Source organism: Ahaetulla prasina, chromosome 2 (genome assembly GCF_028640845.1).
Source record: "Ahaetulla prasina isolate Xishuangbanna chromosome 2, ASM2864084v1, whole genome shotgun sequence".
NCBI classification, from domain to species: domain Eukaryota; kingdom Metazoa; phylum Chordata; class Lepidosauria; order Squamata; family Colubridae; genus Ahaetulla; species Ahaetulla prasina.
In genome coordinates this window covers 118,317,187-118,593,545 of record NC_080540.1, presented here as the reverse complement: position 1 = coordinate 118,593,545, position 276,359 = coordinate 118,317,187, and the positions used below count along the sequence as shown (strand labels likewise).

The following is a 276,359-nucleotide window of genomic DNA, read 5'->3' as shown; positions in this document are numbered from 1 at the left end:
AACCCAAGTCAAAATGAATTCAAGTGATCGATCAGCAAAATGCTTTATGGATAAGTCAGATATGACTACACTATTATGGACTCTGGCCACCAAGCTCCATGGACAAGAGATTTCTTACCAATTTCAAAAGTGCTGATGGACAGAATAAATCAGTTATGTTTACCATAATTGCTAAGAGATGATGATGACTTTTTCAAGTTGTCTGCTTCTAGGACTTAAATCCAATATGATATTAACAATTCTTATAAAGTGCATACTTGGCAGTGAATCTAGTTGATTAGGCATTAATTCAGAAAGTGAGAACTCCTTCCTCAGCTTAAAACTCAAAAATTCACCTCTGGATATTGAGTATAAAAGAAAAAAATATAAACCCTCCATCTTGTTATCCTCTGATGTTTTATTATAAGGACATTTCCTCAGTCTAATGTTTTAGTATAAGGTCACTTCTTCAATCCAAGCCTGTGATCTCCTTCTGCATATGATTCATGACCATGATTCTGCCAGTTCTCAATCTATACTTTGAACCTGGATCTCAGACAAAGAGAAAAGAGGAAACACAACTGTTCTTGTTCAGGTTCTGTTTCTTTTAAAAGGACCCTGCTCTGATTTTGTTTGTCTTATTGTCATTCCTGCTTCTAACTGCCAATGAGCGCACTGTCTCTGGAAGCAAAGGAGTCCAAACCAAGGGAAACAAAAAAGTAGAATAAACCAATCTAAATTTTATGCTCTGTTGAAACAAGCGGCAGCAACACCTTCAACAAATATTGAAACATTCTTCAGAAAGATGCTAACTGGCTCTGCAACTACCACAGAATATCTATAAACATCACAGTTTCTTAACCAGGCCTACTATCTATTTGTATCCAATATTAAGTATTGAAACTTAGATTCCAAAAACATTGGTTTCAAAGAAAGTAAAGAGCTTTTTCCAAAGAGTTAATATGCCAAAGTTTTCTCCCTTATTGCTTTTTAATGCCAATTCTTTAGGACAAAAGAAACTTGATACTAGGATGCACATAGGATAAACCCTGTAATTATCAATATTCATCATTGCTGATTTAGACATGACTGTTTTCTTTAAATTGTAATACCTGTTTTGTCTCATTAGAAGTTATAAAATCTGTGGACATTTGGCAAAATTAATCTTATATCTCATGGTGTCATGTGAATCAAAAGTAGACATTAATTCATTTATTGTTTTTAAAATACTTCTTTTCTTTTAGCTGTCTCTGAGGTTTATGCTCAGCCAGCAGAAAGCACTCATTTTTGGCTCCTATTAATACTTTTTTTTTTACTAATTAGATTATTGAAATATTAATTAAATATATATTTTTAGGGAAATCTAAAAATAACAGCCATCTAGAAATATTTACAGACTTAACTATTTTATCCTTTTTAAAATTCAAATACCAGGTCAGCTGCTTGATAGCTTTTTCAAGACATTCTTCATGGATGCCCTCCCTTTTCTTTTTCTTTCTTTATTTATTTAAATTTTTTGCTGTATGCGTCATATAGTTTATGAATCATATCATAAGCATATCTCCAGACAAAGTGCATTTTGTGTATTTTAAGCCTTGCTATTTTGGAAATGATCTTGTTTCTAAGAATATAACCAATTAGAACTTGCAATCCTCTATATCAATGATGAAGTTTTAGTCTGCATTTTCACTCTACTTACTTATGTGTCAGGTCATTGTGATAACTTGTCATGGCATTTACAGTCTTTGATTTACCACCACAATTGAGCCCAAAATTTCTGTTGCTGAGCGAGACAGTTGTTAAGTGAAATTTTCCCAATTTTACAACCTTTCTTGCCACAGTTATTAAATGAATCATGCAGTTGTTAAGTTAGAACTGGTTGTTAAGTGCATCTGGCTTCCCCATTGACTTTGCTTGTCAGAAAGTCTCATGGCCCTAGGACAATGTGACCATCATAAATCTGAGTCAGTTACCAATCGATTTTGAACATGTGACCATGGGATGCTGCAACAATCATAAGTGTGAAAAATTTCAAACGATCCCTAAATGAATTGTTGGGAGTCAAGGAATACCTGTACATAAAGATACTCAGATCTGTTCAATTTATTCTAATAAATTTATTTATTCTATTATTGGACTATTCTCTTCAAAATGGGTGATTCTATTTTTCTTTTTCTTATATGGAGACCCTGTGGTTACTTGTAGCTTAATTCAGCAATAGCATCCCCTAACAATCCAAGTGCTCCCTCTTATTCACCTAAACTTTTCTTCAACTCACGCATGAATGAAAGAGCCTTAAATTGTCACTATTATTATACCAGAATAAACTAGTTTTTTTCTCCATTAATACAGAATAAATTAGTTTTTACCCTTTATTATACCAGCTTCAAAATGTGTGCAATTTGTAAAATTTTGTCACTTGGGGCAAAGTTAGGTTCTCTGTTATGGGTGTCACCAGAGGAGTTCTTTATGAATGCTACCCAGCCCCCACCTATGCCATCTTTCTTTCCAAGATGGCTAGGTCTTTTTGCACATGCACACACCCTTTATTTAAAATCTACCACCTTCTCCCTCTCTATATTTAGGGTTCCAACAAGGTGGCTTGAAGAAAACCAGACTTCCCTTATTTTATCTGAAGAAGAAAAATAGGAGCTCATTTGCGCTAATCCTTATCACTTTATTATTTTATTTATTTATTTATTTATCAAACTTATATACCGCACCATCTCCCGTAGGACTCAGGGCGGTTCACAGGCATATTAAAACAATATAATAAATAACCATATTACTCTGGAAAGCCCAGACTTCCACTATTTTATCTGGAGAAGAGGAAGCCTGCTTGTGCAGTTCAATATTAAAATACTCTGAAACGCCATCAGTTGCTATTTTCACCTTAAAATGCCTTAGGCCCACTTTTCCTTATTGCAGTGTTTAGAAAATAATGAAAGATTATTGAAGGGAGCCTTTGTTGTTTATTTGCTCCTTTCCCTCCATTACCTATTGCCTGTCACACTCCCATTTCCGTGTAGAAAATTGGGAAATAAACATGTTTTGCACATATTCAAAACTGGAGGTGAAAATGCATCATCTTGCCAATAGCAATAGTCACACTCACTAATCAGGCAACATAATTTGACAGTGACTTGGAACAGATATTATAGATAGGTTATGGACTAGTAATAGAGATTGTATATACTGTATCAGCATTGTCTCATATGAGGGGTGTCAAACTCATGTTGTCACGGAGTTGTCACATGATAATAACAATAACAACAACAACAACAACAACAACAGAGTTGGAAGGCCTTGGAGGCCCTCTAGTCCAACCCCCTGCCCAGGCAGGAAACCCTACACCATCTCAGACAGATGGTTATCCAACATTTTCTTAAAAATTTCCTGATTAATTAATTAATTTCCATGAGTAAAAATCATGATGTTTCATGACTTTTTCCCCCTTCACTAAACCGGCATTGGCGTGGCCAATGTGTGACGCATCCGGCCCACAGGCCACGAATTTGACAGCCCTGTCTTATACTAAAGACCATTACAAGCAAAATTGATGCTTAAGACTTGTTGAGGTTTTAGTAATGTTATATAATTATATAATATAAAGATAATTAAAAGGACTGATGAACTGTATAATAGAACTTAATATATTTTATTTGCATATATTTGCATATATTTCTCTTCTGGTTATACCCAATGATAAAAACAGAGTTCATTTAAAGTATACCAATCTTGTCCCTAAGAAGACCTTTTAATACAGAAACTGGGTCTGCCTGATATTTAGTGCCTCTTCATTTATAAGGTGAGAAAAATGAGCTGGGGTAGCTGGTTTACAGTTTCTCATTCCACCTTTCTCTGGGACAGGAAGAAAGCAAAACAACTACATGGTTAGGACTACATTAATACATACCATCAGCTGCTTTAATCTATTCTTGAGATATGCAAGACACGCAGAAGAATTTTTGTCTATTTTTGATCAGCAGCTGTTCTTGGAAACACTGAAGTTAAGAAAGAGAGGAGCAAAGAAAAGCAATTGGGATCAATGAATTTTTTTTCATGGACAATACAATTATTTTTTTTATATGACATATTAGAAAACATATATGGGAGTCTAGATTTTTATACTTTAAAATATTTCCTATGGCCATGTATATTGATTTGTTCAAATTAAATTGCTGCCTGTCAGGAAACATTCAACACTGGGTACTAATTCTTATTTTCACCCAAAGTATATGGAGTTGGCTCTGTATATGATAACAGTCCTAGGAAACTGTACATCTTTATTCTTCTTGCTGGAAACTATATAATTCCATCTTTAGAACAAAGATAGACTCAGCTACAGGTAGTCCTTGACATATAAGCCATCACTTAGTAACTGTTTGGAGTTACAATAGACATTAAACAGGTACTTACAATCCAGATTCAAAGTTCTCATGGTTGCCCTCCTCCCCTCCAACAGTCAAATTACTGCATTTTGAGTGCTCAGACGCCTCAGATTTGACCACAATTTACAACATTTACTTCCAGTTCCTGGTAAAAAACACCCATTGCAAACAATGAGTTTGCTAAACAACTGCAGCATTTGCTTAAGGACCACCATGTTGACTTTATGACTACATTAAGCAGTTGCTTAATGACCACCACAAAAAAGTTGTAAAATCAGGGGCGGTTACATGATGACCCTTTATCAATCAGCATGACTTAGAACCGTAATTCCAGGTTCAATCACAGTTGTAAATCAAGGATTACCTGTATTAGAGTACAGATTTGGATCAATGTCAAAAAATAATGTAAAAATACAAGTTAATAATGACTTTAACTGAATCTGGGAATTATTTATGAAAGGGTCTGAAAGCAGTTTCCTTTGATCAGCCTTAGGTTGGCATATAACCCATAATGTATGCTGATTGTTTGTTTTGTGAGGTTCTTCGAGTTTTATTATTAAAGTTAAATCTATATTAAAAGACTGGATAATATCATTTGAAGATTCAGCATTCTGATGACACATAGCTATTTTTTTTTTATGCTGGCAACTATAGCAACCTATCTCACAAAGAGATAGATTGGGCTGTGAGTGACAAGGCTAAAAGCCGATCACCTTGTGAAGTGTAAATTAAAGTTAATTCAGAATTAAAATTTGGAATTCTGCAATGCTACTCCAGTACCTTAACAGTACAACACAGTGGCTTAATTGTATTAAGAGATGTAATGACAGACAACAAAGTGAAACTTGAACCAAACAAGTTGGAAGTGCTATTATTGAACAGATTACCTGTGGAAATGATAGCATTCAACGTATTTTCAGTTTAAGTTCATAGTTTTGGGATTGCTTCTAGATCCATTTATATTGTTAGAAATGTAAGTGTTTTCCATGGCACAAAATCAACATTTTTGGATGCCATTGAGTATGGGTATTTGACAGATTCATCAATATCCCAGGATAGTACATCATACATTGTTCCAAAAAAAATCATAACACTGTGGTTTTATAGATTTTTGCAGTACTGGCATTTAAGCAATCACTTAATCCATATAACAGTTCCCTGTAGACAGATTTTATTCATTCATTCATTCATTCATTCATTCACACAGTATATATAAGCATAAGTATAAAATAACTATACAATATATAAGCATATATATGAGTATGAGTATGTAATAACTATATTAATTGGATATAACAAAAGGAAACAATAGGACAGGAATGGTAGGCACGTTTGTGCTCTTATGCACGCCTCTTACAGACCTCTTAGGAATGGGGTGAGGTCAATAGTAGACCGTTTTTGGTTGAAGCTTTGGGGATTTTGGGAAGAGACCACAGAGTCAGATAGTGTATTCCAAGCATTAACAATTCTATTACTGAAGTCATATTTTCTGCAATCAAGATTGGAGTGGTTAACATTAAGCTTAAATCTATTGTGTGCTCGTGTATTGTTGCAATTGAAGCTGAAGTAGTCTTCGACAGGAATGACTTTGTAATAGATGATTCTATGAGTTAAACTTAGGTCATGTTGAAGGCGGCGTAGTTCTAAATTTTCTAAACCCAGGATTTCAAGTCTGGTGGCATAAGGTATTCTGTTGTGAACAGAGGAATGGAGAACTCTTCTTGTAAAATATTTCTGGACACGTTCAATTGTATTGATGTCAGAAATGTGGTATGGGTTCCAAACAGTCGAGCTGTATTCAAGAATTGGTCTAGCAAATGTTTTATATGCTCTGGTTAGTAGTGTAGTGTTTTTGGAGAAGCTACGCAAGATTAGGTTTACAACACTTAAGGCCTTTTTTGCAATGTAGTTACAGTTGGCTTTGGCACTTAAATCACTTGATATGAAAACTCCAAGATCTTTAACAAGGTGGGGGTTATCAGTAAGGTAATGTCCATCAAGCTTGTACTTAGTGTTTAGGTTCTTTTTTCCAATATGTAAGACTGAGCATTTGCTGTTTGAGATTTGGAGTTGCCAAGTTTTAGACCATTCAGATACGAAGTCAAGGTCTTTTTGGAGGATAGCTGTATTGTTGGTGGTGTTAAATAGTTTGACATCGTCAGCAAAGAGAACACAATTACTTGTAATATGGTCACAGAGATCATTAATGTATAATATGAAGAGTGTTGGTCCAAGAACGCTGCCTTGGGGAACGCCACTTTTGACAGGAACAGGATTTGATATAGCATTGCCAATTTTGACTACTTCTTGTCTGTTTGATAGAAAAGCTCTTATCCAATTGTGGAGGGGTCCTGAGATGCCGTAGGATTTTAGTTTTAGGAGACATTTATCATGTACTACTGAGTCGAAAACTTAACAGAAGTCTATGTAGATTGCATCTATTGCTTTGCCCTGATCAAGATTTGTAATCCATGTTTTTGCAGTGAAGAAGTTGTAAATTGCATGATAAATTTTTTCTGAAACCAAATTGTTTATTAGAGAGTAGGTTGTTTCAGATAAATAAGTTATCTCAGATAAATACTTGCCTTATGCTTCTTATCCAGAAATTTGGCTTAAAGGTCTTATTCTGCTACACTTAGAAGAAAATGGAAATAATTGCTGCCATTATTTTTCCACTAACCTGCAATTATTTATTAAACTTACTTGTGTAAATGTTTTTTACTGCATTGCAGCATATAATAAACACTCGGAAGCTATTCATGATATTTTGTCAAACTTTATTAATTTGGTTACATAGAACTAGTAAGCTTTCAAGTATACTTCAGGGTGTTAATTACCACATTATATAAAGGCCTTCATGGGGACTTATGGTATACGTGGGATCCCTTTCTGCAATTGTTTCTGCCTGGTGTACTAGATTAGGTAAGGGAGGCCCATTTATTAAGCAGTACTATGCAGACCTGGGAAGCTCATGTACCTTGGAGGTTTTTTGTCCTTGACCCTCCTGGCATTTTGCAAATCCTTCAACAACTGAATGTCACCTGGGAATGACCTTATAGGTTGGGTGAGCTTGACAGTTGTTGTTGTAAGTTGTTCTGTTGGTTTTAAATTTTGTGTTGACCTGAAATCACAACTGAAATATTGGGCACCTATTCAAATTTATATTACAAAGAAAATGTTGCCTTGATAGTTATTGTGTTAATATTGTTTTTAATTTTCTATTTGTCTCTGATCCAGACATGATTTCAGAGGTTTTAACAGAAGCACAACATGAGGCAAGCAGAAATCAGGTAATGGCAAATAACTTCCAAAATCTTGCCAAGAAAGCTGCAGTGACTTGTCCAGGCAGCCTCCAGGAGTCAACATTGACTTGAAGTATTTAAAAAAAAAACGAGGCAGTTTTTTTGAGAAGTTTGTTTCTGGTAACTTGCTTTGGGATATATTAAAAGGAAAGCAAACGTATTTATGATTGCCAAGGAGGTACTTTTAAATGCTTTTCAGGCTGTCTTAAATTTCAAAATAATTTGATTGCAGTGATATATATTTTGTGGGCATTAGGGATTTGCTTCTCTGCTTCAGGTAACGAATAACTGGCTTTCCATAGATTATAACTTGAATTCAGTTTTAGTTGCTAGCTGGCTTGATTATGTAAATCTGCAGATAGCATAGGTGTGAATGTCCATGTTGTTAAATGCCATTTCCTCGTCAGTGGTGTATTGAGTCTTAGAGTTAGTTATTACTTTACAGATGTGGGTCACTCTTATCATTAGTGACGGTTAGTAATAAATGACATTTATTATAACAGTACTTCGAAATGTTCTCCTATATTTTGTACCATTGTCATAGCCACCCAGTGGAGCACCTGCTTTCCCCAGTTGCTGCCCTCCCGGTGTGTTTGATTTCCAACTTCCCCAATTCCCCATCTAACGAAAGTAGGGCACCAGACTGGAGAAACATAAGCGAAACTGCGGCGTTACAAGGTCTCTGAATCTTGGCTGGCGTGAGGTTTAAGAAAACCTCAGTTTCTGGGTGGAGTTGATTAATTGACTGGCAATGATCGGAGGTGGGGGGTTCGACGTGTTCTGGAAAGGTTTTAATAGAAAAGGTCTAGCGCGAGCCTCCCGTGACGTCACGCGATTCGCCCCAGCCCGGAGACCAGCCGCCAGCCTCTAGAATTCGGAAGGAAAACAACCGTTGACAGAAGCGCAATTGCTTATTTCCTTCGCTCTTAAGGTAGAAGGCGGACTCTCGGCAACCGTTACTTCCCCCATGTGTGACGCACGCCGCGTCTTCATTGGCGCAACGTTCGAAAGGTTTCGGCTGCAATTGGACAAAGCAGGATGGAGAGGCGGGCTTTCGGGAGAGAATGTTGTGGCAAGCTCTGGAAGATTCCTCCGCCCGCCATATAAACTTAGAAAGGGAAGCGCCTCCTTCTAAATTACAGCTTGGGGAAGCGAGCGAGCGGGGTAGGTGGCCGGCTACTGAGGGAGTTGCGAAGGGCCATGGGGAAAGATTATTATCGTATCCTGGGCCTGGGCCGCGGGGCTAGCGAAGATGACATTAAGAAGGCGTATCGTAAGCAGGCGCTGCGCTACCATCCCGACAAGAATAAGGACCCTGGAGCCGAGGAGCGCTTCAAGGAAATCGCCGAGGCCTACGATGTGTTGAGCGACCCGAAAAAGCGCGATATTTTTGACAAGTTCGGCGAGGAAGGTGCGTGCTGAGAGAAAAAGACAGGCTGAGTGGGGAAGGAAGTCGTGTGAACGGGCAGAGGAGAATTCGAGTCTGCGATGCATGATGGGGATGTTTAGAACACGTTGTCGCTTATCCGAGTTTACGAGAAGGGGGGGAATCTAATTTGTTAAGAATCGGACTCTCTTTAAACTAGGGAAACCGCCTTAGTGTGCTTCTGTCTTTGCTATATTCTCTTAAGAGGGAAATAGAAATGACCCGGCTTGCAGGACGCAAGGGGGGTGTCGTCAAATTAACTGGTCGGTAGGCCAGCGAAGCAGAATTAAATCGCCCCCGTTGAATTTTTTTTTATCACGGAAGCGAATGAAATTGGAAAGTGAAACGACTGTACTCGGGCAGGGGACTTGAATAAATGTTTTTTTCAGCTTTGAAATATTTTTACCTTTAAAATTCGCTTAAGCCAAAAAATGACCTCCTGTTTTCCTCGATTGCTAATAATCTTGCCCCCACCCTGGAAGGATAGCTGCTAACTTTACAGTTTGTTACTATTGTAGTTGTCAGATCTAGTTTTTAGGTCCCGTATTAATAAAGACTTCTTTTCCAGCTGCTGTGGAAAACGACCGTGTTGGGACTAATTTCCCAAGGAAGGGGAAGGGAGGGCAAAATAGTGGAGAACGAGAGAATAAGTTCTTTTACTCTCCATTCTGGAAACTGGCCAGATGAGTTGCCATCTTTGAATTGTTCTGATTGTATTAAGGTCACTCCTCAAAAATCCACCATTACTTTACAGGTTCTTCCTGTCTAGTAGGAAGCTACTTTGAACCAGGTAGAAATGCTTTGCATAGGAAGCTACAAAATAATGTATTAAAATGCAGAATTTCTCCTGTTTCTAATGATTTTATGTACACTAATAAAGAATGCTGAGTATATACATTCTGTCAACTTTCTATCTTGTGGCATGTATGTTTTAAAGAACATCATTCCATCTCTATCATTTATAAAACACAGCATTTAAAACAGACTATATAAAATTTGTACAGATTTGGTATAGCTTTTCAGTACTGGCTTCCATTGTCTTGCTTCCTTATATTCATAGTAAATGCTCAGCAATTTTCCTCTGAAGAGCTGGTAAAATATGTATTCACTGCATATATTTGGGTTGCATGACAAGCTGCCTAAGATAGGTGGAGCCTTTCCTGCAAAGTCTTCTAGTAGTAGCTAGAATATTCTAGCAAGATACCTATTGCTTTATCCAGTTGAGGTAGAAATGAATGATAATTTGTGTTGTAGCTATAACATTCAGTTCAGGAGAGTATTATAGACTGAAACACTGAAAAAGGGACTTGCTGAACTTAAACAGTTGAATCATTAACATGGTGAAAAAGGGAATTGTGAGAAAAAAATGGAGGTGAAAATTAGTGGCATTTCGAAGATTAGCCCTATTTGATATTCTCAAAATAATAATACTAAAAAGAGACAATGTAACATGAGACATTGAACGTAGGTATTATTGGATGATGTGCATTTTTATATTCTTTTATATTTCAGGATTAAAAGGTGGTGGTCCCAGTTGTAGTGGAGGAGGTCCTAATGGTACTTCTTTCACTTACACCTTCCATGGAGATCCTCATGCCATGTTTACAGAGTTCTTCGGTGGACGGAATCCTTTTGATACCTTTTTTGTTCAGAGGAATGGAGATGATGAGATGGATGTTGATGATCCTTTTTCAACTTTTCAAAACCTTGGCAATATTGGTTTTGCTCGCAGTCGTGGAGGACATGAAAACATCCGCAAGAAACAAGATCCTCCAATCATCCATGAGTTGAGGGTGTCATTGGAGGAAATTTACACAGGTTGCACCAAGAAAATGAAAATTTCACACAAGCGTCTCAATCCAGATGGGAAAAGCACACGCAGTGAGGATAAGATTTTAACAATAGAAGTAAAACGAGGGTGGAAAGAAGGAACTAAGATCACATTCCCCAAAGAAGGGGACCAAACACCAACCAACATTCCAGCTGATATAGTTTTTGTTCTAAAGGACAAGCCACACAACACTTTTAAGAGAGATGGGTCTGATATTGTATACCCAGCTAAGATCAGCCTCCGTGAGGTAAGTTAAAAAACTAGATTTTGTCATTTGAAAGATGGACTAGGTAATAAAATGCCTTAATTACTGCATTTTGAAATAGATTAAAGTTTAATTCAGATAATCCATATATAACTGTAAGAATAGACTTGTTGCAAATTTAAATAGCCCCTAAGAGTATATACTCTCAAGACACTGACAGCATTATGGAACGCATGCAGGAAGCATGCTTCATATTGCTGCAGTAGCTTGAACAGGAACATTGAAGTATATTGGCATTCAGTTTTGGGGCATTTTCTCTTTATCATGAAATTTAATTGAAGTTTAAAGTCATTGTCAAATGAATGAAAATGAAATGTTCCCTAGTTTTTCTCATTTGTAAAAAACATATTGATTTATGTGGTTTATTTTTGTATACAGGCTTTGTGTGGCTGTACTGTGAATACACCAACATTAGATGGTAGAACCATACCAATGATATTTAAAGATGTCATTAAACCTGGCATGAAGCGAAGAATTCCCGGAGAAGGCCTTCCATTTCCAAAGAATCCAAATCAGCGAGGGGATCTTATTATTGAATTTGATGTAAGATTTCCAGACAGAATTCCACAGTCTTCCAAAAGCGTCCTAGAACAGATCTTGCCAATATAATAAGACTGGCACCAACTGGACTGCACTACCTCTATTATGGAGGATTACATACTGGAATCAAGATTTCAGGGTCTGTTTGGCAGTGGACATGAGAGTAACTTTATGCTACAAAAAGTTTCAAAGAATCGATTGGGGGGAAAAAAAGAACATTGCACTGCTAAGTGACTGTCGACCCAGATTGCCTTTGCTCATAGCATTTATAACCAGGAGCACTTGCTGAAAGAAATAGGAAAACATCTCAAAAATTTGAATCTTGAGTATGGCAACCAGTCATGATTTCTGCATCTATTTGACAAGACCTAGTCAGGCCATGCCCATACAGATTCTCATTGGGGAAAAAAATGACACTAAAATCTAAACTGGACTTTAGAAGTAAACATCTTCAATCTCTTGTCTATGTTGTATTGTGTTGTCTTTGTCTTTTACATTATTTCCTGAAGGAGGATAGGCTATTTTTAGTAAATATTCAGATTTCCAGCTTCCTTGATATTCCTATGGTACTCCTTAAATAGTACCAAATGCTGGTATTCTGGAAAGTTGTTCATATAGCCATAAAAATAATTTGCCTCTTTCAGAAAGTTGAATGGAATAGGGCTTTTTCTAATACCAGGTAGCTCTTGAACGCATGCAAAAAAATTACAGGAAACCATATGATTTACAGACTTGCCAGATAATGTTTTTCTATACAGACATATTTATATGTCCCACTAGAGGACTTGGTCTAAAAGAATTGAATGTATCAAGTCTGTCAAATTTACAGTTGAAAATTTTAATAAAAAGACTTTGGAGTCTTGCTTACTGATATATATACTTAAAATATTTGTTTTGCTCCTATGATTATTAAAACTTTGGTAAATTAATTAAATCTGAGGATGCTGCAAATTGACAAAACAGCAGATACTTAAAACCACACATGAATTGTCACTGTTTTTTGTCATGGGAAAAAGACATTGTGTAATCCTAAACCTTATTTTCTTAAGGAAATTACTAAACACCATTTGTTTTGTTCAGATTTTATAACCAAGGATAAGGAGAAATAATCTTTACTGTAATTAGAATATGGCTGTAGCTATCTAATGAAGAATGCTGATTTTCTGCTGCCAAGTGTTTTGAACAAAAACTATACCAGGCTGTTTGAGCTTTCAGGAGGATTATTGCAGAAAAGCAATAGAGATGGTTAAGAAATCTAGCCAATTCTTCAAAAAAAATATACATTGTTTCATATCCCCAATTAGATTATTGGTAATCTAAGATTTGACTGGTTTGGGAGAAGGATAACATTGTCATTTGCAGACAACTAACATTCTAATACTAAAAGTACACCCTCGTTTGTAAGGATTTAATAAATACAAATTCCAAAGTGCCATATATTTGATATCAGTATAAAAGTAAAACCTTCTGTTTCTTCTTCAAGGTGGTATACATGTTTTATATAACATGAACTTTTTGATATTTAATTGGTTTAATGACAGCTTTGAGAGAAATTAATGAACAAAGGTATGTTGGTCTTCTAGCTGTAGAATGTGCAGCAACAATATTTTATCATACAAGTTGTTGGTGAGTTTATCAAGTTGAAGTGCCAGTGTATATGACATCATCCTATTTAGGTTTGTACAGTGAAACCTGGGTGGAGGAGATTGGTGATACACATTTCTCATAGCTTGGGGTGGGCCATAATAATATTGTTGATAATATAACAATAGCCAGTTTGGTCTAGTGGTTAAGACACACTCTAAAAACGGGGACTTGTGGTGCCACCTTAGCTATGAAAGCTGATTTTTGGCCAGTCACTGTCTCTCTGCCCAACTCCTCTCCCAGGGTCCCAGGTGGTTGTGGGGAAAAATAGGATGAAGAAGATATGTTGGGATATGCTTGCTGCATTGAATTATTTGTAAAAATAATAAAGGAATACAAATAAAGTAGACATATTGACAGCTATTGAAGTGCTGTCCCGGTGTCTGGAAGCCGTACGGGTCTGGATGGGGAGAAACAGGCTCAAGCTCAATCCCTCCAAGACAGAGTGGCTGTGGATGCCGGCATCCCGGTACAGTCAGCTGCAACCGCGGCTGACTGTTGAAGCAGTCATTGGCCCCGACGGAGAGGGTGCGTAACTTGGGCGTCCTCCTGGATGAACGGCTGTCCTTTGAAGATCATTTGGCGGCCGTCTCCAGGAGAGCTTTTTACCAGGTTCGCCTGGTACGCCAGTTGCGCCCCTTTCTGGACCGGGATGCCCTATGCACGGTCACTCACGCCCTCGTGACGTCTCGCCTGGATTACTGCAATGCTCTCTACATGGGGCTCCCCTTGAAGGGCATCCGGAGACTGCAGTTAGTCCAGAATGCGGCTGCGCTGGTGATAGAAGGAGCCTCGTGGCTCCCGGGTGACACCTATCCTCGCAGACTGCACTGGCTACCTGTGGCCTTCGGGTGCGCTTCAAGGTGTTGGTGACCACCTTTAAAGCGCTCCATGGCATAGGGCCGGGCTATTCTGGGACCGCCTTCTGCTACCGAATACCTCTCACCGACCGTGCGCTCTCACAGAGAGGGACTCCTCAGGGTGCCGTCAGCTAGGCAGTGCCGTCTGGCGGCGCCAGGAAGGGCCTTCTCTGTGGGGCTCCGCCCTCTGGAGCAGGCTCCCCAGGACTTCGCCAACTCTCGGACCTTAGAACCTTCCGTCGTGAGCTTAAAACACACTTATTTAGGTGCAGGACTGGACTAGGTTTTTAGATTTTAAATTTTGAAATTTTAAATTTTATATTGATTTTAATTGGTTTTGGTAATCAGGCTGGTTAGAATAAGTTTTTTATTTGTGTTTTAATCTGTATTTATATGTCCTTTTTATATGCCTGTTAACCGCCCTGAGTCCTTCGGGAGATAGGGCGGTATACAAATGTGATCAATAAATAAATAAATAAATAAATATAAAATACAAATTTTTAAAAATCCCAAACATGCAAATGGCAATCATCTGACCACAGGACACTAAAATGGTCAAGTGTGACTAGCCATTAAGTTACTTTTTCAGCACTATCATAGCTTTAATCGCTAAACAGGGTGGTGGTTAACCTAAACTACCTATAGTAAATTATATAAAATATGTCAACTTTATTGGTGGGTGTACAATATTTCAGTGATACATATCATCCTGTAAACGGATCCTACCGAAAAATCTTTCCTTTTGCCTGATTTTTCAGTGAGATACTGAACTCTCCAATTTGAATTTGACTCCAGGTGACCACATGGATCATGTAATGCTTAGCAACAGGGAAATGATTTGCCACTAACATCTGTTTTTTGTTTGTTTTTTCAATCTAGTTTACAGCTATATGGTTTCCTGGTGGTCTTCTCTCAAAGTATAAACCAAGTCTAATTGTTAATTTTTTAAAGGCCACTATAGTACCTTGCCCAATAGCTTTTGTTTAGACTAGAAACTGAGCTACAGTAAGGAAATTTTCTAGCTATTATTTTACACCAATCTGTATTTAGGGCATAATTGTCAAAGAACTTGAAGTTTATGCTAAATCTGGTTCACTTTTTGAGGACTAGATTGGTGGGGATATATACATGCATATTAATGCTTCATAAACTGGAAAAAGTATATGGACAAAAAGAATTTGTACAAGAACATTTAACAGCCTAAGTAAATTATTTTCGGCATGTCAAAAGAAATATACTTGTAAATGGTGTTAAGTACATACATTTCAACTACATGTACAGACTTGTTTTTATGTTGAATGCATATGGTATGCATACACAGAAGCTGAGGTACCTGAATTACACTCTTGATTTTACTGTATGTACAATGACCACAGATGACAGCTATGCACAAAAAATACTTTGCATATGAGTTGTCATTTCAGGAAACATTCCCAATGAAAAAGGGATAAAAGACTTTAGTAGAATTAAATATCTATAATCAAAGCTGTATAAAATAACAGGTTCCAACAAGTTGTTAAGCTAACTCCAACTCATTTCTAGTATAGTATATGTGCAATTTATTATTCTGCATCCTGAACAATCTCAGAAGTAGTTAAGGCTATCATTAGTTACTGGCCAAAACATCCTGCCCAGTTCAAAGTCCTAGTATTAACCTTTAGAACAGTGATTCCCAAAGTGTGAGCCGCGGCTCCCCGGGGAGCCGCGCTATCGTCATAAGGCCGCCGCGAAGAAACAGCATCTGCTCCATACGCGGTGTTGCGAGATCCCAGATGCACAAAGCCGGACACGGCCGCAGCGACCGGGACTCGTACACCGCAACTTGGGATAACTCTAAAAGCCAAGGGACCTTTGCGCAGCCGCACTCACACCCTCCGCGGGGCAGGCCACAGCAGGTAGGAAGACGGCAGCCGCCGCCGACGGACTAAAGGAGAAGCGCGAGCGCTGGCTTCGCCTGCCCGTTTGAATCACAGCGCCTGCCCAGACGACGGACTAAAGGAGAAGCGCGAGCGCCGGCTTCGCCCGCCCGTTTGAATCACAGCGCCTGCCCAGACGACGGACTAAAGGAGAAGCGCGAGCGCCGGCTTCGCCCGCCCGTTTGAATCCAGCGCCTGCCCTGACACGCTGTTCAACATGGCTGCGGCCATCACGCTCGATGGCATCGGGAAAGAGGGGTTGCGCAGAAAATAGTAAAACTATTTTGTTGGTTCCTCCCAGGTGAGTCAGGCTGGAGGCGAGAACAGTCACCTCTTTTACAAGGCGGAGATTTGAGGGAACAAGGGGATCGTGAGAGGTCAAACTCCGAGACCGAAGCAGGGACTTTCATTTCTGGGAAAGTTTTGCAGAGGTTGCTCTTATCAAAGGAGACGGCGCGTCCATCAGCAAATCCAGACGGGCAGACCTTCTTTAAATTGTGAATTTAAAGCTCGTATTTAATTTATTTTTCAATTAACCTAACCTTAACGATCTAAAAAGTAGATTTCCAAATCCTTAAAAAGACAAAAATTAAAAAAAAAATCGGATGTACCTATTAAGGGAGCCGCGGAAAAAATCCGAAGTGTTATGGGAGCCGCAAACCAAAAAAGATTGGGAACCTCTGCTTTAGAATCTTAAATTTCCTGGATATCAGGTTACTGGTCACTATATTTTATGTTTTTTGGTTGGCTACTGAAATCTGAAATCTCAGTTCATCTATCAAGTTTTTAAAAATGGCTACTAGAGTGAGTTTTTCAATGGTACTTAGAAGGTTTCTTTGTCCCTTCAGAAAGACTTACTGGCAGTTTAGGCCCATTGAAAATTTTCATTTTCCCAAGCTTTAAGCATCTAAATATTTTTTTAAATATTGGTTTTCTGTTATTCACTTTTAGATATAAAATTGTATTTTTATATTGTGATTCTTTTTGTGCTTGCAAAGCTAAGTAAATGTTTGCTATATTATGATGCAGTAAATCAAACAACTCAATGCCCCCGGCTTATTCATGGAAAAGAATGCAGCAATAGGTATTAATTATCAATGTTTAATATTACATGTAGTCCTTGACATAAGACCACAATTGAGCCCAAAATGCCTGTTGTCAAGCAAGGCAGCTGTTAAGTGAGTTTTGCCCCATTTTATGACCTTTTTGGCACAGGTAAGTGAATCACTGCCAGTTGTTAAGTGATCAAGGTTGACTCAGCCTTCCATCCTTCCGAGGTCAATAAAATGAGGACCCAGATTGTTGGGGGCAATACGCTGACTGTATACAGCTGTAAAGCACTATATAAATCTTAAGTGCTAGTGCTATCATGAGGTCATTAAGCGAATTTGGATTTCCTCATTAGCTTTGCATGTCAGAAGTCTGCTGGGAAGGTTACAAATGATCATATGATCCTGGGACAGTGCAACTGTCATAGATGCCAGTTGCCCCAAATTTTGATCACATGACTATGATGCTGCAAAGGTCATATGGTAAGTGAAAAACAATCATTTTTCACTTATAGAAGGCATTTTTGTAACTTTCAACAGTCACTAAATAAATGGTTGTAAGTTCAGGACTACAAGTTGGTATAAAATCATGTCTATTTGGTAAAAAGGCAAGGAGTATTCCAAAATGTAACCTACACAAAATAGAGCGATAGCAATACCTAGATTAATATTTTCCCCATTAGCTATATTCTAATTTTCATGAATTTAAGACAACTATTGTTTCTATAGGCTTATAATTCTAGATTATAGTTTAACACCGTTTCAAAATTATTTCCATTTATAGCAAGCTAAAACCTTAAATATGGAAATGTCAGTGTTGTGTTCAACTCACTTTAAATAAAAATAACTGATTTCTTGTATGTTCTTATACATACAACTGAATATGAATAGGCATTCAATCAAATGATATGTTTTAATAGACCCAAAAGTAAACTAAGAATAATCTTTACATGGTACAAAATTGTGCATGACATATTTCTGCAAATTTTAATGCATATTTATTGGCATGCCATTGTTTACGATTCAAAAACAGAATATAGTAGATGCAAAGATTTGGACATCCTCTCTACCAGTTTTTTTGAAGCATTTCCTTTGCTTGAAATAACAGCTTCCAAACATTTCCCGTAGTCATGTTAAATCTTGTTTTCTTTATTTATTTTATTTGAAAACTTGTAGATCAAAGCACATTTGTACTAGATCTGCAAATGGTCAGATCTATGAAATAGGTCACTGGAAATGACCTATTTAAAAATTTACCTGAAGAGGAATAATTATCCACACATCCCCAGCACATGGTTGCTTATACTGTACACTTATGATCTGTGGGACAATTGTAAGAAAACTAAAGTTTATATACCGTATATATAAAATCAAGATAAACCTGAAACATTTGGATCGAAGTCCTTTGCACCAAGGAGACAAGTTGAACTGTAAGTGGCAATCACCAAGATACTTTTGGAGAAAAAGAAATAAAATATTAGAATGAAAATCACCTTGCCAATATTTAAGAATGGAGATGGCGCTATTATGATTTGGGTTATGTGGCACAGGATGTATTCTATGGGAAGAATGGGTTCCATATAGAAGCTCCACAATAATTGAAAACGGCTCTTTCAGTATCCATAACATACTGTACAATCACAAAGAGCAGATGCTGCAGCACAAGTCCAGACAGATGGCGAAGGAGGTATAGCACCAAATGAGGGCAGCAAGGGAAAAGATGCTGCAGTGTAAGCTCAGTGGGGCAGAGACTGGGCAGGGGTGCTGTGATCTCATACTCCATAGTGAGCTCTTCAGGAGAAAATATGGAAGGAGCAATTTATAGGAATGACTTGTAATCTTCCCAGCTGGCTTCCCCATTGACTTTGTGGGATGCCAGCAGAGAAAGTTGCAAAAGATGATTGCCTGACCAGAGGATGCAGCAAGTACTGTAAGCGCAATCCGGCTGTCAAGTGCCCAAATTGCAATCACATGAGTGTGGTGATACTGCAACAACTGCAACTTGAAGGACCAGAGGTATCATTTATTCAGTGCTGTCACAACATTGAGGGTTGCTGTATGGATGGTGGTTAATCAAGAACTATCTGTACCTCCATAATGGAATAAAAACAAAAGCACAGCTCATGGAGTTATGTTGGAACAAACATCATCTTGCTAGCCAAATGAACCAATGTTGCTGTCAAATCAATTTTACTCTTCAACCTAACCTGGTTTATCAAATACGAATTCAAGAAAAGAGGCTGAGAGATGCATGGTACATCCTGAAATTCTTGAAAAAAAGAATAGAAATTATGTATTCATAGAAACTATGTATTGTTAAGGAACCTATTTCCAGGACAATGTTCCTATGCTTGCAAGTCCATCCTAATTTCAGGTGCGATTGACCAGGTCCATCATGAAGGTTCAATTAAACTAATTGATTTCTAAAAACCTATGCATAGGAATCTTCTAACTCACCCAGGCCATCTGCCTAGAGTTAGCTAAAGGTCAATGGCACTCAAGGGGAGTTAGACTTAGTTCTCTTGTCTTGTGGCTATGTAGCGATTCAAGACTGATCCTTTTTCCTCCACCCTCTGGTTCTGCTATCCTTTCTCCTACATCTATGCGGGTTTAAAGGCATATTGATTTCACTGGTTTTTAATTTGCCTCCCCAAATCTAGTACCAATTGGAACCCTGACATATGTCCATTCTACAAGGTAGACCAGAGTAGAAAGCCAAAGACACGTTAGTACTGATTTCATTTTAAAAGATTAGAACATAAAAACTTGCAACTCTGAATATACTTTCCTCCCCCACAACCCTCCACCCCTCAATATCTTCATATGAACTTGGGAGAGACATCTCCCAGATGCTTTCTCAAATTACAGTACAGTACAGTACATTCCTGCCCAGGACTCAGATTTCTTATATCTGATTGTTGCCTTGGTTGCGGTTTTCTCCTGTTCCTCAATGTTATTCTTTCTGTCCATTACACATATGTATTTCTTCATTTAAAGCATTTTTATTCCATTCTTCAGTTCAATAAAAGTTGCCCAGTAATAAGAACTCTGCTCAAGGCTAAGTCCTTACAGATGCGGAAAACTTTGGTTATCCTCAGACCTTGAATTAAACTGGGTGATGAACCCTTATAGTATTCTGCTTGTTAAGTGAGTGCTGGTGGGTTTTTTTTTTCTGGACTGTTTATGTTTGTCGTGTTTTTATATTATTTTTCTCGTTATTTTGTAAACTGTCCACAATCTAGCTGATGGGGTGGCCTATGTATTAATTAAAAAAAATAGAAGAGGCCAATGCGTGGTATTTCCTATGTTATGTTCTGCGTCATGAGAGATCCTAAAAAGACCAGCTTTCACGGGCCAAAACTGGCTTACAGAAAGTGAAATGAAATTGCTGCATCTGCGCCGCTTTCCTGTTCCTCCGCAGCCCCAAGGCGTCCTCCCTTGGCTACCTAGTTTTCCCCGGCTCGTCCTTCTGCTTTGTCATTAGTGCTCTGTGTGGCTGTAGCCGCCGAATTGGCCAGCGGAAAGCTACGCAAGCACAAACGCAAACTGGACGTCGTGATGAAGTTTCCTAGGGCGAGACATTACCCTCCTTATGGTTTTCCCAGATAGTACTTTCCGTCGTCCCCTTTTCGAAGGTGGTACATCCCGCTCTCATCCCGTTCCACGCCTTAATCCGCTCCATTCACAGCACCTTGACGAAGGGGGAGGGAAGAGGCTGGAGGAGGGAAGTTGCCATAACGCCCAGGAATGTTCCGGCTCACGAGAGCAAGCTCGTTGATTAGCCAGGAAAAAAGCGATGCTCTCCTCAATTGGTTGGGAGGCGGTGTTTTAGATCCCGCCCTCTCTTGAGGGACAGGCAGGCGGTGTCAGGCTGTAGTTCGGCTGAGGGACGGGCCCGGAGAAGAAACGGACGGGGGGTAAGGAAAAGGGGAAGGGAGGCGGATGGTTTCACGGAAAACTTCGAGAGCGGGAGGGGCTTCGAGGCACGAAAGGAAGCTTTGGTGGGGCCAAAAGCCGGGAGAAGGAACCGGGCGTCCGAGCATCCTTTGCTCTTTCCTTAACCTCCCTATCCCTCCCTTCCTCCCCCCCCCCGCCAGCAAGCAAGCTTCCTGCGTGCTTGCACATGTCGAAAAACCCGGCCGGGGTTGCTTGGATACACAATCCGATGAGGTGCAATTTGTCCGCTCGCAAATCATGTTGGGACAACTGTCAGTTGAGGCGACAGAACCAGGAATCGGAGATCCACTGAGTGAAAGTTGTAGATTGTGTCGTTTTTCTGCACTTTTAAGTTTCTTTTTCTCACACTTTTAAGTGTGTGTGGGGGGGGGAGTCATGGATATGGATATGGATAAAACAAAGTGAGCGCCCGTGGTGTAAAGTCTGAGCAGATGTTATGGCCCTTGGATTACAGGCAGTGGATCAAATTAAATCAAGGGGGGGATCTTAATTAGCGGTTGCTTTAAATGTAGGGAATGGGTCTATTCAGCTTTTGCTGTTCCTCATACTTCTGGGGTAGAAGAATGTACTGGCAAGTAACCTCTCTGTTCTCATTGATGGATTAGCTTTGTGATTGACCTTCGTTTTCCTTTAATTGTGGTGTATAGAGGTAACTTGGTAGCTACACCCAAACGCTGACAACAGAGGAAACCGACTTTCCTGTCTTTCCTAAGAAACTGTGAACAGAAAACCAAGCACTGTATAACATGGGTTAATTTTTCTCATGTGTTCTGCACAGCTTTCCAAACCGTTGAAAATTTCCATTTCTCTTATTTATGGGTTATCCTTCTTTCACTGAATTCTGATTGGATTTGTAAAGTGACTTGCTGATCATAACAAGGATTCCCTCTTTCTTATAATTATGCTGTTTCAGGAACTTGAATAATGCCTATAGCCTAGTAGCCATTAATCAGTAGTCCATGCTTTTATTTTACATTTCATTTCAGATGTATGCTAAGGCGAGTTAACATTTATTTAGGTAAGGTAATAGCCATATAGTTGTGACTTCAGATTTTCATAGGTATCATTTGGCCAGTATCTTGCATCAACCCAAAGGTGATCAGATCCAGCCTGTAGCCAAAACTACACATTAGTTGAGGATTCTTGGTGATTGATTCTTGTGATTTCATGTTTTTAAATTCTGCCTGTAGACTGTAGAGGGATTTGTTTGTGTCTCAGAATCCTTTCTGACTGGAGCAGGATGTAAGTCTTAGTAGGTAAATAAATACATGAATAAATGGAAACTAACAATTGAATATAAAAGGATTGGCCTTCTACATCTTGAACTATCACTTAGCTTTTAAATACTAAGTTCATTATCTGTTTGCCAGAAAATCATGCAAATATCTAAAATTATTTCTGAAAGATTTCCAATAAAGATTTGATAAGGTTTCCAGTAGTTACCGGGTAACCTTGGCAGCATTCTGCCAAGTGCTGCTTCTTTTTTTCTTGCCTTCTCCTGTCATCAGTTTTTAACTATATCTTTAATGTTCTTTTCTATTTGTCATCATTCCAAATTCTTTGAAATTTTCAAGAAGACAGCAGAATGTTTATCAAAGATGTATCTGTATGATATTAATTACATTCTAATAAATGTGAGTCTTTTTATAGCATATGTTATATGCTATATATTATTTTATAGCATATATTATAGCTTTAATACTCCTAATGATCTCTCTCTGCTACGCAAATGTGTACAAGATAGTCCATCTTTTCTCTATTTTCCCATGCAATGTCTATTTGCTTGTCATGGGATCATTCACCATTAGTCCCCAAGTCAAAAAAGTATAGCTACTCTAGCAAGGGATATTGTTTGTTATCTTTTCTCTGATAATTCATGGAGCAACAGTTTAGCATGAGCTCAGTTGAGATTTAGCCTTCATTTTTAATATTTGTTTTTAAGTAAAATAAAAATAGTTGAAATCCTGAAAGGTTTCTTTCCTACTTTGCATCATAATATGTTGTCTAGCTAAGACCTTTGCTCACATATGTTTTAATGACTTAGGTAGGATAAAGTCACAGCCATAATGTTCTTATCGCATTAAAGAGAATAACAAGGCTAACTAGGCTGCAGCTCTGCTGATAAGAAGTTGAATGGTAATTATAGAAGAGACTATAATAAAGAAAAAAGATTTTTTATATTTCCTTGAATATTCTGCCTAAATAATTTAAAATATTACTATTCTTTGATTTTGTTCTTAATACAGAATTACTATTCCTGCATATTAATAAGAAATGCTATTTTCTCTATTTTGTGTTTATTAATGTTCATATTAATATATATAAGCATTAATATTGATGCAGTTTTATTAAGCTGTGTTATTTCGCTTTATTTCTTGGGGGTTAATTAAAATACGAAGTCCTAAAGGAGTCACTTTGTTTATAAAATCTAAATGTTAGTAGTAATATTGGTCACAACAGCTGGAAAAGTTACCAAGTTTTTAAAATAAGCATAATAAAATAACATATTTCAAAGGGAATATATGTTCAAGAACTTAAAAGGCACTCCTAACCTAGAAGGAAAGGCTCTTGAATTTATGTCTCACTTATCTCCATGTAGATAAGCATGCAGGAATAGAATCCTGGGAGTAGACAAAAACCAAAGGTGTATGGTACTAATAGATGAAGAAGGTAGCAGAATGAATGTTTTAACATCAAATTGAATTGAGAAATACATATTGAAGCAGAGTGTTTTTAAGAGAAGAAAATAACATTTTTACTTAATGTCTAGAATAGGCATTATGTTAAAAAAAGTAATGTTGGATGTTATCTAGTGATTTCACAGCCATCTCTACTATAGATTTTAAGCAGGGGCCTGGCAAACATCCTTTCAGTTGTTAATATGGGCAAGGTAACTCCTATTTCAGCACAGAGTGTTTGCTAGATGGATCTCTTTGAGGCTTTAATTTAAACAGAACTTAAAATTTGAGTGCTTATCCTAATTCGTTACAGATAAAATTCTTCAGTATGGAATGCCAACAAGTCTAAATGAACAGCTTTACAAGAAGTTCATGAAAGAGTTCTTGATTTCTTTGATTTCCCAAAATTACATCTGCTTCAGGCAGCCCAAATCTTGAAATTCAGGACTGCTGTACAGAAGTTGAAGGCTGGAAGCGTTAATGTCTGCATTATGGGGGGAATATGTCAGCACTCTATGTCTGCTGTCTACACCAATTAATTCAGCATTTTGGAAATATGACAAGAAAAAAGTATTTAGAGTTAATTTAAAAATGCATAAATTCCTATAGTTCTGTTGGATTCATTTCAGAAGATGGATGTTGTTAGGAACAGTTTTTAGAAATGGAAGCAAAGATCTAAATTTGGGGAGAGGTTCTTGGATAAAATGGGCTTAAGATAAGAATTTGGTAGTGTGCCTGAGTTTAAGAAAACAGCCAAGGAGACTGTAAATACAAAATACTATAATTATATCTAGGATCTGAAAATGGTTGGATGTATTATAGTATAGTGGAACATACAATGTGAAATGAGACCAAATTTTGTTGGATAATGGTGATGTTATTTTTGGGTAAAAAGGCAGTGCTTAGACTGTGCAATGCTTTGCTTTGAAACTTGGCCAAGTTCTTTATGTGGAGCATAGTTTGGCTATGTTTCCTTGCCGTCCCACCCTCTAAGGAACTCCCTGGAGCCAGTTTCTCTGCTTTGAATCAACTTGCAAAGGTGTTCTCCACACCCTGATTCGAGAATAGAGAGATTGGAAGCTTTTCTCTGGAATGGAGCCGATGTGGCACTTGCAATTCTCACTATTGGGGGGCACAAAGCTTGCAGCTGTGCTGGTTCTTGTGTCCTGGTAATTTCTCAACAACAGTAACCACCTTTTAAGGAAGGAGTCATATATTTGGACCAAAGATGCGGTTTGCCTCTATTATAGTTGACTTTGATTCTACAGTATACTAACATATAATTTGTTTTCTATTTACAACTGCCAACACAAAACTTTGACTGTCTCTGACATTGCTTTAAACGTTGGTTGATTATATCTGGTAGTATTTACTTACGAGCTGGCTGTGTGGGGTTTTTTTAGTTGGTCTTTTCTCAACTAAAGGGAAGAATTCTGGAGTCCTCAATTATTCCTTAGGAATTTTTGTAAAGCAGTCATTAAAGAAATCCCCTAAAATCAGGGAATGCTAGAAAACATGTTTAAGAAATTTGTATTATGGGAATGATAGTGATATAACACAGAATGACATTAAAATGAATGCTCTAAAAGTCTTAAGCAAAGTTTTACAGAGGGTAAAACAGAGCTGTGTGAAGCCTCCTTGACTATTTAATGCATTAATAGATAAACCTTTAAGGAAAGTTTGTGATGATATTAGAGAGGTGTTGGTTGAGGCTATGAATGAGCACTTACTTTTGTATGCAGAAGAAAAGTTTTGGCTGAGAACTCAGGTTACTTGCAGCAACTGTCGTCTTGTAAGTTCCAATGAGGAATAGAAATATACACCTAAAAATCAATATATCAAAATCAAGGTAATCATGTCTCAAAGGAAGACTGAGTGAATAAATGCAAGTTATACATAAATGGTAAAACTAAAACAAATACCATAGATTAAGTTGCGTGCCCAGTGTACGACATGCAAATACTGGCAGAAAGATCGTGGAAGTATGTGATCTGTTGTGAGGAATGAATGCTTGTCAGGGAAGAAAAGCGTCTGTCTCTGGGAATGTGCTCTTGATCACTTTATTGTGTAGAAGTGAAAGTTGGGTATTCAGAAGAAACATACAGCATTACTAAACTGAATGCTGGGTGGAATGTGTGTAAATTTAGAAGAGATGGGGTCAAGAATGAAAGAAGGATGAAAGAATGAATGTGGACTGAATACAAAAGTGGATGACTAAAAAGGAAGAAGTCCTTTGAAGTAGTCATACAGAGAGATTGAATAGCACTGGGTTATAAAGGAAATATATAAAAAAGAAGTGCTATATCTAGGGGGAGTGTTGGCAATTTTAAAGAATAGGTGATCTATGTATGGACATGATAGAAGCAACAGTAAAAAGTTATGTGGCATTAGCAATTGACTGTGAACCAGATTGAGCTATATTTCCTTTTTATCTCATGTCTTTCAATTGCTATTCCTTTCCTTTGCTTTTCTTGTAATATTGATTACTATGGAAGGGAAAAATGTGATGGCTACATATGTATGTAAATGTTCACGGTTTGGAACAAAGACTAATATTAAATATAAGCACAAACTAAGATTCAAGCAATGGCTTGAATCTTATATAGCGAGTATAAAATTGAAACAGCTACTTAAGAGTGAAAATGTAGTTCTGCATGTTAGTCTATTGAATATTTCCATTGTTGTTCTAAGGATCCTGTGTTGTGGTACAGGAGGAAATAAAGATATTAGTGCATAAGAATAGGTCTCCACTTTCAATCTAGTATCTTATTTTCTTCTCACAGTCACTGATTTGAGATGGGTGGCTGTAGAAAATAAATTTTATATCTAACAAGATGCAGTCAATATTTTAGTTCAGGTATATCACTTTGGGGGTTGTATTTAATTGTTCATGGTAACTAGCAACTGAATGTGTGAATGAACTATTGAGAAATATTTCATTTGTTTTATGGTATAGATGAAAAAACAATAGGGTGTGAATTGCACAATATTTGTATGAGTAAGACAGAGTAAAAAAACTTGGACACTCCCACAACTGGCTTGACATCCCTCACTTAAGCAAATGTAACCTTTGACAATTGATGAGGGGATGATTTTCCTTTCCCATACTTTATGGCAGTGATGGTTAACCTTTTTGGTTCCGAGTGTCCAAAGTGGTGTGCGAATGTGTGCCTGAACTCCCAAAATGCAATGCAAAGCCCCCCCGTGCATGCGCCCAGTGCATATGTGCATGTCTCCAGTGCATGCGCGTGCATCCCCACCACATGCGCCCCTGGTCCCATTTTGGCTTCCGGGTTGGTACAGGAGACTTTCCAGGCCCAAAATGGGGCATGGGGGGGCCTCGTGTGGCCCATTTTGGGCCTGGAAAGCCTCCTGCACCAACCTGGAAGCCAAAACGGGGCACAGGGACTCCTCTGAGATCCCCGTGCCCTGTTTGGGCCTGGAAAGCTCCTGCACCAACCTGCACACACACCCATGCAACAGCTCTCCCCCCACGCGCACATACGTGAGTGTCCCCCGCTTTCACCCCGCACATGCGCAGCAGAGACCCGAAGACCAGCTGGCCAGCAGGAGGTGCACACGCATGCATGGTGGAGCTGGCCTGGGGTGACAGCTGGTGTGCCTGCAGAAGGGGCTCTGCGTGCCACCTGTGGCACGTGTGCCATTGGTTCACCATCACGGCTTTATGGCATTAGGACCAAGTTGGTCTATTCCTGCATGAGAATAATTGCTAGATTAAGTGATCAGCATTCATGTGGGAACCAGTCCAAACTACAAGAAGCAGGCAAATTATCTTGTGATTAATTATCTAAAGAAAGAACTGTAATTCACAGGAAAATACATGTGCTATATGTAATAAGTCCCAGATTAAACTCCAGGAAATGCCAATAAAAAGGCTCAGCAAATAGTGGGATTTCTTTGCCTCAAACCCTAGAGGGCTACTGCCAGTCACAGAAGATGCTGTGTAGTGTAATGAATACTATGACCTACCATTATATATCATTCTGAGAACTCCTTCCTTTGAGTTTCATCCTTATATTATAATTAAGGTTCTCTACAAGTCTATATTCTCTAAAGCAGGGGTGTCCAAACTTGGTCCCTTTAAGACTTGTGGACTTCAATTCCCAGAGTTCCTCAGCCAGCTTTGCTGGCTGAGGGACTCTGGGAGTTGAAGTCCACAAGTCTTAAAGGGACCAAGTTTGGACACCCCTGCTCTAAAGGATATGACCATTGTTTTTTGAGATGTTTCTAAAGTCTTCATCTCGGGTATTTTGTTGTAAATGAGGACATTTTATTATTTACTGTCCAATTTCATTGTGCCTTTCTTCAAAGCATTTCTGTTTTTCAGTTATGGTATTGCAGTTTCCTATAAGTGAAATGCAGTCCTTTCATATTTGTAACTTGTAAAGAGAAATCTTCTTCCTATGCCTTGGCTTGTATAGTTTTGTATTGATATTTAATGTTAAATGTATTTTAAGTGCAAACCATTCCTTTGCCATAGTACTATGGCACAAAAATACCTATATTGCCTCTTACTAAATACTACACAATTCATGCCCCATTGGAACATTGTTTCATCACAGAGAAATAGAATGACCACATGTGGGCAAAAAAGCAGTGGGAAGCAGGAGTGGTTTCTGACTTCCTGCCAGTTTACCACTGAGTTTCGTTTTGGGAAGATGTGTTTGGGCATATGTCCACTGGGCACCAGGATGAATTTATAATTTACATATATCATAGAAAACAATCCTGCGACCAGTTGTATGTTATTTTTTGGCAGAATAGTTTTCATTGATCATGATGAGAAGCTTCATTGATCATGATGAGAAGAATTGAATAAATATTCATTCTTTTCTCAGATTGATTATGTCCTCCCTTCTGGAACATTGATTGGTAAAGTTTTGCTGTGAATTGACGTGCAAGTCTGTTGCATGGATTACCTATGAATTTACTTGGCCTTACCTGATAATAATATAAGTCTTTAAGTTCTTCATGTTCAACTTTCTGCCTTCCTGTCTCAGGTTGCAAAACGTATCCCAAGAAAAAATATTAAAATAAATATAAATAAATATAGTATGCTGATGATACCAAGCTATCCATCTCCACCCCTGTTGAATTAAATTTTCTGTCTTAATGTCTAGAAAATGTGTGGGTTTGGATGTGGAACAACATGATCCAGTTCAATCCTAGCCAAGATTAAGTGACTTTGGCATTTAGGACCATCTGATTACTGGGATTTATTATCCCTTGTTTTGAAGGGGTGCCACAGTCCCAGATAGACACTTTGCACAATCTGGGAGTCCACTTGGACTCACGACTCATTCCAAGAGCATGTGAAAGTCACAGCCAAGAGAACTTTTGTGCAACTTTGTGTTGTGCACCAATTGTGCCCATTCCTGGATCATTTCTATTGTTGATCACTAATGCTTAGATCAATTCCTGAATGGATTACTCTAACACTTCCTACATAACAACTGCCCTTGAAGAGCATCTGGAAGCTGCAGTTGGTGCATGAGATGTGTGCTCCTTGTTTAGCACCCATTACACCTCTGTTGTGCAAGCTGTATTGGTTGCAATACAGGTGCAATTCAAAGTGCTGGTAATGATTTATATAGACCATATATGATATAGGACCGGGTTATTTGTGGAACCACTTCTCACCAGATATATCTACCCATTCCATTAGATTTGACAGAAGAGGTCCTGGGTCCTGTCTATAAAGGAATGTCATCTGATGGGGCCCAGGAGGAGAGCCTTTTCTATCATGATACTCATCTTTGAAACATTACACTCCAGAGATTAGATTAGCCTGATCCTACTGGTCTTTTTAAAGGCCATAAAGATATTGTGTTTGGAGACAGAGTGGTGCTTGTTTGATAGTTATATTGAATGTAGCGTTTGATAGTTATATTAAATGCTGTGAATGTGTCAAGCACAGGAAATCACATGTCCAGGCAGTACAATGCTCTCTACAAGAATCTGAACTACTAACACTCAAAACAAATTGGCAGTAGTTAAGAGTCAACAGAATTCAAGGTGGGCTGAGCTTAGATCTCTTGTGGGCACAAAGGAACAAGGCTGGTGTCACATTTTACCCCTCCCTCAGGCTCAGCTTGGTCATCTACAGAATGTTTTGTACCTTAGCTGCTTATTGTACTGGTTTTAATGGTTTTACCATGGCTGTATTTTTTTTTCTTTATATTTTTTTTATTGTTTTCGGTATAATTGCTATAAGCCATCCAGTCATATATGTGAGATAGATGGTTTTACATATTAAATTTTAAAAGGTTTAATTAAATATTAGACATACCGTATATACTCGAGTATAAGCCGAGTTTTTCAGCACGTTTTTTGTGCTGAAAAACGTCCCCTCGGCTTATACTCGGGTCTATACGGCTTATACTCGAGTTTTTTTTTTTTTAAGCCCCTCGGCTTATACTCGAGTATATACGGCTTATACTCGAGTTTTTTTTTTCTTTTTCACATTTTACCGGACGGCGCTGGGAAGCCCTGCGGTGCAGTGAGAGGCGGGCGGGGCCGCCAGCCTTCTCAGCTGAGGGAGGAGGTTTCAACCGGTAGGTGCCTCATTTCCCACCCTCGGCTTATACTCGAGTCCCCAGTTTACCCCAGTTTTTGGGGTAAAATTGGGGACCTCGGCTTATACTCGGATCGGCTTATATTCGAGTATATACGGTATTTAATTTAAATATACTAAAGTAATAACTTTTTAAAAAATATTGACTATAATTAATCTTATCTATATCTTATTTCCCTTTAGGTCCATATCTTGGTAGCTGATTCTTGCTAGCAACTGGACGCGTTTCCCTCATGCCGCTTGGACTAGGCCGCCGGAAGAAGGCCCCTCCTTTGGTGGAAAATGAGGAAGCTGAGCCCATCCGCAATAGCCTGGGTGGCATGGGGATGGGTGGCATGGCAGCACTTCAGCCTGGACTCCCACCTCCACCAGCCAGCCTCCGTCCTCGACTTGTGTTCCATACCCAGCTAGCCCATGGAAGTCCCACTGGTCGGATCGAAGGTTTTACTAATGTCAAGGAGCTATACAACAAAATTGCAGAGGCCTTTAATATATCCTCAACTGAGGTAAGCACATCTTTTGTATTGCCTGGTTATTGTAGGCTCATTGCATGTGTGGTAGTTTTTAGATAAGACCAGATCTGTGGGGAAATATTGTGGATGAACTGAGGTGTTAATAAATCTGCTTGTATCTAGATACAAATCTGCTTGTATCTAGATTCATCTAGATCTGGAATCTAGATGATTGTTGATGATCAAAGGTCTCCTGGCCCTGTATTGCTGGAATTGAGGGAACAGCTATCGCCTGCATCCTCATTATCTCAAACGATATCAGATTCTTATTGTACTTCCTTAATATCTTTCTAGGTGATGTTCTGCACTTTAAATACCCATAAAGTGGACATGGACAAATTATTGGGTGGTCAGATTGGCCTGGAAGACTTTATCTTCGCCCACATAAAGGGCCAGAGAAAAGAAGTGGAAGTGTTCAAATCTGAGGAGGCCCTGGGTCTGACTATCACAGACAATGGTGCTGGCTATGCTTTCATCAAGGTATCTTTGAATGATCACATATAGTCTCCAGCTGCATTATTGCTTTGCTCTTTGGGGTGGTAGGATTCTGGGTTTGTTTCTGTTTTTTTGCTCTGTCTATTGTTTTCCTTACTCTGTCCTCCAAAAACTATCAGCTGTGAAAAACAAAGGTCTTCAAATCAGTGGTGAAATCTGAACCAATTTGCCACCGGTTCACTGGCCGCGCACGCATGGTACACACCAAACACATGCTACATACATGCGCATGCACCGTACATGCCAAATGTGCACTTTGCACAGAAAGGCTTGGGAAGGTAAGTAGAACAGCAAGGGGGAGAACAGCTGTGCCGTGTGATTTAGATTCACTAGAATCTAAATCGCTCAGCTCCGGGACGGTCTGGACCGAAATTGGGATGATCCAAGCGAGGGAGAGGAGACACGTCTTGTTGAGCCGGTTTGGGATGAGTTTGACCCTGTGGCTCCCGAGGACGTGGACAGGTTGTTGGGGAGGCTTCACGCCACGACATGTTTACTGGACCCGTGTCCTTCCTGGCTGGTACTGGCCACTCAGGAGGTGACACGAGGCTGGCTCCAGGGGATTATCAACGCTTCTTTGTTGGAAGGGGTTTTCCCTGCCGCCTTGAAAGAGGCGGTGGTGAGACCCCTCCTCAAGAAGCCCTCCCTGGACGCAGCTATTTTGGGTAACTATCGTCCAGTCTCCAACCTTCGCTTCGTTGCGAAGGTTGTAGAGAGTGCTGTGGCACGACAGCTACCCCAATACCTGGATGAAGCCGTCTATCTGGACCCATTCCAGTCCGGCTTTCGACCCGGATACAGCACGGAGACAGCTTTGGTCGCATTGGTGGATGATCTCTGGCGGGCCAGGGACAGGGGGTACTCCTCTGCCCTGGTCCTATTAGATCTCTCAGCGGCTTTTGATACCATTGACCATGGTATCTTGCTGCGCCGGTTGGGGGGATTGGGAGTGGGAGGCACCGTGTATCGGTGGTTCTCCGACCGGTCGCAGACGGTGTTGACAGGGGGGCAGAGGTCGGCCGCGAGGTGCCTCACTTGTGGGGTCCCGCAGGGGTCGATTCTCTCGCCCCTGCTGTTCAACATCTATATGAAGCCATTGGGTGAGATCATCAGTGGCTTCGGGGTGAGATACAAACAGTACGCTGATGACACCCAGCTGTACTTTTCCACCCCGGGCCACCCCAATGAAGTTGTTGAAGTGCTGTCCCGGTGTTTGGAAGCCGTACGGGTCTGGATGGGGAGAAACAGGCTCAAGCTTAATCCCTCCAAGACGGAGTGGCTGTGGATGCCGGCATCCCGATTCAGTCAACTGCAGCCGCGGTTGACTGTTGGAGGCGAGTTATTGGCCCCAAAGGACAGGGTGCGCAACTTAGGTGTCCTCCTGGATGATCGGCTGTCGTTTGAAGATCATTTGACGGCCGTCTCCAGGAGGGCCTTCCACCAGGTTCGCCTGGTTCGGCAGTTGCGTCCCTTCCTTGATCGGGATGCCTTGTGCACAGTCACTCACGCGCTCGTTACCTCTCGCTTGGATTATTGTAATGCTCTCTATACGGGGCTCCCCTTGAAGTGCACTCGGAGGCTTCAGTTAGTCCAGAATGCAGCTGCGTGGGTGATAGAAGGAGCTTCACGTAGCTCCCACGTAACACCGTTCCTGCGCAGACTGCACTGGCTACCTGTGGCCTTCCGAGTGCACTTTAAGCTGTTGGTTACGACCTTTAAAGCGCTCCATGGCTTAGGGCCTGGGTACTTACGGGACCGCCTGCTGTTACCACATGCCTCCCACCGACCCGTACGCTCTCACAGAGAAGGACTTCTCAGGGTGCCGTCCGCCAAACAATGTCGGCTGGCGGCCCCCGGGGAAGGGCCTTCTCTGTGGGGGCTCCCACACTTTGGAACGAGCTTCCCCCAGGCTTACGTCAAATACCTGACCTTCGGACTTTCCGCCGCGAACTGAAGACATACCTTTTTATTCGCGCGGGGCTGGCTTAAATTTTAAATTTTAAATTATATAAATTTTATCAATTTTAAATTTTCTACTAATTTTAAATGGGGTTTGGTTTTATAAATTTTAAAGTTCTAGGCTAATTATAATAAGTTTTTTAACTTGCATTTTAAATTGTATACTGTGGTGTTTGTATTTTATTGTCGCCTGTACACCGCCCTGAGTCCTTCGGGAGAAGGGCGGTATAAAAATCAAATAAATAATAAAAATAATAATAATAATAATAGAAAGCAGGATTTCTGCTTTCTAGTGATTTTAAATTGCGTGGCACAGCTGATCATTCGGAAATATATTTGGAGGAACCAGTAGCTTTGTTTTGCTACCAGTTCACCCAAACCAGTAGTTTTTGTCACTACTAGTTCTCCAGAACTGGTGTGAACCAGTAGCATTTCACCACTGCTTCAGATGCTTATATTTTGGTGGCACCTAGAAATCCAATCTTATCTTTTTTTCCCCTTCTTTTTCATCTTTCCGAGAAAATGTTTTTTTTTCCAAAGTGAATAAAAAATGATGTGATTTCGTAACAAGGCCTTTCATAGATGATGTATTTGCTGAAGGCATGTGAAATTATCAGCTCCTATTTTTTTACAATGCTAAACAGAGATAAGTGGATTTAAAAAGTTTAAAGCAGCTTTTTCAATCTTGTGGCCTTTGGGATATTTCTGTTCTTCATTCCAGAATTCCAAATAGCAATTCTTAAATGCTATCAGTTTGTGAAATACTGGGCTGAAAAGTGTGGGTTTGTTTAGTTTAAGAAAAAAATATTAAACATAGGATATAATGAGGATTGGCCTCCCTGTACTTCGTATGGTGTAATAGATTTATAAAGTGAGATGGATTTTTATTCTATTCATGGAGAAAATAGATTGAAGATTAGATTTCCAAAACATGGTTTGTTTGGCATTGAAAACTGAGTTGTATATTTAAGCTTTTGAGCATAACTGTGAGAGCAACAAGTATCCTTTTTTAAAAGAAAGGATTATCTACAATTTTGATAGATGCCAGAAGATAACTGTAGATATATCTGTTATGCTGGCTCACAGGATGCTCAGCCTATAAAAGTTACTTATAAGCTAGACACCATTAATCCTTTTTGTCCTTCTCTTTTCTTATTACATTCCTATTATGAAAATCAAAATAACTATGAGAAATAAATTTATCTTTTTCCATTCTCAGAGAAAAAAAATATTTTCTGTGATTTTGTGTGATTGTCAGATTCTGCATACATGTTCCTATATTGGAACTAGATGTCATTAGGCCTATGAAAATCGGTCAGTGTAAACATTTTGCAGGAACAATCGTTTTCTATCACCATGTGGGGTGTGTGTGTGTGTGTTCCATTACAGATAAGAGAAAGGAAAGAGATGACTCCATATCCATTTTGGATTCTGATCTTGCTCACCATCAGTATGAAGTTCCCGGCAGTTGGCCTTTGAGAGTATGCAGCTTTTGCTAGAACAAAGATCCCCCACCATTTCCTGAATCATAGGGTCATAGGGCTATGGCATGCCTTCAAGGAAGTTTGCTTGCAAAAGCCTTAATTCTGTTTAGAGCCTTGCTGGTTTTCTTTTCTTTTGTGGGAGCGGGGGGGGGGGACATGCAAGAACACAATTTTGTAGTGCATATTCTGAACATAATTTCCTTTTTGTCATACAAAAATACAGCGAGGTCAACCCCCATTATATCCTACATAGGACCTTAACAGTGGATTTCATGTTTGGTTGGACACAGGCCTTAGCTATTCTAGTTTATGCTAAAAATAAATTATGGGCTGTGATTAATATTAAACAGAGCTATGAATTTTCCTCAGTTTAACATAATATATTTACTGTTGACCTCTCCCTATTACTAAGAGGTCTGTAAGGGGTGTGCATAAGAGCACCAGCATGCCTACCGTCCCTGTTCTAATGTTTCCTTTAATTGTGTTCACTTTATGTATTCAATTCATGCTTATACTTATATATATTATATGTACTCAACAAAATAAATAAATTAAACAAATAAATAATCTTTAATACTGTAACAAGAAGTTCATAGCAAGGAAACCAACCTGCTATCTTTGGACAGAAAAGGAAGGTCTTCACAGTCAAAGTTATTGAGGTACATCCTATGAAATTCATAAACAATTGCTGCAGTCCACCGTGTATTTTTCAGTATATTGATCCTACAGAAAGTGACCATGTATTGTAATTCTGTTCTCTAAGGGAAACGATCTAATCCTTTTCAAAATGACCCAGAACCACTGTTTTTATTAAGCATCAGTTTTTGCAGTTTTACTTCTTAAAATAAGTACTTCTAAATTTGACTGTTACCAAAACCAGCTCTGACTCAGAATTCCTTTAAACTAATATTTCCTATTTGTTTTGCATCAGCTACAATGAAGCTCTATTGTGTCTGGTTTTAGTCTTTCTCTCCTTTTTCTACTTCTTTTCAGGTAACTCTACTTCCTAATGAGCTTCTAATGTCAGGAATTATTTGCATTGACTTCATATGCTTAATCCACAAAAATATATTGTGATATACTGATACATGCAGTAAATATACAAACAGAACATGGACAGTCTTCTCATTCACTTTGTAGTTTGTAGTCTCAGGGAAGAGGAATGATACTATCCTGCTTTACTGGATAGTAAGAAAAACAGTTTCAGCAGATCTGCTGCCATACATTGCTTGGGATTAATATACATTCATCTCATTCATCAGATCTGTTTTTTTCCCCAAGACACTGTCTAAGGGCATAATATTAGTAGCACAGCCTTCTTTCAAGGTGTGAATTATTCTGGTTTTTTTAAGAAGAAATGAGTAAAGCAGACTGGTTGGGCCACTGCTCATTTCCCCTATGAGTCAGTTATAAGTGTAATTATGAATCACGTTTCTCCAGTAGAAGTTGCAGGTCCAGCCCTGGATTAGAGTAACGCATAACCATTACTGTAGATCGTCATACATCCTAAGGTACAACAGAGAGTTGTTGGACTACAAGGTTAACACTTTTACTATTGAGCTTGATTTCTTTCTGCCCAAATATATTTAGCAACTCGAAGGCCTGCTATAGAGCAGTCTCTCTGCAATTCAGAGAAATGACAGATTGTGTATAAAGCAAAAGGCTCCATAACTAAGGCCATAACTAAGTATTTACCAAAAAATAACCCAGAGGAAGATAGGTATTCAAGAGAAGAGTACCTCTGCCATTACAATAGTTCTGATTAAGTGAACTGCTCTGTTTGTCACTCAGCCAGGATTATGATTCTTGTTTGGGGAACCAGGATTGTTGGGAATCCCACTTTCACTTAGTTTGCTTTATTTTTTGGTTGCATTGCATTCTAAATTTTTCAAGTTATCAATAATTTATTTGGTTTGTGTTTGCATAGTGATTGTTCACTTCTTTTGGCAGAGAATCAAGGAAGGGAGTGTTATTGACCGAATCCAAATTATTAATGTTGGAGATATGATTGAGTCCATCAATGGTCAAAGTCTTATCGGCTGCCGGCATTATGAGGTTGCAAAAATGCTCAAGGATTTGCCCAAAGGTCGCACTTTTACTCTGAAGCTGACTGAACCCCGAAAGGCTTTTGGTATGTATATATTAATAATGCTGCTATTCTACTGGTTGTTGAGAAGTGAAAATATGCAGCTATATTTCTAATGCAATATGTTATTGTGGATTTTTAGTTTAAACTGCCTTGAGATGATTTTATATAGGAAGCAGTATAAAACTGGATTTAATCTGTTAGCTCTAAACTGTTTCGGGTGAAAAAAAATAAGCAAGTCAGAGAAAAGCAAATTGGCAGTACATATATTTTCTCATTGGCATTGTTTATTAAAGTTTCAGTTTTGTCCAGATGAACTATATTGTCAGAAACGTTGTGGTAGCTGGGCTCTTCTTTTCAGAATTGATCCTTTGGATCACTGGTTGGAAATGAGGAAATAAACTTAACTGATTGTAAGTTTTGCTTATGAGAAAATTGACAAAATTTTTAAAATCAGGTATGTAATATTTTTAAAGAGCAAAACTGATCATTTCCTTGGCTGATCTTAAGAATTTAAGCCAATCTAATTAATCTTTAGTAGGTAAACCATATGGAAATAGTTGGGTAATAAGCAAGTTTGGGAAGTTAGAAATATATTCCAGAAGGATACAGCGGCAAACCATTGTTGGTATTGTTGCCAAGAAAACTCAACATTGTCTATTTTAAGGACTGTATAAAATAGCAGTAACAGCAGTATGGAAGAATGCAGGGTGTTTAGTTTTGGATTGTTCTGGAATTGACAGTAATTTGTTTGTAATAACATATTACAAACAAATTACTGCCAATTTCAGAACAATCCAAAATAAGTAATTTGAATTGTTGGCAAATTTTAGCAGCATAATCTAAGGAGCTCCAGGAATTTTTTTTTAATTGTTTGGGTGTAGATGTATCCCCTTAATTTATCTATGCTTTGTATTCTGATGAATAAAGTTGCTTCTTTGTTCCAGCCACAAAGCTATATAATTTCTCTCTAATCATCTATATATATAAAAGTGAAATACCATTCACACATCATCATAAAATCTCCAGAACCGTAAAGCCTGCAAACTTGAAATTTGCCATGTAGGTCCTCTTGGCTTCTAAGTGCTCACTAAGAAAGGATTTTTCAAAATGACCATAAGAGCATTAGTATTTCCTATATTATGATTAACATGCTCTGATGCTAAGGAGTTCTACTGCCCTTCCCCACCTGTAAAGAAATCTGTTCCAAATGCAAAACACAAGCAGAGGAGAGGAGTTTCAGTTTCAGTTTTACTTTCACAGCAGCAAGCAGGGGATAGGATAGGAGAGGCTTCTGTGGGGCAAGCCTGAGGGAGAGAAGGGAGTAGGATAGGAGATGTTTCTGTGGGACAAGGCTGAGGGAGAGAAGGGGAGAGGAGAGGCCGATCAACTACTCATTAATTTTCAAGCTGTAAGCGTCAATTTATCAAGCCTGATCACAGTTTCATAGCGGAGTACAGTTATTCAGTTAGTCTATGTTATATCGATGTAGGATATAAAAAGGCAATATGTGATATAAAGCTTTAAATAAGGTGAGAGCTACAGATGTAGCAATGAAGTAGGTTCCTGATTATATTGAAGTATTTTTGTCCTTCATTATTTCACCAGCACAGAAAGAATTTAAGTACAATTACTGGAGTTGCTCAAGACTTTTCTAACTAAAATTCTCATTATGACTTGATTTTAAAAAATGTGGAATAGGTATAAACACAAATATTTTAGCCCATTATGCTGTTTGTTCAAAACATTTTAAAGCATCCTTCTCAAATCTGAACACATCTGTTATAAAATCATATTTTGGTTTGCGATGTGGGAATTTAGCAGGAGCCACATGGCCACCTGTCCACTTCTGCTTGCTCACTGCCACAACGGAGCAAGAGACTGAGTGGTGTTTTGGTGCTGCGGCAGCGAGGCGAGGCAGGTGTTGGGGTGTGGATGGCTTGGCTGTGGGGGATCTGAGGTAAGCCGGTACAAGGCGCGTGGGGCAGATCTGCCCCCCCCACCTTGTGGCCGTAACACTAGTGCGTCACTCAGCCTCCTGCTCTGTTGTGCCCACGAGCAAGCAGAAGAAGTGGGCCGGGGCCCACGTGAGGTCCTGCTGGACAGGGTTGCCAGAGTTGCCGCCACAAGGTGAGGCATGTGTTGGGGCACGGGCGGCCTGGCTGCAGGGGCCCTAAGGTAATCTGATGTGGGGTGCATGGAGCAGCTGTACCCTACCCTGCTTTGTGGTGGCGGCACTAATGCCCTGCACGGCCTCCTGCCCCGCCACGAGCAAGCAGAAAAAGTGGGCCTCCCGTACATGGGAAAAAATAAGAAAACCCCCAAAATAAGTCCTACGTTTTATTTGGGGGGGGGAAATAAGACCCAGTCTTATTTTTGGGGAAACACGTGTAGTTAAAGTTAATAATTGCTGCATTGCTTTTAATTCAACTTTTTTTTATTAAATTTATATGGCTGCCCAACTCACACATGGTGACTCGAGGCAGCTTACACATTTTTTTATATCAAGGAACTTTAGGTAGTTCCTTAGTGCGAGTGGGTTATTTTGGCTAGCACTGAATTCGTATATAGGTCAAGTGAAATTTGCCCTCTGAAACAGCATATAGGCCACATCCACAAACTGCTTTGCTGTATTTCCATTCTCTCTCATTCCAGAGCTTTTAAAAAAAACATGCAATCCAATCTTGCTACACCTGCATTACTCCCTTACCTTGCACCTCAAATAGATCTGTGTGCCTTGGTGTCCATATAGCTTTAATATTCACAATTCTAAGCTGTAATTGGTGATTGTCTCTGCTGAAATTTTAGCCCTGCTCCCATTATCCAGCATAAGAAAAACGTTCTCCAACTGGCAAGCCTAAGCCATTGATTACTCTGTGCATTGCATTTTTCTCCTTTTTTCCATCACATCATCAATAGATTGAACTTTTTTTCCCAATCCTTGACATTATAGTTTGACTGGTTAACTATTTGTCCTATTAGCCACTAGTGGTAGCAAAGAGTTGGGGTGGTTGCCTGTCTTGGCTGGCATCTAGCCATCATCTGGCTTCATACAAGATAAGCTGCAGTCAGTGGATAAGTGCAGCTGAAGTGCTCCTTTCTCTGTTTGAGAAAGGAGTTTAGCTGTAGAACTACTCAAAGAAGCTGGAGCTTCCATGGGAACAGCAGCCACTGGAAAGGGAACACTCAGCCATACACATATGGGAACCGAGTCCTTTAATTACACTTTTAAATGCTTGTGTTAACCTTGGAATGGGTTGGTAAGTTTCAGAGCTTTACACTTCCTAGGTTGACCAATACAAGAAGTAACCAACCTGTTTAAAAAGAATGCGTATAGAAACATATTACCATATGTGGTGGTCTTGTCCCGAGTCTCATAAATATTGGCTTAAAATTAAAGATTGGTTACAGGAAATTACTAGTGAACAAATAGAATTAGAACCGGAACTCTTTCTATTGGGTATTTTCAAAAAATATATATGTGAAGAGCATAAAATACCTAGTACTACACATATTAACTGCTGCCAGGATAGCCTTTGGTCAGTGTTGGAAACAGTCATGTATCTCTACAGAGAAACTTGTTATACAAAAGGACATGAACTGTGCAGAAATGGATAAATTAACACTGAGTTTAAAAGATAAAGAGGCATTGATATTCTATAATGTATGGGAAAAGTGGTGTAAATGGATAGAATGGAGACAGATTAAAAATAGTTAATTATTAAGTATAAGCAAAAAAACAAAACAAGAATGTAAATACATACAATTTAATTTTTGTAAATAATGCATGGAGTATTGTTATAAGAAAAACACCACAAATAGCTGTTAAATGATACAATTTTTTATGTTTTTAAGGTAATAAAAGTTCAATAAAGTATATTGGGGGGAAAAAGAACGCGTATAGAAACAAGAGTACTGGCTTCCCTTGATGCCAATACAGTACAGTACAGTACAACCAGATTGAAGGAATGGTTCCATAAGAACCAATTTTGATGTGTCTAGCTTGGGACTGGTTGTATCTTTTTTTTACACAATGTCTATGGAGATTCTCAATCATCCAGGTCATGGTTGTCCCAAAGGTGCTTTTTCTTCCAAAAGGCAACTGGACTTTCCTGGGTTTTTTTTTTCCTCCCCTTTGAAAATGTTTCGCTTTTCATCCAAGAAGCAAAACATTAAAAAAAAAAAAGTCTAATTGTCTTTTTGAAAAAAAAGCACCTTTGGGACTTTTTAATCATCTTCTTCCTAGCAAGTGCAGGGTCTGCTTTTCGGATCATTGCATACCACTTTGCATGGTCAGCTGAATCTTCAGGGCTCAGACCTGCGGCTTGCATATCTTTGTGGATGGTGTCTTGCCATCTCTGTTTTGGGCGCTTGCGAGGTCACCGGCCATTGACTTCTAATTGGTAGGCAGTCTTGGCAACAGTGGAAGGTCTCAGGACATGTCCATACCAGCAGAGCCGACCTTCTCTCATCTTCTCTAAAATTGGTGCCACACCAAAATGTTGAACGGTATCATTTATGATGTGGTCAAGAAGCTAGATGCCCGATATCCAACGGAGCATTCTCATTTCCATGGCATGGAGATAGCTTTCGGTCCTTTGGGACTTTTTATGTAGTCTTAAAATTTTCTCACTTGCACAAGATTGTCGGTTGTCTCATCTTTAAGAATCTCTTTTCCAAGTATCCTATAAAACATAGAAGGATATGTAGGGGCCTGCCTTTACTCTGGGAACATATTCCCTCTAGTTTAATCTTCAATAAGTCATTCTTTGAGAATATTTTCCCAAATATCCAAAGGGAGAGCTGCGATAGTGGTGGCGGTTGTGCCAGCTAACCAGCAGTCAGTCAGATGTCGGAGGTGCCCTTGACAGGGACACAACTCCGGAACGCTGCCAAATAGGAAGTCCTGGGTGGTGGAAAGTGGCCTGGAGCCCCAGGGACGCTTAACACACCACTGGCAGCCCAAAGAAAATAAATATCACCCCTATCAGTTCCAGATGCGCAGCTCCCTTTTTAAAGTAACAAAAATATCCTTTCTTGTCCAATATTGATAATCCAACATGGGAATCTGACAATCTATTTGCCAGAGATAAACACTCAGGTCTCATCAGATAGATTGAGTGAAAAAAACTGAAGACAATGGAGCACTGGAGGCGTGGTCAAGGATAAACTGTTGGAAGGTCATACAAATTTAAAGCTGTGAGGGAAAGGAGAAAGAGGAAGACCAGGATTGTTCTTAGCGATCTTCCTATGGGGCTTGAAGTACAAACATTGCTTGGCTCTTACCATCCATGGTAAAAAGAATTCAAAGGAGAAACAATCCTACTCTCTAAAAATGATAGAACAATATATAAATAATGTTAATATATGAAGCACTAGGTAGTGGAATGACATTTTTGGTACTTGATCAGAGACAGGAAGGAAGGCTATTTTTCTCTTAACCACCGTCGAAAAATCCTACAGTACATCTGCCCCATTTTAGAATTATAATGCAGCAACATTTCCTCACCAGCAGAGGTCAGGATGGCATCATCCAGTAAGAACTTGTTTCATTTCCACCCCCCCTCCCGCCTCCCCAACCCATATTCTGCAATGGAAAGATATGTTTACTCTGACATGGTCAGCCTTGCTCCGTAGTAACAGAACGAGATGTCCTGTTTCAGGCAGTTGGATGGGTCAGATACAAATAGGAGTAGTCTGAGTGACTGTCTTAGTGATATAGGACTATTGCTGATGAAGGTGCCCCGTACATTTTTAAAGAGCAAAGCTTTGGGAGAAGCTTTATGCATATTTTTGATGGCACATTCCCCTAGCAGAAGTTGTCCGAAAGCTTGGGAGACCGGTAACCAACCCAGATTGGATCCTGCACATTTTTGAAAACAGAGGGTCTCGAGAAAGTATTTCTGAAATGACCCACTTCTCATATTCAATCCCTTTTCTCTCAGATGGGAAAAAAAACCAAGGGTGAAAAAGAATCTGCACTTCCTTAAACCTACATTTGGTTGCCTTTTTCTTACTTAGTAAGATATACTAATATATGCATGCACACGCTTTTCTTTGTGCCATGCTGTACCCCATTTGGGAGCCAGTGAAAACCTGTGGGCCTCTGCTTCTCAATCTGGAGGTTTTGTTAAGGTTCACTCAATATCTATAAGGCTTGCTTCCCACTACTTCAAGTAAGTGTTCAAATTTCTAAACACATCAGATTCCTTATTAGCTCTTCAGCTCATCCATCACTTCAGATTGCCTCTACTATTGCAGATTCCTTCCTACTTGAGTGACTCATTGGATGGTTCTGGGAAATATGACAATTTTCAACTGTTCACTTTAATTCCTCATTGGCTGAAGCTAAAACTGATAACTGATATGGATCAGTTTTTCACTGTACCTGTATCTCTACTGCTGAATTAATATTTGCTAGTCTGCAAAAACATTGTGTTTATTGCTGCTTTATCTGTTACTGAAAGTAAAAGAGGTTCCAATTGGAAAGGTTTCCATTGTATTCCTGGTTAACAACATGTTAGCCAGGAATAGAATGGATACCCTTTTGAATGGAACCTCTTTTATTGTTTGGTTTTTTTAAGCTAACCAATTCAGCCCAGAATCACTTCTGTGCAGGTATCTTTGACCATAAGAAAATTGAGCTAAAAAATTGATGCCTGGGTTTCAAACAATATTTCTTGCTTTCTCAAAAAACTGTTCTGGAATGTAATATATGCTGCTAGTTTTCTCTCAACTCAACATTAAGAAAACTAAAATCATGGCATCCGGCCCTCTCAATTCCTGGCAGATAGATGGAGAAGAAATGGAGGTAGTGACAGATTTTATTTTCCTGGACTCCAAGAACACCGCAGATGGGGACTGCAGTCAAGAAATTAAAAGACGCTTGCTCCTAGGGAGGAAAGCTATGGCAAATCTAGACGGTGTACTAAAAAGCAGAGACATCACCCTGCCAACAAAAGTGCGTATAGTCAAGGCTATGGTTTTCCCAGTTGCAATGTATGGCTGTGAAGGTTGGACCATAAGAAAGGCTGAGCACCAAAGAATTAAGGCCTTTCAACTCTGGTGCTGGAGAAGACTCCTGCGAGTCCCTTGGACTGCAAGGCGAACAAACAAGTCAGTCCTAGAGGAGATCAACCCCGACTGCTCTTTAGAAGGCCAGATCCTGAAGATGAAACTGAAATACTCTGGCCACCGAATGAGAAGGAAGGACTCACTGGAGAAGAGTCTAATGCTGGGAAAGATTGAGGGCAAAAGAAGAAGAGGACAACAGAGAACGAGGTGGCTGGATGGAGTCACTGAAGCAGTAGGCATGAGTTTAAATGGACTCCAGAGGATGGTAGAGGATAGGAAGGCCTGGAGGAACATTGTCCATGGGGTCGCGATGGGTCAGACACGACTTTGCAACTAACAACAACAAGTTTTCTCTGTCCAAAATAGAATAGTATCCTAGCCCTCTTTCAATTTTTTTTGAAAATTATTAAACTTTGCATGTTCATACACAAATTCATTTGATCCATGATCAGAATAAAAGACTTGGACAGCAACATTGAATTACAAAAATATACCATAATGAAAATTAATTTAAAACATTAAAACTTATGCTGGTTTATCTTCAGGTCATCTAAATATTTGACTTAATGTGTTGTGGATGAGGCGAGTATCTGTATACATACAACCATATTTAAATATCTCTGCCTGAATATAATGTTTGCAGCAGTTCTGGTGTGTTTCTACATTTCAATAAATGCCATAATTGTTTTAATAGACTGTATCTGCATCTCCTATTTTAACATTTTTTTATCTTTTCTCCTCTTTCCTCTCTCTCCTTTTCCTTTCCCGTATTCTGAGATGTGCTCATTCTGAATTTGGTAATTGATAGTAAATGAAAAGCTGATGAGTAACAACGCAGTGAAAAATAAACTGATAGCTACAGTCTGAATTAGACCAAGGTAAAATTAATCAAGGGGAGATTTTCTTAAGTCTTAGGGGGATCACAGATGCTGCCTGTTAGAGGGATCACCTGGTGCTTAATGTATCTGTGGCATATAATAAGGCCCCTGTAGCCCTCATATGTTCATTCTGTGGCAGAGCTTTCTATGATCTTGGCTTCCTTGCAACAGTGTCATTTTTCTACATTACTATTCCTCTTGACCTTCTTTTCATTTAGCCACTAAACCTTTAGTAGAAGCAACAGAAAAATATGTCAGAGAAGCCACAGGAGGAACTATTGGCCTTCTATTCAGATTCTTGCACCAATGTCTTTTGAACTAACTATGGGTTATTAAAGCAGCACTTTATTTTTATCCATAGGAGGTCTTCAAGTAAACAGTTCTCATCACAGATTACATAAAAAGGTTAGTGTTAGAGGAGAAATATTAGAATTCTCCGTAAATGAATTAAAATTGAATTCCAGCATGCCCAGTTTCAGACCTGTCCAGGAATCAATACATTTTATTTATCAATATTTATTTATTTATCAATACACTTTCAATACATTGTACACCGCCCTGAGTCCTTCGGGAGAAGGGCGGTATAAAAATCAAATAAATAAATAAATAAATAAATAAATTTTCCCACTGTCTGCTTCACTACATGTGTTTCGCTACTAACCCTAACCAAAAATTTTATTAACTTTTATGTCTCTGCATTCCCAGCTCTGCAAAGAAGAGGTTCCTTTAGGGCAGAGGTCTTCAAACTTGTCAGCTTTAAGACTTGTGTACTTCAACTCTCAGAATTCTGGGAGTTGAAGTCCACAAGTCTTAAAGCTGCCAAGTTTGAGGACCCCTGCTTTAGGGTGTCCCTTTAAGTTTGCAGTGGTAGTTGAGTTGGACTTAGCTGAATAATTTTTTTCCTCCATCTCAATTTGTGTTTATACTTAGGATCTTTAATATATAAGTTATTGATCATGAAACGCCTCTGCCTAGGTTGAATTCTGTCCTTCTGAAGTGAAAGCGCCTAATTTTTTTGCTTTTATGTATGTTAGAAAGGGAAAATGGCAGGAATCAGTAGTACAAAGAAATCTGTATCCTTCATAAGAGCCTGCACTATTGTTTGAAGACCGTAGATGTGTGAATTCCCGTTAGCATAGTAATAAGCAATGAGACAGGACATGGAGGGCTTGCTTGCTAAATTTGCACCCTATATGTATTTGCCAAGAATGTGCTGATTCTCGCGGGATGGCTTTGGTTCAAGTTTGTCTTACTATAGTACCTAATTATCACTTGGCAAATTATGTCTGATGTTTAAAGTAAACTGATTCCACCATGTCTAGAAACAAGGTTCGTTCCCCCCCCCCAAAAAAAAATCAATGACTTTCTTGCTGTTAAATGTGGTAATTCGTAACATGCTGGTCTGCACTTGGTGGATAATGGAATGCTGGAAGCCTCCCAGGGTGTGTATGAATTGAAGAGGAAAGAGAGCCAGACAGTTGTCATTTGAAGGTGATGCCAAGGAGCTGTAAGCAAGCAATACTCTTTCTCCAAATAATTAGGCTTTGCAAATCCTCAGTCAGTGTAGTTAACACTATTAAAATAGTTTCACAGAGTTATTATTAACTTGTTTCACTTGTGATATTTTCCCTTTGGCATGCTTTTTTATTATTTTATGATCATTGACTGTGGCAATAAGAAAATGCATAACCATTTCCTGGCATTTCATGTTACAAGATGAACCCTTTGGACAAACAGATAAAATAAAGGCACTATTACAGCTGTGTATGCCTAAACAAGCAAAGGGCATATGTGGGCTTGGCTTTCAATTCCTCAGAAGTAGCCTATTCAAGTGCATGATTAGTTAGTATACATAATACACCTAAAGCTCATGCTACGTATTTTCCCTTCTTTTGCTAAGGTACAGGAAGAGGCCATAGAGAGAAGGAATGTAGAATGTAGCATGTGTTTGTCACTTTGCCAGCCCAGTCCCTAGCATTTTTAAATAAGATTTGGAAAGAATCCTATTTGAAATGCTAAAGAGTTGCTGGGAGTCACTGTAGGTAAGGCCAGACCAGGTGAACCAATAGACTCAGTTGGTACTTTTGAAAATAAGTAAAGACGAAAGAAGCATGTTGGTGCTTAAAATCAAGACCAGGCCTGTTACTGTTTTCTAAATTTGGAATAATGCTGTTAGCTGATACAAAAATGTGACAAAAATTCAGGATCATGATAAGTAAAGTTACACCATACTTTTCATTTTACAAAGGAAGACCTAGAGGTAAAAGAATAAATGCAAAACTTTCACCCTGGAATATTCTGTTACCTTTTCTTAAAATTTCAGATGCTGAGTTTGCAACTATTTTGGTAATACAGAGAGTCCTCAACTTACCATAGTTCGCTTAGTGACTGTTCAAAGTTACAACAACACTGAAAAATGTGATTTATGACCATTTTTCACAGTTACGACCTTTCCAGCATCCCCATGGTCATGTGATCAAAATTCAGATTCTTGGCAGCTGGTTCATACTTACGACCGTTGCTGTGTCCCCAGATCCATGTGATCACCTTTTGCGACCTTCCGGCAAGCAAAATCTATGGGGAAGCCAGATTCATTTAACAACTGGGTTACTAACTAACCAACTTCAGTGATTCCTTTAACAACTGTGGCAAGAAAGGTCATAAAATGAGGCAAAACTCACTTAACAAATGTCTCGCTTAACAATGGAAATGTTGGGTTAAATTGTGGTCGTAAGTCAAGGACTACCTGTATATTTTTCAGCGGTTTCTTGAACACTTACTCCATCTTTGACAGTATTTCTCTAGACCAGGGGTCTCCAACCTTGGTCCCTTTAAGGCTTGTGGACTTCAACTCCCAGAGTTCCCCAGCCAGCTTTGCTTTGGGACCAAGGTTGGAGACCCCTGCTCTAGACTACCAGTTCTGTGGTGGGGACATGAAAAACTACTCTCCAGCCCAATTGCTTGTTCCAGATGTGCCCCGGATACGATTTTTAAATCTGCTTGGCCCTTGATGAACATACTTACCCAGGGATTTCTGTAATCCTCACATCTAGTTTATGATATTTATTTTGCAATCCCACAACGTGAACTGTTCTTGAAACGTCATGCCAAAGAATTTATGTCTCATCCAGCTCCATTCCTAGAATAGTGTGTCCTTCCAGCCCCAACTGGAACTTTAACCTGACAGTTCTTCCAAGACCACACATGTGGTGCTACCTCCCAAATTAAGAACAGATCTAGTGCTTTCTTTAGGGAGCAAGATACATTTGAAAGCTTCAGCATTTGTTTCACTCGCTTCCTAAAGCTGCTCTTTTTTTTTTTTTTTGTTTACATTTATACCCCGCCCTTCTCCGAAGACTCAGGGCGGCTTACAGTGTATAAGGCAATAGTCTCATTCTATTTGTATATTTTTACAAAATCAACTTATTGCCCCCCCCAACAATCTGGGTCCTCATTTTACCTACCTTATAAAGGATGGAAGGCTGAGTCAACCTTGGGCCGGGCTCGAACCTGCAGTAATTGCAGGCTACTGTGTTCTTAATAACAGGCTTTACCAGCGTGAGCTAAACCGGCCCTTAGAGTTATTACTGTACAGGTAGTCCTCGATTTACAACAGTTTGTTTAGTGACCGTTCAAAGTCACTGAAAAAGTGACTCATGACCGTTTTTCACACTTATGACGGTTGCAGCACTCTCGTGGTCACATGATCAAAATACAGACACTTGGCAATTGATTCATATTTATAACTTTCTGTGTCCATGGGGGTCATGTGATCAATTTTTGTGACCTCCGGACAAGCAAAATTGGTGGGGAAGCCAGATTCACTTAACAACCTCGTTACTTAACGACTGCAGTGATTCACTTAGCAGCTGTGGCAAGAAAGGTCATAAAATGGGACAAAACTCACATAACAAATGTCTTGCTTAACAGCAGAAATTTTGGGCTTAATTGTGGTTGTAAGTTGAGGACTACCTGTATACCAGTTTCTTTTAAAGTGGTCATTTGAATTCGGATGAAGATTACTTCGCTTTTTAGGGAAAAATATTTATATAAATATTTGATATAACTAAATGAGTACCACACCAATATAATAAAAATAATTGTCAACTTTTTCTCCTTTCTTGTGAGCGCTATATTGCTTTAGTGGTAACTTTTATCAGGATTTGAGAACCAATGCTACAATATATTTCTTAATATGTTCTCCATTTGTAGTTTGCACCAGTGGTTGCCAAAGAAAGAAATGTTTTACTTGACAGATTTGAAATCACTTCTATATCTGTCTTCCATCTGCCCATTTTTTTAAAACTTGGAGCCTGGCTTCACAATCTTTTCTTTTAAGTGTTAGTGGGCGGGGTGGGTGGGTGAGTGTTCACCTATCGAAAATTATGTTTTCTGCTAACCAGAGAAAATTTAAGAAAAGGAGAGAACATCGCATTTCAGGGAGGCAGACAGTAAGCAAAAACTGCAAGTAATGGTAGAAAAATTATCTTTGTGGAGCTGGCATTCTTCTCAGAAATATTTATTTATTTATTTATTTATTTGATTTCTATACCGCCCTTCTCCCGAAGGACTCAGGGCGGTGTACAGGCAAAAATAAAACAAACAGTGCAATATATAATTTAAAATGCAATTAAAAAACTTATTTTAAAATTGGCCTGAAAATTAAAATATACAGTAAGCTAAAAACCCCATTTAAAATTAGTTAATAAGAATTTTAAAAATTTGATAAAATTCAATTTAAGCCAGCCCCACGCGAATAAAAAGATGTGTCTTCAGTTCGCGACGGAATGTCCGAAGGTCAGGTATTTGGCGTAAACCCGGGGGAAGTTCGTTCCAGAGTGTGGGAGCCCCCACAGAGAAGGACCTTCCCCTTCCAGCATGTTCAAGGCTTATATTCAGAAGCCATCTTGTCTGGCAGACATTTAAAATCAGACTCAGATGAAACATGTTTTTACTTTGTTTAAATCTTGTTTCTAGATAACCTTTACAGTAATCTAATTAGGATAGAAATGAAAAATGCCAGAAGTAGAACATACCTCACTCAGCCTTAAGAATATACAGACACGTTTGCCTTTATCATTTGTATTAAGTTGTGAAGGCATTCTCCATAACACAGTTACAAATAGCAGCAATTTGCCAGAAACTAGTTTTAGTTTTTGAAAATGAGTTACTACATATACTATTAAATGTACAATTAAGGAAGAACAGTCCCTTTGCTGGTTTCAAAACAGCTTACGAATGGGGAGAGGGGAAAGCAAAAATATTGCCTCAAGAACCCATTGAAATACAAAATCGGAATGACTATGTAAATGGAATATTCTCATTTGAATATAAGCATGCTAAATAGAATTGCATTTTTTTTTCTTTGGAATGGTTTTAGTTGCTACCCCTTGTACAATGCTGCGAACCTCGGTCCATAGTTCTTCAGGCACTCTGTCCATCAGATCTAATTCCTTAAATCTATTTGTCATCTCTACTGTATATTTATCAGGGATATGATTTAGTTCATACCTGAGTGGCCTGGTGCTTTTCCCTACTTTCTTCAGTTTAAGGCTAAATTTTGCAAGAAGAAGCTCATGATCTGAGCCACAGTCAGCTCCTGGTCTTGTTTTTACTGCCTGTATAGAGCTTCTCCATCTTTGGCTGCAGGGCATATAGTCAATCTGATTTCTGTGTTGACCATCTGGTGATGTCCATGTGTAGAGTCGTCTCTTAGGTTGTTGGAAAAGAGTGTTTGCTATGACCATCGTATTATCTTGACAGAATTCTATCAGCTTGTGCCCTGTTTCATTTTGTACTCCAAGACCAAACTTGCCTGTTATTCCAGTAATCTTTTGGCTTCCTACTTTAGCATTCCAATCTCCCATGATGATAAAGACATCATTTTTTGGTGTTAATTCTATAAGGTGTTGTAGGGCTTCATAGAACCGGTCAATTTCATCCTCTTCAGCACCAGTGGTTGGGGCATAGACTTGAACTACTGTGATATTGAATGGTTTGCCTTAGATTCGAACTGAGATTATTCTGTCATTTTGGGGATTGTATCCCAGTATTGCTTTTCCTACTCTTTTATTGATTATGAAGGCTACTCCATTTCTTCTGAGGGATTCTTGCCCACAGTAGTATACCTGATGGTCATCTGAATTCAATTCGCCCATTCCTGTCCACTTTAGTTCGCTGATTCCTAAGATGTCGATATTCAGTCTTGTCATCTCTTGTTTGACCACATCCAGCTTGCCTTGATTCATGGATCTTACATTCCATGTTCCTATGGAGAAAAAAATCTTTATAGCATCGGATTTTCCTTTCACCACCAGATACATCCACAGCTGAGCATCCTTTCGGCTTTGGCCCAGTCGCTTCATTCTTTCTGGCATTACTAGTACTATCCCTCCGCTCTTCCCAAGTAGCATATTGGACACCTTCCGACCTGAGGGGTTCATCTTCCGGCGTCATATCTTTTTTCCTTTTTGTACTGTCCATGGGGCTTTCATGGCAAAGATACTGGAGTGGGTTGCCATTTCCTTCTCCAGTGGATCACGTTTTGTCAGAATTCTTTGCTATGACCTGTCCGTCTTGGGTGTCCCTGCACGGCATAGCTCATAGCTTCATTGAGCTACGCAAGCCCCTTGGCCACGACAAGGCAGTAATCCATGAAGGGGGATAACAACAACAATCTGATATTATTATCCCCTTTGAAATGAAATGTTCTCTGTACAATACAAAATGTCCTTTTCTTTAAAAAAAAATCTATTGTAATGTATCTGAAAGCCAGAAAATAAATTCTATAAGTACCCTAAGAGGAATCACTTTGAACGGAGTTGTTTCAGTTTTATTTTATTTTTTAAATGTCCAGTCAACGGAAACATTTTTAGACAGCTATATGCAAAGGGCATATAGCTGTCTATGTTAATTCCTACTACATTGAGTGCCAAAACAGCAACGGCAATGAAGATACAAAAGATTGCAGAACAAGGGAAATAGCAAAGAGATTAGGACTCTTATGGCTCATAGTTTCACCACTTCAAATCTTGTTTATCGGAAGTGAGCAAGGACACATTTTAGTGCCAGTTTTATTCCTCTCCGGCAAACCTTGGCAATGGTAAAGTTATTCTTAATTGAAGGATCCATCTAAATTTGCCCTAAAGTTGGAAAGTCTGCTAAAGCTATCCAAAGGAAATGGGGACTGCAATTTGTCAAAGAATACACATTCTTTTCACAGAAGATACGCAGTGATACCTGGAACCATGACAAGTAACTTGTGCAAAGTCTTTGTGACGGCTTTCTTTAAATATGCAAACATTTCCATGTATTGCATCTACTTAACTTTTTTGGTCATGCTTCCTTTGGTTAATTATAGAGCTAGATTTTGGCCTTTTTCCTTTCTGAAGAGATGCGGATCTGTTGGCAAACTACAGATTTCCTTTTTGTTCCGCTGGAAGCAGCACTCTGTTCTAATTTGCCATGGATACTTCAGGAACAACTTATCTGTTAGGTACAAGAGGCGCTGTGCCTAGGGCCCACAAAAATGGGAATTCTAAAATTTAGCAATGATAATGTGCGAGAGAGAGAATTAATCTGCAACTCTTTATTATTATTACAAAATAATATTTAGATTATTTACTAATCCTTATTTCTTTGTAAAAATATTAAGAATACATTGAAATCATATAAAATATAATTTGTAATACGATTTTTAATGGAAGGAGAAGGCAAAAGTAATTATTTAGCCTGACGAGTACCACATCACCTTTGGCATTTGTCCTTAAGGTGAAGTTCCATTCTTAAGTACACTAAGATTTACAAATAGGCCATGCCATAAAGAATTGTATAACTACATGTATGAAAGTTACTACTGGGGTAAGTAAACTTGATTATTATTATCATTTCCCTATTTGGAATGAGTGAGGAATGAATGAATGTGAAAAATCTGCATTAAATAGTAATTATAGTAATCAGCCTTCCATCCTTTATAAGGTAGGTAAAATGAGGACCCAGATTGTTGGGGGCAATAAAAGTTGACTTTGTATATAATATACAAATGGATGAAGACTATTGCTTGACATAATGTAAGCCGCCCTGAGTCTTCGGAGAAGGGCGGGATATAAATGCAAATTTTTTTTTAAAAAAATTAAAAATATCACTTAAAAATAGAACTCCCTGACATTCCATTCTTCCAATTGTGGATACATTATCCCATGATTGGTATTGCAATTCAGATTCTTTTTTATGTTTTGCAGATCTTTTCTTTTCTGTTTTGATGGGTATATATTGTCTCACATATTTTATCCCAAATAGCCTTCCCAATTCCAATGATAGGCTATTTCCTACGTGTGCACTTACATTTTTCAAATAAGATTTTATAATGTTTTTTCCAGACTCTTATAATTAACATTTTTGAAGTTGCATTTTTTTTACTAGCAGCTACTGATATCAAAGGATTCAATGTTCTTTGCTGGGGATTTGGGTTCCTGATACTCTTTACTTGAGTTTAAATTCATAAACATTTCAATATGCCAATAATGTAAAAACCTAACTGTTTGGGTCAGAGTCTACGTACATCATGATGTTTGTATGACTTTAACAAGTTACTGAAAATCTCATAAATGTGAGTCAGCAGTGGCACACCCCAAAACTGAAAAATTAACACTTGATTATGAACACACAATACTGATTATTGATAAGGAAGGATTTTTTGTGAAGTTCTTGCTTGGGGACATGAAAGTAAACTTTCCTATGTTGGGTTTTAAGCTGGAGTTTCTGCTGTGCAAACCAAACAAAAACCTCAGCAAACATTGTCTTATTCTGTTCTAGACATGATCAGTCAAAGGTCCAAAGGAGGCAAAAACAGCGGATGTGCTCAGCTTGGCACAGGAAGGGGCACTCTGCGTCTACGGGCCAAGGGACCAGCCACCGTGGAAGAACAGGTGTGTATTCCATGGTCCCAACTACATTGGTCAGAAAGATAAGTAGCTCTGTTGAAGAAAGCGGAGCTCTTTCTTCCATCCGAGGATAAGTCAGAGCAGATAGCTACAAAGCTCTGTTGAAAAGGATGTCCTGCAACACACCAAGCATCACTTCTGCTGCCTCATCTTTCTATGCCTCACCTTCCTTCCTCATTCTGTGTGGCAAAAAAGAAAAGAAAAATGGTGAATCAGCAGTAAGCAGTAATGAAGGTTGGCTGCTCTATCAGGCTTACATTTACGAATCTTGGATCAGACGTCTTCCCCCTGAACTCCTTTCATATTGTTTAATTTATTTTTCCTATCCTCTACCAAGGTATTTTGCTGCACTGTAACCGCCATCAGTTCTGTCTCAGTGGGTATAGTTATGTGGATTGTTTTTTCAGTTAGAAGAAGGATTATTCTGGGTTATTGTTGCTATTTTGGCAATTTTTTGGTGTGTTTTTTTTCCCCACAGCCCTCTGCATTTGAGGAAAAGGCCATTGAAAAGGTCGATGACCTTCTGGAGAGCTACATGGGTATCCGTGACACAGAGCTAGGTAAGCTTTGTTTTTTTTTTTAATCTGGATGCTAAATTGCTAAGAGATGGCAGGCAGTGAGTTGTAGCTGATCATAGCCTACTCCTGCCTGTTTTTACTCCTGTGCTTAGGAATAGGAATGAATGTGAGGGTTTCCTTGTGTCCTTCCTTAGATTTATGTTTAATTCTATAAACTATGCACAGATAGTTTATAAATAAAAGTGTTTGGGGATAGAATTAATGCTTATTTCTGATTTTTTTTTTAAAAAAAATTTTTCTTCTGCAGCTGCTACCATGGTGGAGTTGGGCAAGGACAAGCAAAATCCTGATGAATTTGCAGAAGCATTGGATGAGCAGCTGGGTGATTTTGCCTTCCCGGATGAGTTTGTCTTTGATGTCTGGGGAAGCATTGGAGATGCCAAGGTTGGGCGCTACTAGGACTGTAAACATACTAGCCCCCCTCCCACAGAAACTATGGACAGACCAGTGGTGATTCTGGAACACTACAGCGCCCTTCCCTTTGATGCTGGGCCCACTGATTGGAAGGGATCCTAGAGCAATAAGTAATCTGCATTATTGACTGGAGTGTAATGTGAACTGGGGCAGAATGTCTGCTGCTTGCTTCCAGCCCCTCTTGTTGGAAATTCCCTCAGCCCTGGGTGCAACCAAGCCATTCAGTTTGCGCTGTGTTCTAGTCTGACCCTAGGTGCCACCAGTTGCTTCATACAGTTTGCTATTTCGTAGAGAGGTATGGCTGCTGCATGTTGGGTTTCTAAGCTTATTCTGGTTTGAGAGCGAGCATAACTGAAATAGCCATTCAGATTTAGATGGATGATGAGCTGTTTTTGTTTTGAGAATCGGATACTCTCCACGGAAGCTGAATGAAAGGAGGGATGGACGGAACTGGCTCTTATTCAGCTCTTAATAAAACTGGAGGAGAGATCCTAACTCTGCATATTTGCTCTGAGCAGGTTGGTGCCTGAGGAGACACTCACTTCCTAGTTCTTCTGAAAGGTTGATCACCCTTCCCTAGTTCACCTGTCATCTGTGTTGGTACGAGGCACATTAAAAAACAGCCCCTCCCATTTGGGAACATCTCACTTTGTCTCTGTCCCCTTGATCCTGGTGACTTACTTAGACATTAGCTAGAAGATGCAACACTGATGCTTCTGCTCAAGGTCAGCACAAACTAGGTTAAGAAATAACTTTCATTCCATCTCATTACCGACATGTATTAGACATGTACGAGTGGCAAGCAGTTGTTTAAAAGAGATTATAACTATGAAGCATAACTGTTGATTTCTGCTAGGCATCAGTTGATGAACTTGATCTGTTTTTGATCAATGGTCTCAAATATTGGGGCTGGAAAATAATTCACACACAGTCAATGGCTACAGAGTGCACATATAGCATACATCTAAACCCCAAGTACTGGTCCTTATGGATAGGTCTGGCACATTCTGCTTTTTGAATGTTACACCCTCAGAACCATATGCAGTTTTCAGCTTCATCCCTTTTTAGCTCTGTGTTTGGGCTTTTAATCCCTGCCAACTCATGATATGTGGATAGTACAAAAGCTATTGTGTGTGTTCTCTCTTTCAGGGGATGGAACTTTTATTGAATCATTAATGCAGTGGCATTTTCTCCTCCATCTCACTGATTCTAGAACATTCCTTTTCTAAGCTGGCTAAAAGCCTCCTCTTTTCAAAGTAAGGGATTTTTCCCCCCCAAAATGTGGGGATTTTTTCCAGGAGGAAGGGCAGCAGCAGAAGTCCCTTGTTGTCTAGGTATGGGCATACCCTTAATGTCTGTCTGAACTAATTTTGTCCTGCTGACCTACCTCTTAGGGTTGGCCCAGTTCATTTCTTGTTATTTATATTCTTTCACCCATGTGTTCATTCTCAAATTCTGGGCCTCTCCCCTGTGCCACAATCCATTACTATAATTATCCAGTAATAAATAACATCTTCTTCATATACACCTTACAGCCTCAGCCCACCTACTGTATCTTTAAAACACTAATTCCAGGTAAGATATGGAGCTTGCAGGCCTCTGGCTCATACCTCAAGCGCAGAACGTGTGAGGCTTCTCCTAAGCCTTGCTGTTTCTTGTGTCCTGGCACTGGAAACCTCTTAGGGAAAACAGGCACCATGTCCTCCTTGGGCATATTTTTGTATTCTGCAAGTAAATTGTCTTCAAAATAAAATATATCAATACTATTAAACTGTGTGCATGGTGGTGTGTTTAGAACTGTTAATTACAATTAATGAACCAGTAAGAATGGAAAGAAGGCACTGAACCTCTAGAAGGGGTTGGAGAATCTGCATTACATATTGGGAAAAGAAATGTATCCAGAGCAATACAGAAGAAACCAGCTGCAGCCCACAGAATTTTGTCTTATTTTATTTTAGCTTTGTTTGCACTCTTCCCTTGAGAAACTTTACTACCCGTTATTTTTCTCAAGCTTTGGGAATTCCCCTCTAGACCTGTGCTCTGTCACAGCTGCAGTTTGAAAAGGATATGCATGGGATGGCAGCCATAGTCTAACTCTTGAGTTGGCATATATCCTGCTCATGTGGACCAGTCTGTAGATCACTGAAAGGGATTCTTCTACAGGTGAAGCTGAACCAGAGGATCTGTTGCATGGAGCCAACAGTTGCATGTTAATAGGCCCTCTGGGATTCTGCAGTGACTGCTAAACTGGATGTCTAGTCCTATGCAATGGATTTGGGGTGTTTAAAAGCTATTTTTTCCCATCCTTCCTTTCATATTAATTCTACATAATATGAGTCAAACATTAAAGTTATTGGAGATGTTCTGAAGAATCTTTTAAAGATCTTTTAGAGTGGTGTTCGTCTTTAAATAGACAAACTAAAAGCACTCATTTCCAAAACTGCTTCAATAGCATCCTGATCTTTGACCGCAGGCTTTGTCATATACGGTAAATCGTGACATGTATGTAAAAAGGGTAGGCAAGAGGCAAACAGCAGATGCTGGCTCCCCAGCGTCTACCAGCTTGAAGGAGACTCATGAAAATGATAATGAGGATGGCCCAAATCAGCTGAAACACACACACCAATCTAAAGGAAAGAATAATACTGCTTCTCCCTCTTTTCTGCATCCTTTTAAAGTGGCTTCTGTTAGAGGGCATTCTTATTTCCCAGCTTTTCTACTATAGCTAGTCACTGTCCCATAGAGGCTACAAAGCAGATGGATGTTAGGCTTTGTCTCGAATGCTTCTGCCAGCAATTGAGTGGGACTATCAGCTATATCTTTGAGAAGCCCAGAGCAGGAATAAACATACTGCGTTGCTAATTAAGTTTAGGCTGGGAAATGGGATACTTCCCCCCATGGGAGATAAAGAACAAACAATGAGGTAGGAAGAGTCTGTTTGTTCATTTGTTTCAGGATGCACAAGATGAGATGGAATTCAGGTCTAATCCGAGATTCATTAGGCTCATGGAATAATATATGGACGGAATGTTTTCCATCTGTCAAGAAGTTAACACAATAGAGAAAGGCTGGGAACACCATAGCTCCTGGTCTGCTCCTGAAGGCATGGGGTGGGGGGAGCCCCTATCTTTCCCCTTTCATTTAAAGTCACTAGTCTCCAAAAAGTGTTCCAAATTATACTAAAGCATTTGGGATGGTGTTTACCAAACTTGTCTGAAACATCCTGATTTTGCTTTATTTGCCATTTACTTGGATCCATTTAAATTTAAGCATAAAGACCAAATTTGAAGACTACTGGAAAGTGGTGGGACTGCCAATTGTTAGAGATTGTGTTAAAATCAACCTGCTCTCTTCACTCCAACACCAAAAATTCCTTGCGTATAGGTTCATGGCTGTAAAAGTTGTCTTGCTCCAGCTAAGTAGCTCACTCTGAGATGGACGTAATCCTCATGAACAGTCCTTGTCACACTTCACAGCATTCTCTTAGTTGATACTTAGCCAGATGATATGCGGGTACACAGTTGTTCCAACGGATTTCACAGAAATGAAAACCATCCATCCATTTGCAGGAGCCCAGAACTGACAAGTGCTTTGGGTGAGTTTTTAGTCTAGAGCCACTGTTGAAGAGCCTCTCCACTGGAATTAGATTATAGTACAATTCCTATTACCTTCAATATGCCGGAGGTGAATTATAAAATTGATAGTGGAAAGGCTGAGTCTAATGGTGTGAGATTCTTTAATGACCACAACCTTTTCAAGAAGAGCAACAGTTTTAGTCTCTCTTATATGAAAAAAAGTCTAGTGGCACCTTAAAATTATATAAAATAATCTAAAAAATATTAGCATGTATAGTAAACCTTTTTGGGTCCTAGCTCACTTCCCATTTTTATTTTCACCATTCCCTCTTGTCCCAAACAGCACCTCCATGAATATCCTATGTTCTTACGGAGCTGAGCTCTATACATCTATGATGTAAAGTAGGTAGCCTGATCATAGGAACATTAATTTTAAATTGCCAGAAAACTGTTTGAAAAGTGTATGAAGACTAGATGAGTATATGAGAAAAGACTGTGGCATTCTAGTTCTATCTGTGACCATCTATAGATAAAAGAGGAAGTTCTACTAAATCACAGAGGCAACCCATATTCTTTTCATGAAGCTGGGGTAGGGAGCACAGCAAATTCCAGTTAGTCCCATGACTCAGAGCCTTTTAAAAAACAAAAATTGGTAGCCTATAACACTTTTATATGGTAATTCCAGAGTTAATCTTTCTTTGTTAAAGGTAGCATCTGTGGCAGCAACTTTTATTTGTCCTCAGAATATTCCTTGTGCAATTGTGCAGGAGTTAAGGTTCAATGGGTATCTGGTACAGATCAATGATAGGTTAGCAGTAACCATTCAGATACCACTTGCAAACCCTATTCCTTGGGACTGTGAAGGCAAGGAATCCCTGCAATTTAGCATTGAGCATTGGGTGGAAAATATTTCCTTGCAGGCAACCACCAGCTTGGAAGAGATTGATAGATCCTGTGTATAATTGAGTCACTGTGCACATTCTTAGTGGTTTTTTTTAAAAGTCTCATATAGATAACCTCTAAATGCTAGACAAACACATAACTCAGCTGACACAGAATCCATTCCAGATGTGCACAGCAGTTGCCTGACCTTTAGTCTCCCAGCTGGAACTGGCAAGCAACCTGCTCACAATTACTGCCTGCTCTATTGGCTTATCGTTTCCATTCCCAAAATCTGCCTCCTTTCCTGTTGAAATAAGCAATTTGAACACTGGCCACTAGAACACTGTGACTAGAACTCAGTCTCCTGATCTCTAGCCTGGTGCCTTAACTACTAGACTAAACTGGCTCTTCTTGTTGAATCCTTCCTTGATCATAAACCAAATCTCCATTTGCATCTTGTCGCCTTCGACAAGACCTAAGTTTAACTCACAGAATCATCTATTGTAATGTCTTTCCTGTTAAAGACTACTTCAGCTTCAATTGCAATAATACTAGAGCAACCAATAGATTTAAACTTAATGTCAACCGCTTTAATCTAGATTGCAGAAAATATGACTTCTGTAACAGAATCATCAGTGCTTGGAACACTTTACCTGACTCTGTGGTCTCTTCCCATAATCCTAAAAGCTTTATCCAAAAACTTTCTACTATTGACCTCACCCCATTCCTAAGAGGACCATAAGGGGCATGCATAAGCGCACAAACGTGCCTACCGTTCCTGTCCTATTGTTTTTCTTTTCTTCTTTCTATATATATGCTTATACCTCCTTATATTTACTCATATATGTGTTTATATATTATATAATCTTTTTGTATGATACCTACATATATTGTTATGACAAAATAAATAAATAAATAAATAAATAAATAAGACTATCAGCCATTCTTGCCACAAGCAAAACAGAAGTTAGGTTGAAAAGTTGCATATGCTGTGTTAACTAACACAGATATGGCCACCAGATGGGGCCACTAGACACATTTCAAGAGTAAGGTAGTAAGCCAAATACTATAGCCATCTGTCCCAATGTATATATATCACCTGAATAATAAGCCTGCTTGCACAAGTCCTAAAGGAGCTGCCTTCCCCTGGGGCAATCTCATATTCAATGCTAACACTAAATTAAATTCTTGTAGCTCCAGTGCAGCCTGTTTATTCTGTATTTGACAAACTGATCTTGGAGCAGACTTTGAACCAGATTCTAACTACTAAACAATCAAAGAATTCAGCGTGAAATTGTGTTATCTATTTATCTTACAATCTTTTAAGAGGTATGCAGAACTGACTACACATTGGCTAATTTAGTAACATGTGAATTGGTCAGATTTTCAGTTCTGTTAAGAACGCAGGTATCTGTAAGCAAGGAAGTAATTTCTTACCCCTGTTCTCCATCTGGATGTACACAACTCCCAATCTACATGCAGCTACCCCCAACCTCCTGAAATAGTCTTTCCAAAATGAGACACCAAAGTGGTTGAAGTTGGCTGAACTATTTTTCCTTCAATGCATAAACACTTTCCTTGTAAGTTTACAACTTACTACAAAAGTTTAAAGCTTTCTCCAGAACTCCATAACATAAATTACTCCATCAACAAAGTCAACTTTTCAAAGCCTCATGCTTATACACACATAGAGAGAGGGAGGGGGAGAGGGGAGGGGAGGGGAGAGAGATCCCAGCTGACCTTCATTTATAATTTCTAGGCTGTTTAATGAGCCTTGGCTAGAAGGATTCTTGGGGACTCAGGCTGAATTGAAATAAAGCTTGCTAGGTCCCAAACTCATCCATTTCCATGGTTATTGCAAGAGCAGCCAATCTGAACAAGAACAAAGCAAATCATTGAATACTGAAAAAGTAGTTGAACATTCTTGCTTGCAAATATCATACTTAGTCCAAAGGTTCCTCAACCCAGTGAAATACAGGCCCATTCAAGACTGATTTCTTACACAATAAAGAGTTTAATCTGCACAGCAATTGGGAACTCTATCCCATTGCAGCTTCAGGACATTGTTTTGTGAGAGGACCAAGGTAACAAATAGTATCAATTTTTTGTATCCTACCCTTTTACTAATATTCTATGCATATACATCAATTCAATATTCTTTATAGAAGGGAATAAAGTCTCATTCCCAGATAGCCTGCCACTTTTGTCTGTTCTAATGTTCAAAGCATCCTTCTTACAAAATAATAACTTTTCATTAGTGAAGAGATATGTACCCCCCAACATCCTTTGAAGTGTGACTTGCCAACTTTTCAGACCTCTATTATACCCTAGATTGAAAATTGCATAGTTTGAACACCATGAGACGCACACAATCTTTAAGTACACAGCTTTTAAGTACATATTCTATAGTAATGTATTCTGGCACTTAAGTACGGCATAAGAATGATGTAACAGGTAGGAGGTCACTGTCAGGGAGAAAGGGTGGAATTTTATTCATGTAGCCCATAAATACTTCAGGAAAACACAGGGTCCACAAAACGATGCTTGTTTGTGTTTTAAGGGTCATGGTAAATGTCTCCAACCTGACAACTAAAAAAGTGAAGGCCGCTTCAAGGTCCAAAAATACATTCTGCCCATCTCTTCCTGATTTTGCTCCAAAGTTGGCTCCGAGGACAAGCTCATGACAAAATGTAGGGCTTGGATCCAGCTCTGGCACAGATAAAACATAGGGCCAATTTGCCAAGCTGCTCCTAGAGTTATGAGCGAGACATCAAGATCCAATGTCACTTTGGGTCTGAGAGACAAGACAATAAAGCCTAAGCTGAGGAACACTTACTATTGTGGCACTCACCCTGGGTTCCAGTTTTGGCAGAAGGATTCTGGAGGAAGGGAGAGAACAGCATTCCTAGAAGGAGGTATACCAGATGCACCTGTTCTGCCCAAAGTTGCTGACCCCTACCCACTGCAGGATGACAAAGGAAAACATTGGTTTGAAGGCTGTTTTTCTTACTGCATCCCACTTCCTCCCTTGTGATGATTCCAGAACAAGAAATCTTTACTTTCCTGTGGTGGGTGAAAAGAAAAGCCATTTTCTTCTCCTAGAATGGATTCTGCTCTATTAACAGGCTGAATATTGCAAGACCATGATCCAAGTATCCACCAGGCTCTAACAAAATGGAAGACTGGAGAACTGGTATTGATGGTGACATTAATCAGGAAGGAAGGAAGGAAGGAAGGAAGGAAGGAAGGAAGGAAGGAAGGAAGGAAGGAAGGAAGGAAGGAAGGAAGGAATGAATCTCGGATGACATAAGAATGTGAAATAAGACAGTCTGCAGAAAAAGATTCCTATGTAGACATTTCCCTCAGTCCAAAAGCAGAGCAACACAGAGTCTTTCTCACTGAACTAACAGCCTGAAATTGTTGCAGCACTGAATGCCTTCAGTTGGAATTAGCAGCCATTATTGAATTTTCTTCCTCTTAGCACAGATTGTAGGAGTAAGGTCAAAGGAAGAAGAATACTTTTCTCTTTCTCGTTTCCTAAGTGAGAAATACAAGGGAAATTAAATCATCTAGGCTTTTTGAATCATATTTCCAGATTATCAGCAGTTTTGTAAAAAACTAGGCACTAGCCCATACAAGCCCATACAAAATCCTAAATCCTAAATACATACAAATACATACAAATCCTAAATACCACTCCCTCTATTCAGTTTACATGGAAGATTCTGATGGCTAGATTCCTTTCTTCTTTCTGAAAGATTTTACCTCATAAATTGGGAAATAGGCTGAGATACCTTTCTTTTCATTTCCTAACAGCCAGCTGCATTTTCCCAAGAAAATGCAGAAGAATAAATACTCCAGCATTTTCCTGCTTTGCTATTTAACCTCAGGAAAGGTGCATTGCATTTACTCTGGGATTTGGTCATAGATGTGGAAAGGATTAGTTTACCAGCCAACTGTGAGCTTATTCTCACCCACCCAGGATCTCTAGAAGCTTTGCATACACTCTTCCAAAACGCCTGACAAATGGTTGCTGGTTGCACATAGAAATACTGTTAGTTCCATTATCTCCAGGGTAATTGGTGGAATCTTTACTATTTGGATAAATTCAAGTCACCAATTCCAAGCCAGAGATGTGGGGAACCATAATTCCATGCATACAGTATACGCTCAGAAGCACCTGTCAGTGTGCCCTGTCCTATTTACTCTATTTAAATAGTGTGCACAATTCTATAGCTTGAAGACACAATCCTACATAGACTTATGTATAGATCTTATTTCACATAATGATACACATTTCCAACTCAGAGCATCAATTTGCTTAACACACATCACACATCACACTCCACCACACTTATTACATTCCTATCCTATTCCAAGGCTGACAGAGTTTTAAACATATAAGAAGTATTAACATTTTCAGAGCTTTCATCTGGGAGCAAAACGTCCTGAAATCCCACTGAACCCTTGATTAAAGTGCTATTATTAATTATAATGCATAAACATTGCTTAGGAATAGGATCTGCTTCTTTTAGCAGTGAGCCACCCAATGATTCATCTTTCATGCTTCTACCATCAGTACGCTCTGCAGAAATTAGTTGATGGCGATACTATGAAAACATTGATCTCCTGGCTTGTCCAGATCCAGGGCGCTGACAGAAATAGAAACAGACCAGGCAGGTTTTTCTCTCTTCTCCCCCCAGTACCAGTTTGGAAACCCTCCCCCCAATTCCAGGCAGCCTGTAACTAGCTGGAAATATTTGAATGTTCTCACTCTGCAGGAATCCTTTGGTTTATGGTAAAGATAGATATGGTATTACTTCCTAAAAACAGCATTAGTTTTATGACTCAAGATCAGTAGGAATCCAACCAAGGCGCCTCTCCTCAATTTCAGTTAATGCCCAGCCTGTCCATGGACAACCCCAAGCAAGGATGAAGATCGCCAAAAGATCTAAATTGAAGCCAAGGCTAAAAATTGTACTACATTTTTCACTGGGATTTTGGAAGATGGATGGGTGATGGATGGTTAGATGGCATTGCAAGGGTGGAAAAGGGAATGCTGACCATGTGCATACTGTATTGCAGATGAACTGGAAATAAAGTGTGAAGTGTGAGCATATGTGGTATCCAACCACATGGCTGAGTAGCACCAAAGACACACATGGAAATATTTATTCTACTGAAAACATTCTGATTTTTTGATTCCTAGGGAATCCTACCTGCCTGTCAAAATTCATCCCATGTAAATGCATAGATCATATCAACTCCAGCTCCACTGCAATTGCTTTTTCTATGCAAATGTAAGAAGCAGAAACATTGCATCGGGTTTGCTTCTTCCTACTCACAGAAGACTATAGTAAGATGGGCAGGGGGAGCTAAATCTTCCAGATCTCACTCTTATACCAAGAGTGAAAATCCTGTGTTCTTCCAGAGGTTGTTGGACTATTACTCTGATCAATCTAGCCAATTCAGCTAACTTAGTGATAGTGCAACAATCTATGGAAGTGGCAGGATCTTCATTAATACAATTTCATTTTGTTAAGTGAAATAACTATTGGATCATCTACTGATGGTTAGTCAGTCATTAATATGGCCATATTGTCAATAGTCCTTCTCTCTATTTGGTTCAAAAGCAAAGGCTAGATTTTATTATAGATTTTAGTTGTTATTTATTATTTTATACTAGAATTTTTAATTGTGTATTTACTGAGCGGTTTTATTTGTTCTGGTCTCTGGTCTAAGACTGAAATAAACTGATTGATTGATTGGTTGGTTGGTTGGTTTGTGTTTTTTCTTAACTTTGATTCCATAATCTTTCTCGCAGTGCTTTGTACTCAATACTGAACACATAATCTTTCTTTCAGATCATCGAACAAATCATTGAACTGTGCAGATCAGTACACATCATTTTACTTAATTGAGCAAGCTACCTGCCAGCTGATGAGATTCTCTGACCATTGTTCATTATCTTTCACCTCTGTGACAGAATGGTTTTTGATATCTCTTCCTGTCCCAAATTGCCTTGTTCACTCTGAGGTACCTCACATCTATTCCTCCTAGAATGGGATGTGAGACTAACAATAATGGGTAAGGTAAATAATTATGGCTTCTTCAAGACATATGTCTTACCTCTCATAACCCTCATCATCTTTTATTCCCCTTCAATAGAAGATGGTTCCTGTCATTGGTTTAAGGTGAGATATAGGGAAGATTGGGGCTGCTTGTGCTACATAAGTCTTCCTCTGTACAACTGCATTATTCAACACTTTCATGGTTTAGAGTTCAACGGCAAGACAGCAAGCATCGTGTGTAGAACTGACAGCATCTTCCCATATTTTCAATCTGATCAGGAGGTTTTGATTTCAATCATTATCTGGGAACTGACATGTAATGAAAACTGACAGAAATGGTTATTCAACCTATTTCAAGAATTATGAGGAGAAAGACAAACATATTGTTTTTAGAATATAAAAATCTAGCAACATATTGGTGAGGGCAGGCATTAAGAATATGAAAATGTCCCAGTGCAATTTGACCACAGGTCCATCAAGCCTGAAATTCAATGTCCTATGAAATGACTTGGGAACTTTAAAACACAAGTTAGAAAATGGATAAAGACAGGGATATGTATTGCAAATAATATCTCAGAAAATGTCCAGTTTACTAAGTTGACATGTCCTCTGATTGCAATCATGAAGTTGACCTAAACTTGACTACTCAATTTCTCTTCATCAGGTAAGCGCAGATTTGCCTGAAAGGCAAAGAGGGAAAGAGCTCCTAGAATTCCTGACCAGCACTTCCAATATCTGCCAAGGCTTGCAATGCAGGCTCCAGCAATCGGAGGGACATAGGTAGGGAAGGCTGGGTGATGGCACAAAAACAGAGCTTGTTCTGACCTTGTAAGGATATAAAACTGAAAACTCATTTTCCACACATATCATTCCAGTGTTTTAAGTAGATTTATAGCAAGCACACACTAAAGGCAATGAATTATAGACACAGTAGAAATGCAAATGAAGATAGTCTCAATCCAGAGCAGATGCTGGTGGCAGACAGAGATGAAATGATGAACAAATTGCAAGATATTTAAAGAACGACACGCTAAAAAGAATTTGTAGCTTAGCCTAGTCTGAAAGCTGTTGAGCCTTGATGATCACCTTTTGATAATCAAGAATCCCAGGATGGCAAGAAGTAGAATATTCTGAGATCCCTTTGGATCAGGTTGCATCTTATCTTGGGTAAGTGCCAAAAGATTTTAGGATTTAGGAGGCTGTGAAGTGAATAGTTAGAACCAAAGAGATGAGTAGAGCAATCAATGCTAGGCAGGATGGGCAGGTAGACCAAGAAGTGTTGGGAGTGGGGAGAATAGAGTTGCAGATGAAGCATCCTCCCTCTTCTTCTCTTAAATTCAACTCTACCTTAGAATGCTTCCCATTCTTTGCTTCCCCTTGGGCCCCTCTGACTTTGACAATCTGGATGAAGACAGACAGAAAGCTATTAAATTCAGCATTTTTCTCTATATGGGAAGCCACACTCCCCTCATTTTTCCTCTTATTTATCACAGGGGCATAGTCTATGATTGAGGGGAAAAACCAGAGAATAGTCATGCTATGCTCACTTTTTTTAACCATTTTTGTAACTTTGGGAGTTTGCTTCTTCATAGGCCCAGCATCCATATGGTCACTTGCCACTCTGCTGCTGGGTATGTGTGACAAGCTGGGTCACAAGCTGGGACAAAGTAAAGCCTCTGGGAGTAAGAAGCACTGCACTGCCAGGCATAACAGGACAGAAAATAACATGCTGGGCTATAACCCAGCATATTTTCCTAGTAAAGGAATCCACTGAGTGCTAATGACTGGAAATAGTTAGGAAAATTGCCCTGACCTGGTCCCTCCTCCCACATTCAATCCTGCCTCCATCCACATACTGATACGTATGGAGAGACTCAGCCCTGGAGTTTTTGTTTGTGGGGAAATGGAAGGAGGTATTGTACTTCCATTTTAGCAAATATCACCCCTTGATCTCTGCAGTGTGATTGGCATTTACTGTTCATTACTAGCTTTATATCAAAAATTAGTGACTTTGAACATCACACCCACTTCTCATTATGGTTTGGGGAAAAATTTGTACACCATTAATGATTTAGAAAGCTGCCCAAGGAAGTAGGATTACTGGCAAAGATGAGTTCATACTCTAGATGGTGGAAGAGCCAGTCTTAGAAGAAAAACATAAATTATCTTGGAGTTTGGAGTGATGCTCTTCTTACTGAGGCAGAAATAGTTGACTCTACTCCAGAGTATCCTTTTCTAACACATCATAGACCCAACTTCAAAGAAGCCCTGTGAAATCTCCTAAAATTAAGGATATGATCCAGGAGGGAAAAAATAAACACTTCAAAGTTTACAGATTCTTGTGGAAGGGATTTAAACTATATACAGAACCAAAGGCACCTACAAATCCTAAACCATAAACAATAAATAAGTTTTAAGAAAATGGAAGTGTTTCAAATAGTTTTTTAAAATTTGTGGAAACTACGCCAATTACCAAACTACACCAATCATCAAATACACAGGATCCATACCCACATGAGGGCACACTTTCAAAGATATGCTTTACTCTGACAATATTTCAAGCAAAGTATCACACAAAAATTGCTTTGCCAAGTTGTTATGCCAAGCAACACAAATCTGTCTTCTAAATTACAGATGAAGATGTCATGTTGTTGTCCCAAAGATGCTTTTTCAAGAGGCAACTGGACTTCCTTTTTTTTCTTTGAAGACATTTCGCTTTTCATCTAAGAAGCTTCTTCAGCTCAGAGCTGACCCGATGTTTCCTCTTTGCATTGGGTAGACCAGGCCGAAGTGATGCGGACCGGACCCTTACATTTTCCAGGATGGCCCCGTGGCCAGATCCGACCACTCGGGCTTTGTGCTTGACACCCCCGATCAAGTGGAAAGAATTCTTATCTCTCTACACTTAAGTGTATAGATAGTCCATGACTTATGAATACTGCTTCTCCTTAAGTGTGAGATGCCTCTGTGAAAAACTAATCGGAGGGGGCAGTGGTGAAGCCAGTTCTATCCCACTCGGATGAACTGGTAGCACCGGCGGCGGGAGGCTCAACCCACTCCCCCGGACATCATCATGTCCCATTTTTGACCTTCTGCGCATGTGCAGAAGGCTCTGTGCAAGCATGGAGGAGGCACACTGCGCTCCCATTTGCGAACCGGTAGCAAAGGTAAGTTGATTTCACATAATGCATGTGAGGTGCAGTCTGGAAAGCTGGCTAGGAAACAACTATTTTCCTTGCTGAAGCTCCCATCCTGAGGAGGAGCTCTGGACAATCAGAGATATTGCAGAGTCTTTCACGCTTTTCTGCACTTTTCTTATTTGATTTATCTCTCTGCCTAGCTATCCAATGTGCATACCAGCAAATCTTACAACTCTGGCAACTTAATACAAACATCCAGAGAATAATTGCTTGAAAATTACTGGAGTTAATTTCCAGGACTTTTTGGACCAGACAGACTCCTCATCAATCCCCATATCCAGGTCAGAAGAGGCCCACATGTCACTCACTTTCAACTAGCAAAATAATAATAATAATCACATGAAGTTTATTTATTAACAGATACCCAAACAGTTAAATGGCAAAATGGGTAAAAAGCAGACAAAAGGGAGAGGAAGAGAACAAATCTCTTCGTAATGCTCAGAGGTTATAAAAACTATAATCACTGAGGTTTAACTGGAATGTATTCCGCAGTGAAGGAAGGTTCAACCTTACCTAGGAAGAAGCCAGCATGGCAAGAAAGAGGAAGTTTATCCTAATGGGGAGAACTAAAAGGCAGACAGACTCTGGCAAAAAAAACATGTAAGCGACCTAATACAGAATGGGAAAGGGGTTATTCAGAATGTAAAGATAATCCTTGATAGTAATTGAGCCAACAATTAGGGTCATTATTTTCTGCTAGTTATTAAGCAGGTTACCTTTTTTGTGATGGTCTTTAAGTGAATGAGTCAGTCATAAAGTGAACACCACAGTCATTAAGCAAACCCATTGTTTACTAGGGACAGTTTTTGTCAAAAATCAGAAGTAAACGCTGATTTCCAGCAAAATTCTTGTAAATTGTGGCCATGTGACCACAAGGCTATGTAAAACAGCCATAAATGAGCGCCCAATATGCAGTCACGTGTCTGAATTGGGCAGCTGTCAGAACTTCAAATCTGAGTTGTAAGTACCTTTTTTTGGGTGGGGTCCATTGTAACTTCGAATAGCCACTAAATGACCAAATATAAGTCAAGGACTACCTGTAAGGCAAAAAAGTATATATGAAAGGGACAAGGGATGTTTTCATTATGTTGGAAGCAGAAAATCAGCCATTGGAATGACAGTGGTCCTCACCATGTGAATGGGGATTGAAGAGAAACTGAATGAATTATTGGCCTCTGCCTTTATGAGAGAAGATAAGAGACAAATACCTGAACCAGAATTTATCTTGGGGAGGGAACTGGAACAACTAGATCAATTTGAAATAATGAAGAAGATATTCTAGAACATTTTGAGAGACTAGCGTAGTTACAAACCACTGGGGTCCTGATGTCTTCACTCAAGAATCCTTAAACCCTCAACTATAAAAATGCTAACCTTTGGCTAAAATTATATAATTTGTCATTTAAATCAGGCACAGGGCAAGAGGACTGGAAGGTATCCAATAGCAATATTTAAAACTGAATGCAGCAGTTTCAATGTTAATCAAAATAAAACTGACATAAGGACCTGAGCCTCACTGAATGAAAAACAGCATGGGTTCTACAAAGATACAGCCTGCTTTGCCAATCTTTTAGACAGTTCTGAGTGTTGACAGATGGATGGAGGTGATCTTATTGACACTATTTGGATTTTTCAAAACCCTTTTGAGGAAGTTCTTCATCAAAGGTTTTCGAGTAAACTTAGTGGCAGTGAGGACTTTCTTTCATGAAACAGATAGAAAATGGCTATGAATTGAATTGCATTTGTTCTGAATACTTCATTTGTCCAAGTGTGATTAGACACACAAGGAATTTGTCTCCAGTGCAGACATGTTCCAGAAGGATCTTTTTAATCTGGATGAGTGGTCAAGCAAATGGGAAATGCCCTTCCATTAAATAAGAATAGAATAGAATAGAATTTTTTATTGGCCAAGGATGATTGGACACACAAGGAATTTGTCTTGGTGCATATGCTCTCAGTGTACATAAAAGAAAAGATACGTTCATCAAGGTACATAAACAATGCTTGTTAGGACCCCCAAAACACAACTTTGTACACATTGATAGAGCTTGAACTGCCTGTAATGAAGAAAAGATCTTCAGATATTAGTGACTAATCTAATGAAGAAGTGGACTCAGTGTTCAGCAGCTGTGAGAAAGGACATTCCATGCCTGCCATTATTAGGAAAGATTGAAAATAAAAATGCCAATATCTTAATGCTGTTAACTAGTGTAAGTCTACATCTGGACTGCTTTGTATATTTCTAGTCAACACACTTGAAAAAGGTTATAAAAGAGTGTGGGAAAAGTTCAGAAGAGGACAAAAAATAATCAAGAGACTCAAACATCATCCCTATAGGAAAAGGCTAAAATCTTTGAAAATTGTTAGCTTGGGAAAAAAGGGGAAATGACAGAGGATATGATTGAGATGTATAAAATCATGCATAGCACAGAAAATTCTTTCGAGGGAAGTTGACTAGGAGATCTAAAATGGGCAGAAGAAAGCACTTCTTCCCAAAACCCATAATTGCCCTGTGGAATTCGTTACCATGAGACACAGTGATGGCCAATAGCTTGGATGACTTTAAAATGGGATAAATTTGTGGAGGGCTATCAGTGACCACCAATCTAAAATACTGAAAAGTACATTTCAGCGCATAAATTCTAGGCATTATGCCTCCAAACACCAGTTGCAGGATAACAATAGCTGGAAGGAGTTACATCTCTCTTTCCTGTTTGTAGGCAACTGCTTGACCACTGTGGAAAATGCTAGTTGCAAGCTCACTTCAGTGGCGTTCATTCTATTCCAATTCATTGGCATCACCTCCCACTGAATACAGCTAGTCTTCTATAATGAGAAATCCAGTTCCAACCCTATCTAGAAGCCACACGTTTTATTTCAGATTCTTGGGTCAGTGCTTGAGAAGCTGGCGGTGACCAAAAATACCTTTTTACACAAATTCATCTTGTGTGCCAATTGTGCCCATTCCTAGATCAGGAATAGTCACCCTCATCTTAATCACTTATTTGGATTATTACAAAGTGCCCTGTGCGGGGCAGCCCTCAAAGAGGTTCAGAAACTTCAACCGGCACAGAAGGTGTCAATAAATATAGTTTTGAACTTCTTACAGTACACCACTGTGTGGTGTGTGACACCACTGTTTTGTGAGCTGCACTAACTTCTAGTAGGTGTCAAAGTCAAAGTACCAGATGTCATTTTTAAAGCCCTGCATGTCCTGGTTACTTGTAGGACTGTTCATCCTCTACCTGCAGTTTCTGCCTGTTCCACCAGATCCAGCAGAGTGGCCCTGCTCTGTGATGCAAGTGGAGTAGCTGGCAGGACCAGGCAACCTGCCTTCACTGTTGTTCTCTGTCTTCCTTTTAAAACCTGGATGGTCCTGATTCTGCTGCCCTTCTGAAAGGCAGAAGGGACAGAACCCGGCATGTGGTGTTTGTTGGTTTATGCTGGTGGAGATTTCCTCACTTTCTACTGGAAAGTTCTTTAGGGTGCCTTGAATGGGTTTTTCATTGGCTGTTGTTTTATGCTGTGTTTTTATTTTATTTTTTTTCTCCTTCACCTCCTAGACTTTCTTTGGTGAAGAGGTGGTGGCAATGTAAATTTGCCAAATAAATATAGAAATACTGGCTCTTTACAAATACTACACAGAAAAATACTAGACGTGGTTCCAGAACACTTTCTTCTTATTGAATACCTTTGATACAGAGTTGATAATAAATGTGGCAATAAATGTAGGTTCAGCCTTGTCAGTCATTGAGCCTTTCCCACTCGCCTCTAACGGCAGAGCAAACATGTCCTGGCAACACCATTTGTCGCCATGTCCTCAGGAGGTCAGTCCCCTCAAGCCCTCCCCAGTCCAAGAGTGAAGCAGTCTTAAATTGTCCTGAGCTATACTGTACTGGTGATATAATGGTGTTTCCCAGTGGTGGGTTTCAATTTTTTTTTACTACCGGTTCTGTGGGTGTGGCTTGGTGGGCGTGGCATGGCTGTGTGGATATGGCAGGGGAAAGATACTGTAAAATCTCCATTCCCACCCCACTCCAAGAGAAGGTTACTGCAAAATCCCCATTTCCTCCCGATCAGCTGGGAATTGGGAAGCAGAGAATAGATGGGGGCGGGGTCAGTCAGAATTTTTATTACCGGTTCTCTGAACTATTCAAAAATTCCACTACCGGTTCTCCAGAACTGGTCAGAACCTGCTGAAACCCCCACCTTTGGTGTTTCCCTATTAAACACAGCCTCCATTGAGAGAAATGCCCATTAGCCATTTTACATTGATGAAAACATTGTTTCTTCTCTGCAGTTTCTGGTCGGCCTCATCTGATTCATTCTTTTCTTATCTACTTAAAAGGCTCTGATGATTCATTAGTCAGACTGCACAATGCAGGTGGTCCTTGCTTAGTGACCACAATTGGGGCCAGAAACCCCATCCCAAAGTAATGTGGTTGCTAAGCAAAACATCATGTGACCGCTTAGCAACCATGACATCACTTCCAATTTGGTTGTTAGACAAGACACCACTCACCAGCATTTGTGATTTTATTGCCAGCTTCTCCATTGATTGACAGAGGCCAGCCATGCAGCATACAAATCATGATTATATGACTGTGGGACGCTACAACAGTTGTAAATATGAGGAGTGGCCATAAAGTTGTTTTTTCAGTGCTGTTGTACTTTTAAGCAATTGCTAAACAGAGCAGCTGTTAAGCAAGGTCTACCTAGGGGTATACTGGCAGCTGGCAATACTGTAAATGTTTTGATTTTTATGGGCCTTACTGGTTTGGTGCAAGACAAAAGAGCAAAGAAGCAAAAACACCGCACCTCATCCCCCCACACATGCTCTTGCATGGAGGAATCTGAAAGGTGACACAATGTATTTAATGTCTACATAAAGAAAAGAAATAAAAAGAAGGGTTGAAAAAGGCTTATAAAGATACTGCTTTAGGGTTTAGTTCTCCCCATGACTATATTTTTTATCACAACTCAGCTCAGGTTGTGATAGAATGCAGCAAGAGAGGAAGGACATAGGAAAATGAGATAATGAAATCAAATTGGCTCCATTCCAAGCTACAGTGGTACGATTGACATGTGTGGTGGAGAACCAGCAGAAAAACCAGTACATCACTGCCTATCGATATTATGGGACATGAATGGTACTATTCAGTAAGAAAAGAGAGGAGACATGCTAGAGACAGAATACGGGCAGGCAACAAGATAACAAAAATCACACTGGTATCATTTTAACTCCAAAGCAGAGAAGGCCCATGGAATACCTTGGATAGTGGAATCCTTCTGAAGGAAGAACATACTACTCTGTGAAAAATATGTCATCCCTTGCGATGGTGATGGACGGATGGATTTCTGAAGAACTGTAAAATACAATAATACAACTGAGAAATCATGTAAATATTATTGGTGCAAATATATACAGTGGTGACATGCAAGACCACCAACATTCAGTTCATGGGCTAGAGCCAATGCTTCCTGGGATTATTTTTAGTTTCACAGCATGCTTTGGAGGAAATAATGCTCTATGTTTATTGGGAGAATGTTTTCATTCTGATGTTTGAATTTGCAACAGAGCAAGAGAGTGGATCCAATTTTTGTGATATGACTAAGCTTCTTTGTGTATCTTCCCACCAATTTTAGATTTGTGTGAACTTCCTGCAGCAGCTAATTAGGTGGTCCACTCTTTCTTTGGCTTCTTGGCAGAGGTGGCATTTTCTCCCTGTTGCTTTTCTTCTCAATTCTAGTTTTGTATCCATTTGTTTTAAGGTTTATAATCATTGCACAGATTATTGTTATAAGAAAAACACCACAAATAGCTGTTAAATAATATAACCTTTTTCTTTTTTTCCTATGTTTTTAATGTAAAAAACGTTTAATAAAATATATTTTAAAAAACAAAAACAAAATTAGCCCCTCTTGTCTTTTCCTTCAAATTTCTTACTCTTAGCCATTGCCAGGTCTTGTTATTAGCTGCTTTGTCTGTTATTTTCTTTTTTTTATGAATTCATCATGAAATACTTTGCCTTGCCATGTCTCTTTTCTATTCGCCATTTGATCTTTCTGGAAGGCCAATTTGGTCTCTCTCTAGTATTCAATATGCCTTCATTAGATACAGTGCATCTTCTTCTCTGTCCTTCAGATATTCTTCCAATGCCCTTTTTTTCTTCTACAACTGTCTGGCATATTTATAGCATCCCATTAATCTTCTCATCATTCCTATCACCCATCTCCTCCCACTTATGCATGACTGTACTTTGTTGCTTGTATCCTTACAATTTATATTGATTCCTAGTATGATTTGATTGCTTATTTGTACCCTATGACTATCATTAAGTGTTGTACCATATGATTCTTGATGAATGTATCTCATCTTTTTAGGTACACTGAGAGCGTATGCACCAAAGACAAATTCCTTGTGTGTCCAATCACACTTGGCCAATAAAGAATTCTATTCTATTCTCCTTTGTAACTAGAGTTGTTGTTCATCACACAGTCAACTAGATGTTTAGACAGGGCTTGGCATTTTGATCCATCTGAATCTTGCAATGTTCTCAAAGTCTCCAATAATTATTTTCAAATGCAATATAACTGAGATCAGCCTCTATCCTGCCTATCCTTGATTTCTCTGGCAGGTTCCCAGGGATGCTCATTCATTTGATTAGAGGCCCTTGTCCCTGTGCTTCTGCTACATATCAGAAAGACTGCATTTGGAATGGTCCAATTGCAAAGGCTGCTCTGGTCTAATGACAGCCTTATTGATCTCAATTCTAATAGTTATCCTTCTTCCTTCTCCATCTATACACAGGCAATCACCCAGCAAGTATTACTTTAAAAAGAAAATAGGCAAGTCAAGATCAAAGCCTTCCAGAGATTTTAAATTTTGAATCATCTACCCAAAATTATTTACTGTAAGTTAGAATAACTAGTACAGCATCAGAGGTGGGTTTTAGCAAGTTCTGACCAGTTCTGGAGAACCGGTAGCGGAAATTTTGAGTAGTTCGGAGAACTGGTAGTAAAAATTCTGACTGGCCTGGCCCCCATCTATTCTCTGCCTTCTGAGTCCCAGCTGATCAGGAGGAAATGTGGATTTTGCAGTAACCTTCCCCTGGATTGGGGACAGAATGGAGATTTTACAGTATCCTTCCCATGCCATGCCCACCAAGCCACATCGACAGAACTAGTGGTAAAAAATTTTGAAACCCACCACTGTACTGCATGGCCCCAACTCACCTTAGTTTGGAATGTCCTCTGAGTTGATGATTGGTCTTCTTGATCATTTTCTCTATGGAGGAAATCCATAGAGAAAATTAGAGAAATTAGAATTTCCATTTTGGAGACTTTCCAAGATGGCCCAGGTAATCCATTAGTGCCAATTGGGTAACGAGGGAAATGAGAACATTATACCTGCATTTCTGAATTGAAAGAAGCAGGTGTCCCTTTTCCAAGACCATGTCGCAAATGCAAACATAACTCCTGCCTCATTACTTCCTTCTATAGGGAAGTTGGCTACCTTATAGCATCCTCACACATTAGTTCTTACTTCTTGACTCACACAGAGAAAACATCCCTCTGCAGAAGCCACAAGGCACTGTCCTGAAATCTCCATTGGTAAACATATGGCATAAATATTAGGCAGGGTGAATGCGTTTCTGTTTATGTTGCTTTGATGTACTGTATATATACAACTTCTGCAATAAAACCAGCTTTGTTTAAGATAACACAAAATCTGCTTTGTGCGGGTTTAGGAGGTGGTAGAATTCTATGCCAAAGCTTCTTGGGATGAATGATGATATTTTCCCATTTTCTTCCCACGCCTCTCTTGCTACACAGTTATATTTATTTTTCATTTCTCAGCCATGTGTTACTTAAAATCTGTGTTCCGTGGAATTTTTTCGAGGTTGTCCAAGGAATTGTGCTCTCTGGAATCCTACTTCATTTCCTCTGACTTGGTCCTTTATTGTGCATGTTTTCTAGGCTTATTTTTAGCAGTGACTTTTTTCTAGAATCCATGTTTCAGTGAAAGCAGATTTCAATCAGCGTACTTTTACTCCCAAACATTGTCCTTCAAATCTTACCATTAAGCAGTCACAGCCAGATTTGTCCTAAGAACGCTCTCTTGACAATGCTTTTATCAGATGAATGCTCTGACACACTGATAGTTTTTACTAAGTCATACACATCGCTTACATTTCCTTTCTGTCCCTAATCTGTGTCCCCGTTTCTTCAATTTCCATTTTCCCTTTAACTTCTAAGTATTTTCCATTTAGTGGGAAAATACAGAATAGTTGCACATGAGAGTTTTTTAATTGATAGGGCTAAGAAATACTCTGCCCTGTCAGTAGCAATAAATTGGCCAACTGGCTGTTGCCTGGATTTTGTCCAAATCATCTGCAAAACTCCCTGGAGATGGGAGGCGGAAATTCAGGTTGGAGTTGAATGTGAGCAGGAAGGACTCTGCTTGTAAGGAAGGGGACTCTTGCCAGAGGAGCCAGAGTTGGTTCCCAGAGGACCAGCAGAAAGCAAAGGTTATTCGCAAGGATATTCATAAGACAAGACTTCCGGGGAAAAGGAAAATTGTTCCAACAAGTCCCAGAACCCAAGAGAATACGCAGATGTTCTAGGCAACACGCTCTCTTTGAGCAGCTCTTGAGCTGAAAGGTATACAATCTCACATGGAGACTTACAGCTATTTAATTCTTTCCAGACAGGGTTACCAAAGAGGTTGTTGAAACACCCCATGTTTGGGGTGGCTGCAGTTGGAGAGGTGGGTTCCGGCTTAGATATTCCAGTTTAGGGAGGGAAGATGTCTGCTTGCAGGTTCTCTGCTCTTATGCTGGGCTCAGATCATGCCTCTTGGCATGTGAACAGCTGTAGGATTCCTGGGCCTCCAGAGGTTTTTCGCACTTCTGCCTCAGACATGGTTTCCTGACCATCATTAGAGACAGGTCATGACAAGTTAAACCACAGCCCAGTTGTGCACTGATAGTCTTTAAAGCATGCCTGAATGTGGCTGAACTCAGAAAACACTTGACTTAATTCAGACAATGTTGCATTCCAGTTTTTAAAACTGACTGAGCTCCAACAAGTAATCATGACTATTATGTAATGACAATAAACAAAGGCAACACAGGGAATATATATGTTAACTGGGTTTTAATTCTAGTAAACTTATCCATAGGAATCCAACCAAGATATGGCCATCCAGAGACTTGGGAAATGGAAATATGACATTAGCCGTTCACATAAAATTTCTCTATCATAGTTGGTTATGGCTGCAAAAATGTTGTTTGCCTCAAGTAAGCTCAACTTTTAATGGTATTTAAATGGCTGCCTATATGTGCTCAAACAAATTTCATTAGACTAGTCTAGTTAGCTACATTGTACATTCATTTTTAATTACGGTTGGTCTTGGGACTACTTGGATAAAAATAAATTATACACAATTTATTAACAGACATACACTGAGAGAGAGAGAGTGTGTGTGTGACTGAGTGAGTTCTGGACTACAACTGGGAAAATACAGCACAATGCAGAAACAAGTCTCATCTTGGAATTAAATAAATAATACATACAAACATACAAATGTTACGCTCTATTTGACAAAATGGTTTGGCCGTTCCAGGAAATGAAATGTCTCATCCACATCTACCTCCAATGTGAGTTGCAAAATCAGCCATCCCTTTCAGATATGCTGCCGAGTCAACATGGTTCTGAGAGGTGGAAGCAGCAGAGAAGAAAATACTGCTGGAACAGCGCAAGGCAAGACTTGCAATGGAGAGAAAGTCTCTGTGATTCTTTTTCTTAGATGCCTGATAAGGGGAGCTCTGAATGGTGTTTGGCAGGTTCACATTTAATGGCTTTGAGCTGTCATCCTCAATCTATCAAGGAGATTTTTATATCTGAAAACCTGGCTAGCTAAGCTAGCTTGTGTTTTATATAAATAAACATCATATCTCGGATAGAGAATTAAAGATGTCCTTTTAACAATGTGCAAGCAAGGCTACCTCAGGGTTATGGGTAGCTTATTTTTCCATCTTCAGTCTATCCTGATATAATCAGACCATTTAGGAAACCATTATTAGATCACACAACATCAGAAAAGGAAAGAAAATGTTCTGGTATGTATGAAAAAGACTCTTCAAAGAATATTTGACCAATCTTATCTGCTGAACTTCTGTAGGCAGTTTGCACTAGGAGTGGGGAGACCCAGGTTGAAATTCACCTTCAACTATGGAAACTTATTGATTCGTTCTCAATCTACCCCACCCCATCGGAATATAGATGGAGAGATAAAATAAATGAGATCCCCATAGAAGCCACTTTATGCTCTTGAAGAAAGTAGACTATACTTCATCAAAGTCTAAATAGAAAGTAGACTATACTTCATCATTCAGCATTATCATCTTCATGAGCAACCATTGCATTCAGTGCTTTTATTAATGGCTAAACATGCCTTCAGGGAGTCTTTGTGCCTAATATTATTACAGACAGTAACCAACACAAGTAATGAATGAAGTTTGCAGTCTGATCCTCATATTACATTAACTGTGGTACAGTATAGCGTTGCCTCATTAATGGTTTTTAAAGGCTGTGTCCTCTTCAGACTGTCTTTGACTCATCTCTAGCCCACTGCAGAGGCAGCTTAGAGTCATCTGTACTTGTTCTATTGTTAACAGATCTTTCCTCTTCTTCTCCCAAGATCTGTTACTGTATACTATTGGTGGTCTTGGTCATATGGTCGAGCTCTGCTGGCTCCCATTGGCCATTTGAGACTGTTGCAGGCAACTTTCTTACCTACTACTCTCATCCCTTTGTTACTAGTCACTGTCTTCCATGGCCCACATAATAGCAATAGCTATAGCTATAGCTAAAGTGGACTTATATACCACTTCACAGTGCTTTACAGCCCTTTCTAAGCAGTCAGCATATTGCCCCCAATCTGGGTCCTCATTTTACCAATCTCGGAAGAATGGAAGGCTGAGACACTCTTGAGCCGGTGAGAATTGAACTGCTGGCAGTTGGCAGAGTTAGCCTGCTATGTCACATCCTAACCATTGTACCACCTTGGCTTATAATGCCATATTACCACATTCTGTAGTGCTTGCTAGATTTTGTTCTGAAGTGCTTGTTCTGTCTACATTATCTGTTCTCCATCATTTCATTTAAGAAAGGCCTACAATGCAGCCTTGTTATTTTGTGGTAGGCACCACTTTTCCTGCCTCTACATGATTTCCCCCACTTCAAACAGGCTATGTCCAGGTGTTGCTAGCCATGGCCATTTGTTAACAGGTCTGCTATTCAATTCACTGTTTTCTGTTTGGGCTATTTTGGAATTGGACTGAAATTGTAAAGAGTTCTGTTTCCTCTTTTAGTCCAAGCAGTAGGTCATATGGGTGGGGGAAATGGGAGGAAAGGACTACTACTACTCACAATCCCTTCACTGCATCAGTGGTCTGTCACTCAAGCTCTCGTGACATCTCAAGACCGGGATGCCCTATGCACAGTCACTCATGCTCTCGTGACATCTCGCCTGGATTACTGCAATGCTCTCTACATGGGGCTTCCCTTGAGGAGCACCCGGAGGCTCCAATTAGTCCAGAATGCGGCTGTGCGGGTGATAGAGGGAGCCCCTCGTGGCTCCATTGTGACACCACTCCTGCGCAGACTGCACTGGCTACCTGTGGCTTTCCGGGTGCGCTTCAAGGTTTTGGTAACCATCTTCAAAGCGCTCCATGGCTTAGGGCCGGGCTACTTACGGGACCGTCTGCTGCCACTCACTGCCTCCCACCGACCCGTGCGCTCTCACAGGGAAGGACTCCTTGGGGTGCCGTCCGCCAGGCAGTGCCGACTGGCAACACCCAGGGGAAGGGCCTTCTCTGTGGGGGCCCCCACCCTCTGGAATGAACTTCCCCTGGGACTCCGTCAACTTCCCGACCTTCGAACCTTTCGCCGCGAGTTTAAGACACATCTATTTATTTGCGCAGGACTGGGCTAGGATTTTAATTTAATGTAGTTTTAATGGGGTTTTATTATTTTAATTATAAATTTTAATTCGGCCTTATTTAATAAGTTTTTTAATTAGTGTTTTATTTTGTATTTATATTTGTGTATTTGTGTTTTTAATAGGCTGTAAACCCCCTGAGTCCCTTGGGAGATAGGGCGGTATAAAAATGTGATTAAATAAATAAATAAATAAATAAAGCTATTTCTGAACATGGGATGGTTCTGCTGCACTGTTCTATTGGCTGGGCTGTTTTTGGACATGGGTTTAATGTTCTTCCATAAAAGCAGTAGATCCCATTTCAGAAATAGTCCAAATGCCAGTAAAGGCAACCTCTTGGGTGATAGCCTATCAACCTGTTCAAAGAATGACAAGGCAAAATTTTGATGTTTCGTGATCTATGTGTGTCGATCTGGAAAATGCATTTAGTCCAGCTGGCAGAATCTTCCCTACCATGTTGTATAGAGCTACCAGAGCAAAAAATCTACATAACCACCAAATTGGACTTCACCCGTTTCCCGGATGGTCAGGATCCTCAGAGCTTGGGCCTCCGGCTGATGTTGTGCAATGCTCGGTCCGTGGTGAATAAAGGCCCCCTCGTTTGTGACCTTATACAGGGGGGTTCCGCGGACCTTATGGGCATTACGGAGACCTGGTTGGGCACTGAAGGGGGCGTGCCCCTGGTTGAGTTGTGCCCGCCGGGTTTCCGTGCATTCCATCAGCCGAGGGCCCAGGGTAGGGGTGGGGGGGTGGCGGTTGTGATTAGAGAGAGTCTAGAGCCGAGGGAGACCACTGTACCTCAGATTGCCGGGTGCGAATCCCTCTTTGTGAGATGGGGTCATAGGTGTCAGATGGGTATGCTGATCACGTACCTGGCTCCTTGCTGCGTGACAGCTGCCCTGCCCGAGCTCCTGGAGGTGCTGGCTGGGGTGGCAGTTGAGACCCCCAGACTTTTAGTCATGGGGGATTTTAACTTGCCATCGTCCGGCTCGTCATCGACGGCAGCTCGGGAGTTCATGGCTTCCATGACGGCCTTGGACATGACCCAAGTAGTTGATGGCCCTACTCACATTGGGGGTGGCACCCTGGACCTGATTTTTCTCTCTGGTCAGTGGTTGAGAGATCTGGACTTAAAGGAATTAGTCATTGAACCTTTGTCATGGTCAGATCACTCTCTTCTTCGCCTGGACTTTCTGACCGCCATTCACCGCCGCAGGGAGACGGAGCCGATACGTTGGTTCCGTCCCAGGCGCCTGATGGACCCGGATGGGTTCGGACGGAGCTTGGCCCATTTCGTGGGGGTCTGGCCCGCGGCTCGACTGAGGAATTTGTTGCGGCCTGGGAACAGGCGGCGACGGGGGCCTTGGACCGTGTCGTGCCTTTGCGGCCTCTGACCCGCGCAGGTCCCAACCGGCTCCTTGGTTCTCCGAGGAGCTGAGAGGATGAAGCGCGGAGAAGACGCCTGGAGAGTCTTTGGAGGTCTAGCCGTTCGAAGCTGATCGGACACTAGTGAAGTCCTATACTAGGACTTACCTAGTGGCATTGAGGAAGCGAGGCGTAGCTACGCCTCCTCATTGCATCGGCAGATAACCGCCCAGCCGCCCTGTTTGGGTGACTCGCTCCCTCTTACACCAGGGGAGCAGGATGACCCGTTGCAGGGACGTGCTGAGGAGTTTAACGGTTATCTATACGATAAAATCGTTCAACCGGGATGGTCTGGACCAAGATTGCAGTGATACGGGCGAGATGCGTGAGGGCGGTCTTGGTGACATTGTGTGGGATGAGTTTGACCCTGTGGCTCCCGAGGACATGGACAGGTTGTTGGGTAGGTTGAATGCCACCACGTGTTTACTGGTCCCGTGCCCTCTTGGCTGGTGCTGGCCACTCGAGAGGTGACACGAGGCTGGCTCCAGGCGATTACGACCTCTTCTTTGGTGGAGGTGTCTTCCGGCCGCCTTGAAAGAGGCGGTGGTGAGGCCCTCCTTAAGAAGCCGCCCTGGACCCGGCTGTTTTAGGTAATTATCGTCCGGTCTCCAACCTTCGCTTCGCGGCGAAGGTTGTAGAGAATATGGTGGCATATCAATTTCCCTTGCACCTGGATGAAACTGTCTATCTAGACCCGTTCCAGTCCGGTTTTCGGCCCGGTTACAGCACGGAGACGGCTTTGGTCGCGTTGGTGGATGATCTCTGGAGGGCCAGGGACAGGGGTTGCTCCTCTGCCCTGGTCCTATTAGACCTCTCAGCGGCTTTCGATACCATCGACCATGGTATCCTGCTGCGCGGGTGGGAGGGATTGGGAGTGGGAGGCACCGTTTATCGGTGGTCCTCCCCCTATCTCTCCGACCGGCCGCAGTCGGTGTTGACGGGGGGGCAGAGGTCGGCCCCGAGGCGCCTCACTTGTGGGGTGCCGCAGGGGTCGATCCTCTCGCCCCTTCTGTTTAACATCTACATGAAGCCGCTGGGTGAGATCATCAGTGGTTTCGGTGTGAAGTACCAGCTGTATGCGGATGACACCCAGCTGTACTTTTCTACACCGGACCACCCCAACGAAGCTATCGAAGTGCTGTCCCGGTGCCTGGAGGCCGTACGGGTCTGGATGGGGAGAAATAGGCTCAAGCTCAATCCTCCAAGACAGAGTGGCTGTGGATGCCGCATCCCGATACAGTCAGCTAAATCGCGGCTGACCATCGGTGGCGAGTCATTGGCCCCGGCGGAAAGGGTCTGCAACTTAGGCATCCTCCTGGATGAACGGCTGTCTCTAGAAGACCATTTGACGGCCGCTCCAGGAGAGCGTTCTACCAGGTTCGCCTGGTACGCCAGTTGCGCCTTTCTGGACCGGGATGCCCTATGCACGGTCACCACGCACTCGTGACGCCTCGCCTGGATTACTGCAATGCTCTCTACATGGGGCTCCCTTGAAGGGCATCCGGAGGCTACAGTTAGTCCAGAATGCGGCTGCGCTGGTGATAGATGGAGCCCTCGTGGCTCCCGTGATAACACCCATCCTGCGCAGGCTGCACTGGCTACCTGTGGCTTTCCGGTGCGCTTCAAGGTTTTGGTGACCACCTTTAAAGCGCCCATGGCATTGGGCCGGGCTACTTACGGGACCGCCTACTGCTACCGAATATCTCTCACCGACCCGCGCCTCACAGAGAGGGTCTCTCAGGGTGCCGCCGGCGCTGCAATGTCGCCTGGCGACGCCCAGGAAGGGCCTTCTGTGGGGGCCCCACCCTCTGGAATGAACTACCCCGGACTTCGTCAGCTTTCGGACCTCCGGACCTTCCGCCGCGGGCTTAAAACGTATTTATTTAATTGTGCAGGGCTGAGCTAGATTTTAAATTATTGGTTTTAAATTGGGTTTTATTTGATATTTTAATTCTAAATTTACGGGCTTGTTAGAATCAGTTTTTTAATTGTTTTATATTGTATTTATATGTCTTTTAAATGCCTGTACACCGCCCTGAGTCCTTCGGGAGATAGGGCGGTATATAAATTTGAATAAATAAATAAATAAATAAATAAATAATAGCATAAATAAATAGAATATTTATACCATGTCTCTTTCCTGCCAGTGAGCAATGGTCTGGGTTTTTGCATTCCAGATGTGGTAATCCTATCATAGTAGATCATCATTATGGATAGATCTACAAAACTCTAGAAAATAGAAGTGATTGTTTTATCATCCTGGCTTTGCAAAATAAGACACTTGTTTGACACCCAATCCTGCATGCAGGACCCATTTTCTGTGCCTGATATTATATCACATATAATTTTCATGTACACAAAACATAGCAATAGCAGCCAAGCTGTGAGTCATGGCAGAATTACATTTTCAGAAACAATTGTTAGGATTTTTATTCTTAACCCAATTTGATACAGAGAATGGTCTTTTCATGCTGATCATCAACAGGCCAGGCAACTCAAATTGACATTATAGGATTTTGATCATTATCCCCCTACTTCTATCCAGTGTTCACCTAAAATCCCTGGTGCTTTTCCCAATTTCAGCCTGGTGTCTTTTCAGTTGCTTCATCATTTGATGAGTCTCCCAAGCACAAAATTTCAAGGTTTTACAGAGCATTATCTTGCATGTCTGTATAATAATATTGTTCTTGTGTTCTCATGGCTTACCAAGCATATTAAGAAATAGTTTGAAACCTTAATAAGTAGATAAGTTAACCCACAGGTTCACTTTTGGCACATATTTTCCAAGTGTGACAGGCTCAGCTCCCAGAAAACTGCTAGGTGGTGAGAATTTTTAAGGGAATCATCAATCATTTTCAGTTGGTACCAGGTAAAGGAAGGCTATTTTAAGTATATCTTGCTTTGCTTTTCTTTTTCTCACAACCATTTTTATTCCTTGTGAAAACCAACACCTCTTCCTCAAGCAGATGAGATACTAACTGCTAATTATTTCACACAGTGAAAGAAACTACTGTTTAATGCAACTTTCAGTAGCTTCAAAGCAGTGGTGAAATTCAAATTTTTTAACTACCGGTTCTGTGGGCATGGCTTGATGGGTGTGGTGTGGCTTGGTGGGTGTGGCTTGGTGGGCTTGGCAGGGGAAGGATACTGCAAAATCTCCATTCCCACCCCACTCTGGGGCCAGCCAGAGGTGGCATTTGCCAGTTCTCCAAACTGCTGAAAATTTCTGCTGAGTTCTCCAGAATCTGTCAGAACCTGCTGGATTTCACTCCTGCTTCAAAGTTTGCAACAAACATTTTATTTTGGCTGGCCAATTCATTAAAAGTATATCAAGAGGACAGGCAACAGATAAGTAACGTGATTCAACTGCATTCGCTTTTCAGTAAATAGCCTCTGAAATTAGATTGCAGAAAGGAGAGCAGTCTTTCAGAAATCTTTATAGTTCTGAATTGGGGAGAGGGGAAGTAAAATTGCCATGTCCCATTACTCCTATTCAGTGCCTCCACATTGCATCCTCCTTACTGGCTGCTTCAAGGATCTTCCATTTTCTCATTAAGTACTTGAACCTGTTTTGGTTGTTTGGGAATTTCATGTCATCTTCAGTCCCTGTGTTTATATTAGTCTCTCTTTTTTTCTTTTCTTTTTCCAAGCGGAGTTGACTAAAAAAAAAAAAAGAGCTGCTTCAGAACAAGTTGCTAGTTCATAGTAGTGGCTGTGGGCCCTTGATGACATCTAGGACTCTTCGTTGCCTTGTTGAGAGATTCCCATGTTTCAGGAATTGGCTTCAGCCCAGATGGACCCATGTCTGCTGCTTTCAGGGGAGGAAAGGAAGAGCCCTGGATCCTTCCCAGAGAAAAATCCTTCCTTTCTGGTCTTCTTCTTGAGACATAAACAAACCTCTTGGACCCACTGAGAAATACTGTCTTGTGGGCTCCCAATAGACACAAAGTTTTCTCACCTCAGAATCTCTTTTTCCTTCCAAGAAGCTTTTTTGCATTTGTAATTCAACAATCAGACTGCAGGCATTTGTTTCTACCTCCTACTCACTGTGTGTTTACTAAATCAGGACAGCTGCCAGATTGATTTCAATTTTATCTTCTCAAACAATAAAAGCTAGAAAATTACCTTTTTAGCAGAAAACGGGATTCTTCGTACGCTTTGCCAGATTGTGTGATTTGCCAGCCTCGAGTCTAAATTAATGCTTATTAATCTGCTTTCCTGCCCAGTGTTCTTTCAGATGTGCTAGATTACAACCCTCATGGCAGTTTGTTGGAAATCGTTGTCACCCAAAACATCTGGAAGGTATCACATGGAGGAAAGTTAAAACAGTTAATGTTATGGAAAAGCCTAAATTAGTAGATCTGGGTCATGCCATTCTCAGGACTGCTGGCCATCTTTTTTAGTTTTTTTTTAGTGTTGTTGTACTTATTGTTTTTGCTCACCTCCTTGTAATGTAAAGCAGCCTGTGGGTCGCGACCCCGTTGGGGGTCGAATGACGATTTGCCAGGGGTCGCCTAAGACCATTGGAAATATGGGAAGCATACTTGCAAGTCAAAGAATCGCGCTCCAATGGTTGACTCCACAAGCCAGCTGCAGGCTCTTCAAATCGCTAGCTGAATTCGGCTTCAGGTGCAATGAATTAAAAAAGAGAGAAATCTTTGCTCTGATGTCTCCCTCTCAAGCCAGCTGCAATCACTCCCAATCACTAGCCTAATTTGGCTTCAGGTGCGATAAACTTAATAGGGGAGGAGTCTCCGCTTTAAGGCCTTCGTCCTCAAGGCAATCACAAGCAGTTTAGATCACTAGCCAATATGGCTTCAGGCACTATAAATTCAAAACGAAAATAATTTTACGGTTGGGGTCGCCACATCATGAGGAATTGTATTAAAGGGATCGCCACATCGTGGGGAATTGTATTAAAGGGGTTGCAGCACTATAAAAGTTGAGAACCACTGATGTAAAGGGATCGGCTTTTGCAGGATAAAGCTGAGTTTATGTAGGTAGCAAGAGAAGAGACCTGCAGTTTTTAGTAAAGCAATTGGCCTTAGTAAAGTTGCTCTTCTTTCCCAATACTATATTAGCATATCTGAGTGCCCTTCCTTCATTCCCTTCATACTCCGAGCTCACTCATCTCCTGCTATCTCATACAGCAGAAAGTCTCTGCCAAGGAAATTGGCAGGAGAATGGCAAAAGTGTGATCCAAGCAAAGAATTATGCAGTTATTCCTATTTTTAAGTGGAAGGTAGCTGCATTGACAGCTATAGCTGTGCCTTTTATTCACATGCAGAAAATTTCTGAGTCCAAATCTACTTGCAAAGCGAATTAAGCAAATTGTGATCAACTAAGGTTTTTTTCTTTGATGGTCATCATTGTGTTTGGTCCCACTCAGTGGTGAAATCCAATTTTTTTTACTACTGGTTCTGTGGGCGTCACTTGGTGGGCATGGTGTGGCTTGGTGGGCATGGCAGGGGAAGGATACTTCAAAATCTCCATTCCCACCCCACTCTGGGGCCAGCCAGAAGTGGTATTTGTTGGTTCTCCATACTGCTCAAAATTTCCACTATCGGTTCTCCAAACTACTCAAAATTTCCACTATCGGTTCTCCAGAACCTGTCAGAACCTGTTGGATTTCACCCCTTGTCCCACTGCTTTCTGAATGCAGACATGAGATCTTGTGCAAAGTTTCTTTTGTAAGCAACTGCCGAAATGAAAACGATTCAGAATATGACTTGCATGGTGTAGTCTCCACAGCTATTAAAGACAACAGCTTTGAGGCAGAATCCAAGGCATGTAGGTTAAAGCTAGGGTTATTTTCTGAATGGGTTAAGGAAGGTAGCAGCCTTGTTTAACTACAATCCTATACACCTTTACAGTACTCAGAAACAAGTTGGGAATTGTTACTCAAAGCTAAGTGTGAAGAGAAGTTGTGGCTGTTTTCAATTCTGCCACCCTGAAATGCTTACATACATGTTAATCAACCCAAAAATAAGAACAAAGGGGATTTTGCTGTGTTTCATGCTGTTCATGTGGGAAGATATTGATTGGCAGCTGTGAAGGATGGTGGTGAGGACAAAAAAAAAGTTTAAGAAATGGGCAAAGCGTTGAAAAGGCTTCATTCAAAACTCAACTAGGCCAAGCTGCAGGGTAGATATACCCTTGGGCCATAATTTCTCCATCTCTATAGTAATATGAGCTTTTCATATTCCTCTTTCATATTCTCACTTTCATCTTAAATGGACAACTGAACAGCCTCCATGATGTCAACACCAGCCACTTACAGTATATTCTATATGTTCACATATGCTTAGCCATCTTAATCTGATGAAGGATTCTGAAGAACCTGAAAGCTTATACATTATGCTTTTATATAGGTCAGTTCTCAGAATTTTTCATGATTGATGTCACTTATTCAGCTACCTCCCTCAGGTGAGATGAAGATGCCTATCTAAAAAGCCATGTGTTGTTTAACTTCCAGCAGATCTCTTCTTTATAAAGCTGTCTACATAGTAGGTGAAATCATCAACAATGTGTTAATTCTTCAGCTCTGTAGGGGAAACACCACATTGTCAGTATGGACAAAGCCAGGCAGTAGAAGGATGGCCTACTGTCTGTAATATTTCCTATGATGCTGTGGATGATCTTTTGTGAGGATCTAAAAGCCTCTGCAAAGATTTCTCCTGTTGAGTATTATGCAATTTTAATGCTGTTGATTTATGAATGAGTGAATCCATCTTTCTATACCCACATAGAGTGAGAAACCAAATGAATAACATTATGCAAGGTGGGCTGTGAAGCAGTGGTGAGTTTCAAATTTTTTTACTATCGGTTTTGTGGGTGTGGCTTCATAGACGTGGCATGGCTTGGTGGGCGTGGCAGGGGAAGGATACTGCAAAATCCCCATTTCCTCCTGATCAGCTGGGACTCAGGAGGCAGAGAATAGATGGGGACCAGGCCAGTCAGAATTTTTACTACCAGTTCTCCAAACTACTCAAAATTTCCGCTACCGGTTCTCCAGAACTGGTCAGAACTTGCTGAAACCCAACTCTGATGCAGTACTAGTTATTCTAACTTACAGTAAATAATTTTGGGTAAATGATTCAAAATTTAAAATCTCTGGAAGGCTTTGATCTTGACTTGCCTATTTTCTTTTTAAAGTAATACCTGCTGGGTGATTCCAAGTGTACCATTGCCCCATAGAAAAATATATCCACAACAGGATATATTTTTCTTGACACAGGGCAGATGTCTGTTTAAATTTATAGCAGGAGAATTCTACCTTTCCTATCTCTTTTTACAAAATGTGTGCAAGCACACAGAAACATCCCCAGAAATTCAGAGTATAATCCAATAACCTTGAAAGGAAGACACAATGATGTAAACAAGCAGCAACTTGCAAACCTTTAAAACCAGGCTCTACAGGTCAAAACTGTACTCTAAAACAGATAGTTAAAGACTGTAACACTGAGTACTAGTGCAGTCCGAACGTGACTTTGGAATGCAATGGATGGAACAATCTTTCCCAGCCACCATAGACAGGGTTGCAGATTTCCAATAAAGATCCAAGTTTAACTCTCTATTCCTCCCATGTTGTTCCTATAGAGTTTCCTTTTTTCCACTTTCTGAGTTTCTCACATTCTTATCTTAATAATTAAATATAATTAATCCTTTGTTTTTTTCTAGTTTTAATAAAGTAAGATTTGTTATGCTAACATAGTCAATCATTTGTCATCGTAGGAGCAATAATTTTAAAAAGCTGAGGCAACAGAAGCTGATTATCAATCTTAAATGTCAAACGATAACTAGGATGTCAATAGGTGTTAAGTAAATATTCCCAAGCTGATAACGCTGGCCCCATGTTGTCAGCAAAGCAGCAACAGCTTAGAGAGCTTTTTCTCTTGTTATTACATTAATTGATACAAACAACTGAGATGTGTGGAAATTGCAAAGCACTGTGGTATTTCCCAATCCAAGGTTGATGCCACCAAATCTTGCAAAAGAAAACTGTTCTTTTCCAGCTAGCTGGTATTGCAGGAGACTGTAGCACTTCTGTAGGTTGAGTGGTAATGTAAACATTTCTAACAGTTAAACAAAAGCTATAATGTTGTGGGGGGGTAGATGAGGAAGTGCTATGTCAAAGGAAGAAAAATATTTTACTTCAATAAAAGGTCCCTTTCTTTCTTCTCTTCCATAACAGGATAGATTATAAGGAGGCAGAGATTCCCTCCAGCGTAGTTTTGATATGTTGTCGGCATTAAAGTGCTAAAACTAAAAGCCTTGCATTAATGGTCATGGGAATATGTTTATAGCTGGTAAATTATAGAATAATTTTGTTTCAGGGCTGGCTGGGATTCAAGTACCACCCAAGGAAAACGACCATAAGGCCTCTCTAGGAAAGCCTGCAAAGAATTATCTTCTCTATTTCTTGATAACCTTATCTGGGTCCCATTTCACCTTTTCTCATCCCAGTACCTATACTCTCTGTTGATCACACTGAGACTAAGCAATCTTGTTTGAATGTTGGCTACCGACTTGCAGCAGGACATAGCAAGATTTTGTCCTGGTGATTTCCTACCCACCCCCATCCCTGATATTGTCACAGTATTTTGGAACCCAGGATAATTTTCTGAATGCTCCCTCTCTTATTTGATCTTTTTCAAATCTTTTACATTGCATCATCACCACCCAACTTGTCAGGAATGAGACTATCAACAAAATAAAAACTACCTTTTCTTTCTTCTTCCCTGTGGTTTAGGCTTCGGATACATAACGTTTGGGGGGTAAAGGCAACATTTGACCTTTTATGGGTAAATTGGGAGGCACAATGTAGGAGGTGACCAGGCTGAGCCTAAGGGAGGGGTCAAATGCATCATCAGTCTCAAGTCCCTTCACTCTCATAAGCGATCTAAATTCAGTCCACCTTGAATTCCATCATTGACTGTTATCTACAGCCCATTTGCTTTGATGGTTAGTAATTCTGATTCTTGCAGAGAGCATTAGCATACAATCAACCTATATTCATTTGAACAGCCTGGACTCTTGATTTCCTGTGCTTGACACACACAATAATTTGTGGGCATGGCCAGGACAAAATGGTAGGTGATGATTTAGAACTGATGGTACTCACTATTTAATTAATTTTCCCTATTTCTCATATTAAAAACTACAATTTGAGCATCTCAAGTTTTTGAGAGGGGGGAACAGGTGGCAAAGAGGTATGGGTTGTGAAACATGGATTGCATGAATATTTCAAAGAGGTATCCTGCCTGTAACCAAAACTAAGGATCACTATGTTTCAGCTTCCACATCTTTCTCATATGAGTCCATATGAGACTCATATGAATCTCACATAACATGCACCAAGCAGTCTTGTGCAAAATGAAAGAAAAAAATCTATTTCATTTTGAAGTGTGTGAAATTGCCTATGCATACTTCAAGCTTGTAAATCCTATCACCAGCATTGATCTGCTCTTGGGGAAATAATGCAGATATACCTTAAGAAATTGTTACAGTGAAAGATACCAGAATTTTTTAGTTATATTTGCTTTATTTATACGTTATTCCACTGACATTACAAGTTCACAACTAGATTTGATGCAACCGAAATCCACCCACCATAAACACATGAAACGGACACTTCATGCTTCTAGTGACCTTAACACAGTCACTGATCTAACATTTGATTCAACTTCTCTTATTTTCTTCTGGCTAGCTGTACCTCTCACTTGTCTGTATGCAACAAATTTTGGGGCTCTCTGCTAGGAGGCCATTTCCAAGTGATTTAAGAGGGTCTAATAGCATCATCCACTGTTATTTTGGCAGAACAAGTATTGGATGACTTTGCAAGATTTTATAAGCACTACTGTATTGGGGAAATGACCTACGTGGATTTTACTGGTTCCAGAAAATGACACATGATCCAGACAGCAACATGATCGTGTCCATGGAAAGGAATTTCCACAAATATCTTAAGTGGTGAATTTAGGTCTCCCTCTCCCCTTGATATTTATTCATTGGATATAGCTTCACATCTATCAATGGAACTCTGGGTGGTAAGCAAACGTTAAAGCAGAAAACCCAACTCTGTTACAAAATTAGGATGTATTATAGGCTGTCTACAGCACAGTGGTACATACTCAATCTCTGGTTGAATCCTCTGGTTTTTCTCTGGATCCTATTTCAAGCAAGGTATTAAAACTTTCTGTTCCTAAGATAAAGGGTTATATTTTGTGATCTTCAGCATCCCATAAAGATGACAATATCACCAGAGAAAATGCTTGCATAATTCTCTTGTTGCAATGCACCAGATTTTTCTCTCAACATAATTGCTCCATAGGGGCTCAATGGGGAAACCAAAGAGAACAATCCAGCTGTTAGAGGTTTGGTAAAGAATTAATAAACAAGAGAAATAAATTAATATACTAATAATAGGAATTTTGTTTCTTATCTTTGAACATGTATGGACTTTGACTCCCAGAATTCCCTGGCCAGCATGCTGGGGAAGAATTCTAGGAATTCAAGTCCATATGTCTTTAAATTGATAAGGGAAAGAAATACTGCTCTAGAATGAAAACAAAATTTTCATAATTAAGGACTTTCTTAATTATCAGCTGTTCTTCTATTCTTGGGCATGCTTGGGGCATAACTTCTATCCTGTTGCTAGGTTTTCTTTCGATTTTAGTTCTAGCCACCTCCTGACTTGGCTCCAGATTTATATCTCTACCTGCGGTTCAGCTTTGACACTGGGATGAACAGTGGAGTATTAAGAGTGTTGAAGATTAGTATTGCGACCGACTTTCAAAAAAAAAGTATAAGCACTGAAAGTGTTCTCATGCAATGAATTAGATAGAAGAGAGATGGCAAATCTTTTCGGCACAACATGTCAAAAATTCAGAAAATGCCAAACCTGACTGCTGGCATGTCATCTCCCCAAAAAAGAAAAAATTCTCTATCTTCCCACCTCTCTCTAACCCATCCTCAGCAGAGGCACTTGGTGGCCGCACTGAAATAGGGCCTGAAGTAGAGTCCAGAGCTTAGTAGTTTTGACTCTACTCCGACTTCAGCCATAATGCCACCACTGCCTTCAAAAGGCATGAGCCTTGGGGAACAGCAAGTTTGCCCCTTCCCAGCCCAGCCCTCCCCAGGATCTGCCACACATTGCTTACCTTCTAGTGGTGTTCTCTTTCTGTTGACAGGCCCCTACAGCCTACATGAGGCTACTCCAGGTTGAGTGAGGCCTTTGTTCTTAAAACAGCTTCAGAGAATGCTCTTCTGTGGCCTGCGAACAATGGGTGAAAGCATGCACCATTTTTGCATGACTTCCAGAGGCTCTAGAGCCTGAGAAAGAGCACATTTCATTGCTGCCTGTTCACTGCAGCCTCCAAAGATCACAAAAGAATTGAAGAATAGTCAGAGGTGGGCTGCTGCTGGTTCGGACCGATTCGGGCAAACCGGTAGTTCCGACCACTGGCCCCAGCGCTATACCATCCTATATATCTCACTTTCTGGCTTGCTCAACCCACCCACACAGCCCAGCTGATTACCGCACCTCACCCACTCTACTCACTGCGGCTGCCCAAGAAGGTGTGCTGGAAGCCATGCGCATGAAATTGTGTGTTTGAAGCCATGCACAAGCGCGGTAGGGAAGCAAAGCAAGCGTGCACACTCTCACATTTTTGGTTCTGCGCTAGGCAAACCGGTTGTTAAATTATGTGAAGCCCACCTCTGAGAATAGTTATTGTTGGGTGTTGGTGAACTTGGAACCCAAACATTGTGGCATGTCACCTTTGACATGTACTGTATGTTAGGTTTGCCATCACTGAATCCGTTTTTGTAAGCAAACTTCCTTCCAACCTTGCATATTCTAGATGTGTTGGAACCAGAACTCCCAAAATTTTCAGCCAGCATAGCCATACAGTTCCAACACACATCAAAGGCATTTAATTGAAGAAGGCTGGATCATATATATTGAAGAAAGGAACTGCAGTACTATCAATGCAATATGACAAAAGGAGACAAGCAGGATTAGAATTTAGAACTCCCAATTTGCAATCTGTCTCCTATAATCTGTCCTATTCATCCTGAACAGATGTATAAAATATTTGAACGGTAAGACAAGAAAATCATGAACTGCTGCCAAAACAAAAATATATGCTCTTTTCTGGTTTCTGTCAAACCTGGACTGTTACTGGACTGAGAAGATCAAGCAAATTTTCCAGTTACCCCCATCATTTTATTTTTCAGGTGCTCCATTAAATCCTTCACTATACTATTCTTTATTTACACAAAATTAAGAATTAGTGTAGCAAGAATTCATATAAATCCAAAGGCTTGAGTTGCTAGAGTGGGAAGAAAGAAAATATACAAAAATGTGTGAGTGATACCATGCATAGCAAATAGTTGTTAAAAGGTTAAATATCAGTCATTGAGTGCTGTTTTTATGATTCATGATCTGAGTGTCTCTTCATAACTCATTGTTTATGAACGCAGAAGAGTTAGTTGTTTATTTCAGCCCACAGGCTTACATTTAATAGAGAGCATCTATCCCTCACAGTAATACCTTAAACTTTAAATGATCAAATCATCTCATAATCTGAGGCATTCCTTCTGACGGCAGATTTCAGTTCTAATGGATCTTGTGTTAGACAAGAAGTTAGAAAAAGATATGCATTCAGACACTTCATTTATTCTGTTTTTTTATAGAAAAAGAAGGAAAAGATTCCATCTCCGGTAATAAAAAGAATCAAAGAGGAAAGAGAGTGAAGTTTCTGTACTCTCTTCAGTCTGGGCACTTCTTTCCTAGTTGGGCCCACTGGCTCTCCTCAGAAAAATTCATGGTTGGGAGCAGAATGCAAGTAGCCTGCCTGTGGCCAATGGATTGCCTGCATTTCTCTTCCACACACCGTTTTACTGGTAAAAACAGAAGTCACTGCAATTGCTCAGCAACTTTAAAGGTTTAGGGCAGGTGACAAAGTGTTCAATAGGGCAGGAATGAAATGCATGTGTGAAAGAATGTGTAATACAGCACACACTGAATAAGAATGAAATATCAAGAAATTAACCTATATGAATGTCCATGCCCGATTCATCATGCCACCTTAGATCATAAGATAGATGACAATTTGACAACTGTGTTCGCCGGTACTGAATAAGTGACAATTTGTAAGAATTGAATGAGATTTTCTTTTTTTTAAAAAGAGTTAGGCAACTGTGCTTTCCTCAATTTGGTTGGGCAACCCTGTTCTAGTTTGCTTATTCCTGATATTTAGAGAATCAGCATTTCTCTAAGGAATACTGAAGAAAGATTACTGCACCTATATTTTAAGTTGTAAGAAGAACTTTTGAACAGGCAGTGCTTTATTTGGAGGTAGGGGACAAAAAATTATTTAGGAAAATCTAGCATGGAAATTTTCTAAAGAGGGAGAAAAGAGAAGGTGTGTTATTTTTTTCTTGTGAAGTACCCCAAAGCCACAATTTAATTGCGTAAGTGGGCACAGGCGGAACATTTGTCTGTAAATCTTATATGTTGCAAGTGGCTATGAGAGGAAGGATTAAACCTTAGTAACATTACATTGTTCCCCTGATTGATGAAGCAATATTTATTATTTTGTTCGCAAGCAAAGTATGCAAATAAAGTTCCTTCATAACGATCCACCTTGAGTGTGTGGTAATAGAGGCCAATCTTAAAAGCTAAGACTATATTTTGTTGTTTGCATCTGAAGATATTATTATTTTTTATTAATAGCACAAACAGACCTTTTCTGTGAAGCAAGCTGTTGCTAAGTGTGGGTGTATTTTGTCTGGGTCTGGAACTGGATAGAAGACCATGAGATAAAATAAGAAGGGCCTCAGTACTTGGGCTCAGAGGAGGAGGGAGAACTAGGCCTGTGTTTTTCTGGCGCAAGTTAGTTTCTCAAAAAAACCTCCTCAGGTTCTGCTGGAATCTTCAGCTTCTGTGGAACCTGGTCTGAAAAAGCTTGCTCTAGGTCAGTGATGGCAAATCTTTTGGACCTGGTGTGTCAGAAATTTGGAAAATGTCTAACTTGGCTGTCATCTCACACTCCCCTTCAAGCACTTGGGAGTTGTGCTTCTGTAGTCTCTGTAGCCTCTGAAAATGACAAAACACACCCCATTTTTGCACAATTTTTGGAGGCTCTGGAAACCATATAAGAACCCCATTGTTATACAGTCCCCCCCAAATCATGTGTTTTTGAGAATAGTTATTGGGTGTGGTGAATGCTGGCATGTCACCCACAACTTTATGGCATATCACCTTTGATACGGGTATCCTAGGTTCAGTATTACTGCTCTAAATATTCACTTGTACTCTATTTATTTATCTATTTATTTTATTTATTTTGTCAAATACATATTAAATAATATATATACGTATAAGCATGAATTGAATAGATAAAATGAATACAATTAAAGGGAACATTAGGACAGGGACGGTAGGCACGCTGGTGCTCTTATGCACGCCCCTTACAGACCTCTTAGGAATAGGGTGAGGTCAGTAGTAGCCAGTCTAAGGTTAAAGTTTTGGGGATTTTGAGATGAGACCACAGAGTCTGGTAGTGCATTCCAGGCATTAACAACTCTGTTAGTGAAGTCATATTTTCTGCAATCGAGATTGGAGCGGTTCACTTTAAGTTTGAATCTATTGTGTGGTTGTGTATTGTTGTGGTTGAAGCTGAAGTAGTCATTGACAGGAAGGACGTTGTAGCAGATGATTTTATGAGCTATGCTCAGGTCATACTGAAGGCGGCGTAGTTCTAAATTTTCTAAACCCAGAATTTCAAGTCTGGTGGCATAAGGTATTTTGTTGCGAGCAGAAGACTGGAGGACTCTTCTTATGAAATATTTCTGGACGTGCTCAATTGTATTAAAGTCCGATATGCAGTGTGGGTTCCGGACAGATGAGCTGTATTCAAGAATTGGTCTAGCAAATGTTTTTTATGCTCTGGTTAGTAGTGTAATCTTACTGGAGAAGCAGCTAGACAAGAATAGGTTTATAACTCTTAATGCCTTTTTGTTTAATTTGTTTTTCCTCGTTTTGGTGGTGATTTGTGGAACATATAGTTTGATAATTCTATTGACTTCAAGCAAGAAAATATTTGTTTTGTTTTGTTTTGTTTCATTAACCAGCTTGTGACTATTTGCCAGCTGCAAAGTGCTATCCCATAAAATTAAATGATGCTCAGTACCAGCGGTATTTCAAGAAATATCACTAGTACATCACTAGGGCGGTATATAAATGTGATAAATAAATAAATAAAATAAATAAACTTCTTCTCAGCAAGTATTACATTTGATACTCCCTTGCTGGCTATATTTCATTCAGCTGCTTTTCTCTCGTTTTTACAGGTAAGGGCACATTTCATCACTCCAACTTAGACAAAGCTATAAAGGCACATGTTTTTTCTAACTAGGTGTTCACTAGGGAAGGTTCTTTAGCAAGAGAAATATGAAAGAGGATGGTCTTTTCCTTTGTTCTTGCATAACTGGATTCCCTCTACACAACAATTTAAGAGAAAAGTAAGCAAGTGGATGTTACGTCATCTTCTCAGAAGAATTGAAAAAGAACAAAAGTTGATGAAATTTGCCATTGCAGCATATAGTAAGAAAACATTTTCAGAAAATCTAAGTAGCACACCTATTCAGATTAGCAACCAACGCTCCTTTCTGAAGGGTCCTCTCTAGATCCCAAACCTACATGTTTTCTTCTACTAACTTCTAATGAAAGAATGACATTATTTATTGTTGATGGAACTGCCTTTATGCAAAGACAGCAGAAGTATACAATACTAGCTTATTCTGGTCATCTGCACTATTGATTGTAAAATTCACTTGATCACAGTCCTTCTAGAGCAGTTTTTTTATATTTTAAGCTATTATTATCTATAACAGCAACTAATGTGCATGTGTACTGCATGCACTTCCCAGTTGGTAAGATATAAGTGATAAGATTTATATAATCTGCAGAGAAAACAGAATATGGTTTCAGATAATAATTATTTTGGCTAACATTTTGGCTTGCAAAGTGGATTTTAGATTAATGATCCTAGCTTGAGAGATGAAGATGCTTGGCATAAAACTATTCTTCAGTTGTACTTGTGGCATACCACCAAAACATGACAAAATTGACCATTGTAATATATTTACTGCTAGCAGGGAATACATCATGAGTGCAATTAGGGCTGGTAAATTACTTTACACTTTTATTCTCTTACTAAAAAGCAGTAGGTAAAAGTTATAGAGTAAGCAAAGCTATGATGGGTGGTGGATACCAGTATTCATGAGTGAATCTAGTACTGAACATGGCATATTCAACTTGGAATAGAAGTATATAATAAAGAATATGAATAAATTAATGAAATGGAAAATGAAAAATAAGTTTTGTATTTATGAAGCTAAGAGTAAGTATATAATAGATCTGAAGAAAGAGGTTATCGGGTGCAAAGAATCAGGACCATATGTTAAGTTCCAGTTAAGACGTCTTATTGCTTCAGCCTATACACAAGAATCTAGTCAACTAATGGTCATCATTAAATTGGCACTAGATAAGAGTAAACAGACTTCAAAGGAGGTTGGATGTGGAGCATCTACGGCCACATAGCAATTCTAGGCTGAATCCTCTCTTGACTCCCCCCTCCCTGGGCTATGCCTCTTTTTCTCCTACAGATGGTTTGCTATTATGGAGTGGGATTGATGAAAAGATGCATGAAGGTGATGGCAAAGTTTGGGTGTTTTTTTTTAACAAAAGGGATAATATGTATGCCAGAAATTATGAATATGTGCCATTCAAATTATTATAGGTGCATATGAAAGTAGAAATTCATAGACTGGCAATAGTTGTATTATCCAGTGAATGATGTGAAGGAATCAGGAATTAGTTTTAAGGAAAACTCTATGACACTCAATGAATGTGAACACAGAAGGTTTTTTGTTAGGTGACATGAAAAGACCGAGAAGAATGAGACAAATAGCAATGCAAAATGTAATTGGAGCATTTGGAGGCCCAAGATTGAATGTGAATGTTGAGTATCTGCTTAAAGATCTGCTTGTTTTGAGCTTGTGGCTTAAGCATAAGCCTGTTTATACATACACATGGCAAAGGAATTAATTTAAAAGCATACTGATTTGATTGTTTATGGTGAAAGTCTGAAAGAATTAATGAGAGGTTCCAAATGTGTGAGAGACCATTATTTGATGATATCAAAAGGAGGGACTTGGAGAATGGACACACAAGGATAGGAAAGAAGTGAAAAAAAAGAAACCACATGAAGTTTGTAGAAAACAATATAATTTTCCATTGGAATCAATTGAATAAACTGTAAGAAAAGATGATATGGTAGATGCTTGAAATGGAAAAGAATTATAAAGTGCTACAGAAGTCTGTGGTATTACTTATGCTAATGGCAGCTAGCAAAAGGAAAGCTAACTGGGATGCAATTATGAAAAAGACTATGAATGAAGAGAAAACATATGCGGGTAATCCTCATTTAGTGACCACAATTGGAACTGGTAACTCAATTGCTAAGTGAAGCACTTGCTAAGTGGAAAATCATATGACCACGACTGTGTTATGATTTTACTTTCGCTTTCCATTTTCCCCACTTTTCCACCCTGGGGAAAGCTTACCTTGGCGTTGGGATAATTACCAAGAAGGGAATTAATGTATTTATATTCATTGGAGACAAAGGGATTACAAGAGAGTAAGAAGACAACAAAGACATGCACATAGATTAGAGAGCAAACAAAAGTATACAATATCATCAAAAGAATAAAAGAAATGGAAATGGGCTGGTCAAATACTGTAGCAAGAAGAACTGATGGCAGGTGGACTAAGGCAGTCATAGAATGGATTCCACTTAATAAAAAGCATCCACAAAAGATACCTAAAGAATATAAAGAATATAGAGTAAGGAAAAGTTAAAGATAACAATGATTTTTGATGGGTGAAGTATTTTGGTCCAAATGAAATGCCTTAAAAGGTGCTGATAGCACAAGGGGCTCAATTACTCAGTATTTCATTGGCACTGTCAACATTATGTATTAAGATAGGCACGAATGTTATCCTCTGGCAGACTGCTTATATGAATAGGGAACAACACTTTCTTTCATCTCCCAAACTGAAATGAGCTTTTTGTTCTAAAAAATACTATCCAATGTATCCAGGTACTGATCCAATGTCAGTTCCATAAATGTAAGGTATGAAAGATAGCTGGTGGAAGCAAATCCTTGACCTAAAATCCCCTCATCTCTTAGGCATCTTTTTCATTCCCAGAAGACAGGATTCATGTGACAGATGCCAACAGCACAGAATCTTCCTGTGACTAAACCATTTGTAAGAGAGAAGCCTTTTCCTTGGACTGGAAAGACACTATTTTCTTCTCTACTACAGGAAGGATTAAGTAAAGTCAAGATGATGGCTACAGCTATGCAATCACAAAATTAATTAGAGGTTATGGCTATCAACTTGACTTCCCCAACCAGGAATCACAGGACACTCTATTGCTGCTTGAGTCTTTAATCATCTTTTTAAGCTTCCAGAGGGTCCTACGGAAATGGAAACAGCTACATCTCTCAGACAGATGATAGTTACCAGACACACACTGACATACTTCTGCACATCATGTGCATAATTGTCCTTACTGGCAATTTAAACAGGATTTCTCAAACATTAGCCGTGTTGATAATTCCGAGTGTGGGAGGACCAGGACTATTATAACAGTTCAATGTTCTATTATCAGTAAAGAAGAGCGAAAGTTATGTCACCTAAAAAGTATCAGGTTCCTGGAACAAAGCCATAATAATTAGCACCCATTGTCTCTTAGGCCCAGCAGAACAAAGCAAGGTTGGGATTGTTACAGAGGTGGATTTCAGCAGGTTCTGACCAGTTCTGGAGAACCGGTAGTGGAAATTTTGAGTAGTTCAGAGAACCGGTAAATACCACCTCTGACTGGCCCCACCCCCATCTATTCTCTGCCTCCCGAGTCCCAGCTGATAGGGAGGAAATGGGGATTTTGCAGTAACCTTCCCCTGGAGTTGGAGGGGGAGAATGGAGATTTTACAGTATCCTTCCCCTGCCACGCCCACCAAGCCACACCCACCAAGCAATGTCATGCCCACCAAGCTACGCCCACAGAACCAATAGTAAAAAAAAAATGAATACCACTGGATTGTTACCTAGAAAACAAGTCTTCAAAAGCATGGAAATATTGGAGAAAAAGAGACCGAAAAGGCGAAGGAGAAAGTGCAAGCTGAAATACATGAGGTTCTGGGATATGGAGAGTGCTGTGACGGCTGAAGGGAAGCACACGGGCACTCTTCCAATTCAGCGACATCTGGAACAAGCAGCAGTTTGATCCATCTTCACAGGAAAGGAGGAGGATAGCTGTTGCTGGGAATTCACCCTAGAGGCTTCCACAGTTAAGCACAATCTCATTATTAAAGCACTCAACAGTTATGGCTTCATTATCACTAATGGGGCCAGGAAGGACTGTAGCTTCTGATGAAAAAGTGGGCAGGGCAGCCCTCTGCAGAGCTGCAACTGGGAAGAGAAAGTGCTGTGCAAATGTTGAGCAAAGGTTGCCACAGCCAAGAGCTTCTTCACTCAAGAACATTGGAGCGGATCTTGAAGCAATGGTTCTTGTCAGAGAAAGCCTATGCCAGCATTGCTAGGAATTCACTACACCCCGCAGTGAGGAATGGTTATTCTTAGGCAAGACTCCCCGCTACCAGGAGCCGGTGACTCACCCCAAGAGCCGCCAGAGCTTTTCTTCAGATGAACATTTTCCAATTTATTTTTCAAGGTGATTATCCAGGGCATGTCTACTGAGAAGGTCCTCCTGGGTTCGCTTCGCTGGGCTTTACTTCCTCATGCAATAACTGGTAGTCATTATTGCCATATTAAGCAATAATGTTTTAAAAGATGCCTGACATGGCATATAGAAATCTATATGGGACATAAAGGGAGTAGCCTAAGGCTTACCTAAGAAGAATGGATCAAGAAAGCAGGACAAATCAAGAAAAAAGAAGGTTTGGAGACAAAAACTACAGAATTAAATTGAATGGAACAAGGAAACCAAAGTCAATAAATGAGCATAACAAGGAGAAATCTGGGCAAAGAAAAGTGGACATTTTATGCAGCAGTAAAAGTTTAACTGAAGTGAATTACAGTTATTCACAAAGAATTGCAGAGGAGAATGCTTCCTTAAGGCATGTATTGAACTAATGGCTGAAATGAGATCTGAATTGGAATAGCTCTGTTACATGAATTATTATGGCAAAGTCCCCTTCAACTCAGGCTCAGATCCTGGTGATTACATACATTGAAATCCATGCAGTTTTCTTGGCCACAGGATTGAACAATTTAATTCCTTTCTGGCTGTGTGGTCTTCCTGTTGCCCATAGCAGGGCCTCCTTTGCTTATTCGTATTCATTTTAAATATATATTGTTTTCAACAACATGGCAACTCGCCTGCAGCACAGCAATATCCCTGAGTGAAGCATGACTACAAGGGCAGTTAACTAGAGTATTGTGGGCCTCAGTTAATTTGATCTCATGCAAATTTACACTTCATTATTTACACAAATGAAGAAGTTGATGGAAGAACTCCAATTCAATAGCCCAGGGAAGCATGACCCTCACCTTTCCTGTTACTGGATGTTACTCTATCATCTTATCTTTCCTGAAACATGGAGTAGCAGGTAATTACTGTAGTCGGTTAGACAGCATTAGAGTTGCTTTGTGCTTAGAAGAGAAGTTGGCAGGGCCTTGATGATGGCTATCACATTTGGCTGCAAAGGTTACACACAGCTTCTAAATGGCGGCAAGTGGTTACACCTTTTGGTATTTGTTTGTTGCCATCTTCTGGTCATCTGGATTTCTGCTACCCAGATATGATTGCAGGAGCTTTTTCCCCCCATAGACTATACAGTCACTCTATCCCAGCCATAGGAAGCCAGCAACGGCAAGCCACTGCCAAAATTCTGTTAAGAAAACTGCAAGGACTTGTCCAGGCAATCACTAGGAATAAATAGTGACTCAAAGAGAGTGAAACAGACAGACAGACAGACAGACAGAATTTTGTTTTTGTAGCTGAAATTTTGTTTAGCCAAAATTTAATTTTCTCATTAGTCATACAGCACCTTTCAAAGTTATTCAGCCATCATTATGCCAGTATAACAGCAACAAGACAAATATAATCATGACTAGAGGAAAAATGGCTTGTATTTTATTTCTCCCTAATTTTGCCTGCCTTCTCGCCCCCTTTAAAACAGTCTTGCTGTTATCCTAGATAAGAAAGTCAGCTGTGAAACATTTTTAGAGAGCCAGCTGAGTGAGGTGGTAAACATATCAGACAGAAACTGGGAGAGTGTGAGTTCTAGGCCTGCCTTAGGCACAAAGCCAACTGGATGGTCTTGAACCAATCATTCTCTCTTAGCCCTAGGAAAGAAGCAATGGTAAACCACTTTCAAAATCTTGCCATGCAAAATGCAGGGATCCATGCAGTCACCAGGAATCAACACTGACTTGAAGATTCTCCCCCAAACCCAACCAAATCTTACTTGTCCTTTAAAGAAGAGCCCAGGTGTTTCTGTCATGTGCGAGAGTCACTTGTCTCAACAGCTGCTTTACAAGCTATATTCTTTGGTGCTACCTACAATCCTCTCCTGAATTCTGAGCAGTGTCACAGGGTGATGAAATTGATGCTAGGGATTTCCTGTCCCATTTGTTCTCATGCTGTGCTTTACCCAGATCCATGCTCATTAGACTTCCTTCCTTTAACCCACACTGACTCTTAGGAACTAGAACAAGACGAAACAGAAAGCACTGAGGTTTCCAGCCTTTTGCTTCTTTACCTACGCTTTCGAGTTGAGCAACTAGCTTGACTGTTTCCAAAGAATTAAGGCCTGCCTTTCTGTTCTACTACAGTGGAAGAAGACATCTGTCCAATCTCTTGCTTCATTACTGCCTACCAATAGGCAGATGATTTGTTAGGTTTGTTACTGGCTAATACTTTCTGCTCCATGTACCTCATCCCCCATGCAAGGCTCTGGGTGTTAGCTCTTTTCTCTTTAATACCATACTATGCACAATAACACTATTTTATTTTCCTATATCCCAGATCGGGATGGGAGGCAGGTCTGTGTTAAGGATTCTACCAAACTTTTGTATGGACACATGCACAACTTGGACTGCATAAAGAGTTGCACAGGTTAAGAAGTGCTTTCTAAAGTGCTTTCCTTAATTTGAGCAATTTTTTGAGCTATTAGGTAAGTGCTGCAAAGAATTGTCCTAACTTTTCCCCCTTCATAACCCTGAGGCAACCTTTTGTGAAAATGGAGCCTCCATCTAGCTTCTTATGTTGTCTTCACAAAAACCAAGATTCCTTACCTTTCAATAGAACAATTCTCATTCCCTGCTCAGATGTGCTGTAGGACAAATGCAAATAGAGATATGTTACCAGTGTAAGTGCCCAAAAAATCTAAATTTTCATAATGGCAAATATTTTCTTATCTATTTTATCAAATCTAAGTAAAACATTGTTAGACATCATCAAAAACTGCCAATGAATTGGATTCTGAGAGGGCAGTTTTGCACCCCTGCCCTTTGTTCAACAGATTACTACAAAACTGAATTGAAAGAAAAAAATATCCGAACAAGCTTTTAAAAATATTAGTTGAGGGATACTGTAGTAATGATATGTTGTTGCTATGATTGAGTGGCTCACAGCAGACCTTGTAATGACTGGGTTCACACAACATGGCTTGTCTAACTATAGTTTCTTAATAAAATCCAGCTGATTAGACTCCTGTAACATACAAAGCAAACTCCAATAAACCACATGATGGCATAGAGTACAGTATTGCATGTGGATGGGAAAAGCAGGAGGGCAGGCAGGCCAGGAAAACCTTTGCCTCTGATAATGGAAGCTGAAAGCCGGAGGCAGTTTCTCACCATTTTAAAAAAGAAAACTGCTGTAGATCTCCAAAATCTTACAAATGTGTATAATATGATTTCGCTCTCTTAGTCCCCCACCCAAATTCCCTCCAAATATTGGGTGGCCCTTGGCCCCCATGTGCCTTCCTAAAGGTACAGAGGTTTATCAAATTGTCCCACTTCATTGGCCCTCAAAACCGAGAGTTGCAGAGCTGCTGAAACATGAAGAAGTGCAAATACAGGTATGGTGGTGAAATCCAAATTTTTTTACTACTGGCTTGGTGGGCGTGGCTTGGTGGGCGTGGCTTGGTGGGTGTGGCAGGGGAAGGATACTACAAAATCTCTATTCCCTCCCCACTCAAGGGGAAGGATATTGCAAAATCTCCATTCCCACCCCACTCTAAGGCCAGCCAGAGGTGGTATTTGCCGGTTCTCCACACTACAGAAAATTGCTGCTACCGCTTCTCCAGAACCTGTCAGAACCTGCTGGATTTCACCGCTGTACAGGTAGTCCTCAACTTACAACAGTTTGTTTAGTGACCGTTCAAAGTTACAACGGCACTGGAAAAAGTGACTTGTGACCAGTTGTAACATCCCCATGGTCATGGGATCAGAATTCAAAACCTTGGCAATTGACTCATATTTGTGTGTGGGTCACATGATCTCCTTTTGCAACCTTCTGACAACGGGGAAGCCAGATTCCCTTAACAACAGTTTGACTAATTTAACAGCGATTTTCACTTAACAGCTGGGCAAGAAAGGTTGTAACATGGGGGCAAACTCACTTAACCAATGTTTCCCTTCGCCACAGAAATGGTGGGCTCCGCTGTGGTCGTAAGGCGAGGACTACCTGTATATTACTGTTTAATGGCCATTCCCTTGGCCTCTCTCTTTAAGGAGGTGTGTGCCCACTCCCGCAAGTTCTCTGGAAGGAAAAGCAGTAGCTCTCCCAACGCTGCTTCCACCGAATTCAAAGCTCCGTGGGAAAGATTCCTCTTCCCAATCCGTGTAGCTAAAGGTTCACAAAGACCCGCGCCCAATCTCGGACCACCGGGCTTAATTGTTTTCAGAGGGACCACTATTTTTCCGAAGGTGGCCATGGCTCGCAGCGGAGAACTAAGGAGAAAACTTTTCCTCCAGAGGGTGGCGGGCGGGGTGGGGGAGAAGCTCGGCCCTGAGGAAGAAAATCCTTCTTTGGAAGGCTGCCGCATCGTCGGAGGTGGAGGAGGGAGGAGGGGGGAGAAGGGAACTTCAGAGCGCCCCCTAGTGCTGACGGCGAGCATGCCCCCCTGTCTCCGGAGGCAGAGCCAGAAAGGGTGAGGCGAAAGTCTGGCGCAGCCAAGCCCGCTCCGATCCCTCTGAGGCTGGGGAACCCCGACGGAGACGGCCGCCTTTTGACAAGAGTCTGCAAGGGGACAATGCGCTGGGAGCCAAAGGGGAATCAGGTTCCCACGAGCTACGTCAACTCTTCCACCAGTTTCGTTGGGACGAGGAGAGGGAACCGGGGCTTGGAGAAAAGGAAGGGAGCGGTCCCAGGTATGCTCAGGGTCGACGGCTAGGGCGTCCGCGGAGGTGCTTTGGGGAGCCTCCAAATTAGTTGCGGTGGCTAAACGGCTGATTGGGAGAAGCGGGCATTCTTCGATCTCCGGCCAGTACAGTCCTCCGTGGTGCGCTCAGGCTGGTCAAAGAATATTCCTGGGGGATATTTAGGGTTCGCGCAGTTGCGATGCTTTCCAAATGACTTGCTTTTGCTTTAGGGATGGAAGCAGCCAGAAGAATCGGTGCCGTTCTGTGGGAGAAAGAAACATGTAGTAGAAGGCAGGAGCTCGGATTGTTTGGGCTTTACTATTCCGTGAAAAAAAGTAGCCAGAAAGTCCTGGAGGGAAGCAAAACAGCTGCCCCTCTTTCGCGTGTTATCGGGAACTGTTAATTCTAAGAATCCCAATAAATGGGCGAAAAATGGTCATTCGGAAGCTCTTCCAATAGAGGCGTCTATCCCCAAATACTCCTCACCTGTTGGAGTGACGTTTTAACCCAACCTGAGATTATTTTATTCCAGGTTCTGCCTTCCCAGGAGGCAGTTATTCCCTGCCTTCTATCACATGTCCTGGTTCAAGTAGTGAATAGAGTGGTGAAATACTCCCACCATCCTATTAATAGTTTGTAAGTAGTTTAGAGCGTGGCAGTTCTAAGTCGCCTAAACAGCTGTATTGTACTTCAGTCTCCGTAACCTCCTAGCCAATGAGGCTTTTTGAATATGTAGGTGTGGGGAGTGGGGTTTTATTTAGCTGAAAAGCAAGACAGCCAAACAACACAACTTGTAAAAGGATATCCTATGTAGGGAGCATTGTGAATCTAACAAGTTATTGGTGTGTGGGTGTAAAATTTATTTGATTGATTAGACTTGTAGATCTTTATTTCCTTCTGAGGCTAGATGCTTATGTTGCTTTAATACCTGTGTAAGTTGTGGCAAGAACTGTTTTCTGAAAAAGTCTTTCCTTCTAATGAGATGGAGGAAGATAATTAACTTTTAGACTAATGCTTCCCTGTATGTTTAGAAATACATTAATTATTTTCAAATAATTTCTGATAACTTTTTTGTTAAACATTTTAACTCATGAATTTATCAATGAATTAAACATTGCAGTTCTTCAGTTTTATAAGTTATTAATGCTCCATACCAACCATTAAAATAAAATTAAATAGCTTTCCACCTTCTGGATCATGAATTCACTCTCCCTAATATGGATTAAATCTGTTTTTCCTCAAATCTCAGGAGCCCTAAATAGTTTGCCACCAGGAAAGCAGAATTTGCAAGAGCCTAGTTCCAATTTCAAAAGAACATTTATAGAAAGAGTGAAAAATGCTGTCTTCAATGTAATTACAATGGAAAAATTAGAGGATATTAAGAGGTGAATGGTATAATTTATTTTCCCAGATTCTGTTTTTGTTTCTATAGGGGCAGTGAAAAACATGGGAAGTTATAATTGTATCATCTGATTTTGAATATAGCCCCAGGTTACTATTGCTAGACAATAATTTTTTTTATGGAGCAATCTAGTTGCAGTACCTATGATAAGTACAAGAGATATGCTTATTTAAACATGCACGCCTGCTGCAAAAGTGGACAAGATAGCTATAGACTAACACAATTTGTTTCTGGTTTTACCAAATGTATTTAGAACATTATCCAACATCAGAAGGATTTGTTTCTCTTGCCAAATACAGTATACATAAGTAAAAGCTTCTTTGTTGGTTTGTGCATGGAAATTTTAAAAGGCATGATACAGTAATACATGTATTAACATTAATAAAAATTCTACAAAATAGAAATAATCTTTCAGGATTTTTCAAGGTGATTGTTATACAGGACAGTAATTGGAGGGGGAGAAAAAAGTTCAACGTGATGATAAGGGGCGTGCATAAGAGCACAAAAGTGCCTACCATTCCTGTCCTATTGTTCTCTTCATTATAATATTATATGCATACTCATACTTTTACTTATATATACTTTTCTCTCATGAGTTATTTTATGTTGATGATTGTATATACTGTTGTGACAAAAAAATAATAATGTCGCAGTTGTGGTGTTTGTATAAATGTCAGCACTTTTGTATATCTAGGGAGCACATAACTGATCATCAGTTCTGGTGAATACCAGTGGGAGTTTATCATGAAATCTAAGGTCCCAACAGATTTAAAAAACCAACGAATTAGCAAACAAACAGAAGCCACTAATGGCAAACCACATCTATATTTTTACCATGAAAACTTGAGAGATACACCCATGATGTCAACAGAAGTTGAACTTGACTTTTTTACTCTGAAGTAAATCCAGTTGTGGTCTCGGGTCAGAGGATATAGAAAGGTTACTGTAAGTTGGAAGACTGGACATATTAGCAAATTTGGGAAGAATCCTCTATATACATAATCAAAAAGTAAGCTTTTTGAACTTGATCTAAGTAAACAGACAATAGCATTGTGCCGTCAGATTAGACTTTTGGATTAGATTTAAATCTATAGGAATGACATAAAGCTATTCTCCTGGTTTTTGTAAATAGTGTAAAACCTGAGTAATTGCTCCACATGTTACAATGTTACAATAGATATTTTTGTCAATCTCTATTATTTTGTTTATTGTAAAGATCCGGAAGACAGAGAAGCTTGTTGACATTATTTGAGGAACATTTAGTTAAATCTAATAATACTTTTCTATTGTATATGCTATTTGTAGCATAGATGCTAGTTTCTCAGAAATAAGCCCAGCTTGTTCTCATCAGCTTGTTCTTAAATTTCACAGTGACTTCTGTTATCTAAAACATGAGTTTTATTGTGTTAGTAATATTAAATTAAACATGTCTATACTGTAAATTTCAAATCCCTATTTATACGTTCAAAAAAAATGACGGAAAGAACAATGTAATTATGAATTAAAACAACTTGTTATAAAATATTAAATATGACACTTTTCCATTTTTATTGCTGTTTACCCCTATAGTTCCCTTACCTGTTTGTTACTATTGTAAAATATCCTTCATTTTAAACTTAAACTTTCACAGAATTGCAAAATTGTTCTCAAGTTTCTTAGTAATGCTAAAAATAAAGTACATTGTGAAGATACTTTATCTTTGTTATTTGGAAGGACCCCATCCTGTGTGGCTGAAGAGATGTTAACAAATACTCGTTAGCACCAAATCAACATTCATCTTAATCAGAATGGGAGAAGTTACTCTAGCGCATGAGGCAGCAGATCACAAGCAGTAGAACTATAACAGTATATTAAATAAAAGTTTGCTTCCCTTGGTGATACAGGTAGACCTTGACCTATGACCACAACTGAGCCCAAAATTTCTGTTGTTAACTGAGACAGTTGTTAATTAGTTTTTCTCTATTTTACGACCTTTCTTGCCACAGTTGTTAACTGAATCACTGCTGTTGTTACGTTAGTAACACAGATGTTAAGTGAATCGGGCTTCCCCATTGACTCTGCTTGTCAGAAGGTCACAAAAGGTGATCACATGACCCCAGGACAACCACCATATATGAGTCAGTTGCCAAGCATCTGAATTTTGATCATGTGATCTGGGGAATGCTGCAATGGTCGTAAATGTGAAAAAAAGTCATTAGTGACTTTTTCCAGGACTGTGGTAACTTCAAATGATCATTAAATGAACTGTTATAAGTCATAGGGCTACCTATAGCTAAAATCCGCCTGAGGTAGCTGCCCCATTTTATTTTATATACTTTTGGTCAGCTAGAAGTGAACTACCTTGAGGTAAAAGGGGCTTAATTCCAAGAAAGGGATTGCATTGTTAATATTCGGTCTGAGTGGATCTTTTGGTTGAAGGACTAAAAGTTAAAGCCCTGTGGATTTTAAACCATAGGCGGAAAAGTCCCTTTCACTATTTAAAAATAATTTACTTAACTACTTGTTCATGAAAGCCTTACTTCCTTTCCCCATATTTCTGTTGGTTCTCCTCATTGTAAGTATATATGTTGGGTTCTATGATAAAACAGGTAATCCAAATCAGGTTGTAAATTTAAGAAAATATTTTTAATAATAATAATAATATTTTAATTTTTATACCGCCCTTCTCCCGAAGGACTCAGGGCGGTTAACAGCCAGATAAAATATGGTACAATACAATACAATAAAACCAATTAAAAAACTTATTCTATATGGCCAATAATTTAAATATAAAATACATAATCTAAAACCCCATTTAAAATCCAATTTAAAAACCCATTTTATGCCAGTCCTGCTCAGAAGAATAAATACATCTTCAGCTCGCAGCGAAAGGTCCGGAGGTCCAGAAGTTGACGAAGTCCAGGAGGAAGCTCATTCCAGAGGGTCGGTGGCCCCACAGAGAAGGCTCTCTCCCTGGGGGTCGCCAGCCGACATTGTTTGGCTGACGGCACCCTGAGGAGACCCTCTCTATGGGAGTGCACCGGTCGGTGGGAGGCATATGGTAACAGAAGGCGGTCCCGGAGATATCCCGGTCCTATGTCATGGAGTGCTTTAAAGGTGGTAACCAACACCTTGAAGTGCACCCGGAAGACCACAGGCAGCCAGTGCAGCTTGCGCAGGAGAGGTGTTATATGAGAGCCACGAGTGGCTCCCTCTATCACCCGCGCAGCTGCATTCTGGACCAACTGGAGCCTCCGGGTGCTCCTCAAGGGGAGCCCCATGTAGAGAGCATTGCAGTAGTCCAGGTGAGAAGTGATGAGGGCATGAGTGACCGTGTCTAGAAAGGGGCGCAACTGGCGAACCAGGCGTACCTGGTAAAAAGCTCTCCTGGAGACAGTCGCCAAATGATCTTCAAAAGACAACCGTCCATCCAGGAGAACGCCTAGATTGCGCACCCTCTCCATTGGGGCCAATGATTTGCCCCCAACAGTCAGCAGCGGTTGCAGCTGACTGCCGGCATCCACAGCCACTCAGTCTTGGAGGAGTTGAGCTTGAGCCTGTTTCTCCCCATCCAGTACAAGTGAAATCAGCCAGTCAGGACAAGACAAAAGGGGAAGTTAGGAGAAGTTATATTAAATATGATGGAGTTCGTACAGAAAACTGGCTTCTCTTGCCTTTGGGTTCGGCAGGAGCTGGTGGCTGGGAGCAAGTAGGGAGAGTCAGCTCTCATGGACAGAAACGGAGGGTCTAATCCTCTTTTCCTTCCCTTGCAGATGCCTGAGCCTGGAAGCAGCCGTTGACAGGATGTTTGCTATGCACCCTCCCAATGCTTCTCAAGCCCCTGCCATTCACCTAGTGAACAGTTCCTCCTTGGGTCTTACAGAGCTGGTGAAGACTCCACCAAGTGCTTCTTCTCCCGCTGCCCCCATCTTCTCAATGACCTTGGGGGCAATCTCTAATATTGTGGCCTTGGTAATCCTAGTGCAGTCCTACACCCGCTTCAGGCGTCGTTCCAAGGCCACCTTCCTGCTTTTTGCCAGCAGCTTGGTTATCACAGACCTAGCCGGCCATGTCATCCCAGGCTCCTTTGTGTTGCAACTGTATGCCACACAGCGTAACTGGACAGCCATGGATCCTTCTAAAGCGCTCTGCCAGTTCTTTGGCGCTTCCATGGTATTCTTTGGACTATGCCCTCTCTTTCTGGGCTTCATGATGGCCGTGGAGCGTTGCATTGGCATCACTCGTCCTCTGCTTCATGCTTCAATGGTCACGCCAGGCCGAACAAAGTTTTCCTTGGTAGGACTGTGGACTATTGCTCTTGCCATTGCCCTGTTGCCTCTCTGCAGTTTTGGGAAATATGTTGTACAGGCCCCAAACACTTGGTGTTTTATCAAGGTGAAAGACGCAGAAGAATGGTCCGAGATAGCTTTTGCCCTGCTCTTCTCCCTTTTGGGATTGGCCTCTCTGGTAGCCTCTCTGATCTGCAACACATTCAGTGGACTCATTCTGGTGCGAGCTCGTCTCCGTGGTCAGCGCAAATGTGGTCGGCGGAGAGCCAAAGCTCATGACATTGAAATGGTTGTACAGCTTGTGGGCATCATGGTGGTTTCCTGTATTTGTTGGAGTCCATTATTGGTGAGTACAAAAAAACAGAAAAGGGCCAATGGAAACAAATAGGGTGGTTAGCATATATTTTGAGGCACAAAATAAGTGAGAAGTTGGCATGTATCAAACAAACCCCTCCCTAGTTGGAGTGAGAGGGGAACTATGTTCAGACTTGGAAAATTTTCTTCTTATAACTGTACAATAATTTTTGTACATCTACATGATTTTTGTTTCCCAATCTGGTCTATTTTAAAGGGCTATGGTTGTTCTATTACCATGGCAGCTAAAACTTACATTGAAATATACAGAGAGCATCAGATTGGGTAAATTTAGAATAAGAGGCCCTTGTGTATTAGGGAGATTCTTGGAAATATGTTCATACGAAACACAGTACTTTCAATTATGTAAGAAACTGACTATAGAGGGAAAATAATTGTTAACTTCTTAACTTCTTAAGGTTAAAAGTTTGAATCAAATTGACATTATGTTTGGGTATAATAGCCCAAAGAATCAACCAAGCAATCACTCAATTGACTCTGGGGAGCCCTTATCAGCACACAAATAAAGGGCTGGGTTGTGAATGGTACATTTATTATGTGGGCTGAGCTAATGTGTACACAGTGTTAATACCTGTTTCTAAGTTCTTAGGGTCACTGGGGAGGAGTGGACCAAGAAATCTACTGTCTCGATATCTTGTTCTCTCATTTGCTGATGTCACATTGCTGCTCTTTTTCTCTGTGCTGTTCCCAGGTCATTGTCATCTTATCAGCAAGCAACTCTCATAAAGTTCTGAATTATGATCAGCTGCTGTTCCTTGGTGTGCGCCTGGCCTCCTGGAACCAGATCCTGGACCCATGGGTATATATATTGCTACGGCGCGCAGTGCTGCGCAAGCTCCTGGCTCTACTTCTAAGGCGCCCTGACCTCAAAACAACACAGTTTGACCGCTGGGAGGCCAGCTCCTTCCAGAGCTCTGAGCGCAGTGTTGCTGCTGGTCGCATCTAGTATTGGGTGGAGCAAACAAGAACTGATTGACTTGAAAGCACTTTGAACCGTCCTGGAATTCAGAATCTAGCAATCTTGGCGGCGGCTGCTGGTATAGGGAATACCACAGATAAATTGGCAGTTTTGAATCTTGGCAGCAAATAAGAAGTTCAGTATTAAGAAATAGCCTCCTGCCCGTTTCTGACTTTCTTATGAGAGGGAGGGAGGGAGAGTGCGAGCGAGAGATGCACGATCTTCTTGGAAGACATAATAATGACAGTTCTTTTGGGGTAGTCAAGGGCATCCACAGAAAGGGTGAGGGAGAATAAATATATCACAATGCAAATGAAAAATCACAATGCTCATGAATTCATTTTGATATCATGGTGGTTTCTATTGGACACCTATGGAGGAGACCTTTGCTCAGTGGTAAAGAATACATTATACATTCCTGATACTTCTCATAAAGTGGAACCGAGAACTTGCTCTGTTCTCAGATCAAAAGATCCGTATCAAAAGAAGACGGTTCGTGACCAGGTAAAGGAAAGCAGGCCAGTATGTTTTGATAGGAAAACAATGATTTAATGCATTTTGAAAGCCATATGACCTTCCTGATACAGACTGCACTGTGCATGATGAATAGCCTGGCAAAGTATTCATGCTATATGCCAAAGCTGAATAATACTATCTGTGACTTTTCTTGCATAATGCAAGAGCAGCTTCTCAAGTGTGTGAATCTTGCTCTTGTGGGTCCTCGGGCGAGAAGACATCCCAGATAGCCTCCTTCCTTGGATACTCAGTTCAGGCAGATCATCATCCTGCTGCACCTTCCTAGCCAGAGAGTAGCCATTCAAGTCCAACCCTGTCAAGGCTTTAACATGCTTCCAGAAATGACCTGGATACTTGGGAGCCTATGATGCAGATTTTCCACAACGTTGAGGCAGCTGCATTACTGCAGCATGTAAAGGAATTTAATGGGTCTAAAATTTGCTGCGCTTCTACACAAGGAATCTGATGCAAAGTATCACTACGTCTCACCATCACACATGGATCGCACAGCAGTTGCAGTGGAGAAAACAAAAGGCATGGATTTTCGGTTCAGGGCGGCCTTTAATTTAAACATGAATGTAGAAATTCTAGAGAACCCTTTCATGGCCATTGTGGATTTAAAAGAAAAAAGAAAAAGGCTGAAAATGTGATCTCGTGGGGCCTCCCAAACTCAAGAATTTTAAGGAAGAAAGCACCTTTCAGAAGAGCAAGTAGACCCACAGCTTTATTTACTCATAGAAGAGAGATCCGCAGCAGTTCTGACCTAGAACGGATTTCAACAAATTGTTGCCAATGATCCTGCAAAATAACATCCTTGGGGAATTGCTGGGACTGACCCACAGACTGCAAGGGGATGCCTCCGTCTGCTGCTCTACTCCAAGCTCTGGGAAGAACAGAGCAAGGACAATGGAAAGCCCTGAAATGATGGATCTGTAGGGGCTGGCTGTGGCATAGCCGTACCCTGTGGGAAACCTTAATCAGCACCAGACACTCCACAATAAAGCATTTCAGTGGAGCATTTTAGCCCTTCATGCTTTATGTTCAATGTCCCTGACTTGCTTCGCACATGCTTGCTGCCAGCAGCCTGTGCCAGCCCAACTAATTTAGTCAGCCTCGGGGTCCCATTTATTGTTCCATGTGTTTTGTTATCATTCAGTGGCTGCTTATTGTCATCCAGCAGCTGGAGCGTGTAAAACCGAGCTTCCAGAATCCGGGTTGTGAAAACTGGCAAACAAGTGGGATCAAACAGCAGAAGGGAAATTATCACTGTTATGGGAATTAGTTGGGAAAAAAAAGAGGTGAAGTTGGAGATCTGTTGCTCCAGGTTCAAGTTTTGTGCCCCAATCTACACACCTGGTATTGCCCCACAAACCCTAATCCTTCGGTATGTTTGTAAACACACAGCTGTTTTGCTATGTTCCTGTACTATCAAGTGGGCTGTGCTCACAACGTGACACAGCGGCAGCTGAAATGGGTCTCTGCTGTCCATTGACCTTTTAATAAATTATTTATTTGTGTGCAACATTCTAAAGACCATGTTTGGTGATGCCTTGGCTGAAATTCTACTGCTACACACACCACTTTGGTTAATCCATGCACTATTTTGGGTTTTCTGTTTGTTGTACTGGCTACTGATTGATTTTTTTAAAAAAAAAATCCTTAAACTATGAGTTGACTGTTTAACTACCGACAACTGGTGGCAGCAAAAATTAGGGATTCTGTATTACTTGACTGCCATTTAGTGGTGGTCTGAATCTCTGCAGCTGCTAGAAATGTGCCAGAGGTTGAGAAAGAGGAATTGATGTGAGAATCAATATGGTAGCTGTAAACTATTTTAAAAGCTACACAAGGAGCAGAGGCAGGAGAGTCCCTGCAGGGCAGGCTACAGAAAATACAAGATACACAGTGTTGCTATACAGTGCCCACGTGCAGTATCTGGAGGCAAGATTAGATGGAAAACATCCCAGAGTAGAATAAGAATTTCCCGTTGCAGGTAGACAGAGAGATACAGGCAACAATGTGCAGGCATATCGTTTGGAAACAGTCAGAGGGCTGACAGTCTTTATCCCCAGGGAAGGATGTTGTATAGATATGCCCATACCTGTCTCCCCTGAGCATGCTTTGCCCTCTGCAGCCTTCACAGAATTCCTCCTATTGCAAGAGGCGTGCGCTTTCAGTTTATTGGACATTCAGAAGTCTTTGTCACCTAATAACACAGACCAGAGTTTGTTGAAATCCACCTTATTTACTAGTCCAAAGGCTTTGCTGTGGGCTAAGAGGGGTCAAAGGGAACAGTTTGGCTTGCAAGCAGGGTTGGAAAACCGCCCATCCTCCATTCCCTTGTGTTCTAAACTGGAAGCCAATACAAGAGCAGGCACTGGTGTGAAGCATTCTGATGCACTTGTGGGCAAAGGCCTGGTATATGGGAAGCCTTAATCCTGCACCTGAGCTTCAACGGGCAGCTTCCTGATTGTTATGAAAAGCAAAATGCTAGAACAAATGGACCAGTCTGATGGAGAATGGTTAAATTCTCAGGACAGCTGCTTTTAAGCTTTGTCTCCCCCTTCTGACTGCCACAGGTACTGCTTTAATCTTAAAAAAAAAAAAAAAGAGTGGAAAAACCAAGGGATTCCTGGCCACAGCCAAGCTAGACGGAAAAGGAAGTGGTACCCAACATTACCCACCAAAACAAAGCATGAGGTTTTCTTGTGTTGAGTAGCGCAGATCTGTAACCAAGGAGGAGGGCAGGGATTAGGGCCTCAAGCATCAGTCAGTCCTTACATTAAAGAGCACAATAATATGAGCGCACAGGACCATCCACTCCCACCACAAGGGGGCGTTTCCCGTACAATCAGTTATAGAGGTCGTCTTCTCCCTCCTCCTGGAAGAGGCTTCCTTGCCCGCTGTTGCTGCCACTGCTGCCCCCTCCACCACTGGTCTGCTTGCCAGTTGGAAACCTGTAGAGGGGAAAACAGGGAGGAGGGTTGGTTCAGTCCAGGAGAAGCTGAGTTATTCACTCTACTGAATCAATGGACATCTTTAACTGGAACTAGCTGTGCATTATCACAGTGTTCAAGTGCAGGAATGTGGCCGTGGATTAATAAGAGGACTGCAGTCACCCTTGGATGCATGCCGCACTGCATTTTTTAAAAAGCACAACATCCAATGGATGGATATAGTTCTTAATATGAAAGTAAAAAAAAAATATTCCACACAGTTTAGTATTGCACAAGCACACCAAAGTATTAAATTTATATCCCTCTTAAAAATAATTGGGTTTTTGTTTAAATTCTTCTTTAAGTAGATTTACATCCTACCTTTCATTCAGGGAAATTGGGTGGGAATAGGAGATTGAAATGGCTGACATCCTGACTTCACTTTTATGCACTGCTGCATTTTGTTGCAGATGCTGATTTATCTGTAGGATTTTATAAACTATTTTGGGGGCTCTGATACTGCCTAAATTTAATGAATGAAATTGTATGGATCTTCTTGGGGAAAAAGTCAGGAATGCAACTCCCCCGTCTATGCCCTCTCACCCTAGCCAATGCTGCAGTACCTTTACTTGTTTGGGGATAGAAGCAGCACAAACTTCTTCCAATGTTACCTGAAGTTGCCAAAGCCACGGCTCTGCTGTAACGTCTGAGCAAACATCTCGTATTTGCGTATATCATTATCGCTAACCGAACGGCGTGCAAAGCGCATTGCTTCTTCAAAGTGATCCCGTCGGATCTCTGGCACTGGGTCATAATCATCATCCTGTTACAAGACACAGAAGAAAAAGCTGTCAGGCACACTGTAGCCCCCAAGGTGGAGAACACACTCTTAAGAAGAGAGCTTGAGATAAGGGAAGGAATCGGGTCTGGTTTTCAATGGAAAAGGGAAAATATTGTGTCCATACCATGGCAGCGTACTTCTGACGCTGGCGTTCCCGTTCTGCCTTGATCTCCATCTCGATGGCCTCACGGATGGCAAGTTTGCAGGCACGCTGACAGATTTCAGTGAGGTCAGCACCAGAGAAGCCATGTGTGATCTTAGCTAGATAATTCAAGTCGACATCCTGTTGGGAAAAGATATACCAGCTGAAGTATTACCTGCCCAAATTAGCAAAGTAAGACAAAAATGAGAAATGAATGCTGAGCGGCAGCAAAAATGTGTTTAAGGAGTTGACTATACGTCAATTAATTCAGCCTTCCATGGTGAATCAGCCTAGAAGCCAGTGGGAGCCACTACCCCATTTTCTGAATTGGAGCAATTTAGTCTTCCGTAGAATGATCAGTGATAGCAATAGCATTTAGATTTATATACCACTTCACAATTCTTGACAGCCCTCTCTAAACAGTTTACAATGTCAGCATATTTCCCCAACAATCTGGGTCCTTATTTTAATCACCTCAGAAGGATGAAAGGCTGAGTCAACCTTGAGCCAGTCAGGATCGAACTCCTGGCAGTGAGCAGAGTTAGCCTGCAATCCTGCATTCTAACCACGGCACCACCACGGCTCTTCTGCCATCTTGTTCCTCATTTTGACACTAGAGAACTTCAGGGAAGACTGAGCCACACACCCTCTTTAAAGATTGTCACAATCAGTCCTCCTCTACTGGATGGGTGACACCTGAACCTTGACATCTATTGCTGATTTAGTTTTACATGGCCATTTCTTGCTCCTTTGACTGACCTTGGCAACTGGTGATTTTCGCAAGTTGGCTTGGAGGATCGCTACGCGAGACTTTTCATCAGGTAATGGGATGTAGATGAGCTGGTCCAGACGTCCTGGACGAAGGATGGCTGGGTCAATGATGTCTGGTCTGAAAAGAGTTGGCAAAGAGACACAGGAAGTTTCATGGATAACTTTTCCCCTAGGAATGGCTCCAGCATCTCAACTCAGATGCTGCTTTGACAGGAAAGCATCTCCATAGCAGAAGTGGGCAAGACTAGGGGTCAAGGGGACAGAAGACTGCAAAGTTGGTGAAACTATATTCCATGGGCGGAAGGAGGGAGGGGTGGTACAACCTTTGCAGGGAGTTTTATTTTCAACTATAAGAAGTTGATATTGAACTATAGAGCTGATACTACAGTTTTCCTGAGTTTGTTATTTCAAAGACAGAATTCAATCTACCAGATTGGAGAAATTATGGCCAAAGGGGGGCATAGATCAGATATGGAGGTCACATGTCACCCTGGAGACTTGTTTCCAAAGAAGAGGTCCTGATTTAACTTTTTCTCAATGACCTTTTACTTCGTTCCAGTCTCAATGACCAGCTGAGTAAAAAGGACTCTGGAGGAGGAATAGCTAAACTGGCAACAGGACAAAAGAGGTGGGTGTTGCCCATACATCTCCACAGCCCACAGAACTGGACCTTCCTTCCTTTAAATTCTCACCTATTGGTGGCACCTATAATAAATACTGTCTTCTTATTGGTCATGCCATCCATTTCTGTGAGGATTTGGTTGATGACACGGTCAGCTGCACCCCCACCATCCCCTGCTCCGCCACCTCGGGCCTTGGCAATGGAGTCCAGCTCATCAAAAAACAGAATGCAGGGAGCAGCCTGGCGGGCCTGGGGAACAAAAGGACCAATATGAGTTAGATAACAAAATATAAGTCTGGCAAAGTATGTGTCTTGTGTTCTAAGGCCTTCCGTCTTTCCAGATTAATGAATTTCAATTGTGATGCCTGGATTACAGGACCATCCTTTGGTAAAGTGAAGGTTAGATTAAATAGTCCAATGGACCATGAAAAACTGGTGGATTTTAAACCAGTGTCCTGAGACAATGAATTGTGAATTGTGGGCAGCTATTAAAAATGGGATGTCCACCCCCGGACATTCCCCATGGCTTCCTTTAATAAAAGCTTCAGAATCAGTGCCATAATTCCACAACATATTTAGAATTTCAAAATAAAGTGGGAGCTCATTCTAACCTCTTTCACTTTTTCATTTTCTTCTATGGGTGGCCGGACCCCACAGGAGGCAAAACCTGGCCCACTTTTGTCTGGATTCAAGCTAAGCAAGGTTGCACTAGTTAATATTTGGATGGGAGACTTCCAGAGAATACCAGCGTTGCATATTACTTTGGAGGGTAAAATGAAAATTCATGAAAGATGATGACAAACCACTTCTGTACTGTTACTCAAAAACTGCAGGCATGACTTGGATGAAGCCACCAGAACAAGAGCTCACTTTGACATTATGGGTGACTGAGAAATAGATGATGCCTTCAGTTCCTGCCCCAATAGTCAGCCCTTCTTCCCCCCCCTCCCCGCCCCCGCCAACCTTGTACTCTGTACCTTGTCAAAAACATCGCGGACGTTGGCTTCACTCTCTCCAAACCACATGGTGAGTAGCTCAGGACCCTTGATGGAGACAAAGTTGGCCTGGCATTCGTTTGCAATGGCCTTTGCCAGGAGGGTCTTGCCACAGCCAGGGGGCCCGTAGAACAGCACACCTCGTGAAGGGGTCATTCCAAACTTCAAGAACTTGTCCGGATACTCCACTGGGAACTGATGAAGACAAGAGAGAAAAGACTTAAGAAACTTGAGCCATTTGTCTTGTAAAAGTCAGTACTATTTCTGCTTGAAAAACTACATTCTGACTTTTCTTCATTGTCTGGGTTGTAAAGACCAGCTAAAGAGAATGGCCTTACCCTCGTTTCCTGTCTTCACCGCCTGTGCAATATGCACACCACACATTGTTAATCTGGAGCAGGGATGGACTATAAAAAAACATCTCACTGCCATGGGAGACAGTCACATTATCTGGGGACACACCAGTGATGGAATCCAATTTTTTTTACTACCTGTTCTGTGGGCGTGGTGTGACTTCTTGGGTGTGGCTTGTTGGGCGTGGCAGGGGAAGGATACTGCAAAATCTCCATTCCCACCCCACTCTGGGGTCGGCCAGAGGTGGCATACTCAACTACTCAAACTACTCAAAATTTCCGCTACCAGTTCTCCAGAACCTGTCAAAACCTGCTGGATTTCACCCCTGGGATACACTCAATGGAATTTATATTCTAATTCCTCTTATGACTGAACACTGGCCACGTTGGCTGGAGGTGATAGGTGGGGAAGCTCAGCAGTTTTCTAAACGTGCCAGAGCTCTGTGTTAAGAGGACTAGTGCACACAGAATATGTAGCTGACCAACATTCTTCCCCGTGGTTTATAGCTGATCTCAAATACACAGACACACACACACACTTACATGTATGCATGTGAACTTAATATATATTTTATATTTATAGAAGCAGTATCAAGGATGTCTGTGATGAAAATGGTTCTGTCAATGTCCTTCAAGCGTTAAACACCAAACCTTACATTCATTATTGTTAGGGAGGAGAAATGCCAAGAGGACAACTTTTATAATTCTGGTTAAGCTTCCAATCTGGAAGCAATCTGCATCACCTTATTATCCCCACATGACCTCTTAAAATATCAAAGCAAGCAAAATGCTTGTCTGCTTTTTTTGCTGAGATGGGGTAAGCGAGTGCAGAAATTGTGTATAAATACTGTGGTGCGAGGATGTGTAAAATTCAGCAATGGAATTTTCTAGAGAATTCTAGCACATTCTGTTTGCCCATGTCAGAGCTTTGGTTTAGGAAATTTAGTTTCAAATGATTATGCCCTGGATTGGCATAATCCAAAAGAAATTTGGCATTCTCCATGTTTTTCAGAATGTTTCATTTCTGAATCACTGAATTTTGATTATCTCAGTGGTGATATATTTGGATTGAAGTTGGCCTTGATTTTATAACCAAGAGGCCTGTGAAAGGAAGAGCTGAAAGGGGATTTCAAGGTTAACATGCTGTTCATAAAAGGCTATAAAATAGAACAGTGCTGGCAGATATATATTCATTTCCTGCTGAAATATTGCTTTTTGGTTCCTAGAAATGTATGCATGGATTTTTCCAGTTTCTAAAGGAGGCCACTGCATTACTGTAAATTGGAACTGCTCTATAAGCCACTGAGAGCTCTCATTAATGGCAATGCACTATAATGGGCTTTCAACTGAATTAATTTCCTCAAGGTTCTCTTAGCCCTCCATTTTGAAACTTTTCCTTCCCCGGCCTTGATTTGCCAGTATGGTTAAGCTATTACAAGCGAAACACACTGAGATCTTTCACAAGGGTTGGAACTCAGCATAGTTAACATATTTGTACTTGTCCTTTATGTTTTTATGCTATGCAGACACAAATTATATGCATGTATGTTCTGATGAGTTTGCACTACTTGTGTGAATGACTGACCTGCACCAGTTCTTGTAGCTCACGTTTTACTTCCTGCAAGCCCCCAATGTCATCCCAGCAGACCTGCGGCACTTCCACTACAGTCTCCCTCAGGGCGGAGGGGTTGCTCTGGCCAAGAGCCCACTGGAAAGCAGAAAGGGCAGCATGGTTACCACCCCAGTTCGTAGGATAGCACAAAGCACTGAGATCAGTGACTGACCCCAAGAGAGTTCATCATTTTGCTCAGCTTTCATTCCTGTGATGAAGCCTAACATTCCATGAGGCTAGACCACATGCCCATTCAAAAGAAAAAAACCTTTCTATATTCAGATTGGTGGCATGGATGTGCAATGGGAATACAAGGAGGTAATAGTTTCACAGTATTCATTAATATTCCTATCTACACTGGGAAGAATTTTCTAGCCACTTATGGAAGTTGGCTGGCATTTACATATATAAAATGAAAAATAACTAACACCGTCCACAATGGAAATGATGAAAGTCTTAGCAACGAACAATGCAGGGAGTAAGATGCAGGGAGTAAGATCTAAAACAGTGATGGAGTGCACTTCTGTTTTGTAGAGCACAGAAGCTCTTAAACGACTTTGGAGTAATCATAATACTAGCTGTCTCCACTAGGTCTTACCTAGGGTGCAAAGTTTTACGTTGGATCTGTTAGAGGACATTAAATGAGGAGCTCTGAAATTTGTCAGAAGACATTGAATCAAATATTTGAATTTAACCTACCATTGTGGGACAATGGTCATCATCTTATATAAATTAGAGAACATCTTATATAAATTGGAGAACAGATATATAAGGAATCATTCAAAAAATATTACCTCTTTTCCATATGATGGGAGGAGGAGAAATGGTAGCCATTTCGAACAGGAAAAAAATAGAATAGAAAGTGGCCCAGGTTAAGTAGTCTAGAGCAGAGCTGTGAAACTCATGGTCTGCGGGCCAGAAGCATCATGCGCTGTGCCCGAATTAGCAAAGGGGACAAAAGTTGCAATACATCGTGTGACGATGCTGTAACGACGTTGAGTTTGACACCCCTGGTCTAGAGTAGCTTAAAGGTAAAGGTTCCCCTCACACATATATGCTAGTCGTTCCTGACTCTGGGGGCAGTGCTCATTTCCATTTCAAAGCCGAAGAGCCAGCCCTGTCCAAAGATGTCTCTGTGGTCATGCGGCCGGTATGACTAAATGCCAAAGGCGCATGGAGTGCTGTTACCTTCCCACCAAAGGTGGTCCCTATTTTTCTACTGGCATTTTTTACCTGCTTTCGAACTGTTAGGTTGGCAGAAGGTGGGACAAGTAACGGGAGCTCACCGCGTTACACAGCACTAAGGATTCAAATCGCTGAATTGCCGACCTTTCGATCGACAAGCTATTCTGTGGTGTGCACTAATGGGCCCAGTCACCAAGAAAAAATGGTAAAATGCCCTTTTGTATGGATCTGCAAAAGCTAAGTGATGCCGTAGTTCCGTACTTCCTCAGACTTGCAAATGACATAAAGGATAAGTTGCAGGAAGCATAGGTCCATACATTGCAGAGAATTCTTAATTATAATATCTCTGCCAAATAGATCGTGGAAAAAGCTGGGTGCTATCCTGTGTGGATTTAAAGGATGATGAAATCTGATTGTTGTCAACTATTTTTCTACAAACATGTCAGTCCTATAAAGTATACCAGACTGAGCAACAGATGCTGTGTGGGCCTAAAGCTGCTATTATTAGAACAGCTATAGTAACAGAATTTTGCAAGTCTGAATGTGCTTCCCCACTCCCTCTTTTATCTTCGTATGAATTGGGGGTGGGGGTGGAGCCGCCTGAGGTGTTTTCATACACCACTTTTTTTATCTATGAAGTCAATTCACATTTATGTGATCATTGTCTTGGTAACAAATATTTCCTCTAGTCATCAAGGCCAACCTCTCTACTATTTACGCCTAGCGATACTTTTTCCCCAAATTTATTTCTCAGAGCAAGATTGTACAATAAACTAACACTTTTTCCTACGTTGGCATTTCAGATCTCCTTATGATTGGTAATTATACCCAGTCCACTGAAGTAATGTACAACTGAAGTCATTTTGAATGCCTTGTTAACTTTCACCACAACTCTGCTGCAGGCAAAGGTGACCACTGAGAGCTTTGCACCTGTGTGACCTACATATGGCTCTTTTGAGACTCAGACTGGCACTGTTAATCACCTGACAAATTATTAAAGAGGATAGCAACTCCACTTTTCATTCCACTTTAAAAGAAATGTGAAGATAGAAGTGGGCCAGTCTGGGAAAAGGATACGTTGAACCCAAAGATGTTATGAAGACTTTGGATAACTGCTGCTGTTTGGTGTGAGAACTATGGGAAGAAGGAAGTACCTCAAATTGGATGGGGAAAAAAGAACGTGACAGTAGCTGCAGCCTTTGAAAGTTATACACTCCGATGAAAACCAGGTACCAAATCTTTAATAGAACTGAAGGTATCGTCACTTCTCCTTCAGATGGGAAAATAAATATGGAATATCACATCCACTTACAGAGACTACACCTGACTCAGCTGGCAAAAGTAACAAAAGCACTGGTTTCAAAATTATAACTAACTCAGTTCAAGCGAATCAGGAAACTTTTGAGATTTAGAGCTGAGCAATTATTGTTCAAAATCTAGACAGCATACTAAAAAGCAAAGACATCACCCTGCCAACAAAAATGCATATAGTCAAGTTTTCCCAGTTGCAAAGTATGGCTGTGAAAGTTGGACTATAAGGAAGGCTGAGCGCCAAAGAATTAAGGCCTTTCAACTATGGTGCTGGAGAAGATTCCTGCAAGTCCCTTGGACTGTAAGGCAATCAAATCGGTCAGTCCTAAAGGAGATCAACCCTGACTGCTCTTTAGAAGGCCAGATCCTGAAGATGAAACTGAAATACTTTGGCCACCTAATGAGAAGGAAGGACTCACTGGAGAAGAGCTTAATGCTGGGAAAGATTGAGGGCAAAAGAAGAAGGGGACGACAGAGAACGAGGTGGCTGGATGGAGTCACTGAAGCAGTAGGCATGAGTTTAAATGGACTCCAGAGGATGGTAGAGGACAGGAAGGCCTGGAGGAATGTTATCCATGGGGTCGCGGGGTCAACTTTACAACTAATAACAACAACAACAACAAATTACTGTTAAAAAATGACTATAGTTCTAAATATTGCTTCAAAAAGATGGGAGAAAAGATATAGTGGAAAGGTAGAGTTTTTACTATATTCCAAGTTTTCTCTTTTTCTTCTTTCTTTTTTCCTACACTCTTTACTCCTCTCTATTCTCTTTTCTTTCATTTAGTTTGTATTAGATTTTAATACAAACTATACATTATATAATCCAAATATATAATAGAGTGTATAGCCGAAGAACCATGCATATGCCTGCTGCAGATGTGACACATCAATAACAAAATTATTCCAACACAAGAATAACAAGATAACAAGACACACACTACCAATTAAATCAAATCCTAAACATCTGCACTTTGAACAAACACAGTTGGAAGCTATTTAGTAGTTATAAAGAAAATGGCCTTTGCAAAAATCAAGATCCCGTTGTGTATACTTAGAAAAATGTTGAGTCCATTCCTCTGTAATCAGTTTTTAAGCATGTGTTAAAAAGCAGAAATGTAACAAATCAGTAAGACTGCATTCTTCTCCGTATTTGGGACAGAGAGTTCTGGGATTCCTCAGTTTTTCTGAGGAACTGGGCTCTGCTGACAGGAACTAAAAAGCAAAAGTAAATTGTTATAGAAAAACCATGTAGCTATTGAATGCCCAGAACCAGCCTACCTGGAAATCATCCATGGTGACAGCCATAGCATTAAGGATGTCAGCATCGATTGTATCGTCCTCCAGGTCAATGACACTCATCTTCTTACGGATTGCTTGGAGTGCTGCCTCGGAACACAAGGCTGCCAGATCAGCACCCACATGACCGTGGGTCTCATTGGCCACCTGCAACCACAGTCCAGGTAAATCAGAACACTTAATGGGGGAAACCAGGGGGAGACCCCCCGCAGCCTACCTGGGTTATCCCCAGTATTTATTTGATCACATTTGTATAACTCCGTAGTAATTGTGGGTGGCATGCATAATAATAATCCAAGGTATAAGGTGTTTAAAGTATGTAAAAGGAATATAAAAGGCACCATAACAATTAATTTAAATTAAAATAAAAATCAGATAAAAACAAATTTATAAGACGGCAAGAAAAAGTTCGATTTATAAAACGGCAAGAAAAAGTATTCCATTAGCCATCATACAACCATCTAACAAGCATCCCACTCTATCATGGGATGCTCAGTCTAGTTGACAAAACCATGTTTAAGGGCCGTCTGTGAGACCAAGAGGATGGTCCAACTGCATGGGGAAAGGAGATGGGGGGAGGGGAAATGATGTTCCAGAGGTTGGGAGCTTCAACCTGTGGAATCAGCCCCCAAGTATACTGGAATTCCTGCTGCTAAAAATTCAGAGGTAAAATCGCTTTTTGACTGTGGTGGTACTGCTTTATTTTAAGAGTACAGTAGAATGGGGGAGAAATCACAACTGTGACAGGCAATGATGAAGCTTATATGAAAGTTGCAGCTGCTGTAATTAATCTGTGACTTCTCCTTAAGATACCATGTCTGAATTTCTATCTTTAAGCCTTTCCATTCTCTTCACTCTTCATTTTTGCAAAATAATGTAAGAATATGAGAATGATGAAGCACCTCTGATTCCTCCATCCTTCTGCAATTTTGTTTGAATGTATCTTTCTTAATTCCCATAACCCAATTTTGATTCCAGCTAACTTAATGAGATACTCATTTGGCTTGTGTACCCTAATCAAGCTAATGTAATCATGGCCTTAGTCCCAGAATCCAAGATAGTTACATGTTTAGTTTTCTAACTAATGGAAGCAATTTACGCTGACAGTTGTTAGCAATGTAGCTTTTACAATTTACTAACTGATCCCAAAATAAATGATATAAGTTTGGGTGTTCAGATATGTAGCCAATCTTACTTGTCTATTATGAATAAACTTAGTCAAAAGAAACTGCAACATGAGTGCCTTCAGAATAAAATTACCAAAAAAAGTTATTGCTACTAACAAGAAATCCTTAATATTTGTACAGTAGATATTTAGATATGTAGCCCCAATTCATAGAATAAGCTGAACTAAATGCAATTTTGCTTATCCTTACCCCTTAAAACAGTTTCTTTTTTATCCTTACCCTCTCCAGGTCCACATCATCAGCCAGTTTCATGTTCTTGGTATGTATCTGTAAGATTTCCAGCCTTCCCACTGAATCTGGAATTCCAATGTCAATTTCTCGATCAAAGCGGCCTGCAAAAAGGAGTGAGTAAAACAGGATCGTCGAGTCCTGAATATATATTTTGTCCACACAACTACCATATTTTATATGTATCAGGCATTAATTGGCATGCTGACTGATGAAAAGGGATGATGCCTGCTTGTCCCCAATACTCTCTAATGCTCACAGAGCTGAGAAAAATGGTATTGTCAGATAGACAAAGAGGTGGAGAGAATGCAGTCCCCAAATGAAGAAAGCTTGCCTTCTTTTCATTTTCGTTAAGCATCAGTGACAGCCACTTTTAAGGCATGAGAGTCAAGACCGAAGGCTTTTTTTTAGCTGTTAGCTAAAAGTACCGTATTTTTTGGAGTATAAGATGCACCTTTCCCCCCCCAAAAGAGGGTGAAAATCTGGGTGCGTCTTATACTCCGAATGTAGACCCACCCAGCTTCTAAAACGGAGGTTTCAGAGGGTGGGAAAAGCATCAAAACGGAGTTTCAGAAAAGAAGCTCCCAAACAGAGCTTCAGAGGCTTTTTTTCTGAAGTTCTGTTTTGGAGGCTTTCAGAGGCAGAAAAAAGTTTTTTTCTGAAACAGAGTTTCAGAGGCAGGAAAAAAAAGCCAAATAAAGCAAGGCACAGAGCTCACAACCAAGGAGTTAAAATTTACCTCTGGGAACAGCTGACTGGGGGTATTCCGGGAGGCCAATCCACCTGCCAATCAGCTTTTTTCTTATTTTCCTTCCCAAAAACTAAGGTGCGTTTAATACTCCGGTCCGTCTTATACTCCGAAAAATACGGTAATGTGATTTTGATACATTATATCATTATGAATGGCATATAACAGACGTGTCAAACTTGTGTCGCCATGGCGATGTCACTTGACGCATCGCAACTTTTTCCCCCCTTTGCTAAACCAGGCATGGGGATGGCAGTGTGTGATGCATCCGGTCCATGGGCCGTGGTTTTGCCAGCCCTGGCATAGAAGATCAGATAAGAGAAAGGCAGAGGTAGAAAGAGAAAACTGTGGGACAGAGTCTTACCAAATCGACGCAAAGCAGGATCAATACTGTTTGGTCGGTTAGTGGCGGCCATAACTATGACATGAGAACGTTGCTTCAGGCCATCCATGAGGGTCAGGAGTTGGGAAACAATCCGGCGTTCCACTTCCCCATGTGTCTGAAATGGGAGCGCAAAGAACCATAGAATCATAGAAGAAAAGAAGATACTCAAAAATCAGCAACAGTACCATCCTAGAGAAGCCAACAAACCATCCTAGATTTCAGAGTGTGAGCACAGCACCTCCTAGTGGAAGAACTGCATGACACTGTTACTGGAGGCAAAAAGGGAATAATGGCTTGGAAAGTATGAGATGCATTATTTGCAATATTGCCTTATTTGGATATTGGATTTAAACAAGTTCAACTCCCTGCTCAGCCAAGAAACTCACTGGGCCATCACTGTCTTCCAATACAACTAATTATAATCAGAGAATTGTGAAAATAAAACATGGGGGCAGAAAACCATGTATAAACACCTCCTGAACAAGATACAATCTATTACAAATATTCATTCATTCATTCATTTATAAATCAAGGTAATATTTTGTTTAGCAACACCTTGTCCACTGACCACAAATTCCAGCACAAGTGTCTTGCTAGCTTTTCTATGACTTTAGATGGCATATGAGTCTAAGGCAGCACTTATTCTTAACACTTAACAGGGTAAAGATTTCTACCACCCCAGCCCTGCATTATCAACCCTTCATCCTGGCATGAATTTTATTTCAAATTGCCCTCTTCTCTTCTAGATAGGTTTTCTGTGCTCTCTAACTTGATTGTGTGTGCAGTAGCCCCGCCTACTTTTTCATATAACTCACCAAGGAAAAAGATGCATTATTTCTCAGAAACCTGGATCTACACATTAGTACCGAGGAAAGAGATCAGGGCTTTGTACGAATTAATGTTTCACCCATTGATGAAATCTTATCATCTTTGAGGCTACTCTTTGTATTGAAACACCCCTGCCAACATCTGAGGTGGGGGCAACTGAATGGAGTTAATTTTGGAGATGCAGTCGCAGAGACCATGAATGTTTCTTTAAGATTTCTTTCCTCTTTGTTTTCAAGAAACCATCCCTTACCTTCTCCCTCTTAGGAGCAATAGCATCTAGCTCATCAATAAAGATAATAGCTGGAGCATTCTTCTCAGCCTCTTCAAAGGCTTTGCGTAAGTTGCTCTCAGATTCCCCAGCCAGCTTGCTCATGATCTCTGGGCCTGAAGAAACAAGACACAATATGAACAAAAGGACTCCAGGATCCTTTAACAAACATCAGGGTGGGCTACCTGTTTTTAGGATTGCTACTTCTGCTGTTTCTCGTTTGGTCATTGCCCAGAGTTGTAAACTTCATTGCATTGGTTCCCATGATTTTGTTATGCCACTCTACAATATACGTCGATTCCTTTACAATCATCATATAGAAATGTGGTAGGAGAATATGGATGTCCCGGATGGTCATTTTTTTCTATGATACTCGTGTAGAAAGACTCACATTGTGCCATGTTCCTTACCATTGATAAGAAAAAAAAATGCCCCAGTTTCATTTGCAACTGCCCGAGCTACAAGTGTTTTCCCAGTTCCAGGGGGTCCATAAAGAAGAATCCCTCTTGGAGGCTGAGGAAGGAAGAGAGAAAGCAGAGGAATTACATCCAATGAACGTGCAATAAGTAATTGGCTCAACTGGCAGTGATACAATCAACAAAGATATTCAAGGCAATAAATTAGGTGAGGATATAGTAAAAGCCCCTAGCATGCTCTTATTCTTTTAGCAATAAAAGTTTACATTGTAAGGCCTAGCCTGCTTGGAAAGAAAGATGGAGAGATTGCGATCAATAGAAACTGAAGCAGAATGTCCATCTGCCCATGATAGAATATTATGGCATATTTTAAAACTAAGAAGGATGGCGAACAATAATGTGGAAATTATGGTAATCCTAGCCCTCCATTGTGGTACCTTCACTCCAATCGCTTTGAAGAGCGCTGGGTGTCTCAATGGCAGTTCCACCATCTCTTTGATCTGAGCCAACTGTTTACGGCAGCCCCCAATGTCATCATAGCCAACATCATTGAGGCTCTCCTCTTCATCCTAACAAAAAGCACACAGAAAACACACCACAAGATCATCGCAAAGAATCACGGTCTCTCTTCCCAGCCAGGACAACAGTATAATATAGCCCACAACTGAATTGGAGACTCATATTTTAAGTCTGTATGCTCCTCTGCAGTAACATTTGGAATAACCTTTGGAACTTGCTCTTAAAATGGGCTAAGAGCCCTGTTGTCAGCCCTTCAAGATAGTCCAGACAAGAAGCACAAACCATAAATACTAATACTACTCTTTTTGTTACAGGAGCAATGTTTTTATGTTTTTAATTGTGTACCACCCAGAGTCACTTTCAGAATGAGAGGGGTGGTCTCTAAATTTGATAAATAAACAAAACAGAATCTTGCAAGTCTGAAAGCACTTCTCTCCTTCTTTGCTTTTACTTGTTAGAAAATTAGGGAGTATTCCTTCTGAGATGGCTCCCATGCCCCTTTTCCTTCTGTGAGCTGAGATACCTTCTGCATGACAGTGGTCTAAGTTGTGGCTTTTCCTCCTGTCTCCCAAGGTCATTCTCACAGACCATGACACTTCTGCACTATTACTTTTGGAAACTATTGAAGAGCCTCTAATGACTAGCATCAAGTTCTGGCTACTGGGTTCCCATTCTTGAGATGGATCTCATTAGGTCTCCCACATACCTCTCGTTTGATGGGCTCCCCCTCACAATGGATAATTGTGTCAGGAGCAACAATGCAGTGAGGACTGGGATCTACTTCCACCACCTTAAATTCCACAGCCCTCATTCCACCACGTACAAGGAAGATATCACCTAGACAGAGCAGAGGAATTGCGTTGTTAGCTCAATTCATTATCTTCCTCGGAACTAAACCACAAAATCAAAGGGGTGTCCCATGATAAGGATTAGGATGTGGAAATATGGGTGAAACAAAAAAGGTAAATTTTTAGCTAGTGAAGGCACTGTAAAAGTAGATCCAGCTGCAAAACCTAATTCATGTCCCCAGTTCCTATTGATTGTAGGATAAACGCTTGCTCTGGTGAGGCCCACCTGACTGCCTTTATTCCCCCATAATTCTTGAAAATGACAAAAATCTTCACCACCAAACTTTTAACTTTAACTGGACTGTTTTTAACAGCACTGATTTTAATTTTACCTGATTTAAACTACACTACATTGTTTTTATTTTTGTTCTACAATCTGTATTTTGGTTGCTGTAAATTGCCTTGAATGTTGTATGGAGAGAAAAGTGGGATATAAATGTAACCATAAATAAGAAACTAAAGCAGTACAAGCTGCTGAGGGCTGAGGGCGCTGAAAAGGGGGGCAATTCCAGCCTCTTGGCACTGTCCAGTGTTGTAAAGAGCAGCTATGGCGGAAGCAGCTCTTGCGCCATTTTCATTATTCTTATGGCCTATGACCTAAACCCTTAATACTGTGTGACATGGAGGGAGACGCCTAAGGCAAAAAGAGTTATAAAGACAGCGTTGACTCCAACTACAGGAATTGGAAATACTTGAGCATTAAAAACAACTTGTGGCAAAAAAAACCTAGTACTGACTTGGGTAGATAAGTTTGGTGTAGTGCTTAAGGCATCAGCTTAGAAACTGGGAGATCATGAGTCCTGCCTTAGGAACAAAGCCAACTGAATGACCTTGCAACTGTTACTCTCTCTTAGCCCTAGGAAAAAGACAATGGCAAACCACTTCCGAAAATGTTGCCAAGAAAACTGCAGAGACTTGTCCAGGCAGTCGCCAGGAGTCAACACTGACTCAAAGGCATCGACAACAAAGAAACAAAATTGTGGGTGAATCTTGGTAGCTTGTGAGCTAAAGCATTCATCCCATCAAACCAGCAACAGTTAATAAAGAGGTGCCTATAAAACTGCTTTCTTCCTCTCTATCTCAAAAAGCCTCTCGCCAGCCCAACTTCTCTTTATCCTGTCCTGAGGGACAGGTCTAGTAAAATGACATAGAGACAATGACTACTTGGTGCTTTTGACTTGTTTTGCCAGCCTGATTGATTTCAGCCCAATCCAATAGTTAAGAGGCCACTGAGAAAGTGGCTCCAATCCTTCATCAGTAAAGAGATAAACTGCTCAAGTGACACAGAGAAATGTTATTCTACTCTGCCAGTCCAGCTGGCTTGCTTGTAGCAAGGGGAAAATGGCAGGCAAGTGAGCCTGGCAGAAGGGGGATAGCTTAGTGGGAGTGTAATGGCTGGCGCAATTGTTGTCTAAGTGATTCTGTCCATTCTCACCTTTATGTACAGGACGATAGGCTTCCAGAAAATATGGTTTGAGGTAAACTTCAAAGAGGTTCCCAGTCAACCCTGCAATAGTGTCATCGATGGGGAGTACATGAATCCTCTTTCCATACTTCACATCCGGACAGGCCTGTACACTAGAAATAGAAAGACTCAAATGGCCTCATCTGAGGTCAGCATTGTGCTACACACATCCACTGCTTACACATAATCCCCCAGTGTATATCTATGGAGGCTTCCATGACGGATGATACTGAAACAAGGATTGGATAGGGCCAGAGCATTTTTTTTTTAATTTATATCCCGCCCTTCTCCAAAGACTCAGGGCAGCTTACATTGTGTTAAGCAATAGTCTCATCCATTTGTATATTATATACAAAGTCAACTTTTATTGCCCCCAACAATCTGGGTCCTCATTTTACCTACCTTATAAAGGATGGAAGGCTGAGTCAACCTTGGGCCTGGTGGGACTTGAACTTGCAGTAATTGCAAGCAGCTGTGTTAATAACAGACAGACTTAGTCTGCTGAGCCACCGAGGCCCATGATATCTAGGTATCATGATAAAAGATACATCTAGGTATCTGTTTTCTCTCCTGCATCATTCTTTCCCCTCCTCTCCCTAACAGCCCCATTTCTCTACTCAGCAGCAAGCTGCAGATAAGAAAAAAGGAACCCTGATCCAAGATCTCAGCTGACCTCTCACTCAAGGCCTTTGAAGTAAAGCCAAGGCATCTTTACAGCTCTAGGACTGTAGGCTGCTCACCATTGCTTTACAGATATCCTGGATCTATAGGGCAGGTCACCATAGCACTTATTCAGTTCTAGTGTCAAATTTAATGTCCCAAAATGCTATTTGGACAACTTCTAAAAATATTTTATCTATATACAATAGTATTGCTTTTCCTTCAAGAGCTCCAGGTAGCATGGATGAATATGTCTCCTCATCCCGTTTTTCCATTTGATAATTTTATGAGATACACTAAACTAAGATAGTGACCTTGCTAAAGTTACTCAAAAACTATGACTAAGAGACTTGAACCTGAGTCTCCCTAATCCTGGTCCAACATTTTTTTTAACAGTTTATTTATATATTTTCATACTACATACATAAGTGCTTAGTGAACAGTGTATTGTCTGGATCAATTTATTTTTATACAATAATACTCTTTCCCCTCCTAATTTCTACGCTACTGTCCAACTATTTATAAAATAAGTCCCATGTTTGAAAATACTCCGTATCTTCTTTTCTTTTAATGTCAATCTATCCATTTCTGCACAATCTAAATTTTTTTTAATTACATCATCTTCTGTGGGTTTCCTGGTCCAACATTCTAACCATTTCACCACATCTACACAGAGAAATTATTGTTAAGGCTGTTTCCTTCTAAAATGTTGAAATCCCCCTATTTAGGCCTACATTTTGTTTTGATGCCTCCTCATTTTAGCTTTCTCTTTCGCCAAGAGCCTTTCCTTTCCCACCCCTATTCTATTTTGGGATGCCCTCACCTGACCACATCTCCAAGGCGCACACGGAGGTTGTTACGGGTGACGCGGTTCATTCGAATCTTCTCATTCTGGCAGGTGTCATCAGTAAGAACAATGCATACTGTCTCCCTGCGTTTCTTTCCCTTCATTAGCACCGTGTCTCCACGGAACAAGTGCAGTTCTTCCATTTTGGCCTGAGGAGAAGCAAAATAGTTTGGTTTTGACCCTCCAGCACATCTGTGCTACAAAGAAGACTACAACAAGCTCATTTTGTATAGGTAAAGTAAAGGTAAAGGCTCCCCTTGCACATACATGCTAGTCGTTGCTGACACTAGGGGGCGGTGCTCATCTCCGTTTCAAAGCCGAAGAGCCAGCGCTGTCCGAAGATGTGGCCGTGGTCATGTGGCCGGCATGACTCAACGCCAAAGGCGCACGGAACACTGTTACCTTCCCACCAAAGGTGGTCCCTATTTTTTCTACTTGCATTTTTACGTGCTTTCCAAACTGCTAGGTTGGCAGAAGCTGAGACAAGTAACGGGAGCTCACCCCGTTACATTTTTTATAAGCACTAGGCAAATCATTACTTGTGGACAAAATCAAACTCTGAGATTTGTTAGTTCAGAACACCCCATCACCCCAAATCCTATACACACAGGCTATATGTATGTAGCCTGCTTGTACTGGAGATCAGAGGTGGTATTTAGCAGGTTCTGACCAGTTCTGGAGAACTGGTAGTGGAAATTTTGATTCGTTCAGAGAACTGGTAAATACCACCTCTGACTGGCCCTGCTCCGATCTATTCCGAGTCCCAGTTGATAAGGATGAAACGGGGATTTTGCAGTAACCTTCCCCTGGAGTGGGGTGGGAATGGAGATTTTACAGTATTCTTCCTCTGACATGTCCACAATGCCACGCCCACCAAGCCACACCCACAGAACAGGTAGTAAACAAATTTTTGGCTCCCATCACTGCTGGAGATGAAGTTGTACCTGTTGCAGGCTCTCTTTCTGAAATCAGGTTGCTTCAAAGGCTTCCACTGAAGCCTTTCTGCCCAGAGATATTGCATTATGTGCTTCCAAAGTTAAAAGAAATGCTTCCTGGGGAAGTGGGCTGTTGTTAGTGCAGTGCTCCTGAGACATTATGTACAAATATTAAGAGCACTGATTACAGCAGATGAGGAGCTGTCTCTCTTTGTCAATTTTCCTCATTGTTACTTAGCATTATGAGCTGTATATGGAGATGGTAGTAGGATGAAAAATAGATGTTTGCTTGGGAAAAAAAAGTAGTGACAGGCAATTGGGTATCTGGTGGAAGGCTGCAACCTGGCAGACGCAGGAATAGGAAAGCTGGCTGGCTTCCCTTCTTTAGAGATTGCAGTCTAACCAAAGATGTCTGGATGTCAGAGATGGTAGAAAGCCTCAACCGGAAAGTCATCCTTTTTAATACTAGGTGTGCTATTGGGGGGAAAAAACCTAGTATCCAAGATTTTGTGTTAACTTGTATGTATTTTACAGACCTGCATGACAGAAGAAGGCTGTGTCTATTGGGATACTCAACGTTTTAACAGACTAGGGTTGGGAAATAGAGAACCTTGTGGCTGAGTCCATAGAAATTCCATGTCTCTGAGCAGGTCTTCTACCAGATAATCTGTTAATTTTGATTGTCGGCTGCTATGTTTGGATGGCCAAGATAACATAAGCTTGCTGTTAATATATGGTCTGTCCTATAGTCTTTTCCCCTGAGTTAACCAAGGAAGCAGCTGACTTGGTGCTGGACTAGACCCAACTTCTTGTTTTAGGGATTTAAATCATGCTAAGGTTGCCCACACCAGGAATAGCTCAGGATTTCATGGCCATAGTTCTTTTAACAGGTTTTTTTTTTACTAAGAGCTCAGCATGTTGAATCAGAGAGGCAGAGGTCTGGAATTCAATTGGAGGAAGTCTAATGACAAACTGGGGTTCGCTTTCAGGTTGATTTGAAATCTTACTCTGTGGCATTAGGTTCAGCAAAGTTGTCTCTGCACAGGACGAGACAGCAAAGCTTTTCTGTACTGACTGGCAGCCTCTCCATCAAGATGTGAGTGGAAGATAGCCAAAACTGACAGAGACGCATTTCAGCAGTTTTTACTGTTCTTCACAGATTCACCTCCATTTTGACCTCATGCGGACAAGTTGTAAAGATAAACACTCGTAGCTATATAATTTTGTTTTTAGCATGCAGACTGTATGGAGAGCTGAGTTTTCCTCAACTCTTTCCCCTCCTAGTTGAAAACCAGCCAGCCAATGCTTCCTTAAGCACAGATTGTTTCTGGGAATCAGGATGTGGCACCTCAGCAACTACTAATCCAAGTTATAGGAATTGTTAAAATTGTTCTGAAATATTTGTTCTGAGTACAGGTAGTTCTTGACTTATGACCACAATTGGAACCAGAATATCTGTTGCTAAGCAAGGTGATTGTTAAATGAGTCATTCCCAATTTTACAATCTTTCTTCACTGCAGTTGTTAAGTGAATCCAACTTACCCCATTGACTATGCTTGTTGGAAACTGGCTGGGAAGGTTACAAATGGTGATCACATGACCCCAGAATGCTGCAATTGTCGTAAATATATGCCTGTTTCCAACCACACAAATTTTGATCATGTGACTGCAGAGATGCTATGACAGTTGTAAGTGAAGGGACTGGTTTTAACTCAGTTTTTTCAGCGCTATTGTTTTGTGCTGGACAGAAACAGGGATGGCAACAGTAACGATGTCTGTGATAGTGTCCCAGACATGCAAAAATAACTTTTGTTCAACTAAAAAAGAAAAAAAAATAGGAAAAGCAAAACAAGTCTCAGTCTGGCAGAGAATTCCGTCTGCAAAAGCCATGACAATAGTTAAACACTTCAGGATATGTGTGCGCACGTATGTGCATACATGAAGAAATAGCAATGGGTGATAAACTAACTTGCTTAACATTCTAGCAAATGATATTACATATACGAGAGGGCCAATTAAGATTACTCTAACCACAACCAACCCAGTGCTTGTGGTTAGATTAATTATATGAAAAAAATATAAAGTTTAAAGTTAAGTATCTTGTGGATTGCTTTATGATGTGCCCATTGAGTAGAATATTTGAGGTCAACTATAAATTAGATCATCCCCATCCTCTCATTCTCCTGATGTATTGGGACAGCAACTTCCCAAATTCCCAATTATCTTGACCAAAGGTAAAGATTTCTGGGAAAGGGCTGACTTAACACATCTATCTAGGCAACAGATTGGGAAGACTGGCCTAGAAAGATTGTGGAAACTGGGACGTAGGATAAAGATTGGTCTACTGAAGTCAGAAGAAAATAGAACAATGGGCTTAAATTTACCTGGGACAGACTCAAAATACTGTTGTCTTCATTGGCTGCTTCATCTACAATGAGGCGATTAGGACGATGCTTTTGGCGCAGGATGGCTGTGGAGTAATCCTCTCCCTTGGGGCTGCAGAAGAGAATGTATATGATTTAGATGCACAAGGATGGGATGTTATGGTGGAGAAAAGATTCTGAGAAGGACTACAATATGCAGGCTATATTCACATACCATGCCGAACCACAAACTGGCCACGTTTTAACTCAGCATATGGTTCAAATCTACTGACTGACTGACTGACTGACTGAATGAATGAAGCCAGTGTAGTTAGTTTATGGTTCAGTGTTATGTAAATCTATACACTTGGATTAGGTTGATCATATTTAACTTAATCATAAGCTAATCACCCAGGTTGGGTTTACATGACATGCCAGGTTAAACTGTGGTTGGATAGCATGATTCAAAAAGTTGTGTGAACAAAGCCATGGGTTTTTAAGTACAAAAATACCCAATTCAAATTTATATTTATATATAAATATATAAATATATTTCCAATCACAGAAATATATGATTACAAATAATGTGGGATTATGAGATATAATGCAGGAATCCCCAACCTGCAGGCCGCAGCCCACTACTGGGCCATGAGTTGTTCAGAATCAGGCCACAAAAGCAGCGGGCAAGCACATGCACGCATCCCCACTTGTGCAAACAATGGGTAAATGCATGCAAGCACACTCACAAGGAAGCATCCCCTCTCCCCACACCCCATCCGGAAAGTTGGAAAGGTTGGGGAGCTCTGATGTAAAATATTATTGAAGATCATTATTTATCATCATTAATATCATCACCATATCAATATACTACTTACTAATAACATTCTTCTATTGTCTGCTTGTAACTTTCAATTATGTGAAACAGTGCATTAAAGGCAATAATGTTTTCCTCAATGTACTTCAAATGGGCTGACTAATAGAATGTGTCCAGAATCTGGGACCCATTACTTCTATGGGACTGAAATTTAAAAGATCTTTGGAACAGTTGTATTGACAAATTTGTGGTTGCTGCAGTGCCATTGCTGTCGGCTGCAGTCATGTGATTGTGATTTCCAATGCTCCCTGCCAGCTTCCCACAAGCAAAATCAATGGGGAAACCAGCAGGAAGTCAGAAGTTGCTCCCACTGGGTTTTTTGTTTTTGGTTTTTTTGCCTGCCCAAGATCATGCTGTTTATCTGTTTAAGTAAGGAAATATATCAGAAATGATGACCCAATAGGTCATGTGTTGTCTGATTATTCATTACATTTCTATCCCATCTTTCATTGCAGAATTCAGGCTGACATGTACAGCACCTTCTTGTATTTCCCCCCCCACAACATTACAGTGAGGAAGGCTAACTAAGGGAGTGTGACAGGCCCAGAATCAACCAGGGAGTTTGATGATGACAGAAAATAGATTTCAGTTTGAATCTCCAAAGCTACACTACATTACCACTTCAATATTTTTTCAAGATAAGATTTACAAGCAGTGTATTAAACAACAAATCTCAACAATATGATTATTTTTTCACAACTGACTTTAGAAACTTGGGTGAGGAACAATTATGAATTATTACTTTAACTAAGAAATAAATGTAGCTCAAAATTCAAATGATGCGTGTATATAAGAGAATTCTCCCCTCTCCAAACCTTACCCTGAAGTGTCCATGTTTTAAATATTGTAGCCTTTATGTTAGACATGACTTTGATAACCACAATGTACCTGAGTTAATGTACTGTGCTAAGCCAGAATGTTTAACTGCAATTTGTTGACTAAGTCACAGTTCAGTTCTCACTAACACTAATTCATCACGGGTGGGTTTATACAATTATTAAAATAAATAGACAGATAAATAAAATAAAATATATGATGGTATAGTACAATACGTGAATCCAAATAATGAAAATTGCTGCTGGAATGATGATTTGAAGGCTAGGAAAATTAGTTATCTCCCCAACAATGCTACATTAAAGAAAAATACTGGATCCAGTACAAGAGTTACAAAAACTAAGCACTTAACTGCTGAGTGGCTTGACAGCTTAAATACTAGTTAACTAGCAGAAAGACTAGGCTATTTCGGATAGAGAGCTCTACCTTACCAGTCAAAATGTTTTGTATATTTTGTATCCTTTCCAAATGTAAGCAATGTTTGCTTGTTTGTTGTTAAGAAAGAAAGAGGAAGTAAGGAAACAAGGGGTAGGAACAAGAGGACATTTCTGGACCCCTATAATAATCCACAGCTAAGGTTAACAACTGCACAAAACAAACCACCTTTTGAAAAAACCATAGATTTGCTTCTCCTGGCAAATTTCCAAAAGTAGCCACCACAATCTGATGGAAGCAACAGCTTAATGGCAAATATTTATTTTAGCACTTATGGACAAAAATTCACTCTGCAATACTGAGACAAAGTGGGCTTTCATTCCTGAAAATGTAGCCTTCAGGAGTTGACAAGACTTTGTGCATTTGCTTCCCAAAAGATGAGGGAAGAATAACCTCAATGCTTTGTGAAGAAGAAAAAAAAAGAAGGGGACGGGTCATGTTTCTTTAAAGTCTCAACTCCAAGATGCATTCCTGCACCTATAAATAACCGGGCCGTGTTTGACCCTCCTCCGTGCTCCTGTTGTGTGATCATTCTCGGATATAAACGTCAGCTGCCCCCTGCTTGGGTTTCCCCAAACAACTAACGGAGGAAGCCAGACCGAAGAAAAGGCCCCACACAACCTGCTTAGAAAAATCTCCTACTCATCCTGAGAATCGAGGGGTCGATTTACAGCTTGTATTGCATTCACTCAAGCCTATAGAAGTTGCCCTGTAGCCCAGCCAAGTTGAGCAAAGCTGCTAACCCTCAACTTGAGCAAAGTTTCCAGGATCCTGTCAAACTTTTCTGGGCTAAATCGAGTAGTCAGGTCAGGCCCAAATCGAGCTTTCCCTAATCACTTCTCGACACCACCCCCCACACCCCCGTAACTGTTTCCAAAGCTAAAGCGACGCAGAGGAGATGGGTTTGGAAAGCTATCCCTGCTACAAGTATCGGCGCCGGGTCCCCGAACGCCCCTTCCCCTCGCTGCCTTCCACGCGTTAAGAAGCAAAGGGAGGGTGGAAAGGGGGGAGGCGCCGACTCCCGCGCCAGATGACTTACTCCCCTCCCGAGGCAGGCATGTCGGCTGCTCCGAGCCTTGTCACGTCTGGGCCGCTGATTCCTGTTTTCTTCCCCGCTCGGGCACCTAGGACACACGGCCGTGCCCTGCTCGGTCTCTCTCCCTGCTTACAGCGGCTGGAAAATAGGTCTGCTCCCTCCCGCCCCTCTCTCGGCCTATTGGCCCGCCCTCTTTCGCCACAGCCGTGCCAGCCCTTTCCCAGGCAGGCTGACGATTGCTGGGTTGAGGGCGGGGGGAAGAGAAGATTCACTATCTCAACCCGATCGACTGCAGGCGCGATCCTCCAGCCAGCCTCCCCATTAGCCCCAGAATGCCCGTGACAAAGCCGATCTATTTATGAATGGCTCTTCGCCCTTCTGAAATGGTGAATGGAGAACGGAGGGCGCATTCCAAATTATTGCGGGCCGCGCAGTGACATTTCCTGCATAATAAGTGTCCTTGTCCTCTCCCTCCACCCGACCCCGCCTCTGGGATCTCTCTGACTGGCGGCTTGAAGAGCTTTCTCTGCCTCTTAATGGATGTTTTTGTGGGTAAAAAAAAACAAAAAAAACAAGACGTAAAGCGAAGCGACAGGGTGCAAGTGGAGAAAAAGCACGGTGCTCCAAACCTCCCGCGTGCAATTCTGTGTATGCGGCAGAGGGATCACATGGCAAATGTGACAGAACTTAGAAGCAAGTTGTTTTGCCTCGGGTAGGTATTTGGGGGTAGAGAAAACGCAGAATAAACGTCACTAAGTCATGCCCCGTGGAGAAAACAAGGCCAACAACAACAGGACTGGCGACAGGCATTCTGGATGTTCTGGGATGTGGTAAAGACGGAAGGCTGTGTGTCTTCAGGTAGAATGTAAGGGAAAGTAGGATAAGTATGGGGAGGGATAGTAAGGTAAGGAGCTTGCAATTGCAAGCTTGCAATTCTGTGTCCACCATTTAAAGCCTTTGTAAACCTTTGCACTTCCATGCTGCTTGGTCCAGCGCATTGTAGATTTTTCTGAAGGTGTTCAGTGCCTTAAGAAAAGTCTACATTACAAAGAATAGTTTGATGCACTTGCCATATTATGGTAAAAAGGCCTACATCTTGGATGGGTCAGGCTGCAGAGCTATTTATTTCTTGCAAATTCAGAGTTGCTTAATCCTTTGATTATCTTTTTTCTACATTTGGAAAATTCAGGCAATCAATAGTTCATAAGGCATGCTTTTATTCCCTCATTTATAAATCATAGCTTTATACAATCGGTGGATATTATCATTTTCAAGCACTGATGCAAATAGTTTCGATGTACCAATAATTAATACAAGCCACTACAGGGTTTTTCCTGGAGACCTCTGTGTCATTTTTTTTCTGAATGAATTTCCATAGATTTTATTCTAATCCTGCTGGCTGAAATCCTCTAACCTTCTGCTGCATATATTATCACTTGTTTCTGTTTTGTGCTTTGGGGAAATAGTCCAACAGACAGGCATGTAAAATCAATGGAACAAATGCCTACCCTGGATATGAATCTGAATAAATGAATTTGTCTGATTGGATTATGATCAGAAACAGATTAGATGGAAGATTGTCTGTTTGTAACAAATTGCTAAGTATTTATTACCATCAGTTTGTCATTTGCCAATGCAATCAATGGAAACTATAGCCTAATCTATAACCATATAAGTCAAGTACAGAAATTGTCCTGGTATTCTATTTTTCTCCTGTTAAATAGATTTTCTATAGCAAGAAAAACTGTTAAATAACAGAGAACAGTAAGAAAAACTGTAGCTGAATATAATGTCTAGATTTACTGAATATAGCAAATGGCTGAGCAGACATTAAAAAATTAACCTAAAAGGCACGCTTTGAATATGATCACATACAATTATTTGATATGTTATATGCCAGTATGTAAGGGATACGGTGGCTCAGGGGCTAGGATGTTGAGCTTGTCGATCGAAAGGTCGGCAGCTCAGCAGTTCGAATCCCTAGTGCTGCCGTGTAATGGGGTGAGCTCCCGTTACTTGTCCCAGCTTCTGCCAACCTGGCAGTTTCAAAAGCATGTAAAAATGCAAGTAGAAAAAATAGGGACCACCTCTGGTGGGAAGATAACAGTGTTCTGTGTGCCTTTGGCGTTGAGTCATGCCAGCCACATAACCACGGAGATATCTTCGGACAGCGCTGCTCTTCGGCTTTGAAACGGAGATGAGCACTGCCCCCTAGAGTTGGCAACGACTAGCACGTATGTGCGAGGGGAACCTTTACCTTTATCTTTTATACCAGTATGTACTTATTATAGACATTGAGTACTTGTAAAAAACATGTGGCACCAATGCATAATTATAACTTACATTCCAAAACTCAACCTATTATATAAATTATATAATAGTATGAGATTAAATTGCACAATTGTTATACAAACTGTTGTATCATGTTCAAACTGCTGTACATTTGCATACCTATATATGTCAATATCACATTCCTGGATCCTATATCCTTATAACTGAATGTAATCAAGAGATATATACCTTTTATTCTTTTAAATAAAAAATATAATTAATAGTGTTTTCTGAGAAACACATTATCTTTGTGGAACAGGACATGCAACTTTGAACTGAGCACAGCATTAGACTGAATTATTTATTATGCCACAGCTACTAGAGCTATTATAAAAGCTTGGACAGGCTGTTGAGGGGCAGATTACAGCTTTGGAAAATTGTGCTGCTAAGGTATTTTTTCTGTGATTGAAATACATCATTTTTGTAAATCATTGGATTATGAAGGCCTTCATTACCATTTTAGTTTACAGAAAGCGCATCGGTTAACTCTATTGTATTTAGTAGATGCCAATTGAATTAAGTTTGCTCATGTGAATGTTTATCAAGGTATGGTCCAAGGACCCCTGTGAGTCCCCTAAAACTTTCTAAGAGGTCCACAAAATAAAAATTTGCCAGCCTATGTTGAAAAATAATACAATATTAAAATCCCATCAAATAATTATGAGAAGCAGTAGTGGCAGTGAATGCATCAATTTTAATTTTTAATATAGTAGATATTGATAAACATAGCCATATAAACAAAAGCTCTCCTGGGGTCCTCCATAATTTTTTAAAATGGGAGAGATTTATGATGGTTGCAGTGTCCCGGAGTCATGTGATCACCTTTTGTGACTTTCTGACAAGCAAAGTCAATGGGAAAGCCAGATTCAGTTAACAACCATGTTACTAACTTAACAACTGTGATTCACTTAACAACTTTGGCAAGCAAGGTAATAAAATGGAGCAAAATTCATTTAACAACTGTCTCACTTAGCAACAAATTTTTCTACTGGCCTTTGTTGCCCTTTTAAGATGGTTAAAAACCAGATGTTGTCCTCAATTCATTTAGTACTGTTCAGTTCTGTTCAGTTACAACAGCACTGAGAAAAGTGACTTGTAGGCGATCCTCATGCAACCATCACAGTGTCCCCATGGCCACGTGATCAAAATCCAGATGTTTGGCAACCATCAGATGGTTGCAGGATCCACAGGTCACATGGCTGCAATTGTGATTTTCCCAGTAAGCTTCTGACAAGCAAAGTCAGTGCGTGATTCACAATGATTTCCTTAATGACTGCAGCAAAAAGGGACAGTGTAAAATTGGGCACGACTCACTAAACAATTGCCTTGCTTAGTGACAAAAGTCCAGGATCCAATTGTGGTTGTACGTTGAAGATCACCTATCGATGAAAATTCTCAATCATTCAGGTAGATGATCATCAACCTGTCTGAAGGTTTTGTCTGAAGTTGAATCATTTGCAATTGGATTATTTTTTGTTAGTTTGTGAGATGTTTCTCTGCCCATCCAGGCAGTTTCTTCAGGCAGAGCAAGGCAGGCAGAGAACGTACCAACTCCAACCTCAGGGAGTTCCTCCCCAAAGTGTATTGCAAAATGTCCATATCCTTCAAACAGCCTTGAGGATCACCTGTATTGACTTTAATAATAACAACAACTTTTTATTTTCCTAAAGGTATGCTCATGATATCCTTTAGAATACATTGATGATTTTTTTCATATTTAAGATTCATTGCAGTTTAAGGAAATGCTCCAACCATCAATGAAAATACATGATTCACATCACTATTTTGTGATTGGTTATTTTTATCATCAAAAAATTGCGTGGGAAGAGAAAGTCTTTTCTCCTCAGCCAGCCAAAGATTTATGTAAATTATATTGCCAGTTTTTGTTTTGATAACTAATTCCTTCTGTTTATTCTCTGTCACTGCCTAAAAAGCCTGTGTGGAGAGAAGGAGAAAAATGCATTGGGCCCTTGGCGCTTGGCACAACCAGATGGCATTCTATGAAAAAAGCAATAGAGAGGATGCAGCCAAGCCAACACTGACTGTTCAAGCTGTTTGGTGCTCTCAGATGCAAATCTAAAAAGCCCAGGATGAAAATCAGTCAATCCAGGTGAACTGGGAAATTATTGCCTTCAAATTGCTTAGCTAAAGGAAAAGAAATGGAAAAATATGAATGATTTCCTAAACAGTGTCTTGCTTCCGTTAGGTCTACTGCAGTGTTATTGGTAGATAAATTGGGAAGACTTATCTTATCTGAGTCTGTACATACCTCCATTTTCAGCGTACATTTGGAATTGCTGCATATTGGAACGAGACATATTTTAGGGGAAAAAAATGCTCTTCTGCTATAAGGTTGCGTTAAACTTGCTGTCTGTGCAGCAATATCTGGATTTTGCTTTTTGCATGGTATTATAAAAGATACATGTCTTTTACAACATCATATAAAGTCCACCCGCTGCATGTATCTTTTAAAAAAGCACAAGCAAAATGCTACGAGTACAGTGAGCAAAGCAGTGTTTTGGAAAGCACAGCAGGGGATATTTTTCTGATTACCTTAGTGAACAGTGGGGGACAATGTAATTGTTCAGTGGGGTCAGCACTCTTCAGTGCCATTAGCATTCTCACTCTACTTGTTCTCAAGGACTCAAGAACACACTTGAGGAAGAGAATGACACATTTTGTACACACACACACACACACACACAAATACCCATGGTACTTTTTGCATGCTAAGCAAGAAATTAAAATCAAGAGATAAAAAAATACAACTATAGTTTACATCAACTCTATCCTTGCAAACTGTATATATTTTTTCACCTTGTCCATACATTGCCTTTTACAGTCCAGTTTGGGCACATTTCAGCTAGTATGGCACACACAAAAAAAGAACCTAGCTATACCCCAATGATGCTTATACTATTCTGTACAAACTAGGATCTCTAATCTAAGCATTAAATATGACAGTATCATCTTGCATTTCGCCTATTGAAAGCCCATATAATGCAAAAGGCAGACACATTTATATTTATTTAATTTAATTAAAGATGTATGTTTAGTGGTAGCCCATCAAAATCATCTATAGAGTGACCTAATTAGATAATTCTAAATTTCTTCTACAGGTAGTTCTTGACTTACAACCACAATTGAGCCGCCAATGTTTGCTGCCAAGTGAGATAGTTGTGATGTCAGTTTTGCCCCATTTCACGATTTTTCTTGCCTTAGTTGTTAAGTGAATCAGTGTAGTTAAGTCAGTAACATGGTTGTTAAGTGACTCTTGAATTTGCTTGTCAGAAGGTTGCAAAAGGTTATCACATGACCCCAGGATACTGCAACCATCATAACTATGAGTTAGTTGCCAAGCATTTGAATTTTGATTACACGACCATAGGGATGCTACAACAATTGAAAATGTGAAAAATAGTCATGTTACTTTTTTCAGTGCTGTTGTAACTTCAAACAGTCATTAAATTAATGGTTGTAACTCCAGGACTACCTGTTAAGCAATACTAATTTGAATATGGATCTATAGTGCTATCTTTGACATTGAGTCTATAGTTTCTGAATGCCACCGTATATAGGATTAGCAATATACACTGTTGGAATTTCGTTTTCTTCCAATTCTTTATGTACCAAAATTCTAAGTCATTGTTAAAATTGATTTTCATATTAGTAAAATGAGATTAAATGTGTCCTACTTCGTCTGTAAGCTATTTTGGAATTCTAATAGATGACTTTTATTATTAGTTGGATTTACATTACCATGTTTTTGGGCACAATTCTTTCTTTGATCCTCTTCTACACGGTTTTTATTAATTGATTTTATTTTTAATGCAAATAATAGATTACTGTTAGAATTAGCCTACCGTATATGTTTTGAACTAGTCCTTCAAGTAGAATTGCAGCTTCAAATTACAGGACTTTGCTTTTGCTTTCTGATTTAATTATAATGGTAAAAGACTAAATAATACTAAATACTTAATACTAAAGAGGAGGTAAAGTAACAAATTGAAATTGCAAAAGTTAAGGCTATTATGATTGATTTAAAAATGTCCCTTCCCTTATATTTTCACAGAGGTCACAGAGAAATGGAAATGGGAATCTCATTCCATTTCTGTAAAATTTAAACATTTCCTATTCTTTGAAGTCTATAGTAGGGTAATGTAGCCATTAGAGGGTGCCACCTAACAGGAAACAAAAGAAGCTATAACAGTACATTTCACCTTGGATTTTATTTTGTGTTGCAAGAAACTTTGCCTTTGTCATTTTCTAAGAATTCTTTCATGCTTCGCTTGAATTCACATACCTTGCTAAGTCATTAAGATCCTTTTGGGTTTTTTTTTAACTGTAATATACAGGTAGTCTTTGACCACTGATTCAACAACAGTCTGAATGGTGCTGAATGAGTGGTGGTTACAAGTAGTCTTTGAAGTTCTGGCTGTCTCTGTACTCCTGTCATCATGTGACCACAATCTGGATGCTTGGCAACTGGCTTTCATTTAAAGATGGTTACAGCATCCTGTGGTCACCATTTGGGATCTTCCATGCTGACTTTCCACAAGAAAGAAGCCAGCAGGGAAGGTTGTAAATTGCTCTAGTCTAGTAAATCTCCCTGCCTCACCCGCCCACCCACCCTTCCCCAGGCCTGGTGTCAGTAGTAAAATCCAATTTTTTTTACTACTGGTTCTGTGGATGTGGCTTGGTGGGCATGGCTTGGTGGGCGTGGCAGGGGAAAGATACTGGAAAATCTGCATTCCCACCCCGCTCCAGGGAAGAATACTGCAAAATCTCCATTCCCACGCCACTCTGGGGGCAACCAGATATTTGCCAGTTCTCCAAACTACTCAAAATTTCTGCTACTGGTTCTCCAGAACCTGTTAGAACCGGCTGGATTTCACCCCTGACTGGTGTGCTCAAACAGCGCCTCTCCAGCCACGCATACCCTCCCCCATCCAGCAGCAGCTAACTCAAGTAGTGCTTGTGTAGTGCCTCCTTGGCCATCCACATTCCTTTCTCCCTCTCCACCTGCCTACTAGCCTGCATGTGAACCTTCTGGGACTTGCAACTTTCTGCCAGCTTTCCCATTGACTTTGGTTGATAAAAGCTGGCAGGAAGCTACAAAGAGGGGCTTGCTTTATGACCATGATCCTTGCTTAACCATTGCGCTGTAGTCACTTGACATCAAGCTTTATGGCTGCATTGCTTAGCAATGGAAATTTCAGTCTAATTGCAGTTGTAACTTGAGGATTACCAGTATGGACCCAGCCACAGTGGTTCATAAACCAGTCCTTATGATTTAATATGATGTACAAATCCAGGAATGATGTGGTAGGGACAAAGTAGTTTTGTCATATCCGAAATGTGGCAAGGACCCCCATGGCCAATTCCAGCATATATTTTAGATGCATATCCCACTGAAAATTCCATATGCGGTTTCAAACAATTTCTGTAGTTCATTGCTGATTCAGTCATATCTAATTTTAGCTGAAGTAGTATGAAGCATCAGTAACATATTTAAGAGGATGCAAACATATGTTTTTCTATGTTCAATTTCTGGGAAAATAAAAAGCCAACCCAAAACAATTTCATTTTATACTGTATATATCAATGAAATAACGGACCACGGTAGTAAGTGCAGAGTTCTTACTGTGTTTCTAGATCTATCAATAAAAATGCACAAATTGGGCCAAGGAAGAACAAAGAAAAATTCACATTTCAAACAATTTTTACATCTTTTATTTTTTTTCACTCTTCATTTAATATGAACTGATTTTAAACATCTTACAAGGAAGTGTTTTGTTTGCCAGAATAATGTTTGAACCTAATCACTATGATATATAACCATTTGTATGTCAATGCATCCAACTGTATCTTGGTCAACCAACAATATTTAACAAATATTGATAGGAGTGCAATCTAGCCTAAGAGCTTCATATCTCTCATCTGTATTCTTTTGCAGTCACTACATCTGTTCCAGAGTAAATCGATGTATATATTTTGATCTTTTTCTCTCTAATTTTTAGAGTTGGGGAAAGTTTAAGGGACAAAAACCCTTTTAACCCTTGTTTCTTTCTAGTTTGAGTAGTTATAATAATAAATAACATGATTAAAATAAAAATTAAGCAAAGATACTATTGATAGCAATAGGTGCTTTCAATGCAATTTCGAAACATCTGGAGCACCACTTGAAAACCATCAGCATTGACAAAATCATCAGTCAATTGCAAAAGGTAGTTATACTTAGCATAGCTTACATCCTGCAATAATACCTTTATTATTATTAAACACCACCTGGCAAGAACTTGATAGGTGAACTAAAATGACAAAACCAGTGTAAACATCTGGCTGTGTGATCAATATTTTATAAAATTTATATGCCACCTGACTCCCAGTGACTCTGGGCAGTTTGCAATTGTTAAAACATTTTTAAAAAATAGAACATTTTTTTAAAAAAACGTAAAAGCAGGTGCAACAAGGGGACAATAATGGCAAAGGGGAACAGAAAGAAAGAAAATTTATTTTATTTATTTATGTATTTTGTCAAGCATGTATTTGATAACAGATACAAGTGTAAACATAATTATGAATACATGAAATGGATACGAATAAAAGGAAATATTAGGATAGGGACAGGAGGCATGCCAGTGCGCTTAAGCATGTATATAATAAGTATAATATAGTATAATAAGTTTTTTAATTGTATTTTAACTGTATATTGCTTTTTTTATCCTGGCTGTACACCGCCCTGAGTCCTTCGGGAGAAGGGCGGTTTATAAATCTAATAAATAATAATAATAATAATAATAATAATGCCCCTTAAATACCTTTTAGGAATGGGGTGAGGTCTATAGTAGATAGTCTAAGGTTAAAGTTTTGGAGGTTTGGGGAAGAAACCACAGAGTCAGGTAGTGCATTCCAGGCATTGACAACTCTGTTGTTGAAGTTGTATTTTCTGCAATCCAATTTGGATCAGTTTATCATGAGTTTGTATCTATTGTGTGCTCTTGTATTGTTTTGGTTAAAGCTGAAGTATTCATTGACTGGTAGGACATTGTAGCAGATGATTTTATGTACTATGCTTAGGTCAGACCGAAAACGGCAAAGTTATAAGTTGTCTAAGCCTAAAATTTCAAGTCTGGTGGCATAAGGTATTTTGTTGTGAGCAGAGGAGTGGAGGACTCTTCTTGTGAAATATCTTTGGACTTGTTCGATTGTATTAATGTCCGATATGCATATTCAAGAATTGGTCTGACAAAAGTTTTGTATGCCCTAGTTTGCAGTTCAATATTACAATAGAAGAAGCTACGTAAGATTACACGGCAGCACTAAGGATTCGAACCACTGAGCTGCTGACCTTTCAATCGACAAGCTCAACATCCTAGCCCCTGAGCCACCTTTGTGAATGTTTGTGAATATTAGTCCAATCATATTAACAGACTTGGTAAAGGATGAATTAAGATCTCCTATTCTTCATTTATCTACAACACTGGCGAAACTTCAGTGCCCTGAAAGAAAAAGCCGAGGGGACATTTTTCAGCTTCCAAAATGCTGAAAATATAGGTTAACAACTCTTTAATTTTTTTTAGCAATACTGTTACAGTGAGCTCTGGCACTTGGATCATTTGAGATGACTACTCCAAGGTCTTTGACAGAGTGAGGATCATCTGCTAGGTCGTATACGTCCAGCTTGTATTTTGTGTTCTGATTTTTTTTTATTTTTTATTTTGCCAAGACAGAGCATTTGTTGGTTGAGATTTGGAGTTTCCAATTGTTTGACCATTCTGACACATAGTCAAGGTCTTTTTGTAGAGTAGCATCAATCATTCTCTCCAAAAACCTGGGTGAAGAACTAGATCTTTAAGGTGTTTTGAAATCCCAGTAAGATGGGAGCCATTTGAATTTCATAGGGAACCTAATTCCAGAATGCTCCAGAGAAGGCAAACTTGGGGGTCCCAACAGGATGACCTGGAATTAACTGATGGAGTTAATGGAGTTTTCCAACCCTGCCAGATGAAACCAGTTGGCCAGATTCTAGTTCTTGCCATGCTGTGCAAAGTCTGGCTTCCTGAACCCCTCACAGACCTGAATCTTTATGCTAACTAGTTAGTCATCGATTTACAACCACAATGAACCCAAAATTTTCACTGCTAAGCAAGACAGTTGTTAAGTGAGTTTTGGTCCATCTTTCTTGCCACAGTTGTTAAGTGAACCACTGCAGTTATTCAGTTAGTAACATAGTTGTTAAAGGGATATGGCTTTCCCATTGACTTTGCTTGTCAGAAGGTCACAAAAGGGGATCACATGGCCCTGAAACACTGCAGCTATCATGAATACATGCCAGTTGCCAAGTGTCCAGATTTTGATCACATGACTATAGGGATGCTACAAAGTTGTGTGAAAAATGGTCCTAAGTCACTTTTTTCAGTTTCATTATAACTTCAAATGGTCATTAAACAAATGGTTGTATGATGAGGACTACTTGTATATGCCTAACAATGTCTATTTATACCTTTATTTGATCACATATATAGATTTTTGGAGAAATGATTCTGAAGTAGGACATAGGTTCTTGTATTTCTGTCTATATCTGTTTTATTTATTTATTTTTATTTATTTATTTATTTGTCGTAACAATATATACAAGCATTGCATAAAGGATTATATAATATATGAACATATATATGAGGAGAAACGAGGTACTATAAACATATATATACATAGGGGAAGAAACAATAGGACAGGAACGGTAGGCACGTTTGTGCTTTTATGCACGCCCCTTAGAGTCCTCTTAGGAAAGTGGTGAGGTCAACCGTGGACAGTTTTTGAGTAAAGCCTTTGGGGTTATGAGAAGAAACCACAGAGTCAGGTAATGCATTCCAAGCATATACAATTCTGTTACAGAAATCGTGTTTTCTGCAATCTAAACTGGAGCGGTTGACATTGAGTTTAAATCTGTTGGTAGCTCTTGTGATATTGTTATTGAAACTAAAGAAGTCATTGACAGGAAGTAATTTGATTCTAACATGTTTTGATGTGACTATTTGTAATATTTAATGAGAAGATAGACTGACTTTTGTGTCATTTAACCTACTTAAGAGGTAAATTTGGTGTTACACTTATTAGATTACTTTATAAAGAATGACTGCCTACAACCTGTTTATAGATAAATGCTGAAAATATTTGGCATTTGGCAACTGAATGCAATAGATTAGTATATATAAAAAACTAATGTGTTAAAAATAACATTAAAAGAAGGGAAATATGCAAATTATCTGCAATACTCAAGTACTCAAATAACATATGATCTCTATCACCTGTTGATTGCTGTTGGCAATGTTCTTCAAATCTAAAATGAGAACTTGCTTTCACAAACATGTAGTATTCAGGGATATTATGAACAATCAAAACTAACATTTTTATAACAAAGCAAGGGCAATATTCTGGCTACTTTTGTCACAAAAGTGAGGCTTTTAATCAATATTAATTATTCTGAAATAATGTATCATCAAAATCACTTCAGATTAACTATTACATTTTATATATTAATTTTATTCAGAAATTTAATCTATTATGTCCAGTTGTACTTACCTACCTTCCTTCCTTCCTCCCTCCCACCCTCCCTTCCTAAAAGCCATTCAGTTCAAAATTATTCTAGGTGGTGTACACTTTGAAAACTTATAATAAAAATAAAGGTGATAACTAAGGAACCAATATACCTCAATGGGCAACATAATAAATTTTAAGGGATACTTATTCTAGCTAAGTTAGTATCTGGAGGAAACAGCCAAGTCTTTAAGATTTATTTAAGGTAGGGGTGTCAAACTCGTGGCCTGCAGGCTGAATGTGTCACTTGCTGGCCACACACACGTTTTAGTGAAGGGGGAAAAAGTTGCTATACATTATGTGATGATGTGACACCGCAAGTTTGACACCCCTGATTTAAGGGATAACAGAAAGGAGCTCAACCATGCTAGTTAAGGACATACATATTCAACATACTCAAGAGAGAGAAAAGTGGCTTTAAATCTATGTCTGTTACTATAACAATCATTGATGTGTATGCAGCTGTACCTGTCCTCTTTTGTTCCTTCCTAAGACGTGCTGTCACTAATCTCGAAGAGCAGAGATATTTCAGATATTCTTTTTTTCTGCACTTCTTTAGCTTTCCTATATCCTGGACTATGGTATGCAAATAATTTGGATTGATTTTGAATGAATAATAGGAAGATTAATCTACATAAGAGGGCTATATTGGTTGGGAAAATTGATTCACTGGGCAGAGGCATGTATTTTAATATAAGTTCAAGAATTGTTGTCTCCTTAAAGTACTATACTTGGAATACAGCTTGAGGTACTCCTGAATTTGGCTTTGTTCTCCATGCATTATCAAGGGCCTCTGCTGATTTAGCTGTTTTTTCTGACATAATAGCTGCCTCTTTACTTGGCAAAATTAAAACTGCAATAGAGCATTATTCATGCTATAGTTACCTTTGTCGGAGTTATTGTTATATTTCTAATGTACTCCTGAACAGTTCAGAAATTTTAATTGAGTCAGAATGCAATGCATATGATTGTGTTTATTTTACACATTTCCCTTCCTGCTTTCAGTCCCAAGATAATTTGTAGAGTAAGAAACAGAAATTAAAACAGCAAAACAAGAAAGGCAAAAAGAATTGGATTAGTTTAAAAAAATACTTCAGATCAGAAAGATTATAAAAGAGATTTAAGATCAGGGAAATTATTTTATTTTGCCACTCTCCTGAAACAGGAGGGAAGCAATTAAACTTTTGGAAGAATTCCATGAGCATACTGCTAAGCAGTTTGCTTCTGTATCTCAAAGATACTTTCAGAGGTAAAAGAGAAAGACATTAGATAATGAATGAAATACATGTAGAAGAAAGTGAGATAAAATTATTCCAAGTGGCTTAGAAATTTCAAGGCAATTACCAGTTTTAATTGCAGGGGTAATAGCTGTTACTTAACCTGAAAACAATGTGAAGATAGCACAAAAGAGATCAGATATAAATACAATGAAATAAGTAAATACATTTATTTATTTATCCATATAACGTGGATGGGTTACTTCTGTCCATATTTGAAAGGTTGGTGTAAACAATTTTTCAATAAGCCCTTTGAGATATGTTGTATAATGTTATCAAACATCTTGTTACAGCTATTATATTCTGCAGCTATTATGTTTAGTTTTTTGCTATAAAATAGTGCAATACTCTGCTTTACTGTAAGCTACAATTTTGCATTTTACTACTCTACTACAAGTCAAACTGTGACCATACGGAAATACATCAAGACAAAAATAAATTTTACAAGTAGCTATGATACAATGTGGATTTGGTTTGTGGTAATGGATATATGACTAGTTCAATATACTAAAATAACATAACTAGAAAAGTACATACTTAGATTCTTTTTTACATATATACAATACATTGGCAGACTTCATATAATTTATTTGTTTTCTAATAATTCAAGTAGAAGACAGTGCTCTAGTTGAAACTTCTACTGAAATGAGGGTGTCTTTTCAAAAGACTTGAAACCTTCACCATATGAGTGTACCAAAATAATTCATAGCAAATGTGTTGTTTGAGTTGTCTATTTATAGAAAATCCTGAAGATCAGCAGTTTTGAGACAGTGCACTAAGAAACTTGGTTCTCTGCTTATAACAAAGGTTTTGATAACTTCCTTATGCCTCTTTCAAGTTGAACTTAATGACTCAGTGGATACATACATACTCCATCCATGCAGTTTTCTTGGCAACAGTATATTATTAGTTTGCCATTACCTTCTGCTGGAACATTTTTCAATTTCCCAAGCTAGACCACAACCTTGGTAATTATCAACTTTCTTTTTAAAACTGAAGAGGCTCTTACATACAATTATGAGTGAACTGATTTTAACAGTTAATAGTATATAAGAAGTTATATGAACTTAAATGTATTCTTGTATTATAGAGTACAATTCTATGACAATAAGTATGACCAAATACACGGACATAAATGCTTTTAGGCAAATCTTATTGTTCAAATCTACATTAGTGATTAATGTAGGTTTGCTTCAGATTTTTGGATTAGCCCCCTTTCAAATGCTGAATCAAATCAGTTCACAGATAATGTATTTTTCCTCCAAAACTGTATTTTATAGTTTTTTTTAAAAAAACACGTTATTGATGGTGGCAAAGACAAGTGGTGATAAGTTCATTTTGCCATTTTCTTATCCATAAGGCATTCATTCTTAATAAAAATTAAAAGCCTCATGATTTAAATAAGGACCCTGGCTATAGCTGGTTATTATAATTACAAGAAGCAAACAAAAATGTTAATCATTTAACACAGAGGTGGGGAACTATGACCCCTTTATGACTTGTAGATTTCAACTCCCAGAATGCCTGAATTCTTGAAGTCCACATGTCATAAAAGGGCCATAGTTCCCAACCCCTGATCTAACATATTAGCCTTGCATAATTTGTAATGTGTTTAGTATTATTACTAAACATATTAATCATAAAATCAGAATACAAAATGAAGAATAAACTTGTTTGTGGATTAGGAATTTGTTTCCTGGCAGCCTGTCCTTTTGAGTCAAATTTAACCACTGCCTTTTTGTTTTCAAGGTAGGGTGTTAATTAATGGAAGGATCTGAATATATACAGTGTTGATGAAAAAATGAAACATATTTAACATATGTGCAGATTGTAATCCTACAAATATGTGTTGACTGAATGCAAGTTATTATAATAGCTTGATTACAGTTCATGAACCTGTGTACTTGGCTCAATCATGTAATCAAAGTTGATTAGATTTGCTTCATCTTAAACTGATTACTTTATATTTTAGAGCCTTTCCCCATTTAGGTTCTATTCCTGGAATCATCTCCTTTAAATAAGGGCTAATCCAGAGGTTCCCAATCTTTTTCGCCCGCGGCTCCCCCGGAAATCCGACCTGCAACTGCGCATGCGCACCAGACGCGCCCGCGGCTCCCCCGGAAATCCGACCTGCAACTGCGCATGCGCACCAGACGCCCCAGAAATGGCGCATCAGCGCCGGACCCAGCGGGCGCAGATATTCCGCGGCGCCCCCATGACGATAGCGCGGCTCCCTGGGGAATCACAGTTTGGGAATCACTGGGCTAATCCCTTGAAGTTTTAAAAGCCCACCCCCCATTTTTTGCAGGCATTCTCTAAAGCTAGAAAAGCATTATTTTTCATTATTCACGAATTTATAGCAGCCCCCACAACCTCTGGGCTGCAGAACAGTACTGGTCCATGGCCTGTATGGAACTGGGCTGTGCAAATGTGGGGTTCATCTGTACATGCATCTAGGTTCATCTAGGTTGCGTGTGAAACCAACTCCCCCCCCATACATTATTTAGTGTATGATGAGAACATGACAGAAGTAAACATATATATACAGTCCACAAAATTATAAATAAAACTTCTATGGGGGTATGGCAGTGGCCTCATAACTGGATGTCCAATTCAGCTATCCAGGTGATCACCTCTGTATTGCTTCATTGTAGATCTTCTAGAAGAGAACACATCATGGGCAATCTTGCACAATACGTTTAATACTTTGCATATCAGCACTACAATCACACGGGGAATCTTTCCATCCCCATTGATAAAGGGCAGAGGCATTTCTTCTGGTATCACACTTAATTCTGCTTAATTTCGATCAGACAAAGCCAGGGTCAAAACCAGCCAGTGAATGAGTCTGTCAGATGAAAAGTGGATATATAGGGCTACTCTTAGTGTTCCACGTATTAATAAATTCAACATTTCTTTATAGATATATTGCTATAAACCTCCCTTTTATGACTGTTATACAGTTTACAGTAATAAGAGAGTACAGTGAAGACTGCTGCCCTTTACTCTTGTGGAAGGCCATTTTAGCAAAGACTGCGAGGGATCTGCAAATATTTTCACGGCCTCTTCTTGATTCGTGCAGTATACAGGTCCTCAATGGAAGGCAAGTTGGTAGCAATTATTTTTCTGCAGTTCTAATTATCCTCTGAAGTCTGTGTTTTTCTTGTTGGGTTGCAGAACCGAACCAGACAGTTATAGAGGTGCAAATGACAGACTCAATAATTCCTCTGTAGAATTGGATCAGCAGCTCCTTGGGCAGTTTGAGCTTACTGAGTTGGCGCAGAAAGAACATTCTTTGTTGTCCTTTTTAATGATGTTTTGATGTTAGCTGTCCATTTGAGATCTTGCGATATGATAGAACCCAGAAATTTGAAGGTTTCTACTGTTGATACTGTGTTGTCAAGTATTGTGAGAGGTGAAAGTATGGAAGGGTTTTTCCTAAAGTCTACCACCATTTCTACGGTTTTGAGTGTGTTCAGTTCCAGATTGTTTTGGTTGCACCACAAGGCTAGTCGTTCGACCTCTCGTCTATATGCGGATTCGTCATTGTCTCGAATGAGACCAATCACTGTTGTGTCATCTGCCAACTTCAGTAGCTTAACAAATGGATCATTGGAGATGCAGTCATTGGTATACAGAGAGAAGAGAAGTGGGGAGAGCACACAGCCTTGGGGGCCCCTGTGCTAATTGTACAGGTATTTGATGTGATCTTGCTTAGCTTCACCTGCTGCTTCCTGTTTGTTAGGAAGCTTGTGATCCACTTACAAGTCTGTTCCGGTACCTGTAGCTGGTTTAGCTTAGTTAGAAGAATGTTTGGAATGATGGTATTGAATGCTGAACTAAAGTCTACAAGAGGACCCTTGCATAGGTCTTTGGAGACTCAAGATGTTGTAGGATGTAGTGCAGAGCCATATTAACAGCATCATCTGTTGATCTATTTGCTCGGTATGCAAATTGCAAGGGGTCTAAAAGCGGATTCGTGATGGTTTTCAGGTAGGAAAGCACTAGCCTTTCAAAGGTTTTCATGACTACAGATGTTAGAGCAACTGGTCTGTAGTCATTCAGTTCCTTGATGGTGGGCTTCTTCGGCACTGGGATGATGGTAGAGCGTTTGAAGCAAGAAGGAACATAGCACATCTCTAGTGATTTATTGAAAATATGGGTGAAGATGGGGGCCAATTGGTCAGCACAGACTTTTAAGCAAGAAGGAGTTATCTTGTCTGGGCCTGGAGCTTTTCCTGGCTTTTGTCTGTGAAATAGGTCCTGCACTTCCTTTTCTGTGATCACTAGGGGTTGTGAACCCAATGAAATGGGGTCAGTTGTAGGAGGCTTGGCTGTTGTTGGTGTGTCTGAGATTGGGGTTGTGGAGATAGGTGGCTGTAGTTCCCTTTCAAACCTGCAGTAAAACTCATTCAGGTCATCTGCCAGTTGTTGATTACCTTCAGCCTGGGAAGGAGGTTTGCCATAGCCGGTGATATTTTTAAGAGTTTTCCACATGTTTGCTGGTTCATTTGCTGAAAATTGATTATTTAGCTTTTCAGAGTAGCTTCTTTTGCTGCTCTTATCTCCTTGTTAGTGCATTTCTGGCCTGATTGTACAGCATTTTATCACCTTTTCTGTAGGCTTCCTCTTTGGAATGTCGTAGCTGCTTAAGTTTAGGTGTAAACCAAGGTTTGTTATTACTGTGTATTCGCAAGTTCCTTGTAGGTACACATAGGTCTTCACAGAAGCTGACATATGATGTTACAGTATCTGTGAGTTCATCCAGGTCTGCAGAGGTATCTTTAAAATATTCCAATCAGTGCAGTCAAAACATGCCTGTAGCTTTAATTCTGATTCCTCCGTCCAGGTTTTCACTGATTTAATTATTGGTTTTATGGCTTTAAGTCTTTGCCTGTAAGCAGGTACAAGGTGAATCATGCAATGATCAGAGTGTCCTACAGCTGCACGTGGTAAAGACCGATAGGCATCTTTTAGTGTTGTGTAGCAGTGGTCTAGAGTATTCTTGCCTCTGGTGGGACAATTGACATGCTGAAAGTATTTTGGTAGTTCTTTCCTTAAGTTTGCCTTGTTTAGATCTCCCAAAACAATGGCCAGTGAATCAGGGTGTTTGGCTTCAGCCTCCATGATTTGGTCAGCTAGAGTTTCGATCAGACAAAGAATTTCGATCAGACAAAGCCAGGGTCAAAACCAGCCAGTGAATGAGTCTGTCAGATGAAAAGTGGATATATAGGGCTACTCTTAGTGTTCCACGTATTAATAAATTCAACATTTCTTTATAGATATATTGCTATAAACCTCCCTTTTATGACTGTTATACAGTTTACAGTAATAAGAGAGTACAGTGAAGACTGCTGCCCTTTACTCTTGTGGAAGGCCATTTTAGCAAAGACTGGGGAGGGGTCTAGATATGACTGGGCTAAAATTGGGAGAAATCAGGGGTGGCCTAATGGTTTAAATAAACAGTGCTACAGGCACAATAATTTATTTTCTAGCTGCATTCTGCACTGCTATACTTGAGCTACTCTGAGAGACATTCGGTTAAAAAAAATAAAGCACAACCAAAAAATTCGATAAAGGACGTGGACTGCTGTTCCAAAAAGATGGGTGGCAACTCCTCTAGTAAGGATGTGTAGAAAAAAGAACAACTGCTAAGATAGTAGCAGCGATACTGAAATGTAGCTCCCCAAATACTGCACCGAACACACACACCCCGCGCCCTCTTTAGCAGCATCTGATCCATCAGGGCTTCTCGCGTAAGAGAACTTTGTAAGGCAGGAAAGTCCATAACTGCTTTCCTTAGGGGGGAAAAATACATTTAAACAAAATTTGAGGTATTTTTTTAAAAAATAACTCCTCAAATCAGGTCTCTGCGGTAGCTCTTTCATTCCTCCTTCTAATGGTAGGTCCAGGTTTCAACTCTGGGCTGGCGAGCAGCGGGGAGAAAAGGCGGCTTGCAGCGGAGAACCTCTCAACGGAAGCCAGGCCTCCCTCTCCAATAGCGAGTGTCCAAAAGCAGCCTCGCCCTGTCCTTAGGAGCGAAAAGAGCTGCCCCCAGCCCAGGCTCTGCGAAGCACAGCGGAGGAAAATAATGGGGTCCAGTTTCTTCCTTTTAGCCCTTCCTCCCTTTGCTGCTAATCTCTTGTTTTCCTTTCCAAAAAAGGAAAGGCGGAGGCCTAGAAAGCGCGCGGCTGCCGCTCTCGCAGCTGCGGCAAACAAGCCGCAAAAGCTGTAGCGCCTGCCCTGTAGCCCTCTCGGTCAGCTCCCTCCCCGCAGCCACAATAGTCTCTCCGCCTCGTCCTCGCCCCACCGCTTCCCTCGACTCGACTCCGCTCGCAGCTCCCCCGCCCACGTGACCAGCCCGGCAAGTTCGGCGCTGGGAGGGAGCGAGGCAGCGCGGCCGACGCCGCAGCAACAATAAGAGTGAGTGGCACATAGTGTACTCGGGTCTCCTTGTTAGTGCATTTCTGGCCTGATTGTACAGCATTTTATCACCTTTTCTGTAGGCTTCCTCTTTGGAATGTCGTAGCTGCTTAAGTTTAGGTGTAAACCAAGGTTTGTTATTACTGTGTATTCGCAAGTTCCTTGTAGGTACACATAGGTCTTCACAGAAGCTGACATATGATGTTACAGTATCTGTGAGTTCATCCAGGTCTGCAGCGGTATCTTTAAAATATTCCAATCAGTGCAGTCAAAACATGCCTGTAGCTTTAATTCTGATTCCTCCGTCCAGGTTTTCACTGATTTAATTATTGGTTTTATGGCTTTAAGTCTTTGCCTGTAAGCAGGTACAAGGTGAATCATGCAATGATCAGAGTGTCCTACAGCTGCACGTGGTAAAGACCGATAGGCATCTTTTAGTGTTGTGTAGCAGTGGTCTAGAGTATTCTTGCCTCTGGTGGGACAATTGACATGCTGAAAGTATTTTGGTAGTTCTTTCCTTAAGTTTGCCTTGTTTAGATCTCCCAAAACAATGGCCAGTGAATCAGGGTGTTTGGCTTCAGCCTCCATGATTTGGTCAGCTAGAGTTTCGATCAGACAAAGAATTTCGATCAGACAAAGCCAGGGTCAAAACCAGCCAGTGAATGAGTCTGTCAGATGAAAAGTGGATATATAGGGCTACTCTTAGTGTTCCACGTATTAATAAATTCAACATTTCTTTATAGATATATTGCTATAAACCTCCCTTTTATGACTGTTATACAGTTTACAGTAATAAGAGAGTACAGTGAAGACTGCTGCCCTTTACTCTTGTGGAAGGCCATTTTAGCAAAGACTGGGGAGGGGTCTAGATATGACTGGGCTAAAATTGGGAGAAATCAGGGGTGGCCTAATGGTTTAAATAAACAGTGCTACAGGCACAATAATTTATTTTCTAGCTGCATTCTGCACTGCTATACTTGAGCTACTCTGAGAGACATTCGGTTAAAAAAAATAAAGCACAACCAAAAAATTCGATAAAGGACGTGGACTGCTGTTCCAAAAAGATGGGTGGCAACTCCTCTAGTAAGGATGTGTAGAAAAAAGAACAACTGCTAAGATAGTAGCAGCGATACTGAAATGTAGCTCCCCAAATACTGCACCGAACACACACACCCCGCGCCCTCTTTAGCAGCATCTGATCCATCAGGGCTTCTCGCGTAAGAGAACTTTGTAAGGCAGGAAAGTCCATAACTGCTTTCCTTAGGGGGGAAAAATACATTTAAACAAAATTTGAGGTATTTTTTTAAAAAATAACTCCTCAAATCAGGTCTCTGCGGTAGCTCTTTCATTCCTCCTTCTAATGGTAGGTCCAGGTTTCAACTCTGGGCTGGCGAGCAGCGGGGAGAAAAGGCGGCTTGCAGCGGAGAACCTCTCAACGGAAGCCAGGCCTCCCTCTCCAATAGCGAGTGTCCAAAAGCAGCCTCGCCCTGTCCTTAGGAGCGAAAAGAGCTGCCCCCAGCCCAGGCTCTGCGAAGCACAGCGGAGGAAAATAATGGGGTCCAGTTTCTTCCTTTTAGCCCTTCCTCCCTTTGCTGCTAATCTCTTGTTTTCCTTTCCAAAAAAGGAAAGGCGGAGGCCTAGAAAGCGCGCGGCTGCCGCTCTCGCAGCTGCGGCAAACAAGCCGCAAAAGCTGTAGCGCCTGCCCTGTAGCCCTCTCGGTCAGCTCCCTCCCCGCAGCCACAATAGTCTCTCCGCCTCGTCCTCGCCCCACCGCTTCCCTCGACTCGACTCCGCTCGCAGCTCCCCCGCCCACGTGACCAGCCCGGCAAGTTCGGCGCTGGGAGGGAGCGAGGCAGCGCGGCCGACGCCGCAGCAACAATAAGAGTGAGTGGCACATAGTGTACTCGGGTCAGGAGAAGGGAGGGCATTTCTGTGCAGCTCAAGCACTCCGGCCGAAGGTTTGTGAGGCCGCGGCAAGACGAAGCTGAAGCTGCTGCTGCTGCTACTCCTGCTACTCCTGCAGCCATCGCCGCCACTGCAGACAGCTGGCCGCCCGCCGGAGCAAAAGCTGCTGCTTTAAGTGAAGCTTTCGTAGTCGTCCTTCCTTTGGTCCGCTCGGCTGCCGCTTGTTTGTGGGTGGCTGGACCGCCCCCTCGTGGGGCTCAACGGCTCCCTATACGCCCCGCCAACCAGCGGCGGAGGAGAGGATGGCGGATCGGCTGTAGCTGTAAGGGCGCCCCGGGGAGCAGCCGCTTCCCCTGGAACAACGCGAAAGAGGAGGAAGCCAGCGGAGACTTGGCGGGAAACGAGAGGCGGAGATGGCTAACGAGTCGCTTCAGGTAAGAAGCCTGGCTCCTTGCTCCTGCCTGTGTCCCGAGCGGAGAACCGGCACACGGAGATAGCGAGGTGGGGGGGGGGGAAAGGGCCGCCGATCTCTTGCCTCCTTTGGAGCAGCAACAGATGCGAGCGGCTGCGGGACGCCTTCTTGCACCCGGTTCGGACTTCGCTCGGTGCCCTTCTCGCTCTTCCTGCCAGCTGGCAGTAGCGGTGGCGATAGGGGCTGCTGACCATTCCCCGCATTCGGGCTGGCACCGCGCGAGCGGCCCGATCCTGGTACTGTCCTCTCTCCCCCCACCTCGTCACCCCCGCGGCTTGCTTATGTTTATCCTTCCGTAACTAGGAGGAAATGGAGAGGGGGGAGCTTAAGGACATAAGGACCTAGACTCGGATTGCTGCTTGGTAGTGTCTGGGTGGGGAGGGGTTGTCTCTGTTCGGTACACATGAACATTCTGCTTTATTGATAAGGGAAACTGGTTAGTAGCATCTTTTCCCCGTCGAAGCCCATTAACAGATACATAATATCAGCGGGTATGTGTGTACATGTCCTTCTGGCTTGGGTGGAAGATAGACGGGAGAGACTGTGTAGATAAGCCAACTTAGGGAGTGCCTTGCCTTCTACCTCTGGCCCTCCTCAGTACAGCTCTCAAGAGGGAAACAAGCCTGGTTTTAGATGGGATGGTAGCTAATTAAAGACTTCGGTTCTTTTGATCTGTTGAAGTAGACATTACACAGGTGAGTAATCACGTTTGCCAGGTTTGTTGACTTGGCTAACTTACTTTGGATGGTTAAAAGAAAAAGAGATAAAGAAAAATACACTGGAAAGGAGTCTTCAGCTGGGAGAACAAGTAGGTTCCATGGTAGGTTCCGTGTAAGTAAGAACATGTATAAGAGATTGGCCAATAGCAATAGCACTTAGACTTATATACGGCTTTACAGCCTCTCTAAGCGGAGTCAGCATATTGCCCCCAACAATTTGGGTCCTCATTTTACCCACCTCGGAAGGATGGAAGGCTGAGTCAACCTTGAGCCTGGTGAAATCTGAAAAATTGTAGGCAGCAAGCAGTCACCAGAAGTAGCCTGTAATACTGCACTCTAACCACTGGACCATCAAGGTGCTAAATGGAGGCTCAATCCATTTTTTGATTCAGTGGCTGGGGGGGCAAGGATGTCCAACTGATCAGGAAGGAGATCTTGAGACTATGGCAAAAACATTTATCTAATGTTTGACTTCTGTGAAAGAGTGAATTCCACTAAGTGTTAAGGATCATTGGAAAAGGAATTGAAAACATCACTGTCAAATGCTGCAATGTCTTTGTCTACTCCTGTTGCTGTGACCATACTTGGAATGCTTCTTATACTTCTGGTACTGACATTTCAAGAGGGTATTGTGGAATTAGAACAGTTGAAAGGTTCAATGAATTGGCCCCAATGAAAAGAAGCTACACCATTTTAGATTTTAAGCAAAAGGAGGCTTGACAGAACATATGAAGCTAGGCACAGTATAAAGAGATTAAATAGGGCTTTTTGTTGTTCTAATATTAGAATTCTCCCCAACCCAAAGCTGAATATTTTGAGATTCAGACAGAAAAAAGAAATTGCTTGAAGAAGTGTGCAGTTAAACTACAGAATTTCTAACCACAAACCGTGGGAGATGGGAGTTCCCAGTTTGAAAAACTTAAAATAAAAACAAATTTAAAAAAGATCCATGGATAATGATGATGACTGTGTATTATGAGGCCCCATGTCTCTCTCAATAGGTATCAATAGGTAGAAACATCAATTGGAGGGTGCTAGTGCATCATAATCCTGTTTGTGGATTTCCCATTGGTATGGGTGGGGTGGGCACATCAGAATGCTTGATTGGAAGGGCATTTGGCCTGATTCAGCCTGGCTATTCTTACCTGCTTCTGAGTTTGAATCTGTCAGTGCCATCAACCTTGGAAATTCTATTCCTTCTTCCTTTGTGTGTCCCAGAATGGTAAAATTGAATGGGACCTTCCTTTAACTTCAGAAGGATGTTTCCAGTCTAGGGCAGGCAAAGTAAATGAAATGGAATATAATTCTCCTTGATTTTTGCTAGGATATGATACATTTCTTTTCCTCTGAATAATATTGCAAGAGATATACTAAACTTATCTTTACATATATTTTTACTTTCTCCCTTGTGCTATGATCGTTGCTGTCAGTTTAAGTTTTTTCCCCTGTCATAAAGCTATTTTCATTTGTTTGGATTTTTTCTTTCTTTCTGTGGTATCTAGGGAGTTCTCTTGAAAAGGAGTTTAAAGTGCTGATGTAAGATTTTTAATCAGGGAGACATGCACAGACCATTTCCTGAAATAAAGCATTTGCTAGGCAAATTTCATTTAGGCAATGTTATGTGGAATGGGCCTGCAATGGGGTTTTAAGGATTCTGCATATAAGGCTACCTGTTGATTAGAATATTAAAGACTTTCTGGAACTGCTGGATAGAGATTTCTGCTTTGTGGCCAATTTTTTTGGCCATTAGTCTGCTTTGGAAAGAATGGGCATTTGACAGTCCTTCTCTTTACAGTAAACTGCAAGATAAGAATTATAGCTGCTATATGATTTGTTGCTTGCTTGTTTAAATGATCATTGCCAGCTTAAAATCGATGTGCTAAAACCATTCTTACTTGTCTGTAGAGCTAACAACATTTCAATTATTAAAGATATGGTACTGATAATCAAATCCATTACTGTCAGCCCTTACCTTGTACTGTCAACAGTCTATTGAGCTAAAAGGGACAAAACATCAGATTAAGCTTTATCCTGACATTGCATTTTATATTGTTTAGCTTGGATGTTTGAAATAAAGAACAATATTTTTAGACAAAATACTTCAAAATATTGCAAAAATGACAAATATAAAACAAAGAACAAGAGAACAGTTTGCTTTGAGCTCTGAACTGAACTGAACATAATCTCTTCAGATTATGAATATATGCAAGGGTACATGAGAATGTGCTAAGTTGTAGTCATTAAATGCATGCATTAATATCTGTTTCTTAAAAAAGAAAAACAGCCTTAGAATTGTGCAGTTGGGTATAAAGGAATAGAAAAAGAGTAGAAGTATTTAAAGGAAGTTTTATAAAGTTCTTTAAACTTCAAATGTACTTTTACTTTCTGAATGACTGTACAGTTTTTCAGTAAAAGTTTAAACGTTTTTATATCCTTTATTGTCTGAAAGCTTATTATTAAGGTTAGATCTTTGAAAAGCAGACTTTAAATATGTTGGATAAATTTTAAAATGTGATGGGAAATCTTGATATTTTATCAGTGAGCTTGGGAAAAACAAACGCTCATGTTTCTTACTTCCAGATTGTGATATTTAAGATTTGTTTTTCATTTGGAAAAATAACCATTTACTCATGAAGATGTGTAATAATTTGAAAGAAAATTCAAATTATTAGATGGCATCGCCCAATAGCTTCATGTAGAAATTAAATAGAAGTGGTGACAATATTGATACTTGAGGCACCCCACAGGTTAAGAGCCTTAGCTTTGATGTCTCCTCCACTGTCAATATCAGTTGGGTCCATCCCAGTGGTAAAATCTGAACCGGTTTACTACCGGTTCACTGGCTGTGCGTGCGCGCTGTGCGCCAAATGCATCCACATGCACAGTGTGCACCATGCACCAAATGTGAGGTGTGCACACGCACGCAGTGCACACCAAAAGGAGGCATGGGGTAAGTAGAACAGTATGCGGGAGGGAGGTTGATCAGCTGTGATGCAGGATCTTTTTTTTACTTTTAAAAGCATTTTTTTACAACCTATTCGGTTGAATAGGTTGTAAAAAAATTATTTTAAAAGTAAAAAAAATGGCTCTGACAATCGTACGGCTCAGCTGTGATCATCAGAGCCTTTTTTTTTAACCTTTTAAAAGCATTTTTTACAACTTATTCCTACCGTTCAAGCGGGAAAAGCGAGCGAGCCGGAAAGAAGTGTAAAGCAGGTGACCGGGCGATTGGGTGGGCATAGGCAGGGGCCCCAGGAATTTTTGCTACCGGTTCTCTGGACCACCCGCCGCCATTGCTACCGGTTCAGCCGATCCGGTCTGAACTAGGAGCATTTCACCCTTGGTCCATCCACATAGAAAAGAGCAAAACTATCATGGAACATTTCCCACCTTCACCCCTACTCCCAATAGGTAATCCAGAAGGATGCCATAAATCCATAGTATCAAAAATCCCTGAGGTATCAAGGAGAACCAAGACAACAACACTAACCCTATCCTAGTTCTGCAAGAAGTGTTTCACAAGAACAATCAATGCTGCCTCTGTATTGTGTCCCAGCCTGAAACTAACTGAAAAAGGTCCATATCATCTGTCTCCATCATGGCCGTCTGGAGTAGCAGTTAAATCACCTTCTGAGCAACTTTTCCCATAAAGTCTGATATGAAATTAATAGGTAGAAGTTCCTATTGTGTCTAGATTTCTCTAAAAAATTCAACAAATGCTAAAGAAAAAGTTTAGGAGGGAACATTAATTACTTTATTTTCTTCAGTCTTACCTTTTGTATAGAATTAGTGTGTCAATACTGATCTGTAATGTTCAGATTATGTAGTGTACAGCAGATGCAAAGAACTATATATCTCACGGTGGGATGAACGGCATTCATTTTTATGCAGTATTATTCTCATGGTAGGAGAATAGTTTTGCCTAAATCTTTGTATTGATTCTATGGCCAGCAATATTTGACAGAGGCTGTTTACATTGCTATCCATTACAATAATATCTATAATATGATGGTAAAATTCATGAATGTGAATATTCTCTTTGCACAGAGCCATAAGAATAGAAGAGGTTGATGTCCAACATTTTATTCCTAGAGCAACCAGTAAAATGCCTTTGAGATTTGCACAAGCAAGACAAAAATGCAGTTATACCTTTCTGCCTAAATTCTTCATGCTGTCTCCAATCTTGGAAATAATGTGTAATCATCATGCTTAATAGCATACAGTACTCATTTTTATGGTACAGTAGTCATAAATTGCTTAACACCATTTTTAAATCCAAGTGATTTGATGGCCATCTCTACATCTTGCAGCAATGAATTTCACAGTTTAGGTTTGTACAATAAACTGGCATTCTCTACCATATAGTGGTAATATGAACAGTGATAACCCTTCTGTCTTGAACCTCTCATTGTATAAGTTCATGTAATGATCCTGGATTCGGATATCAAATTGAATGAACATTTCCCCCGCCTATTCAAGCACAATTTAACATAACATTTTCGAGATCAGAACTGTATTACTTATTCAAAGTGTGGTTGCATCTGGCACTTGTTTATAACATCACAATATGAACATTTTAATTTTTAATGGCCTTCTTTCCAACAGTTGGGTGCACTGGATAGTATTTTATTGAGCTTTCTATAGGAATGTCAAGATCTGAACAGTCACTACCGGCTTCAATCACAAAAGTTAGGTTTTTTGAGCTTCCAATTGTACTTGTTTATGTGTTGGCCATTTTATGCTTGTTTATTTTAAATTCCTCCAGTGTGGACAGATCATTTGGGAATTGTTGTCTCATTAATCATCGTACATTAATTGGTGTTAGAAAATATAGCTTCTGCTTACCTTGAATTGCGAATCATTTATGAACAATTAAGGAGCACTGGGGAATTCTATTGTCCATTTATTTTATACTTTGCATTCTTACTGGTTACTAATTATTGATTCAATTAAAAAAATCTCTTCTTTCTTAATTGAAATAAGTTTTCTCTGGAGATTTTCATTTACTTTGTCAAAATGCTTGTAATAGCTGGCTAAGAGATTGTGAAAGAGGATAGGAAAAGAGTATTACAAGTAGAAATTATCTCCATGTTCTTCATTTATCAATAGCACAGGTACATATTTTTCCAGTACACAACAGGTGATTAAAGAGAGTGTCAAGAAAGGAATTTAAAGATTATTTGGGTGCTAAAGTAAATATATCCAGTTGCCAGTATTTCTGTAATCTAATTCCCTTTTCCGGTTTAATAAATCTGGTAATGGTAGACTCTGAAAATTTTGATTTGTAGCTGTAAATAGCTGTTAAGAGCTTTACATTCTTGGTAATTTGTCTGTTCTCCTTACAAGGGAAGCTGCCTAATTCTGCCTTCTTGACCTAGACTGTGGCACCCCTCCACAAAAAAGATTATTAACAATTGAACAGGTTTCCTTGGTCTATTTTTCACGACGCCATTCAGATTTTCTGTCCTGGTAAATGGATTGCAAACCACCATCTTTTTTCTCATGCCTTGAAGATCCCTTTACAATCATATTCACCAACCTCAAAATCAATTTGCCCTGTTTTCATATATAGTGAAAATTTCCTGAAAGCATTTCCTAGTCTTTTGCACAAAGATACATTTGTGGAATTAACTTTTCATTTAAGTTATTTCTTAGATCTACTTTGACTCCTATATCATCCAGCATTCCAATTTTCTTAGTCGTTTTTCTGCTACTTTATTTAAATAACTCATTGTTGATCATAGTGTTATTAATGTTAGGTTCCTTACAAGCATGCTTTGCATCCCTTATTGTCTGCTTGCATTTCTTTTCTGCAGCCTCATACAGTATTCTTTGCGGGGCCATCTGAATGTTTCTGTATTCAGATGAAAGCTCTCTTTTAATAGCTTTAATGGTGCTGATCCTCTGAGATCTCTTGTATAGCACGTGGGAGCTGAAAAATAGAGTTTGCCCAAAAGGAATATGCTGTTGCATGATGCTCAGATTTACTGTTTCAGTAGCAAAATAGAATATGTTTCTATGCTTTGAGTTCCCATATAATTCTGTATAACAGATGCTGCACCATAGCTAACTGAATAGATGTATCTTTCAGAGGAACAATCATGTGTACCTCTGAACATTATGCTTCCCCCCCCCAAAGTGGTTAACTAATACTAATAGAGTTCAGAGTTTTTATTTTCTTTATGTGAAAGATAAATAATTCCAACTCTTTGCATTTCTTAGATTTGCTACTTGTGTATCTTTCTCCATTTGAACTAAATGTAAGATTCTTTGGCCTGGCTCACTGGAGCCAAACCTTCTCTTGATTTGGAGGGAAAGTTAAATTATTGCATTCTTTCCATTGCTGGTTGTGCAATCTGAAGTGGTAACTACCAAGTGTGTGCTAGTGTTACAGTTACATGGTGATTGTGCTATGGATAGAAGCTGTTCCTGTCTGGAACTTTCTCCAAAGGAGCCTGACAGCAGTAGTTTGTAACCACTGTCGAAGCTTGAATCTATCTTATTCATTGAGGAGAGAAGCTTTCCTTTTTATATAAACAATTCAGATTGAGTTAAGGGAGAGGATCAAGTGTTCCTCTTTGGAGTTGCAAGGCTGTTGGCTTTTGCTTCTCCAAATCTGTTCCCCAAATTAGGAAAAAGAAAGTGCTTGTGAAAAAGATGTGCATGGCATAGGGAAAAAAGTGCATGTGAAAATATTTGAGGTATCAGAATCAAAATAGGGAGGGAAGAGAGGGTGTTCTGTAGATAGTCAGAAAGACCCTGACAATCTATCTGAAGGGAGAAATCCTGTAAATGATGTTAATTTATCTCCTCTTCGGATGCAAGTTCCCAGAAAAACCTTGAACCACTCAGTTAATATGTTTCTGTATCAATATTTAAACCTGATTCTAAGTAGTTTCATTGTTTTAATTTCTATCCAGCAAGTCTCAGAAATTGTAATGTTGGGGAAGAACTAAGAGTTCTTTCCTATGTTTATTTATAGTTGATTCTATAGATGCCTAGGATCCCTTAGCTGAAAGCCATTACTGTTTGGCTGGCCAGTTTAGAGATTGCCTTGTAGATATTGGCTGTGTCATGCATAAAAACAAGCCACAGAATGATTTGTTTGGTTTGGACAATGTGAAGTATGAACCCCCTAGTTTAGTATAGATTTATGTGGGAACCAAGTCATTACAGTTTGGTCAACAAATGATAGTTTTAAAGCCCTGTTCTGGGATTATGTTGACTGTTGATTGCAGTTCCACCTTTAATTTGCTGTTTACTGCTGTAAACATGATACCTGTACTTTCGTTGAATACCATTAATATCCAGGAAGTGCCTAGCTTACACCAAGTTTCATTGGATTTTGTTTTTTAAAAAAACTCTGCTTGCATTAATATCATTTCTTCTTCTTTTAATTTACTGCCAAGGCTCAGGTCTTGGAAACTATCTGAATATTTATATAGACAGAGATCATGCAACAACTTTTTGTCTGAATTAATAGTAAATAGTAAAGTATAGATAAATTAAAGATATGTGCACAGTGCATAAACATGTAAATCTGGAACATGGAATTGTTCTATTAGCCAAAGCAGATAAGATGCATTTTATTTATTAGATTTATTTTCTGCCCATCTCATTTTGATGCTATCTGAAGGCTTAAGTCACTGTCTATAAATATTTTTATAGATTATATAAAAATAATTTTATAGATTATATATAGTGGCTCAGTGGCTAAGATGCTGAGCTTTGTCGATCGAAAGGTCGGCAGTTCAGTAGTTCGAATCTCTAGTGCCACATAATGGGGTGAGCTCCCGTTACTTGTCCCAGCTTCTGCAACCTAATAGTTCAAAAGCACGTAAAAAATGCAAGTAGAAAAATAGGGACCAGCTTTGGTGGGAAAGTAACAGTGTTCCGTGCGCCTTTGCTGTTGAGTCATGCTGGCCATGTGACCACAGAGATGTCTTCAGACAGTGGTGGCTCTTCAGCTTTGAAACGGAGATGAGCACTGCCCCCTTGAGTTGGGAATGACTAGCACGTATGTGCGAGGGGAACCTTTACCTTTACCTTTTATAAATATTTTAGAGTAAGCTTTTGTATATGGTTATAAAGGACCGTGTTCACTTCTTCAGTATCTTAGATTGATACTAAGTGTGGTTTAGCAATTATCTGTTTATTTTCTGTTCAAAATCAAAAGCATTTTGGAAAGTTGGTAATGCATTGAATAGTAAGACATTTCCTTCACTTCAACAGTGGACTGCCTATCTGAACCAAAGATGTAAGTATTGAGATGGTCTGAAAACCCACAAGGTTATCACAATTAATGTGCTTTTTTTAATGAAATCATTCAATTCAATAATTTTTAATAGAATGCCAAATAACATCTAGTATTGCTTTTAGCATTCAAATCATACAGCTTCATGGTGCTGTTAAGGGTAATAATTTTTACCTTTAGACTTTTCTCTTCCTGTGAATGAAAGGAGATTTTAAGTGGCATTGCTCAAAACTAACTTTCTTGCAGCTGGTTTTTTTTTTTTTTGTAAAGATGTGACTCATTGATCTCAGACCTTTTTGAGTTGGCAGCAATTTTGGGGAAGTTAGGAGTAAATATCATAGAATTCAGTGAGAATTGTATCTGCTCTTAAATGCAATTTCAAATACAGACATTAGGATATATATTGATGTCTATATAGATCAAGGGTGTCAAACTTGCAGCATCACGTTGCCGTCACGTGACATTTTGCAACATTTTCCCCATTGGCAGAACTGGGGTGGGTGTGGCCTGCGTGTGATGCATCCGGCCTGTGGCTGGCAGTTTGATACCCCTGACAATGATGTTAGTGAGCCCATAGGCAAAAGAAAGTTCGGTATTGCAATGGTATGTCTATTGTTGGTACATAGAATGTTAAAATGATGAGGCAAACCAATGAGTATTATGGAGACCCTAACCTATGTTTCAACAGCAGATGCAGAGCATAAACAGTTTGAACAGTTGTAACAGTTTGCAGCATACAACACTGGAGAAATGTATCTTACTAATTATAGGAGACTGCAATTATAAAATCGGAAGTAAAATAACATCTGAAATAATGAGAAAATGTTGCCTTACTTTATGGAATGAAGCATGAAACATATTAATAAAAATCCTGCCAGGCATATTAAATGTTTATAGCAATTACATTTTTTTAAACACCTAAAAGAGGACTCTACACGTGGACATTGCCAGATGGAGATTACCAGAATAAAACTGGCTACATACACTATAAGCAAAGATGGAAATTCTTTTTTGTCACACAAACAAGGCCAGGTACTGACTGCAGCTCAGATTGTAACAATCTTGATTCAAAATTACCACTTAAATTTATAAAACAAATATATAAACAATATCAGCAATATTCCACATGTTTGCATTATGAAGGTAACAGGTTAAATGTATTAGAATTGATAAGTACTGTACAGTGCCTGAATACCTTTGGGTATTCAAGGCATCACATAGATGAAGCAAATAAAGGCATCTTGAAATGCAAACTAGTTGTCTCTTGATATACTAAAAATACTGGCCCTCCCCAAAAAGTCTGAAAGGCAATAAAAACAGAGGAAAAATAAATGCTGAGTTCTAGAGAAGAGCAAAAGGTAAGGAGTGCAAAGGAGTGCAAAAAACTGAGGATAACTGAATATGAATAGGTAGGTCCTACTATTTAACAGAAATGGTGATTAATAGCATTACTTCCTGGAAAACAGATATATTTAAGAAAAAGAGGGAAACATTTTATCAAGTGTGGATAATATTAAAGTATAGAGACATCACATTGACAATGAACATATGGACACCTAATATCAAAAACATCAAAAAAGCACAACAAAGAATGTTCTTTCTGCGCCAACTCAGAAATCTCGAACTGCCCAAGGAGCTGCTGATTCAGTTCCACAGAGGAATTATTGAGTCTGTCATCTGCACCTCTATAACTGTCTGGTTTGGTTCTGCAACCCAACAAGACAGACACAGACTTTAGAGGATAATTAGAACTGCAGAAAAAAATAATTGCTACCAACCTGCCTTCCGTTGAGGACTTTGTATACTGCACGGATACATACACGGACTTTGTATACTGCACGGAGTCAAAAAGAGGGTTGTGAAAATATTTAGACCCTTCTCATCCTGGACATAAACTGTTTCAACTCCTTCCCTCAAAACAACGCTATAGGGCACTGCACATCAAAACAACTAGACACAAGAACAGTTTTTTCCCAAACGCCATCACTCTGCTAAACAAATAATTCCCTCAACACTGTTAAACTATTCACTAAGGCTGCATTACTATTACTATTAGTCTTCTCATCGGTCTTATCACCCATCTCCTCCCACTTATGACTGCATGACTATAACTTTGTTGCTTGTATCCTTACGATTTATATTGATATTGATTGCTTCCTAGTATGATTTGATTACTTATTTCCACCCTATGACTATCATTAAGTGTTGTACGTATGATTCTTGATGAATGTATAGTTTAATGTACACTGAGCATATATATCAAAGACAAATTCCTTGTGTGTCCAATCACACTTGGCCAATAAAGAATTCTATTCTACATGTATTGTGAAAATTACGTTTTTTTCCAATTCTGACTATAGAGTGATGACAGTCGGGTCATTGGAAAGACTAAACAAGGAAAAATGAAACTGCTGCTGCTGCTGTGGAAAATTGTTGAGAATATTTTGGTCTACACAAAGGACAAATAATAATAACAAACTTAAGGCTTGGATATTTTGAATATATAATGAAAAGTCAAGATTCATTGCCTATTAGAGAAGACCATGATGCTTATGGGAAAAAATCAAAGGCAATTCAATGTTATTTATATAAAGATAAATTGTACAAGAAAAAACTAGTTATGCGACCCCCGAGCCAACCTATAATGTTAGAAACATGGGAAAAAATTTGGGTGAGGAATGTTAAATTCACGCAAGCACAAAATTTAAGAGAAAATTTTTATAAAATGTTTTATAGATGGCATTTAGATCCTAAAAAACTGTCATGTATGTATCCAAATGTGAAAGCAAAATGTTGGAGATGTGATTGTGAGGATGCTACCTATTATCATATATGGTGGACTTGCAAAAAAGTTAAAGCCTTTTGGATTAAAATATGGTGGATTATGCAGAACATTTTGAAAAAGAAGATCAAGTTTGTTCCACAGTTCTTTTTATTAGGAATAATCTCAGATTGCACTGTTATAGAGACAAAACTGATTCTGAATTTAATAACTGCTGCAAGATTATTGATTGCACAATATTGGAAGAAAGAAGACTTACCTACAATTGGAGAATGGATTAGTAAAGTATCAAATTTAGCAGAAATGGCAAAAATTTCTGCCTACTTGAAAGACTGTACACAAGAAAAATATATATTGGAATGGAGGAAGTGGATTGATTATATTCAAAATAAGTATCAGATTAAAAAATATCAATTAGTTTTTGAGTGAAGTTAGGAATTATTATGTATTAGTTTAAGAAAGAAGGGAATTGATAGTGTGATGGTGTGAAATGGAATATGTTTTATGTTATATTTTAGATTATGTTTGTTAGTTACAATACCCTGTATTCTGTTCTGGGAAGTCTCGGGGGGGGGGGGGAGGAGGTGGGGAAGGGGAAGACTATAAATTGATTGGTTGCCATTGTACAGGAATAATGGTAGAATTAAACAAGTTGGAATGGTGTAATGTCGGGACTGCTCGGCAAACACTCCCGAAGGGAAAGGGTAAGGAAAGAGGAGTAAAGAAGGAAGAAAGTAGGTAGGTAGGTGGGTAGGGAGGAAAGAAGGAAGGGAGAAGAAAGGATAGGAGGAGGAGAAGAAGGAGATAGAGGGTTAGAAAGGATGGTAGTGAGAAGTGGGAAAGAGGAGGGGAAGTAGGAAAGCGAGGAGAAGGTGGTGGGGGAAGTTTAAGAAGGATGAGAAGGGAAGAAAGGATTAAAGGGGGGAGTGGCAGTCGAGCAGCCCTGACTGAGTATAATTTGAGTATAGGACTGATTGTTGGATAAGTGATTGTATTGTACACTGGTCAAATTGTGGGAATTATTATGGAAAAATAAAAAAAATTTGCAAAAAAAAAAAAAAAGTGTTGTACGTATGATTCTTGATGAATGTATAGTTTAATGTACACTGAGCATATATATCAAAGACAAATTCCTTGTGTGTCCAATCACACTTGGCCAATAAAGAATTCTATTCTACATGTATTGTGAAAATTACGTTTTTTTCCAATTCTGACTATAGAGTGATGACAGTCGGGTCATTGGAAAGACTAAACAAGGAAAAATGAAACTGCTGCTGCTGCTGTGGAAAATTGTTGAGAATATTTTGGTCTACACAAAGGACAAATAATAATAACAAACTTAAGGCTTGGATATTTTGAATATATAATGAAAAGTCAAGATTCATTGCCTATTAGAGAAGACCATGATGCTTATGGAAAAAAATCAAAGGCAATTCAATGTTATTTATATAAAGATAAATTGTACAAGAATTTTAAAAAGCAGTTATTGACAGATAGACCTAGTGAAATGTTGTTCCTGGATCACAAAGAGTCAGGGGTCACTGAATAAGGACAACATAGATAACATAACTTCCTTCCAAGAAAATTTATTTATTTATTTATTTATTTATTTATTTATTAATCAAATTTCTAGACCGCCCTTCTCCCGAAGGTCTCAGGGCGGTGTACAGCCATATTAAAATACATAGATAGACAATGAATTTAAAATAAATTTTAAAATGAAATATTTAGCCGGCCAATTGAACTAAAAATAATAAAACCAATTAAAATCAGTATAAAATTTAAAATTTAAAATTTAAAAGCTAAAAAATCTAATCCAGTCCTGCGCACCTGAATAAGTGTGTTTTAAGTTCACGGCGGAAGGTTCTAAGGTCCGAGAGTTGGCGAAGTCCTGGGGGGAGCTCGTTCCAGAGGCGGGAGCCCCGCAGAGAAGGCCCTTCCCTGGGTGTCGCCAGACAACACTGCCTAGCTGACGGCACCTGAGGAGTCCCTCTGTGAGAGCGCACGGGTCGGTGAGAGGTATTCGGTAGCAGAAGGCGGTCCCGTAAATAGCCCGGCCCTATGCCATGGAGCGCTTTAAAGGTGATCACCAACACCTTGAAGCGCACCCGGAAGACTACAGATAGCCAGTGCAGACTGCGCAGGAGTGGTGTTACCCGGGAGCCACGAGGGGCTCCTTCTATCACCCGCGCAGCCGCATTCTGGACTAACTGCAGTCTCCGGATGCCCTTCAAGGGGAGCCCCATGTAGAGAGCATTGCAATAATCTAGGCGAGATGTCACGAGGGCGTGAGTGACCGTGCATAGGGCATCCCGGTCTAGAAAGGGGCGCAACTGGCGCACCAGGCGAACCTGGTAAAAAGCTCTCCTGGAGACGGCCGCCAAATGATCTTCAAAGGACAGCCGTTCATCCAGGAGGACGCCCAAGTTGCGCACCCTCTCCATTGGGGCCAATGACTCGCCCCCAACAGTCAGCCGCGGCTGCAGCTGACTGTACCGGGATGCCGGCATCCACAGCCACTCTGTCTTGGAGGGATTGAGCCTGAGCCTGTTTCTCCCCATCCAGACCCGTACGGCTTCCAGACACCGGGACAGCACTTCGATAGCTTCATTGGGGTGGCCCGGTGTGGAAAAGTACAGCTGGGTGTCATCAGCGTACAGCTGGTACCTCACACCGAAGCCACTGATGATCTCACCCAGCGGCTTCATATAGATGTTGAACAAGAGGGGCGAGAGAATCGACCCCTGCGGCACCCCACAAGTGAGGTGCCTCGGAGCCGACCTCTGCCCCCCCGTCAACACCGTCTGCGACCGATCGGAGAGATAGGAGGAGAACCACCGATAAACGGTGCCTCCCACTCCCAATCCCTCCAACCGGCGCAGCAGGATACCATGGTCGATGGTATCAAAAGCCGCTGAGAGGTCTAATAGGACCAGGGCAGAGGAACAACCCCTATCCCTGGCCCTCCAGAGATCATCCACCAATGCGACCAAAGCCGTCTCAGTGCTGTAACCGGGCCGGAAACCGGACTGGAACGGGTCTAGATAGACAGTTTCATCCAGGTGCAAGGGAAACTGATATGCCACCATACTCTCTACAACCTTCGCCGTAAAGCGAAGGTTGGAGACCGGACGATAGTTACTTAAAACAGCCGGGTCCAAGGCAGGCTTCTTGAGGAGGGGTCTCACCACCGCCTCTTTCAAGGCGGCCGGGAAGACTCCCTCCACCAAGGAAGCACTCGTAATTGCCTGGAGCCAGCCTCGTGTCACCTCCTGGGTGGCCAGCACCAACCAGGAGGGGCACGGGTCCAGTAAACATGTGGTGGCATTCAACCTACCCAACAACCTGTCCATGTCCTCGGGAGCCACAGGGTCAAACTCATCCCATAAAATATCACCAAGACCACCCTCGGACGCCTCCCCTGAGTCACTGCAATTTTGGTCCAGACCGTCCCGAAGCTGAACGATTTTGCTGCTCAGTACATAATACATACCCAATCCTGAGAATTTTGTGGTGGCTTTTAAGTAAAATAACTAAAAATCCATCAGTAAGTAATGCTATTGATCACCATTTATGTGAAATAGCAGGACCTGCTTGCTGTCAGGAATCTTTCATTTTTTAAAAGAGTAGCTTTTAGTTTCCTGTACAGATCTGACTCACAGATGATGGAACAACCTTATTTACCTTCTGTAGATTAAATTGTGTCTAAATTTTAAATGCTCTGCACATAATCAGGCTACACATGCACAAGGATTGTGGAATACACATAAGTTTATAAAGTTATGTTGTGATGAATTGTGAAATTAATACCAATCATGCTCAATTTGGTCTGTAGCAGGTTTGATTTTACCATATAGTTTGAGTATTTATGATGCCCAACTAATTAGATATAGTTAATCAATATTGGATTAGTGCCCAGTTTAATAACTATAAGACAACTAAAAAAAGAAAATGACAGGGTATTTGTCATCTATCGTTCACAGTTAAAATTATTCCAGTGTTTTGTCAAGGACAGATGCTGAATCTAGACATTATTTTTTTGTTATAGACTTGGTTCTCCGTACAGCTACACCAGTAACAAAAAGCTTCATATAAAAGACACAAACCACAGGCAGACTCAGATGACAACTTTGGTCCTATATTAATTTATTTAATCAACAATGCTTAATATTTTTGCCTTAATAGCACAATTAGATTGATTTCTGCAAATCTGAGAAACAGCAATATCAAAAATCTTGACAGCTACTTGGGGAGTGAAACATACATTCATTTTGGTACTTTTTGAACAACTAATGGCTGCAGTGAGTGCAGTGATCATTATGATACTATACACATAAGTAGGACTAAGATTTTCAGAGATTGTGGTTTGAAAAAAATAACCCTTTCATGTGTGATAAGCCTTTCTTCTGACCTCTTTTTGCTTCTACCAAAATTGTTTGTATTTTGGGGCATTAAATTTCATAGCAGAATTTCTGCAGGCCACTAAAAAGTGGTCAGGATTGGTCTATTGGTTATTTATCTTTATAGGAAAGGACCATTTCAACCTACTGAACTATTGAGTATTGGAAATCCTTTGGGGGAGGAAGTGGGAAGAATTTCAGAAGAAAATTCAGTTCTGAAGTTATATATACTTTGTCAAGAAATTCAGTATCATTACTTGAATTGAGCTCACAGGTGCTTTTTTAAAATAAATATTACATATTCAGTAATTTACCAAAGCCAGGAAATTAGTATTATCACTTAACACTGGTTTTAAATGACTGCTGCAACTATTTTAACTGTATGTAATTTACATTGCCTGATTTGTTTGCTTTTTATTTTCCTTCAGTTTCACTGCCTGATCATCCTCCCAATCAGTTATGTGTGTGCGAATCTATCATCTATCTGTCTGTCTGTCTGTCTGTCTGTCTGTCTGTCTGTCTGTCTGTCTGTCTGTCTACCTACCTACCTACCTACCTACCTACCTACCTACCTATCCATCCATCCATCCATCCATCTATCCTCTATCTATCTTTTCATGGCTGCTTTTATTAATTTATTGCATCCAGGCTCTGGTCCAGCCACAATAAATTAGATTTACAGATGCAATGTTATTTGACTTATTTTTTCTTTAACAGAATAATGCAAATACTTCTTTGGAAATGTTTATGCAGTTCTTGCTTCTCATGTCCCAGGAGCCTCAAATTACTTCCTTAGTAACGGATTCAAGCTATCTTTCTCTCTGTCTAAATAGAAGAAAATGCAGAGAAATAGAGCAAAACCTAAAATGTAATTTGGCATAGGCACATTTATCTGATATGAATAATTTTTAGATTACAAAGAGCCAGATCCCAAATTATACCTTTATAGTCACAGATCCATCTAAGTATATTAGGTTGCCTGCATATCTCAAAAACTTATGACTAAAATATGATTAATTTCCTATCTATATGCTGTTTCCCAAAGCTACCTACAACAAAATTTTACTAGTACATTTGTTTTCATCTGAGAAAACCTACAAGACTCTGGACATATGTATATAGTTTTACAAGGACATGTGGATTCACACAGCGACATGTCTAAAATTGGGAGTTTCTGGTCACAGTGGCTACTGTCTGGATTGGGTTCATACATGTTTATATTGTTAACTTCCTTTGATAAACTTCCAGTAGTACATCCCAGCCTGAACTGTGAGACACTTTGCCACCCAACAATTCTTGGAGGACATTATGTGTATGAATGTATGTTTTATAGGTAGTGCTCAACTAATGACTGTAATGGAGCCTGCCCATCATGATTGTAAGTCATGACGGTTAGAAGTCGGATCATCCATGTGATTCACCCTTTTTATGACCCTTTTTTGTAGTGATCACTAAGTGAAGACAGCCGTCATAAAGCAAATGACACAGCTATTAAGCGAAGCAATGGTTCCCTATGGGCCGGTTTTGCCAAAAACCAGAAGTTTTTCAGCAAAACCATTATAAAATGTGGTCACATGACTGTGGCATGCTGCAAACAGTCATAAATGGGGGCTGGTTGTTCAGCATCCACCATGTGGTCACATGAATGCACAGGTGGGGGCTGGATGTCAGAACTTCAGAACTGGGTCATAATTAGCACCCAGAGCGATCTGTCATAACTTTGAACAGTTACGAAAGAACCACTTATAAGTCAAGAACTGCCTATATTTTGTTGTATTGGCTTGAAATTGTGGGGCCATGAAAGTTTAATATAGCTGTAGAATAGAGAAAGGTGACCTGTACCGTGTTTCCCTAAAAATAAGACCCTGACTTATATTTTTTGAACCCCGAAATAAGCACTTGGCCTTATTTTTAGGGAGGTCTTATTATTTTGCAACACGTGGTGCAAGATGGGCCTCCTCTTGCCATCTTACCGTATTTCCAGCTTTTCATTTAAATATTTTCTGGGTAGGCTTATTTTCAGGGGGAGGCTTATTTTAGCGCATGTGCTCAAAAGCCCGATCGGGCTTATTATCAGGGGATGTCTTGTTTTCGGGGAAACAGGGTAGTATTCCATATGTTTTTGAACTAGAATTCAAGGCATCCTTCATGATTTGTACAGCTATTGGGAGTTGCAATTCAGAAATGTAGGCTGTCTGGCTTTGCAGTATAAACCTTTTCAGCCTCTTGCCTGCTTTTCACAAAATGGAAGTGAAACCAGAAACTGATGCCCTGTAACGCTATATTGCTTTGGGAGGGGAGGAGGACAAAAAAAGGGCTTCGTATTGGGTGCTTTAGTAGCGAGAATGAGAGCTCATGTGTCTGCCAAGGCTCTTGTGTGCCTGTTTACTATTTCCATATTCATCTTAGATACAGAATATTTTCTGGAAGAACATAGAAGAACTGCTCATACCTCTCAATGCTCAAAGCTTTGAATCCTTTTTGTGATGGAGGTGAGAGAAGCAATTGGGTTCTTAGTGGGTGTATGCATGTGTATTTCTGTGTGTGTGTGTGTGTGTGTGTGTGTGAGAGAGAGAGAGAGAGAGAGAGAATGAGATTCTTCTTTGAATACAAAGTGCCTCTAATAACTACTACTGCCTGCTTTTGAATTTGAGAAGCTGTTCTGGTGGCTTCACTGCAAAACAAAGCTACAACTTTTCTGAATGGCTGTTGTTGTGTAAGCAGGCATTTTGCTATGGATACTCATTTCTTCTAATATGTTTGCGATATATTGGCTCTGACTGGCAATTGGCTAATGTTGACAATGTGTTAATCAGAGCTTTATTTTCATAAGTTGTCCATTCCTGCAACTCTTCGTGTTTAAGTAGCTACAAGTGAATGATGTATTGGGTGGTATGGGGAATCCACCGTTTTCCATTACTCTTTTAGGGATGCCAGTTGGAACAAAACAGTATGATTATAGGCCTTGGTCCTTGGATTTGGATTTGTCTGTACACATACAGGAAATACTATTTCAGAATAGTACCAAATAATTAGAGACATGTTCTATTTCAAGGATAGCTGTTATAGTATTAAAGAACAATGAAACAGTGAACAATCCTGGAGGTACAACTTTGATATTCTTGGTTATCATAATGTAATAAATCAGTTGTGAGGCCTGATTCCAACACTGAGCAAACATTTTCAAACTAAATCAAAAGTACATGGATTCTAAAAGCAATGGATTAGAAAACTGAGCAAAAACCAAGTACTTTTACAAATAAAAAAGACTGTTTGGAAATCTAGTTCATGTATGCTATCTTTCAATAGCTAATTTAAGAATAGAAATCTTTCATAATTTGAAGAAAGGTTGATATATTTAATCATCTTTCCCTGAACAATAATTCCTTCTTATCTCTGGCTTCGTATTATATTTCGTTGTACTATAATCAAAATACCGGTTCCTGTAAAATGCTTTGTGGATTCAGGCTTATGACTCCTACAAAGAGGAGGAAGGGGCAAAGAAGAAATCAGTGTTGTTCATAAATAAAATTAGGTTGGTTAGCTAGTAAGGTCAGCCAACATTTGTGGCTTCCTAATGAAAAATTGATTGAAAAGTGTGTCTTAAAATTCATTATATATGTCTTAGAATGGCGTGATCTTCCATTTTGAGAATGGAAGCAAACGTTTGTGGAGTGCATTAAGCAAAGCTGTTTCTTTGTGTACAGATATCAATAATTATCAATATCTTTGATGTTACTGTCCAAAACTAGAACCTTGTATTTTTGACAATTCATGTACTGTACAATTTTCTTTAAGCTAGACCTGTATTTCTCTTTAATCTTTTCTTGTGTAATTAATTGAGGTAGGAAATACTTCTCATTATATATGTATTCTAAAATATTCCAATTTCATTTCCTTGATGACATTTGCAATTTCCCAATCTCTTCTGTTTCTTTGAAGGACTCATTCCAGTTATGATATTTTAAGTTATCTTTTGTAAATTCACATTTCAAAGGCTTCTGTTCTCCTGATTGCCACCGAGGTCATTGCCTGCTCTTTTACTTCATACAAAAGAAACACAAGACATAACAGCATACAATTTGCTGCGCAAGTTCCAATTTTAGGTCCCAACAGCAAACAAGCTGACTGATTTTTTTGAAAAGCTACCTTCATCTGTTTAATCCTTACCCTTTGCTAAAACAGGAACAAAGAGTCTATTTAAATTCCCTTGGCTGCTGTTATTTAATTTGGATGTGATAGGAGGGAATTTAAGCAGGATGATTGAATGTAAATTAGTTTTCAATTAATTAGCAAATGCTTTATAATTTGTCCATAGAAACACTGGTATGATTTCCTTAACTTTGCTTTAATGTGCTGTTTAGAATTTTAGGGCACATCTAGATACTACTGAAAATCTTACCATGACCTTTAACTGGATGAAATCATACACACAATTTTTGAACCAAGGTACCTCAAATGGGCTGATTTACAGAATGCGTCCATGTGTCTGGGATCCATAACTCCCAAGGGATGATATTTGGGAAAGTTGATGCTGCTTCATTGCTACTGGTTGCTGCTGCCATCGTCATGTGATGTTCATTTTCAACATCACTTTCTAAAAATGCAGCAGTTGTTCATATTTTCACAGATTACATTTGATTTTTGACACTTATATTAGGTCAGGAAGCAGACTTGATAAAATAACTTTAAATTTATTTTTACCTCATAGCTACTATCAATGCCACTCAAGTGCAACAGTGATGTAAATTCCAAGCTGCTGCTGCAGCTGGGAACAGTGAAGGGCAGTGATGAAGGGTTCCTTGTTTCTCTCTTTGTTATCTCAGACACTTCATGGCCTTAGCTATGTTTTGATTAAACAATGGTTTCCTTGCTGCTGTGTCAAGCAGTTCTAAATCGCAGGTTGTTTTCCATACGTCTTCCTTAGCAAAGCAGTAGTGCATGCTTAAGCTTGTTCTATTTTTTTATGAATTTTTAGACCACTTTTACTTCAGAAGACTAAGTGATTTACAAAGAGCCTTCTCATGATTCTTTTCTTTAGGCTTCTGGCTCTTAGTTTAGAATGAGTGACTGGAGTATTTCTCCTTCTGTGGCTAAATCAGATTGCATTCAAGAGATGCCATCCATTAATGCTGAAAACTCAGAGGTGTCCTTGGCAGAAGCCAGCCCTGTTTGGCCTAACAGAATTCAATACAGTGCAATCACAGACCTGTTATTACTCAAACTCAGGTGGCTGAATGCCACTTGCCCCTCTAAGAAGTTGGATGCTGACTGCTCGGGGTCGCATAACTACTCGTACATGGGGAATAATTGCAATCCCCAATTCTCATCACGAATGGGATTCAATGGGTTACCCGCACTTGTCGGCCTAGGGTAAACACACACTGAGCGAGACAGTATGTTTATAGATGTAAAAAATTGCTAAACTGTTTAAACAGAAATCCAGGTCAGGATTCATATATTTTCCTACCCTTTCTGTTAGAAAACTGATACAGTACTGAAAAAAACGGCCACACAGGGTTTAATTAAATACAAAGTAGGGTTGCAAAATTGAGTATGTTCACATGGCCTACTTTGTGAAATAGTTTTTCTCTAGGGAGGACAACACATATTAGGGTAGACTTATAGTCAAGAGAAATCACTATACGTCACTGATTGACAGGATATTGTTACTCTTTTTCATAGAGCAGATATCTCGCAACACCTGACAAGCAGAACTCCCAAGTATGATGGTTTCTGGACAAGTACCATATGTTCCCATTCACTTATATGCTGTAAAGTTCTGATCTAATGATGGGAAGAAGAATTTATTTTTATTTTTTCAATGACTTGTTCAATTTTATACCTCTTTCTTTTCTAAGCAAAGAAGCTTAAATTTGGCAATTTTTTTCCCATGGGAAAATGACTTCACTATTTTATTTTTGCTTGTTGAACAGAACTGCCCATAGTATTCCAAATATGACTCATTGTGACATTTTTTAAAAGAAATATTTCCTAATGATTCTCAAGATGAAAAGTGTGTTTACCAGAATAGCCTAATTAAAGTTTTCATCAAACTTCCATCCCTACCCCAAGATCTCTTTCCTAGTCGGTTTCTCCTAGACTATTTCCTATTAATATACGTATGAATTTGGGCTTTTAAAAATTAAAAATTATTGTTACTATGCTATAATGTGCATTATTCAGTACTGTCACTACTGTGAGCCTTATCTAGAGTTGGAAGGAACCATCAAGCTAATCTCCTGCTGGGTGCAGAAATCTACATTAAAGCACTCCTGATACATTATTATTAAGCCTCTGCTCGAACACGCCCAGCAGAAGAGAGTTGAGCTCCTTATGCCTGATCCTCTTGTTTGGAGAAATCCATTTAAAGTTCTTCATCATCCTTTTCCATCTTAAACCTCACTCAATAATTTGGTAGTGTCAATAAACTCCATCAACTTTCTAGTCCTCCATAATTAGATAATTTAAGGATGAGTTAAAAATCAGCTAATTATCTTCCATTGTTTGTGGAGGAAAAGCTCTTTCTATCACCCACCATTCACAGTTGTAACTGCTGATAATTATTGGGTGTGCATCCTATGTTCCAGAATTCAAATTATTATATTTGAATATAGTATCATATTGGGGATTGAATAATGGAGATTGCTATAATTTCTGTAAAACAACCAAAGGGAATAATAAGCTAAAGTGCAATCAAATCATGTACAAAAAAGCCATTTTGCCTGTTAATTTTTCTTTGTTTTCCCCCTTCCTCCATGAAGGCAGAACAAAAGAAACCAAACCCCTCATTCATGTTGTAATCACTAGTTGACACAACATATTCCACAGATCACCTGCTCATAGTACTGTTCCAGGAACATTGTCTTGCATCAGATATTCCAGACAGCCCTGTATTATAAACTTTTTGTGCCACATATAATTGTCTTACTTCCTCCTCCCCAAGAAACCTAGGAATTGTAGTTCGGCAAGAGTGCTGATCATTCATTTAGAAATTAATAATATCATCTATCAGGATTCCCTAGAGAGGATGATGAAATGTGCAGAATCTCTAATCTGAGAGGTAATACCAGGCATTGTAAACTGTGATGCTTGCTCTCACTTAACGAATGCACTAATCCCTGTTCCAACCATTGATAGATGTAATTCTAGTTCCACTAAGTGGTACTAAATGCATCTCACTATAATCAGTTCACTAAATGGGTGGGTTGAGTTGGCCTAGTGGAAAATTTTCTCACTTCATGCTTATCTGATTGTAACATGGACACAGCCTGCTTCATTAGCCTGTAATGTTGTAATGTGCCAGTTTAGTTGCTGATATTTTGGCGTGGGTTCTTGGGAGGGATGAATCAACTGTATGACCAGTTCTCTTCTCCTACACAGTTGCAAATCTTTTGAAGGTCCCTTTGGACAAAAGGCAACAAATTCCCCTGGTTCCCAGCATCTGAGTCAGTTTCCTTCATCTGGCTTTTGTCCAAGACAAGAGTTGGAAAGAGGGGTGGAAGAAAGCACAGCCTGCTTCATTAACTTAAAATGAATTTGCTCAGGCAAATGACATTTCTTGCTTTTCAAAATCAAGGCAGTTTTTGTTCAAGCACCATCCTTTCTCCCCTCCCCCATTTTGCCTATGGATAGTAACAGAAACAATGTCTTCCTGCGAAGTTTCTCATAATCCCTACTAAACTCTAGTGACCTACACAAGGGGAGCTTGCTGGCAGGAAATTGGATGACTTAGTTGCCATCACACCTTTGCTAAACTTCTAAATCCCACTGTGTTAGTAGGGCAGAACCTTCTCTAGCCACTTGTCCTTCACCACATGGGATGGTTTTGGCTTTGATCTGCATCTCTGTGTCTTTTTCAGCAAATAGTTTGGGTTCCTTATAGCCCCATATGTTACCTCACCTGAATTATCAGCAAAAAGCAAGCTAACAGGGAGCTTTTATAGAGGAGCCAGGTGGGTCAAACAGAGAGGTTCTTATGCTTCCTTGGCCCTGAGAATGGTTAATGGGGAAACTGGCCTGGATTTGCAAAGCCTGATACCGGCATTCAGCCATATATTGACAATGTGCCAAGCTTCCAAGTTCTCTAACAAATGCTCTCCCCAAAGCTTCTCTGAAAAAGAATAAATTTATACTTTGGATAGTGCTTCAGTCTGTTCTTTGTATGCCTGAAATACTTTAAAGGAGGAAAGAGAATTCAGATATAGAGAAAGAAAGAAAGAAATTGTCTATCCCTACAGCAACCAAACATGAAAAACTACCAAGGCAGAAGATGGATGTAACATTCTAAGTTTGGTTTGTATTGTCCTGTAGCAATCTTTGAGAGTCTGCTGAATAAGGTTGGTTCTCTGAGAGAATCTAGACTGGCAGGCCAAATCTAAAGGCCCCTGAAAAAGAGGATATGTGTGCTAAGATAAGAAAAAGGTCCCAATTCCTCCATTTGTTGTTAACAAACATATCAGGCCCTCTAATCAGAATTCTGTGTAAAAATGATCAAATAAATGATCAGTTAAGAATAAAAACTGTCTCGCCAAGTAGCAGCTGTCTTTAATACTTTCCCTACCATCACAGCACCTGAGCTATGAACGGCAGGGGATTTTCTAGTAATTTTCCATAGGTGATTTAGAAATTCTGCTCCCTGTAGTGATGGTTAGTGTTGCATGTGAGGATGGGATGGGGGTGCCTTGCAAGGGAGATATCCTGGGGAAGAAATTCTCTTCTAATTTCACATAAAAATCTTGTTTAAAAAAACCAGGTATAATTGAAAGTTTTATTTTTGTAAACAAAATATTCATAGGAAAAGCAAAAGCAGGTGGAAGTGGATGGAGAGGTGCAGTTTTGCTTGTTTTTCATCACTGGAAAATAGAGGACACATTTTTCCATTCTTTGCAATAGGAAAGTTACTGTTTTTGAATAGGAAGAATCCTGTAAAGAATGTATTTATCTGGGATTTTGAAGACAAAGATATTGGCGTAATTTATTTTTCCTGCCTTCTCAAATTTCTTTTAAATGCATGTTACACCTGGGATCTTAAACAGATTGTAATAAGCAGTATGTTTATTGGTGTTTGCAAAGGAGTTGTCTGAGAAACAGTAATTATAAAATAGTTTCTAAAAACAAAAAATAATAGATGTAGAATGGATAAACGTTTTGATAATTTTAACATGTACAATGTAGTTGGCATTCAGTTTACAAGAAAGCAAGAAAACAACCTTCATAGCAGGGGTGGGTTCTAAAAAATTTTACTACCGGTTCTGTGGGTGTGGCTAGGGGAAGAGATGATTGAGTGGGCATGGCCAACTTGACGTCACTCATGCACTCAGTCACATGACCCTACCACCAAGTCACGCCCACCGAAACGGTGGCAAAAAATTTGGGACTTTTTGACACTTTTTTTTTGACAACCCGGTCCCATATCCAGGGCGGGATGCAGTGGAGTGGTCATCTCAGCTTTCCCTCCGTTGCCCTTCCTGGCCGAAAAGCGCCCCTTCTTGCCTCTGATGGGCCTTCCCCGTGGTTGTAGCCGGAGCGGGCAGGCCAGGGGTGATGGCAACGGCAGAGTCTGGTACTTGGGGAGGGCAAGGTTAGCACACTCCCAGCCGTGCCCTGCACGGCCTCCGCCGGCTCAGCTGCAGCCCAGACGAGCTAAGGAACTGCAGGGAGCCTCCTGTATGTTGCACTCCCCCCTCCCAGCCTTCACCCGCTCCATTTTCAGGCACCCAGCTTACTGGGCTGTCGTCATCCCTGTCACAGCTCAAACAGCGGCGGCTTTGGGAGACGCTGGCAGCAGGGAGCTGCGGGCGAAGGCTGGGGGGGTGCAACACATGGGAGGCTCCCCACAGTTCCTCAGCTCATCTGGGCTGCACCTGAGTCCTCTGCCCTGAGCCGGTGGACGGAGGCACCCCTCCCCAGCCAGATCGTTCCGGATTTGACTTGGAGGAAAGCGCAGCTCATGGCTGCTATATTTCGCTGTGCTGGACAAGTGTAGAGGAAGAGACAGCCAGTGGAGAGCACAGAGCTGCTCCAGTCCACGTGTTCTCCAGGTCAGCGGCTGTTTCTCTCCTTCGTTACTCTTTATGGGAAAGCGTTTGGTGCAGCACAGCGAAATTTAACAGCCATGAGCCGTGCTTTCCTCCAAATCTCATCCGAAAAGCTCTGTGCAGAGAAAAGCTCCTGTTTCCCTCTGCTGTCCGCAGCGCTTAGGGGAAAGCTTACTACCGGTTTGGAAAACTAGTCCCTAAAGTTACTACCTATTCGACAGAACTGGGCAGAACCAGTAGGAACCCACGACTGCTTCATAGACTAGCATTTTCTTAAAATCCTTTCCCCTCCTATTTTCTGTAATCTGGTATGCTTTGGGCTTTGTCTTTTTTGTAACAATTAGTTATCAGATATTTTATTGTTCGGTAACAGTAAGAAAGGAAGGCCAAGAAGAAAACTAAATTTACCAGGTTTCACTTGATTTGCGACCGTCATTCAATAGCTCCTTTGCCAGAGGGAAAAACAAAAATCCTTACCACATTAAAAATGGACCCCTTATCTTTTCATTTTCCCCTCCAACATTTTTCTTATTTTGTCTTTAAATTGAGGACTGCAGCTGTGCTTTTTTATCGATCTAGCGTAAGTGCAGGATATAAAAAGAAAAGGTAAGTAGTAAAGTTTACCTTGTGCTGTATCATGGCATTAAGCATTTCCCTGCATTTAGAACCACAGCATTAGCTTATATGAAGGGTGAAACTGGCAAGGGGGAAACCAGTAGTTCTTAGGCCAGAAAGAATTGCTGTGTAAATATAGAACAGATGCTCTGACTCTCAAGGTTCAGAAAAGAATGGCCAAATATCTTTTGGCTCAAAAAAGAGGAAAAAGTCCTGAGATTCTTCCTCTTCCCTTCCCTCGTATGCAGTTTAACTCCTTTATGCAGCAGGTTGATTTTCTCTCTGTGTGTATATAATTCTTTGCTGGCAATAACTTATCTAGCCATAAGTTAAGTTTGAGAAGCTCATTCTGTTAGCTAGCTACTGAAATGCAGAATTTAATTTCCAGAGTGGAGAAATTTATTACCCTGACTGGTGCGAATGCTTCCAGTATGGTGAAATGAAATGCAGAAAGCTGTGAATCATGGCACATGTCAAGATATGTATGTGTTGTTCTGGTGTGTTTGAGCCCAGCATTTATCCTTATAGTAAATGAAACAAAATGTTAAAAAGTTATGATATTTATGAGTTACTTACCAAGCACATTTACCGTAATTATATTAATATTATATTAATATTATATTAATATTATAATACTTTAATAATACTTTGGTTACTTTAATATTATATTAAAGTAACCAAAATATCTTTACAATCCCTAAGGCATATCAATTTTGAGCACCTCAAATGTTTGGAAATTAAAAGTTGAAAAATTGGACACTCCCTAATGGTGGATGCTAACCATAAAGTCTTTAATAGATGATGCTAACTGTAGCAGGAATTCTTCCTCTTCCTCCCCATTACTCCAGTTGCTGAATGCACAAAAGTCCTGGCAGTAAAGTTAAGATCTTTATGCCCATTGCTTTGTGTCGTCTGTTTGCCAAGTTGCATGAATTATTTATTACGCTGCTGTATCGGCACTTGGTTAATGCCCTGCAGGATACATTAGAAAATTGCCAGTGTCCCAGTGTCTCAAAAACTGAGATACACTAAGGGAATGCTGAACAGTACGGTATTTTTTTATATCCTGTTCTAAAATTCTGCAAAATCATCCAGTACTATAATAACAAGTTCAACCACTGTTGTTATAAGATATTTGTGATGTTGGAGGATAATTGGTATTTGTGGGGAAAAGAATGTTGAAAATTAGTAGTATTCTTTGAATGTCCAGTCCTTTTGGTTCATTGGCTGGACTTTGTAGCCAAGTACCATGAGCGCTGGTTTCCTTTTTGCTTTGGAAGCAAAGCAGTAATATGACAAGATAATTTCACCGGGGGGGGGGCATGCACACATGTGTGGAGGGGCAGGGCTCATGTGTGGGGCTCGTGCGTGCATTGCATTTTGGGGGTTCAGGTGTGTGCACATGCGTCTGGAAAAGGTCTGGAAAAGTTTGCCATCTCTGCTTTAAATTGTCCAGAATTACGGTATATAGTACTTAGCAATAGCATATAAGATGGACAGCCATATATGTTTTCTGATAAATGACTAAAGAGGATGATCTGTTAAAAAATTCTTCACTTAAGCCTTAAAAACAATAAAAAACGCTGCTTTACTTCAAACAGTCTAAACCAGGGACCTCAGGGACCACTAAATTCATAATTTTAAATCCTGCGGACCACTAATATGATCTGCCTAATGACCGGCTGGATGGGGGTGGCTAGGTTGTCATGTGACTGGGTGGGCTGGCCAACTCGATGTCACTCATGTGGAGGAGTGCCTCACCAGCTTCTACTCGCCCCACCCCTCCCAGACACTCCTTGCCTCCCTAGGCTCCTTAGGGCCCCAACAGGAAACAGTTGTTGGAGCTAAGCAGCCACCATGAGAAAGAGTTGGCAAAACAGCTGGCTCAGTTCAAATTGGATCTGACCAAGAAGGAGACTTAGCAGAAGCACCACACTGAGGACCACGAGCATAGGCTTTCCAAGCAGAAGAAAGACCTATGGGAGTGCAAGGCCAGGTACCGGCACCTGGAGGCTCAGCGGGCTGAGATGGTCAGCAGTTCCAGGCCATGAGGCAGTCCTACTGGAACAAGGCCCTCTGGCTCTTCACCACCAGCAGCACTTCATTCTAGCCCCCCTTCAGTAGGAATTTCTGCCCCCCTCCGACCCACACAAAAAGACCCCAAAGGGAGAGACTCTCTAACAACCATTCATTGTATGTATCCAGCCCAGGGACCATAGTTCGAGGACCCCTGATTTAGTGCAATATAAAAAATGCAAATAATTTTTCTGCGGACCACCAAAGTTTTCTCACAGACCACCAGTAGTCCACGGACCACAGTCGGTGACCACTGGTCTAAACTGCTATTGCCTACTCTGTGTTTCAAGCTTTCAGAACAAAGGTATTTGTGATCACCTGCAACTTAATCTTTTTTAATTCAAACTTCTAGGAATTGATACTGGGGCCTTCAGTGCACAAAGCTTCTATCCTAAAACAAAGCTGTTTATTAAGAACAAGGTTAAATCTATTGCCTTGTAACAGAGGAATTTTTGCCTTGTTTTGTTAATACTGTAGCTGCATTAAAAGTTCTCTTGTGGCAGAATAAACAAGAGTCTGTTCTTTGTGGATTGCCTGAAATAAACTTATCTGCCACTGCCAATTAATCTCCATCTTATGAGTTGCTAAGAAGCCAAAGCAAGCAACAGTTGAAGTTGATTGAACTCATCTGTGAACAACTGCATTCTGAAACACAATTGAACTAAGCCTGTGGTAAAATCTTTCCAGCACTACCAGCAGTAATATTTGTAGTCACTTAGTTATTTTGAAATAAATATTAACAGATATTTTAGTTTTGAGATTAAAACTCTTATTGTTGGCATTTCACATTTTAATAATTTACTAGTATAATTTTTAACTATGGAAATCTCTAATCAGCCAGCAGAATTGTTCCGGTTTCTCTCCCTAGCCAAAGATAATCCCTCTGGGTGATGAAGAGTTTTTTGACCAAACTCAGGTAGAAATGGATCTAGTAAATAATATACTTTGGACAATCCTGGAGTTGGTCACCAACCATTTGCTCAAACATCTTATATTGTATAAGAAAGATATGTAAACAAACGGCCTAGAGTTGCCTACTTCTAAGCCTAAATTAGATTTTTTTTCAGGAGTGTCATTAGTGCTCCACTCAAGGAGGCATCGTACATTCCTACAATTAGCTGTCTCTTCTTTTCTTATCATATGTTAAGAAGCCAAATTAATTAATTAATAATTAAATAATTAAATTAATTAAAGAAGAAAGCTGAATGCAGCTTTCCAGAGGGCAGCAAGGAAGGGTAATGAAGTTCGCTGGGATAAGCAATACAAACAGCTTGAAGCGGCCTACATGAAGGGTCACACCAGGAATGTATTTATGCAAACCAGAAAGAGCAGAATGCCATTTATTGCTTGTAAAGGTATCATTAAAAACAAGGCAAAGAATTGTCTGACTAACAAGGCATCAAGAACATATGGCAAGAATATACAGAAGAGCTGTAAGCAGGTAAAAAGGAGCCCAGCCTCAGGATGATGAGGAAAGAGAAGTAGAAATAGAACCGACCATCCTTGAGGAAGAGATCATATGGGCAATGGACCAACTGCCAAACAACAAGATTCCAGGTGTTGACACTATCCCTACAGAATTACTGAGACCTGCACCACCCAAAGTAATTAAAGACCTGTGCCAGAAAATCTGGGAAGCTAACACATGACCGCAGGATTGAAAACACTCAGTGTTCATTCCACTGCCTGAAAAGGATGACTCTAAAAATTGCTCCAATTATTGTACAATTGCTCTCATCCCTCACATTAGCAAGGTTCTGCTTAACATTATACAACAATATCTACTACCAACCATCAAAAGGGAATTTTGAAATGTCCAAGCTGGCTTCCAAAGGAGTCATGGCACCTATGATCATATTGCAAATCTGCCCTGGATCATGGAAAAATCTAATGAATATCAAAGGATCATTTTCATATGTTTCACTGATTACAAGAAAGCCTTCAATTGTGTTGATCATGAAAAGATGTGAAGAACCCTACAAGATCTGGGGATACCAGCACATCTTGGTACAATCATTGTACACAAATCAGGAATCCACTGTGCAAACACTATATGGAGACACAGATTGGTTTAAGATAGAGAAAGGAGTGCAACAAGGTTGCATTCTCTCCCTTTCTTATTCAATCTGTATGCCAAAATTATAATGAAGAAGCTAGATCATGTAAAGTCAAAAACTGAGATAAAAATTGGTGGAAGAAACATCAACAATCTTTGATATGCTGACAATACAATTCTCCTGTCAGAAACCAAAGAAGACCTGGAACATCAAGAAAATCAAAGAAGAAAGTGAGAATTTTAGTCTCTTCCTGAATCTCAAAATGACCAATCTCATAACCACTACAAGAAAGAGAATCATCAAACTAGTAATTAATGGTGAAAAGAGGACTGTGTGGAAAAATTCATTTTCCTAGAATCTCAGATAGCTCAAAGCGATAAATGCAGCACCGAAATAAAATATCAGTTTTCACTGGGTCTCACAGCAAAGATGAACATGAACCGAATATGGAAAAGCAAGGACATCAATCTGGCAACTAAATGTAAATTATTTTGCTCTATTGTGCTCCCGGTAGCTGTGTATGGTTGTGAAAGTTGGACCTTAAAAAGCAAGACAGGAAGACTTGTTTGAGCCATGATGCTGGAGAAGGCTCCTATGTATTCCTTGGACATCAGAGGTGACTAGTAATCAAGTATTGGAACATATAACACCAACATGTCACTAGAAGGCAAAATCATGAAACTGTACCTCACTTACTTTGGCCATGTCATGCGGGGGAATTTATTAGAGAAAGCAATTATGTTGGAAGAGTTAGTGGTAAAAGGAAACCAGACCATCCAAGAACACAGTGGCTGGACACTATCAAAGCTGGTACCAACCAGAACATAGAAAAACTCAAAGAAATAGTGCAAGGTTGGAAAATGTGGAGAAATCTGTTCCATAGAATCGCCAAGAGTTGGATTCAACTGAACCGATAACATCATCATCAAGAAGCCAAACTGGGAAAAGGATAAACAATTTGTCAAACCTCTCCTAAGAATTTGTCTGCTTCATTGGATATCAGTGAACCGGAACTTGAAGTAACAATATAAAACTAGCTTTGTTTACCAGTATTAGATGATTAAAATCATTATTGATGGATAATATTTTAAGCTGGCATGCCAGTGTGGTATAGTTTCCAAAGCTGCAGAAGCAAATAATTGTCCTTTCAGCTGTACTACTTAAAGGACTCAGTGGAAAGCTTAAAATCTAAATCAGGCGCACACTTTTTTTCCTTCGCTGAGTGTCTTTGTAAAGAAGACAAAAACAGCTTCTGATTGTGAATAATTTTCGAATCTTCTGCCCACCATACCACTATTTCAAGAAATGTGAACGAAGCATCACATCAGAATACTGTACATTGAAGCAATTCAGTGAAAGGAAATTTTGAGGTTATTTCTTTATATGTGTAGCAATATAGGTTTCCAAATTCATCCAGAAGCTACCCCAAAGGGCACAGTATTCGTTTCTTTAGAGTCAGCTTACAAGGAATTAATTTAGAGCAGTAGTGGCTATATGACTTTATGACTTCTTTAAATTTGTCAGATTATGCTATCAAATTTAGTGGCAAAATATGAAAATTCAGGAATGTTATTTTTAATGAAATTAGAAAAAAAAGAGTGTTTTATATCTCCACAGGACCTAAAATGCTTGCTGCTTCACAAGATTCTCCAAATTCGTTGGAAATATCATATCAGAGTATCAAACCAAAGAAAGAATAACAGATTTTTTTCCCATGGAGTTTTGCTGTCCAGGCTTTCAGGAGTAGCTACTTAAAGCTGAGGCTGGGATGGTTTCCTGGATTATGCAGTTTAGTCTTCCAAGTAACTGGAAAGCTACAGGCAGGTGGTGATATGTGATATTTTTGGAAAATACAGAAACAGTTTTCCAATACTGCAAATACTTTTCAGAATCAAATTCAGTTGGAAAATTGTCAAATATCACTTGTGTGATTTGGGTCCTGGGAGAGTGCTGTTTAAGGGCGGAAATGCCACTCCCATTCCAACCTTTATTTTAAGCTGGGATATCAAACATGGACTACAATTTGGTAGTATGGTGTTATTATGCCGGGGACCTTATGAACTATGTACTGTCTGCCCCTGAGGTAACTCGTTGGCTTCTCCAAACAAATGGTCAACTGTTCATTTGCTTCAAAGGGTTTATGTCATGCCAACACTGGACATATTAAGCTGCATTGCACATGTTCACTGTAAGGCTTAGTTTCCAATCAGAGCAGTTTCTCCAGTCACTTCCCTTTTAAAATAAAAAGCATGTCTGAAACCTGCTGGCTCTTTGATGGCTTAAGTCCAATTCTTGTTCAGCTGTTTCCTGCTTGTAATCCTTTAAATTCCTGGTTTTTGTTTCATTAGTTTTGGATTTTTGTTTTGTTTATTTTGAGTTTTTGTTTTGTATCCTACATATGAATTAGAAGTATTTTCTCAGTGGTTGGTTTACCATTGGTATCCATTCATCCAGCTAATGAGTTTCTAAAAAATATTATTATGCAGCAATAGTATTTCTGGAAATCTTTGTTATGTCAAGGTTACACGACTCATTGCATTGCAGCCTTTAATTTTTTTTTCAGTACCTCTGCTATTTAAAGTTCAAAACTGTTTTATTAAAAAAAAAGTACGTGGGTATTTGTGACCACTAGTTGGCAGCAGGATTAGACATTTTGGAGCCTTTGCTGCCATCTGGTGGTTGTGCTGACTTTGACATCTGAGCTGTGGCAGTTCAAATGTGTGTATACTAGGACAGTGAGAGAAAGCTCGTTTTTGTTTTTGTTTTTTTGCAAAAAAAATTTATTTTTTTATAAACATAGTAAAAAACATCATTGTGAACAGATTGTCGGTCAGGTACATGTTTAAAACAATTTCAAATTTCATCCCTCGTTATATTCTATACAATGTATTTCCTTCTTCTTCATTCAAATTAATAATTTTTACACATCTCTAGTATATGTTATATTCCATACCATTTAAATTTAAATAAAGTCTAGTCCCTTTGTTTAAATTTAGCTTCTTAAATTCCACATTATCACTTAAATTCTTACATGAGTATAATTGTCTATTAACACCATTAATGTAAATCCGAAAGCAGCCAGTTAGCATCCTTTCTTGAAGCGGTCGTGCAATCACACCAACCTGTCAAACTACATAAAAATAGCCCTGAAATCACAAAGACTATTCAATTCTTACAGTCTTCCTCTGCCTCCAAAAAACATTATTCCATACAGTTGCAAATCATAAATGACAATATTACTTTAAAATTTCAAATTATAAAAAACAACTTTCTTAAGAGATATTCTGTGATTTATCACTTATATTTTACATAAATTTAATGTAAATCTTAAAGCAACCATTTAGTATCCTTTCTTGAGACGGTCGTGCAATCACACCAACCTTGCATTCTTCCTAAGAATAACCCTGAAATCACAAAGGTTATTCTGGTCTTACATTCTTTGAGAGAAAGCTTGTTGACTACTGAGACTCTCAGAATTCTGCTTCATGAAATAAAATGTAGCACTTCATTAATAATTGGAAATTCTTTTACTCAGTTTTTATGCTTTCTTCAGTGATGGTACATAAGTACTTGCTATCTTATTTTGTCATGTTTCTTGTCAAGTTGGTTCCACACATGATTGATCTGCCTAAAATATGTGTATCCCCTTGGAAGAAGACACGAACATTACAAATGTATTGATTATATACTGTATTCATCCTGCCAGGGATAAGGATTACATAGTCATGCTACAATCAGTAAATTTTGAGAATTGAGAGCAGGATACCAGCAACCAATATCAGAAATGGAAATATTATAGGCTGAATGAAACACATAATCTACATCAAGGGAGAAACTAATTTATTTCAATACACTTCTGTAGAGCTCAGTTCTCTGATGTTTTATGAAGACTATGCTCTTTCAGCTTTGAAGGCCGCAAGTAAAGAATTAGGCTACTTGAGGTACATTTTCCTTTAACTCAGTCACCTCACTGTTGCTGATTCTCTTTGCTTGATGGGTTTGGAGAAGGTTAATGCAAGCTCTGCACATAAGGCAAATGTTTTCCTTCAGCCTAATTACTGTGTTTATTCACCTGCAGGGCTATACTCATGATTTAAGATGGACAGGAAGGGTGAAAGGAAGAAAATGTATCTTTGTTGCCACTTAGTAGAAATCTGGATGTTCACAGCACTAGTAAAAATCCCCAGGTATTCTCTTTGCCTGAAAAAAAACCCCATCTGTGCATCTGCTTATATTTGATTTGAAAGTGTACAATATGCAATAACCCAATAGTAGTTTCTTCATCAAGTGGATGGTAGAAAATCATTGGACATTTCTGCCAAATGACAAAACTCTATGAAAAGTAGTTGCTTACACAAGGGATATTTCATTTACTATGATAATAAAAAGTGTAATTTTATGTTTTATGAATCTATAGACACCTTTTAACACTATATGCATAAGAAAGATTGATTGCAAGCTCAGATCTGTTATAGTCTTATTATATTGGGAATGAGCAATTCTGGGTCTCAGAAAACCTCCAGATTATACTGTTGAAATGTGGCAGCAAACCTACCATTTGCTCATATTTTCTGAATCATCTTGGTTTGTCATTAATTAGACTGTCAATATATGACAATATGGCATAAGAAGGAGGTAAAACTGAGGTAAACCAGCACATTTTGGATATTGTGGCATGTCCATGAATGATTTATTATAAGTACCCAGAACTCAAGTTGAAAGTCAAGTCTCCTTCAAAATAAGCATATCTCTTGAGTCACACAAAATCCCATTAGAATTGTTAGAAAATAAAAACAGTAAGTAGATATATAGCCCAGAGCTTTCTTTGAACTGTACCCACCTGCCCAGTAAAAAAAAAGAAAAAGTGGTTGAGGGTAAGATGATTCTGGTGGCTTTGAGAAGATGGCTACCAGATTGAGAAGATTAGTAACCGTAACAATTTATTTTCTTACATGTCAAGTTTATAGGTTAATTCCTTCTAAACAGCTACATCCATACTCAATATAAGGAGTAATGTAAATTTGTACAAAGATAAAGAAGTATATTATTTATTAGCTTAAATTTGACTATGTTTAAAACCAGAGATGTTAAAACATGTCCATTGTTTTTTAATTTGAATTACTAATAAAAAACTTTTTTCTTTAAAAAAAATTACTTTCTGATATATGGGCATGTAATGGTTGGATATTGCACCTATTTAGTAACATCTGTCAGAATTGTGACTGCAGAGCCCCTCAGTGTCATGTACACTTCAGTTAGCAGGATAGTCTAATCCTTGATTATTATGAGTTTTTAAAATAAATCATGTGATACTAATGACTTGTACCCATTATACATATTGCCATTTTAATTCATGAAAAGTTAGAAGAGAGAAGTTGTTCTGTCTTAGGCCCCAGTGAAAAAAGGATTCTTGAGTCTGATTTAAAACAAAATAAAATGAACAAAAAAGGCAAATCTAATTGCTGCAGGGGCAAAACATAATTTTGTGGCAGCTTCTGGCATCTATTGAAAAAGAACAAGGGGGGATATTATCTCCATGTTTCCTCTCATCCTCTGTGAAAGCCATAGTCAGTCTAAAAGACCAGAAAAAAATATCTTTTTTTAAATTTTATTCCTGCTGCCTAGATTTCTTAGGCCTTCAGGGCTTTCTTCAAGCTATTTTGTGCAGAAATAGTTGCTTTCCTTTTATAGCTGTGCTGAGTGCTGGTCCCAAGGGGGCCCCTATCACTGAGTAAAACTGGAGCAGAGCATCATATTCTCTATAGAATCCCAGACTTCTCTCAAGTTTAGATTTAAGGTAGCTTTTTGAGACTGAGGAGAGCTCTGTAACAGATTTGAGTCTTAATCCATTGTGTTACAGATAAAAATATTTTACCCCACAAATTATCCAGGAAAGTCTGTTCCTTTGCTCTTCTCTTTCATTTTGCAGTGATGTACAGTTACTCAGATTTGAAGCAGCAAAGGTGCTTTGAATCTAGCATGGCCATGCTCCCAATACTCCAGTTCCTTAACAGAATCACATCTTTTCCTGGGCTTGAATGGTAGGTGCACTAGGCCTGGGAAGGGCTGCATTTGAATAAACGTGGTCATACGCGGATATACCTTGTAACCAACTCTTTAACACTTTCTTAAACATATTTTCCTGACACCACAGATGAAGGCCCAAGAAAAGTGTGCCTTCTTTTGAGTAGTTCCCAACAGATACAGCCCACTGTGCTCACCCCTGATCCAAAACACCTGTTATGCTTCAGATCCTAACAACTACACTATATAAAAAGCCATACTCTGTGCTTATTTACATGTTGGTTAACCATTATGATTGGTATCTGTGAAGCCAATCTATGTTTCTGCAGTGAGTTAGAAGAGAAGCAGCTGACTTTTTTCTTGGAATATACTCACACAGACACTGGATGTACCTGTGTTAGAAATGCAAAGCGCAATGATAGTAAATGTTAAGCACTGTTTTTGAAGGCTGAATCTGACTTGCTAAATCAGCCAAAGAAATGAACTCAGCAAAGAATTAACAATAATAGAACCAGTTAAGCAACACAACCCATAAACAATATAATTGCATAAATACATTTCTTTAGCTATTGGGTTGAGGTTTATGCACAGTATATAGTCTGCATTTGGTAATCTATGAAAGAAAAGAAAAGAAAAGACATGGAGGGGAAACAACATCTCAATCCAGAAATTCCAGGGTAAGGGATAGAGTTCCTGATCTGAATCCTGATACCAACAATTTTAAAAGCACTGCTGAATTTTCATAGTAGGCAGGCAGCATTGTTTTTCTTGGGTCTGAAATGGAGTTTCTGAGACTTGGAACATGTGCTTTACTGATGCTCCCTCATCCTCACTGAGTCCTTCCAAATGATTCCAGCCAATGGTAATAGAGATGGAACATGTAATGCATGCTTTATTTGGTAATGTGTCCTTTGCAACTCTCTATGGTTGTCTGGTGGATTTTTTTTAAAGGGACTTTGGGAATCTCAGAATAATATAAGAAGAAACCATCTGGGAATATTTAAAACATTTTTTATGAGTTTTGAAAGTTTCAAGCTCAGATTGTTTTGCAGCCCTACCCAAACAAAGAATTTAAGCCATATCAGATATTATATTTAATTGTCATCAAAATTATACCAAGCAGAGACCAGCATTTGAGAGACCAGCTACAAACTCTTAAAACATTTTTAATTAAAATATTCTGAGTATTTACTCTCTTAAAATGCTAAGAAAATAACATAAGTTGATCAATAAGCTAGAGCAAAATAGATAACATAAAATCTGATATTTCATACAACTGAATTGAAACTGTCTTACCTGGAGGTGAAACATAGTTGGTACAATTCTTTGGAATCAGTATATCCTTTTTCTGAGGACAAACAGAAAGTATAATTATTCAGAATTGCTTACTCATCTGATATCAGTGTTAAGTGACCTGTATAAAGCAAAAACAATAGAATTTGTTTCAATAGATGAAAAATATACATCTGAGAGCATACTGTGTGTGTAATTTATTAAGCCAGAATGTATCTCCTAGAAAATATAGTCAGTCTATAGATTAAACTTAAAAATAATCCTCAGAAGGTTATTGAATCTGTGTTTGATTCTCCACCTAATATCTGTATTAAACATGTTATTAGTGTAGACAGAATCCAGGTTCAAGTGTATGCAAAGGATTTATAATTAGCAAATCTGGAATAAATACTGGAAAGAGGAAAGCATACACAATTTCACAAGCTGTACTAGTGTCCATGGTGCAACGTAATAAGAAATACCAGTAAAATTAGTATGTAGAATAGTACATATTAATATCTAACAAATGCATCACAGATGTAATTCTAGATCTATTTTGTTTTGTTTTTGTATGCTAGTGTATGATTGAATGTATTTCAAGAGAATAAATTATAGCTGGGAATCAGCTGCTTCACCTTTAGATATAAAGTGGATATATATACATTATAACGTTGCACAATTATTTTTAATTCCTTCTAATGCTGAATGCAGTGAGTAGCTTGCATATTTCATTGGAGCAGGGTATCTTTTGCTATTCCCTATGCCACAATATCAAATGCTAGCTTGAATTATCTATACAGCCCATTGTCTTTTCCTGACAGCTGGCTCATGACATAAGCTTGGTTGAGAGTTCTAAGCATCTGCACGTCTAAAATTACTTATCTCATTTCTCTGTCATCTGGATTATATGCATACACACAGCATAATTATATGCCCTCTTTTCTTGAGAAAAACTTTGTAATCTTCAACAACATAAGCAAGATAAGTTGACTGGCATGAAGGGAGCAAAATAACCCTGCTTGATGGGTCAAAAGGCAAGCTGTACATGAATCAGGTTTTTGAGGCCTGTTGGCTGACTTTAAATGGTGCAGGATCAGATGTCTTTTGGGCATAGGTTTTCTACAGTTGTAAAAATGGTTAACACTTCCCATCTTATGGTGTTGAGCATTGGACATCGTAATACATTGAGCTGAAGTTTTCTTGCTTGTTTTAGTTAATAACATTTACCTTATTCCTACAGCAGAGACAGAACATCCTCTACTGGGTATCATCGTTCCATTCACTCCAGACACAGGGCTAGAGGGAATTCTAATGTAGATTTTCATAGGAAATGATAGCTCTTTTCTCAATTCCTGCCCAGCCTTGCTCCAGAGAGGATATGAGCCAGCTGGCTACAGAAACCATTCATGAAATGCAGACTCCCTCTTCATATTTACTTCTTTCTTTGTTTCCTTTTACCCCCTTAGTTTTCAGTTTAGTAACTCAGATGCATGGCCAGCAGAGTCACAGATCGCAATGGCTGGGACTGAGCTAAGGGCATGCTCCCAGATAGAATAACAGTACACTTCATTGTTTGACTACCAACCAGTGCTTCTGCTGCTGAGGGAGGGATAGGGTTGCACTGCAGATGAACCAAAGAAAGGGAATTTCACTAATACTCAGCCCACAACCCTTACTTTCCTTATGCACAGGCCATCTGCAACCAAACATCCCTTCTCAGCCCTCAAACTGAAAAATAAATAAGCACCATCTGGTACACATTAAAAGACTCTTAAATTGACTTCCTTATTAAGACCAACCAATACCCATTAGTTTTTATCATGGCCCTTTAGGTAATATTAAACATCTAATCTGAGCCTCATTCAGCCCTTGTACAAATTATGCTTAATGGAAGGTAGCTATAATGTAGATGACTAGGCTGAGCCTGAGAGAGAGGTCAAGCATGTCACCAGTCTTGAGTCCCTTTGTATCCACAAGAGATCTAAGTCCAGCACATCTTGAATTCCATTGATTCTTATCTATCGCCAATTTGCCTTGACCAATAGCAGTTCAGATTCTTGTAGAGAATGTTAGCATGCCATAAATGTGTATTAATTTGAACTGCCTTGACTTGTGATTTCCTGCACTTGATATATAACCTTTGTTGGGTATACATCAAAAATAGGTGAGCTTTCTGCCAAAAAGAAGTTCTATATCATCCAGAGAGTGCTATCACTTTGTGCCTAGATACAGCCTTCATAACCAAGATAAATTCAGTCTTTCACAAGAATTAGGAAGTGATTCGTTCTACTTTCTGCCCCCACCTCAAAACAAAACTAGAGAAGAACTGGTACAAACCAAGTTTTATTGAATGTGATCTTCCCACAAATGAAGTTTTCAAATTAGGCTACAAGACTCAGAATAAAGTCTCCTCATTGAGAATTCTGACCCTCTTCTCTAGGAATGCAACTATCTTCATCACCTTTGACATTTACAAAGGCATTTCTAGTGTTGCCCCCTGTCTGAAGGTTCTCTCTAAAAATGGCTATAGCATAGTGGTTCTCAACCTTTATAGTGCTGTGACCCCTTTAATACAATTCCCCACGATGTGGCGACCCCAACCATAAAATTATTGTTTTTTAGGCAGCGATCTCAGCGTGCCTCAGCTGCCGTAGAAGGGGGGGGGAAAGCGGCAAATTGTTTTTTTGAATTTATCACACCTGAAGCCATATTGGCTAGCGATCTGAACTGCTTGCGATTGCCTTGAGGACGGAGGTATTAAAGTGGAGACTCCTCCCCTATTAAGTTTATCGCGCCTGAAGCCAGATTAGGCTAGTGATTGGGAGTGATTGCAGCTGGCTTGAGAGGGAGAACATCAGAGCAAAGATTTCTCTCTTTTTTAATTCATCGCGCCTGAAGCCGAATTCGCAATTCTTCGACTCACAAGTATACTTCCCATATTTCTGATGGTCTTAGGCAACCCCTGGCAAATTGTCATTCGACCCCCAATGGGGTCGCGACCCACAGGTTGAGAACCGCTGCTATAGCACATTGCATTATTGTATAGAATGTCTTCCCTCAGATGGTGGAAAATACTACATGGGATTGAACCATGAAAGTTCTCTTTTCACAAAGGAGATGGTATATCCAACCCTCAAAGATATTACTGTAGTACAAAATAGGGAAAAATACATATTAGCATCAATATGTGGAACCAGTGTACAGTATATAGCTTAACCATGTCTCCTTTATTCCTAATTTTCTGAAGTCTTCTTTTGTGGGCTTTCTTTCTGGTTTGTCATTCTGAAATTGCAAAAAGGAACTGTCTCCTCCCACAGGAAGCTGCATCAGAACTCTTTCTAGGCTAACATTGACTTGGGAGTGATAAAGAGATTCTGTAAAATTTCCTGTATCCTAAGAGAGCTTTCATGGTAAGTCCAATGTATCATTCCAGGCTGTATTTCCTATTATGCAAACTCATTTATATTTATATATATTTGGAAGTATCCCTGTATAAGCTTCATGTTCTATTTTTACTCTGAAGAATTCAGTCTCAGATCTTTAAGATAAATCTTGTAGGAAATGTGTGGTAGACGTGGAAGAGCTTGTTTATTTGACTTCCATTAGATATATTTGCACCTCACTTTTGACATACATGACTTTTGAACTTTTCCCATACTTGCGCAGCTTTGCCTCCTGTGTCCAGAATGGAAGAAAACGTTCAAAAAGTAAATGGAGCTTTGTCCTCTTCCATATAGAATCATGTTGGCCTTAGCTTTGCTGTCCTAACATTAGCTAAAGAGCTTTCCTCCCTCTTGCCTTGACCTTTGCATTGCAGTGTCTGCTACGCTGTGTTAAGGTCAGCTCTGATTCTGAAGGAAGTGTGGTGAGTCAGCAGCAACTTCATTTCCTGCATTGCATCAGAAGGTTCCAGAGCAAGCACAGAGGATGTTCAGAGCGTGACTTGGCCTGAGTCCCACTCAGGGCTGAGAGAGAGCCAGCAAGACACACATGTCCCAAACTTCAAGAAATTCAGTCTAAGCCTGCATTTCGATGAGTTTCATCCACACTATCACTATCACACCCACACTATCAGATTCCTTTTGTTTTCACAACCTCACAGGACAGTGATCTTCCAGAAGTCCTTGGCCACATGAGCTATACTTTCGTGTAACTTGCTCTGTAATATGTGCTTTGTTCCTTCTGGCTGCTTGCTTCCTCAGTACAAACAATATTGCATTTTTATGCAAAACGATTTATTAGTTTTGTGAATCATAGCCACTGGGACTGATGTAAATTCACAAACTATATTTTGAATTGATGGAATATTTTCTAATCCCAGACTGATAAAATGGAGAAACGTAACAAAAGCGTTAAAGAAAAGTCACACTAAATAAGTTACTTCATGTAAAAAAAAAAAGCCCTTACAGACCACATGAAAGAACATTTTTTGAAAAGCCAACACATTTCTGTGCTGAAATAATGAGCCCTCAATGGCATTTCTGAGATATAAATTACTCCTGCATAATTGCACTTGTTTTATCTGATCAATGTTAGAAGGATGTACCTTTCATAGTAGATTTGTTTTGTTTCTGATATACCAATTAAGAACTGATAGATTTTTTTGATATATTGATTTTTTTTTTACTGATCATTGAGTTTGGAATGATATAATGACCTAATTATTATTTATTATTTTAATTATTAGCTTTGTAGCTAGTAGAAAAAGTACAACAATCTTTGTTCTCTTTACTTGCATTCTAGTCCAATTCTGGGACTTGAAGTCCTTCAGGCTTAAAGTTGCCAAGGTTGGAGACTCCTGTTCTAGTCCATATGGAAGCAAACCAATATAATTATCATTATATAAAGATAATATAATTTCAAAAGGTGAGAAAATAGCTATTACCTGTTAGTTTGCTCTTCACAGCAGCCTTTAGTACACATTGAAATTACTTTGCATCCAAAATAGCCTTAATTTGTTTAGATCAGTCTATCACCTTTTGCATTCCATTCTGTGATTTACCTCTCAGCCTCCATGCTTTTTTCTGTCTGCTGTTTTTCTTAGTTTGAAGAAAACTGCTGAAGAATGTAAAAACTTCCTCACTATTTTGTCACCTATGTGTGAATAGGGCAGCTGTATAATTTTATTAAAAAACCAAGTAGATGTGCAATTTTAATTGGTCCATATAAAGAAGTGACCCTAGCTGTAATTTTGGAATCTACCTCCCCTTTTGAAAATTCACTCTGAAATAATATGAAGGAGAAGTGAATGAATTGAGAGAAAGGGTTAGACAGGATTGAAAAAGAGATATAAAGAGCGAGGCAGGGTTGGATTCTACTTACCTTGACTACCAGTTCGCAATGGGACCGTGCCCACGCACTTCTGCATATGCGTAGAAGCTTCTGTGCATGCACAGATCACCCATGATGACATTGTGTCGGGTGGGCAGAGCATTCCACTGGTTTTACTACTGGTTCTATAGAACCAGACCGAACTGGGAGCAACCCACCACTGGAGTGAGATGAGAAATTTAAAGAACAAAAGACAGTATTTGAAATTGGGTATGGATATGATGGAAGGAAGGCAGTTTGCAAAATTGGAAAGATATGAAGTGGATATAGGGCATGGTCATAACGTAAACCAGATTTGTTTATATTTATAATATAATATTTATTTATAATTTTTTTCCTTTTCTCTTCTATCTTAAATTTATTTTGCTTATTTTAGTCCTGTCCCCGTCCCCCCCGCTTCATGTTGTAACTGCTTAACTGCAAAGAGAATAACGAGGTAGATATGTATTTATGTGAAATTAACTCATAAAGAGAATGAATATGAGAAGACAGGAGGAGGATATGTGAGCCTCATTTTCATTCTTCCAGTTGGTCTCTGTTTTGGTGTTACTAGCAAATGCAGGAACTGTATTAGGAAGTGGTTTATTTGCACACAGGCTGGAAGAACTGTTTGAATCAACATGCAGGAAGTGAGGGTGCAGTCAGCACACAGTAGCAAGCAAACCAGTGGCCTGCTGTTTTTATCTCCTGGCTCTCGGATGTCCTTTTCGGAACCAGATACAAGCTCTGAGCATGACCTGGAGGTACTAGCTTTTGAAAGGGAGCTTGAGGTGGTTGGGAAATCACTTGCACATTCCTCTCCTTTTTTCTTGCATCGTTTAATAACCAGAGAGGGAGGCTGTTGTGCCAACTTTATAATAGTATGAATACGGAAGTTAAATGGGAGGAGGAATTTCAGATTAAGTGAGGAATTAAGATAGAGAAACATTGTAGCATGAATGTGTATATGACATGGGTGTGTATCCTGTATCATAAAGTGTGTTTCTGGTTTGAGAACCATGGTGATTTACCCACAAATGATCTGGAAGTTTGAATTCTTAATCTGTTCCGCATTGGTGACTGATCTAAAATATCTCTGAATATTACAGAATATAAAGACTTAAACAAGCATAATTTTATATGGATGGAGAGCCTAATGCAAGACTGGGTGAGGGGCTGCATATCCACAGATTTAATCAGGCCAAATCCCTCACCATGTGAGGACAATGTACACACGCACGCACACACACACACACACACACACACACACACACACACACTTTCTTATAATCACTTTGTGTAAATTGTTCAGGAGTGGTGGTAAGAGTGGTGTGTTTGGTGATCTCAGTGGATTACAGAATAATATTGAGGACCATGCTTGGAGTTTAAGAAGCAGGAATAATGGCAAACAGGAGCAATAGAGTTATGAGTTTGTTGAGAGGAACACAAATAAGAAAGAGAAAGACTACAAAATTTTACTGCACAATATATTTGATATCTTAAAGTCTATATATATTGGCTAGAATTATTTATTTAAAATATTAGTCTTATCAGAGAGCAAATCTATGCAGCTTTTTGTTCATTTAGAGAGATCCGTCTGCATCATGCCTTGCTTCAAACCTTTAAAGCACTGGCTCTCTTTCCCCCTTCCCATTCACTTCAGTGTAATATTTTAGTTATTTCCAATACTATCTTCTCTGATTCTTTAGGTTTACCCTATTTTGGAAAATGACAATTAATACATAGGAAGAAAAACCTCTCCCCTCCCAATGTTTGGAGCATTGTTCCTTGTTTTGTGAGAAACATGAGACTGCCTGTTGTGTTTTCTAGCCCACTTCTTAAATTTCTTTCAGGAGGTTTCTCACATGTTGATTATGTTATTGAATGAGCTGCGTGAATATCATTTGACTACACAACTGATTATTTTGGATTTGTAGTCTGTAGTTGGAATACTGTACTTACTTTTGACTTCTGGGACCAAAATATTTCCCATTCCAGGTTGGCACCAATTTGTCCATTATTAGTGACTTTTAATATTTACTCAGTTCCTACCCTTAATTTTGACTTGGAGGTCTTCCTGGACTTGTGGCTTCTGCCTAAGGAGCGTATGGCTTATGACACAGCAAAGCTAGGCAGATTTTATTTAGAGGCATTGGGTGTGCGGGTTACACCTATTACTGAACCAGGAGATATTACGCAGTAGTCATGCCCTGATCACTTCCTAGCTGGATTAGTGTGATTTCCTCTGTAAGGATTCTTCAGGTCCATCTGGAAATTACAACTGATCCAAAATGCAGCAACTGGGGGCAGTTTTGGGCATCTATATTTTGCTCATGTTACATCACTGTGTATGAGCTTCTCTGAGTCCCAGGGGTTTTGTTGGGAGAGGTACAATTCAAGGTGGTGGCTATTGCCCTTGAAGCCATGGATAGCATGGGTCCAGGTTACTTGGGAGGCTGTCTCTCCTTGCGTTTATCTGTCCATCACATCCAGTTACAGGTAGTCCTCAACTTATAACAGTTTATTTAGTGACCGTTCAAAGTTACAACAGCATTGGAAAAAGTGACTTACGACTGTTTTTCAGAGTTATAACCTTTGCAGCATCCCCATGATCGTGTGATCAAAATTCAGATGCTTGGCAACTGGTTCATACTTCATTGCAGCATCCCAGGGTCAGGTGATTTCCTTCTGACAAGAAAGTCAATGGGGAAGCCAGATTCACTTAACAGCCAGGTTACTAACTTATCAACTGCAGTGATTCACATTGTTAAATGCTGTCATCTAATGGGACCTAGGACCCCAGAGATTCAGCAGGCATTCAGCTGACTTATCACTAAGTGATAGTGTATCTTTTGATTTATGATGAATGTATTTTTATGATGCCTATGATCATGATTTATCACTTATAGCTTTTATGTACACTGAGAGTTTATGCACCAAAGACAAATTCCTTGTGTGTCCAATCATATTTGGCCAATAAATTATTCTGTTCTGTTCTGTTCTGTTCTGTTCTATTCTAATTCTAATTCTAATTCTAATTCTAATTCTAATTCTAATTCTAATTCTTTCTTGCCTTCTGGAAGGGCTTGAAAACCTGACTTTTCCACGGATATTGGGGTAGGATGAGGCTGGAGCCTAACAAGAGGATATATTGATGTGTGGGAGAATATTGCCTTTTTTTTTTGTTTACATTTAATAATAATAATAGTAATAATAATAATATTTTAATTTATATACCGCCCTTCTCCCGAAGGACTCAGGGCAGTGAACAGGCAGATAAAATACAAATACACACAATAATTTAAAACATCCCTTAAAAAACTAATTTAAATGCCCAAATGTTAAAATAACATACTCCCCCATAAAATCACAAAACTTTAAAAACCCATCAAATAAAGATAAAAATCAGGCTAGTCCAGCCATACGAAATAAATAAGTTTTAAGTTCGCGGCAAAAGGTCCTAAGGTCAGGTAATTGTCGAAGTCCGAGGGGAAGTTCGTTCCACAGGGTCGGAGCCCCCACAGAGAAGGCCCTCCCTGGGGCCGCCAGTCGACACTGTTTGGCTGACGGCACCCTGAGGAGTCCTCTCTGTGGGAACGCATCGGACGATGGGAGATAGAAGCCGGCAGTAGACGGTCCCGTAGATAGCCCGGTCCTAAGCCATGGAGCGCTTTAAAGGTGGTAACCAATACCTTGAAGCGCACCCGAAAACAACAGGTAGCCAGTGCAGTCTGCGAGGATAGGTGTTATGTGGGAGCTCGAACCGCTCCTCAATAACCAGCGCGGCAGCGTTCTGAACTAGCTGAAGTCTCCGGGTGCTCTTCAAGGGGAGCCCCATGTAGAGAGCATTGCAGTAGTCCAGGCGAGAGGTAACGAGAGCATGAGTGACTGTGCATAAGGCATCCCGGTCCAGGAAGGGACGCAACTGGTGGATCAGGCGAACCTGATAAAAAGCTCTCCTGGAGACGGTCGTCAGATGGTCTTCAAAGGACAACCGACCATCCAGGAGCACGCCCAAGTTGCGTACCTTCTCCATCGGGGCCAATGATTCACCCCCGACAGACAGCCACATCTGCAGCTGACTGTACCGAGGTGCCGGCATCCACAGCCACTCTGTCTTGGAGGGATTAAGTCTGAGCCTGTTCCTCCCCATCCAGACCCGTACGGCTTCCAGACACCGGGACAGCACTTCGACAGCTTCACTGGGGTGGCCCGGGGTGATAAGTACAGCTGAGTATCATCAGCGTACAGTTGGTATCTCACCCCAAAGCCACTGATGATCTCACCCAGCGGCTTCATATAGATGTTGAACAGGAGGGGTGAGAGAATCGACCCCTGCGGCACCCCACACATGAGGCACCTTGGAGTCGATCTCTGGGCCCCTGTCAACACTGCCTGCGTCCGTCAGAGAGGTAGGAGGAGAACGACCGATAAATGGTGCCTCCCACTCCCAACCCGTCCAACCGGCGCAGCAGGATACCATGGTCGATGGTATCAAAAGCCGCTGAGAGGTCTAATAGGACCAGGGCAGAGGAGTAACCCCTATCCCTGGCCCTCCAGAGATCATCCACCAGTGCGACCAAAGCTGTCTCAGTGCTGTATCCGGGCCGGAAGCCGGACTGCGACGGGTCTAGCTTGACAGCCTCATCCAGGTACTGGGGTAGCTGACATGCCACCACACTCTCTACAACCTTCGCCGTGAAGCAAAGATTGGAGACTGGCCGGTAGTTCCCTAAAACAGCTGGGTCCAGGGAAGGCTTCTTGAGGAGGGGTCTCACCACCGCCTCTTTCAAGGCCGCGGGAAAGACCCCCTCCCGCAGAGAAGCATTTGTAATCCCCTGGAGCCAGCCTCGTGTCACCTCCTGAGTAGCCAGTACTAACCAGGAGGGGCACGGATCCAGTAAACATGTGGTGGCGTTCAGCCTACCCAGCAACCTGTCCATGTCCTCGGGAGTCACAGGATCAAAGTCATCCCAAACCATCTCAACAAGACGGGCCTCAGAACCCTCGCCTGGATCTACCCAATTTTGATCCAATCCGTCCCGAAGCTGAACGATATTTATATCCCGCCCTTCTCCGAAGACTCAGGGCGGCTTATAGTGTATAAGGCAATAGTCTCATTCTATTTGTATATTTTTTTCAAAGTCAACTTATTGCCCCCCCAACAATCTGGGTCCTCATTTTACCTACCTTATAAAGGATGGAAGGCTGAGTCAACCTTGGGCCGGGCTTGAACCTGCAGTAATTGCAGGCTACTGTGTTCTAATAACAGGCTTCGTAACAGCCTGAGCTATTCCGGCCCCTTAACATGACATGTGTTTTTATTACACTTAATAGGCTTTTTTCTGTTTTTGTTTGTGGTTACTATATGAGTGATTTTATTAATCTTTTAAATAAATAAAAATAAAAAGTAACTACAGTATATTGACAGAATCTAAAAGAATTTGATTATTATGAAGTATTGTTTGATATAAAAAGTTTTCGTTTTATAATAAAACCTACTAAATATTAAGCACAGTTAGGGAGTTGAATGATACGACAAGTTGTGGTTAACTAGAATTGGAAATGAAAGTGTTCAAATTTGTGGCTGTGATGAAGAAAGAGAGGGAAAGTTTTGATAAATAAAAGAAACATGATGTAGCAAAAAGGTACATACATTTTAAATAATATCTTCATGTATCAAATACAATATTTCTCAGAGTCAACTACAGGTATATGTGCAAAATACAAACTGCTGTTTATTGCACTTGTTTATTGTTTTGTAGATTGCTCTAAGCTCTTTTAAGAGGAAGAGTGATAGTAATACTTCTTATCTCAGTGAACAGATGGTAGAAACCTTGTGTTATTGGGGGCGGGGGAAATCACAAGGTTTCCACCATCTTTAAAAACAGTATTTTAAATACAGTGACTAATGAAACACTGAAGGTAAAACAAATAAAACAGCATTGGAACAAAGTGGGAAAAAAGAAGAAAAGAAACTACACAAAAGCAAACAAAATATAAATGTATTTGGAATCTTAAGAAGAAATACAAAAATGTTACCATCCCCATTAAGTACTTATATTCACAAATAGATTTGTAAAGACATAAATCTCGAGGTAATTCCTATTCCAGGATAATTAAAATACCACATTGATCAGCTAAGATTTCAATACAGGCTAACTTGTTTTATGCAACTGTTTTTGTTTTTGATACCCTACAGCAGGGGTGTCACACTCACGGTGTCATGTGACATATCATGAATTTTTCCCTCTTTGCTAAACTGGGTGTGGGTGTGGCCAGTGTGTGATGCATCCGGCCCGCGGGCCATGAGTTTGACAGCCCTGCCCTACAGTGTTTGCAAGTATCACAGATCTACCAGATCTCCAAAATATCCATTAGGAGTTCTGTAGCTCTAATCTGTGAGTCTCAGCAGGGGAATTATTGACTTTGTTTGCCAAGTGAAACAAGATCCTTAATAAGATTGCAGTTCAGAGAAGTTTGCAGCAGTTGTCAACATCACCATGAAAAGATATCCAGGACAGAGCTGTAGTGCATCTGGGAAGGAAGGTATGTTTGGATGCAAAAAAAAAAAAAAAAGACAGAAACCGAGATTTCTGGGTTTTATTTTTAGATTGAAAGGGTGATGAGAGGGAATGTAGTTGGCATGGGCCTGAAATTAGATTCTAGTTCTGAGGAGAAAATGAGGTTATAATAAAAATGGAATAGGGATTAAATAGAGTCAAATGTTGTCCTCGGTCCATTTTTCTTTTCCAGTCCTGCAGCTAATGCAATTTTATATCTGTTTCTCTCCTGTTTCTTATTTTCCTAGCAGGAATTCACTATTAATACAACACAATATATGTTAATATATTATTTGGAGTGTAGATAGATAGATAGATAGATAGATAGATAGATAGATAGATAGATAGATAGATAGATAGATAGATAGATAGATAGATATAGTTAGATCAGGGGTGTCCAAACTTGGCCCTTTGGAGAGTGGTGGACTTCAACTCCCAGAATTCCCCAGCCAGCATGAGCTATAAATTTAAGCAAGTTGCTAGTTGGAGAATTCTGGGAGTTGAAGTCCACCACTCTCCAAAGAGCCAAGTTTGGACACCCCTGAGTTAGATAGATAGATAGATATGATATGTAACTGAATTTGGCTCATGAATTCTCCTTGTTTCCTCCAGGCCTGACTGCTGGGAAATTAGAATGATTGTTACAGCCAAACCCTACCTGTGATTAATCTTGACAGAGGTTCTTTAAGGGAGGGCCTGCATCATACTATTACTTGAATTTAGTGTGCTTCAGTAAACCATATAATTTGCCAACTTCCTGCTTTTGATAAATAGCAGAATATGGGAGGAGTAAGAGGAATACATGCATATAAAGGCCATTTAGATACACTTAATAATATATCCTCATTAGTCTTATGTTTCTGTAAATATTAATGATTTAGTTTAATAAAAATTAAATGCTAACTTTTGCAAATTTGGATTAGATTTAGATTTAGTTTTCAACAACCAAGAGGCTGTTTTAAAAGAAAAGTTTATACATTTAAATCAGGGCTGTCAAACTGGTGGCCCATGGGCCAGACCTGCTGGCTACGGCCACACCTGGTTTAGGGGGGAAAAGTCACGATACGTCACGTGACAACGCGAGTTTGACACCTCTGATTTAAACGAACTGCAGGTAGTCCTTGACTTAAAACCACAATTGAGCCAAAATTTGACAAACAAAGTCAATTGGGGAAGCTGGGTTTGTTTAATGGCCGTGTGACACATTAACAACCATGATGATTCGTTTAACATCTGTGATGAAAATCAGGCTTGTTGCATGATAACTTGTTTAATGACCACATTGCTTAGCAACTGAAATTGTGATTGTAAGTTGAAGACTACCTATATTGCATTATAGTTGCTGTTTATTTTAGAGACATTTGTGCTATTCTGATTATTGAAACTATAATATATTTAGGGAAGGGGTAAAATTGTTGAAGGTGTTTAATTTTTTTTCTTTTTGCCTAGTTTACAGCACTAGGATATTTTCAAGGCTTTTACGATTTCAGAAAGGAATCAAGGGGACAGAGACAAAGATTAATGTTAGTAGTCTAATGACTGGGCATATAACTTTTTTGCCATGCTTGCTTTGCAGAGTGACCCAGGCAACTGGTCAGTCCTGGAGCACCTGGGTCTGGACCAGAGCTCAGATTTTTCAGACACCAGCGTGCAACAGAAATTGGATGAAGAGAAAGAGAAAATTAAACGTGAGATCCGCAAAGAATTGAAAATAAAGGAGGGAGCAGAAAATTTGCGCAAGGCTACCACAGACCGTAAGAATCTCTCCAATGTGGAAAACTTGCTCAAGAACTCCAACCGCAAACTGGAGACGTTGCATCACCAGCTTCAGGATCTCAATGCACATATTGTCGTCAAGGACCCTGAAGAGCTGGGGGGTGAGTGTGCTAAATTTTGGGGGTGGGAAAACATGGATTAGATATTACAGGGTGCAGAGAATAGCAGTGATATGGAAAAGGAACTAAAAGAAAATTGCACAAATTGTTGTCAGCTCTCGGTAGAATAGGCACAATAAATTTCCCTGGAAGAGGTTTATGGCAATAGAAAAGCATTCTTAATTTGAGTTTTTGGTGGTTTTTTTGCTTAGGAAAGAAACAACCAGCAGCTGCACCTTTTGGAAAACTCTTCTGGCTGATAGAGAAATTAGGCAATACCCTGGTAATTGTCTCTGATATAACGGCTGGCACGTCAAAGGAAGCAATTACTTTGTCAAAAACTGTGTATTATTTATTTAATGGGATCTGATAGCATCTCCAGATACTATCCAGGGATTTCGTAGTACATTTTTCGTGTGTGTAGTATACTGTATGTGTGAGAGCTAGTTTGGTCTAGTGGTTAAGGTACCAAGCTAGAACAAGACTGTGACTTCTAGGCCTGCATAAATGTTGGCTGGGTGATTTTGGCCCAGTCCTCCTTCTCAACCCACAATGTCAGGCTCAGACAAAAAAGCCAATCAGTCAATTCTTGTTGCAACCAAGTATTAATCCCCCTCCCCCCAAAAGTAGAAGTTGTGGTGAAACACTAGGAAGAAAAAAAAAATGGTAGTTCCTGTGTGTGCATGAGTACTGTATATGGAGCCCGATAATTTATCTTATCTCTCTGGACTTTCCAACATTGAAACTTAAAGTAAAGGCATTTACTTAAAACCAAATACTTTGAGGTTGATAAGAGTGCAGCTCCTATTTGTAATATATGTCTCATATATAATAAATTCTCCCTGCGTGAGTAATAAATCATTTGAATTATTGTTCAAGTTATTTAACAAATTGAATTTAGTTACAGAAAGGTTGATGTGTCTAGCCTATTATTTATTTATTGGTGTATTCATTCATTTTAGCTTACTTTTTAGATTTATATCCTGCCTTTCCTTCAAGAGCAACAAATGATATATATATATATTCTGGTTTTTCGCCACAATAGCAACCTCCCTTTGACATAGATTGGGCCAGTGTTTCTTAACATTTGGAGTTTGAAGATGTATGGACTTCAACACACATCTGCCCCAAAGCTTTCTTGAGCTTTCATGACTTGGAACTTGAGGTCCAGTGTTTCTGACCATTCAGATAATCAAAACAGCTAGCAGAAGAAAAAAATCCTTAAAATACATGCATATAGATTAAAAAATATTCAAAATGCTTTCCAACCCTCTGCTCCAATCTACAGCATCTGTCTTCCTTCTGAAATTTTGGGCTGATTAGTTTTCTCGTCTTCATTTCTTATTAGTTATTCTGGACTGTGACAATGGCTCATTTTATATGGTAGATTATGAGGATTGTAGCCTGACAATCCAGGAGTAATAGCTGTTAAAAGATCAACATATTACTGTCAGAATCAATTTATTTTTATTTATTATTATATATAAAACAAATTTAAATAGCCACCCAACTCATACATAGTTGACTCCTTATAACACCCATCCATTCATCCATCATCTATCTCAAAATCAATATACTTCTATTATTATGCATGCATTTTTATGTTTTTGTTAGTTTTCACGTTTATATTTCTATTGAATGAGATCTATCAGCCATTTTTAGCATTTTAAAGAAATGCAAAGTATTAACAACCATTTATTTACTGAGTAAAAAGATCACTTAGATTGTGCCAAACTCAGATGTAATATCAGATTTTTATATATTTTCCTCCTGGTTCTATATTTTAGGAAAGCATATGAAAAGAATTAATGTTATTAATTCAGTTTCAGTTTGCTTCATCTGTTAGAGATGACACACAGTATCAAAACCAAATAGTTTCCTTATGTTATAGTTAGTATTATGAAACTTTAATAGAAGTTGTTTAGTTGCCAAGGATTGTTTCTAAAAGCTCTTTGTATAAATCTGCACTCCAGTTTGTTGGCAAGTGAAACCTGAGAGTTCAGAAGGGCAGCAAACTTGAATGTTTTTTTCCTCCCTTGCTTATGGCTACCCAATCTGGGATGTGAAACACCAGATTTGGATAGTAGCACAGTGAGACAGAATAGTCTAACTGCAATCTGGTGATCATCTGATCACAGATCATCACAGATCGTGGCCCTACTATTTCATTGTCCAGTTTTTATTCCAGCCGTTTCAGAGATGCGGGTAACAGAAAGATAAACTCTTGATCTCCTCAGACAGGAATTAACTTTATGGGACAAAAAACAGCAGAAAGAATATGCCATCTCCTCTTGAAGTTGTAGAGATTAAGCAAAATCAAGATGGTGCCCCTGAGTTATTTGAGTAGACCTGCCTGTATTTTTGCTCTTATCTTTCTTGTGGAATCCTGCTCTGCATCTTGTCTTTTAGTAGAGGGTTCAGCAAGGCAAGAACTGTGCTGTAGGACTGCATCATATGTAGAAGCTGCTGAGACTTTATCAAAGAGGAAGTGGCTGCTATTGTACCTGACTCCACTCTAAAATACATGCCACAAAATGGAGGAGGAGAGAAGTTCACAGAGTAAACAGCTGGAGTAGAAAGAGTTTGGTACATGGGTGTGGCAATTTCCTCTTCACTGGTGGAAAAATAGTAATGATTTTGGGCCCAAAACTCAGAACTCCTGCAAACAAAAACAAGAAACACTCCACTGAGCTTTATAACCTTTGGGGAAATGCTGCTGTGGTATATGCTATGCACCTACAGCCGTTACTGTTGAGAGAATCCTAACTAGATGAATGCTTGACCCTGACTCCATTTAGTCCCACAAATTTTGGTATGATGTTGTTGACAATACTGTGCATATTCTGTGGGATTACCCATTCTAGAGTCACCCCATGGTGCACTTGGCTTAAAAAATATGAGTTGTTCCTTTTCTTTAATCAAGACTCTGGTGGCACTTTTTTGAGTAACACATGTTGTTGAAAGTCATAAGCTTTTGGGAGCTACAGTTCACATCAACAGCTGCACTTTACTGATGAAATGAGCTATATTCCCCAAAAGCCCTTTTAAAAAATATTTTTCTCCTGCTCTTATTACTTTATAAGTAACTCAGGGTGGTGAACATGCATAATACTGTACTGCTTCCTATTTTTCCCACAACAACAACAACAACCCTGAGAGTTGGATTGGGCTGAGAGACAGAGACTGGCCCAAAGTCATTCAGCTGGCTTTTATGCCTAAAGCAGGATTAGAATTCACAATCTCCTAGTTTCTAGCCAGCACCTTAACAATTATACCACATTTACACCATTTAATAAAATGTGTTAATTGGAAAATTCACTACCAGATTCTTTTTGATTTTTTTTCTACCAGAGTCTACCATGATTCTTTTCCTCTAATGCCTGTAACAGGAAGCTGCTTTTCTTTAAAAGTTTTGTTCTAGTTGGCTTCTGTACAGCAAGTACCCTAACTACCAAGCAGTAAATACCAAGCCATTCTGCCAGTCTTTCTTAAGAATAAGCATCTAATTTCATAGTTAGATCTTTGCCTCAGAAAATCAAAAGAACAGAAAGCACTAGTTCCGAGATTTATGACCTTACTACTGTCTAATGCCAAATCCACAAAATATCGTCTAGGACCCAACATGTACAGAGATAGAATATACATGATATAAATGCTCTAATAGAGTAGCAGTATCCACAGAATGTAGATAATATATGTACAGTATTATTATTATTATTGTTGTTGTTGTTGTTGTTTACATTTATATCCCGCCCTTCTCCGAAGACTCAGGGCGGCTTACAGTGTATAAGGCAATAGTCTCATTCTATTTGTATATTTACAAAGTCAACTTATTGCCCCCCCAACAATCTGGGTCCTCATTTTACCTACCTTATAAAGGATGGAAGGCTGAGTCAACCTTGGGCCGGGCTTGAACCTGCAGTAATTGCAGGCAGCTGTGTTTTAATAACAGGCTTCTTACAGCCTGAGCCACACCGCAGCTTTTTATAAAAAACCTTCCTTCATGTTTTTATTTATTACTTATTTATTAATCCAATTTATATTGCTACCTATCTGTCCGAGAAACTCTGTATGGCAGACAGAGTAAAAACTGAAAATTCCAGTAAACCAAAAAAAAACAAAAACCCTAGGTTGATTGAATCTTACCATTTTCTCTTGTGGCCTCATTGGAAATGTGTTCTTCAGTTGAGAAAATAATGTGATAAATCCTATTGCTAGATTTGACATATTTCCATTGTTTAACCTTTTACACTTAATGAAATAATACCATGTTCCGTTTATCTCTCAGTTCATCATTTTCAAGTAAAATAGGTCTTGCATTAAGTCCTTTTCATTCAGATAGGGCTGTTTCTCTGCACTAACAAGATGCAGCTGCTTTGTAACCGGCATTACCTGTTTTATGGAATTATGTTTACGAAGGCCTATGATTTAAACCAGGATATTTGCTTTTATGACAGCCAGTTTGGCGTAGCAGTTAAATATACCAAGCTAGAAAGCAGGAGACTTATGAGTTCTAGTCCTCCCTAAGGCAGGAAGTCAGTGGGATGGTTTTGGGCCAATTTTTCACTTTCAGCCCTAGGAGGAAGACAGCATCAAACCACTTCTGAAAATGTTGCCAATAATATTGCATGGACTTGTTCATTCAGACTGACTCCAGGCACAGAAACACAAAATCCTTTTATAGGTGATATTGTTAGTCGCAAGGTAGACCATAGTAAGAAATCTGACCATTGTTCGTAGCAGATCTTCCTTCTGTTTTTCAAGGCTGCTCCCTATGTCCTTCACACATATTTTAACTTTATGCCTTATAATTCAGAAGGTTATCAAGGTTTCTAAAAATACAACTTAAAGTAATATTTGAAAAATAAGGCATAAAACAACAATTAGCAGTAAAAATAAATGAAAAAATAGAGTACCAAAATCTGTTTTACTAAACTAGTGTTCCCAACCAGATTGGTTAACTACCGCTTTTATTATCTATAGTGGCTGAGGAATGATAGCATTGTAATCCTACACATTTAATTCTATGGCTGTGAAAGAACATATAAAACACTTTTTACATTTTAGACATAAAATCATTTTAAAATTTGCTTATATCAGACATCTATTGAGTAGTCTTCAGGAGAACATTTGAAAATTGGATTACTAATACTACCTGTATTAGGCATGGTGAGTTATTCATAAAAATAATAAAGGCAGGTTATAAAATAATAAATAAGTAAGCAAGAGACTAGAGTATTTTCAAAATATATTAAATTATTTATCCAAATAAATTGGGTAGACGTGTGTTATCGTGTTTACTTACATTCCTTTCCTACCTAGCTGAGTGATTGACCTACCTAAAACTTTGCAGAGGCTATAAACCATTCCTTGGTGGGCATTCTGACATTCAAATCCAAGAGACCAAAAGCCAGAATATTGGGGAGGAAAGAAAGGGTAATCAAGTAAGAGATCAACTAGAAAGTGTTAATGGGGAAAGGAGAAAAAAGAAGGAATGAGAAGAAAGTTTAGTTCAAAAGCGGGAGCTTCTCTCCTATCTGACAGAAGCAGTTATGTTAATGAAGTAATCAAGATTTAGTCCCTGTTCACAAAATGCAACTAAGAAGAGGGAGATTCTTTAACTACTCTACATTGGCTGGTTTTTGATAATAAATTGAAATAATTACTCTCTCGCCAATATTTGGTGATGGATTAACACAGAAGGAAATTTGTATAAGGACCCTGAGGCTACCCAAGACCTGTTCAATATAATATAAAAATGCTGAGCACTTTTCTGTGGGGTTTTTTGGTCAATGTATATTGCTGACATTGGTGGATCCCCCCCCCTCCAGAATATGGAAGAGAATCGGAGAAATATGTTTCTTTCCCATATCTCAAGTGTCCCTGACAAAGAGAACCTTCCATTCTTCTAGACTTGTGACACCCTCCCCTTACTTTCTGTTCAGAAATCCAGATGGTTCTTTTTTAGGATGTGCATCCTGCTAATATTAATGTCTATCATTGATCCCTTTTTAGATGCCCCACAATCACCAGGCAGCTTGAGCCGATCAACAGCTACCAAAAGTCGTATTGCTGGTCTGGAAAAGCAGCTCAACATTGAGTTGAAGGTGAAGCAGGGAGCAGAGAACATGATCCAGATGTATGCCAATGGTGCTGCCAAAGTATGTTTGTTTTCCTCTCCACTGTCCTTCTTCTCTAAGCAAAGGCATTTTTTGCCACTTTATATATTCTCACGCAATATTTCTGCCCATACAAAAGAAATATCTGTATCACTGCCCTCAGCCTGATAAAGAATTTGATTACCTATCTAAGTCAGTGTTGCCTTTTGGTAGGCCTATTCTCTAAATATTAAGTTTTTTCCCCCAAACTGAAGTAACCAAGAAATGTTTAAATAAGAATTCATATCAGCATTCCTGGTTCCCTTTACATTTTTCCCCCCTGCAAAGTAACAAACCAATGTGCTGATTTCCAAAGTTTCTTAGATAATCACAGAATTATCACTATGTTGATGCTCAACATATCTCCTATTAGAAACCTTTGGAATATACTGTTCTAAAATGTTTAAACAATTTATTGCACAAGAACAAGCAGCTTCTGATAACTGCTACTTCTAGGGGTTCAAGTTACCTTGAAGAAGTACATTCCCTTGCTTTGCAAATAGAAACAAAAACAGTGCAACATTTTCTTGGGGAAGAGAAAAAGAAACTCTTTTGGGATTAAGTTCATTTGGGAGTTAACCCTCTATGGTTTAGCTGGAAGAAGCTTAGCAGGTCAACTCCCTCCTGTAAACCACCCTCAATTCAAAAAATCTGGAAAAATTCTTCTTTAAAACATCAAATGAAATGGTGTGGCCCATGACTTAGCAGTCTAAATATCACATATAATTAATCTTATCCCTTATGCTGATCCTTATGATCCAGAAGGCAAATTGATCTCAGTGCTGCATTTTGGCATCCACAAACTTTGACAGACGCCAATTCTTCTGTGAATCCTGTTTTAGTTGCTTTGGCGTCAGGAATACAATATATATATTTGCATTTTGCAGTTACAGTTTCTCACAATTTGAGAACCTGCCTTTGAATTTTGGAGTGTTCTTTAAAAAAAGAACTATTTTGGAAACAATTTTGGCTGGAAAAGTAGACAGTTCTTGTAAATAACTGAAAACCCAATAGAATTCCTGTATTCCCACTCCACTAGCAACATATAGAGGATAACAGTTTGAGTCCCCAGGTTTGGGAAATGAGTATTTATTTATTTATTTATTTATCCAATTTTTATTTATTTATTTATTTATTATTAAATTTCTATTCCGCACCATCTCCCGAAGGACTCAGGGCGGTTAACAGCCATATTTAAAATATACGATAAATACAAAATAATAAATAACAATATTAAAAACAATTAAAACCAAATAGAGTAATGGCCCAATCACTAAAAACGGCCAAAGACCGCTTTAAAACCATTTAAAATTCCATTTAAAAATATACTTTAGGCTAGTCCCGCTCGATGAAATAATAAGTTCACGCTTGAAGGCCCGGAGATCGGGAAGTTGTCGTAACCCCGGAGGTAGCTCGTTCCATAGAGCTGGTGCTGCCACAGAGAAGGCCCTCCCCCTGGGGGCCGCCAACCTACATTGTTTGGTTGACGGCACCCTGAGGAGGCCTGCTCTGTGGGAGGCAAACGGTGGCAGAAGGCGGTCTCGTAAATATCCTGGTCCTAAGCCATATAGTCCAATTCATATAGCCATCTACTTGTCACATGACTTAGGATGATGTACATCATTAAAGAACAATGATGCATTCAATAAAACCATGTAATAAAACAGACAAAAAACCCCAGAATACGTTATATACTGTAGACAAATAAAGTGCCGGGAGAAAAACATCTTCCAGTGGGTCATACTGGTCGCAGACCCAATGCTGAAGGGGGGAAAAACCAGGTTCTTTAATGCCTTCTCAAAGGCAGGCAGGGTCAAGGTCGGCTAGATCTCAGTGAGAATGCTGTTCCAATGGGCAAGAGCAACAAAAGATAAGGCATATCTCCTGGGTCCAGCCAGATTGATTGATTACATTTTGGAAGACTGCCTAACTCTTGCTGGATGGGCAGAGTTAATGAGAGATAATTATTGGAGATAATAATTGTTAATATTTAGGAAGGCAGTTTGTTCTGTGTGTATTCTTATAGCTTATTTCTGTCTGTCTGTCTGACTGACTGACTGACTGATTGACTTAAACCTATTGCCAGCTACATTGGTTTTGCTGTGATTTTCAGTATTTTTCTTCTATTGGAGAGAATTCAATCTACCCCTTTGGTCTTCCATCTAGGACCGGAAGTTGCTGCAGACAGCCCAGCAAATGCTACAAGATAGCAAAACCAAGATAAATATTATCCGCATGCAGATTCGCAAGGCTGTGCAAGCTGACGAGGTGCAGCTGACTATGGAAGATGGGCAAGGTGAAGGAGAGAACCCCTGTTTGCTGCAAGCTCTGTTTATGCTATAACCAGGCTGTCGCTTCAGAAAGGCCAAAGTCCCTTTTGCCCTCTCAAACCCTTCTTCAGGGACCAGGAAATGATTTTTGGAACGGTTTAAAATCCCGTCTTTTCCCCACCTGATGTGAAACCCCTGTATCTGGGTCTGGATAGAAGTCTTTGGGTTCCCTCTGGAGTTAGATACATATTAGGCACAATATTACCCTTTTTGGATAAAATTTAAGAGCATATCAAAGGGACAAAATGGCTGCTGTAATAGGTGGACATCACAATACATCCATTTATGCTTATATGCTGTCAGCGAGGCTGTTCTCTATATTTCTTCCAGTTTCCTCCAGCCTTGGATGTTCCTTTGCTGTTATTTGTAGGCAAATTGTTTTACTTCCAAGAGCACTGGACTATATTCTTCCATCATGTTTAATTCCTAAGAATGCCTCTTGAATTTATAAGGGGTTGAGGATATTCTGGGAAATACATAGTTAAGGCTGACACTGAACTAGCGAAATTGTGGGTGCCATGTCAGGGCCCTGGTGCTAAGCATGCAAATGGAGATAGACTGACTTTTTAATGTTCCTTGCAGGGAACACAGATCTAAGCGCCATAGAATTGAGAATTGAGGAGCTTCGCCATCATTTCCAAGTAGAATATGCTATATCTGAGGGTGCCAAAAACGCACTGCGTCTTCTGAGCTCCAGCAAAGTTCAGGATCGTCATGCTATTTCTGAGGTAAAGGTGCATTTTCCTTGGTTGGTATTATATAAGAAAGATACATAAAATGAATGAAGAAATGAAGCAGTAAACAATTCAGCGCTGCTGTAAATTATGTGAGTTTAAAATAACCTAAACTTCTTTTTCCAATTATGCCATTTGCAACTTTTGCATCAACTGTTCCCAGACTGGTGTTTCTAGATGTTTTTGGCATTACAAGTAAGCATTCTCAGTCGGTGTGCATATTGTCTAAACACAACTTCCTGTGCTAGATAGGCTCAGTCATCTTTAGACTAAGCACTGTGTCGGACTTTTGGATGGAATCTTAAAAATCACAATTTAGACGAAAGTTGCATTTGATTAAATTAATATGACTTTCTGGTATATTAAAAATTATAGTTCAAAGACAACATTTGTGTCTGTCCTGGAAGATGGGAAGTCTAGAAATACAATAAAAAACAAACATTTGAAGTGGGTCACAGTTGACATTTTTGGAGGCCACTGTTGATCTAAAGCCTCACATTGTATGCCCCTGGTCAATTAAATCCCTCAAAGAAAAAAAAAGCAATCAGTTTTTTTCAAAGAAGTTGTGACAGGTTTATTCATTGTCAGAACATATACACCGAAATTCTAATAATTGTTGGAGAAGAGTTAAAAAACAAGACCATCCCATCACATGTTCTGCTCTTATAAATTTCCTATAATTTATATTAAATTACACGGTCCCCTGTACTGTGGGCATGGGGAATACTGCACTTTGATTTCCTACTTACAAGCTCTGTAGCTGAGATATGACCTGGGATCCAACAGCCCACTTGCTGAAGAATTAAGGATTGTATGCCACAGGGTGTTGAGTCTATATCATTGTTAATATGTCAGGCAGACTGCCTTGGTTTGGAAGCCGTGTGGAAATGGAAGGAGAATATAATACGGGTCATTGCTAGGCTGAGCCAAATTTGTACCTGATGATCTGAGCCTTTGCTGTAGGCACAGACCAAGCTGAACGAATCAAACCAGAAGTTGGATCTTTTGCGATATTCTCTGGAGCAACGTCTGGCTGAACTGCCTGAAGATCATCCAAAGGCCTGCATCATCAAGGAGGAACTCATCTTGGCCTCTTCTCCTGCCTTCAGTGCCCGCAATACCACTTCCTACCAGCATAACCAGTATAATACCCTATCAAAGCCATCTCCACTCACAGGTGACTGCACTCCCTCTCCCCGTGGGCATAGGTCGGGTCAATCTATTGCCAGAATGTTTCAGTTTAGTTTTTGACTGTGCTTAATTCAACCTGAGCCCTTTAAGAAGGTGATATAGAAATGAAATTGTAATCGTAACTGTTAATAACAGCAACAATCAGGACATCCCACTTAGTCAATTTCCCCCATTTCATACAGTAGTTGTTTTATCTACTTTCTAATCCATTCTTAATGTACCTTCTTTTTTCATGCACAAGTGAGATAATAGGATTTCCCCCCCCCCCCCGCCCCAATCTCTTGCTCACTCTCTTAAGGCTCAAAGAAAGTACCGTTGTTTTTGTTTCAAACTTTCCAGACTTTGGTTCTTAGCAGTTTCTTATTGGCAGGGACTCTGGAAGTTCAGTTGTTGGGCTGCAGTGGATTGCTGGAGGTTGTCCCAGGACGTACCCATGGCTCCACTGTCTGCCTGCCTTGCAACAGTCCTGGTGAAGCACGACCTTCGTTCATGAGCCGCAGCGGACGAGGGCTGTATAATCGCAGTGGTAGTGTAAGTGGCAGGACCACCATCAAATCGGAAGATACCAGCAGTAAGTAGTCCCAAGGGCAATCGGCACTAAAATGAGAATGAGAATAAGAGGGATGATGATACGTTCTAGTGCTGCATTGGTGTTAATGCAGTTCAATCAGCATGAAATGAAATCCTTATATTCAGCTCTCAATCTTATTTGCTCTTTCTCAACATTCCAATTTTTCCTCTCATAGATGAAGTAAGTGCTGTATTGAAGCTGGATAATGGAGTTGTGGGACAGACCGCTTGGAAATCCATTGGCCTACAAGCTTGGAACCAGGTTTTCACAGTGGAATTAGAAAGGGTACGTGCAAAGATGGTGCCTTTTGAATGGGCTTCAGATCCAGGTCTGTGCTGTATAAACGTCTCTCTGCTCATATCCCTGTGGCAAAAAAGTCACATTACTCCTCCAATTTCATGCCATGGTCACATGAGTAATAACTGCTGGGAGAGGAGTTATTATAGCAATTATTTCATTTTGCATTCTAATTAATGTATTTCATATTTATTAAAATGCATCTATTCATAATGATGTCAGTACTTCTGTGTAGTCTTTGAGATCACCATTCTTCATATAGATAAATATGGTGAAGTGCCTATTAACTGATTGTTAGGAAACGATTTGGAGTGATGGATATGTTGTGGAGACAGTGACTATCTGCTGCTGATCTTTTTAATGGGTCCCTTCTCTCCATATCAGTCAAGAGAGCTGGAGATTGGTGTTTATTGGCGTGACTACCGCAGTCTCTGTGCCCTGAAATACCTCAAGCTGGAAGATTTTCTTGATAATGAACGCCATGAAATTCACCTGGAACTGGAGCCACAGGGCACTCTGTTAGCAGAGGTAACAAAACAAAACAAAAATTGGCATCAAGCTGGATGGGGAGCAACCGAATTTTAATACTCAGATTATTTTAATTGAGTGAGGGGATAGAAATTGTTGAAATCCAAAAAGAGCATGGTAGCAACAACATGTCCCAAATATTGTCCTGCAATACTTTTATACAGTGAATGGATTTAAACAGTAACGGCTTTTATATATAGAGTGTTATCTGTACATGTTATAGTTGTGGGGAGAATGAAGGGAGAGCATTATTATCTACATGCTACTGAAAAAATATTCAGGCATCTTATTTTCCTGTTTCCAATTTTTGCGTGTGATAATTTTAACATTAATCCATGTGTGCTGTATTTTTGCAACACCACATACTTAGCTATAAATCAATTACATGAGTTTTCCTCCCCCCCACCCCAAAGAGAGTGGAGTGGGGAAGACATGTGGGCCATTACATGTCATTGGACTCCCAGAAGTCTGGCCAAGGACCAAGCATAATGGAGCTATAGTAGAGAGCAATATCTTATGGATCCTAGGATCCAATCTCTACTCAGCCTCTTCATTATAGAATCAGGCATTTGCTACTTAGTTTATTCAGTCTGGCGAGAAAGTCTATCCCTTATCTGGTATTGATACTGCCCTGTATCAGAGTTTCTCTATATAAATTCTTTATATAAAAACTGTGGTGTGAGATTCTTCAGTTTGTTCACATCATGCCATATCAGCAATGAAAGGGAGCGGGAGTCAGGTGAAAAGAAACTGACAAAGCTTTATTTATTTGAATTCATTAGCTGCCCAATTCCAAGGGATTCATCTTATTCCCAGAAGTCAGGAGTTTTTCATGAGTGTTAAAATCCCAAGTACTTTGAGAGAGCAAATAGTATTCGGGGAACTCTTAACCAGTGTTAGTAGTAAGATCCCCACAGTTTATCATCAGTAACTCAAGAAGGACAAAACATTTTCTTTCTTTCTTTCTTTCTTTCTTTCTTTCTTTCTTTCTTTCTTTCTTTCTTTTCTTTTCTTTTCTTTTCTTTTCTTTCTTGTGTCATCGATCAGACATGCCACTATTTCCTGTTGTGAAAATTCAGTTTTACAAATACATTTTGAAATAATGTTATTACTTTTAAACAATTATTTTGATACTGAGCCCTATTGCAATATGCTACTTGTAAAACTGCCATTTAAAAAAAGGGACAAATAATCAGCAAAGTTATTCCCACCCCACATCTTTCTGTTTGCAAAAATTCAGCATATTTTAATCAACCTAGTTTTTTTCTTTATGTGCATCTTCCATGTTTAATATTGGATAAGATATTCCCTGATTATCTTTGAAAAATGATACTGCAATTTTCAGCAATCAAAACAGTAGATGATGATGGAATATTTTAGCTCTAGATTGGAACTAAATTGCACTAAAACTTGAATTATCTGTGGAATACCTCGATGTATAATTTATTACAGTTTATGGAACAGATAAGTGGAAATATTCCTGTAATAAAAGCTCAGCCTTCAAAAAAAAATGTGTAACTGTAGAATTACTGAGCAAAATTGTCAGATAGTCTGGGACAACATTGTTATTTTTTGATGTCCTACCTATTACATGATGCTAAATTTCAAATCATTACAAAATAATGGATTGTAATCGATAAATATTTTATCCTTTTAATATTGGTCAGTTTCTAATGAAACTTTTTACTTTATTGAAAATTTTTGCCATCACAAACAATTCACATTACAAGATTATTGGCTTATAATTAACACTATCCTTGAGATGCTAAGTGAAGTAAAAATATTTTAGTTTTGTGGTGTTTCATTAATTGGGTTAGAGGTTCTTATCCAGTTGTGACTCTCCAGAAGCTGTACTAGATATGCTTGCTTGTAGAGTCTCGAGGCTTTCGCATGGGGCTGGATCCCACACTTTGAACTCTTAGACATGCTGCTAAGATTTAGTATTATTCCAAGATTTATTTTTTTAAAATTTTCTCTGCTTTATTTGTTAAACCTATGGCCTTAATCATTTTGGGACTGTGTTTATTTTATATTTCAGCCAGGTTGTGATTCACTATGAATGTATTAAAGATAAAGAGTAGTAGGAAAATATTCATAAATAAATACCTGTGATTTCTGGTTATAAATTTGGTTTGGGGGATTTCACCTTTCACCTATTGTAGAAAGTGGGCAGTAGACCTGAGGGTGGGAGGCTTGCACTCTGCGGGCTGAGGGCTGATGAGGTACTGATGAGGCTGAGGAGGAGGAGGAGGAGGACTGAATTCCTCCTTTTAGATGAAGGCTCCTTAGCCCCAATCAGCCAGAGATTGCTGTTTGCATCTGGATCGATCTAACTTGCTGAACAGTCTCAGAGCCTCAAGGCTGCTTTTCATTGCAGCAGTGTTGCAGCAGGAGCTGTATCTCAGGATGCACTGCACCTTTGCTTGGCTTAACAGTACACTCTTTTGCTGCAGGTTATCTTTTTTAACCCTGTCATTGAACGCATACCCAAGCTCCAGCGACAGAAGAAGATCTTTTCCAAGCAGCAAGGTAAGGAATCAGACCACAGTTTGAATCTTGATCAGCCAGCTTTGCCTGGTCTGCTTGGGCGCTTCCTTAGTCTACAATGTTGAAGGACTGGGTCATATTGATTGCCAGCTTGGTTAGCTTTGAGAGAGAAATGGCATTGGAAATAAGGTGCTGGAGTATCACATTGGCATATTTTCCTTCTGGAAGATCTGTGGCCGCTGTTGCATATCATGCGTGGTTGTTCACATTATTCTCATTGTGTGAATGAGGAAGAGTGAGGATGAGCAGGCCAAAGATGAGTGTCTCCAAAGTATATTTTTTTCTCCAAGGAAGCATTTCCTGCTAGATGCTTGGGCAGAAAAGTAACTTATTGGCCTCCCCAATAAAATTTAGTCTTGTAACATACTCAGCTATTTTTTGCTGCATTTAAATACTCCATTCCATAAGTTGAACACATCATTTTCATAAAATGGCTTCAATAGTTGCTTTCATTAAATGTTAAATACCTGTATCTTTTATGAGAGAAATACACATGCATGGGTATCTAGAAACATACATAGCATAGTTTAAATATTAAGAGTACTACAAAAGGTCCTTTACCATAAAAGGCTTTATTATAATCTATACTTTGGGATAGGTTGACTGAGTTTAATAAGGATTGGAGTCCAATAACATTTGGAGGCCTTCAGATTTCCTAGTCCATGTTGGATGGAACTGGAGGTAAAAAGATAATAGCTTACATTGGATATACAATAGTGGTCTGGCAGAAGGGGCATGCTGCAGATGCCATCAGTCAAGGAATCTTAATGTGTATGCCTGCCATCACATGCAAAATTCCAGCTGTTCTTCTTCATCTGTTTCTTCCCTAGGGAAAGCTTTCTTGCGTGCTCGTCAGATGAACATTGATATTGCCACATGGGTACGTCTCCTGCGACGCATCATCCCCACTGCCAATACTACAGGCACTTATAGCCCCTCAACGCAGATGACTCCAACATCTGGCTCAGAAAGTAGGCAGAGCTCTGGGTAGGTGTTCCTTATACTTGAAGGTGGGGGATGAGCAGCTAAAAATCTTAGCTGCTGCGGCATTTAAAAACCATGTTTTCTTTTTTTCATATTATACTTCTTTTATTTTGTTGCTATTGGCTGATGAAAGAAAGCTAAAGTTTGGATATTTCTGAATCCATATATTTGAGGAAAGAAAAAGTGTCCCTGCAGATTTTATTCTGCTAGTCATAACTGATTATAAGGGGTGGCTCATCTCCGTTCCAGGGGCCATTGAGCCAATGCTGTCCAAAGATATTTTTGTGGTCATGTGGCCAGCATGACGTCATGGAGCACTCTCTCCTTTCCACCAAAGTGGTACCTAATTATCTATTCACACTTGCATGCTTTCAAACTGTTAGATTGTCAGGAGCTAGGCCAAAACAGGAAATCACCTCATTGAGCAATGCTCATGTCTTGAACCCGGGCTGTCGGTGTCAGTTTTGGAAGGCAATTTTCTTTTTTGCTTCTTAACTGCCACATATTTTAGCTGGGGAAGTTGAGAGAGGGTTGTTGTTGGAGCGGTAGAAAGTTAGTCATAACAACATTCTGTATTCAAGGACATCCTGCGTCTGATGGAGACTGCCTGAAGATTGTATCCAATTGAGTGTGAAGAGTTGATTGGACAATGTGATGAACTTGTGGGTGTGGGGCAGGGCTGTGAACTGTCAACTGGGTGTGGAAAACCTGGAAGCTTTCAGTTTTGGGTTTTCCCAGCTGTGCCAACATGGCATCTCTAATAAATTGGAACTTTGAGGAACCTCAAGCCTTAGAGCTTTATTTCATTGGGTGTTCCTTGGAACCCTGACATTTGGCTTTGAACTGACAAGCCCAGCATCTTAACTGCTGAGCCATCGAATTGCCTGTATTTGAGGGGAGAATATAAAATTCCTTGGACCACAAGATGTCCAGCTAAATCTCCTCAGTATTATAGGCCTAAAGTAAAATATGTCCCCATGTTTAGCTTATTACATCCCGTACTGTTGACCATGAAGGCTAGGGCTGCTTTTAGTTCAGAAACATTTGGAAAGCCATCAGTGTCTCAACACCCTGATGTTCTGGAGTAAATACCTGAATTAACCCAACTTCTCCTTAGATTGTAGTTTCTGTAGTAATTTTCCATGTGATTCTTAAGATTGGCATTTCCCCCCATCCAGGGATATTGCCATTGAGAAGCTGAATTTGGATGGGGATAGAGTTCACATTGGGCATTTGGGCCAGGATGATGCTGAGCTTCCTGGGAAAGTCTTACTGGTAAGTGTCTCTTTTTCAATTTGTCAGCAGTGAAGGTGCTATTTTCCAGCAGTTACTTCTTTTTTATATTTCTATTTCTTTACAGACTTCACAAGCTGGGGAGGAAGTCTTTCATATGGAGTTAGGTTCAGGAGTTGAGACTAGAGGATCTGAAAGTATTTTTCACAGGTAGGTAACAGCTTTCTCCCGTTTTCTGCCATCATAGACTCTTTAATTGTTTTATCTTGCTATTAATTACCCTTTCCAGTAAAATGGGTCACTTATATCTCTAACCCCTTGTTCTGTCAGCATATTATAAACAGTCTATTTTGCAAATAAATGCATAGTTGTTGATACCTTGATTTTTCTACCTGGGATTTGCTTCATTAAAAGTGCACACTGCATAGTGGTTCAAAAACACTAATGCATATAGTGATGTCTGAAATAAGGATATAAATGTAACCAGTATAATGTTTGATAATAAATGATTTAATTCCCCATCACGGTAGAATGTCCACAGCTCACTTTGCAAGCAGCGAATTCTAACGGGAGTTGAGTTAATATATCTCTAGGCAAAACCCAGATAATTTCCTTGTCTTTAGATGTTTCTTTGCTTTTGCTCCCTCTCCATGACCTACATCTCGTATGTGCTTACTGATAAAATTATGCCTGTTAAATCTGGTGGTATGCCATCAATTACATCTACATTTATCCCATATAAGTCCTTTATTCATGTGCTTGTACAAGATACAATTATTTTGATAAGCCTCTGTATAAAGAAATAGGGGTGGGTTTTTTTTGCTAATTTCAATCCTACTTATTTATCTAGTAGATGAATAATGCCTGTCTCAAACTTCCTTTTTAACTTGTTTAGATGTAGTTCGCAGATTTATCTTCAGTGGCCATCATGGCTAAGGGATTCTAAAGTCCACAAATCGGGAGGGTTGGGAAAAGTTTGGTTTCCTATTCATAGGAAAAAGAAATGCCCAGAGCTGATTTTTCTAAACCATTGACTTTCTTTAACAACTTTATTTCTGTATAAGAATTTATGTATGTGTGTTACGGTAGAGCTGGTGGTAGGGAGCCATCCCTGACTCGCTTTTTTATTTTGTAGCAGCCATCTGAGAAAAACACCTCTCACTATGGATGATTTCCATTTTGTAGCTGTGCTAGGTCGTGGACACTTTGGCAAAGTGAGTATTGCATACCCTCCTCCCAGTTTTCCCCAGTCTCTCTCTCTCTCAGTACAAAACAGCTGCCTCCATCTTGGTGGATGCAGAAGCATCAATTAGTAGCAAAGTGAGAGTAAAGACAGGGTGGAGTCCTCGTTCCTTTCATTGTTAATACATGTTATTGTTAAGAAAGAATATAAAAGAAAGATAGAATGGTATACAATGAAACAACTCAGTTTTTAAACTTAGCATTAAATCTTGACCATACAGAAAAATATTAATCAATCTTTCCATTATATCAAAAAAAGAATTAAATTCCTAAACAAGAGTAAACAACTAATACTAGATACTAAAGTTGGCAGCACAGTCTTTTTCTTAGATAAACGACTAACATTTTGTTAAAACTTTAATAATTGAAATTGAATAAAATTTTGACTAAAAAAGGGACCACTCGTTTCTATCCTGTCAAACAGAGTCAGATAATAATTTGGTTCCATAATGAAATGCAACTCAACATATATATACACACTGATAAAGCTGACATTCAGGACAGTTAAAGCCCCTATCATTATATGATAATTTTTTTAGATTAAGAAGATTTAATGGATGGTTCTTATAAAAACATTCCTAATAATTTATCAATCTGCTTGAAATTCTTCAAACTCTACAGTAAGTATATATATAGCGATCTTGAAGTAATACTGATTTTTCATCTTTGTCTTTTCTTTATTCTTCTTCACCAAGTCTTTTGAAACTTTAATAGGTTTCCTTTGCAACTCCAATATAGGTAATCCTTGACTGAAGACCACAGTTGGGCCCAAAATCTCTATCATTTGAGTGAAGCAGTCCTTAAGTGACACTTCAGGTCACTGCTTCGCTCAACAAACACAATCCCATCTCACCCAATTGCTGTTGTTAAACAGAATGTGGAGGTACCTCAAGGAATGGGGAAAGCTCTGGGAAGCCCATTGGCACACAGAAACCTTCTATGGGCTAAGAGGAATTGGGCACCCCATGGAGCTTCTCAATCCATGCAAAGCTACTGCATTCCTGCAGGTCTTCAAACTGCTGTCCACCCAGCCATGTGTGGAGCCCTTGGCCAGTTCCAGGGGTTACTGGGACATATGAAGCTGCTATAGCCCTGGACCTGCTTCCCTCCTAGCAGTGCAGGACCCTTGGCTGGCTCCTGGGGCTCCTGGCACATATGGAGCTGCCACTGCCCTAAACACTTTGCCCTGCTCTCCATCCAGTCATCCAGCACTCAACTGGATGGAAAACCTTTCCATTTTTCAGAAGCTTTTGACAGACACACCAGCCAGTGAGAGGGGTGGTCTTCCTACAGAGGCAACCTCATGCAAGTGGGTGCTACTCTTGCAATCCTTTGAGACGGGGGTCCCCAACCTTGGCAACTTTAAGATTTGTGAACATTAACTCCCAGAATTCCCCTGCCAGCCATGTTTGCCAGGAAATTCTGGGAGTTGAAGTTCACAGGTCTTAAAGTGGCCATGGTTGGAGACCTCTGCATTAGGAGGGGCCCTTTTAAGGAAGATTTGGTATTGTGAAATAGCATCCACTTTGCGCCCTGCTTGAAGCCAGTACTCGCAGTGGTGAGAATTTTTATGCCCATGACTCAGCTGTCAGCATGCCACTTCATATTGCAAAGGTCATAAACGTATATTCTCATTTTGTTGTAAAGGTCATAAAAGTGTCAGTTTAAAGTGAATTTTATTATGAGACTTTCATATTTTTTGAAAATTATTTCAAGAGGTACTCTAGGCTACAAAGATGATCCAGATAAACCACCTAATTCTGTATACTTTCTTCCAGTGTAACCTTTGAGTCGGTATTACAAACTTAAATGTATAAAAAAAAAACCCAGCTTATTAGATCAGAATCATATACTTTGTTCTGGACATTCTCTGGTAGAATTGATGCTCTTTGGTTGTTGTCATTTAATGAATATTGTGTATCAAATGCATAAAAGGAGTTAAGTTCCAATTTAATAGGCATAATACTTTATGCAGTTCCATTGTAGGTTTTCTTGCATATGTTTTAAAAGCTCCTAAACTTTATTTTCCAACTTTTTATAGGTGTTTTATTTTTCCCTGAAGCATGTTCAGTCATATGGCTACAAATATATGCCTTAAATATAGCCAAAACAACCATTGTGTTTTTAGAATGTTTATTTAAAAACAAAAATTAAGTCATATTTTATCTGTTTTAAGTGAATCCTTTCATAACGTATATGTTATGAACTTGGAACAATAGGATGACATTTTTTAATAATAATGTTGGTGTTACCAAAACAAAATCAGTTATTGCAGTAGGACTTACCGTATGTTTTGTTTATATGCCTGCTGAAAATCAGAATACTAAAAAACAATCAAGCTGGGAACAAACCTGATGCAGAGCTGAAATATATATTTTTTTCTCTGTGATCCTCCTTTGCATTTTCTGACCACTATTTCTAGTCACCGATTAATAGTTTAACTAATGACTTTGCTTCTGTTCATCTTTAATATAGGTGTTGTTATCTGAGTTACGCCGAACAAAAGAACTGTTCGCTATTAAGGCATTAAAGAAAGGGGATATTGTCGCAAGAGACGAAGTAGAGAGGTGAGTTAACTGGGAGTTAGAAATGGAAAAGGTAAATGCCCAGACAAATATATAATCATAGTATAGAACCGCTCACATGTGCAAGTCTGTCAAGGTCTGTTCTTTTGAATGATGTGTAGTTGTGCACCATGGCAATTATGAAAGTGATAGTTCACATGGCTGAGGATCGAATTGCACATGACTGTCTCCCATCCTGATAATAGTTTTCCCCTTCTTTCTAGCCTGATGTGTGAGAAGCGGATTTTTGAGATTGTGACCCAAGCACGGCATCCTTTCCTAGTGAACCTTTTTGCCTGTTTCCAGACACCCCAGCATGTCTGTTTTGTCATGGAGTACACAGCAGGTGGTGACCTCATGATGCACATACACACCGATGTTTTCTCAGAGCCACGTGCAACGTAAGTGCCACATCAGAGAGAAGAAGACAGACCTTACAGTAGAAAAATTCAGCTAAAGTATTCCTGAAAGGATCTTGTTGGGTGCCATTTTAAATGTTGCTATCCTTTCAATATACTGAAAGCAGATTTAGATCTAGGTTTTCAGTCCTATTTATTTATTATATCATAGTTCACTCTTAGATTATAGCTCCTACAATGGGAATCATTGTTAGCTACTAGAATAGAGCTGGCATTACCTGTGCTGTAGTGGTTTCACAATGTGTTCTCACCTTCAGGTTTTTTATTGCATTTTTACAATTAAACAAATCTTACTCACATCTTATGCATAACTGTGTTCATGTACATTCCAACAACATAACATTCCAATTCAAGTATATTCTATACATTTTTACTATACATTTTAATTCTACTTCCATTTTGTCTATTTCGTTCCCATTTTTCTGTTCTCAATCCAGTCATACCACTTCTCCCATATTGCGTTAATTGTCCAAATCTATTTGTCCTTTCAGTTCACTTGTCAGTTGTATCCACTTCTGCACAATCAAAAAAACTTTTATTAATAAACCTTCAGAAGGTATACTTGTATTTCTCCAGCAAGAAAGTTATCCTTGCTGCAGTTATTATATGTAAAATGATATATATTATTCTTTTGTCATATTTCCCTTTAACTATCCCCAGGAGAAATAATTCCAGGGTATATTCTATTGGAAGTCCTGTTAATTCCTGTAGCCACCTGTGTATTTTCTTCCAATATTTTTTCGTTTCAGGGCACAACCACCATGTATGATAGAAGGTACCTTGTTTTTGACCACATTTCTGACAGTTCAGGCTTAGATTTGGGTATATCCTCACTAGTCTGGAGGGTGCCAAGTGCCAGCGATAGAACATTTTATACTGATTCTCTTTGTATTTTGCCAATTGTTATTTTATAGTTTCTATTCCAAATTTTCCCCCAATTCTCCAAGTCAATATTATGTCCAACGTTTTTTGCCCACGCTATCATAACTCCCTTCACTATATCTTCAACGCTATCAAATTCTAATAAATAGTTATACATTTTTGTTATCAATTTTTCATCTGGACCAATCAATAATTTATCCAATTGTTGCGGCACTATCTCAATTCCATACTCATCTTTATCTTTTTTGTATTGTGATTGAAGTTGCAAATAAGGCCACCAATCTATGATTATGCCCTGTTCTTCCAATTCCTGCCTATTTTTTAGGTTCCATTGGCTGTCAATAATTTCATTGTACTTGACCATTTTACCAGAGTGTTAGGGTGAATCATCACTTCCATTGTCCATAACCAACTGGGAATTTTCTCACCTTCAGGTTTTATGCTGCTTGTGTTGTTCTGGGGCTGCAGTTTCTTCATGACCACAAGATAGTATATAGGTAAGTATCACTATTAAAGCCATTCCATATATTCCGTTTCTTTCCTAGTTTTTTTCTGCATCCTTCCACATCATCATAGTATTACATTATAGTCCTCATTTACCAACCACAGTTGGGATTGGCAACTCCATAGCTACTGACAGAGTTGGATAGTGAAATGTTATGGCTGCAATCACTTACGATGTCTGTTCTAGCTGCAGTCATTAAGCAAATCACCTGTGGTTATTAAACATGATGTCATGTTAGTTTAACTTGTGACTTCCTGTTCCAGGTTTCCAAATTGACTTGCTTTTTGGAAGCTAATTTTGAAGGTCATCAATGGCCATCACATAATTCCAGGACACTGTAACCATTGTAAATATGCACTGATTGTCAAGTGCCCAAATTACAGTCACATGTTTCCGGAGACACTATGACAGCTACAAGTATAAGGACTTGTCATAAGTTTCCTTTTTCAATGCAGTCATAACTTTAGTTACTTAATGAGCAGTCAGTAAGGAAGAACAGTTTGCATACTAATATCCAACTCTTTTCATTTGAGTAACTACTTTCACTTAGCAAGGATAAGTGTTGTTCATACCATTTCTCCTAAGCATGACTTTTGAAGTGGAGTAATGTCTTTAGTTTCTGCCACAAAGAGCTACGGTTATAATGGAAGATTCCTGTGTGAAATCTTTGCCTTAGTACCCTGTTTCCCTGAAAATAAGACATCTCCTGATAATAAGCCCAATCGGGCTTTTGAGCGCAAGTGCTAAAATAAGCCTCCCCCCCCCGAAAATATTTAAACGCAGAGCAGGAAGTCAGGTAAGACGGTAAGAGGAGCCCCATCTTACTCCATGTGCCCCAAAATAATAAGACCTCCCCAAAAATAAGGCCAAGCGTCTATTTCGGGGTTCAAAAAAATAAGACAGGGTCTTATTTTTGGGGAAACACGGTAACTCCATTGTGGCAGTAGGTAACAATTCCTGCAAAATACAGTAGTTATTTTATTTAAAAGTTTTCTTATCCTTCAGGGATCTGAAGCTGGATAACTTACTATTGGACACAGAAGGCTTTGTGAAAATTGCAGATTTTGGCCTCTGCAAAGAAGGTGATTTTGGGGAATGGGATAATTGTCTCCAAAGTTGGCATAAATATTTTAAATAAAATGAAAACATAATGTGTATCTCGGCATTATACTGGCTTGATTAGCAGAAGCTGATCTACAGCTGCTTCAAAAAACTTAGTTGTCAGTTGGGGAGAGAAGAGACTGCAAAAGAGTGAGAGAAGCATCTATTTTGCCAAGGTTTTTTTTATTCAGTCACCATGCATGTATGTGGTAGTCTTATGATATACAAAAATATAAAAGTTAGCAGTGAATGTTGGGGAAAAGTCCCTATTCATGGTTGTTTCTAGGGGTTGTAGTCAATAACATCAAAATGTCAAATGTAACCAGGTGATCAAGTCCCGCACCATTATACCCAGAGGTGGTATTCAGCAGGTTCTGACCAGTTCTGGAGAACCGGTAGGGGAAATTTTGAGTAGATCGGAGAACTGGTAAATACCACCTCTGACTGGTCCCGCCACCATCTATTCTCTGCCTCCTGAGTCCCAGCTGATAAGGAAGAAATGGGGATTTTGCAGTATCCTTCCCCTGGAGTGGGGAGGGAATGGAAATTTTACAGTATCCTTCCCCTGCCAGGCCCACCAAGCCATATCACATCCACCAAGCCACACCCACAGAACTGGTAGTAAAATTTTTTGAATCCCACCACTGATTTTATCTGTGTGTCATGCATTAGGGATGGGGTGGGACTTCAGTTGCTCAGTTGTGCACACACCATTTGGATGCCATTCACCGTCCTCCCCCTGGCTCTGAACAATCCTGTTCCTACTTCAGAACTTTCTATGATGATTTCAAAATTCTTGTTCTTCTCTACCCTTTTGTTGAGCATTGTTGCTGAAGTCGTATTTTTAATACAGCTTTCCTTTTTTTCCAGGAATGGGCTATGCTGATCGTACCAGCACATTCTGTGGGACACCAGAGTTTCTGGCTCCTGAGGTCCTTACAGATACCTCCTACACAAGAGCAGTCGATTGGTGGGGCTTGGGTGTCCTTATTTATGAGATGCTTGTAGGCGAGGTAAGTCACCCTTATGTAATTATGGAAAACAGCAAGTGGGTCAAAAAAGGATTTTTTGAATTAGATAGCAATAGCACTTAGACTTATATACCACTTTGCAGTGCTTTACAGCCCTCTTACAGAGTCAGCATACTGCCCCCAACAATTTGGGTCCTCATTTTACCCACCTCGGAAGCCTGGAAGGCTGAGTCAACCTTGATGTTTGGAAATGGGACTTTATATCCTGTTTGAAGTATGCCATTAAAACATTAAGGGTAAAATAAACTAAGTGGTGTCTTTCAATGTGTGGCATAACAGGGTTGAAATGTTTCACAGGGAGCTTGATATAGCAGGTTAAAGTATTTCTTAATCTGGACAACCTCCAAGTGTGTGGACTCCAGACTTTCAAAATTCCCCAGGAAGCATGGCTATCGCTTGAACTCTGGGACTTCAAGTCTGGAAATTGTCCAGGTTAGGAGATGCTGATCCAGTTTTTCAAGTTTTTCTGGGAATCTAAGATTGGTGAGGATGGATGGAAATGGTTCTTATGGAACGATGGAAGAACCCAGATTGACATCTGATTCTGTCCCAATTGATGTTGCAGTCCCCATTCCCAGGAGATGATGAAGAAGAAGTATTTGACAGCATTGTCAATGACGAAGTGCGCTACCCCCGTTTTCTTTCCACAGAAGCAATTGGAATCATGCGCCGGGTGAGTGCCTCTTGCTTCAGCTGTAAATTCGCCAACAATAAAACTGGAGAAGCGATTTTTCTAATGGGGTTCTAGCATTAGGAGAATGCAGGAGGGACAGTTGAACATAATGAACATAGGTTTAGCTGCAATGATTCCAAACCTGAAATTAGATTGGGGTAGGCAGGAAAACATAAAGCACGATAGCCATGTAAAATACTGTTCTGGGCTTGGGGGAGAAGGTGGTGGATGAGAATTGTTTTGTCTGCTCATTTTGATTTGATGTTGACAACTTCACTTTTTATTCAGCTGCTGCGTCGGAATCCAGAAAGGCGCTTGGGGTCTAGCGAGCGCGATGCAGAAGATGTGAAGAAGCACCCATTTTTCAGAGTCAGTACTTTGTTCCTTTTCTATTCTTTCTTCAGATTGTTAGTTATGGATTCTTTCCAAGAAAGCTCTGCACTGTCTTCTGGACTAAAACTATCAATTGAGACCATCCTTCCCTAGGGCTATATCAGAGCAACCAAGAGAGTGTTCCTTTGTGGCTTCTTAAAGAAGGTCACTCTGTGCTAGTGTAAAAAGCAGATCTCTTATGTCTGTTTTAAAGGCAGAGAAATTTTAATCTATTAAAACATAGACAACTTGCATCTGATCACACGGATGTCAGTTTGTGAATGCTTGTGCTATAAAAAAAGCAGTCTTGATCCACCCAAAACACTTTTACTGTCTAAGTTTTCCTGAAGTGGAAGATTCCCTGCACTGTTTCTGCATCTAAAATCCATAGCTCAAATGAAGTACCTCAAATGAATGGCCACCAAATATGGATTTTGAAAAGAAAGCTTCTTGCTTTGAAATGGATGGTTTTTATTGTTAATTATTGCTGTAAAGGTAAAGGTAAAGGTTCCCCTCGCACATACGTGCTAGTCGTTGCCGACTCCAGGGGCGGTGCTCATCTCCGTTTCAAAGCCGAAGAGCCAGCGCTGTCCGAAGACGTCTCCGTGGTCATGTGGCCAGCATGACTCAATGCCAAAGGCGCACGGAACGCTGTTACCTTCCCACCAAAGGTGGTCCCTATTTTTTCTACTTGCATTTTTACGTGCTTTCGAAACTGCTAGGTTGGCAGAAGCTGGGACAAGTAACGGGAGCTCACCCCGTTACACGGCAGCACTAGGGATTTGAACCGCTGAGCTGCCAATCTTTCGATCGACAAGCTCAGCATCCTAGCCCCTGAGCCACCACGTCCCTAATTATTGCTGTAGGCTTCATATATTTCCAGCATCTTGTAGCTTAATTTGTATACTCTTCTTGCTTCAGATAAAGGACTCATGGTGTGTTATTTATATATATAATTTCCTTTTCTGATTAATATTAGCAATCATCTCAAAGAAGTCAGAGTTTTTACTTTTTTCCCCCCTGTACACAGAGCATTGAATGGGAAGCTTTGCTGGCTCGTAAGATGAAACCACCGTTTGTGCCAGTAATTAAGGGCCGTGAAGACATCAGCAACTTTGATGAGGAGTTTACTGCTGAAGCAGCTGTGCTGACACCACCCCGTGAATCACGGCCCCTCACCCAAAAGGAACAGGATGCCTTCAAAGATTTTGACTATGTCTCCAGTGTCTGCTAGCTCCGGAAGTGAGGGCAAGGAGATTTCCTCAACACTGCCAGCTCAGTGAGGCAGAATTCTGTTCCTCCGTTGACTCAAAGACACTTCCTCATACTGCCTGCTAGCTCCAGAAGTGAAATCCAGAAAAAAAAATCACATTGCTACCATAATGTGAAATGAGTAGTGTTCACCAATGTATGCCTGCTCTGGGATTAGAAGGGCAAATTCCAATAATATTTCTGCATTGTGCAGAACACAGTATAATTCATGCAGAAAGTTGGGCACCTGCTGGCTCAAAGTGAGAGCAGGAAAAAGAAAGAAAGAAAGAAAGAAAGAAAGAAAGAAAGAAAGAAAGAAAGAAAGATTAACAGCCAACATAACTTTGTCAACCTGCATCTTCATGAAGCTGTTATTTGTCTACAGTGATTCCCAAATTTTCTACTGGAACAAGCAAAACTATTAGGAATCCACCAGTACTGGAGATGCTAAAGTCAAAGGGCCATTCTATGCCCTAACATATTGTTGTGAAGGATTTTTTAAAACCATATTGTGAAAAAAGGGGGTTGCCTTTCTGATACTATTGCTGAAATTTTCTGCTTCAAATTCTAACCCAGAAGGGAAAACTGAATCTCATTCTGCATCACAGCTTTCTGTCAGTATTCAGTTACCAGTGCACAAACTCTCTTGGGTTGTTTTTGAACCAATTCTGTAATTCTGGGCTTTCTTGATAACCATTTACAAAAAGCTGCGGTTTCCCCCCCCCTCAAGAATTAACTCCAGGTTCATGAGATAGACATATGTACCACTAATGTAGGTGTGTAAATTATTATCTTAGCTTTCCTTGGAATTCACAGGCTTTGTGCCCATCCCATAGTGGTGGGTGGGGCAGAAAGCCTCTTAAAGTCCTAACTCCCATACTCTGAACAAATTTGTTTGGGTATTGGTAAACATCTAGGTCTAGATGGGAAATAACTGCATTAAAATAATTGCAAGAAACAATCAAGAAAATAGTGGCACCAAGTGAAAAATTCTTGCTCATGTGATTCTGGTCACCAAATTATAGTAATTTAATGAAAATTACATCACACTTGAACAGTGTAAGAACCTATATTCCTGCACCTGCATAGCTAGTTTTCAGTTAAATGGCCAACAAACCATACACGCAGAGGTTCATTTAATATTTTAAACTGGAGAAGGATTTCTCAGGACAAAATACTTGATTCAGTGAGGGGATATACTTGATTATACAGCAAAATCATTGTGGATTTCAGAGCAACATGAACTCAAACCCATCATTTGGAAATAATGATCAAATTGTTCTGTTTCCATTTTATATCCCAGTTTTCTTGGAGATCTGTACACTGTTACGCCAAGAGAGTATATCAGATTTCGGGAGAAAAAGTGGTTGAGACTAGATGCTTTCAGACAGATAATTTAGACCTTTATAATAAAAAAATCTAGCTATTTTAGTTTATTTTTCTGTAATAGATGATCTGTAGTTAGAGAAAAGAAAGGGAGATGAAGAGATAGAAAACAGGAAAGTTATAAATGAACAGCAACAACATCAGAGCATGAAATGAAATACACAAATAAGACTGGAATAGGTTTGTATAACTCTGTAGACTAAAATGTAGCTGGCTAATTTATGGTTCAGTGTGTTGTGCAAACTTGGTGAGATTGGCTCATGATTTAATAGAAGTCAGCCATTGCCCAGACACTTCTTGCTAATTTGTTAGTTTTATCAACAATTTTGCCTCTAGTATCCCTAACTTTCACTAGTGATAATATATTTGTGCTAGCCCTATTCTGCCACTAAGAAGATATACTGTACAGGGCTAGATAGAGTTTTGAGTTATTGCTCTGGCAATTAAAATATTCATGAAGAAAGAGGCAATGAGAAAGGAGAAGGTCTTTGCGGTGTGTCTAATGAAAGCACAATTCTTTTCAAAATGCAACATCTACTATTATAATTGTCCACATTAAAATAACTTCATTAAGTTTGTTCTGCATCAGGATGACCTGTCCTAGAGAATGATTGGTTGCCTTTCTTCAGCTGTTACTGGGAAGTATTCTACTTTTTTTAATAATCTGACTTACTTCCTTACAGATGATCTGAAATTTTTGAATGCAGATATAGAGGAAAGGAGCATAAACAAAAATGGCAATATCTCAAGTGCAATACATTATCTTTTTAAAAAAAAAAAATAGTAAGCTGTGCCTAGCATTATGAGTTATGCCTGGGGTAAAAACATTTTTAGAGGTCACTGCCATCACTTTGTGTAGAAGGATTGCCAAAGTATGTCCCTTTAAAATACATTTGGTCAAGAGATTAGAACAAACCTGCCATTTTTAAGAAAGGCAAGTCTGATTTGTTACATAAAACGGGACAGAATTTTTATATCTTTCATTTTTTTTCTCTCAAAGAAGACTTTTCAAGTCTCATGTAGTCCTGTACCAGAACTGAAATATTGGAACAGGCAATAATTTTCATTTAAAGAAAGCAACAAAGTTTCCTTCTAGATGTAAACCACTGTTTCAGAAGAGTACAAGCATGAATTTGTTGCTGTGTTGTGCATGGTAAGGAAAAGGTGCAGTCACCCTATTGGGAAGGATTAAGAATGAGGCTTAGAGAAAACTCAAGCATATATGTGATTTATTTAAGGGGCTTGAGGTTTTAATTTTTGTTTGCTCCTTCTGTACCTCTGTGTTACATTACCAGAAGTGGACTGCACACATCTGGACAACCACTAGATAGCAGCAATGCAGAAAACATGATTCTAGCAGTCATCTGGATTTTTTGCAGCTCAAAAATGGCAGACCACTAGTTGCTTGCTTTTTTTAAAAACCACCAGAAAAGATGGATGCATTCATTATTTTTAATTGCAGCATATCCAGCTATAAAATCAGAACATCAGGTTTCAGTCCTCAATAATGGAGATAATCCTGGTGCAATCTAGATCACAGAAATTGCACAGCATTTCAACATGAATTCTGAAGAACAGCCTTTATTAACAGAAAGGGTTTTAACTTCCTGTGTGCCTCCTCTTCTGCCTTTTAGATCTTTTCCAAGGCATGTCCAATCTTAGTAGCTATGTGAATTTGTGCTATAAGACACTATCATGCTAAAACTGTCTTGTTCATTAAGTTTCCTTTATTATTGTTACTACCTCTGTTGTCTGACCAGGACTGCACTGTGTTAAAAGCTGAGTTTTAAACTGTATACATTTCACTATAAATGTATTGAGTTTATCAAAATATTGGAAGATTTTGGCAAAAACAAAAATTCCTTTAGCTGAACATTCATAATTCAAGAGGTAGGGCATGTGAAGGGAATTCTAGCCTTCCTTCAAATTAGATTCGTAGATTCTAGACCAGGGGTGTCAAACTCAAGGCCTGGGGGCCAGATCCAGCCTGAAGGTACTTGGATCTGGCCCGCAAGGCCGCCCTAGAAACAGTGAAGGACCAGCCCGTGGTACTTCTGCCAGCGAAAACAGAGCTCAGGAGGTCTGTGTGCAGCCCTTCGGAGCTCCATTTTTGCTGGCAGAGGGTTGCAGGAAGCTGTGGCAACCAAAAACAGCTTGGGCGCCTGTTTTCTCTGGCAGAGCACTTGGGCCACCACAGACGCCCCCAACACAAGTGACATTGAGCTGGCCATGCTCATCTTGGCCACGCCTATCCTGGCCCGTCAAAGTTAAACACAGTCCTAATGCGGCCCTCAATGAAATCAAGTTTGACATCCCTTTTCTAGACCCACAGTCTTAGTTCTACAGTGGCATTTTAAGTAAAGTTTGGCAGCAGAGAGGAAATTAACATGAGTTTCCATAAGAAGGAATGTAATCTGCTGAATGCGGAGTACTAAGACCAAATTCCTAAGTCTTAAGACTATAGAGTAAATGTGTGCATTACAATAAAGTACAAATAGTTTTCCAGGAAAGTTGTTGAATTAGGTGCTCATTCTCCTTTATTGCCTTGTTACAAAATAAACACCTTGTTTATAATGCATATCCTTGTACTAGATGAACAGTGACTACAAAAAGGTGACCTTATGACTCTAGACAGAGATCCAATTACTGTGAAATTACTCCATATTAGTCTGGATTGTCTTTTATATAACATTTGTTTTTGCAACATTGAAGCCAGTGGAACTGAATCATAAATTGTGGCAAGTTTGACTTGTCCCACTAGATTTTGTAGTCTCAGTACTACACTGATAACTTAAAGATAAGTTTCCATAATGCCATTAGATGTGTTGGGACTCTGCATGAAGAACATAAATACCCTATCAGTGCTTGGTTGGATTCAGTTTCGCAGCACCAATTAATTTGTCTTTTGAAACTAGGGAAATTTCTCTCTCTTACAGAGGGAGGAAAGAGATGGTTTTGGGGCAAAGATAAGATGACTGCTTCAACTAAACAGCTCATAAAGCATATCCCTGTATTAGGAAACTAGTACAGACCTTCATCTGAAACATCACCTCTTACTACTTTGGAGTAGTTACTTTGGATAACCAAAGTTGCTCTTGTAAAAGTTTTCTAATAGTTTCATATTCATTTCTTCTTCCACTTAATATGCTGTATTTTTTATAATTTAAGTACAAGTAATCTTTGTTTAGCTACCACAATTGGGACTAGAAACTTGGTTCTTAAGCTAAGTAGTTGCTAAGTAAAACTGATTGTACTTATAGCAATAGCACTTAAACTTCACAGCCCTCTCTAAGCAGTTTACAGAGTCAACATAATGCCCCCAACAATCTGGGTCCTCATTTTACCCACCTCAGAAGGATGGAAAGCTGAGTCAACCTTGAGCCTGGTGAGATTTGAACTGCCAATTTGCAGGCAGCCGGCAGTCAGCAGAAGTATTTTGCAGTACAGCACTCTAATCACTGCACCACCGTGGCTCAATTATGACTTTATTTCATCTTTCTTTTGCTTTACAGACCTGCAAGGATTGTAAAATTACTTTTTCATTACATAGTAATTGCAAACAGTCACTAAGCAAGGCAGTCACTATCTGTAGAGGGTAACTGAAATAAATGCTGAATTCGTACACAGGTAACCCAATTTACAACTATTTGTTTGGTGATCCAAGTTACAATGGCACTGAAAAAAGTGACTTATGATCAGTTCTTGCATTTATGACTCTCACACCATCCCCATGGTCACTTGATCATAATTCAGGCGCTGGGCAATTGGCATGTGTTTAGATGGCTGCAGCCTCCTGGGGTCACGTGATCATCATTTGTGACCTTCCCAGCTGGCTTCCAACAAGCGAAGTCAATGGGGGAAGCCAGATTCATTTAACATCCACCTTGCTTAGCAATAGAAATTATGTACTTGACTGTGGTTGTATATTGCAGACTACGTGTAAAGATTGATACCCAAGTTTGAAATAATAAATTAGTATTTCTCCACAGCGAGGACCTTTAATTTATTAATCCCCACATTCCCCATATTGTATACCTATATTGTATATGACAATATGATGTGGTCACTATCAGTAATAACTGCACACCACCAATTATGAGTCTTTATTGCATGGGATTGTAGTTTGCGAGAGGAAAATACTATCTCTGTTGAGCTATTGGGAAGAGCTATTGAAATGTCTATGTAGGTAAGTCTTTTATCTGCTTGCCTATTACTGAAATGACCCCCAATCAAGAGATTGTGGTGGGGCTTAATCTGCAATGTATGCAGTAAACCAGACTGAGTCGGGACACTGAAGATTGGATTTTTAGCAATCTACCCTATTTGGTTTCACTTTCAATCTGCTTGAAGCAGAAGAGACAGCTTCTTGGGAGGATCGCCCTCTACTTTTTGCTGGCCCTTTTTAATGTATGTATGGAGACTACAAAGCCTCCCATTAACTAAAACAGGAGGGGGAATCGCCGAGACCAGCCACTTCTTAGATTCACACCCCACCTGTACTTCAGGGGCTCACAAAGTCATAGAGACCTCCTCTCTTTCTTTCCAATCCTGGGCCTGGGGCTGAAACAAAACTAGCCCAAAGTCAGGCAATGCGTTTTCTGAGTCCCTCTCCCCTTAAACAAATTGATCTTTTGCGGTTTGATATGATAAAGTATTGTACACATCTGAGAAGGTAAGGTCCAGCTAAAAGAATAAGCAGTAATGCTTATTAAGCATTTATTTTTTTAGCAGTTATTTTTTTCCAGCAGATGATCCACCAGCATCCCCCAAACCAACAAATGGTTGTCGAGGGCGGCTCGGGAGGGCTGGTTGCAAAGACTGCTGAAAAGCATCTCTAAAAGCAGGTCGTAACGAAAGCGGTCAGGAGGGAAAGAGAATTACTTGCCGCACCGCTTCTAAGGGCTATTTTTTTTAATATATATATTGTTTCGATTCTCAACCTCGCCCGGCCCTTCCGGGAACATAGCGGCTCCCGGAAATTTACTGGCGGGAGTTCAAGAGCGATGTGGCTGCAGCCCTGGGCTGGGGCGCAGCTCGGCTCACCATCTTCCGGGCTGTGAAATTCAACTAGTAGTAAGAGTAGCCGGCGAGACCTTCGTGGGAACGTACGTGCTACTAAACTCTTATGGAGGCGCCCTCGGAAGCGGCACGTAGTGCAAGGCGCCCCATTTTTCCGCCTTTTTTTTTACAGCTCAGCTGCTGCAACAAACAGCTGCAGTTTACCGCCACCTCTTGACCCTACAGCATTGCGGACCTTCCCCTTCTGCAAAGGTAACGCGCCCTTCCCCGGCGCTCCGCTCCGCTGAGTCTCAAGGCGGGGCTCCCGGCGGGTTTCTTTCCAGCTCAGGCGAGGAGTAGTTCAGCGTTTTCGCCTTCCTATTTGACCTACGATTTAGCTACGCTTTTGCCTCTCAAGGACTCAAGGAGTTAATTCTGAAGTGGTGGCTGCGGCCGCTAGGCTGGTGGAAGCGGACCCGGAGTTGAGATGGCTGCAGCTGGTATAAATAGTAATAGAATCGGCTTCGGGGATATTGACAAAGTTAGGAATTGGGCAGTTGCAGCATCACGTCGTCGAACCCCCTCAAAAGTTGCAACCAAGAGGGAAGTCCAGCGTTCACTTTCAGTCCTAGGTTTTCTGGCGTTAGGAAGATGGGAGGAGGAGATTAGGAATTTTTATTTTATTTTACTTTATTTTATTTTAAATTTTCCATTTAAATACCACCTAATCTGCGAAGCTCAATGCTAGGAGAATTATAAGAAACATTTATTGATCCCATTTAGGAACCACCGGTCTCCTTCACAGAGAGCCTCGTTAGGAGGGTACAAATAAAATGTTACAAACGTGAGAACTAAATAAATAATTAAAATAGAGACAAAGATAAAGTTTACATTAAATGTTAATTAAAAAGCAGAGGAGGGCTCTCCCTGCATTAATCAGCCCCACAGCTGCTCCTCTGAGCTCCAAGTGAGATGACAGAACCTGGTTTTTAGTTATTTTTGAAAGGCCAGGAAACCCACCTCACCCTTAAGAGGAGAATGTTTCAAACAGCTGGGACAGCGGCAGAGAAAACTCTCTTCCTGGACCCTGCTAGTCAGGATTATTTAATTTAAGGGATCTGTAATATATCTTCCCTTCCAGACCGGATAGGATGCGCTGATGTGATGGGGTGAAGACAGTTTTGTGACCCCATGCTAAGTAGGACTTTAAAGGTCATAAAGGACATCTTGAATTGGCCCCAAAGCAGATCAATGCAGTTTGCATAGCAGAGGTGTTATATGTGCAGTTCTTTGGGTGCCCAAGTTTGCTTGCATGGACACATTTTGTAACTGGATACTTTTCAAGGGCAGCCCCTTGTAGAACACATTGCAGTATTCCAGACAGAAGACCAGGGCACAAGTAACCAAATGGAGAGTCTGTATCCAGAGCTGTTAAAAGACCTGTTAAGAAGTCTCTAACCAGCAACTTCGATCTTTAATAGAGATGGGAAGAAAATAAATAGATAATTAGTGGTAAGTTTCAGGGTGTTTTGCACCCCTTGACCATATAGATTAGTTTGTAGTTTATTCATGTTAGCAATTCTTAAAGAAGAAAAGTGGATACATACTTGACATGTCCTTTATAACATCCTGTTTATTTCCAACTGATACCAAAAAAAGTTCCAAAATTTAATCCAATTGAGATTTATAGTTTAGAATGACTGCAATTTTTCTCATATAACATAAATTGCCGGTATCTGATAGGGTAATTCTTAACTTTTAAACACTGGCTTTTGCAGTTGTACAATCTAAGGAAATTAATAGGTTCAAGATTAGAAATTTCAAATTAATTAGAAATGAATTAACATTCTGACTTTATCTTAAGTATGTTTATTTAGAATTAATTTAGAGAATATAAAGTTAGAAAATAAATAAGCAGGCTATAGGGTACCTAACTGATGTGGAGATTTTTTTTGTTATCTGTATATTTATCTCCCAGTTTCAGTTTCAGTTTTTGCATAACAGAATATCCACATTTGGGAATCTTTCTCCTGAAGTATTTTAGAGTTCCTTAAAAATAAAAAAGGAGTTCAACACTCATTGGAAATGTTCACATTCATGTTTTTGCTAGAAAATACAGGCCCATCACAACCCTAAAGAGACATGTGAAAGACAAGAAAGAAAACATCTATTCCATGGAAATTTCCCCATAATATAAAATGATTGCTGGATGCTTTTATTTTTTTAGTTCTTCAAAGAATTCTTCAGGTCATAAAGCTTTCAATAACATTTAAAATGGGATGTTTTTCATTGTAGCCTTTGGAAAAAAATATCACTGTTATGCCCACTTAGATGGCAATAAATCCTTTTTAAAATTCTTTCAGATTATTCAGATTATCTTGTTTACTAATTTGCATTGAAGAACTTTATATATTTTCATTAACTGTGTAACAGAATCTTAAACATGATTGTAAAAGCTCATTACGTAGAAGTACTTTTGAAGCAGGGGTGAAATGCTCCCGGTTCGGACCGGATTGCCTGACCTAGTAGCGATGATGGCGGGTGGTTCAGAGAACCGGTAGCAAAAATCCCTGCCCCCACCCCCACCCCAGCAGAGCCGCACGATCATCAGAGGGGTTTTTTTGTTTACTTTTAAAAGCATTTTTTCTTCGGCCGAAAAAATGATTTTAAAAATAAAAAAAAAAGTCTCTGAGAATCACACAGCTCAGCTGGGATCGTCAGAACCCTTTAAGGCATGTATTCTACAGCCTCTTCGGCTGAAGAGGTTGTAGAAAAAATGCTTTTAAAAGGTTCTGGTGATCAGGCAACTCAGCTGGGATTGTCAGAACCCTTTAAAAGCTTTTTTCCCTCTGGCGATCCCAGCTGAGTTGCCTGATCATCACAGGCTTTTAAAAGCATTTTTTACAGCCTCTTCAGCTGAAAAGGTTGTAGAAAAAATGCTTTTAAAAGTAAAAATAAAAATAAAAAAAATCAGCCATGCCCACAGAACCAGTAGTAACAAATTTTACATTTCACCCGTTTTGAAGGTAAGATTGAACTTGGAGACAGATTCACATGTACATCTTATCTCCATCACTAGAAAAATCTGCACTATGTGTGACTCACTCAACAGCATGATAGTACAAAACAGATATTTTGAAACTCAGTTAGTTCCCAGATAAAACCTTCCCATTTTTCTATGAAGAAAGATGAGAAGTGGCTGCTCAGCTTCCTTTTTTCCTGAAAACTAAACAGGATGTGTGTTAGACTAACCTCCTGCATTTACAGGTAGTCCTCGACTTGCAGCCATATTTAAGCCCAAAATTTCTGTTCATAAGCAAGATACTTAAGTGAATTTTACCCCATTTTATGACCTTTCTTGCCACAGTTGTTGTAAGGGAATCACTGCAGTTGTTAACTCAGTAACACAGTTATTATGTGAATCTGGCTTCCCTATTGACTTTGCTTGTCAGAAGGTCACAAAAGGGGATCTCATGTGAACCCAGGACATTGCAACTATCATAAATGCATGTCAGTTGCCAAGCATCCGAATTTTGATCACATAACGGCAGGGATGCTGCAGCTGTCGTAAATGTGAAAAAGGGTCATACTGTAAGTCCCTTTTTTCAGTTGCAACTTTGAAGAATCACTAATTGAACAGCTGTAAGTCAAGAGCTACCTGTACTATGTTTCCTCACAAAATGAACAGAAGACATAGAAGGACATACATTTTGCTATAACCTCCCCACTGATCCTTGCTTGGCTTGGTACTCAAATAATTGCAGTAGCTGGGTATACGTAGTTCTTGACTTACAACCATTTGCTTAGTGACTAAAGTTACAGTGGCACTGAAAAAAGTGACGATCGGTTCTTGCATTAATGACTGTTGCAATTTCTCCACAGTCACATAATTCAGACACTTCACAATCGGCATGTATCCACGACAGTTATAGCATCCTAGGGTCCTGTGGTTGGCCATTGACCTCCCAGCTTACTTCCGACAAGCAACGTCAATAGGGAAAGCCAGATTTGCTTAACAACCACATGATTCTCTTAACTGTAGTGATTTACTTAACAACCGTGGCAAAAAAAAAGGTCGTAAAATTGGGCGCAATTGTGGTTGTAAGTCAAGGGCTGCTTGTACCAGAACCATCCTGTTTAACATAAGCCAAATACTGCATGCATAAGACTGTGTCTGCTAGAATATATGGTCAGAATAGCTGCTATTCTGCTCGTCTGGTCAAGAACTTTTTCCAGAAATACTATCATTGTGGCAATAATATCAGGCAATAAAAAGCAGGTGCTGCTACAGTCAGTGCTGAGAGCCAATAGACAAGGAGAAAGGCCCAGGCCCAAGGTAACTGCTGCTGGTTACCAACTACCTCATGCTACCTTGAGAAGGAAAGTGTACATAATTATAAGGGGGAAGTAGGTAAGACTGTTATTATTCTGTTGCTGATAAATATAGTCACATGGCATCAAAGAGCCCAAGAACCTTATTTGAAGTTCCATGCAGGTTGAACGCCTTGTTCCCTGATAGGCATTGTTCTAAACACTAATGTGGGTTTTTCCATATGACCATGGATCTGCGATGCCTTAGCAACCATTATGCATGGAGTATGAATGAGCAACGGCATTTTCAACTGCCCCCCTCCCTCTGCATTTCTCCCCAGGCATGTTTTAATGTCCTTCTTCTAAAATGTTCTGCTGCTTCTGGTACATTTCAAAAACAAATCCAACGTTAGTATAAAGCACTTCACCACTTTATACTTACGTAAGATTATGCCTTGAGAATTTACAGAGTAAGGCAAAGTCCATCTTTATTTCTCAGATTTTGTGGAAGATCTTGATTTTTCTCAGTCTATGAACTTCATCTCTGTTACATAAGAAGGAAGATAATTGGAATACGTTTAGTGGTATCGATTTAAAGGGCCAGTGGGCCAGAGAAATAGGTTTGCAACACAGGTACAAAAACTCTGATACACATCACACAAATCAGGCATAGCATATTTTCTAGGGCTATCTGAATCTCTATTTGGGCATTGGCTCCTAAGTATGTGGAAGAGAGGAGGTAGAAACCTTTCCTGCTGGACAGAACACATAGTCAAGGCAAAATCTATTGGCTGGAAAGGAACCGTTACATTCTCTCTTTAAACCTTAACAGTCACTGACTTCTAGAAAAATCCAACCCTGCCAAGACTGAGCATCAGTGTTCCAACTGTAACCGTCTGTGTCTTCCTCTTCTGTCAAGCTTAGGTGGGTCTCTGTTTTTCCCCAAAGATTTCCTCCCCAAAGTGACATCGCCCTTGTTCCACAGTTTGGATCCTCTGAGTTATGTTGAACATTTTATCTTGTTATCTGTGGTTCCCATCAGGGCGATATCTTACTGTTTTCAAATGTGAGCAAACAAAACAATTCAAGGAAGAAAATTGGTCACAGATGCAACATAGCAAATGTTGTTATTTTTCAAATTTTGGTTTCCAAATGGTACAAATCTTGCTGAATCCGTTGCCAAGGGCTATTTTTTTCTCCTTCATGTGTTCCTGTCTATGTGCATTGTCTTGAAGATAGTGAATGACAATTTTCTGAGAGAACAAAGTTTAAGTAAACTAGTGTTTATCACTTTAAAAATAAAACACTATTATACATATCTTTGCTAAATCAAACTTTATTTTCATCTCAAGTCTTATTAGGAACTTTAATTCAGACACATAATAAGCAATAGTATTACAGGCAGTCTTGACTTACAACCATTTGCTTAGTGACTAAAGTTACAGTGGCACTGAAAAAAGTGACGATCGGTTCTTGCCTTAATGACTGTTGCAATTTCTCCACAGTCACATAATTCAGACACTTCACAATCGGCATGTATCCACGACAGTTATAGCATCCTGGGGTCCTGTGGTTGGCCATTGACCTCCCAGCTTACTTCCGACAAGCAACGTCAATAGCGAAAGCCAGATTTTCTTAACAACCACATGATTCTCTTAACTGTAGTGATTTACTTAACAACCGTGGCAACAATGGAAATTCTGGTGGTGTTTGTGGTTGTAAGTCAAGGGCTGCTTGTACCAGAACCATCCTGTTTAACATAAGCCAAATACTGCATGCATAAGACTGTGTCTGCTAGAATATATGGTCAGAATAGCTGCTATTCTGCTCATCTGGTCAAGAACTTTTTCCAGAAATACTATCATTGTGGCAATAATATCAGGCAATAAAAAGCAGGTACTGCTACTGTCAGTGCTGAGAGCCAATAGACAAGGAGAAAGGCCCAGGCCCAAGGTAACTGCTGCTGGTTACCAACTACCTCATGCTACCTTGAGAAGGAAAGTGTACATAATTATAAGGGGGAAGTAGGTAAGACTGTTATTATTCTGTTGCTGATAAATGTAGTCACATGGCATCAAAGAGCCCAAGAACCTTATTTCAAGTTCCATGCAGGTTGAATGCCTTGTTCCCTGATAGCCATTGTTCTAAACACTAATGTAGGTTTTTCCATATGACCATGGATCTGCGATGCCTTAGCAACCATTATGCATGGAGTATGAATGAGCAACGGCATTTTCAACTGCCCCCCTCCCTCTGCATTTCTCCCCAGGCATGTTTTAATGTCCTTCTTCTAAAATGTTCTGCTGCTTCTGGTACATTTCAAAAACAAATCCAACATTAGTATAAAGCACTTCACCACTTTATACTTACGTAAGATTATGCCTTGAGAATTTACAGAGTAAGGCAAAGTCCATCTTTATTTCTCAGATTTTGTGGAAGATCTTGATTTTTCTCAGTCTGTGAACTTCATCTCTGTTACATAAGAAGGAAGATAATTGGAATACGTTTAGTGGTATCGATTTAAAGGGCCAGTGGGCCAGAGAAATAGGTTTGCAACACAGGTACAAAAACTCTGATACACATCACACAAATCAGGCATAGCATATTTTCTAGGGCTATCTGAATCTCTATTTGGGCATTGGCTCCTAAGTATGTGGAAGAGAGGAGGTAGAAACCTTTCCTGCTGGACAGAACACATAGTCAAGGCAAAATCTATTGGCTGGAAAGGAACCGTTACATTCTCTCTTTAAACCTTAACAGTCACTGACTTCTAGAAAAATCCAACCCTGCCAAGACTGAGCATCAGTGTTCCAACTGTAACCGTCTGTGTCTTGCTCTTCTGTCAAGCTTAGGTGGGTCTCTGTTTTTCCCCAAAGATTTCCTCCCCAAAGTGACATCGCCCTTGTTCCACAGTTTGGATCCTCTGAGTTATGTTGAACATTTTATCTTGTTATCTGTGGTTCCCATCAGGGCGATATCTTACTGTTTTCAAATATGAGCAAACAAAACAATTCAAGGAAGAAAATTGGTCACCGATGCAACATAGCAAATGTTGTTATTTTTCAAATTTTGGTTTCCAAATGGTACAAATCTTGCTGAATCCGTTGCCAAGGGCTATTTTTTTCTCCTTCATGTGTTCCTGTCTATGTGCATTGTCTTGAAGATAGTGAATGACAATTTTCTGAGAGAACAAAGTTTAAGTAAACTAGTGTTTATCACTTTAAAAATAAAACACTATTATACATATCTTTGCTAAATCAAACTTTATTTTCATCTCAAGTCTTATTAGGAACTTTAATTCAGACACATAATAAGCAATAGTATTACAGGCAGTCTTGACTTACGACCACAATTGAGCCCCAAATTTCTGTTGCTAAGTGAGACATTTGTTAGGTGAGTTTTGGCCCGTTTTATTATCTTCCTTGCCACAAGTGTTAAGTGAATCCCTGAAGTTGTTAAGTTAATAACACAGTTGTTAAGTGAATCTGGCTTACCCATTGACCATGCTTCTCAGAAGGTGATTACGTGATCCTGGGACATTGCAACTGTCATATGAACCAGTTGCCAATAATTTCAACTTTGATCACATGACCATGGAGTTGCTACAATGGTTGTGTGAAAAATGGTTATAAGTCACTTTTTTTCAGGTCCGTTGTAACTTCAAAAGGTCACTAAACAAACAGTTGTAAGTCAAATACTACTACTACTTGAATTTGCCTCCATTCTTCCCCAGAAGCTTGTTGTCTTCTTATCTTTCAGTATGAACCATGTTCATATTGTCCTAACTGTGGGTGTGCAGTTTGCAGAATACTAGAGTGCCTCACCTATTGGATGCTCTACAGTAGCCTAAAACCACACACACACACACACACACACACACACACACACCACTTTAATTTCATATGTATTATAATCCACTTTACAAATCCTGTCTAGAGTTAATTCTAATTGTAATTAGTTTGCGTTGTTATTGTTTGGTCACAGAGTCAAGAAGATGTTTAAACATGCTTTATGTTTAATTTTGGCATTAGATGTTTTGGCATTTTTATCCACCTATTGAGTACTCCCTAAGAACTAGACCCTAGAATAGGTTTGAGGGAGTTAAAAGGTTATCATCAGGATGTAATGCTCCTTTTTGCAATTGATTGATGGTGATTTTGTCAATGTTGATGGTATTCAAGTGGCAGGTGTTTTGAGATTGTACCTAAGGCACCTATTACTGTTGGTATTATCTATGTTTCATTTGCCAGTTATTCTACATACCATATGTTTTCAGGTCTTTGCATTTTATTATTTTCTCTACTACTTTCACTTTTATTTTGCTGTCTCCAGATACTGCAATGTCTACTCACAGGATTTTTTTCCTTCTTACCAAAATTTAAGTCTGGGGTGTTATATGACAGATGCTTGTCTGTTTGAATTCTGAAGTCAGAGAGCATTTTATCTTCTTCCTTATCTATTACTTTGGCCTCACCAGTTCTTGCTTACAGGCAAATGGTATTTCTTGTAGTTATTCTAATGCACCATTATTGCTACTTTGCAGTGCTGTTTTTATAGTCAGTCTGTGCAATCTTCTTGCAGCAGCTAACTAGGTGGTCCATTGTTTCTTAAGCTTCTTTGCAGAAGCAGCGTTTGCTATCTTGCTATATCTCAATTCTGGTTTTCTATTCATGTGTTCTTAAGGTTTGGCCTACTGCAGCCAGAATTAGCTCTTCTGTCACTTTCTTCAATTTTCCTGCTCTTAGCCGTGCCAGATCAATCAGCCTTGCCTATTTTTTTTTTAATGTACTGGTCATGTAATATTTTGCCTTGGCATGTCTTTTTTCTAGTCTTCATTTGGTTGGTCATTCTTATAAGTCAGTTTGATCTCCAGTACCCAGTAAGCCTGCATGGTATACTAGCTGTAGTGCACCTTTTTCACTGTTCTTCAGATATTTTTCCAATGCCCTTTTTTCTTCTTCAATTGGCTACACATTTTTTTTTCTTTTTACAATCCTGTAATCCCTTGATTTGGGGTCAAGTCAGGACAACTGAATGAAGCTGAGCATTTACTGGCTGAATGACCTTCCTGACACCTATACGGAGTTCACAGCAGATATTTTCTCTTTGTACCCTGATAGAGAAACATCTCTCACTACCTTAGTATTGAACTCTCAATCTTCCAAGTAGAAGGCGAGAATCTTCACCTCTAGGCCACTTCATCACTCGTCTGGTCTACACATATATTTTGAAAAATTTGCCTAATAATAATTTGCATCACTTACTTTAAAACATTTGTACCCACATACTCTTTAAGGAATTTGCTATGTCAGGACTCTCCCAATTTTATTCACACATTGTGTGATAGGCTACATTGGATTACTGGTGTCAGTGGTCATTCAGTGAACCTCAACTCATGATCATAATACTGATCAATATATTTCAGTAACAAAAGGGGCATGGGAAGATAAAGCAGTTATTTTGAGATTTTTATTTGGTAGCACTCTGGAGATATTTAAGCTATCTAGATGTTTAGTTCCCTATCTTTTTCTTGGCAGATTGCCTGAAGCAGGTCATTGAAGATGGCCAGTAAGCAAGGGTACAGTTGTCTCTCAGATGGCTCTCTGGATATTCCAATATCTAGCCCTGAAGGCACCCCGAGTCTCAGTCCTCATAGTCCAGGACTATGTCTTATATCTCCTCCAATTGCAGAATCTCACTGGCTGAGCAATGCTCAACCACAGCCTGAGACTCCATCAGAAATGAACATCACTTTAGAAAAGTTGCTTGCTCCAATAACTGAAAAATTGAAATATTTGCTGAAGAAAGCAGAGGACTTCCAGACTTACCTTCTATACAGGTGGGTTAAGATATGGAAATATTAGCAACCTTTTGACAGCACAATGCTGAAACTTGACTTTAATTATTTTAACATGGCCAAGGGTAATATAATATCTAAAGCAGCAGTGCCCAGCACATGTCAGCACCAGTCAATCTTGACTGATTTCAAAAATCTTAATGGGATTGTATAATATCTAGATAGAAGCCATCAGGAAATTTCACAGCTGTAGAATTCTAGCAACCGAAAAGTTAAAATCAACATGAATGCAGAAGTACTTTCACCTTATTACCAAAGTAAACTATATGAACATGACCTTTAGGAGTTAAGCTCAACTTCAATAAGTTTTGAAGATATTTACAGGGGGGAAATTAAATAAATGATTAAAAATTTCTGACACCCAAATGTTAAAACAACAAAAATAAAATGGCTTTTTATTCCTCCATCAAAAATAAAAGATTAATAGAACCGTTTTGAGATGTGAAGGATTCCAATTCAGACTTGGCAACGAAAGTACTCTAAGTAAATAAGGGCAAGAGATTAAGAATTGTGGCTGGAATCTTTCTATTGTAAAAGTGTGCATTTTGTCTCAAGCTTCAGGTGGCTCATCTTGGAATTTGGATAACGAATAAAATAGATCCCACAAAGTGAAATCTGGCTATGAAATGCTAAGGTTTCTATGTGCCTCTCACAATAACAAGCAACCCAATAGAAAATCTGACAGATGCAAAGGTAAAAGACAAATGGAAATGAGCCAATCCACCCCAAAGAGGGAGCTAAAAGTTTGATATGCAGGGCAGTGTTATAGGTGCTTTTGAATGATTATTAGTTGGATTTTTGCTTGGTTTCCCTCTATATTTTTGTCTTATTTACTATATGTCTTATTTCTTGGCCAATACTTCTGTAGTATTATTGCCATATCTATTTTCCCCGTTAAGTTACTTTATTCCAGTGTTCTTAGTTCTGCAGCTACACTTCTACACTTCTACCATATTACTTTGCACCTCTGTACAATATCTATCTTCTATTTCTATATCTCCGTATTGCTACACAACTATATCTACGTATTGATGTAGTTCATATTTCCTCTATTGCACTGCATATTTTGGTTGTTCTTTTCATGAGAGCTGCTGTTGTATTGGCAATTGTGCTATCCTCCGAAGGAGTGGAAGGAAGGAGCACAACTGCTTTCAATCTGCCCAGCAGCTCTTCCTCTTGCAGACAAGAAGGAGAAAGGCAATAAGTCCCAAATGTTTTTTCTCTGTGTAGAGCTTGTTTTTGAAACAGCAATATGAGATTGTTTGAACATGGTTTGCTAACTTCAGTAAATATGACTTGGACTTCTTGTGAGCTTGTTCAGTATGCATTTCTTCCTCCATGATGTTTCCTTAATTTAATCCCCAGTCTGTGTTATAAGGATAAGTCATCCTTTGCTGTAAACCATTTTTGCACTTACTCCAACACTATTCAATGGTAGCTTGAGGCTTCCATTGAACACTTAAACTTCTGTCACCCATTAACTTGGAGGAGATCAGGTCACAAGCAGCAACAGTGAACCCAGGTAATAAAGGCAAGATACAGATTGGCAATGAAGGTAGCAAATTTCTTGCTCATATATAAGGGCATCCATGGGGGTAGGTAAAAAAAAATTAAGATAGTGATGCAACCATGTAATCTAAGTCCTGTCTCTTTCTTATGTATCTGTCTCATATATTTTATAAAGGGCTGGCTGACTTTAGTGACATTATTGTGACGGCTAACATGACTGTTTTGATAATCCCCTCCCCCCAACATGATAGCTGGTGTTGTTTATTACCAAATCAAGGACATTAAAAAGTACTTCATCTCAAAAGGGGGAAAGGGCCTATGTTTTCAAAATCAATTAAGAAAAAATATCTGTTTCTACCTTATACCTGCTTTAGGTTAATCTGGTTGAAACTCAGATCTAATCCTGCTTTGTGTTTGGACGCAGTGGCTCAGGGGCTAGGATGCTGAGCTTGTCAATCAAAAGGTCGGCAGTTCAGCGGTTCGAATCCCTAGTGCTGCCGTGTAATGGGGTGAGCTCCCGTTACTTGTCCCAGCTTCTGCCAACCTACCGGTTCGAAAGCATGTAAAAAATGCAAGTAGAAAAAATAGGGACCACCTTTGGTAGGAAGGTAACAGCATTCTGTGCGCCTTTGGCGTTGAGTCATGCCAGCCACATGACCACAGAGACGTCTTTGGACAGCGCTGGCTCTTCGGCTTTGAAACGGAGATAAGCACCGCCCCCTAGAGTCGGCAACGACTAGTACGTATGTGCGAGGGGAACCTTTACCTTTACCATTATTTGAATGTTTGGTTTCTGATTGGTAATACAGAAGGGAACCCTTAATAATGCAAAGTCATCCATTAGTTTTTACTTTGTCCCAGAGTTTTCTCTTATTTTTAGACCCCTTCCTCAGAATAGGATAAATCATGAATTGAACATGTTAAACTTTCTAAACATCTTAAATAATTATTGTTATAGTTATGGTCGAAGAGCAATATCAAAAAGGTGGGAAGGCACTGAACAAGGGAAAGCTGGAATTCAGATATGAAAGATAATTTCTGTATTGTTTTTCCTATTAGGATAGTCTATAAGGCATTGCATTCCTTGCTGATTCCTTGCTGATTTCAGTAGACATCCAGGTGCCCAAAGGCAGCAATATGCATAGATTCTTCTCTTTGCTATACCTCAGTTAAAAAGAGGAATCTTCCACATTTTGAACCCAGTCTTGGATTGTTACTATGGTATTTCCTAAGGGCAGGATGTATATGTCCCAAGTGTGTGTGTGTGTGTGCAGTAACACTAGAAGGTGTGCTGAGCAGGGAGTAAAGGCAGGGGCTCTCCTTGACGTAGTGCTCTCCTATTTTCAGCAGAGACAGAATGCAGAAGGAACAGTTTGCCAAAGCCATGCCCACCTTTTTGCAGATGTGCCAGCCATATTTCCACTATTTGGAATCAACAGCCCGCAGCTGCACACCTTATTTAAGACCTCCACAGGAGCCAGTCCGGAAAAGAGTGAGTGTTTCCATTGAAGCCCTTGGTCCTATTCCATCTAGTTGGATTGGGGGGCGGGGGGGGGAAGGATCTTCATGGAACTAACTCGACAATGACAAGAGGGGAGGAGAAATAGGTTCTAGAATAGAAAAAGTCTTCAAAATTTTCTTTGAAATTTATTTCTAAAGAAATTCTTATTTCTTTAGTTTGTGGAGGGTAATTGAGATTCATTCCAGACATTTCAGTTATACTGTGGCTATAATGAGATGCTTGTTGTTGTTTTTTAAATGAGTTTTTATTGATTTTTTTATTCCCCCCCCCAACACACATAGTTTATGAAGAGAGTATTGGCCATATCATATCTTATACAACTTAACATATCCAAATACATTTTACTTAGTTACAATTTCTGCCAAAATATTCTTTTTCCATATTTTAATGATTTCTTAATATTTCCATGCTCATTTATATAAATCACATCTTTTTTTGCCCTCAAGTTCTAATTTCTCCATTTTTACTAATATATATATTCTTTTATTATTTTTTAGCTATTTCAATTTTTATCCTGATATAGTCAAACATGTTCAGGGTTGTCTTTCTTCCATTTCGTCTTTTCCGTTTTACAGCAATCTTTCTTCTCATTCCTCTCCCTCCCTTCTTTTATCCTTCCTACTTTCTTCTCTCCTCTCCTATTCCTTCTCTACTTCTCCTTCCTTTCTCCCCCTCCTCCATTCTTCCTCCCTATCTAACCTTCTCTCCTAGTCTTATTTCCCTCCTTTCTTCCTCTCCTCCTTCTTTTATCCTTCCTACTTTCTTCTCTCCTCCTTCTCCCTTTCCATCTCTCCCTTCTTTTATCCTTCCTACTTTCTTCTCTCCTCTCCTATTCCTTCTCTACTTCTCCTTCCTTTCTCCCCCTCCTCCATTCTTCCTCCCTATCTAACCTTCTCTCCTAGTCTTATTTCCCCTCCCTTTCTTCCTCTCCTCTTCCCTTTCTTCTTTCTCCCTCCTTCTCCCTTTCCATCTCTCTCCTTCTTCTTATCTCTCTCTATTGCTGTATTCATTTTCATTTCAAATTTTTTAACTATAGTGTCCAGACAACCCCGATTTTCCCATTTATTGAGTATATTTCTCAGAATTCCCCTCATATGTTTTGATTATTAACATTGTCTTCATCTTATTCCATTTTTACCTCACAACCTTTTAATTAATACAATCTTCCACCTCTTGTTTTCTTTAAATTCTTATTCACAATTCAGTAATTATTTTTCTCTTCCAGTAGGATACATAATTTACTAACATTTCAATTTTATTCCATTTTACATCTCACTTTCCATTGTTTTCACTTATAAACCATACTGTCTTTCACATTTCATCTGCTGGACTATTTTTCTTAAACAATATACTTCTTCCTTTTTCACTTCTTTTCAGTTTTATATCTTAGTTTCAATTAATTTCTTTATTCTTTTCTATATTTAAAATATATTTTTTACCATCCACTATGATTCTCTCTAATTCCATACATTCTCAGACAATAAAACATATATCCCATTATATCTTTCACATTTCATCTACTTCTCTATTTTGCATTAAATAGCATATTTCTTCTTTTTTGCTTCTTACATACACTTCATTTCATCTTTTCTTACTTCCCTTTTACAATAATCTATAGATTTCTTCTAATTTACATCTTACCTAACATTTCTACAACTATTTTAATTTCTTTTCTGCCATTCATTTTTCTATTCCTTTTAATCATTTTTTTCAGTCTCTCCAAAATTCCATTTCTTAATATTTTTCTCCCTTTCTCCCATTCTCTTATCTTCTTCTTTTTTTCTTTCTTGTATCTTTCTTTCCACCTCCTTTTTCTAATTTTTACTCTTTTAATTTTCCCCCTCAATTTTTCCCCATTTCCTCCTCTTCTCTTTAGTCTGTCACTGTCAATCCCAGTGTTATCATCTATTTTTTTTCCTCAATTTTCTTTTCCTTTTATTATTTTTAATTTCTTCCAAATCCAATTTCAAATCCAGATGGAAAGTTATTTCTTTTAGGGCTTTAGTTTTGTTTTCCTTCACTTTAACTTTCTGTGTGCTACTTACCTGCTAATTTCAAGTTGGAACTTCTTTTCAGCTTTAAAAGATTTTCTTCTTACCTGTGAGTTGGCCAATCACTCACCCGGTAACAATACTCAGTTCAATAACTGCTACTGCTCAAGTCTTTTGTGTGGCCGCCCCGGCTTTTCGGCTGTCTTCCCTCACTGCTGGGTTGGAGGCTGATGCCGGTGCTCCAGGGAATTTGTAGCTTCCCTGTTCTCACCAGTCGGTGCCTCCCTTGTTCACTGTCTCTACAGGACAGCTATGGTCCATTGAGGACCCCCAAATCGGCTGGGATATTGGTGTTTTCCCCGGAGCACCGGGATCCACGCCGTCCCGCCACGACGCTGTCTTCAATCAGATGCTTCTTGTATGCAGGACCAAAATTACAATGTAATTTCAACTCCTATCTATCAAAGTATTTATCATTTTTATTATTATTCTACATTTGACTTTCACAAAAATACCTCTTACAAGTAAAACAGACACAATCTATATTTTAAGGAAACTATATAAATATATTAGAAGGGAACATTTCGAGGTAAATTGGATAAAACAAAGAAAGTGATACTAAACTGAGCAAATGGATGTAACAGGATAGTTGATAAACCCAATGTGTCACTTCTTCCCCAGTTTCCAATATTTCAAAAGTTATTTTACAGATTACCTGCAATCATGTTCATATCTTCCAACCTTCAAGTGCAGAAAATGTGTAGAGATTACCATGAGCATTTAGTGCTCTTTTCAGCCAAGCAGTAGGCAAGTATGAGGAACATTGTTCAATAAATGCCCCATCCCTTACATTGTTATGGGCCTTGGACTAACAAGAATCCTGCCTATCCACTGGCAACTGAAAAAGGAAATAATTTGCTACCATCCCTCCCCAAATCCATGTTACTATGAGGGAAAGCAGTATTTAAGGAAGGTGATTTGTAAATATCCATGTACATGCACACACCAAATAATTCTTTCTTACATTTGACAAAAGTCTCCAAAGATGGAATGATAGCAAATTGATATGGGGAATACAGGAAAGGGTAAATCTCAAGTTCCCACTGACTATTCTGGGCTGCAGCTTTTCTTTGGTTTTCTAAACAGAAACAAAAACAAACCTATAGTGGAGCAGGGGTGGGATTTCTCTCTCAAAACCAGACAATACTGTTCAATGGTACAAATTTGGAGCTGGTTCTGAATCAGCTCAAACACTGTGTGAAAATGCTCTAGGTTAGATGGAAAAGGTTACACATGTCTCTCGTTGTGGTGGTGTTAGATTCCCAAATCTATAAAAGGCAGATATACTCAGATGACCATTCCCACAAAATGCACTGATTGTTTGCTCTTAGTTATTATTATTCAGCATATAGCCTAATATTTAGGTGTCCTCCTTCATCATTTTCTTGATGCAGGAAGTCTACAGTTTCCTCTGAAACCTTTTCTTACATTTCTCACATCATTCTAATAACGCAGGGTTTTGCAATGCTTCAGTTGTCCTTAAAGCTGATCTTTCTGTCTTTTCTTTTCTAGAGGAATATTTTCTTACCATTCCTTCATCCTTCCCATTGTTGTTTTTCCCCCATGCCCCAGCAAGCCTTCCTCTTATCATTTCTGGGCTGCAGGGAGACTACAGTATGGGAATGCTTGCAAAGGGTGCTTCCTTATTCAAAGTACTGCTTGACAATGCCTACCTAGGTACCCAAAAGATGGTTCATAGTTCATGCGCTCACACTTCCCTGCTTCTTCCCTTTCAGAGGATAACTTTGAAATACTTGCCCAGGTTCTTGAGCAGCAAAAGATGAGAAGTAGACAGATCCTGTGTGTGTGTGTGTGTGTGTGTGTGTGTGTGTGTGTGTGTGTGTAACAAACCACTTATAAAGGATTATCCTCCTTTCTGGAAGAGAGGTGAAAGAGGAGTTTGGATTTACAAATCCCAAACCATGGCACATGTTTCCTGTCATTTTTTAAAAACTTTTATTTTATTGAAAGGACAGTGCCATGTCAGGATAACAATGCAAATAAATCAGAGCCAGAGAGAAATCAATGGTAAATCTTAACATACAAGCTAATAACTATAACTGTATTATATTAATAGTAATTACAGTAATACAACCCCAAAAAAATGGAAAATAAAAAAAAATTCAACTAAATTTCTACTTACATTAGCTTATTTACAAATTTTTCCATATTATATCCATAGTTTTATACATCTTTGTTGTCCACACTTACAAACCCCAAACCGTGACACATTCAGATAAGTAAGTTTTCTATCTTTTTTTTTTTTGACAGGAAATGCTTCAGGTTTCTCCACCTACAGTTGGACACAGAACTTAGCAACATGCGTATAGGATGACAAGAGTAGACATCCCTGTACTAATCCAGTGTCATTTGTTCCTCTATAAGCAATGTTTCAGCAATATGTGTTACTTGCCTCACAGTCGTCCAATGTAGGACACTGCAAAAATAGGTTTTTATTCACAGACTGGGTATTTGGATCATGATATCCTCCACTTGTAACCCGTCTCCTTTCTCCCACCACTTTTTTTTCCACTACAAAATTAATGGTTAGGAAGATAAGACAAAACAACTGCACAATGTATTTTTGTTGGAAAGCTGTCCACTCTTACCATACTCAGACCTTGTTGCCTAATTCAGAGTAAGCAATGGAAGCTCTGTGGCAGAATAGAAAAATGAGGTGATACATTTCTTCCTCACTCCCCCCCCTTTTTTTTTTGTCGGTAGTGAACTGATTGTTGGTTGAAAGCTGTGCTTTTTCCTCTTGCTGAGAGGGAAGGAGGCAGTAAGAAATACCCTAGCCTTAGGGTTTCTCTTAGATTTCACATATGAGGAATTTGGCTGTAACACACACACACCATGAGCTTCAAACCACATTTTAGCTAATGGAAGAACAGAACTGAGTTAGCAGAGCAAATATAGGGGATTAGCCTGGTCTCAAGGATTTGCCTGACATTATTCAAGACCTTGGTTTTTAGCTTCCAATCTCAAAACATTTGTTCTTCCATTTGCCACAGCTTCTGGAAATTTCTCAGCAATTGGCTTGCCAGCTTGAGCAACTGGTGCTGATGTACGCTTCCTTCAGCTTTGTTTCTCTTGAAGACACAGACCCATTCAGGTACAAAGCACTCATTAGGGAAAGGTTAGCTCTATGTGACATTGACGTTGAGCTTGTTGATCGAAAGGTCGGCAGCTCAGCGGTTCGAATCCCTAGTGCTGCCGGGTAACGGGATGAGCTCCCGTTACTTGTCCCAGCTTCTGCAGTTTCGAAAGCACGTAAAAATGCAAGTAGAAAAAATAGGGACCACCTTTGGTGGGAAGGTAACAGTGTTCTGTGCGCCTTTGGCGTTGAGTCATGCCGGCCACATGACCACGGAGATGTCTTCGGACAGCGCTGGCTCTTCGGCTTTGAAACGGAGATGAGCACCGCCCCCTAGAGTCGGCAATGACTAGCACATATGTGCGAGGGGAACCTTTACCTTTTACCTAGCTCTATGTACTTAGTGTGATTTATTTATTTATTTCAATTTGTATAACTGTCCATTTCACGTATGTGCTTCTGGGCATCATACAAGTCAAAACAGCAACAACAAACATTCATATAAATAAAAATTAAAACAAATAAAAACTTAGCCAATGCACAATGATGTAAGGTTAGACAAAAACGTTTCAGAAGTGATCTTTGCTAATCATTCAAATGTGTAGAATTGGAGAAAATATTCTTCCAAATTATGTCAAGATTTGGCACGTGCCACAGAACACACATTTATGGCGTATTTTTGCTCTCCCAAGTACTCCTAGACCTAGACTATTAAAAGACAGAAAATTGAATAGCTTCTAAAATTTCACCGAAAGAGCCTTTTAAAAAATGTCTAAATCTAGGATGATCCTATCCCATTTTCAGGAATACTGAAAGGAAGCCTAAGGTGCCATTCTGTTTTGATAACTTAGGTTCACATTGATAATTTTTCTTCAAACGTTACTGTTTTATTTATTTTTGTGCAAGCAAGAGGAAATTGCTCTTGGTTTCGAATCTGCGCTGTTGTCTTAACTTTCTTCTTTCTTACATGCACAAACATATCTGTCACTCTGTATTTGTCTCAAAATCCCCACCAGCGTATCATGTTTCTTCTGTGGGAAATTTTGGATGAATGAGACTCGGCAAGTTTCCATCTTTCGATACTGCATCTCAGCACCATACACAGCTGCTCATATTCCCCACAATCTTTATAAGAAGATGCGCTGGAATCTAGACATACTGGAAGGGTCTGCTGCTCGGAATCAAACACTCCGGACAGAATAGTGAGTTGCTGAATATACTGAGGAATTTTATTTTATTTTATTTATTAAATTTATATGCTACCCATCTCACTGATAGGGCCACTTTGGGTGGCTTGCAAACAGTAAAAAGATAAATATTCAAGCAATTAAAGTTTTAAAAAGCTATATAATATATATAAAAAACTAGAACCAAGCCAGGGATGAGATCTTCATCTTGCCCCATCAACTATTTCCAGTGGTGACCACCTCCTCAAGGCCCCAAACCAACTGGTAAAACCAGGTTTTGATCCCCTTCTGGAAGGCTTAAAGGGTGAGAGCAGTTCTTGCTTCCAATGGTAGAATGTGGGGGCCACAGCAGAAAAGACTCTTCTTCTTGAGTCCGTCAGCTGGGATTCTTTAGTAGGTGAGGGTTAGCAATAGGCTCCTGCTGGAGTGAATAGGGTAGGCAAATCCCATTGGGGCAAGGCAGCTCCTCAGATATCATGGATCCATGCTTTAAAGGTAAAAATCAATACCTTGAATTGGACCCAGAAGCAAACTGCAACTGATGAAACAGTGGTATTATAGGTGCCACCCTAGGGCCCCCAGAGCTATCTGTGCTGCTGCATTCCAGACTGGCTGTAGTTTCCAAATAGTCTTTAAGGGTAGCCTCATATGGAATGCATTACAGCAATCCAATTGAGAGATGGCCAGAGCATGAGTGACTTGCACAGGGCCTCATAATCCAGATAAAGGCGTGACTGATGCACAATATGAAGTTGTGCAAGGGTCCTTCTAGCCAAGACTGCTGTGTGCTGTTTGAACAGAAGTCCTGAGTCTAGGAGAATTCCCAGATTGTACACCTGGTCTATCTGGGAGAGTGCAATCCCATCCAAAACTAAAGATGATAAACAACCAGAACCCAAGGGTTCTTGAACCCATAGCGCTCCATCTTACCAGAGTTCAGCAGTAGCCTCTTGTCCCTCGTTCAGACTCCCACAGCCTCCATGCAGTGCAAAAGGGAAGCCACAGCATCACTTGGATCATCGAGAATGGAGATGCAGAGCTGAGTTATCATTTGCATACTGATATCTCATCCCATGATTTTGGATGATCACATCCACTAGTGAGATATATGGGGAGAGTGGATATGACCTGGCTAGACAGATCATTTAACAACATATTTCCCTTTCCATACTTCTGGTGATAAAAGAATGGTGTCATTTGAAAGCTGCTCCATGTTATATCAATGTAATTCTTTCTTTGGTCTTAACTAATGTTTATTTCTTGAGTTTACCAGAGGCTGTTTGATCAATCAACCACTTCACTGCTTCCATGCAATCTTTGTGTTGTAGCTACTTCCTATGCTTCCGTGATACAGGAGATGAAACAACTGTGAAAATGCAGAAGCTTTGGTCCATAGGACGCTGGGTGCCTATAGATCCTGACAGTGAACACAGTTCTGATGTGCTATCCTGGTAGGTGTGCAGAATTAGGGATAGGCCATTGACACAACATTTATATAGACTGACTTAATGTGATGGTGTAACGGTTAATGCATCAGGCTAGAAATTGGGACAGTATGAATTCTAGTCCCACTTTGAGCAATTGGATGATCTGGGTCAGTCACTTTCTGTAGTCCTAGGAAGGAATCAATGGCAAATTATTTTTGGAAAACCTTGCCAAGAAAACTGCAGGAACTTGTCCAGACAAGTCTCCAAAAATCTGACATGATTAAATGGAAGAAAAAAATGCAAATAGTTTCTCAGTTGAAACTGTGGTTGAATTTGTTCATGTGTTGTGAGATTAAGGAGTTTTTGTCATGCCCTCTGACTGCTAGTTGATGTTCATGGATGTGCTCTGCTAATCTTCTGCCAGTATGTCCTACATAGTGGCTATTACAGTCCTTACATTATATGCTGTAGATGAGTTCTGTTTTCATAGGTTATGCTGCAAAAGGTCTGGTCAGGGACTTTTTGACAAAATGGTCTGAGTCTTCACTCTGTTAGAAGATGTAGTCTAGATGATCTGCCGCCTCTTACTGGCATACTGGGTAGCTGCAGTGTGTTTATACTTATCTAAATAATATTCTTATACAATTTCTCTTGAGATAATTGCTTTGGGTTGTTGCTTTGGTAGAAGAATAGTTGGTTAGTATTGGTAGTGTTTCAAAAGACTTTGATAGACTTGCCCCAACATAGACATTTAGGAAAGAAAGACCCTCAACTTCATTTGATTGAAGTGATAGGTTTATTTTTTTATTTATTTATTTTATTTGTCAAACACAACAGTATATATAAGAATGAAATAACCATATGAATTGGATACAATCAAAGGGAACATTAGGACAGGAATGGTAGGCACGCTGGTGCTCTTATGCACGCCCCTTACAGACCTCTTAGGAATGGGGTGAGGTCAACAGTAGATAGTCTTTGGTTAAAGTTTTGGGGATTTTGGGAAGACACCACAGAGTCAGGTAGTGCATTCCAGGCATTAACAACTCTGTTACTGAAGTCATATTTTCTGCAATCAAGATTGGAGCGGTTCACATTAAGCTTAAATCTATTGTGTGCTCATGTATTGTTGCGATTGAAGCTGAAGTAGTCTTCGACAGGAAGGACATTGTAGCAGATTATTTTAATAATAATAATAATAATAATAATAATAATAATAATAATAATAATAATAATAATAATAATAATAATAATAATAATAATAATATTTTAATTTGTATACCGCCCTTCTCCCGAAGGACTCAGGGCGGTGAACAGGCAGATAAAATATAAATACACACAATAATTTAAAAATATAAATATAAAACCCTTAAAAAACTAATTTAAATGCCCAAAATGTTAAAAAACATACTCCCCTGTAAAATAACACAATTTTAAAAACCCATCCAATAAAAATAAAAATCAGGCTAGTCCAGCCATATGAAATAAATAAGTTTTAAGTTCGCGGCGAAACTTATGAGTTATACTTATTTTATGAGTTATACTCAGGTCATGCCGAAGGCGGCGGAGTTCTAAATTTTCTAAACCCAGGATTTCAAATCTGGTGGCATAAGGTATTTTGTTGTGGTCAGAGGAGTGGAGAACTCTTCTTGTAAAATATTTCTGGACACATTCAATTGTATTAGTGTCCGAAATGAGATGTGGGTTCCAGACAGGTGAGCTGTATTCGAGAATTGATCTAGCAGATGTTTTGTATGCTCTGGTTAGTAGTGTAATCTTTCTGGAGAAGAAGCTGTGCAAGGTTAAGTTTATAACTCTTAAAGCTTTTTTGGCGATGTAGTTGCAGTGGGCTTTGGCACTTAGATCATTGAATATGAAAACTCCAAGGTCTTTGATGGGGTGAGGGTCATCTACAAGGTAATGTCCATCAAGCTTGTATTTAGTGTTCTGATTCTTTTTTCCAGTGTGTAAGACAGAGCATTTGCTGGTTGAGATTTGGAGTCTGGTCAAATTTTTGACCATTCCTACACAAAGTCAAGGTCTTTTTGAAGAATAGTAAAAGGTTCTTTTACTAAAATTAAGTAGTTACAGCAAAAGTAAAACTAGATCTGAATATTCCCACACAAAGGCTATACTTTTCCCCTTTTCCATGGCTCTCTCCCCCCCCCCCGGTCCATTCCATCAGTGTCCAATAAGACTCCTTTATGATGTTTTGGGAACGGATTGGAGCTTGGTGCCTCTCTGTGTACTTTCACATTAACTTCCCAGGCCAGGTATCCTTGGAGGCTGGTTTATTCCAGTTTGGCACCTCTGGTTTTTGTCAGTGTGTCTCCCCTCCTGCTGTTTGTCTTCTCATTCCTAGCCCATATTTTACTACCCCAAATTCCTTCCCCCTCCCTTGCAATTTATGGCAGGATGCTAGCAAAGCTAAGAAGCTGGAGATGGCAGGCCTGACAGACTTAGGTTTCTAATATGCCATCATTTTTTCTGTTGATGAGGTCAGCCAGGAAGGGTAATGTGTTATTATTTTCTTCTTCTCTTGTGAATTTTATTCCTTTGAATGTGTTGTTAATTGTCTCACGTATCTTCTCCAATTGTTCATTTCTTATTAAGATGAAAGTGTTATCTAGATAACAGATCCAGAATTTTGTTGTATATCTCTATGTATATTATGCATTTGCTCTGTGCTAGGTTGAATTATTTTGTTCTTTAATCTAGCATTGTTTTCTTTTGAATATCAATGTTCATCACAAATGATGGGAAGAGATCCTTCCTATCAATTTGGGACGATTGGTTCAACTGGGATTGAATTAAAGGCATTCTGCATGTAGTTCATACCCTATGAAAATAATGGAGTTTGGCCATTATGGTCATAATTTGTGACAATCATAAAATTAGCCATCCATGTGACTGACCTGATTTTAGAACACTTTTTGCAGTGGTTATTAGTGAATGCTGTAGTTGTTAAGTAAACCAATTGTTCGCTATGGATGAGTTTTGTTGAAAACCAAAAGTAAATTCTGGTTTTCAGCAACCACTTCATAAAATACTGTCATATGACTATGGGACACTGCAAATGGCCATAAATGTGGTCAGGTTGCCAAGTGCTGGAAATGTGGTTACATAAATGTGGTGTGCAGGTGGCCATTAGGTTGTAAGTATCTCAAAGGAGATCCAGCATAACATCGACCAGTTGTAAGTTGAAACTACCTATATGAACAATTATCTCTTCTATTGCAGAGATATCCAAAAACTGCTATACATTTGCACTGAAATAATTGAGGTCCTAATCATTGATGGAAAACTAAAGTTTTGTATCCTCTAAAGCAGTGGTGGGGTTCAGCCAGTTTGCACCACTTCGGGAGAACCGGTTGTTAATTTTCTGAGCAGTTTGGCAAACTGGTTTGTTGGAAAAAATCATTAGGGCAGAGAACCGGTTTTTAAATTACTTGAATCCCACCACTGCTCTAAAGTAATTGTGATGCTGCAGCATCATCACTTCTATCACTGTACAGATATTTAATTCACATAGAACTTTTCTTAGGTATTCAAATACATTATCTCCAATCTCCACTAATTATCTTAAAGGATAAACTTAATAAAACTACATAATACTGTAAAGTTGTGCTAACTAGTCACTCGTTTATTCGTGAACCATGTTTGAAAGTGGAATAGACAGGCCATAATTCCATCACTGGAATGCTCCATCATTGCTACTTGCCCTGGTAGCTATGTTCCTACCATGTTCAGAAACAGTATTTAACTGTATATATATTATTGCTTCCAAATTTGTTAAAGGAACACATATATATTTATCTGTGATTTACACATATTAAAATGATACTCGAAGCAGCTTGTATTATCTTTGGCATCAATAAACATTCTAATGGGAAATTATGAATAAGAATTCCACACTGGAAATTTTGCACATCATAACACTATTGCAATTTTATCTAAAACAGTTTCCTAGTTATATAACGTGGGATGTAGTTGAAGTGTGTGGGACAAAATTGATTCTGTGTGCGAGGGTGTGCTGTAACTTCCCACTCATTTTTATTGTGGTAAAAACAAATGTAGATGATGCCATCTGCTTGATTCAATATTATGACTGAATTCAATACTGTGACTGGTGACCGACAGTCAACAATAAGCCCTTTCTGAAAAATATATACAAAGGAGCACTTCTGAAGATTCAAACTCAAAATGTAAAAAGAAAAATACTGACTATATACCTATCTCTGGGAAAAGATAGTTTTATTCTATATATTCTGTTGCCTCCAAAAGGATGGTAGTCTTCCAAGTGTAAACCGCCCATGCTTTCTATCGTATTTTTCCATCATTATTCCATTATTTGGAAAAAAAGAACAAAAAATGGGAATATTGTGTTAGTACAACTGTCAAGAACAGCCAGCCATCTGAAAGTACTGATATGGAAGAAATGCACACATTCATTGCAGTTCATTTGCCCTATGTCTCTTGCTTTTCAAATTTCTTTGAATTTTGAGGCATCGTGTTTTAAACATACATACAAAACTAAGACAGGCTGCTGATCCAAAATATCTTGTATTAGGAAAAAAAAAGAGAAAATAGAACAGAACAAATGTATGCTTGAAAACCCAATGTAAACTGATTTTCATCTGAATATATTCACCTTTTGAGAAGGTGAATTAGTGCCAGATAATACATTTATGCAAGTATACTTGTCATGTACTTCTAAAGCATTCTACAGGAATGCCCTAAGAATGCCTAATTATTAAACAAAGGAACCTGATCTCCAGAGCACTTAACTGGGTAGGATAGAGGCTACAATGATCACCTCCAACTTCTCCTTTTTTCTTCACACAGGGTGTTGTGTCACCAGCCCTCAGGCGATTACCAGCAGCTCCTAACAATTGGATTTGAGGAACCTTCCCACACCTTAGCTACAGACCTCTTAGTGCAGATGCTAAACGCTCAGAGCTCTGGTCTTCTTAATCGTGAGTCATCCTGCTGGGTGGGCCCAGGAGAACAGGTGCAGTAAAATGTACATCATCTTCATGTATGTGTACAACATCACCAGGACTGCATTATCAGCATCACCAATAGCATATTATCAAGAGCATTATTCCAGATGCCAGTGTTTTGGCACCACAGTCAAAAGAGCGTAGGTGTTTTGTATTACAAGTATGAAAATTTTGGATTTTGCCAACTTTGTTTTGACATAGAAAAAAGCATTCTTTTTATTTCACATCCCGTTTTAATTTCCTTAGATATATTTCTGAAACTATCTAGGAAAGATTTGAGAGAATTTGTTTTAAGTTGTAATATTTTCTTAAATATAACAACTCATATCATTTCTAATGTATTTTGAGACTATTCCTTCATACTATTTAAGGCTGTAGATGTTAAGAACTGATACATACTATATCTGGGAGATCAGGCTGTGGAAAGGTATACTTCAGTTTCAGTTCTAATTCTTTATTTATTGACTCATTTTTCCAATGTTTAAGATAACATACAAATAGCAAAACTGAAACATAAACATAAAAATTTAAATTCCCACTTAAAAACATAACACGAGCTATTAAATTTAGTAAACAAATGAAGCAGTAAGAATGGCAGTACAGAAATTAGGTCTTCTACCAAACAAAACATTCAACTGGCCATGAAAAGCTTTCCTATCCTGTGTGAGATTATTTCTTGCATTAATGGGATCGTGACTGGGATATCTTGACTATTTTGAAATTGTGACAAGCTGTATATTTCCATGGGTTCATTATGTTAATTATTCTAAATGTTACAGTGCTAAATATTATGCTACATTTCACTTTTTTAAAAAAATCACCTTGTTTCAGAACAAATGATAAACTACAATAATTTAGTTTAGGGGGAAAAAAGCAATGCAAGGAAATAAAAGGAATGTTCAGCAATTTTTTTTTTAAAAAAGCAGATACTAACACCATGTATTTTGGAAATGTAGTGGCTGACTTCCAAAACTAGACTGGATATAGTCTTGTTTTACGCTACCTGCAGTAATAATGGCTGGAATTCATTTGAAAGAATTTTATGTTTATTCGTGATAAATTTGGAACTCAGAAATGCAGCCTGAAATTACTGCAACCAAAGGAACCCTCCTATGAGAAATAATAGGCCTGCACATATGGTATAATTTTTCACATTAGACCAGAGTTAAAATTCACATAGACCAGAGTTAAAATATGAAGAAAGTTAAGCAAGATTGCAGAATTGGAAGAGCATATGTTATAAAGCAAAACTGAGATCAAAAAAGGAACCCTGCCATCTAGTGGCCTAAATATTTAGTTCAAAAGTCAGCCATACTGGTGTATTGTTTTTGCAAGTCTGTGGAACAGGATGTACACAAACATTGCAATGTTTTTGCTTTGTGATGTACACAAATGTAAATAACAGAAATGAAAATAAAGAATTATGGTAAACACATATAAGAAAAGATGTATTTTTTATTTTGCATCACAGAATAAAAATAATACAAACTTTTAAAAAGTCCAACAAACGCAAATATATTGGAAAATGACATTCATTTAAAAAATACAAATATTTTAAACATTCATGTTCAGTATACCTGTCTATAATGACATTTGTATTATCAAAACTAATCTATTAAGAAAATGTCAATAGAAATAATACAGGATAATCAAATTACTTGAATTTTTCCACTATAATTTTCCAAAGTGATTCATTGCAATAATTTTTCAACAAAACAATGTCCCATGGTTTTCAATATTATTGTTCCAATAAAAGATATCAGTATCTCTACGTTTTACAATAAAAATAAAGCCATTAATAAGAAATAATGAATTAATATCTTAGGTGGGTTGATTTACATACATTATAAAATATAGATAGTAAACCAATCTCAGGATTTAGTATTGAAGATAATTGACTTATTATTTATTTCTTCCAAATCTTTCAACCCAAAACATTGACAGGATAATAATGCAATGTTAACGAGGTATAATATCACATACAAATTATTTTTATGGTAAATTAAACAACCTATGACCCCTTGATTATCATTTCAGAGATATTTCTTATCAGATTTCTCAATGCCTTCAACAACGGCAGAGCTTCTAATGTACTGCCTTCATTGGTAAAATTCTTAAAAATTCAGAGAGATACTTACTCAGAGATATATCTATCTGTAAAATAGTCCATGTTGAACTCTTTAGCACAGTTAAACATCAGCAATTAACCACAACAAATTCTGTATTAAGTCATACACTTTTTTATGATGTTTATGTCATAAAATGTTTTATTAAATTTACCAAATTCCAATTCCATGGGAGACATGGGTTCCAGATTTTGCATGCATTTATAAGTTAGCCCATTTATAAGTTAGCCCATACCTTCAAAAATTTTGGCTCTATGATACAACATTTCAGCCAGGTAAAAATCATACACAAACAGTTTAAAAAATATATAGATTCATATATTTCACTT

General features: G+C 39.5%; 6 protein-coding genes across 14 annotated transcripts; 5 read left to right on the top strand and 1 right to left on the bottom strand.

Moving 5' to 3' along the window:
* The first annotated feature begins 8,727 nt into the window (after positions 1 to 8,727).
* Positions 8,728 to 12,620, top strand: DNAJB1 (DnaJ heat shock protein family (Hsp40) member B1). The gene is made up of 3 exons (XM_058165745.1): positions 8,728 to 9,083; positions 10,611 to 11,176; positions 11,573 to 12,620. Exons 1-3 carry the CDS (start codon positions 8,873 to 8,875, stop codon positions 11,801 to 11,803), a joined length of 1,008 nt encoding a protein of 335 aa, XP_058021728.1. The 5' UTR covers positions 8,728 to 8,872; the 3' UTR covers positions 11,804 to 12,620.
* Positions 12,621 to 21,028: 8,408 nt separating this feature from the next.
* GIPC1 (GIPC PDZ domain containing family member 1) lies at positions 21,029 to 56,626 on the top strand. Of its 5 annotated transcripts, none has more exons than XM_058168920.1 (7): positions 21,029 to 21,120; positions 30,617 to 30,939; positions 31,240 to 31,425; positions 36,834 to 37,014; positions 53,736 to 53,848; positions 54,342 to 54,423; positions 54,689 to 56,626. In XM_058168920.1, the coding sequence occupies exons 2-7, from the start codon at positions 30,667 to 30,669 to the stop codon at positions 54,838 to 54,840; spliced, it is 987 nt and encodes a 328-aa protein (XP_058024903.1). In that variant the 5' UTR covers positions 21,029 to 21,120; positions 30,617 to 30,666; the 3' UTR covers positions 54,841 to 56,626. The 5 variants fall into 5 exon arrangements, with proteins under 5 accessions (XP_058024903.1, XP_058024904.1, XP_058024907.1 ...); XM_058168921.1 differs by lacking the exon at positions 21,029 to 21,120 and adding an exon at positions 21,242 to 21,373; XM_058168924.1 differs by lacking the exon at positions 21,029 to 21,120 and adding an exon at positions 21,435 to 21,458.
* A 49,638-nt stretch (positions 56,627 to 106,264) lies between these two features.
* PTGER1 (prostaglandin E receptor 1) lies at positions 106,265 to 113,556 on the top strand. Its single transcript, XM_058168667.1, has 3 exons — positions 106,265 to 106,496; positions 111,642 to 112,503; positions 113,224 to 113,556. Exons 2-3 carry the CDS (start codon positions 111,673 to 111,675, stop codon positions 113,476 to 113,478), a joined length of 1,086 nt encoding a protein of 361 aa, XP_058024650.1. The 5' UTR covers positions 106,265 to 106,496; positions 111,642 to 111,672; the 3' UTR covers positions 113,479 to 113,556.
* Positions 113,557 to 116,231: 2,675 nt separating this feature from the next.
* Positions 116,232 to 141,113, bottom strand: LOC131191009 (transitional endoplasmic reticulum ATPase-like). Its single transcript, XM_058168666.1, has 18 exons — positions 140,953 to 141,113; positions 137,792 to 137,903; positions 134,449 to 134,621; positions 132,936 to 133,078; positions 131,359 to 131,489; positions 130,571 to 130,702; positions 130,128 to 130,230; positions 129,700 to 129,833; positions 128,601 to 128,736; positions 127,480 to 127,592; positions 126,056 to 126,220; positions 122,252 to 122,374; positions 120,296 to 120,508; positions 119,389 to 119,567; positions 118,685 to 118,814; positions 117,908 to 118,066; positions 117,614 to 117,765; positions 116,232 to 116,963 (listed from the first exon to the last, which is right to left on the bottom strand). Exons 1-18 carry the CDS (start codon positions 140,970 to 140,972, stop codon positions 116,858 to 116,860), a joined length of 2,424 nt encoding a protein of 807 aa, XP_058024649.1. The 5' UTR covers positions 140,973 to 141,113; the 3' UTR covers positions 116,232 to 116,857.
* A 21,055-nt stretch (positions 141,114 to 162,168) lies between these two features.
* Positions 162,169 to 241,882, top strand: PKN1 (protein kinase N1). 5 transcript variants are annotated; one of them, XM_058168665.1, is made up of 23 exons: positions 162,169 to 162,919; positions 204,514 to 204,606; positions 214,646 to 214,946; positions 220,959 to 221,104; positions 223,268 to 223,397; positions 224,014 to 224,159; positions 225,129 to 225,342; positions 225,727 to 225,927; positions 226,103 to 226,212; positions 226,609 to 226,752; positions 229,206 to 229,281; positions 230,130 to 230,286; positions 231,462 to 231,558; positions 231,644 to 231,726; positions 232,652 to 232,730; positions 235,234 to 235,325; positions 235,547 to 235,723; positions 237,058 to 237,120; positions 238,134 to 238,210; positions 239,100 to 239,242; positions 239,826 to 239,933; positions 240,222 to 240,302; positions 241,336 to 241,882. In XM_058168665.1, the coding sequence occupies exons 2-23, from the start codon at positions 204,604 to 204,606 to the stop codon at positions 241,537 to 241,539; spliced, it is 2,832 nt and encodes a 943-aa protein (XP_058024648.1). In that variant the 5' UTR covers positions 162,169 to 162,919; positions 204,514 to 204,603; the 3' UTR covers positions 241,540 to 241,882. The 5 variants fall into 5 exon arrangements, with proteins under 5 accessions (XP_058024648.1, XP_058024646.1, XP_058024647.1 ...); XM_058168663.1 differs by lacking the exon at positions 204,514 to 204,606 and having other exon boundaries at positions 162,172 to 162,919; XM_058168664.1 differs by lacking the exons at positions 162,169 to 162,919; positions 204,514 to 204,606 and adding an exon at positions 181,555 to 181,604.
* Positions 241,883 to 257,812: 15,930 nt separating this feature from the next.
* C2H19orf67 (chromosome 2 C19orf67 homolog) lies at positions 257,813 to 275,281 on the top strand. Its single transcript, XM_058173499.1, has 6 exons — positions 257,813 to 258,090; positions 260,965 to 261,109; positions 266,205 to 266,305; positions 267,304 to 267,489; positions 268,803 to 268,925; positions 273,747 to 275,281. The coding sequence occupies exons 1-6, from the start codon at positions 257,813 to 257,815 to the stop codon at positions 273,919 to 273,921; spliced, it is 1,008 nt and encodes a 335-aa protein (XP_058029482.1). The 3' UTR covers positions 273,922 to 275,281.
* The last annotated feature ends 1,078 nt before the right edge of the window (positions 275,282 to 276,359 follow it).

Coding starts and splice junctions, on each gene's coding strand:
- DNAJB1 (XM_058165745.1), top strand. CDS start 8,873: ATGGGGAAAGATTATTATCGTATCCTGGGCCTGGGCCGCGGGGCTAGC. Junction 9,084..10,610: donor TGACAAGTTCGGCGAGGAAG/GTGCGTGCTGAG, acceptor TTTATATTTCAG/GATTAAAAGGTGGTGGTCCC. Junction 11,177..11,572: donor CTAAGATCAGCCTCCGTGAG/GTAAGTTAAAAA, acceptor TTTTGTATACAG/GCTTTGTGTGGCTGTACTGT.
- GIPC1 (XM_058168920.1), top strand. CDS start 30,667: ATGCCGCTTGGACTAGGCCGCCGGAAGAAGGCCCCTCCTTTGGTGGAA. Junction 30,940..31,239: donor TTAATATATCCTCAACTGAG/GTAAGCACATCT, acceptor ATATCTTTCTAG/GTGATGTTCTGCACTTTAAA. Junction 54,424..54,688: donor TATCCGTGACACAGAGCTAG/GTAAGCTTTGTT, acceptor TTTCTTCTGCAG/CTGCTACCATGGTGGAGTTG.
- PTGER1 (XM_058168667.1), top strand. CDS start 111,673: ATGTTTGCTATGCACCCTCCCAATGCTTCTCAAGCCCCTGCCATTCAC. Junction 112,504..113,223: donor TTTGTTGGAGTCCATTATTG/GTGAGTACAAAA, acceptor TGCTGTTCCCAG/GTCATTGTCATCTTATCAGC.
- LOC131191009 (XM_058168666.1), bottom strand. CDS start 140,972: ATGCCTGCCTCGGGAGGGGA. Junction 134,622..137,791: donor GTATTTTGAGTCTGTCCCAG/GTAAATTTAAGC, acceptor GCTTCTCCTCAG/GCCAAAATGGAAGAACTGCA. Junction 129,834..130,127: donor ATTTTTTTTTCTTATCAATG/GTAAGGAACATG, acceptor TTGTTTCTTCAG/GCCCAGAGATCATGAGCAAG.
- PKN1 (XM_058168661.1), top strand. CDS start 207,148: ATGCAGGAAGTGAGGGTGCAGTCAGCACACAGTAGCAAGCAAACCAGT. Junction 232,731..235,233: donor GTCGTGGACACTTTGGCAAA/GTGAGTATTGCA, acceptor TCTTTAATATAG/GTGTTGTTATCTGAGTTACG. Junction 239,934..240,221: donor CAATTGGAATCATGCGCCGG/GTGAGTGCCTCT, acceptor CTTTTTATTCAG/CTGCTGCGTCGGAATCCAGA.
- C2H19orf67 (XM_058173499.1), top strand. CDS start 257,813: ATGGCCAGTAAGCAAGGGTACAGTTGTCTCTCAGATGGCTCTCTGGAT. Junction 261,110..266,204: donor AGGAGCCAGTCCGGAAAAGA/GTGAGTGTTTCC, acceptor CATTTGCCACAG/CTTCTGGAAATTTCTCAGCA. Junction 266,306..267,303: donor GAAGACACAGACCCATTCAG/GTACAAAGCACT, acceptor AATCCCCACCAG/CGTATCATGTTTCTTCTGTG.